Raw genomic sequence first — 277,500 nt, 5'->3', positions numbered from 1 at the left:
TTGGGTCACCCTCATGAAGTCTTTCTGGTTGTTTGGTCAGAGACATTCACACCAGTGGCCTGCTGGAGGTCATTTTGTAGGGCTCTGGCAGTGCTCATCCTGTTCCTCCTTTCCCAAAGGAGCAGAATACTGGTCCTGCTGATGGGTTATGGACCTTCTATGGCCCTCTCCAGCTCTCCTAGAGTAACTGCTTGTCTCCTAGAATCTCCTCCATGCCCTTGAGACTGTGCAGGGAGACACAGCAAACCTTCTGGCAATGACACGTATTGATGTGCCATCCTGGAGAAGTTGGACTACCTGTGCAACCTCTGTAGGGTCCAGGTATCGCCTCATGCTACCAGTAGTGACACTGACTGTAGCCAAATGCAAAACTAGTGAAGAAACAGTCAGAAAAGATGAGGAGGGAAAAATGTCAGTGGCCTCCACCTGTTAAACTATTCCTGTTTTGGGGGTCATCTCATTGTTGCCCCTCTAGTGCATCTGTTGTTAATTTCATTAACACCACAGCAGCTGAAACTGATTAACAAACCCCTCTGCTAGTTAACTGACCAGATTAATATCCCATAAGTTTCATTGACTTTATGCTATACTCTGATTAAAAAGTGTTCCTTTAATTCTTTTGAGCAGTATATATATATATCTATTTTCTTTAGCCTTCTCCACCTCTCTTTTCACCTTGTGCCTTATCTCCTTATAGTCTTGTCTACTTTCTACATCTCTGACTGTCCCATTTCACCACCAGGTTTCCTTTTCCTCCTTCCTTTGTCCAGATGTCACGCTAAGCACCTTTCTTGCTGTCACCCTTACTACATCTGCTGTAGTTACCCAAATTTCCGGTAACTCTTCACTGCCACCCAGTACCTGTCTCACCTCCTCCCTAAACTCAACCTTGCAGCCTTTTTCAACTTCCACCATTTGATTCTTGGCTGTCCTCACTCTTTTCTTCTTCTTGATCTCCATTATCCTACAGACCACCATCCTGTGCTGTCCCCTGCCACCACTTTGTAGTCTTCAGTCTCCTTCAGATTGACTCTTCTGCATAGGATATAATCTATCTGTTTGCATCTTCCTCCACTCTTGTATGTCACCCTGTGTTCCTACCTCTTCTTAAAATTCGTATTCACCACAGCCATGTCTATCCTTTTGGCAAAGTGCACTATCATCTGACCTTCTTTAGTCCTCTCCTTGACACCGTACCTACCCATCACCTCCTCGTCATCTTTGTTCCCTTCATCAGCCTGTCCATTGAAATCCGCTCCAATCGCCACTTTCTGTCCCTTGAGTACACCATTCATCACTTCATCCAACTCACTCCAAAAATTTTCTTTCTCATCCATTGCACACCCAACTTGGGTGGCATATGCACTAACAACATTCATCATCAAACCTCCAATTTGCAGCTTCATAATCATTACTCTACCTGACACTCTCTTTCACCTCTAAAACACTCTGTTACCTACTGTTTCTTCAGAATGACCCCTACCCCATTTCTCCTCCCATCCACACCATGACAGTTTGAATCCACCTATGATCCACCTGGCCTTACTCCCCTTCCATTTAGTCTCTTGCACTCACAAGTTATCAACCTTCCTTTTCTCCATCATATCTGCTAACTCTCTTCCCTTACCAGTCATACTGCCAACATTCAAAGTTTCCTACCCTCAGTTTCACTCTTTTTACCTTTTCTCCTGCCTCCAGGCATGCATCCTCCCTCTTCTTCTCCTTCTTTGGCAAACAGTAGCCCAGTCTGCCAGCTCCCTGTTGGCTGACAGTACTGGTGGCGGTCGTTGTTAACCCGGGGCTCGACCGATCTGGTGTGGAAATTTGGATTTGTTGTCCGAATATTGATTTGGCAAAATTTTACACCGCATGCCCTTCCTGGTGTAACCCTCCCCATTTATCCGGGCTTGGGACCGGCATGAAGAAACACTGGTTTGTGCATCTCCTGTGGCTGTGTTTTATTCAAGGAGCAGTATTATTTAATATATGCCGATAGTTTATTTTTGTGCCATTTCTCATGCACATCTACAACTGTATGTTAATAAGTGCCTGTGTAAGATTGGAGACGTGGCTTTGATTCAGAACTGTCTTTGTATTACTTTATGGGAAGAAAAAATATAGAAATATATATTGTATATCTCCATTCAGCTACAAAATATTGAGACATGATTTTTGGTCATATCACACAGCCCTAGTGGTGAAGATAGCAGCATGCTGCCAGGCTGCTTTTCATCAGCAGGTTTTGTGCATCTGGTTAGAACTAAAGGACAAATCTTGGAAAATATAAGCAAATACTGAAGGAGAACATGTTTGATTCTGGGTGAAAGTTCAGTTTTCAGTAGGATAATAGTGGAAATAAATTACAACAGAACCCTTGCTATATATTTGGCTCAGGGACAGAAGTGTGTCTTAAATTACCCCAGTCAATCAGATTTAAGAATCTGGCAATATTTGAAAATTGTAGTACACAAGTGCCCTCTGATTAATTTAACAATCTGTATCAAATCTGTCTTAAAGAATGGGTGACTGCAAAGCTGGAAGAACATTTTGTTTTGTGTGTTATTTCCTTTTCTTATGATACTTCAGAAAAACCAATCCTGTAGATGTTAACTGTCCCATAGCATACCATACTGGCATTCAGATATTCTCTCTGTCATTGTTGGAAATGTATTTTAATGAATCAGTTATTTATGGTTCATTGTTAGTAGTGTAACACTGGTATCTCTAGAAACTGCATAGCTACAGGATGTTTTGCACCACTGTTGGGATGTTGCTAGTGGTTCGTTAGCAGTTGCAAGTGGCTTATATTAGCAGTTAAGAATGTGTGAAATGCCTCATGCTATGATCTATCTATTTTACAGGTTTGGCTTAGCTTTTGATAATGCTTTTAATTAGTAGTTTTACTGGTTTTTTAATTTTGTCCTGATAAGAAAAATCTTGGAGCTTTTCAACTAATTTAGTTAACATATTTTTGGTTGTTAGTGCTTAGTAGAAATTTCAAATCTCTTAACTGATTTGCTTCATTATGAAGAGCATAAGTTTTGCACGTACAGTTTGGTTTTGAACAGGTAGACTATATAAAACTTTGAAATTAGAACGGTTGCATGTATTTTGATATTTGACTGAAACATCCCTTTCCTTTTAAAGTTTATATAAATATTATATATAACATGCAGAAGACTATCCTTCATTATATTATTCTTCTCTTAGCATTCTTAATCCATTGTTAGTAACTGTTTTGAAACTATTTTTAAAATGAAATTGAAAGAGAACTGATCATAAAAATATCACTGTCTTCACAAACCTCATTTCTTATGCACCTAATACATTCATAGACAACAATGCACCAAAGCAGACCTTTCCACAAAGTTGTGATTCTTATTCATGAATTTAGTAAATGTATGCACAGGTTAAACATTTCTTTCTTATTTGTGTTAGGCATCTGGATTCTAATTCTGTCTTATTGCTTGCCACTAGATTTTAATGCACACACAGTATTTGTTTTGGGCATTGAAAAGCTACTATATCATCATTAACATCAACTTCTCATTTGGAACATTAGTTTCATGGGCACATCATTCTCGCTTTTATGGATATGGTTGTATTATAATCAAAAATGATAGGCTTGTAAGATGACACTTTATACAGTAGATACTAAAGGTGTTCTTGCCACTGGAACTTTGTGTTACATCCAAGAGAAACAAGTAAGAATATACAGTATATGTGTATCACTACATTTAGCTTCATTTTGGGGACATTCTTTACTGCTTTAAATGTTTTTCATTTTTGTTTGGAGCTCCATGAATGAGTTGGTTATTACATTTTTGTTTAGTGACTTGTGTAACAGTAAGTCATATTAAAAACTGATAAAGTATAATTACATATATTCATAGAGTACGTAAAAATGCATGGTTTTAGTAGCATTTTACAATATCACATAGTCAAAAGCAGAGCCCAAATAGTATAGCAGTGAAAGAAAAATCTTTCGTTAAATACCAAAAAAAAGGTGTCCCGATGTAAAAATAGCAGTGTTTAATTTACAACAAATTTCCTTGCAGAACAAGTGTACCAAATTCCAACATGATTGGTTGTCTTTTAGCTGACAGACCGATGTGAAAATAACAGCTTTTTTTTTTTTTTGGATATGTGAATGGAACTAAAAGATGTTTTAAAGATCTTCTCTTTTAAGATTACTGACTGCCTACAAATTACTTAACTACAAGGTTTAGTTTGAGCTTTTTCCAATTACATTTAACTTTTAATATATTTATCAATTGTCTTCTTTCAGGTAGAGGTTTCCAACATTCCTGAATCCCTAAGTAACTGCTTGAGGCCTGATGTACGTATACCACCTTCTAGCAGCCAGACTTGTTCAGCCTACAAAGCAGATAAGCAGATGTCCTATGGTTTTCTGTATCCTCCTCGTAAGTTTTGAAATTTATGTTTGTGTGTAATTTAGTTTTAAATGATTACTTTTACTGCTTTGCAGTGGAATACTTCAGGGGGTGTAATTGCTCATGTTTAGTCTTTATCAGTATTTCAACCTCCAGAAAGTATAAAGAGGTCCTTAGGAATGCTAGCAGAATGTTATATATCACAATGTTTAGTCAAGGGAGGTTATGCTTCAGCTTTATAATGCACTGGTGTGAGTGAGGCCTTATCTAGAGTACTGTGTAAGGTTTTGGTTTCTGGGCAACAAAAAATAGACACAGCAGCACTAGAAAAAAGTCCAGAGAACAATAACTAGACCCATTCCAAGACTTCAGGGTATGAGTTACAGTATGAGGAAAGATTAAAGGAGTTGAGCAATTTCAGTTTAAGAAACAGCGGTTAAGAGATGACATTCTTGATGTTTTTGAAATTATGAAAAAAACTAGTCCAGTAGATCCAGGCCATTTCAAACGAGTTCAACAAGAACATGATGGCACAATAGAAAACTTAAGAACCAATCTCAAACACGTTAGGAAGTTGGCTTTTTTTTTCACCACACAGAGAGCTATAGACACATGGAAGAAATTAATATTGTGGAGTATTTGGGGGAATTTGGGTTGGCAAGATTTTTTTTTGGGTTGAATGGCCTGTTTTTGTCAATTGAAAACGAAATTGTAAAAACATTTGTAAGAATTGTTGTCCAGGATAATCCAGTTTTCTGTTTCCTAAATTATTAAGAAGTTATTGAAAATTTTCCAACAATTGTTTTTCATTTCATTATTTAATGAAACTGTAAGTATAGAGTAGTATATATAAAGGGAAGAATGTGTGTTGAATCTGAAGTGTAGCTTGTTTTTTGCATATGCAAGTAAGAATTTAACTTTACTCTCTACATGTGACAATGTTACCACTACTAAAAGCATTTTTTTTGTTCTTTACACAGAGTTGGCCTCTTCTTCTGATGCTAGATATGATGCCTTACTTATAACTAATGCTGTTCCAATGTTTCCTTCATTTAAAAGTATGTATTTTTTCTAAGGTTTTTTTTGAATAAAATGTGTAGGACAATATTTGCCAATTTAAGACTTAATTTAATCTAGATGTTAAAGATTTCATTATAATGTACTTTTTATATTTTAAAATTTGTTTGTAATTGTAGATTTTGCCTTGTAATCAATGTGGCTCATTTTTTTTGATCCTGCAAGCCTATTTAGTTTAGTTAGCAAAGTCAAGAACTCAGATTTAGCCTCATTCAAAAACAGCACTGAAATTGACGCCTGTCGCACTCTAAAATAGGAGTGATCATTTACTAGCTTTTAGCCTGTATTCAAAACATTTTGTCATTTGAGCTTGTTGGACTTGCAGTGTTTAACATTTGAAAGTATGGTTTCATTTTCAATAACATCATTTTATAATAACTGGATTGATTTTTCTTTCAATGAATACTAAATATATATCAGAGCAATAATGTAGTAAAAGCAGTGATAAGAATATTGTGAGCAGTAGCACTGCAGTTTTTCTTGGGCATTTGAATTTTGCTTATGCAGTGGCAGTTATCCAGAATTCATTAGGATTCATAATTAATTTTTGTTATGCTGTTTTTTGAGCTAATATGACCCCAGATTATCACAGAATTTAGCTGAAGTAAAACTATCCAGCAGTAGTAACAGCCTCTTCTCCTCTAGATTTCAGATGAGAGAATTAATCTTTCAACTGTTCCTTGAATTTCTGTCCTAATATGAATTAATACAATAATTATAAAAAGTATTCACGGTTTTGAAGTTAACTTTTTTATTATACAAATCACACTGGTTTTAATTTGGCTTTTTTGACATTGATCAACAGAAAAATACTAAAATGTAAAATCCCCGTTAAAGGAAGAAATTGATACACACTTGGACAAGGATTTATTTTGCAAAGCACTTCGGGAGACATTAGTACACCATACTGTTACCACTATCAAAAATCTGATTCAAAGTATTTTTGAGTAGACAAACCGGGGTTATATCTACAGTTATACATCAGACAGTTAAGAATTCTATTGCTGTCACATTCCTGAAGTGGTGAGAGAGACTCTTTAAATCAACATTGACTCCTCAAGGGGTTGAAACATCCTAAAATGATGTTTTCTGAATTTGTTTGTGTTATGCTATAAACTTTCTGACAAGTAGGACCTAGGCATGAACATTACTCTGACACACACTGTGGTGTGATGTTGCACTGAAAATCTCATGTCACACATGAGTACTTTGAACATTTAATTCATTGTATGGGCTGTCTAAAAGTGAAATGTGCAAACATCAATGCTTTTTGTAATTAAACATGATACACTGTTACAACTTTGTCTGGCTATGGCAGAAAAAAATTACTCTTGAACATAACTTATTTTAAAAAAAAAAAAAGCTAAAAGTAATACTTAAGAGAATGATGTAAACAATCATTAACATATAATCCACCCATCCATTTTATAAACCTGGTTTATCCTTGGCAGTGTTGCAGGGAAGCGGATAACCTGTCCTAGCAAGCCATAGGATGCACGGCAAATGAACATAAATATTCAAAATTCTCATTATTCGACTTATTACCTGTTTCAATTCAAAAGAATATGGTTTTATGTAAAATTGTTTCTCTTTGATTATCAACAGAAGCCCTGCTTTTCCTAGTGAAGGAATTTTTTTCTCATGGACAATTGAATGTAGCATATTCAAGCATAAGGAGCTCCAGTGAGCTAGTATTAGTTCCTGGTTTTAAAAAAAAAATAGAAAACTACAAATATATACAAAAAAAATAAAATACTTTAACATAGTACTTCTAGCACATGTGATTCCCCTACAACACTATAACTGAAACCCATTGTCTTAGGAAATTTCTCCGGCAAAGCCTGGTAACACAGCTAGTCAAGGATAATGTTGTAAATGAGCACCAAGATGGAAAGATCAAGACAAATACCTAAGGAGAGTAAATAATATGATGATGTGCCTTTTTATTTATTTTTTTAAATAAAAGATCTACTGCTATATTTCCTGAAGTAGGGTATCAATTTTAACATTTTCATATTATTTCATTACTCATTATTCATGGTGTCGATACTACATTATATATTATAAATGCACTCCTGGGTCATGCTGGCTTTTGACAATTAATTTTTAAAATGTTTCCTTTTCTTAGCACAAGCACAGCTGAGAAGCTTCGATGCATGTGCTCCATAACGCGTTAAAAAAAATCACGCATTTAATCACACTTTGCAATACAAGCAAAGCGGAGCTTCTGTCAATGCATGATTCCCTGGTACACCGATTACATTGATCAGCGCTTCCCGATTCATTTTAACCTCGCACCCCCTTGGTTTGAGAAGAAGTATGAAAAAATATGAGGTTAACGCAGAAAAACAGATCACCAATTGAAGCTTTATGAATAATCGATTCGCCATCAATAATTGTTTTGATAAAGCCATACTCAGTGTAATCCTCCTTCCATTTTATAATTTTTCCGCCACTAGCCATGATTAAATGAACAGTAAAAAAGTAAGAGCGAAGCGAGGGTGACTTATTCAGGCAGGCAGGCGACGGCTCAATAGCTCGAATTTGGATATAAGTAGGTTCAATTTAGTCGCCAGAAATATCTTTGTTAGGAATGGAAGTTGAATTTAGTCTTTAAATTTCTATGGTAAAGAAAAATTTAACTATATAAAGTCAAAAGTTTTATATATAAAGTCATTCCCGAATATATAAAGTCAAACCTTGATTATATAAATTCAGTGTCGGAATATATAAAGTCAAAACTTAAATATATAAAGTCAGCGTTGGAATATATAAAGTCTGACTTTATATATTCAAGTTTTCACTTTATATATTCCAACGCTGACTTTATATATTCAGAAAAAAGTTTTGACTTAATGTATACCGACGCTGACTTTATATATTCAAGTTTTGACTTTATATATTCGGGAATGACTTTATATATTCAAGTTTTGACTTTATATATTATGACGCCGACTTTATATATTCACAAAATCAATGTATTTGCCTGTTTGGCACCCCATAGTATATGTGTGCGTGTATATACAGTATGTACACATGTATATGTGTGTGTGTGTGTGTGTGTATATGTATATATATATATATATATATATATATATATATATATATATATATATATTATATATTATATATATTATATATTATATATTATATATATATATATATATATATTATATATATATATTATATATTATATATATTATATATTTATATATATATATATATATATATATATATATATAAAATATATTAATATAGAGAGAGATAGAGATATGAGAACAACACTCATATCAATAACAAAACAATTACATTAACAATCATGTTACGTTATTTTTAAAATTTTTCCTTTTCTTTTTCATAACTTCTTTAACACTACTTCTCCGCTGCAAAGCGCGGGTATTCTGCTAGTCTATATATATATAATTCACTAAGGCAAGACACCCATGGAAAGCACGCCGGAAGGGACGTGGATTCACTAAGCCGCTGAAAAGTAAGACACCTATGGCACACGCAGGAAGGAGCCATGCCAGAGGTGAATCGCCATATGCAGCGTGTAAACCTTCTTTACAACTGAGGTTAAAACACAATGAAGTAAGCAGTCTTTAAAAACCGAGTTTTCGGTTATGACACACGACCACGTGCACCATAGCAAACTGTTTTACACGCTACATATAGCATTTTGCATCTGCGACAAACATGCGTCTTCTTAGATGCTCCTGCAGGAACACGGAAAGGCTATGTGAGTCACAGGTGCATCTGGACTATCCAAAGACGACAATTACTCAAGTGACGAGTTGGACTTGGGCAAATGAGCGAGTTTTCAGTCACGGACGATTGTGTGTTGGTTCGTTCCGTGCATTGTTACAATGTTGCTTTTCTTGCTGGTTTATTACATTACCGATTTTTCAAATGTTAATTTTCTCCCTGTGCTTAAAAATCATTAAAAAAAACAGCCTGATTATGCGGTGTATGGTACACCGCGGGTTGGCTAGTTTAAATTATTACAGAATTACCTTGAAGTGCATTTTGCTGAATTACTTTGTTTTTTTCTTTCTACTTCATTGTACTGCAGAAGTGTGGAGTTTCTTCCAAAGGACTCTTCTGAAGAGATATGCAACAGAGCGCAATGGAATCAATGTGATAAGTGGACCAGTCTTTGATTACGATTTTGATGGCCTCCATGACACTTCAGACAAAATTAAACAGTTAGTGGTCATTTAATAAACTGCCTAAATTAATGGACATAAATGTATCAATAAATACAGAGATGCCAATAGTGTCTAATACTAATTGGAATATGATTTGTAAATACAAAGTTGTAATTGACATTGAATTTAGTTTGTTCTTTTCCATTTGTATATATTTGTATTTGTATGTTATTATCTATATTAAAATTTTAATTATTTTAATGTACATTAAAATGTGAGGAATTATCTGGTTCTTCACCAGAATGTAGAAGTATATTCTCAGATTTTATTTATGTTGTGGCATATAGTTTTCTGAAAACCACAATAGGAACGTGTTTCTAAAAGTCACATGAAACCATTTTAACTACAAACAGCATGGTCAATAAGCACACTGTTTTATAACTGAAAAAAAAGAAGCTAGAACCACATTTACAGCTTATGGAAATTATATGGCTTTTCTAAAACAAGAGCCTGGAATGGACATTATATTAACAGCTGAATTGCAAAATTTGGCAATTAATATATTTTGATCAAATACTGTATGTACATCTACAATTGAGAGAAAAAATTCTAGCTAAAGGACTGAAATATTTTCTGTTTTTCTGAATTTTTGGCTTGAGTCCCATCTCTCAATCCTAATAGGTAGTTGAGATGCATTATCTTTTATATTATTCATTTGCATTTCTTCGTGTTTTTCTTTTTCTTTGTAGGTTTGTTAGTGGCACAATTCCTGTTCCAACGCATTACTACTGCATTTTAACCAGTTGTCTGGACTTTACTCAGACTGTTGATAAATGTGATGGGCAGCTTAGTGTGTTTTCCTTCATTCTTCCTCATAAATCTGATAATGAAGAAATGTGCAATGTAAGTTGCCTTATATGAAAGTAAAAATTCTGATGGTACTTGTATACCATATACCATGTTATTAGAGGTGGTTTTGATTAATGTAAGCTTTTCTTCCTCCCAGGTAAAAGGACTTACACTTTCTTTATATTACAAGTGATTTATCTCTTTTATGGCATTTATTAACTAGTGGTGGTTCTGCCTCAAGGGCAAGTGGAGCACAGTCCAACCAGATGTAGTACAAAATTTTAGTAACATTTTTTAAAATGTTTATTACAACCCTCAAAGGTGCATTCTTAGGTATTTTTATCAAAATTTCTATCATATGCTCAATATAATTACTTTTCTTGGAAACTACTAGGGCGGCACGGTGGCGCAGTGGTAGCGCTGCTGCCTCGCAGTTAGGAGACCCGGTTCGCTTCCCGGTCCTCCCTGCGTGGAGTTTGCATGTTCTCCCCGTGTCTGCGTGGGTTTCCTCCGGGCGCTCCGGTTTCCTCCCACAATCCAAAGACGTGCAGGTTAGGTGGATTGGCGATTCTAAATTGGCACTAGTGTGTGCTTGGTGTGTGGGTGTGTTTTTGTGTGTGTGTGTGTCCTGCGGTGGGTTGGCACCCTGCCCAGGTTTGGTTCCTGCCTTGTGCCCTGTGTTGGCTGGGATTGGCTCCAGCAGACCCCCGTGACCCTGTATTCAGATTCAGCGGGTTAGAAAATGGATGGATGGAACCTACTACAATTTGTTGTTTGTGAAGCTATCGTTGTGCTGGGTGCTGAAACACTATTTCTGGTTGAGGTGCCTGGACCAACTGGCATGGCAGTGATCTCTAAACCCTTGGGTGCATGTGTGCACACGTGCAAACTGTACTTTCTAGTTTAGTGATGAGGCTTGAAGGTAATTGCCCATATTAAAATTAGGACCACCTGTTTTAGTCATGCATTTGCACTTTCTTTTTTTTTTTTATTTTATTAATTTTATTCCAATCCATACATAGCAATCAAGTTTTTACAAAAAAAAGAATTATGTTAAGAACAGATCGATCCCCACCCCTGAGAGAGAGCAAGCCAAACGGTGTAAGATTTAATACTGATTAGATCCTGCCATGTTTTGAAAAAAGTCTGTACAGATCCTCTGAGTATTTGATTTTTTCCAATTTCAAATAATATAACACATCGGTTTTCCACTGACTTAAGAGGAGAGTTTGGGTTCTTCCAATTTATCAGAAAAAGTCTGCGTGCCAAGAGTGTAGTGAATGCAATCACAATTTGTTTGTCCTTTTCCACTTTAAGCCATGCATTTGCACTTTCAGTTGAAGCTCTTCCCTATTAAGGCTATGCAGCACATGCCAACAAGCAGGTATGTTTCCTCCCTTAATGCTAACAGAAACCTGCATCATTCACAAGACATTACGTTTCATCTTCGTTTTCATTCACCTTTGAGGACGACCACACTAAATTTGAAACTCTCCAAGAAAGCCTAAGTGTGCTCCTTCCACTTTGTAGAAAAGAAGCCAGCAGTATGTTGCTCCTGTTTTAAAGAAGCGCAGAATCCTGTTGCGGAAAGAACAGGTATGTATGTGGAAATATGTTTTTCAATTGGTTGCTGGCCTCACATTGATCAGCAAACACCTGGCAGCACTGCTACTGGATGTGCAACATGCATTTTATATCATGTAGTGTCTGTAATCTGCCTACTCTTTGTGTGATTGTGGCTTGCCCTTTCTCACCTCAGAGCCCTTTGATTCTAAACTAGAGGTGTTGCTGTTTCAGTTTAGGCAGTTTATAGCCAATATATGTTCCTGGCAGCAGTTAGTTACGAGGCTATGGGCTTACTTACTATATTGCTGTATTTTGTCAGATGATTACTTTGTTAGAGGGTGACACAATGTTTGAGACACACCAGGATTCGGCGTCCCATTGTTTGCTTGTTTTTTTTTTTTTTGTGTGACATAAAAGGTGCATGTTGTTGGATGTCTCGCTAGTCATTAGCAAAAAAATGACCAGTATTATTAGTTAAATAATTTAGTGTAAATGTTAAAGGAGTCTGCACGCATATAGGAAAATTCCAAAAGAATTTTAATGCCATATGTGCCGCTGTTAGTAGCTGAAGAATGTGATTGTGTAAATACCAAAGCGCAATTTATGTAAAAAAAAACAAAACTTGTTATCCGTGGATGTGCCCAGACCAGCTGACCAAGAATCAGCGTGATTAAATAAACAAAAACCTCTGGAGTTCAGGGTGAGAAGAGAACTTTGCTGAAAATGATGCAAGTAAATAGTATTGTAAGTAGCCCGTGTATCCTGAAATGATTCACCAGTCATGACACCTGAGACCCTGCATTTGCTTATTTAGTAATGATGCCAAACAGCAATGTGTTTAACACTAGAATTACCAGAGTTTACGAAAAAACTCGTAAATGCGGCCCACCTTAAATCCACTCACATGTCTCTATTCAGCATCTTTTGTAGATGTGTCAATAAGTTCAAGCAGCCTGCTATACCATCCCCCCCACCACCTCTGAACGGGCAAGAATTAAGCCAGTAGCATTCTTCTCCCAACTCAAGTCTCTTTATCATGATGTGAGGTGCCTGGAGTTGTATTGGGTAAATAATATATCGTTATTTGGAATACATATATTTCATATGTTCCGTGCCTACAACGATCTGTGTAAGTATAGGATGTAAGAAAATGCGAGGCAAGAAGTGGTGAACACATAACTAGAGCAGAAACTTTTTCCATGTTCTACTAATAATGTGAAACGTATAATGTGTGAAGACTTTAGTACAAATATCAAATAAACGTGTGCTTTTATGCAAGAATATAACCAAAGGTAAAAAAATAATCAATCAGTTTACATGTTGCTCTTAATAAGTTAAAAACCTAAGCTCAAATGTCAATCGACAGAAAGTTGATTTGCATTCTTAGATGGTGCAGAGGTTAGAACTGCTGCCTTATAACCAAAAGGTTCCGGGTTTGAGTCTTGGGTGCTCTGCGTTTTAAGTAGTGAGCTGCTATTATTATTGCTATAATATAATTAAAACATGCATTTGATTTGAGTCTGCAACACCCAGTGTGAATTTTGGCTGCTTGTAAAAGTCATCACTTTTTTTATTTATTTACTATTCAGTGTTTTATTCTGTCAGTGACATTGACATTGTACAACAAACTTGTCTCTCCCTCTCTCAGTTGAAGGCATTCATCTCCATTCTTTTCACAAGAGCAGCGATGACCACGGTTGGTGATGTGGTTGATACCTGCTCAGAACTTTTTGTTGTACCACCAATCAAAGATACCATGTCCCATGACTGCTATCAGACTATCAAGTGGCATTTCTGCTTTGACAACGAAGACTTATGGAGCCATTTCTATACAAAGGAGCTTGTGTTGTGTTTGAATAAAAACAAGTTTAATTTATTTTTAAAAGGGTAATCTTTACTCTCCAGTAGTCAATAGAGCAGCATTCTTGGCATCAAAATCCAGCTCCCTGCTCCCCCGACCTATCCAGTACGTTACGGTGCGGGTCAGCTCAATGCTTCCTCTTCCATTTGGGGAGCCTCTTCAACCCACCACTGCTGACAAAATTTCCAAGGGATGAGCCAGCTAATGATCACACTGACACAAAGCAAGGGGAAGGTGCAAAGTGCCCAGTGCTTTTATGAGAAACAGTTGAACATATTCCCAAAAATGGTGCAGTGCAAAATTCATAAATAATCCTATAAAAAGTGAGCTATGGAGATTAAAATGATCAAATCAATTAAAACAAAATTAAAGCATGTCAGGAATCTGTCCTTAAAAACCTTGAGCCCAGATGCAGTCCTTAAAAACTGACATCTCCTTGACTTAACCCAACACAGGCTCTTGCAACCAAGGAGGCACCTAATCTGTAGTTTAGCCCACCTTCAGTGCTGCTGCTAGGTTTGGGCTCCAGGCAGGGCGTCAAGACTCTGATTCCCACTGCCAGGCCATGGCACCACATGCAGAATGCCTCACTCCGCCTCACTCCCCTGCAGCCACCCTGCCACTCTCTGAGTCCGCTACAACTGAGTAGTGTTTTTGTCTCTCCAGCTCCCAGGTGACTCGGCTAAAGTGGTCATCAGCTCCCGAGGCCTTTTAATTTTTCCTTCCCTTTCTAATGCCAGCTCGTTCTAATAAGCCTCTGTGTATGCATCTTTCAATTACGCACTGCAGAAAGCCAGTGAAGCAATTGAGAGAGACTGCACCTTCACATGCATGCAAGTCTCGCCCCAATTCCTCCACTAACTCCCCACAGTTGCATGAGCATGCATACCACGGATAATGAGCTGGCCAATTAATTATTTTTTTTATTAAAACCGGCCACTTTTTCTGAGGCACGGACCTGCTATACCACACCAAATACTTTCCTTTTTATGCTTTTGCCAATGTAGTAAGCAGGTCAGAAAAGCGTTAGGTGTGCTCATTGCTGCTACTACCATACTTGGTTAAGCTCAGTGTCACTTATTTTTCTATAAAATGTCAAAAGATAAATTTAGTTGTGATTTAAATAAGCAAATTAAAGAACTGCAAAAATTAGTTCTAGATGTTTTATTCAATCAGCGGAAACACATGTAAGATCAGGACATTTTGTGGGATGCCAGTGCATTGCAGCCCTCACAATTATTTTTGGCCAATTTAGGTTTAATTCAAGTTACAGAAATTTTGGCAATGGTTGAAATGTCAAGTTGTGTTTGGGAACACACTGCAGTAATAGCTTGTTTTAAGAAACACTCCACCTGGACTGCACATCTATATGCCAGCGTTTGTTGTCTTATCTTATGTAGTCTCCAGACCTTGTAACCCTAAACTAGACCGTCAGAATGCTATCCTGTCTCCATAAGATCAAGCACAAGGAAGAAACATTCCCTGGATAAGCTGGGATTCCAAAGCAGAACCTTTTTGTTCCTTTTACAAGAAAATAATTACACACACATTCCACACAGTTACTTTATTTGTGTACTCAATCTTTTTATACTTTATTTTACATTCTTTCTGTATGCACTGTCCAACCTAGGAATCACCTGCGTGATCTAACAGGTTTCATGTCAACATCTTATAATCAGCCCAGTTCTGTTTCCACCTCATTTTATTTTCAGGCTGAAGTAGTGTTCTCTTTTGACCCATGTATATCTCTAATACCCTTACTACACCTTGTTGTATTTATTCTGCCTAAGAAAGGCATATATATTTTATGCAGAGTTGTGTAGAGTATCATTGGAACGGCCTTTACACATATTCAAGTTTGATGTTTAGAGTTAATTATTGAGACCTGGCTCAGTTTAAGAAGCTAACAGCACCACATGCAAGGAAAGAGTTAGAATTCCGGTTCTGTGAGTTTTTTTTTTTTTTTTAAATTGCAACAAAATAACCAAATATTAAAATTGGAGTTTTTTCCACTTTTACATTTGTAACACCAGTATGTAGTGTTGTCAAGTTCCTGCTTATACTGAGGCCAGAAGTGAAATGATACCCTAGGATTTTGTCCATTCTTTAATTTAGGCTTTGAGTCACCTAAATAGATAACATCAGTGGGTGTTTGTATCTAACTTAGTTGGAATTTATGGGCTTTTCTGCAGCCTTCTAGTCTTCACCTGATAGAAAACAGAATGTGCAAAGTTCCTCTGTTTTCCCCGTGTCATGCTTTGTGCACAGGCATGGCAAACCATGACATTACGTTTCATTTAAAGCTTTGTTAGGAGGTTTAAGGACAATAAATTAAACTGATATGAGGATGTGCATTAATGCTTCCTGTGATGGAGTGACCTCCCATTAATAGTTTATTCTTACCTTGCATGTATTGTTACAGGGAGGGTGTGTGGTAATGAGAAGTTGAGTTTGTGTTAATAGACGGAATAGTCAAACACCTGGTTCTGACTGACCCTGTCATAGATTGTAACATTTTCTGGTGTTGGTAAGATAAGGGATTGTGGCACAATTTGCTAATTAAGAAACAAAGGCTCTGCAAACGGGTCAACCAAGAATTTTGAAAGGTATGTTTTTAAATCTTTTCTGTCCAAATTTAACTGAATAATAATTTATCTTGTATATCAAAAAGCTTTACATTAATTTCTGTTTGTCACTGATTTTTAATAAACCTAACACTTAAGTTCAGTTTTTTCCTAGTTTTAAAATCTTTAGTTTTAATTTTGTTTTTGATTTTGTTTTTCCATTTTCTAATTTTAGTTTAGATTTTTAACACTTGAATTACCAAAGCCTACGAAAAAACTCCTGCCCACCTTAAATTCCTTCACACCTCTCCGTCAGCGTCTTTTGCCTTGTAAATGTGCCCATCAAGACAAGCAGCAAACTGCAAACTATTCCATCCCCCCACCACCATAGAACAGGCACAAAGTTCTCCCAGTTCAATCCTTGATTATCTGGGAGTCAGGTACCTAGAGTTGTATAGGGAATTAATAGATCGTTATTTGGAACACATGCATTTCATGTATGTTCAGTTTCTACAATAATCTGTGTAAACACATTGTTAAAATAGAAACGTTTTTCATATTTTAGTAGTAAATGACAAAATGTAGACACAAACTATATAATGTGTAAAGCCTGATGTCCAAAGATCAAATAAACACTTTCACAAAAGTTTCAAGGATAAAGCAACAATTTCCATGAGGCAGTGTTAAGAATTGCTTACTTGTAATCAAGGGTCCCCCTGGTTCAGTCCTCACTGTCTCGTGTGTGTGTGTGTGTATGTGTATGTGTGTGTGTGTGTATATATATATATATATATATATATATATATATATATATATATATATATATATACACACACACACACAGTGGAACCTCGGTTTACGAGTAACTTGGTTTACGAGTGTTTTGCAAGACAAGCAAAAAATTTTAATAAATTTTGACTTGATAAACGAGCAATGTCTTGCAGTACGAGTAGTATGGATACACTTTGTCTGCTGAGCGTCATGTGATCACAACTAAGCTGATGGTTCTTCTCTCTCTCTCCTTATCTCGCTCGCTCGCCCAGCGCGTCTCTCTCTCTCTCTCCTTATCTCGCTCGCTCGCCTAGCGCATCTCTCTCTCTCTCCTTATCTCACTCGCTCGCCCAGCGCATCTCTCTCTCTCTCTCTGGCAATCGTCTCCTATTCTCCGTCTGAGTCTGTGTGCCTCACTCATAGTCAACATCTGTTTATTACAGCATTGTGACTGTGTGTGTGCGCTGTGAAGTGCGAGTCCCCATCTTGCTCCCCAAAACACGAAGCTGAGTCTCAGTACTTTAACACCAGCTTTATTCAGCTTGAAACAGCTACAGCGCTGTTATTTATTGTACCGGGATCTTTATAATGTTCTTTGTATGACCCATTGACGACAGGCGTTTATAGCATGTCTGCGATCTTTTTGGATGCGCTTATACAGCGAACTGCTACAGTGCTGGGAGACTGCGATTGCTTTTGGACGTTCTTCGAGTGCTTTGGATTGCGAGCACGTTTCCGGAATGAATTATGTGTGTGTATATGTGTATATATATATATATATATATATATATATATATATATATATATATATATATATATATATATATATAAATAAATATATAACAGTAATCCCTCCTCAATCGCGGGGTTTGCGTTCCAGACCCTCCCCCCGCGATAGGTGAAAATCCGTGAAGTAGAAACCATATCTTTGTATGGTTATTTTTATATATTTTAAGCCCTTATAAACTCTCCCACACTGTTAACATTATTAGAGCCCTCTAGACATGAAATAACACCCTTTAGTCAAAAGTTTAAACTGTGCTCCATGACATTAAAAGAATGCAAACATATCTTCTCTTCAAAGGAGCGCCGTCAGGAGCAGAGAATGTCAGGGAGAGCGCTCGCCAAGAAAAGCAAACAATCAAAAAATCAATATGTTCTTTTAAGTATGCAGAAGCACCGCGATAAAGCGGCATTTTGTAGAGGAGCGTCCATATCTTCTAGGCTAACAGCCTTTGTGCAAGCAGCCCCTCTGCTCACACCCCCTCCGTCAGGCAGAGAGAGTGAGAGAAATAGAGAGAAGCAAACAATCAAGCACCGCGCGGGAAGCATATCTTATATCATTGAGGAGTTTTAGTTAATATGTAATACATGCTCTGATTGGGTAGCTTCTAAGCCATCCGCCAATAGCGTCCCTTGTATGAAATCAATTGGGCAAACAAACTGAGGAAGCGTGTAGCATAAAGTAAAAGACCCATTGTCCACAGAAAGCCGCGAACCAGCGAAAAATCCGTGATATATATTTAGATGTGCTTACATTTAAAATCCGCGATAGAGTGAAGCCGCGAAAGTCGAAGCGCGATATAGCGAGGGATTACTGTATACCTTTTTGAGTAGTGAGCTGCTCTTATTGTTAATATTATACAATAAACACATACATTTGGTTTCCGTCTAACATCTGGTGTCTGTTTATAGTACTTGCTTTTTTTTTTTTTTAATATATAAAACTTGGTCACGATAACACACACACCCATGCCCCAGATCTGACGCTGTTACTTTTTATCTAAAACTGGGAATAACTGTGGATGTGAATGGTTTTTTGAGACAATGGAACTGGAAATTCTCTGATCTGGAGGGATAAATGCTGACACACACACACGCTGGTGAATCTGCCTTCGTATCTCATTGTTACTTGAATTTTTTTTATTCAGTTTTATTGAGTGTTCCTGCTCACGCCGAATTAGTATGCACCTTATGGTCCATGATGTCAAAGCCACACTGACAAAAAACAGAGACATGGGTATATATGATATTTGGAATTATTCATTTTATGACCTGTATAGTCTGCGGTGGGCTGGCACCCTGCCCGGGGTTTGTTTCCTGCCTTGTGCCCTGTGTTGGCTGGGATTGGCTTCAGCAGACCCCTGTGACCCTGTAGTTAGGATATAGCGGGTTGGTTAATGCTTGGATGGATGACCTGTATAGTATATTTCAGAAAACATTGTGGCACTGATGCAACATTATTCATATTCATTCGCATACCATCTTGCGGTTGTAATCGGGGACTGTGTGGTTTTTTTTTTGTTTCGATCTTGCCCAGTCTCCACATTTTGGTGCATGGTGGTGTTTCTTTTGTACTCCAGGACATGCAGAGGAAAGAATAGTACAGAGAGATCAGTTCTGCGCTATATGCAATCGTCAAATTCAAAAGTTAACAGTTTACACACAACCAAGGACTGTCCTTCCTATATTTGCGACGTATACCTGTTGCAATGTACACACTTCTCTCTATGCTGTGGTTCCTATTGCATTGAAGGAACACATGACACTGAGTTTGCTTTCCTGGGGGAAACGGCTGTCTTAGAATAGAAGCTTGTCAATGTTGCATCTTCCTTTTCTTTTTCCATCTCCTTTTCTTGTAGGAAGCAACAACAAAGTTCCTCTGCAAGGTAAGCCATGAACACTCTTCTTTTCTCAGTGGACCCCGTACATGCCTTGCACAGTACATGTGCGTTGATCGCTGCCAGGTCAAGCGTGTTATAGCACAACCAGCTGGCCACCTGCGTGCTCCTCCTCACACTGAATAATTATTGTTCACACCTTCTGGTGCATGATGTCAATACAGCACAGGAGAAAAAAAAATGAAAAATTTTATTTAGCTTTAGTGTTTCAGCAGTTAGCATAGTTTTTGCCACATTTTATTAGTTTTGTTTTTCTTGCCAAAAATATCCAAACAGACTCTTTTGCAAGTCTAAAAACCAGTTTTCTTTATAGTTGTCAAATTGTATATAATTTCTGTTGTACCTATCCTCTTACTATTTATTGTCTGTGACAGAGCTTCATTACCTTTTGATAAAGTGACACGTCAAGGTTCCCAGTATAGGTGAAAAATGCAGAATCTAGTAATAGGTGTGCCCTGATATCATTTGTTACTTTGCTCTACAATAAGTTTAAGCTATTCATTACTTATTTAAAAAAATTTTCATTTTTATTATTTAGATTCTCTTAGCAAGCACTAAGATCACAGGATATATATATACTCTTATGTTTTTGTTATTTTCTGATGCTGCCTATGTATCGTCTACCCGTTTCCAATAGTTGATAGTGGCTTTGTTAATAAAATGACAGAAATGGAGATGAATGTTCTCCCATGTATATACTGCGTCTCTACAAGCATACCATCTGCATTAAATACTGAAAATCTATTATAGCGACATCTCAGATCATTCACTTAATAAGCAACATGCAAATCTTGGGGAGTTCCCTGAGAGCCTAAACAGGGCAGATGTCATTTAATAGCACATGTAGGAATAAATAGATTTTGACAATTGCGAGAGCTTAATGATGCACTTCTAATAACTATTGGTAAAACAATGTACACTTAATCCATGTTCAAATGTGGAGGACATGCAAACTCCATACTGACACTGATCAAGCTAGTAATCAAACCTGAGCTCATTGCACTGTGTAATCAATTTTATTTATATAGATCCGTTCCCATATGCAAAGCGCTTCACAAATATTCAGAGGTATGCAATAGGAATAAAAGCAAAGATGGAATTAATAACACAGGGTACAAATTAATAACTATCATTTAACACTAAATAATAAGTGCATGAAAGTCAAAGTTCTGAAGAGTCTCCTCATTTAGACATGCAAATTCCTCAACTTATTTATTTTTGCTTAACATATCAAGATTGTAGTCTGCAATGAATCAGTTAGTTCTAGTGCTTTACCATCAGCGAACCATACAGTATATTAAGTGTGGCAATGTTAGATGAGCAAAAGCTATTTGGACATAGATCCATTGCCTGAGTTTATCCCAATACAGAACGGATTTTGTACATTATTCTTGTTAAAATACAGTAAACACTGAGTGCATAGATGGATCTCTGAATGGCCCTATTAGGCCAAGAGGGCCCTCTTCAAAATGACTTTTTTCTTAGGCCTCAGGGATTCTAGACTTTCGCGGCTTCTAGATGTCCATTGTTTCTAAAATAAATCTCCAATAAAGAGTGTTTTTTTTTTTTACATCTTATGTAAATATGTATGTGATCAAGCAGTGCAATAAGTTAATTCACCTAAGCACATCATAAAATCAGGATGAGTTGGTTTCAAATTTAGCTTGAAGTGACTTCAACTTGTGTATCTTCTATACAGTATTTTTCTCTTTTTACTAGTCATGTAGCTGCTCCTGTTGGACAAACAGATCCTCAAGGAGCTATTTAAATAATGGCAAAGTTGTGTGCCTGATTCTTATGCTTGAATGTGTTGCCTTTACAGACAGTTTTGCTGCATTCTTAGCAAATCTTTGCGTCACCACACATGCATACACCTTGTGACAAAATATTTAATATATAAAACAGTAAAGTTGGAGCAGTTTTAATTTTTTTTTTTTTTTTTTTAAGTCCATCCATTTTCTAAACCTACTCATCCAGAACATGGACGCTGTAGCCTAAAGCAGGGGGTTCCAAACCTTTTTCTTGCCAAGACTCCTAAGACTTGCCTTGGGCTGAGGACTCCCTACCTATTACCATCCAAAAAATAACATATCCTACATGTTTTTACTAAACTGTTAAGTGTAAGTAACAAAGCTATATAAGACAAGGCACTTTTACTTTGGAAAAATAGACTGCTCATAATAAATAAATTAGTCATCCTATGCCTAGTGAGATGTTTTGGGCTTCGATGTTCTTCCATAGTTTGCCCACTCAGGTTTGCAGCTGTCTTGGGGACAATCTGAAATCATTTTACATAATCAGACGTGCTCCATTTTGGTTTTCAGTACCTTCAGTGCAGAATACCCTGCCTCACACAGGTATCTTGTTACAAATGGTATTGTGCCAAAATTCTGATAGGGGAATTGCAGAGAATTGCATTTTCAAAATTTCATCATTGGCTATTTTAATTAATTCCTCTTGTGAATCAAATCAAGACAATCCTCTTCATTTCTGGACTCAAATGGTTTTTCTGTTTTAGTTTAAATGACGATTGTTCAGGTCTAGGAAATAGTCGCTAAAGTATTCCTTCAGGTGTGTCACATGTGACAATAATATAAGTAGAACTATCCGCAGGCGCATTGGACATTCCTAGCTTGCAGTAAAGGAGGTGAAACATTACATTATTTTTGTTTAGCTTTTTCCTCCAAAGTCCAATTTTTTTGTATAAATGCGCAAACTTTATCTTGCAAATTAAATATGCTGTAATCGAGGCCCTGTATGCTCTGATTCAAGGTTTTAAAAAGTTGAAATATATTGGCGCAATATGCAAGCTACAGAATCCACAACTGGTTGTCAAAACATCTAGCAAACATGGAGTTCTTAGACAAGAGAAAGTCACACAGCTCTTCATGGCGATCAAACACTCATTGTACAACGGCTGGCAGCCATGTCAAAAACTGTTTGACAAACATCTTGTGTTTAAAGGGATGTGCTTTGATGTTATTTCCAACTTTGACAATGTCTTGAAGCACTAATTTCAGTTCATCCTCCAATCTTTTAGCAATAAGTGCTGCACTGTAAAGCTGGCAGTGTTTATTCTGATTTTTAGTAACACGATGACTCCACTACACTTACCTGTTATGGCAGCAGCACTGTCCATACAGACACCCACACAGTAAGTCCAGTCAATTAAATTTGCCTACGTAAATGTGTCCAAAATCTGAAAAATGTCCTGACCTGTTGACTTCTCCTGAATTTTTTTTGCAGAAAAATAATTCCTCAAACTTTACATCTCCAATAAATCTGACATAGACAATAAGCTGTGCTGAGTTAGCTATATCTGTGCTTTCGTCCAACTGCAACAAAAACCAAGCACTGTTTTTATTTAATAACCTGTTCCAGTAATTTCTTACATCATCAGCCATGTCAGGTATCTGTCTATACACAGTGTTGTCTAACAAAGGGACATTGTCAGTTTTTGCGAGTATCTTCCTCACCAAGCAATCCTTGAACTATTCCTTTGGTCACCAGTAATATTAGATCTTCTGTGTAAGCTTTATGTGCAAAAAAGACACCTTCATTGCCTTCTCTGAAACTGCCACTTGCTGTGTGAAAGTGTTTCACAAGCAGAGCTGCTTTCCTTTGGAAAAAGCCAACATGTTTCCCAACATCAGCTGGATGCTTTTGTTCTGGTTATCTTTTCAATTTAGGTGGCTTTAGACGTTCATTTAACAGAATTTCCTGACAGAGCAAATTTTGGAGTAATCAAGTCCATCTTTTTTCTTAGTCTGCACAAATCTGAACTAAGTGTATGAAGCTTCATACTTTCTAAAGTTAGATTTTGCTTTAGAATATGACTCATTTGATGAATTTAATGCAGAACTACATGATGGGTTTTCTTTAGAATTGTTTCCTTTTTTTAAAAAAAAAAAAAAAGTCTGTCATTATGTAGGCCTAGCTTGCTGTGAACTGCTTTAATGCCACAATGGAATGTGTGTAAGTCTGCAGTAGCATTTGAAAAACTTGTTTAATAGGCCTAATTGGCTAGCTCACTTAACAAAGTGACAATGATGACATTAAAGTACAAGGTGGACTAGAAAAATACTTTATCCTTTACAACATTTTAAACATTAAAGTCGTATGATTCCCCGCCTCTCATATTGCCACGGACCCCAGGGTGGTTTACTAATGGCCTAAATCAGGAACAACTTCGAAACAGTGCCTGGACAGGACAAGTTTTGTAACTTGTTTAAAATGAGAAAGTGTTTATTTTGCCACAAGTACATTAACTAGACAAAGAAGAGCTTTCTGACATTTTAATATCATTAATGAAACCTGTTTAAAATTATAAAAAGTATGTCATTTTAATAGAGATTTAGGTTATATTGTAAATCTATATTACAATCAATTCATATGTGATTTGGGATATGATGTAAATATGTAGAAGTATTTGCATGGTTTGTCTAACCTAGCCCCCCCATCCCTCCCATACACACAAGTGTAAATGTCAAATTCCCCCATAGATTGCATTCCAAAAAGGTAAAAGGTTGAATGAAACACTGTTTACAAATACAAAACTAATTCTATTCCTTATTCTTGATTTCCACACCATCCAAAACTTTTTAGGCACACAGCACTGGAGTAGTGCTGGATGTTTCCAGCATCAGTACCAGAGCGCTCAATGTTGTGTCAGCAAAATCCAGTGAAGCATAACTCGTTCAGTTTTACCAAGGACAGCGACAGTTGGACCCAGTTAGTTACTTTGGATGTTTTTGTGTGCAATTGTTGGGAAGGAAGAGCTGTTATGGTTTTTTTTATTACTGAATACAAAGTGTTCCTTGTCTATTGTAATCTCTTAACAAAAAGCATGCTAATCTCAATGCAGTCATCGTTTTGTAAGATATGTTGACTACTCAGCTAGTATAATCAAGGTATAACCTTTTGTCTGATGTCCTGTATATACAAACAAGCATCTGCATTTGGGTGAATAATGCACTTATTATGTCACCAAGTTGGTTCTGGCTAGCAGCTGGGGTTGGTGGAGGAGTGTCCTATGGTATTGTCAAGCCCAGGGGTCTTTAGCCTTAGAATGTGTCCCAGCCTGACTGGGACGGCATACAGCCTGGTGATATTAATATCTCCTGTTAAAAATGTTGTAGCATCTCAAGTATATTATATTAACATTTGATATTGATGGAGCATTTAACAAAGATTTGTCACTGTACTGTGACTGGAACGAATTCTGTAACACCACACCACCCACATTGAAACATCACTACTAATAACCTAACTAAAACTAAATGTATAATGTCAGTTTGGTTGGTAGCATTAATTGCATGCTATGCATATGAATATCTGGAGTGTCTGTTCAATCTTGACAAATCCTCCATGGCTCAAATTTTCAAACTATTTAGCTATATCTTTCAAAGTGACATGTTTTAAGTGCTTTTTCCTTGAACTTTGTTGAAAGCTGATTGGGAGGCATCTGTGACTGATGGTTGATTATGGCCAATGAAATCCACAGGAAAAACCTTTGGCAAATGATGAAGCTTTGGTATTCACTTTCGGTCCATGAAGGAAAAGCGGACTTGATGGTTCAAATGACCAATGAAATCAATTGGTTCTGGTACCAGCAGTGAAGGTGGTACTTGCATACGCACGCAAATCAATGCTCTTTTGTAAACTGTTAAAACCGTGTGCTTATATCTAATGGCAACCGTACACTAACGTTTCAGTTATGTACAAATACTAATGTGGCGTTCAGTAAGATTTATTGTTTGAAAACGTAGAAATGTATTTAGTCACTATATATCTTTAAATGTTTAAAAAGGTTTCATTATGTGCTTTACCTTAAACAAGAGATGGTCTATTTCTGTGACAATAGTCCTGCATTGTATTAATCATTAGATCAATGGAATTAAATTACTGGGCTGTATACAATTTTAAAATAACTCTTTATGGGGAAAATGTTTGACTGGAGAAAGTTCAAGTGTGTTCACCGCATAACTGATTGGTTTTCTTTTGTTTTCTTGGTGATGACCAACACTTCCAATGGCCACACCATGATCACTCTTTGGTTATGGCTTCAAATACAATTTTACACTATTTTGGAATCTGGTGGTGCTAACTTTTCACCAGCTAAACTATCAGCCAGTACGTGTGCAGAGGTCATTTACAAATCTTTGTGCAGCAGATATTTTCCTAATGCCATGAAAGTTTGTAATGTATAAGGGTAATTTAGTTCTTGAGTGATGTTGAAGCATATTCAGAATAAAATATAACTGGCTCTATAAACACAATTTACTATAATCAAACCAAAGATAATGTAATTGGTCACTTGAATGAATATCGACCTTTACTGTGAGAATGTGTGCTATTTGATGTCCTTATTTGACAGAGTGCAGAGTTCTTAATATTTTGTTTCTTATTTATTTGCAGTACTTATCAATCTCTAAAAGACAATTTTTAGAATGTTCCTGGGATATACTGTATAAAGTACTGTTCATAATAGGTATTTATTACACAAGTGCTTTTTTTGCATGACGTACAGGGAGATTTCCTGGCACAACCAAGCTAAGTGACAACTTGGGAAGCATGTGCTGGCCTTTAAACCTCAGCTGTCCTCAATCCACATACAGGATGAGGTTTTAGGACTTGTGCATCGTGCTGCTAATGTATAGTAGAGAGAATAACAAGATACCTAGCCGTAATGCTTTCATCAGTCCTCTGTATTATAGATTTAAATACTTTCATTTTGTGAACTTAAATCAGGTGTTCTGCAAATAACTATGCCAGTTACCAAACGTTTTGTCCATCTGTCAAATTCTGAATTTAAATCTGGAAATTTGTAATGAACAGTATTTGATGATATGGCACAATATTTAACGATAGCACAAGAAGCAGCAGCACTTAATAATTAATGTTGGGACTGGTTACAGAACAGCCCTGCACTCCATTCACTGTGATCAATGCTACAATTATGTTTTGCTAATGCTATTTTTATCTAAATAATAGATTTATAATGGCAGTGGAGGAATTCAAGCAATTTGGTAGCCATGTTTTAAAATACTGTATATATAATTTTCCACATTTTCTTGCTGACATTTTGGATTTGTATGTAATGCTTTAGCAAAGTAAATTAATTTCCTTAACAGACAAATGTCTTGTACGTTTTGGAAGCTAGTTTGCTTGTTGGTAGTTTGGTAAAAGGGATGCAAAGTTTAAAAATGCCTTGAAAGTAAATTCCCTCCCTCCCTTCCTTGATTGTTTCAGAGTTCTGAAGAAGAATCCAAATGGGTTGAAGACCTAATCAAGATGCATACGGCAAGAGTGAGAGATATTGAAATCCTTACGGGATTGGACTTCTATCGCAAAACTAGCAGAAGTTACACAGAGATTCTTTCTTTAAAGACTTACTTGCATACTTATGAGAGTGAAATTTAAATGGCAAATTCAGTTCCAACCATCTAACTCACAGGTTTATATTTTTATACTGTGTTGTATTTATTATTTCTAGTCCTAAAGAAATTCTTTGTTTTAATCACATGTAATAGTTTACTGGTGTGTTGTCAGATAAGCATGTATCAAATTTATTATTTTATTAGTCTTTAGGCAGTTTTTATTTTAAGCAATATACGAAATACTGTGGCTTTGAAAGCTCATAATCAGATGGTGCTGCGGACAAATAACCCCGAGTCCTGTACTGTATTAAACAATGAGCTCATAAATATTTCATTAGTATTATTAACTTGCCTAATGCCATATAAACCAGGTAAATCTCTGATTGTATTAAACAGTATTTTAATGAACAAAATGTTGATTTCTGTACAAAAATATCTTTTAAATAGTGTTTTTATTTAACATTTATTATGGATTTCCTAGAGTTCTCTAAATCTGCCTGTTAATATTTGAGGCACTTTAAAATGTAATTTTACACTTCCTTATTTCGCCCATTACATATTTGTTTCATGTAAGTTTTGTGTTCTGTACACAGGCAGAAATGAAACTACAAAAAAGTGGTGCTTTAAAAGTCTCATTTCTTTCATCTCATTTCTTTTCTACTGCCCTGGTCTGGTTTGTTGTGGTAGCAAGCTGAGCACAAGGCAGATCCTTGGATTCCAGAGACAATCTTCAGTTCCTGTTGAACTCTTAAGGTGAAGCAGCAAAGCTAAGCCTTCCATGTTCTGTATCTGCCACAGATTCTTCCACAGAGACCCTGACTCCTGCACAGGAAGATGCCTCACCATATGTTCAAACCTTCTTCGGTGGTTAATCCTGTGGAACAGAGTATTTGGCCCTGTGCTCTGACATTCCTGTAGATTGAACAACGTCTTACCCTATTATTACAACTCTGCTCAGTAAATAGAACATAGAAGTTTGGCAGCTTAATATGTGTGACCCACTATATTAATACAGATTTTGATTATTTCTATAAGCATAGTGAATGAGCTTCATTTTTGTATCATGCTACTAGTGCAGATTGACAAGCACAGTGCACTGACTGAGATTGCATGTCGGAGTCTTCCTTGCCATTATGGTGCATTTGCACATTGGCAATTGATTAAAAAAAAAAAAAAATTCAGAAGAAAATACTACACAGGTTCTGCCTGCTAATGCAAGGCCATCCATTAAACATAAGAGATTGTCGAGCTATAGGTCTGATTGGGAGAATATTAGTGGGTCAGCCCTGTCTCTGGCGATGAATATGCTTGCCATTACACTCTTTTGGTCACCCATGGAGGAATATCTGACCTGAAAGAACACGGTGCAGATGTTACTCATGTCCAAGCAGCTAAAGAACAAATGATGCAAAGTGGAGTCGCTCTATTTCTTTTACCTCACTAAAACATCCCCTAATGCAGACGTGGCATGTTGTTGTTTAATTGTATGTTGCCTACAGTAGCCTGCATTATACTATAATACAATAATACTAGGCAAATATCTGTGCAAATTGATCATGCTAATATTTCCATTCATTTGGGCTCAAAGTTAAGCTAGTTATACAGCTTATATTTATTTACACTAGCCCCCTTCGGCACCCAACCCCCAGTTGCAGCCAGTCTGCCGCCGCGTTGTAAAGAGGGGGACTGAATGCACCCCAAGGAGACAGTCACTCCTCTGAAACCCCCTCTTAAATGGTGATGCAATGGGAAACTTATTTTTTTTTCCTCCTCTTTGCTCGATCAGCTGCTGGATTGCTGCTGCTGTTGTGCTACATAATCTGCATCTTCCGCAGCACTTTAATTACCGGCCCCAGGGATGATTAAATCTCTTGCCACTCTTGGTTAAGTCTCGTCTCGCGGGACGCAAGTTCTTGATATTTTTCAGTTTATAATTTTAAAATGGAATAAGAATCTGAAAAATCTAACATCATCAAATTAAAGTTTGATAAATTCTGAAAAGAATGATACCAAATGCATATATATAGGTTTTAAAAGAAGTCTGATTTAAAGCATGACAAAAACTGACATAAAAAAGTCAAATAAAATCGTTGCACTTTTAGGCTTAGAATTTAATAATATATTGTGAAGAGGGGGGCTGAACACGCCCCTGGAAGATGCGGTTGCTCTTCCGAAACTCCCTCTTAAACAGTGATATAATGAGAAACAAATAGTTTTTTACCTCCTCTTTGCTTGATTAGCTCTGCTGCTACCATACTGCTAGATCTCCTTTTTACTCAGCACTTCAGACATTTAAAATTCTGTATAGCAGCTGACCTTTTGTCTTATTGCCTTGTCTCATTTCTCCCCCAGACATCCTCTGCTTTATTATTTATGCTTTATTATGCTGTTTACAAATAAAGTTTGTTTCTTGAAAACCCTGAATGAATCTGTGCAACTGTGTAACCCAGGCGTGACTATATACAGTAGATTTCTTAGCAGATGTGTTTATCCAAAGAGACTTACAAAGGAGGTCAACATAATCAAGTAACATCGATCTAGGGACTGTTATGAACAAGTCTAGTAGAACAGGTTATAATAGTTGATCACCACAAGTGAAGAGTTATAAAGCTAGCATGACAAAAAATGATCAAATAACAGTATGACCGATATCCAGAGGGCAAAAAGTACTCATTAACAATTTGATAGATATTCACAGAATGATTTGGTTTTCAAAGGCTTTTTAAACACATTGAAGGAGTCAACAGTTCAGATGGAAGTGGGCAGCTTGTTCCACCAACGATGAGCTACATGTGAAAAAGTCTTGAATGAGACTTGATACCATGCAGAGGTGGCACCACCGGATGCTGTTAAGTGGCAGATTTGAGTCCGCAAGAAGGAGGAGAATAGCACCTCACCAGTGTCTCCATATACCCAGATGCTGACCCCCTGATTACTCTGTAAGCAAACAACAAAGATGTAAGCTTAATTTGTGCTGCCATAGAGAGCCAGTATAGCAACCTGAAGATAGGATTGACATGCCCACTTTGGCTGGTTCAATTCATGGTCGGCTACTACATTTTGGACCATCAGCACTGGTTTGATGGCACACATGGTCCTCCTGCAAGTAGTGAGTTGCAGCAATCCATACGCAAGATCAAAGCCTAGGCCAGAAGTTGTGTTGCATATTCAGATAAGGTCTGATTTTTGTGGATGTTAGATTCATAAATAATGCATATTTAATTTTAAACGTCTAAATAAATAAACCAATTTAGAAGTTTATTTTTTCAGTCTATCCTTTGCAATTTGAAAGACTAATCTGTACATTTTTTTCAGTATAATGGAGTCCTGTTCTCCAGGTTAACAGCTGTGGAATGGACTCGTATGTATCGTGCAGTTAAGGCCCAGCCTGAGCTATAGCAGTGCTGATTGTGCACAAAAGCCAAACCATGATTTGATGTTTATTTTAAATATTTGTTTATATAAATCTTAGTACTTTTGGAGTGTCATCTTGCAACATAGCACTTCAAAGCATATTGGTTTTCCCAAATATTACAGCAACCCTGGGATTGGAGGGTTTGTTTGGTGGTTGTTGGGCACAAAACTGTTCAGTAAGCTAACTGAAATACTTTAATATGCATATGCAAGTTGTTGTTAAAAGTATTTTGCATTTGAAATTAGTCGAGTTAATTGTGCTTTATAAAAAAAATATGCTTGAATGAAATGCAGCAAATTACAAGTAATATGCAGTTAATTTTGGTTAAAAATTTGAATCACACAATCACTATAAAATTTTTAATCAAACAGCAGCTCTACTAAAAAGTGTTTTATGCAGTTTTATATGGGAATAAGAGCATATAAACGTGCTTGTGTGATGATTGTGTGCACCGTACACCATCAATGTGGCAGTTGACAACACTCACTCTGACATTATACCAGTGTTCTTAGGTAGATTCTTGTTAAATGTGGCATTTGCTTGATCTTGCCTTGTAAGACCAAAATGTGCTATTAAGGTGAATAAGCTGCCACAATGTTTTGAGCATTATTATAAGGACGTGAATTAGTGTGTGTATTAGAGCCAATTCCATGTTATCTTTTGCTTTAATGTATACTAAGATTCAGAGTTCTAAACTTTTACATGTGTTTTCACTTTTACTACTACTGGGCAGCAATTAAAGTGCTGAACAGTAACCTGTTGTCTCATTAAATCTTAACTCCTGATTAGTTAATTATAAAGAAAAATCATTAAGCATGACCAACCCATTCTGGTCCTTGTAATATTTTATTGATTATTTTTAATAAGACGTCGGAACACAGTTTTTCATAATTTCTTTCAGGGTAGAGCTGAATCACTAATCAAACCATCTAGTAAACATACATTTTGTTATCAAAGTCAACCATTTTAATAAGGAAACCGTTTTAGGGCACAAAAAACTGTAGCCACTGTGTCACCAACCGCTGATTTAGATTGAAATCAGACCTTATGTACTGATAAAGTGACTTTCAAAATCAGTCACTCGGATACGTTTTAAAATTTGTTGGATTTCATGTACTGCTTTGGTTTTCTGTTCCTCTCTGTATTTTGATTGTAGTGAGAAGTCAAGTAAAATGACACCCTTTATTGGCTAACTAAAAAATAGTACAATATGCAAGCATTCAAAGCAATTCAGGCCCCTTCTTCAGGCAAGATGTAATACAGAAACTGGAGTTCCCTGTGTTTATATCCACACACTACGACAAATAACATTGGAAAACCTTTAAGTGAGACATCTTAAATGTAAAAAAAATAGACCTCTTCAGGCTAAGGTTCATTAAACAAGAGAGGAGAACAATGTATGGTCACGGTCTTTGGATAAGATAACTGTCCAACAAAGTCTTCTGAAGTTTCTGATGAGTTTTTCAATACAATGTGGGGCTGTAGTCAGGCTGTCTCTGTCAGTCCGAGAGATGCAAACAATCCTAATATCTGGCCATAAAACTCTTTTCTCTATTCAAACCAGTTGTAATGTGTTAAATTTTGGCATGAGTTTAACTTCCCATTCTTTTCTCTCCCTGTGTTCTAAAGTTGCCCCTAAGCACTGTGACTTTAAAATCCCTCTCACAGCGTCCATGGCTGTTGAAGTGGGCCGCTACAGGAACATCTGTGTTGCCATGCTTGATGTGGAACCTGTGTGAATTCATTCTCTGGCGCTGTTTCTCCATTTTCTCCCACATGAGTATCAGGACTTTTCATATTGAGAATTAGGTAGATCACATTAGATGATCTGCAGGAAAATGATCCGTTTATGCGATGTTCTAGTCAGCAGTGTGGTATAATTATACAGTCTGTATTATAAATGTCACCACAGGATTAACAGGTTTTCTCTAGGCAGGCAGCAGTTACATTTTCTGTTGGTTCACTTAGGAAACTTTGGACAATTAGTTGCTCCAGGTTTGGCAATTGTCTTTATGCCAGGAGGGCATTGTTATTGTGTAGCATTCGCTGAAGTGCTTCAAGATGTGGGTTGTAGGTGACAACAAGGGCGATGCGGTTCTTGTTGTCTTTGTTTTTATATTCCAGAAGGTTGGCAGTAGCTCTTCTTATTTGAGTGTCTGTTGTTTTGGGGGTATAACCTTGTCTGATGAAATCTTGTCTGAGCTCCTGCTGTTGTTCATCCTGGTCTGTCGGGTCTGAGCATATACAGTTGTATCGTATTGCTTGGCTGAAAATGGCATGCCTTATATCCTTGGGGTGGAAGCTATCACTTCTCGGGTAGGTCCGTCTGCTTGTTAGTTTGTGAAAAACAAGTTACAAGGGTGTTTGTTACCTTTCGGTTGAACGGTGGTGTCAGGGAAGTTGACTTCTGTTTTTGAATAATTCAGTTTCAGTTTATGTTGGGGTGGAAAGAATTATATTCATTATGAAAATGAATGAGGTCCTTCTCAGTGGCAGTACAGATTAGGAAGATGTCATCTATGGGATGGAGACGCATTGGTTTTAAGATGCATGTTGACATGAAATCTTCCTTCAATTTTGCCATAAATAGGTTTGTATAGTGAGGTACAAACAAACAGCCGATTGCAGTCCCCATTTGTTGAAAGTAGAATGCATTATGAGTCAGTGAATTTTATCACTTGTATAAGTGACTCTGGGTGAGTCATGTTGTTTGAGGTACGTTTCACATGCCAATATGCCATCATCATGGGGGATGTTTGTGTAAAGTGCCTCAGCACCCATTGTGGCCAGTAAGGTTCCCTCAGGTAAGGGGCCTGTATTTTGATTAGAAAGTGACATTACTGTGAACAACACTCAGAAGACTGGTCTTATTTAAACAACTTAACGTGCAAGTATTGGGACCGCAGGCAAAAGCAGAGTTGTCTTTTGTTGTAGATGTCTAACATATTTGAACACTACTGGCTTAGAAGCAGGTTTTATACATTCCCTTTTTTAATTTTCATCAGCTGTTTCTTTCCTGTTTGCTATTTTGAAATTCTGCCACAAATCTACAATTGGTTTTTCAATTGGGATCGTTATCTGGATTTTTTTTTTTATTTAAACAGCTATGGTGTGTTTTAAAGGACACCATTAACCTCTTCTTTGGAAAGAAAAAGCAATAGCGATTAGAACATAGATGGGTCGGTGTTTTAATTATTAGAGCATTGAATGTGCTGATATCTGTTGCTTCTTTCGGTGTAGTGAAGGGCAGAGTTCTCTGCTCAGCATACCTTCAATTTAAGTCCTAGGCAGACTTTTGTGGTGATGTGAACCAATGGTTCATTTAAACTAGAATTGGAGACTGGAGTACTTTAGTCCTTGCTATCCATTAAAATTTCTTTTCTTTTATTTGGCTAAACAATTCTGTCTTTGTATGACAATCTTTACTGAGTACAGGCACAGAGTTCTTGCACACGTTTGAAGGTATAATGCAATGACAGCAGTAATATATGTGTGTGTGTATATATATATATATATATATATATATATATATATATATATATACACACACACTCTTTGGGGTGCGAGCAACTGTTGCTGGGGGTGGCAGAATCCATCAAGGAAGAAAAATGAAAAACATTATTTGTACAAAATCTTTATTTATCCATTCCTAAATAATTAAATGGGCAGGCTATTTCGTATCAGTGCAACACACTGTTTGTTAAAACGGATGACTCCCGCTCTTACGTGCACTTAATGCTGCGTGGGTATTATGATCTGTTCAAGTTCTATTTAAATTTTAAATAGAAGGAATTTCTATTTAGTCGACAGAAATATCTTTGGTAGGAATGTAAGTTAAATGTAGGCATCATTGCATAAATTTTTCTTCACCATACAAATGTAAAGAGTAAATTCACCTTACATTCCAACCAAAGATATTTGTGTCGACTAAATCAGGGGTGTCAAACTCAATTGCACAGGGGGCCAAAATCCAAAACACACTTTAGGTCGTGGGCCAAACAGGATAAACATTTATTGAACACACTAAAACTAAACTTTTAAAACTTAACTTTTTTGAACATAAATATGAATAAAAACAGACAGGAATATTATTCCGGAATAAATCAACTCAAACCTTAAATAACTTAGGATATATTTTTATGGAGAGCAAAATATTATATCTAAATTATACAAGTTAAAAATAAAGGAAACATTAAAAGAACAAACATTCAAATTTCTTTACTCTTATGTAATTTTATATAAAAAATAAACTTAGATTTTAAATATCCCAAAAGATTTTGCTCTCCATAAAAATATATCCTTTCAAAATTATACAAATTCAAATATGAACATGGTGCATAACAAAACCTGGAAATATAAATTAAATGTGTTCCTTTCAGCAATAACAAATCAAATCATTCAGTTGTCTTTGCTCATAAGTCATTTTATTAGAGCTGGACGTCTGGCATCTTTTTTTGGCAACAAGTTCGTTTATGTTTGGTGTGAGGTTCTGTGTTGTGGAGATTCTCAGGATGGACTGCGGGTGCTCATCAGTGAGGCGACTCCTGTGTGCTGTTTTGTTAGTCTTTATCACTGAGAAGAGCTTCTCACACAGATATGTGCTACCAAACATGCACAAGGTTCGAGCCGCATGTAGACGGAGCTGGAGCATTTTGCGGAATGGAGTGAATAAACTGTGCGGGCCCTGCAGTATCGTACTTTGCCTTCAGTGTGCCATTACACTGCAGCTCAATCACCACCATCTGAATCTGCACAGGTGCAGTTTCCATATCGACAGCAAATGGGTTGTGAAACAACTCAAAATTATTTTTTTGTTCTTCAAAGTCACCAAGCGCCGTGCGAACTCAGTGCGCAGTGTGCTCAGTTTATTAGCAAAGTGCGTATTTGGGAACACCGTTGTACCGATTTGGTTCAACATCACTTGGCAACAGGGAAAGTGGAGCAAGTTGCACTGGTGCATTTGTGTCTCCCATAAAAGCAGCTTCACTTGAAATCACTTTGTGATTTTGCACGGGTAAAAACGTCTGCTGAAGTGTCAGATTCTTCTTTAACTCTTCTGCTTTCTGTATCTTGTGCATTGCATTCAGGTCTTTCAGGTTATCCTGATGTTTTGTCTCATAGTGCCGTCTTAGATTAAATTCTGTAATTACAGCCACATTAGCTCCACAAATGAGACACATGGGTTTACCGGAAATGTCAGTAAACATATACTCAGCCTCCCATCGGTTTTTAAAGGTTCTATGTTCAGAATCACCTTTTCTCTTCGGCATCGTGTGGGCTAGCTTCGCAATAACTTGCAGCATCATAAGCTAGACTTGATTAACGCGGTAAGTGTTCGGCAAGGCAGCTGAAGCGCTGCATTATGGGATCTGTAGTTTATTGTGTTACCAGCGCTTCATATCCCCGGGCCATTAATAACAATAATATATAAAATGATCTTGCATATAATTACATGCCGGGTCGGATGTGGCCCGCGGGCCTTGAGTTTGACACATATGGACTAAATAGAGCTTGAAAAGATATATTTTTTCGAATGTGATCGCGCAATTCAGATCGAGTTGATGCGCACTACAGTACATCGAGCCTGCGTGCCTCAATGAGTACCCTCCCCTCGTTCTACTTTTTTACCGTTCATCTAATGAATACACTGAGTATGGATTTACCAAAACAATCATTGATGGCGAATAAAGTATCCATTATTCATAAAGCTTCAACTGGTGATCTGTCTTTCTGCGTTAACCGCATATTTTTCATACGTCTCAAACCAAGGGGATACGAGGGTAAAATGAATCGGGAAGCGCACGTACATACTCCGTGTACCCCCTCTCGGGAATCGAACCTCGGACGTCGGTGCTAGAGGCGAAGCCTCTACTATTGTGCCACGGCATGTGGTTTGTCAATTTGAGTATATGTAGATCAGGGTGTATATATATATATATATATATATATATATACATACCCGCGCTTCGCAGCAGAGAAGTAGTGTGTTAAAGAAAAGGGAACATTTTAAAAATAACGTAACATGACTGTCAATATACAGTATTTGTTTTGTGAGTGTTACTGAGTGTTGCTGTCATCAAGGATTTGATTATCATTATTTCTTTCAATCAGGTTCGTTATTTGTAGGATGTGTTGTGTTCAAGTTACATTCCGTGTTTGTCAATCGTTGTAAAGATGACAGGTTTCATTCATCGATTCGTTTATTACTGCATCAATAAACAGCTCGTCTTCTTCTTTATCTGAGACCTGACACACTGCATGCACGGGTTTTTTTTTACACTGTCTTCTTTAGCGGACATTGACCTTTTCCACCGTGTGCTTTGTTTCCGCAGTAGCTGCACTTATGAATATGCTTGTATGTATCAGACGCTTCATATTTTTTGCTGCCTTTTCAATTGTGTAATTCGGTTTTTGTTCAGCGCTTTTTGGAAGTGTTGCTTTTTATCTGTGCACTGCGTCAGTTCACGTGAGCCACTCGGTGTACATGCATCGAAGTTTCCCAGCTGTGCTCGTGCCATCTTGTGCTATGTCCATGGCTGTATTTAATGTTAGCTAAGACCCGACACTTAAAAGTTTCTCTTGCAGTTTCGCTGAGTTTGTGCCAAACACCACCCTGACCATCTCATCTTCCTCTGCATAAGCACAGTCCTTCACCCGTGAATATTTACCCGTGGCAGTTTGCTATTGGATTGCCGCTGACGGACGGCCTTATATGGGCAGGCACTAAATTACAAACGCCAGCGGCAGCCTGTCTATGAACTTAATTTAAAGTGTAGGTTTACATCGTGCTTTGTTTCCGAAGTAGCAGAACTCATGAATATGGCTGTATATGTCACTCGCTCGCTTCTTATTGTTTCGCTGCCTTCTCAATTATATAATGCATGTTTTCTTCAGCGCTTTTTCGAGGTCTTCCTGGTTTTCTATGTACTGCGTGATTACGTGGGAGGCGTGATGATGTCACACGAAACTCTGCCCCCACGGCGTTGAAGCTCATCTCCATTACAGTAAATGGAGAAAAACTGCTTCCAGTTATGACCATTACGCGTAGAATTTCGATATAAAACCTGCCCAACTTTTGTAAGGAAGCTGTAAGGAATGAACCTGCCAAATTTCAGCCTTCCACCCACACGGGAAGTTGGAGAATTAGTGATGAGTGAGTGAGGGCTTTGCCTTTTATTAGTATAGATATATATATATATATATATATAATTCATTAAGACCATGCAAGCAAGACACATAATTGCTAAGGAAGGAAGAGAAGGTAAAAGAAAGCAATCGAAACGAAGATGGACATTGTGTGGAAATATCTCCTCCCTTCCTGCAGCCCAAAGATGTCAAATTAAATGGTGAGTACAGTATGAAATTGTTTCTAGAATAGAATGCCTTTTATTGTCACTATACGCATCTACAATGAGATTAAAAGCAGCTCCTTCAGTGCAGAAAAAACTTCTGTATAGGGCTTGTATGGTTGTTTTTTAGCTTTAGCATAATGCCGGATCTGTGGCCCCGCTTCTGCTTTCTTTCCCTCCTCCGTCTGTGTCGTCTCCTAGACCCGACAACAATCCACGGAGAGCCCGCTGGTCTCGTTATGTTGTCTGGGATGTTGTGCGTGTGATGAAAAACACTCGAAACAGATGTCTGGCTCTGGACACCGATGTCTATAAGGTTCTGAATGGTGTAGCGGATGTTCGCCTAACCGATCGTGCAACAAACAAGGACAAAAAAAAAAGTACAAAAACAACAAAAAAGTGCACTGAAAAGGAGAGCCCTGAGCCGCTGCGACCATGCGCGCTGCCATGCTCCTAGCTTAATCGAGGTAGGCTAGGCACTTTTTATAACTTTTTAGTTAGTACATTAGAAAAAATATTGGTGTTTTGGTAAATTATGCACATTATATTATATATCAAAATGCCGGCAGTCTCAAATTCTCGCCGATAAACATCATAAATATACCCGAAGAGACACTTTTAAGGAAATTTAGAAAATGTTGCTTGGAGAAGAGGGTCGGCTTAAATACCGGTCATCGGCAAATACATGTAATTTAGTAGGTAGAGAAGGGGTTCTGCTAATATACTGGGTCGGCCTGTATTCCGGGATCTACGGTATATGGAAAATCAGTGAATTAATTCAATGTAAATCCATTTTCATTTGTTACAAGATATTTCGAAAAATTGTTTTGTCTTGTATTGTTTTCCTGCATCGCATTAAAAGTTCTTTAATTAGATCTGGACCACCCTATATGTGTTAATAGCGAAGTAAAAGCAATTACAGTTTGTTTGTCCTTCTCCACTTTAAGCCCATCTGGGAGTACACCAAACACAACTGTTAATGGGTTAGGAGGGATTGTCACACCCACACTGTCTGATAGGCATTTAAAAATTTGTATTGAGAATGATGTTAATTTGGTACACACCCAAAACATGTGGCCTAGTGAAGCTGGAGCTTGATTGCAATGTTCGCAGGTTGGATCTTGCCCTGGAAACAATCCTATGGGGGTGGGAGTTGGTTATCATGTAGATGTGCTACAGATGAAATATTCTCTAACATAAAGTGCTTCCTACATTGGTTCCATATTCTGAGTGAATGAAGGACAATTGGGTTGTTAGTATATTGATGATACCTCATATATAACTGGTGTACAAAGCAAGGAATATAAAGAAGTACTGCCGGATATTATGTCTATTGCGGACCAAACCTGTCTGTGTTCATCTATTTGTGTCCATGTCCAGGTTTTTATAGCTTTTGTGTTTGCTGCCCAGTAATAAAATTGAAAATTAGGTTCATTAGAATCATGGTGCCTTCTGATTTAGGTTGTTGTAAGGTCACCCTTTGGATGTGTGGATGTTTTGAATTCCAAATAAATGAGGTTGTTTGAATCTAATTTCTTATAAATTATTTGTTTGGAGGGTAGGCCGTCTATGCACATCTGGTTTAATTTTCTCCATGCAAACAGCAAAAATTTTGTTGAAAAAAGGCTTTATATTTAGTTGTGATGTTTACCCCTAAATATTTAAGCTGATCTGCAATGATTAAAGGGAAGGTATCTAATCTAATGATGTTTTCTAGAGAATTCACTAGAAAAAACACACTTTTGTTCAAATTAATTTTCAGTCCAGATATCTTTTGAAATTCTGCCAGTACAATTAGGTCTACAGGCACTAAATTTTGTGGGTTTAATATATACAGTACCACATAGTTTGCATATAGTGATCTTTTCTGTTCAAGTCCTTCCCTGATCATCCATTTTTATCTCTGAAGCATTTTAAAAGTGAACAGTGAATGGCTCAATAGCGATTGCAAATAGCAGTGGTGACAAGGGGCATCCTTGTCTAGTACTGCATTCTAGTTTGAAGTAGTCTGAGATAGTGTTGTTAATACAAACTGAAGCTTCTGGAGTGGTATACAGTTGTTTGATCCTTGCACATATGTTAGGGCCAAACCTACGTTTATGCAGAATAGTGAATAGGTAATCCCATTGTATCACATCAATGTTTTTTCTGCATCCAAAGATAATAAGATATCTGGAGTGTTACACTTTATGGGTGAATATTACATTTAATAGGCATCAAAGATTGGAAGCCAAATGTCTACCTTTAATAAATCCAGTTTTGGTCTTATGATATTAATGAAGGGAGCAGTTCTCAATCCTTCTAGCTAGGACTTTGGAGAGAATTTTAACATCATTCTTCAGAAGCGAGATTAGCCTGTAAGATGCACATTACTGTAAGTCCTTATTTCATTGGAAAAACAGTAATGTTTGACGAAAAGTTTGAGAGAGAATTTTTTCTTTTGTTGTTAATAGAAGGGGAGCCAACTTGATTGGTGCTTTCCCACTCTGAAGTGAGTTTATAGTGTCTAGTAATTCTGACAGTATCAGAGGTTTATCCAATCCATCTGCACTGAGAGTATCTAGCTGTGGTATCTGTAATATATAAAAAAAAAACGCATTAGATTTTATCTCCATCAGTGTTGGTGATCTATACTAATAAAAGGCAAAGCCCTCACTGACTGACTGACTCATCACTAATTCTCCAACTTCCCGTGTAGTTAGAAGGCTGAAATTTGGCAGGCTCATTCCATACAGCTTACTTACAAAAGTTAGGCAGTTTTCATTTCAAAATTCTACACGTAACAGTCATAACTGGAACCTACTTATATACATATATACCGGCCATAGCCTGCAGCTCTGTCGCCGTGTGAGGCGGAGTTGCGTCTCTCATCATCACGCCTCCCACATAATTGAGTGCATGCCCATAATAAGGCTGTCCGTCAGCAACAATCCAATAGACACACTGACGCTAAATATTCGCAGGTGAAGGACTGTGCTTATGCAAACGAAGATGAGATGGTCAGGGATAAAAAATAGTGTTTGGCACAAACTCAGCGAAAGTGCGAGAGAAACTTATAAGTGCCAGGTCTTAGCTAAAATAAAATAAAGCCATGGACATCGCAAGATCGCACGAGATAGCACAAGCACAGCTGAGAACCTTCGATGCATGTACTCCGGGCGGCTCACGTGAACTGACTGTGAATGCAGTACGCAGAGAACAAGCAAGAGCTCCAAAGAGCGCTGAACAAAAATGCATTACACAATTGAGAAGGCAGCAAAAGAATATAAAGCGAGTGACGCATACAAACATATTCATAAGTGCAGTTTAAATTAAGTTCATAGACACGCTGCTGCTGGCGTTTGTCTTGTCTAAGACAAATACAATATTCGCAAGATACAAGTTTAATGAGAGGACGCAGGGTATAAACGAGACTTTCAATCACTTTGTAACGAAGTTAAAATTGCTGGTGAAGGACTGTGCTTATGCAAACGGAGATGAGATGGTCAGGGATAGAATAGTGTTTGGCACAAACTCGGCAAAAGTGCGAGAGAAACTTTTAAGTGCCGGGTCTTAGCTAACATTAAATAAAGCCGTGGACATCGCTAGATCGCACGAGATAGCACAAGCAAAGCTGAGAACCTTCGATACATGTACTCCGAGTGGCTCACGTGAACTGACTGTGAACAAAGTAAGCAGACAAGAAGCAAGAGCTCCAAAAAGTGCTGAACAAAAATGCATTACACAATTGAGACGGCAGCAAAAGAATATGAAGCGACTGACGCATACACGCATATTCATAAGTTTATCTAATGCAGAAACAAACCACATGGTGGAAAAAGTCAATGTACAGCTAAAAGCAGACAGTGTAAAAAATGTGGTAAATTGCACCACTTCCCAAAAGTTTGCAGGACTGGGAAAGGTAAACCCAAGCATGCAGTGTGTGATGTCTCGGATAAAGAGAAAGACGAGCTGTTTATTGATGCAGTAAGAAAGGAAAAACCCTCTGAATCTGAACAAGCCTTTGTAGACATACCAATAGGAAAGCAAGGTGTAAAGCTTAAGTTTAAATTGCGTTCATAGACACACTGCTGCTAAATATTCTCAGGCAAATCCACAACTTAATACCGGGAATGCCTGTTAAACATCTTAGATTCACAAGTACCGATTTGGGTAGTGAACACTTCGATGAATGAAACCTGTTATCTTTACAACGGTTGACAACGAAGATGAGATGGTCAGAGATATAACGTTATTTTTAAAATGTTTCCTTTTCTTTTTCATAACTTCTTTAACACACTACTTCTCCGCTGCGAAGCGTGGGTATTTTGCTAGTTACTGATATTGCATTTCAAACATCCTGCTTCTGGATTTGTTGAGCTAAGTTCTTATTAGCCTTTGCCCCGTGTTTATAGTAATGATGTCACAATTTACAAATGAGTTGTTCTGTTTCTTTTGTTGTGAAAAGTTTGAGATCTGATTGCAAAGCCTGCCTTTTCCTAAAAAGTGCCTCATTTAGACACCTGGCATGTTCTTGATCTGTTCTGGTAAGTTCATTGATTAACTCTGAGGCCTTCTTTGTTTCTAATTTATTTTTGTAGGACAGATCAGAGATCATCTGTCCTCTTAAAAATGTCTTCAGAGTTGCCTTCGTCAGCTATTAACAGGGGGTTAAGATGCCAGCTGCAAGATGAGTATGTGAAACATAGTGATGTGAGCTCCTTGATCAGAGGGGCATGGTCAGAGATAACAATAGCATCGTATTTGATCGTGGACAAGAAATTATCTATAAAGAAATGATCAACTCTTGAGTAACAATTATGTATTGCTGAGAAGAAGAAATATGCTGTTAAATATGGATTTAGAAATCTCCGCGGGACTGATAAGTTATGATTGATTTTAAAAACTGTGATAATTTTTGCACTGTTAGATGTTGTCGCTCCTGTAGCTGAAGACCTATCCAGGTCTGGATTTAAAACACAAAGTCTCTGGCCTTTATGATTTTGTGAGTGTTAAGTTTGGAATCAATGCAAATACTTTTTGGGTGAAGTCTCTGTCATCAACATTGGGTGCATAGATATTTATCAAAATCACTTTATAATTAAATACATTACCCATCACCTATCACCCTTCAGGATCAGATTCTACATCTGATACTTCAAATGTAATTGTTCAATGAATTGTATAGCTAGAGTGGAATATTTGGCCGGTCTAGTCTCTTTGCTATTGAAACTGATCCTTGCTAATTAAGTGAGTAGTCATGTTAAAATACTATCTTGCCGTTTAGACCTGTTTGATGAGAGAATATGCTTTTCTTTTTTAATTCATGATTAAGACCTTTGACATTACAGCTGACAAAGTTCACTGTTTGGTCATAGAGACATTGCTTCTGAACTTTAGTTGTCATTTTATAATCTTAAGGTTTTACATTATTGCATATGATAGCTTTAACCTTAATTTTTAATATTGCTAGGATTTTGGGCTATGAAGCCAATTGTTGTGTTGGCACTTAAAATTGTGGGAATGAAAAGGACAGATCAGAAATGGCTTGCTCTCTTTCTCTCCTCCCCCACCCCCCCATATTACATGCCCTATTATGATCAAATGCTTTTGTGTTTTTTTTAGTAAATTTTAGTATATTGTTATGTTGGCACTTAGAATTGTAAGGATTAAAAGGATAGATTAGAAATAACTTGTCTCTATCTCTCTCCTTCCTCCCCCTGCCCCCATTTTGCCTCCCCACATGAGGCTAGATCACACTTTACAAAGTCCCAGTCCTCTCACATCCTTAGAATTAGAGCATGTTCAAAACGAAACATGGCCACCAGCACATACAGTCCAAATACCAAATACCGGCTATAGTCGGTTCTCAGTGCAATTTGCTAGCATGCCGGAGCTGATCAGTCAGTGCTGTACATTCGTTGAGCAGCCAGCTCATGACCACTGCCAGCCCCTGCAGCCTCACTGTCTCTGGGATTCAGCCGCTGTAGTAGCGCAGTTGGCTTGGTGATTTTTTTTTTTTCTTTCTTTCATCCATGCTGTCAGTTGCACTTTGTGCATATTGTTCCAGTATTTTTTTTTAAATAGTTTTTGCAGTTTATTAGCAATGTGTGAAATGATCAGTGTTGCGGTAATTCTGATGCTCTTTTCATGAAAAAAAAGTGTTCCATTAAAGTTTCACTTTTTCATTGTGAAGTTTACTTAAAGTGCAGCAAAAAAAAGTATTTGGCATTAACCCCCAAGTATGTGTCAGATTAAGGGTCAAAGCCCCATGATGCCCCCGAAACGCCCTACACTGTCTAAGGCTTCTGGCAATGAAAATGCGCTTGCGTGAATTACTGTACATATAGCGGTAACATTGGTATTTTACATTCTAGCACTGCAGGAGACAGCAGTACAGTATACAGGTTTACCTTTACACTCTTCTTTTTAGGTAATGTATTAAGCTGAGGTTAAAATGAAATTAGTGTTTTGGGGGCATATTTAGGGTTTAAACTATAAGAATAGTTTAAACCCTAAATAGTTTTTTGTGTTTTTTTTTTTTTTTATAACCATATCCAAAATTCAAAGTTTTTCACAATTCACGGGTGCTCTAGGAACGTAACCCCCATGAATTTCGGGGGTGTACTGTACCGCCTCTAAGTGGATCACAGATGTAATAGTTGCATGATGCTAGATCAGGGCTGTATGGGAATGTGGAAGACATTCAAACCGCTGCTCTTTTGCTTTGCTTCCACTGTTGCATCTGCTGCACAGGGATTTGCGTTGTCATATGTGTGTGTGTTGTGTGTATCTATACTAATAAAAGGCAAAGCACTCACTCACTCACTCACTCACTCATCACTAATTCTCCAACTTCCCGTGTAGGTAGAAGGCTGAAATTTGGCAGGCTCATTCCTTACAGCTTACTTACAAAAGTTGGGCAGGTTTCATTTTGAAATTCTACGCCTAATGGTCATAACTGGAAGGTATTTTTCTCCATTAACTGTAATGGAGTTGAGCTGGAATGACGTGGGGGGAGTTTCGTGTGACATCATCACGCCGCCCACGTAATCACGTAAACTGATTGTCAACGCAGTGCGTAGAAAACCAGGAAGACCTCCAAAAAGCGCTTAAGAAAACATGCATTATATAATTGAGAAGGCAGCGAAACAATAAGAAGCGAGCGAGTGACATATACTACCATATTCATGAGTGCTGCTACCTCGGAAAGAAAGCAAGGTGTAAACCTAAACTTTAAATTAAGTTCATAGACAGGCTACCGCTGGCGTTTCACATGCCCACAGGTAATGCGGGATACAAGTTTAATGAGAGGACGAGGATATAAACGAGAGTTTTGGTCACTTTGTAACTAAGTTAAAATTGTAGGTGAGGGGGTGTGCTTATGCAAATTCCGAGACTGTGTTTGTGGGGATTGACAGTTAAGGCGGGTGGGGGAGTCATGTCATCATCTCCCCTCCCATTTACCTCATTTCGCTCTGAGCTGAGCTCCGCGGCTAACGCTGTCTTCCGAAGCAACTTCGTCACACTGCCACCAAATACTCACAGAAAAATCCACAAGTTAATACACACAGTGTCTCTAGAGTTTCTCCACACTGAATCCTCCAGGCACTACTTACAAAAGGTTACATTGACAATCGTGTTACGTTATTTTTAAAATCTTTCCTTTCTTAGCACAAGAACAGCTGAGAAGCTTCATGCATGTGCTCCATAACGCGCTAAAAATAATGCATTTAATCACACTTTGCATTACAAGCAAAGGGGAGCTTTTGTCAATGCATGATTTCCTGGTACACCGATTACATTGATCAGCGCATCCCGATTCATTTTACCCTCGCACCACCTTAGTTTGAGAAGAAGTATGAAAAATATGAGGTTAACACAGAAAAACAGATCACCAATTCAAGCTTTATGAATAATCGATTCGCCATCAATAATTGTTTTGGTAAAGCCATCCTCCTTCCATTTTATAATTTTTCCGCCACTAGCCATGATTAAATGAATGGTAAAAAGTAAGAGCAAAGCGAGGGTGACTTATTTAGGCAGGCATATATATGACAGCAACACTCATGACAAAGTCAATCATGTTACGTTATTATTAAAATGTTTCCTTTTCTTTTTCATTACTTCTTTAACACACTACTTCTCCGCTATGTAGCGGGTATTTTGCTATATATATATATATATATATATATATATATATATATATATATATATATATATATATATATCATATAATATATGAATGACCTCCAAAGAGCTGAGACTTTTGATATCATGAACGTGTCTGCAAAACTGGGGTCTCCTGCCCAGCAAAGTCGAGCAGCCAGCGCCATGGCTGTGTCGGCCTTTGAGACGCTGACTGCGCTTCTGCCTTAAGTCAAAGTGAGCACTTTTAATTTTTTCATCCTCCCCCTGCGCTATAGCCAAGACAAGTGCAAACACGGGACCCCTTTTCTACACCGCGGCAAAGTAATATTAAGGCGATTCACACTTTCTTTGCACGATACGATTATGAGGTCCTCAGCTCGGATTATGAAGACACGCACAGGAGTGGAGGACTGACAGTGCCATCACAACCGATTAATGGCGGGACGTCTCACCAGTCTACACAAGACCCACCGGACTGTCCCCAAAAGGCGATCATAACGCCAGCGAACACATCTCTCTATACTATATAAAAGAAAAGGCAACTTTCCTTTCTTTACACCTTTTTCCTTTTATCCCAAACCAAAGCCTTTCTCTCTTAACACTGCAGAGGACACAAAACTAATTTTCTTTAAATGCCGGTAAGGCACATTACCAGAGGCACAAATTTGAACGTTCACATAGAAAATGTAATTTCAATGTACCTGTACTTCTTAAAACGTTAATGTTTTACTGTTTAATAACTTATAGACTATAATTTATTATTTTTCCCTTGCACTCAGTGACCAAACCTATACACACACATATAGACACATACAAACATGCACACAAGTATATGTATGTGTATATATATATATATATATATATATATATATATATATATATATATATATATATATATATATATATATATATACATACATACATACACACAAATTATATATATGTATGTATGTATGTATGTGTGTGTATATATGATGTAGATAGGTATGTGTGTGTGTGTGTGTGTGTGTATATATATATGACAGCAGCAATCCAAGCTGTGAGAAAACAGTAAAAAGGAGGCGTGTCAGATGTCGTGGTACATTTTCTGATGCAGCTACCGAAAACAACTTCGTGACGCTGCCGCCAAATACACAAAACAATTACTTTGACAATCATGTTACGTTATTTTTAAAATGTTTCCTTTTCTTTTTCATAACTTCTTTAACACATGACATCGCTGCAAAGCGCGGGTATTTTATATATATATATATCTATATATATATATATATATATATATATATATATATATATATATATCACAGCGACACTCATAACAGTGACAGAACAATTACACTGACAATCATGTTACGTTATTTTCAAAATGTTTCCTTTTCTTTCTCTTTCCTTCTTTAACACACTACTTCTCCGCTGCCAAGCGCGGGTATTCTGCTAGTATATAATATGAGAGAGAGAGATTTCTGTGCATTTTGAAATTGGTTTAATTGAACTGATGGAGTGGTCACAATCAGGTTTTTTTTTTTTTTTTTGTTAAAGATCTCAGCAGAGAAGTTAACATGTTGAGGAAAAAAAGCCAATAAACAGACAGTTTAAGCAGAAATATAGGATCATGGACTTTCACCAAAACTAAAATGGAAAATGATTTGAACCTGACAATGTCCTTAAAGTTGAGTTGAGTTGTTGGCTTTAATGTTTAGATGTCACAGAGTTTGTACTTTTAATGTATGTAATTATGATTTTTTTTTTTATTTATATTGTGCTTTATATTTAACAATCTCAAAGTGCTACAAAATAAGAATAAATTAACAAACAAGATAATCTATAGAAATAAATTTAACAAAATGCCTTTCTAAAAAGATGAGTTTTTAGGTTTCATTTGAAAGCATCAGTCGACTGTGGGGCTCTCAGGTAGTCAGGGAGTGAATTCCACAGCCTCGGCCACTGAAGAAAAGGCCCTATCACCCATACTGCTAAGCTTAGGTCTGGGAACTTGAAGAGTGTTAGTATGCACAGAGCGGAGGGTGCGTGAGGAAGTATGAGGGATAAGGAGTTCCTGTAAATACAGGGGAGTAGATCCATAGATGCACTGATGGGTAAGGAGGGAAACCTTGTACTCCATTCTAAGTAGTACAGGGAGCCAGTGAAGAATTTTCAAGATAGAAGTGATGTGGCTATGCTTTCGCACCCTCATCAGGATCCTGGCAGCGCTGTTCTGAATGTACTGGAGTCTCTGGATACTCTTGCCAGGAATCCCAATGAGGAGCGCATTACAGTAATCCAGCCTGGACGAGACAAAGGCATGGACCAGCCTCTCTGCATCTGCCAGGGTAAGTGTTGGATGAAGTTTAGCAATGTTCCTGAGATGGTAAAAAGATGACTTACAGAGATGTTTAATGTGGGTCTCAAAAATGTCAGGAATAAGTCAAACCTAAATAAGCAACAATCAGAGGTAATCTCTGGTCAGTACATTTGTGCTAAAAACTGAGCTGTAGGATCTCTTACGAGCTTCTCAGATCTAAAATTTACTTCAGCTTCTAAAAGTGACATTCAGCTCATCACCTATTCTAAGAAAGCCTCATTGACCAATTGATTTGTAAAGGAAGGGTGAACCATTTGTTGCTGCCTCAACTAAAGGAAACCCCTCGGATTTACTAACCACACTTTAAGAGCCCAAGATTACCATATTTACGCATGTACCACGCCCACATTTTTTCCCGAAATTACCATTAGAAAATCAGGTGCGCTTCATACACGAGGAAATGTAATTTTGTAATGTTTACTACTTCTGCTTTCTCTCTCTCGCTCGCTCGCTCGCTTGCTTGTGCTCTCTCTCTAAACCCTTCCTATACAATCACAACGCACGTCGTACACGGGGCCTAAACGATTTCCCCCATTTTCCTTGTAAAAATTTGGGTGCATGTCTTAAACGAGGGCGCGTGGTACACGAGTAAATATGGTAGATTGTGCAGTACAATGTAGCTAACCAAAGTAGTTTAATCTTCCAGTTAACAAATATTTAACAAACATTTTTTAAAACTACAAATATATATTTGGATTTGTTTAGAGTATTGAATTCTGTAAAATATTTAGAATTTTCCCATATCCTCTGGTGGAACATATGATTTTAATTATAGATCTAATTTGGTTTGCTTTCGGTTGATTTTGATGCTGTTACATGAATCAGTTTTTGAGATGTCTCAATATAGGGATTTGGGGTGTTTTTTGCTGAAGATTAACTTTTGGCAAAGAAAACTGCCTGGCAAGTTTCCTGCATATTATTGGGTGAAATTTCCTCAAATCAGCAAAAAGACAATCTCTCATGATACTTTGCATATTATGAAACTGACCAAGCTGATACTTATTCTTAAAAGACTTGCTACAAAAAGCTCAGTACTTGGTTTGGGTAGAAATTGATGACCTGGATAGCATAGGACTAAATTCTGATTCCTTAGACTCAGCCCACCTTTACCCAACTACTGCATGGTTAAATCTTTGTAGCTGAAAACCAAATCAAAATTGGCAAACTATTTACACAAAACAAGTCAACCCAGATATCAGTTTGCCAAGTAATTATAAGAATTCTAAAATGGTCCTCTAAAGCACCATCTGTAAGCTAGCTGTGCATTTTAAATAAGTAAAGCGGTCATCATTGTTGATAGAAAAAGTTAAGCTGTGCACATTACAGGGCCCACATCACGTATGTGTGTACTCTAAAAGGTAGAGAACAAATTGAAACTACTGTATGATAGCACAGAGTCCATCTTCTACTGATTTCCCATGTTGTACGTGAAGAAGCCTTGATGTGTGGTGGATTTCACATTCAGGCTTGCACTCTGCTTATTTTTCATGCCTGGTCGAGTGTCCGCTTAACTTGGGTTTTTGCTCCTGTCAGTTTCTCGTTTAGAAAGCTGTGCATACTCTGATAAATACCTAAAGTCTGAAACTGTAATGGTAGAAGAGTGCTGAACATGTCTAGGACAGCAGTAAAGTAAGAATGGTATGTTTCTGAAACACCACTATCTTCATCCTCTTAGTGAATAAAGAAAGGGAAAGGAGGACTATAAACCCATTAAAAGGTGTGTTTGGTCCAGAAATATTGTATTTTTATTTTCCTATTCTCTTTTGTTAACTGGTCATGCTTTTTTTTTTTTATCAAGGCAAAATTTAGGAATGCAAGAAAGATTTTTACCCAATTGATGTTTCTTATGCATTACACATTTTTCAGAGATAATTATGTATACTTTTTTATAGACTTGGTACAGGAACATTAATTAACTAGCTCATGTTCTGTCTTTAACAATGTTTATCTTGATGATTTGTTTCTTAAGTGCATTTCTACTTAATGGCCTTTCAGACTATCCAATAGTTTCAAATATAGTACTGATTAATAAACTAATAAACATGAACTACTTTTGCAGAAGTATACTGTACTGTGTGTGTGTGTATGCACGCACACACCCATGCTCACCTCCCTTTTGCCTTATGTCGGGCTGTAAAGGGTCAGTCTGCCAGTTGGCACCAACATTTACAGATGAAAACAAAGTCTAGAATTGGGTAATCACTTGTCGCACACTTCCAACACAGATCAGGTGTCACTGTGGACCAGGGGTATCATATTCTGGTCCTGGAGGGCCACAGTGGCTGCAGGTTTTCCTTCTAACCATCTTTCTTAATTAGGTTTTGCGGCTAATTAACCTATTTTGCCTTAGTTCTAATTAACTTGACTCTGGCCCCTTAATTGTTTGTTTTTCCTTAATTATCAGCCAAACAATAATGAGACAGAAAACAAGCCACCATATGACCAGCTCATCTGTGCCCATCACACAATATCTGAAAATAAAGAAAGGTGAAGGCCTCAGTCAGGTTGATCTCGGAGGTCACCAACACATTTTGACAGTGTTCTTAGAAAAAAAGAAAATCAACAGTTTTTGAAATGTCTGCTGTGGCAGAATGAGAGCAGCAACAAGCCATTGAATTAAGTAACAAGTTTAATTAACAGCAAGAATCGGCTTCTCCTTAAGAAACTGGTTGGAGTTTAAACCCCCAATTTAGCTGGTCATCTGTTCACTCCTTTCACGTCTCATTTCTCTTTGGCTGACATTTAATGAAGAAAAGAACCAATTTAGTGGACTGAATCCTAAAAAATGGGGTTATTTAAATGAAGGGAAATAAGTTAATTAGCTGTGAAAACTGATCACTAATTAAGAAGATGGGTAGAATGAAAACCTGCAGCCACTGTGGCCCTTCAGGGCCTGGAGTTCAACACCCCTGCTGTAGACACTGAAAAAGAGAAAAGGCAAATAATTATTAATGTCCAATGAAATAAGTTATAAAGTAAGTTATGCGCAATGTAAGAAGGCAACATGTTACCTCGAGAGCATCTTAAACCAGAGTAAGGGAGGGATCCTGTCCACCCAGCTGTCCGGGGCTTGTCTGCGTATTCCTTGAGAAGGTTTCGGGAAATATGTTGGAGATAAGGAGGTCTTGTCGATGCAGCTTGACTTGCTGCTATCATGATCCTCACCTGAACTGGCGTAGTGAAAATGATGATGAGAGTAATAATGATAATGGCACTGCAAGTGTAACAGATAATAGGAGGTGTATTTTTATTTTTTTTTTGTTAGTTGGAAACTGACTGTAATTAAACTGTAATGTTACATTATTATTTAAAAAAAAAAAAAAGACTCGGTCATTGCTGTTAATAATTAAATCCAACATTTATGACATAATTCTATTTGTCAAGATTAATGTTCAACCTAGCTTATTAGCGCTCATAACTGTATCCAAACAAAGCATTCCCCCAAGTGCAGTGACTTAGAAGGCTGGAAAAGGCAATTTACGCCATGAGAATGAGGGGTAGGGTTGAACAAGCAAATACTACAGCATGGCCAGTATGACGAGAGAAATCATCTAAACGTTAACATACATTTTACCAGCTCAGCAGCTCAGGGTTCATGATGATAACCCTTTGAAGAAAGTGCTTATTTATGTTATAAAGAGACTTTGAGCTTAGCCTAATTTGTGATATGGTACTATAAATTTACAGCTCATAATATTCTTGTGTAAATTGAGATAAGTTCATGTTGCAATATAATTATTTAACAAAGACATTAAGTGTGTGTGTGTGTGTGTGTGTGTGTGTGTGTGTGTGTGTTTACACCGACCAGCCACAACAATAAAACCCCTGACAGGTGAAGTGAATAACATTGATTATCTCATTACAGTGGCACCTGGCAAGAGGTGGGATATTTTAGGCAGCAAGAGAACATTCAGATCTTGAACAAGATGTGTTGGGAGCAGGAAAACATGGACAAGCTGAAGGATCTGAGTGATTTTGACAAGGACCAAGTTGTGATGGCTAGACAACTGGGTCAGGGCAGCTCCAAAATGGTAGGTTATGTGGGGTGGTCCTGCTATGCAGCAGATTGTACCTACCAAAAGTCATCCACGTAAGGGCAAATGGTGAATCAGGAATGAAGGCTAGCCTGTTTCGTCTGATCACACAGAAGAGCTACTTAAGCACAAACTGCTGAAAAATGCTGGCCATGGCAGAAAGGTGTCAGAACATCACAGCTTGCTGCATTTGGGGCTGTGTAGCCACAGACTGGTCAGAGTGCCTATGATGGTCCCTGTCCACAGCTGAAAGCACCTGTAATGGGCATGTGAGCAGCCAAGGTGGACTATGGAGCAATGGAAGAAGGTCACCTGGTCCACTGAATCATGTTTTCTTTTAGATCATATGAATGGCCATGCGTGTGTGCACCATTTACCAGGCAAAAAGATGGCAGTAGGATGCACTAAGGGAAGAAGGCAAGTTTGATGAGGCAGTGTGCTGCTCTGGGAAGGTTCTACTGGAAACCTTGCATCCTGGCATTCATGTGGATACTTTGACACGTACCACCTACCTAACGATGATTGCAGATCATGTACACCCCTTCTGGGTAGCATTATACCCTGATATCAGTGGCCTTTTTCAGTAGAATAATGTGCCCTGATACACAACAAAAATTGCTCAGAGAGGTTTGAGTAACTTGACAAAGAGTTCATGGCATTGACTTGGCCTCCAAGTTCTCCAGATGTCAATTAGATCAGGCATCCGTGGATTGTGCTGGAAAATCAAGTCAAAGGAGGCTCCACCTCACAGTTTACAGGACTTCAAAGGTCAGGGGCTAACGTCTTGGTGCCAGATACCACAGGCCCCCTTCAGAGCTGTTTATGTAATATAATATCCAGCCATTATCCAACCCGCTATATCCTAACTACAGGGTCACGGGGGTCTGCTGGAGCCAATCCCAGCCAACAGAGGGCACAAGGCAGGAAACAAACCCCGGGCAGGGCGCCAGCCCACCACAGGTAATATAATATCCACACAGTAAATATTAGAACTGATAATTCTTGCTGTTAATGTGTGCGATGTGATTAACATGTTCCAAATTCATGTGATTAAAGTTTTTTAACGTGATCCCTTAATCTGTTGATTTAATCCAGTTAATCTGAACACACTTCACATCCTGTTAATGAAGCAGTTGCGAGTGAATCCAAGCCTATTAATGGTAGTAGTGGCTCATTCTTGGCCAGCACAACATGCTCACATCCATAATGAGGTCACTGTCTATCTGGACTGCGTGTGCATCTGTGTCTCTCGCCTTCCGCTGACCTGCACTCAGTGCTCACCATGCTCTTATAATCTGGTGTGTCTGTCAGCTGATGTCACGTGTGCACTCGTTCCTTTATAGAAGCGAGCGGTCACAAGTGTGTCTCTTCTCACACCTGCTTAAGCAGCATTTTTCATTTCTACTTGGCACACTTCAATAAAGCCACAAAAGCACAATTTTCAAAACTTCACTGGCTTTTCCCTTCTTGCTGCACCAGCAAGTGACTCTAAAAAGAAGTGGACAGGTGGCATGTAAATGGCTTGTGGAGAGCCATTAGCCAAGAGAGACCCTGAATGCCAGCAAATCCCCTCCAAGAACGGTCCAGCCTTGTGCCAAAGACGTCATCCTACATCCCTTCACGTGTGCCTGAAATGGCGCTCTGTATTTTAAAAGCAGATAACCGTTCATGTTTCAGTAATGTATTCTGCTAGACACCAAATGAAAAACTTTTACTTGCACACACAACGCTGTTACGGGCTCCTATAAAACTAAAGTTGTGTTAAGTGAGTTGCATCCTCTCTTAGACACATTGCTTCTTTTTTCCCCCCTGCGTAAAGATGTTGGCTTTGGCAACGTTGTTCATACGTGTCCTCTGACCATGTGGTGACAGCTATTAAGAAGATGTTAAGCATGTTTGTAGCTGGCAATCGGGTGAAAAGAATTGAACGGAAGTTATAGGTAATGCTTTTACTCGGAAGGGGCCGCTGCTTTTGCTATAGCTGTGGCCACCGGACCAGAAGTCTTTCATTGCGGACCTACAGACGCATCTGCTGACGATGGAGCTCAAAAACACTTTCCTGAAAACTTCAATGACGTGTTAGATGTAACGATTATCCTTTGACAGAAGGTTTTCAACTAGGACTTTAAACAGAGCCTCCTGGAATGCTTCTGTTCTTTTTCTTCACAATTTGAATCTAGTCTGAGTCTGCAGTGACCATATACTGTATACATTATCTAAAAATGATCTGCTATGGTCAAGCAGTGTTTTTCTTTTGTGACTTTGGATCCTGCTTATCAAATTGTATTCTAATTGTATGTGTGATTATACAGCATATGATGTATGTGAGGTGCTGGGAATTTTCTTTTAGTGACCGCTTAGATCACCACTTTAGCAGTTCCAATGGACATCTGATATTTCAAACAATCTGAAATACAAACAGCCTGAGCTCTCAGTGCCAAATACTAAAAACTAACAGCAATTATTTTTTGTATACCCCAAAATTACACAAGGAATGCCTCAATGGATTTCAACAGACCCTGTTTTTGACAGCCCCCAGCCTTGACTCTGTTAGAAAAAAAATTCCCAAAAAGAACCCTTGTAGAGAAAAAAAAATGGAAGAATTTGAGTTAGGATGGGTGTCAAAAAATGGGGTAAATACAACACACGAAACAGAACACAAATAATCCTCTTCACCGCTCCAGATTGCCAGTCGTTCATCTCAACAATACAATACAATAGTACAAACTACTTTTTCTTGTACATCATTCCTCACCAAGTGCAGATGCAGAGCGCTGGTGGAATGTTCTCTAGGTTGAAGTAGCGACACACTCCGAATAACGTTTTGAATGCTGTTTATTTTGAACCCTGTTTAACCAACTCTCCGTACAGTGTGTTTTTTAAACCATATCCTTCCCTCAGGATGTCATACGTCCCAAAAGACGCAGACCATAGCAATCAATACCTGAACATAGAGCAATCAATAAAAGCATTACTGAACAAGAGCGCCACCAACTCTCAAGACAAATGAAAGATTATACCGCTCACTAAATACAGAACTATCATGTAAAGATACAGTCAAAAACTAAAGTATAAATGAATTCAATGAAAAGAAACCGTATTTGTCCATCAGTTAATTTATAACCATTGCCAGAGTGTAGACAAGGAGTCTGAGAAGCCAGGCAAAGTCAGAATCCTGGAGACCTCGGCCAAGAACTGGCTATTCTACAGCTGAGTCCGTCAATCTGATGAAAGGACCCTTCTGCCCCATGATGCAGTGCTCCCTTATCGGAGATGACTATTCCATAAGCCGGCAAACAATTCTGCAGTAGAGCAGTGGCACCAAGTGTCGCACGAGGATTACTAAGAAGAGAAACAGAACAGGGGAGGAGAAGGAACTAAAGAAGATAAAGATGCTTTAGCTTATAAAGGCATAACAGCTGTAAAACGCATTTTGTATTCATCAAAGCAAAGAGAATAGTATCGCCCATCCGAAACACCATGTTTTGTATGGAAATAAAGTACCAACGTATATGGCTACATTCTTTAAAAGCGTAACTTTGGATATATAAATACTAAAGTTAAGGAAGAAGTATATAATATTGTCTCCTGATGGATTATTGTGCATTCAATTGATCGTTTAGGTATTTACTGTTCTTAGAAGGGCAGCTTGCTTAAAACACACCAGAATGATGACTTGTCAGTGTGACAGTCTTGAAATTTTAATAGAATCGTCTGCCGCTGGGACTGGAGGAAGAGGAGGAGGTTGAAGCTGCTAATTTAAATGCAGAATGCCACCTCATACTACTACTGACTCGTCTCCATTGGTAAATATACACTGCTCAAAAAACATTTAAGGGAAAACTTGAATCACACATCCGATTTCAATGAATTAAATATTCAAGTAGAAAATCTTTACTAAGTAATACTGTGTAATTAATTGAGAACAAAATGATGTAACAATGGTCAATGGAAACCAAAACCGCCAACCCATTGTGGACTGAACATCACACCAAAAATCTAAGTCAAAAATTGAAATCACAAGCTGATCCAACTTGCATGAATTTCAGCACGGCAACTCATAATGTGACTCAGTAGTGTGTATGGCCCACATGTTCCTCTATGTGTTCCCAACAAAATCTGGGCATACTCCTGATGAGATGGCAGATGTTGTTCTGTGGGATCTCCTCCCAGACCCGGATCAGGGCATCAGTTCTCTCCTGGACAGTCTGTGGTGTTACTTAGCAGTATCAATGCACAAATACATAATGTCCCAGAAATTCTCAGTTAGATTCAGGTGTGGGGAACGTGTCTTCATCATACAAGAACTGCCTACACACAATGGCCACTGGAAGCTAGGCACTGTCCTGCACCAGCGTAAGGTCTGACACATGTGCTCAGTATGAATCTGCTCTCTTCAATGAAACAAACTGGGTGCCAATGGCAGAACTGCCAGTTGTGTATTCTCTGACAAATGCCAATTGACCTGCAAAGTGATGGGCTGTGAGCACAGGTCCCACTCTCATGGAGTCTGTTTGACAGTTTGGTGAGAAACATGCACACCAGTAGCCAGCTGGAGGTCATTTTGAAGGGCTCATCCTGTTACTCCTAACACACAGGAGCAAACTCTGGTCCTGCAGCTTGGTTGATGCCCTTCTACAGCACTGTCCAGCTCTCCTGGTGTAACAGCAATGGTATCTTCTCCATGCTCTTGACTGTGCTGGGAGATGCAGCAAACCTTCTTTCAGCAGCACATATAGATGTGTCATCCTGAAGAAGCTGGGATATCTGTGTGATCTCAATTGGCTGCAAGTACCACCTTATGCTAGCAGTTATGACAAGGACACTAGCAAAATGTAAAACTAGAGAAGAATCAGTTAGGAAGGATACAGAAAGAGCAATTGTCTGTGGTCACCACCTGCAAAACCATTCCCTTTTTCATGGTTGTTGCTGTTGCCTCTTCATTGTGCCTGTTGTCAGTTTCATTTGCACCAAAGCAGGTGAAGTTGATTCACAATCACTTATGTTCCCTAACTAGACTAATACCCCTGAAGTTTAATTCACTTGGTGTTAGACTGAGATGATTTAATTCCTTTAATTTTCTTCAGTATGTAATATGTATGTTATATATATATAAACATATATATAGAGAGAGATATAGTTAGTGATACACACACGAATAGCGGGCAGCCAATGAGCTCGACACAGCAGGAGTACCACAACTGTGGGGATTTGACACAGAACGCTAAAGCCTCTCTCTCTTATTCAGCAGGAAAAAAGAAGATCAAGACACTTACCTTTTGGAACGCGGCTCTATATTCACATAAATCACAAGCCTCTTCTGGGCTCCAGGAATCAGACGCCCCAAGACGACTTCACATCTGGGCCACTCCTGATGACCTCACTTCCTCCTTCCCACCGCTTCATCATTTGCTGTATATGTCATTTCCTGTCCGCCCACTATAAATCTCTCCTTGTTTGCGACTATCATTTGTCTTTGATTGAAGTCTGTTAGGCCAATAATTTCAGTGCTGTTGACTCAGTGACCTGTAGTATACGGTATGGTGTCCCAAACCTTTATAAGTGTTCCAATGTTGTTTATATCTTCACTATATATATAATATTTAGTTATAGTGTTTATATTACATGATGCTCAAAATAAATTAAGGGAATATTTAATCAACACAGTCCAACACCAAGTCAATTAAGCTTCAGGGATATCAGTCTGCCAGGTTAGGGAACATAAGTGATTGTGAATGACGTCTTAGCTTTAGCACAGATTTCAGTCTTTCATGCACAGTATATTCTCAAGCAGCATGTAACATAAAGGTACACAAAGTCCGGAAATTATTGCCGGGAATATGTAGATGGTAATAAACGCAGCAGAAATTCAAATGTGGATAACCAGCGTACAGAGTCCAGATTTAAAGGCTGTTGCAGATCTGTCTGTTTATACTGAATTGATTTTAATATTATTTTCCACTGAGTAGGTAAATATGCCATTTCCTCTGTCTCCATTGTTAGACAAACTTTTTATATTTTTGATATTTATGCTACATCTCCAAAGCATATGTTGCTTGGCCTAGAACAACCATTAAGGTTCTTAAAACAGAAAACCAAGGATAACTAATTGCCAATGAAATCACATTAGATTGTTTACTTAAAATATTGTGTATATGTAAGTTCTTTCTGGGTGGTACAGTGGCATAGTGGTGGCGCTGCTGCCACGCAGTAAGGAGACGTGGGTTTGCTTCCCGGGTCCTCCATGCGTAGAGTTTTCATGTTCTCCCCGTGTCTCAATGTTTTTCCTCCCACAGTCCAAAGACATGCAGGCTAGGTGTATTGGTGATCCTAAATTGTCCCTAGTGTGTGCCCTGCCCGGGGTTTGTCTCCGGCCTTGCGCTGTGCTGGCTGGGATTGGCTCCAGCAGACCCCCGTGACCCTGTGTTAGGGTAGGGTCCTAGTGGTGTTGCGTAATGAATGGATGGATGGATGGAAGTTCTTTCCGCTTCAATATGTTATTTAATTCAGTAAGGAGTTATGTCAGACTCCTTCACTTTCTGCATACTTTATTAAGTTGTAGATTACATTTTAAAGTGAAAAAGCTGCCAATTTTTTTACCATCAATCAGAAAAGTTTGCAAATATATTAAAAATCAAAAACTGAAGTTTCTCATTTATATAAGCGCCCGCTCCAGTATATCTCTTAATGTGTGTTCCTTCAGCATTTGTCTTATACTTTTCTTTTTCATCTTTGCGTGTCTCAACCTTCCTTGCTCAGTTTTCTTTCTTGATTATGTCAAGCCTGCTACTCAGACTCTGTCATTTCAAGGCATCTTGCTCGCCTCCTATCCAGTTTTTGACTACCATCAATAATAGAAGGGCCCCTGTTACCATCTGTGAAAACATCACTTTTATTCTTGCAAATACATTCTGTGTTTCAGGGCATCTCTCAGCATTCCTCCTACACCTTTCCTGTATATCCACATGTGTGTCAACCTCTCTTGCCCAGCACTTCCTGTCTGAAATGCCTTTTGACTGAGTAACTTCAGTGAAACTGACCAATCCGACCAGACACACACACAGATTCATATTTTAGTATAGATATTAGATTCAGATTCTTTGCTGTGTCACTCCAAATTGCTTCAATTACCCTTGAGATGAGTTTCGAACTTGACTGAAGGTTACCTGTGGCAGACTGAATTGATTGGACACGGTTTAAATAGGATCAAACCTGTGAATATAAGGTCCAACAATTCACATTGTGGTGAGACATTTACAGTATGTTACGATCAGCCACTTAAAGTAAAGGATTTATTTAATTAATAAGTAATTGATAACTTGTATATTATTATACAGTATAAAATATAAGTCCATCAGGCATGTGAGATTTCTTTAGTACTGGAGTAATGGTGGTTGTCCTAAACTATATGGAGACTCTATGTTGAGACATGATGAAGATTTCAGAGAAGGTGGCTAACATCTGATCAACACCTGCACTAGTGTGTCTCTTGAGATGCCATTTCAACCTGTAGCTTTACAAATGTTTAATCTCGCCAAGACGATTTTCACACCCATTATGGCCAGTGTACAACCCAGGCGCAGATTTAGAAAACTCGAGTTTGCACAAAAGGAGGCCCAAAATGTGCATATGTAATTTTCCATGCAAAAGTCAGGATGATGCTAACAATCTTAACAATTTTCAGCCCATTTTCCACTTGCCTTTCCTGTCAAAAGTTCTTGAGTGTGTTGTAGCTTCCCAACTCACCAACTACTTAACTTCTAATAATTTGATGAAACCCTTTCAGTCTGGTTTCAGAGCACAGCACAGCTGTGAAACTGCTCTGCTACGGGTAACCAATGATTTGCTTATGGCAGTAGACTCTGGACAAACCAGCATATTAATTCTGTTAGACCTCAGTGTAGCATTTGACACTGCCAGACATGACATTCTACTGTCCAGAATGGAGAACAGGCTGGGTATCTCTGGCACTGCCCTCCAGTGGTTCAAGTCCTATCTGACTGATAGGCAAGAGTTTGTTAGTCTTGGCAACAGCACATCCAGCTCAGCGTCAGTCACACAAGGAGTTCCTCAGGGCTCTGTCCTCGGTCCTCTTCTCTTCTGTATTTATATTTTTTTAATGCTGAGAAACGTGTCCATGCTTTTATCACATCCCACATCGAGTATTGTAATTCCCTACTGGCATGTGCCCCTTCTAATCTTATATCACAGCTCCAGCTTATTCAAAACTCGGCTGCAAGAGTCCTTACACGAACCAACAGCAGCGAGCACATCACACCTATCCTGCTCCATCTTCACTGGCTCCCAATATCTTACAGAATCGAATATAAAATCCTACTAATAACCTACAAAGCCTTAAACGACCTTGTGCCAAACTACATCAGTGACCTTCTCCATCGCTATGTGCCTGTCCGCCCACTAAGGTCCTCTGATTCTGGTAATCTTGTTGTGCCCCACACTAATCTACACTCCATGGGTGAAAGGACCTTCAGCTGTATAGCGCCCAGACTCTGGAATGACCTACCGAAATTAATTAGATCAGCTGACTCCATGAATTCTTTTAAAAAACAACTCAAACCTCATCTGTTCAGGAAGGCTTTTAGCTCTACCTGACTTTATTACCTTTCTCTCAGTTTACCTCTCTGTCAAGATGCTCATGTAACCTGTGTGTGTGTGTTCTAGACCATCAGTTATGTTGTCTGTTAGGCTTTCTCTGAATTTTTTATCTTACTCTTCTGTATTTATTTATTTATTTATCTGGTTTACTACAATGCTATATGCTGTATACCCTGCCATTCTTTCTTAAATTCTGTGAAGTGCCTTGAGCATGGCAAAGGCGCTATTTCAATAAAATGTATTATTATTATTTATTATGTATAAAAGAAAACTTGATTGGAGAACTTGTGCATATTTATGGCAGCTCTGACCCCTCGGTATCCAACATTTCAAAGAAACGGAAATGCAGCCAAACCAGTTACTTGATGATTCACGTGTAGAATTCGTATCACCAAGCTGTCATTAGAATGTGTGTTGATGTGACAAACATTATACCTCAAAAGTGATAATTATGATGTATCGACTGTATTTTAGTTCCCTTTTAAGAGGATCGATTCTGTGTATTGGCACTGAATAACTTTTATTGGTTTTTCATCAGTTTATATAGACTACCTGTTGTCAATTCTCAGCAAACTGGTGGACAGGTCAGGAAATATCTCAGCTAAGCCTCACTCCATCATGCCCGCTGTTCTGGTAGCCATTAGCTTTTTCCCCCACAATGACTGACTTAATCTTCTCCCATTATAACTTAGTGTTGGGGTCTTGAGCCAAAGATTATATTTTTTCCTGTCTTTCGGTAGGATCTTTCTGACTGTTTCTTTGAAGTTTTCTTCTCACACCGTTTTCGGTTGTCACACACGTGCAAGTTGGAGGCAGTCAAAGAGCCTAAAGGTGAGTGAAATCTCGCGAGACAAGGGTTTATCACGTGGTACTTACCTGAATCTCTTTCTGCCTACAGAAAACTGGAAGAAAAATAAACATGTCATCGCGGCCATTTTGGAATTGAGTATGGCTGTCACTTCCGGTTCCCATCTGATGACGTCACTTCCGGTTCCACATTCTATTACTTCAGCCTACCCGTGATGACGTTGGTTCTGTGGTCCCGCCTCCAATCGTCACTTCCTGTCAACCATTTCCTCTCCCATCATTCCATCTGCTATATAAACACCATTTTGTTGCAATAAACCATTCACTTTGTACTGAAAAGTCATTTTGAATCACCGTATTTTTCATTTGTCTGGACGACAACATACGGGGACAATCCCCAAATATTTTTCTATTTTGAAAAGACTCTTTATTTCATTACAATTGGCGTAGTCGGCAGGATACTTGTTCATCATGAGCGAAGAACAGGACCTAAATACAGTACTAACTACTATTATGGGAGATCTACAAACCCTGAAGATTCAGATGGGAGAAACCAGGACCCAATTAGCAGAAACCGAGGCTCGTTCCCGTGCTGGTGTACGGACGGAGGTGCCTCGGTCACAGCCAATCCAGTTAACCCCCTTGACTGAATCAGATGACATCGAGTCATATTTTTTGATATTTGAACGTACCGCTAAGCGGAACGCTTGGCCGAGGTCGGAGTGGGCGTACCTACTGGCTCCTTATTTGAAAAGAACGGCGCAGAGGGCCTATTACGACTTAACCGAGGAGCAGGCGGCCGACTATGATGCTCTAAAATTGGAGGTATTCAAGCGCTATGGCGTTTCAGCAGAACAACAGGCGAGAGAGTGGAGGGAGTGGCAATTCGATCCTGAAAGGCCGTTAAGAACACAGGGCTTTGAAGCCTGGGGAAAGGTGTGTCGCTGGCTACGGCCCGACATTAACTCCTCCCATAAAATGGCTGAGCTCCTGGCGTGCGAGACATTAGTACATGCCCTCCCTGACCACATAGCCCAACAAGTCCGTAAGCACAATTACGAGGACATGGACACCTTGCTAAAAATAGCAGAGCGTCATTGGGCAGCCTGTAAACCGGGGCGGTCGGAATGGACTTCTCACCGAACCCAACAGATATGTGGAGTAGTCCCTGAGCCCCCCCATCAAACTCCCAAACCTGCCGTTCGTAGAAGGGACAGACTAGCCGGTCCCCCTCGCTGTTTCAAGTGCGGGGAGATCGGACATCTGTCCCCGAACTGTGCCTACGAGCCTATGGATTGCTCTGTAGTAAGGGGAGAAAGGTACTGTGCCACAGTGACTAACCCTCTGTCTCTTCCATACACAGGTGCAGTTATTATAAATGGCAGAAAGGTAAGGGCAATGTTTGACTCCGGGAGTAACATTTCCATTGTTACTTCCATTACGTATTACTGCAACAGTGGACTAAAGGGAAAACCAGTCTCAAATGTATACATGGGGATATTAAATATTACAAAACAGCCAAATGTGTAATATCAGTAGAACACAAAATAACCAGTATGGCTATGGCGGTATTACCCGATCCCCCTTTTCCAGTCATATTAGGAAGAGATTGGAATAAAATTAACAGCGGTAAAAACGTAACTGCATCTAATAAGAATTTGGGCTTAGTAATGGAGAATAATGCTCCGACTGCCTCCACGCCGTGTCCCTCAGTAGCACGGATCCATACGGGTACCCAGTGCGAAAATTTTGATGTCCCATCGTCCTCTGCGGGAGCTGTTACAGTCGACGCAGAGGGCGTCAAGACAATAGCCCCTCCCCTTGAACTCGAAAGAGATCCTATGCAGAATTTAACAACTCAATTCCGATTAACTCCTTCATCATTCAAAAGAGAACAATGGAATGATGATTCTTTAAAAAATGCTAGAAATGCAGTAGTATCTACTGAGGGTTATACAACCCTAGATCCCATGCCACCGATGCTGTTCTTTGTAATTAAAAATAATTTATTATATCAAGTGGCAGAACACAAGGGTGAAGTACAGGCTTTGTTGTTAATCCCACGTACTTTTTGGCGAAAGGTATGTGAGTTAACACATGCCCATCTTCTAGGAGCCCATCTAGGCTCCGAAAAAACGTTGGAGAGGATAAAACTCCGATTTTATTGGCCGGGAGTTAATGAGGAGGTCAGGCGATTTTGCGCTTCATGTCCGGAATGTCAACTTCGCCAGATACCCAGAAGGTCTAAAGCTCCTCTTATTCCCCTTCCCCTTATTGATATCCCGTTTGAACGAGTTGGTATTGATCTCGTAGGTCCATTAGATCCCTCGTTAAAAGGTTTTAAATATATTTTAGCTCTAGTAGACTATGCCACTCGCTTTCCAGAAGCTGTTCCGTTGCGCTAAGCTAATTCAAAAAATATCGCACGGGAATTGATAGGGATATTCGCACGTGTTGGGATCCCCAAAGAGGTCTTAACGGATCAAGGGACTCCTTTCACTTCAGAAACGTTCAGGGAAGTGGCCAAGTTACTCAGAATAAAACATCTAAAAACATCAGTTTATCATCCCCAAACGGATGGATTGGTTGAACGCTTTAATCAGACATTAAAACAGATGTTACGCAAGGTAGTTAACGAGGATGGAAGAAACTGGGATCAGTTGCTTCCTCTCGTTTTGTTTGCCTACCGGGAAGTCCCTCAAACCTCAACAGGGTTTTCTCCTTTTGAGTTATTATATGGAAGACAACCCAGGGGGCTTTTGGACATGTTAAAAGAAGGATGGGAGGAAGAGGTACTCCCTACTTCAAATATTCTTGAATATATCGCGCAGTTACGCGATAGACTAGAGAAAATCAGACCTATCCTAAAAGAGAATTTAGAAAAAGCACAAGCAGCACAGTCACGTTATTATAATAGAAACACCACCATTCGGGAATTTGTCCCGGGTGATCATGTTATGGTATTAGTCCCAACCTCCCATTATAAATTGTTAGCTCATTGGCAAGGACCATATGAAATTAAAGAAAGAAAAGGTCTCGTCAACTATTTAGTTAAACAACCTAATCGTCGACCGAGCGAGAGAGTATATCATGTTAACTTGCTGAAGCCGTGGAAGGAAAGGGAACCTGATCCCACCTCCGGACAGCCTAGTTCACTTTTTATGTCCTGTGCCAAACTTAATTATGGTTCCAATTTGACACCAGAACAACGACAAGATCTCGAAAAAGCTATCTTGTCTGTACCGGAGGTGGTGGATGAATTACCTGGACGTACTGCGCTGATTGCGCATGATATTATTACGGACCCTGGAGTGATTGTCAGGGAGAGACCTTACAGACTCCCGGAGGCAAAGAAAGCGGAAGTGGAGTTGGAAATTAGGCGAATGCTGGATTTAGGGGTTATCGAAGAAAGCTATAGCCCTTGGTCTAGTCCAATTGTTCTAGTTTCTAAACCCGATGGGTCTGTGGGGGTTCTGTAATGACTTCCGACAACTCAATCAGGTCTCCAAATTTGATGCGTATCCGATGCCGCGAGTGGATGATCTGCTCAATCGACTAGAAAGTGCTCAATTCCTAACTACCCTTGACATGACAAAAGGGTATTGGCAAATTCCTTTAACGGATTCTGCAAAAGAGAAAACCGCATTTAGCACTCCCAGCGGACATTGGCAGTACCAGGTCCTTCCTTTTGGTTTGCACGGGGCGCCAGCTACTTTCCAACGTCTGGTAGACACACTGCTACGGCCCCACAATTCCTATTGTGCCGCATACCTAGATGATGTTGTCATCTATTCCAGCACATGGAAGGATCATGTACGGCAGGTGAAAATGGCCGTAAAATGGCCACACTGGCAGCAGCAGGGCTTTGTATTAATCCAAAGAAATGTTTCTTTGGATTAAGGGAAGCCAAATATTTGGGCTATCTAGTGGGAGGAGGTGTCGTAAAACCACAATGTCTTAAAATTGATGCCATCATAAATTGGCCCCGTCCGATAAATCGCGGCAAGTACAAGCATTTTGGGATTAGCTGGTTACTATCGTAGCTTTGTACCACATTTCTCAGAAATTGCTGCGCCCTTATCTAATTTGACAAAGAAACGGGCACCTATAAAAGTGGTATATGATGATACAGTAGATTAAGCATTTAGTGACTTAAAATTGGCCCTTACGTCAGCACCTGTATTGAAATCTCCTGACTTTTCTCTTCCTTTTGTTATCCAGACCGATGCATTGGCCACAGGACTGGGTGCCGTGTTGAGTCAATGTGTCGACGGTGCTGAACACCCCGTTATGTATCTGAGCAGGAAACTGCTGGACCGTGAGACGAAGTACGCTGCGGTGGAGCGAGAGGCCCTGGCGATTAAGTGGGCTATCACGTCATTGAGGTACTACCTATTGGGGCGGGGAATTCACTCTGGTGATGGACCATGCCGCTTTACTGTGGATGTCCCTTCATCGGGAGTCGAATCCTCCCGCACTAGGTGGTTTTTGGATCTTCAACCATACCGTTTTAGCGTTACTTATCGTAAGGGTTCCTTGCAGGCCAACGCAGATGCTCTCTCCCGAGTTCACAACCTCTTGGTGCAGGTCACCCGACCGGATGGGTCTGGGCTGAGGGGGGGTCATGTCACACACATGCGAGTTGGAGGCAGTTAAAAAGCCTAAAGGTGAGTGAAATCTCGCGAGACAAGGGTTTATCACGTGGTACTTACCGGAATCTCTTTCTGCCTACAGAAAACTGGAAGAAAAATAAACCTAGCCATACTCAATTCCAAAATGGCCGCGATGACGTCACTTCCGGTTCCACACTCTATTACTTCAGCCTACCTGTGATGACATTGGTGCTGTGGTCCCGCCTCCAATCGTCACTTCCTGCCAACCATTTCCTCTCCCATCATTCCATCTGCTATATAAACGCCATTTTGTTGCAATAAACCATTCACTTTGTACTGAAAAGTCATTTTGAATCACCGTATTTTTCATTTGTCTGGACAACAATATACGGGGACAATCCCCAAATCTTTTTCTATTTTGAAAAGACTCTTTATTTCATTACAGGTCTTTGTCCTTCATCCTTCATTTCAGACACCTATTTGGGATGCCGTGTTTCACTCATCCTCTTTATACTGTATGTTCATACCACTGTAGCTATTTTAATTTTGTGGTTTCCATGAGTGGTTGCATTTTCAGCTCTTCACAGATTGTTTTATTTCTTATCCTGTCTGTTTTTGTTTTAAATATGTCATAAATACTTAATTTCAACTGCTGTTATTTTAGATCTTTGTGTGTGGAGTGTATAATTTTGTGGGTATATATATTTTTTATATTGATGCATCTTCGCCTTTATATTTAATTCTCTCTTGTTAAGTTATTAATTTAATGGTATATTATTTACAATGTTTATTCTGTTTCTGTTTGTGATTTCTTCATCCACTGTGTCGCTCCATTTTCACTTACAGTATGATTACTCTCTAGAACGTGTACACTGACATGTTTTGTATTTATTTTCCATCTATCTGTATCCACATTTGCTGTTTCTCTTCTTGTTCTTTTCATTATTTTACTTTTCTTTACATTTATTATAATACCTTTAAGTTTCTAGCTTGCTCTTCCATGTTATTAACTTCCTTTGTAACTGTTGCTAATTTATCCATCACCCACAGATATCTGATCCTGTGCAGTACCAGATTTAATTTGTAGTATCCCAGGATTGCATTTCTAATTTCTTTCTTGCTCATGTTAATTATACATATAAGCCATATATAATACGAATAGTACAGGACTGAGTCGGTAAACTTGTTTAATACCCTTTTCCATATTCCATTGCTGTAATCTTAGCCCATTTTAGCATACTATTCCCACACATATTTCTGATTACTGTATATACTCGAATATAATCCGAGTTTTTCAGCACCGAAAATGTGCTGAAAAATGTCACCCTCAACTTATATTCAAGTCAGGTCCCACTGCCCCCACACATGTTCAGTCTCTCCCTGTGCAGAAAGAGAGAGACACACACACACACGAGAGAGAGAGGGCTGCCCACATAAGGCCGAGAAGGCAGTTAAAGAATGCACCGGGCTTGTTTTTAAAGAGACTGTTTCGAGCATTGTTTTAACCACGTTGTACTTAATGAAGACTTTTTTCTTTTTTCACTTCACTTCTGTTTACAGCAATTGGTTCGTAGCGTGCATTGTTGCAATGTTACTTTTCTTGGTGGTTTATTAACTTACGGATTTTTAAAATGTTCATTTTTTTTCCCTGTGCTTAACTCATTAAAAAAAATGCTACAGCGCGAACTCTTGCAGTGTTAGTTTTCTCTGTTGTTCAAGGTTTTCTCAGTGTTATTCAATCTTTTTACATTTAGTTTACTATTACGCTGTGCGTTCTATGGTATAGTTAACTATATTTGTTAATCTCTGAAAGAGATTAATTATATTTACATACAATCCTATGGGGGAAATTACCTTGGGTCATGACCAAATCGGGTTACGACCAGGGTTTTGGAATGAATTACGGTTGTGACCCGAGGTTCCACTGTACCTGGTTTGGTCTGCAGGCGGTAGAAGAACTGCTGCGGGCTCTGTATGGTGCTGTGCAGCCTCTGTGAGACTCCTTACGGGCTGTGTGCTCAATTAATCAGCTGATACCTCAGTTAATATATGGTAATTTTATAGGTATTTATTTTGATTATAGAAACTTACCAGTAGCTGCTGCATTTCCCACCCTAGGCTTATACTCGAGTCAATACGTTTTTCTATGTAAAATTAGGTACCTCGGCTTATACTCGAGTATATGCAGTACAGTAATACATTTAATGTTTCTGGGACTTCCATTAAGTCTAATGCTTCCCATGTATATCTTTGTGGCACTGCATCAAATGTTGCTTTTATGTCAAGAAACGCCAGGTATACTTCTTTATTTTTATCTAATCTTTTCTTAATTATTGTTCTTCGGGTGAAAACATGATCTTGTGTTCATCTTCCTGGTTTGTATGCTGCATTCTCTTTGTGTTTTGTCAACATAAAAAAGCAATTTGCAGAGCGTCCGCTTCTCCTAACATACATTAATGGTATTGTAGTACTTTGCTGCACTCATATTGCAATAAGGGAAGAAAGCGAGAATGAAGCTGCCTTTGTTAACTATAAGCAGTTACATTTCATTACTATGCAAGTCATGTCTGATGCCAGGGTGAGCTTTAAGATCACTGCAAAGCAAAGCCAAGTCTCTAACTTGCAAAATTCACCATTCTCTTTCCATAAATTTCTATAACCTCGATTTATTTGAAATTTCAGTGGCATGGATCCTGTATTAAGACGTGACGGTGGTACAGGGTGCATTTGGTACGGAGCAGGATGGCTAATTTCTAATTCCTCCTATTTGCTGCGTCCTTTGTCTGTTTAAAGGCTTGCTGGGGCTGTCAACAATTTTTGAACCTTTTGGTGTCCCTTGCACGGGGCAGTTGAATGGAATGGTTGTGGTGTGGTACGGTTTTTAATACTTGTCTTGCTGGATCGCCAGAGAGACTCTTGTCCTGGATGGAGGTCTGAGAAACACAGTAGGAAGCTGGAAGAAAAGCAGTATGCTTTCTTTAGAAAGACATATATTAACAATAAATATAACAGCACTATTGAAAATACAGGTATGTTTTTGAAACAAAAATAATTGAACTTGCACAAAAATTAACCAGCTTTCCTAGCCATTTTAATGTGTAAAACATTTAAAGAAAGTGGTTGTGGAATGAGAAAGCATGTGCCATCTTGAGCAGTAGGCCCCTTAAGGTTATTCATACTTTAAGTAACAGGACATTTACTCACCTTTAAGACGCCACATACTCACATGTCTGAAATCTTGACCGCACAAGAAGTAGTCTGTGAAATTCACTGCTAATTGTACTTTGTTGGTTTAGTGGAATCAACCCCACATACGCAGGGGTTTGCTATGTGCAGGAGAACGGCTCTTCATGTTACCCTGGCATGCCAAGCCGGGACGGTAACTCACTGGTAGTCTGTGACTTGAGGAGCCAATGAATCCTTTGAAGGAAGCAAAATCAAAGAAGGATAAATAAAACGTGTACTTAGCTAATCCAATGTTGTCACATGGTTCTGAGTAGACGATGAAGAATTTAATCAACTTTGCTGACTTGTAAAGTTTCAAAAGTATTTTAATTAATCCGATTTAAATAGAATGCTCACATTGATAAACTTGAAGGGATCCATTCAAAAGAAAAAGATCCTTTACCTAACTAAGTTAATTAAATGAGGCATAAATTCTCATTGCACAGCGGACACAGTAAATCAGTAAACTGATTAACCTCCACCTCACTGACACCACAGTTTCCAGTGAATTTCAGACTTTCCAGAATGTATACTATTAAGAAGGTCAAAAGATTTCAGTCTTTTTAAAAAAACTGTTCCATAACAGAAACTAACTGAGTCAAGCGGTCAGCACGTCAGCCTGCCCCAACTCCACTGCATCTTGACAAAGGCATCTGTCTTGTCATAAAACTGTAAAAAGTAAGAAGGCCCAATATGATGTAGCTCACCCAACAGGGCAAAAATGTGGAATATGTATTTTTTCAAATAATAGATCAGTTTGTAATGATGTCAGTTAATAAGAACAACCAGACGTAAGCCAGGTATCAAACCCTGGCTGTAACCTAACCGATATACAATAGCAGCCCTGGAATGCCTTTTATTCTCCGAACACAAATCATCACTGCTGAAAATCCTGTCAACAACCAGCGCAACCTGAACAAAAAAACAAAAAAAAAAACACAATATCATTCACACACAAAACTATTACAGAGTGCAGAAGGAAAATGAGTACGCTACTTACGCGAAATGGGTATTGTACACACGTAAAACCAGTACAAGACTCACATGTAATTGATCTAGTGCACACATAAAAACGATAGAGTTGAAATGCGAACCTAATATATTATCCACATGAAACCAATATAAGACATGCATACACCATTGCTATGTAAGCAGACCAGCAGTATATGAACATAAGCCAATACAGCTCACTTGCAAACCAATAGGAAACACTCCAGTAAGGCGTAATATGCACACATAAATCAACATCCTGATCACATATGTGAACCAAGAGTATGCATATACCGGCCAATATAGTTCATATGAATTAAACCAGTACTGTATGTATGCAAGCCCATAGCAAATACTCCTAAAGCAATAGTGTGAACCTGTAAACCAACAGATTACACACAAATGTGTGGCCCACGGCCTGAAAAGCAGCGTCTGGTGTGGTTCTGTCAGGCGGGCAGGTCAATGCTTCAAACAGACGGAGTTCCAGGCAGTTTTACATTTATTGTTTTGTTTTTATTTTCTCCTTTTTGTTTTAAATACCTAATTTTTATACATTTTAGCCTCTTGCATGTTTGTTTGAGTCAGGGAGCATTTACACCATTATGAGGAGACACTGTGCCAAAAGAAACATTATAAATATTTGGAGATTCAAAAAATATATCAAGAGAGGGGACAAGGATGCAGCATGTTAGTTACAGTATATGAGAAAAAAGGAAGTTCTAAGGTTTATCAACATTTTCTAATGAGGTATAAGTCTTATCTCCAAGGAACTTTGCACCTTTCTTCCTTTGCGAAACACATAGTATTCTGTAACTTATTACTCTTTTCAACAGACGTCTTCAGATCCTTCAAACTCTTATCACTGAATGGCCCCCTTAGATCTGGCCTAACTACTGTACAGCAACTATGGGACAGGACATAAGAATCTTTTTTGTGAAGAATAAGAAAATTATAATTGTAAGTATTTATAAAGTATTAGAACTTTACTTATTTATTTATTTATTTACTGATTTAAATTGTATTTGTTTATTTACATTTTTTTCTACACATAGATTTTACATTGCATTAGTACTGATCGCCTAACTATTCCTTACACTGCATATTTTTATGTGAACAGTTAAGAATGCATTTCTAGATTTTCTGCAATATTTAGGGGTACAGAACTATATAACTGAGCTTCCTAGTCTGTGGTGAACTGGCATATACTGTTCAAGGATGGTTCTTGCTTTATACCTGACATTGCTTGCTGGCGTAGACTCTTGTGATCCCTGCCTGGTCCCTGTGTCTTCATAGTTTGTGTTTGAATATTCTAGTCTCTATTTTCTTATATTCTGATGATACGCATGCTAGTGTGGATGTGTACATGTGTGCCCTCTGCACCTGATGCTACAACAATCAAGGGATTCCAGGCTTTTTTAAATGAGTAAATCAATATACAATATTTTTGTGTTTTGCCAAAAATTGTTTATGATAAATGTATATGCTCTGTTATTATATATATATATATATATATATATAATTTATTGTCACTACATAGCTAGCTTAGTTTTAAAGATATATTTTCATAAAGTAAAATCTACCTAAAGGCACATGGCTAAAGAAGGTCACAAAAGCTTACTTTTTAAATAAGTAATTGAAACATTGCAGAAAGAAAGGGATTGAGATAGGAAATGTTCACTGTAAAAAGGAAATGGAAAGGACCGAAGTCTATTTAGGTGCCCACCTAACAAGGACTGGGTGGCACAGGACTCTCTAAAGATAATTGTTTAAATTAGGATAAATGAAGTTATATTCTGGAGTGTTTATCCACTAAATTCCTCAATAACTGATGGGATATAAGGTCTGCACATGACTTAATTCACCACTGGGGTCTTTCAGGTATCACCTGAAAAGTCTCTTGACAACTTCTAATCACAGGTAATCTACTCAACACGATTGTCAGTATTCTAGCAGACTAAATATTTATGGACAGATCGAAAAATGCTGTTACTCTCTGTTAAGACACAGCGTTTTATATTCCTGAAGTTTCCTGCTGGAAAAGGTTATCTGACAAACAATCAGCGTAGACTACAGAAACGATGACAATCACGCTAGCACTACTACAGTGGGTGGAGGATATGCGCCCTCCGCGTGTCGTGATACGCTCAGATGCATTAGCTGGAATGGAACAGCCTACAGTTTGGAGTATCAGGCAAACTATTGCGCTAGAAATTAGACAGAGTTTGTTACAGTTGAAGGCGGTGGAAATCTGAGTATGGTTTCTGTGGATCGGGGTAGAAGAAATTAAACCATTGGATAGGCTAGTCAAACAATCATTTACAATACAAAATATTGAAATTCCAGTAAGTAAAGGAGAGCAAAAAGCGTTGATCAAACGGCCAATATGTTAAATCTGGCAAGAATCGTGAGATAAAGAAATAAAAGGAAGACATTTATATGGTGTTCAAAAGAAGATCAAATCTAATTGGGTGGGAAAAAGAAATAGGGGTGAGGAAGGTATAACATCAAGGCTCAAGCCATATGAGAATTAGTTCTACTTTGTTAATGTTTAGTAAGCATACTACAGGAACTATAAAACACATGCTACTTGGAGGAAATGTGTATGAGGAAGCAGTGGATGGGGTGGGGGGACTTGATTTTTTTGTAAATGCATCTTTTCATTAAATATTTTGGAACTGCTTAGTTTCTCTTGTACTGTACAGCATAGCTGCTGTTGTACTAACAGAGCTTTGAAGACTGATTTTCATCTTAGTCTGGTTGCAGGTTTCATTTTGTACTAGTACTTCTCTTTCTTGCTCAATTTTGCGATCTTGTTCTCTGTTGTTTTGATGCTTGTACATTCTAACCATTCTTGTATGTATTATAACTTGATTTTGAGCCACCTTGGATAACGCTGTCTGCTATAATAATAGTAATAATGCAATGAATGCTTTATTAGGATGCAATAGGATAAGAAAGTCTGTGCATTCTTAAAATAAACAGGTCTGTATAACGTTATTTAAGATAGAAATGATAGATGATGGGGTTCTTTCACTGTCTCCTCTTTACACTCATGTTCATTAGGTGGTGGTAATGAACCATAAAGCTGCTCACAGTTTCTCTCAGACCATAATATCTGTCTCATGAATTTCCGATTTTTGTTACCATTGTATGTATTCCTCTTTAAGCTGACTGATGTGTTGCGGCAGAGAGGATTATTCAAATGGTATAAAGTCTGCAGTCGCTCTCTCCAGATGTGCTTCATTGTGTCTTGAAGACCTCTTTAACAAACAACTAGAAATATGTGGCCTACCTACCCTGCAAGAAGCAATAAAACTTTTGATCTTTGCTATGGGTAGCTTATATAAATTGATAGCCAGACCACCAGTAGCCATTCACAAAACAGCATTAAGAAAGACCGGTAAGCTCTGGAATGAAGATCGTGTTCAAAGTCTACGAGGATGCCTGCAGTGTGCAGATTGGGATTTGTTCAATAAAAGCCTTGATTTAGATGAACTTTCTGATGCTATGGGTAGCTGCTGAATATTTTCCGTCCATCCATTATCCAACCTGATATAACCTAACTATAGGGTCATGGGGGGTCTGCTGGAGCCAATCCCAGCCAACACAGGGCGCAAGGCAGGAAACAAGCCCTAGGCAGGGCGCCAGCCCACTGCAGGCTACTGAATATTACTTTTTGTAAAACCATGCCTATCCTAACTCAGAGTATAAGAATTTATCTTACCAGCAAATCTATAATGTGTCCTGACTTAAATTTAGACTTCAATTTGGTAGGATGGCTGATTGACTTTTTAACAGACGGGACTCAAAGAGTGACAGTAAATGTCTGTCCTTCCGATATGTTGTCCTCATCCACAGGGTCACTTCTGGGACGTATTCTTTCACCTCTTTTGGTTTACATTCAAATTTGCTGATGACGCAGTTATTATAAACCGACTGAATGAGAATGAAACCAGTCCTGGTCCAGTGGTAGATGATTTTACAGCTAAATGTTACAAAAACTAAGACACAAATGATTGATTTTAGAAGAAAAAGTACAGACCCTCAAGAACCCATCGATCAGAGACCAGGCAGCGGAGATTGTTAAAAGGTATAAATATCTGAGGACAATCACAGACTCAAAGCTGACTTTTAATGAAAATACAACTGATTCTTTATTAGTTTAAATAATCCTGCCATTTTGTCGGTCTTTTTAATTGTGATGTCTTCTTCTTTTTTTCTTTAATTTAGATATCATTGTTGACTGCTTCAGTTGTAGTTATATTGGCGCTTGGACTGGGTCTTGGAATTGAACTCTCTAAATGTAGGGAAAAAGGTAGGAAGCTTTAGATTTCTTTTTAAATGTTACAAAACAATACAAATATTGTGTATGCAAAATTGTCCTCTTTCTGATTGATTCCATTATAACATTCTTTCAGTATTTGAAATATATCTACAGTACATAATTCAAAATAAATGATACAAATGGAAAACAAACATGGGATTCTACAAACAGACTTCTAAAGGAGTGCATGACATGTCACAATCTTTCTTTATTATCAAAGCCAATGATAAGAACAAAACAGCTTTAAGCATATTTTAAGATCATATTAGGTTGGATTTGATTTTATTGCCGTTGAACACAGTGCCATGTGTAAGAGCCATTTTCCTAGTTATACAAGACTCATAAATATTTTACAAGATGACAATGCATAATCTATGGGAGGTTCCTATAACCCCCATAAGTAGAATTGTATTGGTTGTGATGGAGAGGGGGCGCTATTGCTCCCTTGAACCCTTAGACTTGACTCCAGACACCAGATAAAAGTCCAAAAGTATGATTTTTTATTAATAAACAGTGCACACAGCACCCTACTCTCCACAATACTCTTAAACACTACAATAATCAATAATAATACAATCCTCCTCTCCCAGACACATTGCCACCCTTCCACCCAGCTGAGCTCGTCGTCTGAGGATTTCCCACAATGCTTTATAGTCCCTGACCCGGAAGTGTTCCCCATCCTTCAGCCCATATGACCTCCTATCACTTTCAGGTCAGATAAAAAGTCCTTTTCTTCATCCCGGAAGAGGATAAATAGTCGCTGCTCCTCCCTGCAGCACCTTCTAGCGGCCCCCATGGTATCCAGCAGGGCTGTGGATAAAAACTCCATGGTCCATAATTCCCTGCTGGCATTCGGGGCACCTCCATGCGGCAGGGAGGGCTCCACCTGGCAGCCTGGGGGTATTGACGGGATGAACCACTATCCATATGCCACATGGTATATTCTTGCCCTTTCTATCTGCTTTGAGTAAACATTATTCTTCAGTTAGTGACCAGACTTGCCATGTGTAAGGCATAGAGGGCATATGGTTTTAAACTGTGCCCGTGCCTATGGGCATATGGACCTTTTGAGTGTGTGAAGTAACTCTAAGAAAACAGTGCTTATTTATGTGCTGTGCCGTACGTTTAAAGCGTACAGAAGAAGAAGCTAAGAATCTTTAAGTATATAAGAAGTTAAGAAACTTTGAGTATAGAAGAAGTAAAGAACTTTTAAGTACAGAAATAACTAAAGTTTCTCAAGATGCTAAATTTAGAGAAGATATATTTTTCCTTTTTTTTTGCCTTTTATTCTACATGTGTAGCTACTTTTTTCTTTATACTTGTGTGGATTATTTGCTTTTAACTTTCACTAAATATTTTAAAACAAACTTTTGGACCATGAGATTTCTTTCGGCATGCGTTTTACCCGTGCTTGATCTCACCTTATACTTCGGCGGCTACACCATGAAAATGAAATGCACTTTTGAATATGATCAGAACTGCAAACAGTAGTTAATTGCGAATAATCAGAAAAATATAAATTTACAGTGTGAGGGATTTGTACAGAGAATGGTAAGTCAAGAGACTTACAAAATAATTAGTGAGAGATTATGTCTAATAATATACAGAGCCCAAGGGTGTACAAGTAAGGTTTTAAGGTGACGAGGGAAGGGTGGCGGTGGCTTAGCGTTTGGCTTTTGATTTCAGCCTGGTGACAGCTTCAGGGTAGAAACTGCTCCTGGTCCTCCTGATGTTGGCACTTAGGCTCCTGTACGCCTCCCAGAAGGTAAACAGGTAAATAGACCAGGGCTTTGGCAAGAGGGCTCCCTAATGATTATGTGTGCCCTCCACATCACCATTTGTGCTGGAGGTCCTTGGTGGCAGGTAACAAGGCACCAGTGACGTGCTGTACCCTTCTGCCATGTCACATTATTACAGAAACTTAACTAATTATTACTCAACAAATGTTTCATTCTTCTGGGGATTGCCTAATTTGTATTGTTTTTTTCCTAGCCTAGCTAATAAAGATTGCTCAGACTTGAGAAGACTTTTTTAGGTTTGCTTTTTATAAAACTGGAAGCAAAAACATTTATTAACATCACATTAACCCAATTAAGTGTCAAAGGACAATGGTGCCTGTCTGTGACAGAAGACTCTTACACTACCTACAATTAATCATATCTGAATATTTTAGGTTTGTCAGTCAACCTAACCTGAACATGTCAGGAATGTGAAGGAAAAAGAAATGTGTCAAGAGAATTTTTAAAAATATCTTTGCTAAGCATAAACCAGATACAACAACAACAACAACAACATTTATTTATATAGCACATTTTCATACAAACAGTAGCTCAAAGTGCTTTACATAATAAAGAATAGAAAAAAAAAAGACACAATAAGAAAACAAAATAAATCAACATTAATTAACATCGAATAAGAGTAAGGTTCTTTGGCCAGGGGACAGAAAAACAAAAAACTCCAGGCGGCTGGAGAAAAAATAAAATCTGTAGGGATTCCAGACCATGAGACCGCCCAGTCCCTCTGGGCATTCTACCTAACATAAATGAAACAGTCCTCTTTGGATTTAGGGTTCTCACGGAAGGGCTTGATGATGATGATGGTCACGTAGACTTCTGCCTTTTAATCCATCCATCATTGTTGGACCATCATGAAGCTTTGAGTAGGTGGAGGTGGCGCAGGCCACCACCACAAAGAAACGGAAAAAGAAACAGAAAGAGAGTAGGGGTCAGTACGATTTTAGAGCCACCATGAATAGTTATTATGATGAATTGAACATACAGAGTATCAGGATTAAGTTAAAGTGAAGTTATAAAAGGCCATGTTAAAGTAATGTGTTTTCAGCAGTGTTTTAAAGTGCTCTACTGTATCAGCCTGGCGAATTCCTATTGGCAGGCTATTCCAGATTTTAGGTGCATAGCAGCAGAAGGCCGCCTCACCACTTCTTTTAAGTTTTGTTCTTGGAATTCTAAGGAGACACTCATTTGAGGATCTGAGGTTACGATTTGGAATATAAGGTGTCAGACATTCCGATATATAAGATGTGGAGATTATTTAAGGCTTTATAAACCATAAGCAGAATTTTAAAGTCAATCCTGAATGACACAGGTAACCAGTGTAGTGACATCAAAACTGGAGTAATGTGTTCGATTTTCTTTTCCTAGTTAGGATTCTAGCAGCTGCATTCTGCACTAGTTGCAAATGATTTATGTCTTTTTTGGGTAGTCCTGAGAGGAGTGCGTTACAGTAATCTAGTCGACTGAAAACAAACGCGTGAACTAATTTCTCAGCATCTTTCAGTGATATAAGAGGTCTAACTTTACTTATGTTTCTTAAGTGAAAAATGCTGTCCTAATGATCTGATTAATATGTGATTTAAAATTCAGATTACAGTCAACAATCACCCCTAAGCTTTTTACCTCCGTCTTGACTTTTAATCCTAATGTATCCAGTTTATTTCTAATAGCCTCATTGTATCCATTATTGCTGATCACTAAAATTTCAGTTTTCTCTTTATTTAACTTGAGAAAATTACTATTCATCCATTCTGAGATACAAGTCAGACATTGTGTTAGTGAATCAATAGAATCAGGGTCATCAGGTGCTATTGATAAGTACAGCTGTGTGTCATCAGCATAGCTGTGGTAGCTCACGTTGTGCCCTGAGATAATCTGACCTAACGGAAGCATGTAGATTGAGAATAACAGCGGACCCAGGATAGAGCCTTGTGGAACACCATATTGGATATCATGTGTCTTGAGTTGTAATTCCCACAACTAACAAAAATTTTCTCCCTGTCAGGTAGGATTCAAACCAATTTAAGACACTGCCAGAGAGGCCCACCCATTGACTAAGGCGATTTCTAAGAATATTGTGATCAATGGTGTCAAATGCAGCACTCAGATCTAAGAGGATGAGAACAGATAAATGGCCTCTGTCTGCATTTACCCGCAAGTCATTTACTACTTTAACGAGTGCAGTTTCTGTGCTGTGATTTGTTCTAAAACCTGACTGAAATTTATCAAGAATAGCATGTTTATTTAGGTGGTCATTTAACTGCATAATGACTGCCTTCTCCAGAACTTTACTTAAGAAGGCAGGTTAGAGATGGGTCTAAAATTTTCAAGAGCTGAGGGTCAAGATTATGTTTCTTAAGTAGGGGTTTAACTACAGCAGTCTTAAGACAGTCTGGGAAGACCCCAGTATCTAGTGACGAATTTACTATGTCAGAACATTATCAATTAGCACGCCTGATACTTCTTTGAAAAACCTTGTTGGTATCGGGTCAAGGACGCAGGTGGAGGTTTTAATTGAGAATTATTTTTTTTAAATCAGGTAAATCTATCCTAGTGAAAGAGTTTAATTTGTTTATAACAGGATGCTGGGGTTTAGGAGGATCCTTAGTGTTGGGGAGATATACTATGTTATTTCTAATATCATTAATTTTTGATTGAAAATACAGCGATAGCCTCACAGGTTTCACTGGAAGCACTTAGGAGGCATTCCTTTGAGCTACCTGGGTTTAGTAGGCGATCAATTGTAGAAAATAAGACTCTGGGATTACTAGCATTGTTATTTATAATCTTGGAGAAATAGCAGCGTCTCTCAAGACGGACAGTGTTATTGTATTCTGTTATTTTGACTTTTAATATTTCATAGTGGATAGTAAGTTTAGTCTTCCTCCATTGACGCTCAGCTCTACGGCATGTTCTCTTTAAATCAGACACTCTTTGGGTCTTCCATGGTATAACAATGCTAGAAGATTTTTTCACTGTCTTTTCAGGTGCAACTATGTCAACAGCAGCTCTCACTTTAGAATTAAATCTTTCCACCTTACTATTTACATTATCCTCACTATTATAGCTGGCACTATAAACGGACTGATTGCTTAAAATGTTTGTAAGTTTTAAAGCTGCTGCGAGTCAAAGAAGCGTTTTTTAACAATATGCTTCTCATGAGTGTTTTTTATCATTATTTCTATATTAAAAAGTAGAAGAAAATGGTCTGATAGACCAATATCAATGATCTGTTTTATATCAACTTTCAGTCCTTTAGTAATCACTAAGTCTAATGTATGACCTGCATTATGTGTAGGCTGATTTACGAGCTGTCTCAAATCAAAAGAATCCAGGAGGTTCATAAATTCTTTTACTTTTATTTTTTTTTTTATTTTATTTTATTAATTTTATTACAATCCATTGTTCTTTTACTTTTAGATCACACTGATTATCTATATGAAAATTAAAGTCGCCAACTATTAGGAGTGTGTCATAGTTAGTAATTAAAATTGACATTAAGTCAAAGAATTCCTCAAAAAAAGACGCGTTATATTTAGGAGGTCTATAAACGGATAGTACTAGAACTTGAGAATCTCCATGAACAACAACGAGATACTCAAAAAACTTGAACTTACCAAAACTGACATCTTTACATATTAATCGGCTCGAGTAAATGTTAGCCAAACCGCCCCCCTTTTTCTCTGGCGGTCTGCATGAGTAAAACTGTAATCCGGAGGCACAGATTCGATTAAAACAGCAGCGGCGTCTGAGCTAAGCCACGTTTCACTTAGTGCAATAAAATCAATCTTTCTATCACTAATAAGATCGTTTATAAAAAATGTCTTGTTAGTTAAAGCTCTAACATTTAATAGTGCCATATTTAATGTTTCGGAGGTGCCAAGATGAATACTATGTGCGTTATTGATATTTCATGGCCAAGCAGGAAAAAGGCCTGTCCAAAGAAGAGTACAATACAATACAGTTTATTTTTGTATAGCCCAAAATCACACAAGAAGTGCCGTAATGGGCTTTAACAGGTCCTGCCTCTTGATAGCCCCCCCATCCTTGACTCTTTAAGAAGACAAGGAAAAACTCCCAAAAAAACCCTTGTAGGGAAAAAAATGTAAGAAACCTTGGAAAGGGCAGTTCAAGGAGCGACCCCTTTCCAGGTAGGCTGGGCGTGCAGTGGGTGTCAAAAAGAAGGGGATCAATACAATACACAGAACAGAACAAATCCTCAATACAGTATAAAAACAAAAAATGTACAAGTACGGAGTAGAATTTAACAGTAGATGATATCACATAATATGATTTGGATTTGTTTAGAGTACTGGAGACCTCAGCCATCAAGCTGCCTCCCCATTTGGCCATTCCACAGCTGAAACAGCTGCCAACCAATCCAATGAAAGGACCCCTCTACCCCACGATTCATGCGATCCTCCATCAGGGATGACTTTACCTTAGTCAAACAACTTGGCAGGTGGGCCGTGGCACCAAGTGTCACATATGAGTACCGAGAGGAGAAACAGAATAGGTGAGGGTTAGTAACAAATTATAACTGTCATATTACTTACTTTTTAGTGCTAATGACTAACAACAGAGATGCAGTCTGTACAGTTAATCAGCAGCTCTAGTCAGGATATGCTAAACTGAAGTAGTGAGTCTTCAGCAGGGATTTGAAAACTGAGACCAAAGGGGGCATCTCTTATAGAAGCAGGAAGACCATTCCACAGTTTAGGGGTCCTGTGACTAAAAGCTCAACCACCTACTGTTATTTTATGAATCCTTGGAATCATAATTAGACCGGCATCTTGAGATCTTAATGTGCTTCTGGTTTGTAAGTCATGATAAGTTCAGACAAGTAAGTCGGACCTTGGCCATTTAATGCTTTATATGTTAAAATGAGGATTTCGAAATCTGCCCTAAACTTAACCAGGAGCCAGTGTAAGGATTTAAGAACTGGAGTTATGTGTTCGTATTTTCTTGTTCTTGTAATAATTCTTGCAGCAGCATTTTGGATTAACTGGAGGCTGTATAAAAAACAGTTTGAACATCCAGTGAACACTGCATTGCAGTAGTCAATCCTACTAGAAATAAATGCATGAATTAAATTCTCAGAATCCTGTTTATTTAGAAAGCACCTTAATTTCCCAACATTTTTAAGATGGAAGAAACATGATTTGGACAACTTTGTGATATGCGCTTTAAATGACATGCTAGAGTCAAAGAGAATTCTGAGATTGCGGGTTGATTCAGTGAAATTAATGGTGATTCCAACTGAGTTAAATGGTGAGAAAATATTGTTGTGATCAGCGTTATTCCCTCCAACAATTAACATCTCTGTTTTATCTGTATTTAAAGACAAGTAGTTCTCATCCATCCACTCCTTTAATTCACTAACACAACTAATTAAAGACAACATTGGAGAAACTTCATTTAATCTAAATGAAAGGTATAACTGGGTATCATCTACATAAGAGTGAAAATTAACATTATGTTTTCTAATGAGAGATCCCAATGGAAGCATGTAAAGAGACAACAGTAAAGGTCCAAGTACTGAGCCCTGCAGTACACCATATTGAACTTCTGTGTATAATGATGGAGTACTGTTAGCACATTTCTGTACATATTGGAATTGATTTGATAAATAAGAACTAAACCAAGCGAGCACAGTACCTGTAAGCCCAACATCATTTTCTAGCCTGTGCAGTAAAATAGAATGGTCAATGGTGTCAAATGCTGCACTTAAGTCTAAAAACATAATTACAGTGGAGTTTCCTTCATCAGAGGATATCAGAATGTCATTTACAACCCGCATTAGTGCTGTTTCTGTACTATGACCAGTGCAGAAACCAGACTGGAATTTCTCAAATAAATTGTAATGCGTAAGGTGTGACTGAAGCTGATTGACAACTACTTTTTCTAGTATTTTAGAGAGAAATGGTAAATTTGAAATAGGTCTATAATTCTTTAGTATGTGTGGTTTTAGGTCTGACTTTTTAAGTAAGGGTTTATTGACCGACATGTTTAGTGCATCAGGTACCGTGCCATGCTATAATGAACTGTTGATAATGTTTAGAATAGGCACTGCAAGAACATCCATTGCACTTTTTACTAGTTTTGTTGGCACTGGATCTAGGGAAACAAGTAGTGGGCTTCATTTTAGAAATTAAAGTTAAGACTTCCTGCTCAGTTACAGGATTAAAATTATTAAAGTGCTGAATGCAATGTGAGGCAGGGTCTGCTAAGCTAGTATTTGGTTTGTACTGTGATGCTGAGATCTGGGATCTTATATTTTTAATTTTCTCATTGAAGAAGTGCATAAAGTTTGTACTGCTAATATCTGTTGGTATTTTGCACTGTAGATCTGAATTCACATTTGTTAATTTACCAATTGTTCTAAACAGTACCCAATGATTTTTATTATTGCTATTTATTATTGTGGAATAGTATTCTGAGCGAGCTTTAAAGAGCGCTTTTTTAAAATATTTTTTATCACTCTCTGTCCATGCAATTTGAAAGACATGTAGCTTTGTTGCTCTCCATCTGTGCTCCAGTTTTCGACACTCTAAGAGTTCGAGTGTTTTCATTAAACCAGGGAGAGTTTCTATGTGCTTTGATCACTTTTGTTTTAAGGGTAGCCACTGTGTCCAGAGCATCTCTCAAGGTCACATTATAATGTGATGTTAGCTGATCTAAATTGTTTTCCACGTTTACATTTGATGTTAACTGATCTAAATGGTCTTCCACAATTACACTCGACTTGCTCAAAGTATCTAAAAATTCTGAAACAGAATTACTATCTGTCTTTGTTTTAATCTGTGAGTGCATTGGCAAGGGCAGGACTAAATCAAACGTATTTAAGTAGCGATCGGAAATAACTTCATTTAATGGAGTAATATTTAAATTTTGAATTTCAACTTTATAAGTTATACAGTGGTACCTCGGTATACGTCTGCTTTGGAATAAGTCCAACTTGGTATACATCCTGTTTGGACACGATAAATTTTGCTTGGTATACGACCTTTGTTTGGAATACGACTCGCATGCTAACCTTGTTTACCTCTCTCGAGACAAAGCCACGCCTGCCCACGAGCGTTAGTGCGCCAGTTGCTAGCATTCAGTGAACAACCAGCTATAACTCTCTGTGAACTTTCACGTGTGTGATATAGCGGGTCCACAGCTCCTGTCAAAGTCCAGCTTTAAAATAAATAATCACCACGCTCGCAGCTTGGTGAGGGGGCGTGGTGGTTATGTGGCTGAAGGTTGTCAGGGTGATTAGCGATGTGGGCGTTTCTCACCAAAGTGCACTTGTCAGGGACCGTCCGCATTCATGATTGTTCCTGGGGCTGCTTATCTTGATGAACAGAAGCGCGAGTCGGCTAGAAGGGGAGGAAAAGAAAGAGCGGGGAGGGTGAGTGAGTGAGTGAGTGAGAGAGAGAGAGAGAGCGAGCGAGCGAGCAAAGTAGCTGAAGTAGGCAGAGTTAACGTCAGCTGCAAGTAGGGCGACTTCCCTATTGGGAAGCAGAGGGGCCGCCAGGTAAAAAGGCACCGGGCTTCTTCTTGGTTTGCTTCCTGCTCTATTCTAACTTCATTGTTTTTAAGAAGACTTTTTTCTATTGTTTTTAACCTCCACGTTTCACTTCTGATTTTATGGATTATTTATTGGAACTTTGGAGACTGCACTTTAATTTGAACACCTTGTTTTGTTAATTGTTTTAATAAAAGCACTTTGCACTTTTTCTCCATCCCCTTGCTTTGTTGTTACTGATGAGGTTAGCAGTGAGGCACATTACCGACGGTGTAGGGTTCAAGGGCTCCCCGGCAGCAGATCGGAGCATACAGCAAACCTGCATCGTCACAAGGTGATTTTGTTTTTTTTTTCATGTAAATTTGAATGGATTGTTGAAAAGTATAAAAGGTGACATGTGTATCTGGGACATGGCTGTTGCATACCGTTTGCCGAGAATGCCGGTATCTACGATTGTGAAAAACAAAGATGTTATTAAAAGTAAAGTAAGGTAAAATTTTCATTTATTTCATCTAATTGCTTTTGTATTTATGTATTTTATTATTAAGCAGTGTTTACATTATTTTATACAACCCCATCAATGTATAATATGCCAATAGCAATAGGATTTTTTTTTCATGGGAACGGATTAATCATTTTCCCATTATTTCTTATGGGAAAAATTTGTTTGGTATATGTCCTGTTTGGTATAAGTCAAAGGGTCTGTAACGAATTAAGCATGTATACTGAGTTCCACTGTAATTATATCTAATGTGTGGTTATGATTATGAGTTGGACCTTTGACAATCTGACAAAATCCTACTGAATTTAACAAATAAGTAAAACATTTGCTGAAAGCGTCAGTTTCCACATCAATGTTTACATTAAAATCCCCCATCAGTACTACATGATCTTAATTTATAGCCAAATCAGACAAAAGGTTGCTAAATTCAGTCATGAACAATGAATATGGCCCTGGTGGTCTGTAGACTAGCACTATAATTGTGTTGGAATCTGTTTCAATATTAAAATGAATGCCTCAAAGGATGTAAAGTCGCTTAAATGTTTAGACGTGATTTGCATTTTGTTACAATTAATTATTCCAAGGCCTCCCCATCGACATGAATCTCTAGAGTTATGAAGGAACGAGTATCCATCTGGTGACGCCTCAGCTAGTGAACAGTGTCACATTTACTAAGCCAGGTTTCACTGAGAAGACACATATCAGATTTTGTACTTATTATAATATCATTTACCAAAACAGCTTTACTGCCAAGGGAACGAATGTTCAATAAGCAACATTTAAAACTGCATGCTTCTTTCTGAGCTGCTGATATATTTTTTGTTTTAATTTGACGTAAATTTCTATTACAGATGCCCCTGGTGAAGGGTCAGGTTTTAACTTTTGGTCTAATTATACACCTTATTTTTTGGTTGTCAAGTAATTTAAGATTTGCATCAAGACTAAATTTACTGGATGCCCCACAACAGGGATTATGGGTAACAGCTTCAGGATAGTAACAGGTGGGATACACAACAGCCTGTGATTTAAGAACACATGACTATGGCCTGGGTAATGCTCTAATCAGTCATCCAGGCAGTTTTGCTGTCATATTTTGGGATAATACATAAGATCCCCTCCAGTTAGGAAGAAGAACATCTCTTTTGAAAAATCCAGGCCTTTCCCAAAAATCATCCCAATTGTTCACAAACGCTATGCTTTTATTTGCACACAGGGTTTCTAGCCAGTAGTGAAGGGAATGCAATCTGCTATAAATCACATCCCCTCTATATTATCTTGTTAAAGGGCCAAATACAACTAAATTCTGACCTTTTCTTTTAGCTTTGGTGCATAGAGAGATGAAGTTCCTCTTTAATACCTCAGATTGCTGTAAATAAATATCATTAGTGCCGACATGCAGCAATAAGGTAGATACTCATTGTCTGCGACACGGTACAATGCGGCCTCTATGTCAAAAATCTAGGCACCTGTGAGGTATTTAACATAGTTTGGATTTGTTTAAACAAACTGAGTTGATCCAATTTTCGGTTTGCCTAATTGCTAACAGGTAAAAGAGTGTCAGGAGTACTTTGTGACAGATGGATATCCGCAAGAGTGAAAGGGAAGGTCTACAGGATGGTAGTGACACCATGTTATACGGGTTGGAGACGGTGGCACTGACCAGAAAGCAGGTGACGGAGCTGGAGGTGGCAGAGTTAAAGATGCTAAGATTTGCATTGGGAGTGATGAGGATGGATAGGATTAGAAATGAGTACATTAGAGCGTTGGCTCAAGTTGGACGGTTGGGAAACAAAGTCAGAGAGGAGAGATTGCATTGGTTTGGATATGTGCAGAGGACAGATGCTGAGTATATTGGGAGAAGGATGTTAAGGATAGAGCTGCCAGGGAAGAGAAAAAGTGGAAGGCGTAAGAGAAGGTTTATGTATGTGGTGAAAAAGGACATGCAGGTGATGGGTGTACCAGAACAAGATGCAGAGGACAGAAAGATATGTAAGAAGATGATCTGCTGTGGCGACCCCTAACATGGAGATATCCATGTGCTTCTTGAATTAGCTGACATTTCATTTTGTGTCTGAGCCTCTGGACTCAACTGACTTTTTGCTTGCAAATGACGTTGGGTGAGATGCTTCTGGAATAACTGGACTGCTCACTTGTGCATTTTGCTGTAGGAAACGATACAATGCCAAGTTTGTGAGGAACTGATGTCTTCATTTTGTAGGCAAACTAATTGTAGAGAGTGGTTTTAGGGAAAATACTCAGTAAATAAAGAAAAGTTGTGAGTCACCACTAAAAATGTCTTGGGTAAATATGTGGTTCATAGTAGAAGAATTTTTATATGCAAAAGTAGTATCAGAGAACAAAATAAAAAGTTAAAATGTTATATAGTTACATAGTATATTTTTCCCCTTGGGATTAATAAAGTATCTATCTATCTATCTATCTATCTGATCTATCTATCTATCTATCTATCTATCTATCTATCTATCTATCTATCTATCTATCTATCTATCTATCTATCTATCTATCTATCTATCTATCTATCTATCTAACTAACTAGATGTACTGGTACAAAATGAAGTCAGGATGACCTAAAACAACAGGAAGGCACGGTTTAAGGTATTTTGCCAATTCATGCAGTAAGTTATTCCCTTACAGAGGCTGGCAATTTTAAAGGATAGAAGAAGAGTGTTTGCAAGTAAACAATACTTGCATATGAAATATTTTCAGAATTTTGCCTTTTAAAGATTTGTATTTGGAAAAAATATATTTTTTTTGTTTTCTTTTTTACACAATTGTGCTTACGCAAAACTTTTCATCAGTATACTTTTTTGCATTTAAGTTAAAAGTTTTGCTTAAAGAAACAGCACAATTTTCTTAATCTTCACTCACTATCTGTGGTAGAAATTATACTTTACACTGCCAATAAAAGCATCCATAGTATCTGTAAGCTACACCAGTGCAAGAAAAAGATTTTTCAGATAACAAATGGAAATCATCCTTGTATGAATCATGATCTAACTTAGAATTGTACATTGCACGTCTTTCTTGACTTTGTCTTTCTAAAAATTAATCTAATTCATGGCCCTAAGTATGAGTGATCTTAGCACATACCCATGTTTAGGAAATGTCCTTTGCTGTTATTTTTATGGAGTACAATTGATCTTTTTTTTTCAATTCTGTCTTTACTTTTTGTTCTCAATGTTTTTCACCTGGTTTTTGCAGTTGGTTATTTGTTGTTGACCTTAGTTTCTGTTTTGGATTATTTACATTAAATCAACATTCTGTTATTCTGATCTACTTGCCATTGCTCCTCTTCCAAGTTATTCCTGATTTACAACACTCTCTTTGGTCCATTTGCCTACCTGGGAGTGTGGCTCTTTCCTCTACCACTTTGCTTTGCTACAGAACCTTCCATGAGGTTAAGTACCATAGTAAAGGGTGTGATAAATATTTACGAAAAGCATGTGCACCATTTTTTACCAAAAGTTTGGGCATATTTAACAACTGTGTAGCATTCATGTGTGAAATCCTTTAAATCGGTTTTCTCCACTGTAAATTCTTTAAGTATTTCTAACAACTTTAGGATTTTTAGATAAATGCTAAAATGCTAAAAAAATGCCAATGTGCAAGTTACAAATATTTCAAAAAATTAAACAAAGCATTTCAATGTTCTACAATACAGTAAGTACATTTTTAAAATAGCAATGCAAGCTATTATTTCTAGGCAGTTAAATGTATAACACACAGTGTTTTGATTTCTAAATTTTAATGAATAGAACTATAACATCTGAATTCATTTTTAGGGGAAGTACCTACAAGTACATGCAAAGGGAAATGTTATGAACCTTATCAAGACGGCTCCAATGGCTGCCAATGTAGTGCCCTATGTCAGAATAACAACAACTGCTGCCATGACTTTGAAGATATTTGCCTGAAGCCAGGTAATTTATTTTGATTGTTAATTTATTATCTGAATACTTAAACACTAATGGGTCACACACTACAAATGCCAGATACCAGCAACATCCAGAGTGCTAGTTCACTGTCACCAATCGGCCTAACACTGGATGTTTTTGGCATATTGAAGGAGATCAGGGTAACTGATAAAAACCCAAGAAGACATGAGAAGAAGGTTTCCGAAAATTCCAAAAGGATGGCGGCAGGACTAAGATCTAATCAAAGTACAGCAGTACTAAGCCCTGTGCACTAACCATAATCCTCTCTATAACTAACATATTTAAAAGTACTTTGTATCAACAAAATTGAAACAGTTTGTTCTTAGCTTGGTACCAATTTCCCCTACGTTATATTTTCCATATGCTGTTGCTTTTTTAAACTAATTTTCCTCTCTTTATTTAATATGAAACATTAAGACCGCCTCTTAAACTAGTAACTGAGTTTCAGATTTTTCATACTAAAAACATATTCTAGAAGATGTATAACGTAGGCTAAAAATTATGGGTCTTCATGCACATTCAACTGAATGGAGTTTAATGCTAGCAATAATTTTATTAATGTGCTACACTGTATGGCCAAAAGGTTTTGGACTCCGAACCGTCACAGCTTGTTGGACATCCCATTCCAAAACCATGGGTGTTTATGTTGAGTTGCCATTGTCCCACATGGATGGTAACAATCTTCACTCTTCTGGGAAAATTTCAAGACATTGGAGTCTGTAGAAATTTGTGTCCGTTCAAACAAAAGAATACTATTAATGTCAGGTATTGTAATCGATGTTCCAATTAATTCCAAAGGTGTTCAGTAGGGTTGAGGTCTAGGCTCGGTGCAGGCCCCTCAAGCTCCTCCACACCAAACTCTTCAAACCATGTCCTCATAGATTTGGATTTTTGCACAGGGGCACAGTCATGCTGGAGCAGAAGAGGGTCTTCCCCAAACTGTTCCCACAAAGTTGGAGGTGCACAGTTGTCTAAAATGTCTTTGTATGCTGTAGCATTAGCAGTACGCTTGCCTTGAACCAAAGGGCCAAGCCCAAACCATGACAAACAGCCCCAGACTATTGTTCCTCCTCAACCAAACTTTACTTTAGACACTATACAGTCCAGAAGGTGCTGTTCTCCTGGCATCCACAAAACCCAGAATCATCCATCAGACTGGCAGATAGTGAAGCATGATTCTTAACTCCAGACAACGTATTTCCACTGCTCCAGAGTCCAATGTCGGTGTGCTTTCAGCCATCAAGTGCACCTATCAGCTGCAGGTCCAATATTAAATACCCACACACCAGCCAGCTAATCCAATAGAAATGGATGCTCTGGGGACTCCTTATATTTGAAAAAGGAATGGGTGCTCTTTCTTGCTCAACATATAGTTGACAAAAGCAGCTAAACTGAGGCAACTAAAAAAGTTATGAACTATTCATAGCCGTGATTAGTTCACAGTGCTGATCAGACACATTCATATTTTTTTAATTTAATTCAGAGTACTGAGCTTTTAAAAAATATATTGAAAGTTCAGATATAAATCTGTTAATTACACATAACTGCAGGAATTTGTTCAGATTTTAATTAAGATAGTAATTAAAAACATTAAACTCTTCTTTTAACAATATTGGTAGGTGATATACACCCATATCTGTGTTTATTAAAAAAGGAATGTCTAATTTCTGACTTGTTTTTTAATATCAGCCCATATAATCTCAAACCTATGAAAAATGTAGTAAAAGCTCATCTATTACATATTTGAAAGGTAGGTTGGTGAGTGTAATGCAGTCTACTAGTTAAACTGCAGGTCCAGCTAATATTTAACTTCTGGACCGGCACACTAAGCAATAACAAAGTCTGATCAGTCATATAAGATCATTTGAAATCAGCCCAACAAATGGGGCTTTACATGAATTCAGAAGTAATGGAGGATGTAAAGCAGACAAGATTAGTTTCAGGCAGGAAGGTAAAGTTTTTACGGAGCCCCGCTGGTGTCATGCCAAAAAAAAAAAAACCACGCACACAGTTTGAACGAATTATTAATCCATGCAAGCGAATTATGTAACTCGTTTAAAAGGACTATTTTCATTTTTTTTCCCCATGATGCTTATTTATGCAATGGGCTTTAAATTGGTGTTTTAAACAAAATGACATTTGTATGTGTTGCTTTTAGGAAAAACACATTTAAAAAATAAATGTATGCTAAAAGTCAAGAGATGACGGGGCATAAGTGAAAAGGCAGCTGTCCTGAATAATTCTGTTATTGGTTATTGCCGATGGCTCTCTACAGAAAATAGATATTTACCTGTCTTACAAAACAGTAATCTGCTTTGAAAATCCGACTGTTTTGGTTCGTATCTCATCCACATACAAAACTGCCTGCTTCCTTTAAAAATGAACGAGTTCTGGGGATGTTGGTTTCTAATTACTATACAGTGCTATATGAACTTTTTGATAGCTAACAGCAATGCTATTGTATAATCCAAAACAAAAAAAATACATGTTTACACTATTGTCCAATAAGGGAAATTGGTATGTATCATAGTTTAACTGATCATCATGTTCATCTAGGCAGAGATTGAAGCAGTTATGTATCTCTGGGTAAATCAGAACAAAAAAAGAAAGTACGGTCAGAGGCTCTGAACTGCTGCCTGCTTCTCTTATGCTTTTGGCATCAGGTGGCTGTGCTGTGGCTACGCCGTGTAGCAACAGTGGCTTGTACCTGACCCAGGTTCCCCAAGGCCTGAGGCCGGGAGCATTTGAGTAGTATGGAGCCTTGTTCCATATTAATTAGTTTGAATAGATTATTATTATTTTTCCACCTTATGGTCCAGTTCTTATTACAGAGCCCAGTGTGGTTTTCCTAGCATACAGTTCAGTGAACCAGAAGAGGAACTAGTTGGAAGACCACTGCAGTTCTTCTGAGGAGTTCTGAAATGAGAAGTTACAAGAATTTATGTAATTTTCTCCAAGAACACGGTATTCTGGAGTCAGTGGTAAAAATATTAATAGTAGAAAATTTAAGTTTAAAATCAAGTTGATAATAGCACCAAACAGCACAGAATAGAAGCCATTGGCTGGCTATACTCTTCAAGTTCTGGTTCACTAAACTACATACCAGAAAAAATAAATAGCTACTGAAATAAGAAATAAACAAAAAATAATCAGTTTGAACGAATTACATAATTCTTTCGAACAAAGTAATAACTTGCCCAAACTTTTTTTTGGACACCTACGGGGCTCTATACCCCGTAAAAGTTTATCCATCCATCCATTATCCAACCCGCTATATCCTAACTTACAGGGTCACGGGGGTCTGCTGGAGCCAATCCCAGCCAACACAGTGTGCAAGGCAGGAACCAATCCCAGGCAGGGTGCCAACCCACCACAGGGCACACACACCAAGCACACTCTCGGGACATTTTAGAACCGCCAATGCACCTAACCTGCATGTCTTTGGAGTGTGGGAGGAAGCCGGAGCACCCGGAGGAAACCCACACAGACATGGGAAGGACATGCAAACTTCACGCAGGGAGGACCCATGAAGCAAACCCAGGTCCCTTTACTGCAAGGCGGCAGCGATACCACTGTGCCACCGTGCTGCCACCGTAAAAGTTTAGTCAAATTTAAAAAAAAAAAAAAAATATTAAAGGAGGATCAGATTTGGAAAATTAACCTTTGTGACCTTTGAAAATTATATCAGTCTGATTCATCTGTTTCTTTTTAGCAGGTTTTTAAAAAAGCTAATAATCCAAATATAAATCTTACCAAAATACCAGACGTATTCTCTGACAAACCAGATTTTAAAAGCATGTCGTTAGAAAAACAGATTTAAAGAGTTTGTTTATACAGCAGCAACAGCATTTATTTATATAGCACATTTTCATATACTGTAAATAATGTAGCTCAAAGTACTTTACATGATGAAGAAGGCGAAAAAAGACAAAGTAAGAATTAAAATAAGGGAACACTAATTAACACAGAATAAGAGTAAGGTCCAATTAGCCAGGGAGGACAGAAAAAAAAAAAAAACTCCAGAAGGCTGGAGAGAAAAAATAAAATCTGCAGGGGTTCCAGGCCACGAGACCACCCAGCCCCTTCTAGGCATTCTACCTAACATAAATGATGCGTCCTCATTGTATTCAGGGTTCTCATGAAAGGACTTGATGATGACGGTCACGTGGACTTCTGGCCTTTAATCCATCAATGGTGCTTTGATTAGGTGGTGGTGGCGCAAATCACCACCACAGAAAGCCGGAAAAAGAACAGAAGAGAGAGTAGGGGTTAATATAATACAATATCTTGACTTATCTTGGAATTCATTAATTCAACAGTATAGATATAATGATGTTTGATTTTTTTATGTTCAATAAGCTGTATTTTCAATTACTGGGATGATTATATCCGAGAATACAACTGTAATCTGCACATGGAAAGATAAATTAGGTACTCCATGTTGATATCATCTTTTATAAAACCCATGCTGAAATCCCCTCCAGATTATTGTGGAAATCCCCATGCCCATCACTCATTAAAATTCAAGCCCTGGATTGTATTTTGATATTTATGACTGCCAATACTAGTTTACTTAAATAATAGATGGGTAACATCTTGATGGGTATGCCAGTGTTTTAAACCTACTGTTACTACTATGAAAGTGTGGTGCTGTTTTCGGCAGGCAGTGTGGCATAATGGTTAAGGCTCTGGACTTCAAACCCTGAGGTTGGGGAGTTTCAACTACTACCATTACTAACACTTTGTAACCATGTGAAGGTCACCTGCCTGTGCACCAATTGGAAAAACAAAAGAAATAGAACCATTTGTATCTCAAACGTCATAATATCACCTTGGATAAAGGTGTCAGTCCAAAAAATGTGAATGTATTAGGATTTAGATATTTTATATAATAGAAAAGGCACAATATTATTCACTTGAATAGTGGAGGTATATTTAATAAAAACAGATCGAATGGAACATTAGAACATTAAAATAATCTAGAAAAGAACAGGCCATTCAGCCCAACAAAACTCGCCAGTCCTATTCACTTATTTCTTCTAAAAAACATCAAGTCTAGTTTTAAACACCTCTAAAGTCTTACTGTCTACTACACTACTTGGTAGTTTATTCCAAGTGTTTGTGGTTCTCTGTGTAAAGAAAGATGTCCTAATGTTTTTTGCAAAATTTACCCTTAATAAGTTTCTGTGTCCCTGATAAACTCATTTTAAAATAACAGTCTCTATCCACTGTACTAATTCCCTTCATAATTTTAAACACTTCAATCATGTCACCTCTTAATCTTCTTTTGCTTAAACTGTAAAGGCTCAGCTCTTTTAATCTTTCCTCATAATTCAACCCCTGTAGACCTGGAATCAGCCTAGTCGCTCTTCTCTGGACCTTTTCTAGTGCTGCTATGTCCTTTTTGTAGCCTGGAGACCAAAACTGCACACAGTACTCAAGATGAGGCCTCACCAGTGCATTATAAAGGTTGAGCATAACCTCCTTGGACTTGTACTCCACACATCGTGCTATATAACCTAACATTCTGTTAGCCTTCTTAATGGCTTCTGAACACTGTTTGGAAGTTGATAGCTTGGAGTCCACTATGACTCCTAAATCCTTCTCTCGATTTTCTGACCGCCCATTGTGTATTCAAACCTAACATTTTTACTTCCTATGTGTAATACTTTACATTTACTGACATTAAATTTCATCTGCCACAAATCTGCCCAAGCCTGTATGCTATCCAAGTCCTTCTGTAATGATATAACGGATTCCAAATTATCTGCCAATCCACCAATGTTGGTATCATCTGCAAACTTAACCAGCTTGTTACTTATATTCCTATCTAAATCATTTATATATATATTAAAAATAGCAGCGGCCCTAGCACTGACCCCTGTGGAACACCACTCTTAACATTGGCCAGTTCTGATGAGGTTCCTCGCACCATCACCCTCTGCTTCCTGTGTCTGAGCCAATTCTGCACCCATCTAAAAATATCACCCTGAACTCCCACTTCTTTTAGTTTGATGCCCAATCTCTCATGTGGCACCTTATCAAATGCTTTCTGAAAGTCCAGATAAATAATATCATAATCTTTGATCATACCCTTTGCTTCCTCATAGAATTCTAACATGTTAGTAAAACACAACCTCCCTCTTCTGAACCCATGCTGACTGTTCAGAGTAACTCTTGTCCTTGCCATGTGTTGCTCAATCTTATCCTTAATAATTCCTTCCATTAATTTTCCTGTGATGCATGTTAAGCTTACTGGCCTATAGTTGCTTGGATCTGCCTGTTCACCTTTTTTATATAATGGGATTATATTTGCCATTTTATAGTGAACAGTGATTTCCTAAAAATGTGTCAATGGTTTACATATGTACTTTCTAGCCTCCTTAAGAACTTGAGGGTAAATACTATCTGCTCCTCATTATTTGTTTGACTTCAGCCTGTTTAATCAGAGCAGCACTTCTCCCTCTACAATTTCCAAATCCTTCAGTACCTCCTTAGTAGTTCTGTTTACCGCTCAGAGGTTATTCACTTCCTCACTTGAGAAGACCTCAGAAAAATGCAATTTTAGATCTTCGTCTCTGTCACTGTCTTTAATTCCCCTTTACTATTCCTGATGAACTTGACCTCCTCCTTATCTGTTCTTTTACTAAAATACTGAAAGAATCTCTTGGGGTCTTCTTTCGCCTTATCTGCTATATTCCTCTCCTACTGTCTTTTAGCCACCCTGATATCCTTCTTAATTGTTGCATTTATGTTTTATACGCCCTATGACTCACTTTGGAGTTATTAGTCTTATATGCCTTATACAGCTGTTATTTTTCCTTTGCAGCTTCTTTTTTAACTCTTTATTAACCCACTGTTGTCTTTTTTAAAATTTCCTATTAATTCCAAATTTAGGTATGTATTTGTCTTGCATTACATGTAAAACATTTTTAAACCTGTTCCACTTCTCGTTAACTGTCTCCACATTTAAAAGCTTATCCCAGTCTATCCTCCTTAGACTTTGCTGCATCTGCTCAAAATTTTCCCTACCAAAGTTAAACTTAACAATTTTAATCATTGCGTCCACACTCCTTACAAAACACTGAGAATTGTATTATATTATGTTCACTTGACTCTATTGGTACAATCACCTCTACACCTTCAGTTATATCCTGATTATTATTGGAATACTAAATCCAGACAGGCTTCACCCCGTGTTGGTGCTTTAACATTCTGTGTTAAAAAACAGTCACTGATTACTTCTAAAAACTCCTGCTATTGTGCTCCACCATTTGCAAGGTTATCCCAGTTAATACTCAGATAATTAAAGTCCCCCATGACTATAATATTCAACCTGTAAACTTGCCTTTTTTAATATTACTAAGAAAGATGTGTGCTTAAACTACTGTTTGCATTGAGTGGTCTATAACACAATCCTAAAATAAGGCATCTTTCCCAATTGCTTTCCAGGCAAAGCCACATGTCCTCACTAAGATAGGGCTCATCATCCAACTGTAGAGGACATGCATTTAAATTCTGTTTGAAATAAACAGCAACTCCACCATCTTTTTCTGTTTATCCTTTGATTTAAAATGCGTATCCCTCTAAATTCTACTCATCCCCGTCTTTGTTATTTAGCCAGGTTTCCGGTCTTGCTTAAATATCATAATTATGCTCTGCTACATACAACTCCAGCTCACTTGCCTTATTTTTGATACTTCTAGCATTAAGGCAAGCTATTTTTAATGTGTTACTCAATCTACATCTAAATGTTGGGTTAGAATTTACATTACAATGCTTTTTTATTTCTACATTGTTGTTTGTTCCTCCATGTATAGTTCTAAACCTGGCTTTTCTTAAACTTCCTGCCTCCCCAATCCTCGACCACCCTACTCATACGTCTCCCCAATACATTGGTGCCCCTCCGTTTCAGATGTAACCCGTCATGGTGGAACAAGTCCCATCTGTTCCAAAAGGAGTCCCAATGCCCCATAAACCTATACCCTTCTACCTTGCACCAAGATTTGAGCCATGCATTAAGCCGTCTAATCTCCTTAGTCTTGCCTGGACTGGCGTGTGGCACAGGCAGAACTTTAGAGAAGACTGCCTTATGAGTTCTGCTCCTCAGCCTGGCACCTAGCTCTTTGAATTTGGATCACAGAACTGACAGACTACCCTTATGTATGTTATTTGTTCCAACATGGACAATGACAACTGGATAACCCCCTCCCAATCCTATTCACCCCTCCAGGGAAGTACCCCATCTGTGCACCTGGAAGGCAACACACAGTGTGGGACTCTCTGTTTCTCAAGGAAACCTGCACTTCAATCCCCCTAATGACTGAGTCCCCAACTACCACTACCTCTGTCTTTCTGGGAACTGGTTTTGAGGTGGCCCATTGGGGATCCTCATCCCTGCCTACCACCGCAGAATTATCAGAGACACTGTCCAACTTTAAAAGGACCTGAAAATAGTTTTACACTTCCAATTCTTGGGTTGGACTGTGTGCACCCTTTACATTATGCCTTGTGATTGTGCCCCACTTATCTCTAACTGTCTGGTCCGGAATCTCCTCCTGTGCCTCCTTTGGGTTCACACTACCTCTCTAAAGGACACCTGGGCCAGGTCCGTCAATTCTCTACTACAATGCCTGTCAGTCAACTCCTCCTCAAGTTCCGCAACCCCAAGCTCAAGGTATTGAATCAGCTAGCATCTCCTGAAGATATAGCCTTCACTCTAAGCCATCACCTAAAAAGTCAAACATCCAACAGGACTTGCATTGCATTGGCCTCATTTTTAAAATTTGATTTAGGATTAGTAACACTGCCTTACCCTTTTTTCTTTTTTTAAATTAAAAACTAAAACAATTAAGCCAAAGAAAATAGATTATAGAGCTGCTGCAGATATTTTACACCTTCTGTCCCTTATGTTTCTGTAATATTCTCCCTTTCATTAGCCTGTTGTCTGTCCTTCTATGAGGTTAACTTTTCTCTGTCTGTTTCTCTAACTTTGCACTCCTCTTATTCTTTACTTAAAAGCTCTCAACTTGCACTGTTTGTATTAATGAACCCTTATGCTGTCACCCAATTAACTGTTCTACCTCTGGACTGCTAAGAACTGCTCAATCTAAAATAAATAAATAAAAAGCAAACAAAGAAACAAAAAAATATATCAAACTTGCTTAGTGAATATCTGCTGCTAGTTAATTTCTTACTGTCTTATCTGCTTCTACAACCCCTTGTGCCTGATTGGATCTCTTAATGCTGGCTGCCTACTTAACACTAGAATTACCAAAGCGTACGAAAACACTTGTAAATTTGGCCCACCTTAAATCCCTTCGCACCTCTCCGTCAGTGTCTTTTGTCTTGTAAATGTGTAAAACAACAAAAGCAGCAGCAGCCTGCTATACCATCCCACCCACCGCTGCAGAAAGGGCAAGAAGTTCACCCCTGGTTACAGCCCAGATTATTTTGGAGTTAAGTGCTGGAGATTTACAGGGGAAATAATAGATCGTTATTTGGAACGCATGCATTTCATGTGTGTTCCATGTCTACAGCAATCTATGTACATATATTGTTAAAACAGAAACGTTTTTCATGTTTTTGTAAGAAATGACAAAATGTCAACATGACCTGCATAATGTGTAAAGGCTGAAGTCTAAATATCAAATAAACACTTTCACAAAAGGTGCAAGTGCAGTACAACAGCTTCTGTGGTGCAGCGGTAAGAACTGCTGGCTTATAATCAAAAGGCCATGGGTTTGATCCTGGGTGCTGTGCAAATTTACCATTTTGAGTAGTGAGCTGCTCTTATTGTTAATATTATACAATAAAAACATACATTTGATTTGTGTCTGTAACAGCCAGTATAAATTTATAGTACTTGTAGAAGTTAGTGTTTTTTTTTCCCCACTTTTATTCTCTCAGTCACGATCATGATACAACCCCACCCAGATCTGATGCTGTTAGATTTTATTTGAAACTGTGAATAACTGTAGATGTGAGTGGTGTTTTGAGACAATGGAACTGGAAATTATCTGATCTGGGGGGATAAAAGCAAACACACAAACGCTGGTGCATCATGCCTTCTTGATCTCTCATTGTTACTTGAATTTTGTTTATTCAGTTTATTGAGTGTTACTGCTTACGCTGAATTAGTATGTACCTTATGGTCCATAATGTCAAAGCCAGACTGACAAAAAACAGAGGCATGTTCATATGATATTTGGAATAATTCATTTTATGATCTGGATAATACATTTTGGAAAACATTGTGACACTGATTTTGCTTGTAATCAGTGACTGCATGTTTTTTTTTTTCCCCGATCTTGCCCAGTCTCCACATTTTGCTGTATAGTGGTGTTTCTTTTGTACTGCTGGACATGCAGAGGAACAGAGAGGTCAGTTCTGCAATCATCAAATTCAAATGTTAACAGTTCCCACACACCCAAGGACCGTCCTTCCCACATTTACAACAAGTGTACCTGTTGCAATGTACACGCTTTTCTTTATGCTGTGGTTCTGACTGAATTCGCTTTCCTGGGGGATGTGGCACTCTTGGAACAGAAACTTTTCGATGTTGCATCCTCTTTCTTTTTCCATTGCCTTTTCTTGTAAGAGGTGATGATGAAGTTCCTCTGCAAGGTGAGCAAAGAACATTATTTTTTTTTCTCAGTGGACCCGTTTATGCTATTGAAAAATATATGTGTGTTGATCGCCGCCATGTCAAACTTAATGTAGCACAAGAAACCAGCCACCCGCATGCTCCTGCTCGCACTGAATAAACTCATGCCTTCTGGTGCATGATGTCAATGCAGTACAGGGGGGAAAAAAGGAAGAGACAAATATATGTGACATTTTGAAGAAATCACTTTATGACCTAAATAGTACCAGTCAGAAAACATCATCGCACCAATGCAATATTATTTGAAAACGAACAGTGTCAGTTCGGCTATAAATTTAGGCTGACGCGTGATCGTGACTGAGAGAATAAAAGTGAAAAACAAAAGTACTATATATTTACACCGGCTGTTACACACACAAATCAAATGTATGTTTTTATTGTATAATATTAACAATAAGAGCAGCTCACTACTCAAAATGGTAAATTTGCACAGACACCAGGATGGAACCCGCAGCCTTTTGATTACAAGTCAGCAGTTCTTATCGCTGCACCACAGAAGGTGTCATATTACACTTGCACTTTTTGTGAAAGTGTTTATTTAATATTTGGACTTCAGCCTTAACACATTATACAGTTCGACATTTTGTTGTTTCTTAGTAAAACATGAAAAACGTTTCTGTTTTAACAATGTGTTGGAACCAGGGGTGAACTTCTTGCCCTTTCTGCGGTGGTGGGGGGGGTGGTATAGTAGGCTGTTTGCTGGTTTTGTTGGTCAACACATTTACAAGACAAAAGATGCTGAAGAGTTTTTTCATAGGCTTTGGTAATTCTAGTGTTATGCACTACTGAGTATTCCCATTTATTACGTTAAAGTCAGTTGGGGCCGTCTTTTTAAACTACAAATCACTGTTTCAGTAACTTATTAACAATTTATTGCTACAACATGGTAATTTACTTACAAATGCTGATATCAGTAACTGCTAAAGGGAAAAAAAGCTTTAAAAATTACAGCACGGTTACTTTAGCAGCAACCAAAACCCAAATTTATAGGAGCAAAATGTAGTTTATTAAGTAACTCTCACACAACAGAAAATACAAAAACTTTCAGCTGCCTCTCTTGTTTGCAAAGTTGACATCAGAACATCCTCCTCAGCACGTCTCCTCCTCCCAAGCACGAAAAAAATGGGATTTCAGTTTATGCTGTGTTATCAAAAGATACGTATTGAGTATCATGAAATTTCACTGGTATTATTATTGAATACTAAAATTCTGTTATTGTGATATCCCCAACTAGATTGGGATATGAAACCAGGTCACAGCACATGCAACAGCATCAACAAAGATAATGGATACCATTTTAGTTTAACTTCTGACAACATATGGTGATTTTTTAATTAGATAGTAAAGCATCTACTCTTTCCTAAATGCAGACTGATTTTTCTCTGTGCAGGGTGTTACCTTAACTACTGCATTTTGGCTCAAGCTTTGAGTTTTTAAACAAACTGGCTCCTGGTATGGGTGAGTCTGTATTTAGAGTCAATGTAAAATTTAGCTTCATAACTATGAAACAAATCTAGCTAGCATTACATCTCTGATTCCTGGGGCCTCATGTATAAACGATGCATACACACAAAAATGTTGTTCACACCTGTTTCCATGCACACTATGAAATGCATATAAACTAAACTTGGCATAAAGCCATGCACGTTTTCACAGCAAACTCCCCCTTGTGTACGCAAGTTTCTGCTTGGTTTTGCAAACTGGCGGCACCCAGTGTCAAAGTAGTGCTACTGTTTCTGTGTGGTCTCCCTTTTTTCAGATTCACATCAATGATGCAGGATTTATCAAATATATTGAAATTAATTTCATATCATTTACAAATTCAAGGCACTTGATTGTAATCATTCTGCAACAATATAATGGTGCACGCAAAGGCTAAACTATTCCAAATACCACAGCTGCTTTAGTGTTGTTATTCTCAGTGCACCACTCAGAGTATTTTAACCCATTGTATCTGAGTGTGGAATCACAACTGTACAGCAGCTGATTAGAAAGTCCTGGAGGACATTTATAGCACAAGCTGCCTCAGCAAAGCCTCTTGCATCTGTACGAATTTCACTCAGCCATGCGCACATTCTATTTGAACCTCTCATGCTCATGGTGCAACTGTTTGTACTTACTGTATAATTACAATTACCTCACTGTAGACTTGCATAGCCTGAGCCACTTTATGAACCATTTGCACTATCTGCTCTATATATACATGTATATTGTACTTATGCTTTCATACTATATATTTTTACTGTTTATCATATTATTATTATTGCTGTTAGATCATTTAATAGGAAAATAAGTTTATGAAATATCAAATTTCATAGTACTATACAATAACAATAAAGGAATTTAATTCAATTCAATAGAAGGGAGCGCGTATTTACAGATGATGACGATGATGAATGGGTTCTAAGCTGATTTAGATTTCCAAGAGCTATCCTCTTGGTTCACAGACAAAAGCACGATAGACATATAAGCCCCGACAAAACCCGCTAACTGGTTTTCGACAAATGTACGCGACAAAATCGCGGGAGAGGCCAAGAGAGTGGGACGCGTACGTGCGCATTATATACACATTATGTGCTAGGTTATAACTGCTGATGGTATGCCGCGAACAAATAACTCAGTCGAGGGTTGGCATAATGCGTTGTATACAAAGCGGAATTACCAGCAGTCAGGCAGCCAGCAAGTCTAAATACGCTCAACTATCAAGACGTCTTGCTGCAATTCTTCCTACATATGCAGGGCGTGATCCTAAGGACTATCTGTGTGCCATGCTGATAGCATGCCGCGTCTCATAATATTGATTTCTAAAATAAACATTATTATATATGCTTTAAAGTAGTAATTCATATTTAATGAAACTTTTGCGATTTTGTCTATCGCACAAATGTCAGGTCACAGTCCTCTTGGCGCTGTGTGCTGTTAGAATATTAGGATGTGATGTCATGATAAAATGCATTAGAATATGTATATTACATTTTATAGATAAATAAATAATGTATACTGTTTGTAAGTTTGCCAGTTATTTAGGTCATGTTAAGCTGATAGAAGTATTTTCTTAGTTATGTTAAATTTTGCCTATAAATTAATGCATAGTACATGGGAGGTTCTTATAACCCCCACAAGCTGAATTAAAATGGAATATTTTAATTATTTCTTGTCCAACTGATTGCAGATTAGTCTTAGTGACCTACCTTGCCTTGTGTAAGGCATGAAGGGCACACGGTTTCAAGCTGTGCCTTAACATGCTCAGTTGTATGTGCAGAGCCATACATTTAGAATGTACTGAATGTGAAGTAAAAATAACTCAACCTTAATTGTACAAACATTTGTCTTTTTTTGCCTTTTATTCTGCATGTGTAACATCCTTTCTCTATTCTCGTGTGGACTGTTTGCTTTGAAATTTCACTAAATCTTTTTAAAAACAAACTTTTTTGGGCTGAGAGATTTCTTTTGGTACGCGTTTGGCTCAGGCTTGATCCTGCCTTACATACCAGCAGCTACACTGTTAAGAATTAAATATGTTGGGGCACGATTGTGCAGCGGTAGAGATGAGCTAACATCCTGTCCAGGGATTGTTCCTGCTTCATGCTATATGCTTCCTGGGACTGGCACAACCCTGGATGGATAGATGGATGGAATAATTGAACATGCATTATGAAGATATTTCAATGTTTCTTAAACGTTTTGAAGGATCTGCATTTTAAGCTTCCAGCTGGTTTTACCTTTATTACAGAGCTTATATTGTGGTGATTGGTTATGTGGAGAAAGAAAATGGAATGACAGGAATTAGGGATTGGTACGTTTGACAGACACAGTACTGCTGCAATAAATTACTTCATTGAGGGTCACACATGTCCCAGAAAGAATCTTGTGGGGAAGAAGTAGTAATCCCTGGACACGGTGCCAGCTCATTGCTACTGCTGTGCCACTGTGCCCCCATGTTTAATAAATGTTTTAATGCATTTCATCGTGAAAATGATATCAAGTATACATTTTAATATTCTAAAATTTTAAGAGAGCTGTAATATTATGAATATAATGTATTCTGTGTGACAATCAGTGCCTGTGTGCTTCTGTCTGCGAAAGAGAAAGCCCATTTAAGAAGCACATAGTGATTCATACATATAGAACACATTGAATATGAAGCATTTAACATGCTACTTTAGTTAAGATGGGATTTAAGAAATGTTAGTAAATTAAACATCGATTTTAGGATTACGTTTACAATGTTCTACTTTAATGACAAAAGACTAACTAAACTAAGAGATTAAATTCGACATTTCAACCTTTTCTTTCTTCCCTGTGTCCCTTTTGATTTTTCTTTTCTCTATGCCCTAATACCCTTTTGTATGACACTCAGATGGTGGGCTACAACTCCCATTTTCACATCGTACTTTTGGGTACTGCACGACTTTCTGAACTTGAACTTTAGAGTTTCATTCCATCAAGTTCCTTGTTTTTGCTCACACCTCTGCCTAAGCCCCCGAAGAAGTCTGTATTTTCTTGCTTCCACTTCACTGAGTAGGACCTCCACTCCACATGTTTGGTGAAGTTCTTCATTTTTATATGTGCTTTTGCCATTCTCTTTTAGCAAAACACTTAACTGAAAGGGCTATTTATATTAATTTACATAGTCAAATATGCAAAATTCTGTGAGGAGTCGGGATAGGGTAGCAGGCATGTGCATGTGTGTTAAATTTCACACTGACTGAAATTTATAGAGCAGAAGTGCTTGGAAGTTGGCTTAAACACGGTTTTGTGCATGTGAATTTTCTTGTGCCTAAGCACATTTCCACTTTTGCCCGTATGCCATATTTTACTGTGACTTCCATGCATGGCATTATATTGTACATTGTCAGCTGGAGGGGTGATCGCACCTGGGAATACCCCTGAAACACAGTCTACCTTCACATTGCTCCTTATCCTTCTCACTTGCGCTATAACGTGTAATCAAGCCCTCACGCGGTACTCTGCTTACTTAAAAGCCTTGTGCAGCGCCTGTCAGTTTTGGAATTGATTGTTTTGCTTTTATCTCTCTCTCTCTCTGACATTCTCTGCTCCTAGTGGAACTGTCATCTCTGACTTGTCATGGAGCACGTTTAAGCTTTTGAAAAAGAAACAAATGTTTGTTTGCAGTGTTTGAATAAAATTCCGGTTTTCTACAACCTCCTGTGTTTCTGTGCAAAATCTGTGACATAAGCGTGACAAAATGAAGCCCCAGGTCACTCCTGGTATATCTACATCTTCCCTGAATTACAATACCTTGACAAAAAAATGTAATACTAGCCACTGAGCAAGACTTATGAAGTGTAGTTCAAATTTTGACCAGGCAAAATGTAGCTGGATATCTAATTTGAATCTGTCTTAGATTAAAAGGAAATTACTGTACATGTGACAGTATTGACCTTATGAACTTATGAGCATGAGACATTAAAAATGAAAGTGGCTTTCCATGCTCGCAGAACAATATACTGTACAGTTGTCAGTCTAATTGAACATACAAAATCAAGATAACTGGTGACCTTTAGTGTCTCATTCACTTTTTCACTTTTTATTATTTTTCCACATTTATTTGTAGCCTACTGTTATGCTCTGGCTCAAAATAATGCCATTTGGGCAAAGAAGCTCTCACAAGCAGGTCGCTACACTGAAAAAGAAACCAGTGGGAGTAGTGGAAGACATGGCAACAGGAGATGCTTTTCAATAACACAAAGGCCCATTGTGGCTGATTCATATGGCAGCCACAAATGACACCATTCAGCAGAGATTTTGTACTAAACTTAGTGCAATAGATGTTAAGTTAGGGAATCATAAAAATGAGCAAAAACTGGTGGCATCCAGCATCAAAGCAATGCTATTATTTCTGTTGTCTACTTTTTTAGATTCACATCTATGGTGCGGGTTTTATCAAATACATTGAAATTAATTGCATATCATTTACAAATTTAATTCACTTGATTGTAATCATTCTGTAACAATATAATGATGCACGAAATGGCCAAACTATTCTGACTACCATGGCTGCTTTTAGCATTGTTAGAAAGCATTGCAAAAGGAAGAATTAAAAGAGAGCAAGTATTTACAGATGATGAAAACTGGCTTCTAATTAGATTTTGATTTCCAAGAGCTATCCTCTTGGAGCTGTGTGCTAAACTGGTGCCAACATTTCAAAGGCAGACTTTGAGGAATTGTGCTCTACCTGCTCCTTTGCAGGTTCTGTCCACTCTTGGGTTTTTAGATGCAGGAGCTTTTCAATGTGAACTTGCTGACCAATCGGGTATTTCACAATCACCACTGTATAGGATGTTATTATTCACTTGTCATTCAGATAAATAAGATTTCCTTACACTGTGGTTGAAGTGTCAAACATCAAAGTGCAATGTGCAGCAATGTCCAGTTTTCCAAATGTAAGTGGATGGGTCAACTGCACCCACATTGCTTTTGCAACAGCGCTTGGAAAGTTACATAAGCCAGGGATGAATCACCAAAAGAATGAGCTGACATTACATCATATATAGCTGGAGAACCTATAAAAACGGCAGCTCTGTACAGTCCCAGGTGCTTTTTCTAGTGCGGCAAAAGGCAAGCAGTCCTTTTAAGAACAGCAACTCACCTCAAAGTAAAGAGCAGAGAATTGGTCCATTGTGGCACTATGATGAAGCTGACCCTGACCCACCAAATGATCAGTCAATTCGGACAGCATTTCATCTTTTAAATGTAATTAGCTGAATGTAAAAACAGTGTCACGCTTGGGTCACAGAACTGCACAGAAACACAGGAGGTTGTAGAGACATAAACTTTTATTCAAACACTTCAAACAAACATGTCTCTTTCAGAAATAAAACCAGCTCAGTATGCAGTTAGTTCTCGATTAAAAGAATAGGCAATCATCATAGCAGGAGCGGGACCCCCAACAAGAGCAGAGGATGTCTGGGGGAGGAGAGAGAAACAAAGCAATTAGCCAAAGGGACAGGTGCTGTTCAGGCTTTTAAGTATGTGTACCTCCACGAGAGAAACATATCACGTGATAGAGCAGCCGCAAGTAAGCCCAGCAAGTATGGGAGTAATGTGAAGGTAGTCTATCAGCGTTTTTTAAGAGGGGTTTTTCGAGGAGCATCCATGTCTTCTAGGGGTTGGTTCAGCCCCCCTGATCACACCCCCTCTGTCAGCTTTATTCACATTTTTATGAATTAAGTGACACTTCAAACCAGGTTCAAACAGGTGTGACAGGACATCAGTATTAACATGCTCAGAGCCAGGTTGATGCCTGACAGTAAAACTATAAGGTTGCAAGCTCAAAAATCATTTCATGAGACGAGAGTTTGTATCTTTCTAATGGTATAACCATTGAAATGGAGCGTGATCAGTCACTTATGTGAAATTTCGACCCCATAAGTAATAACAACAACATTTATTTATATAGCACATTTTCATACAAAAAGTAGCTCAAAGTGCTTTACATAATGAAGAATAGAAAAATAAAAGACACAGTAAGAAAATAAAATAAGTCAACATTAATTAACATAGAAAAAGAGTAAGGTCCAATGGCCAGGGTGGACAGAAAAAAACAAAAAAACTCCGGACGGCTGAAGAAAAAAATAAAATCTGTAGGGATTCCAGTCCATTAGACTGCCCAGTCCCCTCTGGGCATTCTACCTAACATAAATGAAACAGTCCTCTTTGGATTTAGGATTCTCACAGAAGGACTTGATGATGATGGTCTGGCTTTTGATCCATCCATAATTGTTGGAACATCTTGATGCTTTGAGTAGGTGGTGGTGGCCACAAAGAAACCGGAAAAAGAAACAGAAGAGAGAGTAGGGGTCAGTACAGATTTTAGAGCCACCATGAATAGTTATTATGATGAATTGAACATACAGAGTATGAGGATTGAGTTAAAGTCAAGTTATAAAAAGACCATGTTAAAATAATGTGTTTTCAGCAGTGTTTTAAACTGCTCCACTGTATTAGCCTGGCGAATTCCTATTGGCAGGCTATTCCAGATTTTAGGTGCATAGCAGCAGAAGGCCGCCTCACCACTTCTTTTAAGTTTTGTTCTTGGAATTCTAAGGAGACACTCATTTGAGGATCTAAGGTTACGATTTGGAATATAAGGTGTCAGACATTCTGATATATAAGATGGAGCGAGATTATTTAAGGCTTTATAAACCATAAGCAGAATTTTAAAGTCAATCCTGAATGACACAGGTAACCAGTGTAGTGACATCAAAACTGGAGAAATGTGCTCAGATTTTCTTTTCCTAGCAGCTGCATTCTGCACTAGTTGCAAACAATTTATGTCTTTTTTGGGTAGTCCTCAGAGGAGTGCGTTACAGTAATCTAGTCAACTGAAAACAAATGTGTGAACTAGTTTCTCAGCATCTTTCAGTGATATATGAGGTCTAACTTTAGCTATGTTTCTTAAGTGAAAAAAGGCTGTCCTAATGATCTGATGAATATGCGATTTAAAATTCAGATTACAGTCAACAATTACCCCTAAGCTTTTTACCTCCGTCTTGACTTTTAATTCTAATGTATCCAGTTTATTTCTAATAGCCTCATTGTATCCATTATTGCCAATCACTAAGATTTTAGTTTTCTCTTTATTTAATTTGAGAAAGTTATTACTCATACATTCTGAGATACAAGTCAGACATTGTGTTAGTGAATCAAGAGAATCGGGGTCATCAGGTGTTATTGATAAGTACAGCTGTGTGTCATCAGCATAGCTGTGGTAGCTCACGTTGTGCCCTGAGATAATCTGACCTAATGGAAGCATGTAGATTGAGAATAACAGCGGACCCAGGATAGAACCTTGTGGAACACCATATTGGATATCATGTGTCTTTGAGTTGTGATTACCACAACTAACAAAGAATTTTCTCCCTGTCAGGTAGGATTCAAACCAGTTTAAGACACTGCCAGAGAGGCCCACCCATTGACTAAGGTGATTTCTAAGAATATTATGATCAATGGTGTCAAATGATGAAGCGCTGCAACATCCTATTTAATCATCAAACATTCTTTCTCAATAGTCGAATAATTGTGTTCCCTTGGAAGTAATTTTCTACTCCAAAAAGTGATAGGGTGCTCTTCCCATCAAAAACTTGAGACAGAACAGGCACCTAAACCAAATGCACTTGCGTTTGTCTGTAGAACAAAATCCTTAGAGAAATCAGGATTTTGCAAAACCGGAGAAGAAAACAAAGCGTTCACAAACTTCTGTCCATAAAACAGGCCGGTTCTTTCTGCCTCTAGTAAAATTAAAATGAGGAGCAGCCCTATTTGCAAAGTCAGGGATGAATCTTCTATAATAACCGGCAAACCCTAGAAAAGCGCAAACTTGTTTCTGCGTTTCTGGATGTGGGTAAGCAAGCATCTCTTTCACTTTTCGAAACTATGGCCGGAGTAAACCCCTGCCCATGGAATAACCCATATAATGAGTCTCCGACATACCCAACTTACACTTCTTAGGGCTAGCTAGCTGTCAAGTCAGCCTGTCTCAAGCTTTCAAAGACAGCCTGAAGACGTTCTAAATGTGTTTGCCAATTATTGCTGAAAATCACAACGTCATCGAGGTATGCCCCAGAATATTCGGAATGAGGACACAAGATCTGATCCATCAAACGCTGGAAAGTTAGAGGCGTGCCATAAGGACCAAACAGTAGTCTAGTAAATTCAAAAAGTCCGTCAGGAGTCGCAAGTGCTGTTTTTGCACAACTGCTAGCCTCAAGAGGCACCTGCCAGTAACCTTTGTGAGATCTAACGTGGAGATATAGGTCGCCTGACCCAGTTTTTCCAACAGCTCATCAACATGGGGCATTGGATAAGCATTAAATTTAGAGACCTTATTCAAGCGCCTGACATCGATACAGAAGCGAACTGAACCATCTTGTTTTAGGACTAAAATCACTGGACTGTACCAGTCACTTTTACTTTCACGAATTACACTTAATTCCAGCCTCTATTTGACTTCCTCATGCACAATATTCTGTTGTGCTTCCAGAATCCGAAACAGGCGCATCTGCACCCTAACACCGGGTTCAGTAGTGATTTTATGTTCTGCAAGGTTAGTCACACCAGCAAGTCTGAAAAAACATCAGTGTTCCATTCAATCAAAGTTAGCAACTCTTTTGCAAGTCAGTCAAATAGTCACCAATGGTAATATCGGTCTGAGAGACCGCAGCCAAGAAAGCGTAAACCATCTGCGGGTCATGCCACTCCTTCAAGAGATTAACATGTAAAATCTGGAATGGTTTGCACCGGCCCGGTATTCTAACCTTGTAATTCACTAGCCTAGGGGTCCTCAGTCACGGTCCTGGAGAGCCGCAGTGGCTGCAGGTTTTTGCTCCAACCCAGTTGCTTAATAAAAAGCACTTATTGCTAAAGTAACACTTCTGCTTCACTTTAGTGATTTTGAGCCCTTATTGCTTAATTTTGTCTTAAACAGCTATTTTAATTGCTCCTTATTATCAATAACATGCAAATGACAAGAGAGAGCAGCATTTCTCCATTTAGCTTATTTACATTTACACCTGTGTGTATTTATCTGCACTATTGGGTTTAATTAAATATTATATAATTATAATTAATTATATAAGAAAAATGAAGAGAAAAAAGTGAAGGACTGAGAATTACTCGTCCATTTTAGCCTTCAGATCATTTGCATGATAGAAAGGGAAAGAAAATCTAGGATATGAGAATGACCTGACAAAGCAGAGTTAATTTAATTTCATAACTTGTTAGTGCTTTATTGGCAAGAATTGCTTTCTAATTAAACAACCAGGTCAGAACAAAAACCTGCAGCCACTGCGGCTCTCCAGGACTGGGACTGAGGACCCCTGCACTAGCCCCATACACTCCTCAATAATGCCATCGCCCTGCCATTTCTCTAGGAATTTGTACGGGTCAGATGGAATCAGAACCAGAACACGATCACCAGGTTTGAATTCATGGAACTTACAGTGCCTATCGTATAGACATTTCTGGGTTTCCTGCTCACGTCACTAATGCTCCACAGCGATAGAAGAAAGTTTAGAAGTCCTATCTCGCAACGAAATTACTCGACTGCAAAGCTCGACCTGTGAGCTTTTGTCCCGATTCCTGTCCATTCCTCAATGTACAACATCCAAGATGCCTCGTGGGCGCCTACCAAACAACAACCCGAAAGGAATCAAGGCAGTGGACGCCTGCAGTGATTCCTGCACCGCAAACATAATAAAAGGAAGGACAGAGTCCTAAGACATCGGGTCATCATGAGCAACTTGCATCTGTTTTAAAGTCTTTAAAGTCAGCCCGCCTCCGTCTCTTTCTCCCCGGCTCACCATTACACGCAGCCTAGCGGAGACCAACAACCACAAGCGCCTTCAGTTAACCTTAGTCTTGGCCTCCATCAGGAAGTCATTGCCAGACTGCCGAGGTCAACTCTCCTCCCTCAGTCCTTTGCGCACCCGCAGTCGCTCCTCATATCCTTCAGGAGGGCACCTCTCCTGCTCACCCCACTCACTGGTACATTCAGTGGGGTGAACTAGCCCCTAGAGCGCAACAGAATAACGCTCCTTCGCGGGACCCCTGCTCATGGCGTTTCCACCATCCAGGTGGCCAGATCGTCACCACCTGACTGCTGTTTTCTGACCTCTTACTGCATCCGCTTTTTTCTCTCCGTCAACCTTTCGCCTTTCTCTCTCTTCCTCTCCGATTTCTCTTATCTTTTTCCACGATTTATCTTATCTTTTTCTCCTCCGGTTTTTTTTTTTTCCCCCACTCTGGTCTACCTCCGTTTATATATACACATATCCCCTCTCTGCCTGTGTGAGCACAGCGTCTTAATTACACACCGCAGGAAGCCAATGAGTCAAACAAGAATGACCGCACCCTCACATGCAGGTGCGACTTGCTCCAATCACCCAATTAACTCCCTGCGGTTGTGCAATGGTGCCCACGGAGAACGACACGGCTATACAGATTTAAAAAAAAACTGACTTTTTTTCGGAAGCCGCGGACCCGCTATATCACAAACAGTGGTACTTAATTTCTTAATAGTGTGATGTACTGTAATTAATGTTTTCTGTTTAGGGAACTACATAGAAAGACAGAAGGTGCGTGTGAAGGGGGAGAAGGAGACAGGAAAGAAAGGGGTGTGGTGTCAGGTGTGCCTAGCGACCCTAAACAGCGAGCTGGGGAAGTTTTATTACTGTTCAGTTAAGTTCTTGTTTTAAGAAACTCAGCATCTTTGGAGCACCATGTTTTCCAGCACTTGATTTGTGCCTCACCCTCCTTAGTCACTACAGTGGTTTCAGAAGTGGGATGATGGAGCGAACTCCCATAACGACTACCAGAGATAACAAAACAAGAGATACAAGAGTTAACCGCATCTTTTAGGTGTGTTCTTGGGGAAAGTGCACAGCACCTGCTGTCAAACGTATGGGATGCGCAAACGCCACCTCGCCACTGTGTTAACAAGGAGCCTCAAGTACACAATGCGGTGAGTCATGAACACATGGTAACAGTAGATTGCGGTAATGTTTTGCAAGGAAATTTCTGGGGACAAAATCGAAAGCCAAGATACAATGTAGTACATGTTGAAAGAGAAACGAGACACCAACCCCACGCAGCCAGATTGCAGAGCTTCAGCAAGGTACGTTGCCTATAAATCTGGATATGCTGAGCAATGAATGGAATAATCTGCTGTGGGTGTTTTAGGAGGTGGCCCAAGCCGCGTGCAGAAAGCTGAAAAAAAAAATAAACTCAGAAGTAAGAAAAGGATGACAGAGTGAAAGAGAATTTAGAGGTTAAAATGAGAAAAGAAGCACTCCTATTCAACCTGTTTATTTATTTTAAGGATTTTGTTTGATTTCACTGTGGTTTAAATGAGTTAAGTGCTATTCCACCTCCAAGTTGTTAGATGGGTGCTCCTTGTGCGAGAAGAATAGAACAGAGTACAGCAAACAGAGGAAGAATAAATCCTCCTGTGTGAAGCTGACGCCAGATCAATGCGTGTACTCTTTCTATCCTTTATCACAGTTTCTAAACACTGGCTAAACGGAAGAACAGCAGCTCCTTGACTCTGAATATTGCAGGGGTAACACATGCACGGACCTGATGGGTTGCAGCAACAGATGTCAGCATGTGAAGTTCAGCTACCTGCGGAATCTAATACTGCATGGAAGAATCTTGCAAGAGAAGGAGGGCCTTACATCCAACAGGCATCAGTGGATCGTCATATCAAAGTAGGGCACTATGATGGTAAGAGCTCATGGGAGGCATTTCTAGCCCGCTTCCAGTTAGTTGCTCTAGCCAATAGTTGGAATTGATAAGATCAAGCTTTGAACTTGGCCATATCCCTTGAGGGTGAAGTATTGCAAGCACTAACTGATCTCAGAGTAGAAGATAGACTCAACTTTAAAGCACTGACCATTGCACTTGAATGGCGTTTTGGAAAGAGGGAATCTGAAACAGACTTGTGCGGTCAGTGAGCCAGCAGGGTCCGTGATGAACGAAAAAGTTTAGGAAACTTTGCTGCAGATGCTCAGGCATTAACTAGAAAAGTCTTCTCTCAATTCCCTCCAGCCTCTCAGCACAACTTAGACACAGAGGCATTTCCTGAGGGGAATGACGCCTCTTCCTTTGAGACAGCATGTGTGCCTGGCAGCCCCATCTACCTGGGAACAGGCTCTATAGATAACTCAGAGAGTGAAAGAAGTCTTGAGAGAACCCCCACCTGTTAGTGGTAGCAGTTTACACATGAACAAGAGCCAGCATCTGTTTCATCAGGCCCAGGGAGCACAGCTTGTAGAAGACGGGCCACAGAATTTAATCACAAGATCAGGTAGCCAAGAAGGCCTTGGGCGAGCTGTGTCAAACTCTGTGTTGGTACTGTGGAAGAGGTGGCCATTTAAAGAGGGTCTGTCCAGTAAAAGATGAACATCTGCCGGGAAACACTTGGGAGCCAGCGTAGTTGGGACAGAGCTGGTCCCTAAAGTCATCCCGAGGAACAATAGGGGATTGTTACATAATGTCACAGCAGAGGAGTTCAATCCGTCTTTTGAGCTGGAATTCCGGGTGTAGCAGATGGGAACAGGGGCAAGCTGCTATGTTGCCATCCATGTTGAAAAGAAGTCCTGCTATGCATTGGTGGATACTGGTTCTACAGTTACACTTGTACACCCTGCCACACGCCCACAGGACTCCAACCTTGAGTCCACTACAGCACACTTGAGTACAGTCACTGGGGAGGAAACGCCAATGATTGGAAGGTTGAAAGTGAGGATGGAATTGGCTGGTTGAACAGGAGAGCATGAAGTCTGGGTAGCTGCAGTGGAAGATCCATGTATTCTGGGGCTGGACTTTTTGTGGAACCTTGGTGCCAGTATCAATTTACAGACAGAAACTCTGCATCTGGCTGGGGGTTCTATCCTACCCTTAACCTCTTCCTCTAGAACTTTGGAGAGTTCAGCCATGGCTCCTGTATCAAGCTTGGTCCAGCCTATCGCACCACAAAACCAATCTACTACCATAAAATCACCACACTTGGATGCCCTTTCTGCTGTACAATCTCATTCCAGCCTCTTGATGGGGCAGGCACCAGAACCTCAAAATTGTTCCGTTCAGGCAGACAGCCCTTCATCATGCTGCAAAGAAACTGGTCTACCTCAAGTGTCGAAAATTATTCAAGCAATGCGGGAGACCAATATGGAGGGGCTTGATTTTGTACAAGGCCAGCTCCCAAATGCACTCTTAATAAAGTATGAAGATTGTTTTGCTACCAGTTTGGTTGATGTCGGACTAACCCATCTAGTCCAGCATGATATTCTGACTGGTGATGATAGCCCCCGTATATGGCAGAATCCCCTTGGGCGGGCAGGAGGCAGCAAATCAGATCCTAGAAGAGATGAAGAAAGCACGTATTATTGAACTTTCTGAAAGACCTTGGGCCTCCCCAGTAGTAATGGTCAAAAAAAAAGACAGCAGCTGGAGGTTCTGTGTTGACTACCAACGGCTAAATAGTGTCACACTTAAGGACTCCTGTCCTTTACCCCGGATTGATGAATCTCTTGAACTGGTTGCTGGGTGTGCTTGGTTCACCTCATTGGACTTTTGCAGTGGGTATTAGCAGGTGGCTCTAACCCCACAGGCATGACTTAAAACTGCTTTCTCCACAGGGCAAGGTTTGTGGCAGTTCCGGGTCATGCCCTTTGGACTATGCAATGCCCCTGCGACTTTTGAATGCTTGATGGAATGAGTTCTTGCTGGGATTCTACCTACACAGTGTTTGGTGTACTTGGACGATCTCTTGGTGCATGGGAATACTTTTAATGATGCACTTAAAGTCCTAGAAGATGTTCTACAGAGGATAAGAAATGCAAGACTAAAGCTTCACCCACAGAAATGCCACCTGATGCAAAAGAAAATTGTATTTTTGGGTCATGAGATCAGCCACGAAGGTATAGCCACTGAGGAGGGAAAAATAAAAGCTGTGAAGTAGTGGCCAGAACCGAGTGAACAACATCAAGTTAAAGAATTCCTAGGCTTGGCCTCTTATTACCGCAGGTTTATCCCAGGATTCGCCACAATTGCAGCACTTCTACATAATCTTTTGCACGCAGATGTGCCTTATCACTGGACAGAGGAATGTAAGGAGGCATTTAGTGGCCTTAAACAAGCCATCAGCAAGGCTTCTGTTTTAGTTCCTCCTGACCTGAAGTTGCCCTTCCTCTTGGACACTGATGCAAGTAATGTGGGCTTAGGGGCAGTACTTTTCCAGACACAACCTGATGGGGGCCTATTATAGTTGGGCATTGGCAGAAAGAAACTACTGTGTGACTCACTGGGAACTGCTGGCTGTAGTTTCTGCAGTTCAACATTTTAAACATCTACTATGTGGGCTTCCATTTGTCATCCGCACGGATCATGCTGCTCTACAATGGCTGCTGACATTCCGAGAACCCAAGGGACAGGTTGCCCGATGGATCGAGCAGCTTCAAGCATACAATTTCTGTCTGGAACATTGAGCTGGACAGCGTCGCAGAAATGAAGATGCTCTGTCCTGGAGGTCGTGTGCAGCTGAGGGTTGTGGTCATTGTGATCGTCAGGAAACTCAGGACTCTGAAAGAGCAGGTCAGACAGGTCCGGGATGTCGAGCCTTAAATTTGATAGACATGGTTAGAAATTGGGAGGGCTGACAGAAGATCCAGCCCTACAATTGATCACCCAGTGGTTAGAGACTCAGTGTAATCCCAATTGGGCAGAGGTGGCCAGAGAATCCCTGGTAGTGAAGGCCTTGTGGGCACAGTGGGACAGTCTTTGCTCTATAGGATGGAATTCTAATGTGGTCCTGGTGTGTACCTGCCACAGGTGAATTGCAGTGGCAACTGGTGGTTCCAAAAGCCCTCAGGAAGCAAGTTCTCAAAGATCACCATGGGGCCCAAGGAACTGGGCATTTTGGCATAGGAAAAACTTTATGCCGGATACAACTGAAATACTACTGGGGTCACTGCCAAGGGATGTGGACGATCACTGCAGGAGGTGTGATGTATGCATAGCCCAGAAAGGCCCTTCCGGACAGTCCCATGTGCCCCTATGGCAGTATCATAGAGAAACCGGTATGTTCTTATAGCAACGGAATACTTTACAAAATGGCCAGAAACTTACTCCCTTCCTGATCAGGAGGCTGTGACTGTTGCCCAGGCATTTATTGAAGGTTTCTTTATCCGTTTTGGCATCCCAAATGAACTTCATTCTGATCAGGGGCGCAACTTTGAGTGCCGGGTGTTCCAGCAGATGTGTCAGCAGCTGGGGAACCAGAAGACTCGGACTACCCCTTTACACCCACAAAGCAATGGATTAGTGCATTGTCAGGCAGCGGCGCACCGATGCACCGTGGAATTTTCTAGGGGTGCTGTGAAAACTTTTGTAAAATATTTAAAATTGCTAGTGTTTTTGAACTTTTGGTTGATTAAAAAGATAATGTTTAAAAAAATATATTTTATGTTGGAAAAACAGATAACGGAGCACTTACAGAAATGAAGTCTAAGAAATGCGAGAGACTTCAAATGATTGACAAGGAAATGCGCGTCTGCCTTTCAAAAATTGATCCTCGCATAAATCTCATATGTGCTGAAAAACAATCTCAACATTCACATTAATTAAATTTAAGATTTATCCTTTGATTCCTTTATTAATAAAATGTCTTTCAAACTTGTAAAATGAACTGTTTTTATTGGCGATTGTCCATAGATTGTGTCGTCACAACTTTATTTATGGGCAGTCCCTCAGGTGTGCCGCGAAAGAAAATTTTTGGACTTAGTGCGCCGCAACTCGAAAAAGGTTGTCTTTCACTGGATTAGTGGAACGGTTTAGTCAGACTCTGGGTATCCAACTTGCACTTTTCACATACCAGGGTCAGAGGGGCTGGGTTGACCAATTACCACTTATCCTCATGGCATACCGTTCTGCTGTCCAAGAGTCTACTGGATGTATACCTGCACTCTTGATGCTAGGATGGGAGATCAGGGATTCTCCCAAACGATGCTTAGGGCTTTCCACTGGATTCACTCTTTCCTTACCCAGGTCCAGAATATAGCCCCTGTTTGCAAGATAGACTGGAGAAAGCCCATGCCTTTGCCAGGGACCAGTTGAAGGCTTCAGGGGAGCGACAATGGCGTAACTATGACATCCAAGCCCAAGGAAGGCACTTTTGAAAGGGAGAACAGGTCTGGGTATACCGCCCTCGGCATTGAAGAGGGTGTTGTCCAAAGCTGAATAGCCCATGGGTAGGCCCCTGTCAGATCCTTGCTCACTTATGGGAAGTAGTTTATCAACTTATAAATTACAACAGAAGGGAAGAAACTTGTTCTTCATTGAGATTGGCTTGCACATATAATGGTAATCATGTTTTACTCCTGCATGACTTCAGCAGTCCGTTTGCCCAAGAAAGATAATCTATGACATGCCCCATGCTGAACAAAGCCCAAGGTTTGTGTCTGCCCCTGAGTTTTAATGACTATGAGATGCTGTTCCTAAATATATTTGCCTTAACAAGTTAATGCTTTACTAGATGTACATTTACTTTACTGTTCAATGATTATGCACTCTGTTTAATGTTCACAGGTTTTTGCATGCACAATTACACTGCTGGCTGTTATTTACATTTTTTGTTGTTTTGTTGGACTTCTTTTCTGAACTTGGAGGTATTTTAGATTTCCTCACGTTTGGCCTTTTTGGGGGACACAGATGGCGAACTCTCATGCAATGGATCTGTTTCCAGGTGTCAGATGGAGAGCAGCTTTGCTCTCTCTTCCATATGAGATACAGTTTTAGATCATCCTTTCATATTTGAATTATGTCACTGCTTAAATGATTTAATTAAAAATAAAAATAAAATCACTGTGCTAGTTTGTATTTCAATTAAAACAAATTCTCCAAAATACACATTTACAATACTCTTATCTATTAATAATTATAGGTGATATTCAAGTCAATAATTCAGCTTTATAATTTGAGGTCTTGTTTGCTATTTTATTACTTATATTTTAATATTTCCCTTTTCAAAATTTTTCAGCTGAACTATGGGAGTGTACTCGGATTCGTTGTGGAGAAAAAAGACTAAAAAATAGCAAATGCCATTGTTCAGACGACTGCCTTGAAAAGGGGGACTGCTGTACAAATTATAAAAATATCTGTCAAGGTAATAAAAATTTTGTTACTTTTAAATGCTTAGGAAGTATACTTGAAAAGTGCAACATAAACCCAATCTATTATAAGGTGCTGTTTAGGAAATAATTATTTGATTTGAGTGCAGCTATAGTGAAATGCTGGTGCATATTTTGAATCATCAATCACAAAGACTGGTTTAACAGCAGATGTGTTGTATATACTGTATATTACACATGTATTCATTTTATAGCAACTCTATTAGTTAACGTGTTGTGCCCCTCTATGGATTAGCTGGTTTATACCTTGATTTACACACAAATCCATTTATTTATTTAAGCATATATTGTTTTTGCCTGGCTCATATATTGGTTTTAGTAACACATGATCAGTTTTGGTGGGGCATACATTAGTTTCAGTACAACTTGCTTGGTTTAAAGGAGCATATATTGCTTATTCTGCATCTAATACACTGGAGAATGGGTTGTGCTGCATTGGGTTATCTGGTGTCACACACGTGCGAGTAGGAGGCAGCTAAAGGGCCTGAGTAATTGTAATAAAACATCCGACCAGGGTGTGGCGCTGACTGTCTTTCTCAGTTCCCTACAGACCTTTCCCGGGAAATCCTGCAAGGTTCCAGAGCTTCAGAAGACGTCACTTCTGAAGCCGGCCCCTTTGATGATGTCACTTCTGGTTCCAGCCCCTTTGCTGACATCAGTTCCTCTCCAGACCTTTAAAGCCTCTATCTTGGGCTACTATAGCCAGTTCTGTTTTGGACTCCGTGATATGCACATTGTGTATTTGATCCATAAATCCCTTTTGCAGCTGGGAAAAACAATATACGGGTGGCTGCCCCAAACCTTTATAATGTCTTGGACTCGTATTTATGACACTGGTTAAAGCATTGGTTTACTCAGTTTACTGACTCACATTTTACCAATACATTGTGAATAAGGTGCTATATAAAGCACCCGACCCGGCACAGATTCACACTGAGGCACGTGTAAATTGAATAGAAATCATTTTTTTTTTTCTTTTTTTCTAATTATTTTATCTTTACCCTAAACGAGACTGTTCAATATCATACCCTTGGTTTATTGTTATTGCTATTACTGCATTAAGACATGTTATGCTTATTCTGGACACATTTTTAACACCATCCCCGGGTTTATTATCTGGGTGTATTATCTTAATGCACTAAAATTGCTGAAGACTATATATATATTTTAAGTGCAAAATTCTTTTTTTTTTTTTCTCTTTTAAAGACTATATTGGTAACAGATATCTCTATCTTTTAACCCTAAAGCGCCACTGCATGGGGCTTGTTTTGCTTTGGACGTGCTCTGTCTCTGGGTATGTCAGAGGACTGGGACTATGTGAAGTGGGTTTTAGCCTCACTTGGGGAGGCAAAGAGGGAGGGTGGGGGTTAAGGGGGGAGAAAGAGAGCAGGCTTGATCTATACCTAATCTATCCTCAATCTTTATAATTATAACTACCAACGTAATAATAAGCTGCATGGCAACAACTCTGGGGAAATAGGAAATTAAGACCAAAATGTCTCACTTCCAGTTAAGACTATAAAATGACATCAAAAACTCAGAATCAGTGTCTCCATGATGGGACAGTTAACTCGTAAGCTGGAATGTTAAAGGCCTGAATCACGAATTAAAGAGAAAGAAAGTACTCTCTCACCTAACAGGTCTAAATGCTAAAATAGTATTTTTACAGGAAACCCACTTACTAAGCAAGGATCAGTTCCGCTGCAAAAGACTGGACTGGCCAAATGTTCCATTCTAGTTTTACAAAGAAAACTAGAGGGTGGGAATTCTCATACATAGAACAGTACCATTTGTAGCATCAGATGTAGTATTGGATCCTGAAGGGAGATATGTAATGGTCATGGGAGACTTATCTAACTGTAAAATGATTTTGATAAATGTTTATGCACCTAATGTTGATGATAAGGAATTTATACAAAATTTATTTGCATCCATTCCCAATCTGAACACTCATAAAGTTATAATGGCTGGGGACTTTAATTGTGGTTTAAATCCCCTTTTAGATAGGACTTCCTCCACAGGGGAACAATCTAACACTGCAAAGATAATTACAAAGTTTATAACTGATCACAACTTATCAGATCCCTGGAGGTTTTTAAACCCAAATTCAAGAACATATTCTTTCTACTCACCAGTACATCATTGCTACTCAAGGATTGATTACTTCTTTATAGACAATAACTTCTTGCCTAAGATTAAATCTTGCAAATACGATGCTATTGTTATTTCTGACCATGCACCTATGATCTTGGAGCTAAAATTACTAAGCCCCATACACTCATCCCGCAGATGGCTCTCAACCGCTTCTATTAGCTGACGAGAATTGTACTGAATTTATATCCAAACAAATCAAATTCTTTCTAGAGACAAATACATCCCCGAGATCTCTGCAGGAATACTCTGGGAAACTCTTAAGGCCTTCTTAAGAGGACAGATTATCTCATATCTTTCCCACAGAAATAAATCCGAAGCCAAGAAAGTAGCAGAGATAAAAAGCGAAATTACTAAAATAGATGAAGAACATGCCAGACTACCAAGTGAGACTCTACATAGAGGAGGCAGGCTCTACATTCAGAATTAAACCTCTTGACAACTAAAGAAACTGAACAACTAATTTACAAATCCAGACATCATTACTATGAACATGGAGAGAAAGCTAATAAGCTTTTAGCTCAACAAATTCACAAGCAAGAAGTGCAATGCAATCTCGTAATTACTAACACGAATGGAGATAAAATCATCGAACACAGAAATATAATGCACACTTTCAGAGACTACTATAAATCCCTATATACTACTGAGTTTAAAGAAGACAATACACAATCTAATGCATTTCTGGATACATTACAGATACCACAAATAGACGCTTTAGTGTGGAGGAACTTGATAAACCTCTGTTATCAGAATTACTAGATGCTATAAAGTCACTCCAAGGTGGAAAAGCAGCAGGCCCTGATGGCTACCCTGCAGAGTTTTACAAGAAATTCTCCGCTCAGCTAGCTCCCTCCTATTAGCAACATTTACAGAAGCCAGAGATAACCAATCTCTTCCACAAACCTTTCGCCAAGCACTAATCACTGTCTTTCCAAAACAAAATAAGGACTTATTACAATGTGCATCATACAGACCAATTTCACTTCTGAATAACGACGTTAAAATACTCTCTAAAATCATAGCTAGAAGGATGGAGAAAGTGCTCCCTCGTAATATCACAAGACCAAACTGGATTTATTAGGGGCCGACACTTATCTTCAAATCTTGACGCCTGTTTAATGTAATATACTCACCAACTAAATCAAACACCCCAGAAATATTATTATCATTGGATGCAGAAAAAGCATTCGACATGATTGAATGGAAATACCTTTTACTACATTGGAGAAGTTTGGGTTTGGCCCAACATTTGTGCATGGATTAAATTACTGTATACTAACCCAGAAGCTTCAGTTTGCATCAATAACATTTGCTCAGACTACTTTAAACTAGAACGTGGCACTAGACAAGGATGCCCTTGTCACCACTGCTGTTTGCATTGCCATTGAACCACTGGCAATACATTGTCGAAATACTGATCAGATAAAGGGGATTAGCAGAGAAGGACTGGAACAGAAAATCTCATTATATGCAGATGACATGGTACTGTATATATCGGACCCAGAAAATTCTGTGCCTGCAGTCTTAGCAGCACTCACAGAATTTCAAAAGATCTCTGGTCTCAGAATTAATCTGAATAAAAGTGTACTCTTTCCAGTGAATTCTCAAGCATATAATATTAGATTAGACACCCTACCTTTTATCATTGCAGAACAGTTTAAATACCTCGGGTAAACATCACAAGTAAACATAAAGCTCTTTATCAACAAAATTTCGTCTGCATGGAAAAAATTAAACAAGACTTGCATAGATGGTCAACCCTTCATCTCACACTAGCTGGAAGAATTAACACTGTTAAGATGAATATTCTTCCTAAGCTCCTTTTTATTTCAAAACATCCCAATATACATTAATAAATCATTCTTTAAGCAATTAGATTCAACAATAACCTCATTTATTTGGAATTCAAAACATCCACGCATCAAAAGAGCGACCCTACAAAGACAAAAGGCAGAAGGTGGCATGGCTCTACCTAACTTCCAGTTTTATTACTGGGCAGCAAATATACAGGCGATAAGAACCTGGACACAAACAGAAGAACATACACAGGCTTGGACCGCAATAGAAGTAAAATCCTGCAGTACTTCTTTGTATTCCTTGCTCTGCTCCAATAAACACACGTTATCGGCAATACACTAATAACCCAATTGTGCTCCACTCACTTAGAATCTGGAACCAATGTAGAAAGCATTTTAAGACGGAGAAGCTTCTATCTGTGGCACCTCTGCAAGAGAACCACCTCTTTCAACCTTCACAAACATATGCAGTTTTTAATATCTGGAAAAAATTTGGAATTAACTTGCTTAGAGATCTTTATATAGACAACGTCTTTGCATCCTATGAACAATTACATTCCAAATTTAACATTCCAGCTACACATTTCTTTCACTATCTTCAAATCAGGAACTTTGTTAAACAGAACCTTCCAGATTTTCCTCATCTTGCACCCTCATCCATGCTGGAAAAATTATTGCTCAATTTCAAGGAGTTAGACTCCATCTCTACAATATATAAAATCCTTTTACAATCCCTCCCTTTCAAAGATCCGTCTTGACTAAAACTCTCCAAAATGTTTCCAGGACATGATCCAACCTGCGAACGTTGCAACCAAGTCCCAGCCTCACTAGGTCACATGTTCTGGGCCTGCACCAAATTAACATTATTCTGGACAAAAATTTTAATTACCTGTCAGACAGCCTTGGACTCACAATCCCTCCTAACCCATTAACAGCTGTGTTTGGGGTTCTTCCAGAGGGGTTTAAAGTTGAGAAAGACAAACAAATTGTGATTGCATTCACTACACTGTTGTACACGCAGACTCATTCTGATAAACTGAAAGAACCCAAACTCTCCACTTTTAAGTCAGTGGGAAACCGATGTGTTATATTATTTGAAATTGGAAAAAATCAAATACTCAGTTAAAGGATCTGTGCAGACCTTTTTCAAAACATGGCAGGATCTAATCAGTAATATTTTGAAATAAGTTCATAAAGCACAGAGAATTTTTTTTTTAAATTAGGTATGTTTACAAGCCTTAAATTTAACGTTATTTGGCTTGCTCTCTCTCTCAGGGTGGGGATCGATCTGTTCTTAACTCAATTTTTCTTTTTGTAAAATCTTGATTGCTTTGTATGGATTGTAATAAAATTAATAAAAAAAAAAAAAAAAATCTTTTATTTTTCTCTTCACCCGTGGGCGCACGTCTTCCCCGTGTCCCACAGGCCCAACACAGTCCCAAACACTTAAACAGTTCAAACACTCTTCCCCTGTGGGGCACGTCTTCCCCGTGAACCCCACAGGTATAACACAGTCCCAAAGCACCTTACTTTACACACAGCAATCCTTCCGCTGGCACCACCACTCCTCCTCCTCTCAGGCAACCTCGTCCTCTTCCTCCCGATTCTGGCCCAGAGTGGTGGTTGCTGGCTCCTTTATGGCCCTCCCGGGAGCGCTCCTGTTGCTTGTTCACCTGTTCCCAATTGCACTCCCGTGTGGGCCTGATGATTAAACCAGCTGGGCTTAATTATCTCTGTCTCGTTCCCTGGCGGCCATCCTGAGTCACCACAGGGTTGGGGAGAACTCCATTTCCCATGAAACCCTGTGGGAAACTGAGGCATCATCAAACAGGGAGGCTGCCACCAAGCGTCCCGGGGGAGGTACTGAGAAGTCCATGGCTGCTCCCCCAGACCATATACAGCAGGGTCGTCCCGACCGGGCATGGGACCCGGCTGTCCATTACACCACCTCTCTTCCAGATGAGTCTCGTGGGACTTAGCGGCCTGTCCCGCGAGGGCTGGTCTTCTCCATAATGAGGAGTTGGTGTCCTCAGCACTATAGATCTGCCCTGTGGAAATATAAGCAAATGGTCTGGGGGTGTTGCCCCGACATCGCTGCCACTTGGACGTCCTCACAGGACAACACCGCCAGATGTGGCCACAGTTGCCGCAGTTGTAGCACACTCGACTCCCTTTGGCTCGACCTTTGCGGGAGTGGAAGCAGGCAGGAAACTCCTGCCCGTTCACCCGCTCAGTTGAGGGTTCCAAGCGTCCCAGGAAAATGTACTGCGGAGTCTCTGGTGGCTTCCCCGGAACATGAGCAAAAGGGTCGGGCATGGAACCCGGCCATCCATTACAACATATTAGCTTCATTTGCTTTATTGATGCACATATTGATTTCAGTACAGTTCTGTTGGTGTGCTGGCACAATACTGGTTTGCACGTAGCTTGTTCAGTTTAGTGGCAGATGTATTGTTTTCAGTAAACCACCTATTGTCTGATGATGTATATATTGGATTACTCACAACTATTTAATTTAATTGGTGCATTGTATTGTATTGATTTCAGTACAAGTCTTATTAGTTTGTTGATGCATATATTAAAAAGTAATTTTAAGCAGACAAAGGTTAAACAACCTCTATGTCTATAAACACAATGAAGGAATCAAAGTAAAAGATGAATACATTTAGTACATAGAAAATAGTTAAAAAAAATATCCATACAATTTTACAAAGATTTTTTTTATCAATTTACCTTGGTTTAAATAACAAATCCATATTAAAAGTAATACTGCAGAGACCCTTATTCTTCTGGTTAACAGTTGTATGAAAACCTATCCATAACATTGGGTCATGATATGACTGGAAATGTAGCTGGAGAAAAAAAACTTTAGATCAGAATCTAATGATCATTTAATACAATATGAAAAGAAAATAATTGCTTTTAAAATGAGCTGTTTTACTTTGAATGTGTTTATTAAATCAGAATTTTTATTCTTCTGATACTTTTTTGGAAAACAATCATTTTTGTAGTAATATACAAATGTTAGAAATGTTAAGTAGTTATAATGTTTATCTTTTATAAATAATAGTAATGTTGAGATACCTTTCTAAAAAATCAGTCAAGTAAAAGATGTCCATGAGAAAAGTCTTCATGTAGAAGTTTTAAACATCTAATAAATGTGTACTTAAGTATCTTGTGTACAAGTAAATATCGGATCTTTCCTTTTTTATATAGTCAAACAAGTTCTTACACAATAAAAATAAACAAGGCAGCTTTGTTTTTGCCAAACAAACATTTTATTATAACCTAAAAACACTAACAATAGTATACATTCCTAATATAACTGTGGAAACAAAGCAGTTTGTCCTTTCCTCCTGCATATCACTCTCTCCTCCTTTTTTCTTCCTTTTTTTAACTATCCTCTAACTATTTCCTTCTACCCTCTTTTCCTTTTTTCTCAATTTCACCCCAACCTTCCCTGTTCCTCTCTTTCTACAACTTGTCTCCTCCTATCTTTATCTAAAGCTAAAGAGGTTTTTGTTTATTTTTTTAGGAGTAGCGAACTCTCAAAATGTTGGGAATGTAGCCTTACTCTTCCTGCATTAAAAAAAAAGTCCTCTAATACTAATCAGCCTTTCAGAGGCGGCTGAGGGAGGTAGCGAGATTTTGCTATACGCAATTTTCACCAATTTACGTATCTCCTTTAGTGGAGTAGCAGATGTGGCCAAAATTAATGTGAGCCAACCATGAGTGGAGTTTGACATTGAGGCTTTGGACCAAATGAATCATAAAACTGAATTGTTGCCCCAATCAAATATCATACTTTGTATGTAATATAAAGTATACCTCAGTTATTTACATATTTAAAATTTAAGAAATTATGAAAAGTACAGAAGTACAGGAAATGATCTTGCAATGATAGAAAATGTTGCTTTTTAAATCTGCTCACCTACTGATTGTAATAGTTACAAAATAATTACTTTTACTTTTATAATAAGATGGAAAATGTAAGCATGTATAGCGTTAAACTTCACGTGCATTAATGGATTGGATGAACTATATTGAAAGTTGGAAAGTATTTATTTTTTTGTTTACATCATCAAACAGATGGCTGTCACATTTCTGTTCATGAAATATTTTGTAATAGGGCTGTGTGTGATGTGCCATGGGGATTTGCTCAGACTGTCCAGTCACTGTTCATACAGGCAGAAGTTCTGTTGTCATTTCAACTACTACTGACTTCTGGGAGCCTGTTTGGCGGCAGGAGTGGCTATTGGCCGTGTAAAACAGGAATATAATGTATACAAAATATACTAGTTGAAATAATCAAAACAAAAACTACTTTATTAAAGCACATTCAAAAGGTTGAAATTAAATGGATGTGAGCAATGCTACACTAAAGACATGGTTAATAACAAGAAATCAGTGCCACTATCGGCAGACATCCTGCCCTTCAGCAGATGAATTAACATCAGTGGAACAGACCTTTCACTCAGAAGCCAAAGAACAGCAAACAAATATAACTATAAAATAAACACATTAAACGTTTGAAATACCACAGGGAAAGTTGTAGGCAAAACATAAAAATGTATTAAATATTATATTAATTGATTGCTATGCCCTATAATAACGATGCACACAACACCAGAATAGAGCATCATCAAGGCACACAGAACAACAATAACATTTATTTCTATAGCACATTTTCATACAAACAATGTAGCTCAAAGTGCTTTACATGATGAAGAAAGAGAAAAAAGACAAAATAAATAATTAAAATTAGGGAACACTAATTAACATAGAATAAAGGTAAAGTCTGATGGCCAGGGAGGACAGAAAAAACAAAAAAAACTCCAGTCGGCTGAAGAAAAAAATAAAATCTGCAGGGGTTCCAGGCCATGAGACCACCCAGCCCCCTCTAGGCATTCTACCTAACATAAATGACTTCAGTCAGTCCTCACAGAACACGTATGTACAGAATAAGCTTGTAGAAACACCAAGGCAGGTATGGGATGGGCAGACACACAGCAGAGCTGACAGACAACAAGACCACTGACAGCAACTTACATCTCCCCCCCGTGTGTGTGTTCAGAATAACAGGTTTAGGGCCTTATGTGCCCAAATCATTCACAGAGTACAATTAGTATCTGATGCCGATGCCAGTAAAATTTCACGATACTCAATACCTTTGGATATCACAGCAAAAACAAAAATCCTGTTCAAACCCCCAGTAACCACACTCCCTTCATTAACCTTGAGGGGATTTCAGCCTAGGGTTTATAAAGGTTGATATCAACAGGTCACCTAATTTATTTTACCATGTGCACATTACAAGTGTATTCTCTGACTAAAAATAAAAAATGAAACATTATTATATCTGTACTGTTGAATTAGTGAGTTCCAAGGTCATTTAGGACATTTTAATATAAACAAAGTATTTAAATCTGGTTTTGTAACAATATGTTTTTAAACTCTGGTTTGTCAGAAAAAACCAGCTGTTAAGATTTATATTTTCATTATTAGCTGGTTAAAAACAAACTAAAAAGTAACAGATTAGTAAAATTGATTACATTTTCATATATGACAAAAGCTTTAATTTCAAGAATCTGTCTCTCCTTTAATTATTTTTTTTTTCCTGTATGAAGCCAGTTTTGTCTGATTTACATTAATCCATTCATTTTTTCTGAACTCCTATGAAACCCCCTTTGCTGTACAGTTTTCAGAGTATCTTATATGACTGATCGGACTTTGTTATTGCTTAGTCGTGTGCTGGTCCAGAAGTCAAATATGAACTGGGCCTGCACTTGAACTGGTAGACTGCATTACACTCACCAACCTACCTTTCAAATATATAACATATGCGCTTTCACTACATTTGCCACATTTTAGAGATTATACAACTGGACATTAGTTTGACTTCAAAAACCAAATGTAGCATATCTGTATTTAGCAATGAAATATGCCGGTTTGCCAGTCCTGCTGACAGTCATAATCACAGTGCTAAATAGTCGCCCCATTTACAGTAGAAACTTGCCTTGACTTTTACTTGTTACAGCTCTTCACCCTGGCAGCACACAGTGCCCTCCCTATATGTGGACCTTACTAAAGTGCCTCACCCCATCCACCAGCACAGACACATAGTAAGGTCCTAATTGTAAAACAGCATACTGTACTTCCTTTACTGCTGAAAGAAAAATTTTTGTGTTTTTTTTTTTTTGTTATTGAAGCCAAAGTAATGCTCATTATAGCAACTAAAATGTGATGAACAAAATGGAAGTACTGTACATAGGACACATAGTGACTAACTGCAAATAATAAAGTCTAATTTCTTATGGGAGACAACATAAAATCAGCCAAATAATGGCTGCAATGAATTCTGAAATAATGAATTAATTGTCACTTGAAAAGTTTGATTTCACAAAGGTGGACTTAATGTTATAGAACAAATGTAAAAAGGGAGCATTTGGATAGTTAAAGCATTAGGTGACATTTGAAATATGATGTAATCTGGATTGTCCAACACACAGCTAATGTCCGCATCATAAACTTATATAAACATAATTCTCACAACAGCAAATATTTCAAACCCGGCAAAGTGATTTTTCTAAAATATGTCATTTGAAATTTGTGTTATTACACACACAGTTTTAAAAGGAATGCAAAAATAAAAATTTCTTGAATTATCTTGGTATTCACTAATTAATGTGGCACAGATATGAAAAACTTTGAATTTACTTTTTTAGTAATGATTTAAGCAGTATTTATTTTTCAGTTACTCTACAGTATATGTCAGTAAATAAATTTAGTATGTGCCCATGTTAAAATTAAGTCAGGCAGTCCATAATGTGACATCAAACCTTAGGTTGAAAGCTTTTAAAATCCCTTCTAAACAAGTAAAATTCCTTCTATTCTTCTATTCCTTCTATGCACAATTTAGCCCCTGATGTAAATATAAAGCTCTGTTAGTGTTTCTGTTTAATTACATCAATTGTAAATTGTTTTGTGGGCGATGCTGGCAGGATGGTCAGTTACATCCTGGAGCACCATGTGCTCAGGCACATCCAAAAATCAATTCCTGGATACACCCTGTCTAAAAGATGTGAGCTTTAAATCAAATACAGAAAAGTAACTAAAGCAGAGGGGAAAATGGCATCTTGAGTTTAGGTTAAAAAAGGATATGCTGATTTTTTGTGTTTCATAGGACTTTAAAGCATAAGTGGCAGAAGGATCAAATTTAGTCAGAAGGGGCATTATCTTTAAGGAGGTGAAAGGGTGAGTGTGCTTGGGATGAAGGTGTTTAAACCTTTAGTGAATGGCTAAGATGGAGGATTGGCAGGACTATTAAACCAGCTCCAGATACCGTATATACTCGCGTATAAGTCGGGTCTTGAAGTCCGAAAAATCTATCATAAAATCAGACCCTGACTTCTATGTCCGTTCAAAAATACGCCACTTAATTTTTTTAAAATCTTCTTGCTTCCTCCAATTTTGCACCAGTTTCTCAGACACATCAAATTTTGTTGCAGCAGTGCAGTTACAAATTCCTTTCGCCACTTCAATGACTTTGAATTGAAAACCAGCTTCATATTTTCTTCAAAGCAATTGATAGTGTTATATTTTAACACTAGAATCTGTGAAGCCTATGAAAAAACTTATAATCCTGGGCCACCTTAAATTCCTTTGAAATTCTCCTCATCAGCATCTTTTGTTTTGCAAATGTATCGATCAGCAAAAGCAGTAAGCAGTCTGCTATCCCATCCCCATACCGATGGAGCGGAGTCCGTCGCAAAATTCACAGAGCTCAAGTCTCTTTATCTGGCAGTGAAATGCCTGGAGTTGTATAGGGAAAATAATATATCGTTATTTAGAATACTAACATTTCATGTGTGTTCTGCGTTCTGAACACATACCTAAAGCAGAAACCTTTTCCATGTTATACTAATAATGACATGAAGTGTATAATGTGTGAAGACGTTAGTCCAAATATTAAATAAACATGTGCACTTTCATTCAAGAATATAACCAAAGAAAAAAAATCTTTCGATTTACATGTTGCTGCCAATGAGTTAAAAACCCAAGCTCAAATGTCAGTTGACACATGGTAGTCAGACAGCGGCCACAGGACATTGTATCTTTGATTGCTGGTGCAACAAATAGTTCTGAGCAGGCATCAATCACAGCACTGACTGTGGCCATTACTGCTCTTGTGAAAAGAATAGAGATAAACGCCATCAACTCAGAGAAGAAGAGGCAAGTTCATTGTACCACGTGAACATCACTGACAAAATAAAACTGAATAATAAAAAAGCGACCTAACTTTTACAAGTAGCCAAAATTTACACTGGATGTTACAGACTCATATCAAATGTATGTTTTTATTATATTACAGTAATAATAATATCAGCTCACTACTCAAAACGCAGAGCTTCCGGACTCAAACCTGGAACCTTTGCATTATAAGGCAGCAGTTCTTACCTCTACACCATTGAAGAATACATATCAATTTCTTGTCAATTGACATTTAAGCTTGGGTTTTTAAATTATTGACAGCAACATGAAAATCGAATGATTATTTTTTCTTTGGTTATATTCTTGAATGAAAGTGCACATTGTCACAAAAACAACCAAAAGACATCAGAAAGATTTGGGGCAGCCACCCGTATAATATGCCCTGGCTGCAAAAGGGTAAATAGTATTGAGATGTTCAAGTCAGAGTCCAAAGCAGAACTGATTTGAGTTTGAAAGTATGGTGGCTTTAAAGGCCAGGGCAGGAAGTGACAACTTATGGACCCGAACTGGAAGAGATGTTGTTGGGACGTGAAGTGACATCATCAATAGTGCTAGTACTAGAAGTGGCAATAATTAAATGCTGTGTGTGTTTTGCTTTTTGTATTTAAATAATAAGTATGATTCCTGCACTGGCATGCTGAAATTTTCTTGTGCAAACACAAATGCATTTCCAGACATGACCTCTGCTGTTATTCTTTTCAACATATGCTGTATCATTAACATTGCAAGCAATTTTTGATGTAGTTTTTACTCAATTTTTAATCACTTATTTTTGTGCCTTCTGGAATAATTCATCTACTTGCAGTCATGCACGAGTTCAGCACCGACTGTCTTGGTACTAGTGCTGAAGGATGTGCTGATGTCAACTTTGCAAAAGAGAGAGGCAGCTGAAAATTGCTGAGAATTTTTGTGTTTTTTGTGGTGTTAGAGTTAATTTTAAAAAATACATGGAGAGAGTTAGCAGATATGATGGAGAGAAAGAAGGTTGATATATTGCGCTGGAGATCAAGAAGAGGAAGAAAGTGAGGGCAGAGTCAAGGATCAAATGGTGGAAGTTGAAAAAGGAAGACTGCAAGGATGAGTTTAGGGAGAAGGTGAGACAGGCACTGGGTGGCAGTGAAGAATTACCAGACAGTTGCAAAACTACAGTAGATATAGTAAGGGTGACAGCAAGAAGGGTGCTTGGCGTGACATCTGGACAGAGGAAGGAGGAAAAGGAAACCTGGTGGTGGAATGAGGAAATAAAGGAGAGTATACAGAGGAAGAGGATGGCAAAGAACTGGAAAATGGCACATATTATCCTGTTATATAAAAAGGGTGACTGGGGAGATCCAAGAAACTATAGGCCAGTAAGTTTAACGTGCACCACAGGAAAATGAATGGAAGGAATTATTAAGGATACAGATTGATCAGCACATGGATAGGAGTTTTTCTGAACAGTCAGCATGGGTTCAGAAAGGGGAGGTCATATTTAATTAACATGCTGGAATTCTATGAGGAAGCAACAAAACGGTATGATTAAAGTGGAGCATATGATATTTATTTTGACTTTCAGAAAGCATTTGATAAGGTGCCACATAAGAGGTTGGCCATGAAACTTAAAGAAGTGAGAATTCAGGATGATGTTTTTAGATGGGTGCAAAATTGACTCAGAGACAGGATGCAGAGGGTTATGGTGTGAGGAACCTCTTCAGAACTTTTTGATGTTCAGAGTGGTGTTCCACAGGGGTCAGTGCTAGGGCCACTGCTATTTTTAATATATAAAAATGATTTAGATACGACTATAAGTAACACGCTGGTTAAGTTTGCAGATGATGCCAAAATAAATGGATTTGCAGATAATATAGAATCAGTTAAATCATTACAGAAGGACTCGGATAGCATACAGGTTTGAGCAGATTTGTGGCAGATGAAATGTAATATCAGTAAAAGTAAGGAATAGGAAGTAAAATGTTAGGTTTGAATACACGATGGGAGGTCTGAAAAGTCAAGAAATGTACACCTTATGAGAAGGATTTATGAGTTGTAGTGGACTCTACTCGATCAACTTTCAGTGTTCAGAAGCCATTAAGAAGGCACACTGAATGTTAGGTTATATAGCACAATGTGTGGAGTACAAGTCCGAGGAGGTTATGCTCAAGCTTTATAATACACTGGTGAGGCCTCATCTGGAATACTGTATGCAGTTTTGGTCTCCATCTCCATGCTACAACAAGGACATAGCAGTGCTAGAAAAGGTCCAGAGGAGGGCGACTAGGTTCATTCCAGGTCTACAGGGGATAAATTATAAATATATATATATATATATATATATTTTGCACCTTGAAGGTCAACCTCATTTAATGCATGCAAAAGGCATTAAAGGAAACACGTATGAAGTGCAAAGAGTCTTCTGGTTTCGCTTAGTCAGACTGCTGAAAATGGCTCTTCTGATCATATGGCTGCCTTGCAGGAAGAGGTGGGTTCAGGTGGATTGACACTTGTTTTGTTGTGGGAAAATGGTTCAAGGGATTAGAACATAAGTAGGCAAAGAATCAGAGAGAAGAGGTCCAATACTTCTATTTTATTTACTTAATCAACTATAATAATCAAACACATATAATGCAGACATACAAAACAAAACAATACTTACAGACATATAAAAAGACACAGAGCCATCATCCCAGACCAGTAGACTGAGGGGGCCCGCTTGTCAGTCTTGTCAGAGGACCAACTCATTTTTGCCTTTCAAATACCGGGCGGTGCGCGCTGTCCCCACGGTTGAGCCTCCAAAGAAACTGAGGGCGAAACCTTCCCTTATATACTAATTGAGCGTCCTTGCCCAAAGCGGCTTACGTGTAAGCAGTGTATACAGAAGTGATTAGTTTCAGCACACACACCTTCCACGGACGCGTGTTGTTTTGCACTTGGTCCTGATGATGACGACACCTGGTACCAGGAGGCACACAAAAATAAGAATTGCGTAGTGAAGCCCCTTGAAGTGAAAAACAAGTCAGCATGCCCCTTTATCCTGACGGAGACGCGTCTGGTACCAAAAGGCACACAAAAATAGTGAAGCCCCTCGAAGTGAAAACAAGTGAAAACAAGTCAGCATAACCCTCTGGCCATATTCCCAGTACTTTTCCTTCTTGAAGCTGGTTTTTGCACTGAGCGACCAACGCCCATCTGCTCTCTTGATCCCCCCCTCTCTTTAGAAAAATCCTTCCATTACAACACTGGAAGTAACTTCATTGGTGGAGCACCTTCAATCTTTCGGTCTGCAGAGTGAGAAAATAAGAGAGCATTATCACACATCACCACCCCCTGGATTGGTGGAGAATTACTGTTTTTTTCTGTGATTGCTGTACAGTTGACTGTAGCAGAGTGAGACAGCAATTCACATTTGGGTTGCAACATGCAGTACGTGTGAGTGTGTGCATGTGATTCATTACATGAGACAGCATTTCAGTACAGCTGTAGTCAAATCATTTTTTTTTCTGAAAGGCATCTCATTCTTGGCCAAGTACCACATTCATTCGGGCCTTCCATTTTCACAAAGAAAGCCCACTGTTCATTCTTCACTTTTTATACATCTCCTCAACTGGACTGCCACATCTGTATTTTTTCAGAAGGTAATGGAATGCCCACTCCCCACCACTTGACAGTTAACAAAGGAGGCCCCTGATGTGCTAAACCACGGTAAAAGAGATATGCAAAAATGTCTCCCAGTTGACAAATTTCTACTGCACACCAATATACTACATATAACTGAATTGTTGTTTTTAAAAAATATCACCCTTTAAACGCAAAATGTACCAACCTAGTTGCCAGTGATGATGCTCTTTTGTCACAATGCAAGAAAGAGCATAATTCACCAATAAAAAACACTTAATATGACAGCTTTAAATCCATTAAAATAACACGTGTATTTTCAGTGTCATTGAGGAGAAAGAATACCAGCTGCCTTTCACTTTCTGTCATAGATGTTTAACCTTTTCATTGTGCAATAGCCATATGTTAGATGCCTCAGGACTGATGTGGTCACTGTCAAATGGATTTTTGATATTATGATGCACTTGGCTTACATTTTGAGTCACAGATTTCTGTGTTATCCCATGGTACTCATTTAATGCTTTGTGGACTAGTACCAGGGTGTTGTAACATGTTAGCCATTATGAATGTAGAGAAAAGCCAAGCAAAATGACACCTTTTATTGGCTAACTAAAAAGATTACAATATGCAAGCTTTCGAGGGAACTTGGGCCTCTTCTTCTGGCAAGATGTAGAAGCTTGCATATTGTAATCTTTTTAGTTAGCCAATAAAAGGTGTCATTTTGCTTGGCTTTTCTCTACATGCTTTGTGGAACAAAATGCAGTTTTACTATTTTCTGCAGGAATGGGGGAACTGTAGGCAGGATCACAATGAAACATTTAGAACTTCAACAGGAAAGTGGTTAGAAATCAATTCCCTGTAGTACTCCTCCACAGAGGTCTGCAATTAAACATAATTTTAACATGCATTATACACTCACCTAATGGGGGGTGGGGGACTAGGGGGGGAAGAAAGAGAGTAAGCTATATCTAATCTATCCTTTTAATCCTTATAATTACACTCACCTAAAGGATTATTAGGAACACCATACTAATATGGTGTTTGACCCCCTTTCGCCTTCAGAACTACCTTAATTCTACATGGCATTGATTCAACAAGGTGCTGAAAGCATTCTTTAGAAATGTTGGCCCATATTGATAGGATAGCATCTTGCAGTTGATGGAGATTTGTGGGATGCACATCCAGGGCACAAAGCTCCCGTTCCACCACATCCCAAAGATGCTCTATTGGGTTGAGATCTGGTGACTGTGGGGGCCATTTTAGTACAGTGAACTCATTGTCATGTTCAAGAAACCAATTTGAAATGATTCGAGCTTTGTGACATGGTGCATTATCCTGCTGGAAGTAGCCATCAGAGGATGGGTACATGATGGTCATGAAGGGATGGACATGGTCAGAAACAATACTCAGGTAGCCCGTGGCATTTAAACGATGCCCAATTGGCACTAAGGGGCCTAAAGTGTACCTAGAAAACATCCCCCACATTATTACACCACCACCACCAGCCTGCACAGTGGTAACAAGGCATGATGGATCTATGTTCTCATTCTGTTTACGCCAAATTCTGACTCTACCATTTGAATGTCCCAACAGAAATCGAGACTCATCAGACCAGGCAACATTTTTCCAGTCTTCAACTGTCCAATTTTGGTGAGCTCGTGCAAATTGTAGCCTCTTTTTCCTATTTGTAGTGGAGATGAGTGGTACCCGGTGGGGTCTTCTGCTGTTGTAGCCCATCCGCCTCAAGGTTGTGGGTGTTGTGACTTCACAAATGCTTTGCTGCATACCTCGGTTGTAACGAGTGGTTATTTCAGTCAAAGTTGCTCTTCTATCAGCTTGAATCAGTCGACCCAGTCTCCTCTGACCTCTAGCATCAACGAGGCATTTTCGCCCACAGGACTGCCGCAAACTGGATGTTTTTCCCTTTTCACACCATTCTTTGTAAACCCTAGAAATGGTTGTGCGTGAAAATCCCAGTAACTGAGCAGATTGTGAAATACTCAGACTGGCCCGTCTGGCACCAACAACCTTGCCACGCTCAAAATTGCTTAAATCACCTTTCTTTCCGATTCTGACATTCAGTTTGGAGTTCAGGAGATTGTCTTGACCAGGACCACACCCCTAAATGCATTGAAGCAACTACCATGTGATTGGTTGATTAGATAATTGCATTAATGACAAATTGAACAGGTGTTCCTAATAATCCTTTAGGTGAGTGTATAGCTGTTCTAAATTTTCAAATATGAAGCCTTATTCATGAAAAGTTGCAATTCCAGTTTTTAAAAAAAAAAAGTGTTTGTAGAATTTAAAACCATGAATCTCTGATACTAAATTTGCTATAATGTGTTACAAAGAAGACTAGTTATGTTTTATGGTTTAGTGTCAGTGGCACTGACGAAAAGAGGCAGAACTGGAAGTGGCAGAGTTGAAGATGCCACGATATTTGCTCAGAGTAATGAGGGTAGACACGATTAGAAATGAGCGACAACACTGGTAAGACAGTTTGGTGACAAAGTGAGAGAGGTTAGATTGAGATGTTTTTGGCACGTGCAGGGGACAAATAAGGGGAACATTGGGAAAAGAACTTTGAGGATGGGACCCCAAATAGGAGGTTTATGGATGTGGTGATGGAGGACGGTGTGGCAGAAAATGACAAAGAGACAGATAGATGAAGACGGATGACCCGCTGTGGTGACCCCTAAATAGGAGAAGCCAGAAAGAAGACGTTTCTCCTTTAACTAACTATAAAATTCTAAAAATGTAGATGCTTCCTAGTTTTTCTAGATTATTCTCTATAATTTAATGTATATTGTAAGGTTTCAAAACTCTTTTGGGGCTCCCCCCAATGGGACAACAAGCTGAAGAGTGCCCCAAAGTGTGATCGCCATGTCTATGGAAGACAGATTATCAGTTACTGGGGCAACAGCAAGATCCAACCGCTGTAGAAGCTCGCCGCGAAAACAAATCCAAAAAAACCGGGGTGATGCTACAAGCACCTGCCGTCGATGGGTGGTGAAAGGAACATTATGACTTCAGAGAACAGTATCACTTGGCCATTAACCTGGCCATGATTGCTGTGTCTGTGTATAGGAGAGGGGTAGATCCCGCTACAATAAATAGCCGTGCTGTTCCTGTTACAAGCTGTATGAAGATGGTTTTGCTAAAGTACTGAGACTCAGCCTCATGTTTTGGGGTGCAAGACAGGGACTCGCATTGTCACAACAGGCTTAAAAAGAATGAAAAAAGTCATGACTACATGCCTGGTGTAAGTTATATTTTGAGCTATAGAAGAATTTACCTAATCATCATACAATGCCCTCAAATGGAGTACAAATACTATACATTTTCACATTCTGTTACAGCATATTGTTCTGAATATCTTGAAATTCTACAGCAGGCTAGAAGAATTCCACATTTTGGAAAGGGATAAATCGTTCTTATTTCATGGAAGTCAAGCTGAAATAAGTAAATGACAGTCTTTGAAGTTGCTTTGCAGTGAAAGCCTTTATTTTGGAAATATCACAAAACACCCAAGCCTAAAGGCAGAAAGATATTTTAAAATGTGTGCAAGTGCCAAAGATGTACGCACCAGCACACATAAGAATCTTTTTAAGGTTTTGGCTTCTTTCATAATCATATTTCAGTGTTAAATTTCTTTATTAAGAGAATGGGGTATTGGTGTAGAAACTGTGAAAATACTGTTTACTCTCAAGGGATAGTTTATAAGAGAGAAGGAGATTTTCTTTTGTAAATGAAGACTAGCCTTGTGTGCTTTTGTCTTATTAAAACACAAAAACATGGACGGATTAATTATCTGCTACTGAGATATTCATACTTTGGGGTGCGGCTTCCTCAATACTCTTTTTGACATATTTTTTCAAGGATGGTTTATTTTTTGACCCATTTAGGTCAATCAGAATGGGTCAGTGGTGCCTGTGAAGAGATTTCTGTCCCAAGCTGTCCTGCAAGGTAAGTTCGGTTTCCTTGGTTACTTTCTCTAAACTTAAATTAGGAGGAAACAAACACTTTCTGTAGTTGTACTGTAATCGTGCATTATGCTTAAATTGTGTGTTATTTAGACTATTATATGTGTGTGGAGGGCGGCACGGTGGCACAGTGGGTAGCGCTGCTGCCTCGCAGTTAGGAGACCCGGGTTCGCTTCCCAGGTCCTCCCTGTGTGGAGTTTGCATGTTCTCCCAGTGTCTGCGTGGGTTTCCTCCCACAGTCCAAAGACATGCAGGTTAGGTGGATTGGCAATTCAAAATTGACCCTAGTGTGTGTTTGGTGTGTGTGTGTGTACGCCCTGCGGTGGGCTGGCGCCCTGTCCAGGGTTTGTTTCCTGCCTTGCGCCCTGTGTTGGCTGGGATTGGCTCTAGCAGACCCCTGTGACCGTTTAGTTGGAATATAGCAGGTTGGATAATGGATGGATGGATATATGTGTGGAATATATTGTAATATTATATTCATTTCAGCAAAAGATGGGTTTAATATTGGTTATGATTGTTTGTCGTCTTTCTTGACAGACCTGCTCTGTTTGCAGAAATGTATTGATAGACAATTTGCTGACATTGACCTTGGCCTGACTCTGATTAAGAATGTTGCTCATTCCCTTAGCTGACAACAATTGGCTTAAAAGAGTTTGCAGAACACCCTCTTCTATTTACAGCTTTGTTTTATGTATAATATGTTCACTTATGCTTTTAACTAATGGGTAAAAATTCAGATAGGATAAAAAGTTGCCAGAAAATGTTCCCAGCAGGCCAAAGGATCAGGCTGTTATTATTTGGAGGCACATGTGGTGCAAGAAAAACTAGATGGGCACACATAAAAATACAAACTATGTATACATTTATCCAAGGAACTACACATAGAAAGTATTTTGCAAAAAAAAGGTGTCCAGCTTGCCCAGTCCTTGCATTTATCAAATGTCTCGGAGTAGGAAAATGGTCCTAACTGAATCAAAAATCTCAAAAATGATGCAAATTTAGCCCTACACTAAAGATTAGGAGTAATAACATGTTATCAATTTTCCTAATTTAGGAAACTAATTGTAACTTCACCAGAATTTGGAGAGCTTGTGAGCTGTCCTAACTAAACAAGGAACTGCCTGGAGATGGCATTCAGGTAGACATCAGCACATGCGTTCCGGGAAAGGCACAATTTTTGGAGAAGAACTCTGGACAACATTTAGCTTGTATCTTGATATTGATTTGACATATTGATTTGACAGAGGTAGAATAATATTCATAACAAAGATTGCACTTCATGTAAATGCTTCATCTTTGTGAAAAAGACTTGCACTGTCAGCTGAAATGAGAGTGTTGGTAACATCACATTTGTTTCTCCACAAGGAAAATGCAGTTTTGCAAGAGTGATGACTTGGCTATGTCACAACCAGCCATTTCTTTAATTTTATACTAAATTTTGAATGCCCTTATTGTGGGTGAGGTAATGCACAGATTTATACATTTCTCCATCACTCCGAATGAGGTAATGTGAGCTTTGCTGGCCTGAATAGCCTGTTCTTGAGTGTTCTAACAAGGACATGGGGAGGAAAAATGAAAACAACACACAAAGTAATAGTGCAAGAATTCAAAGCCAGTTCTCTGGAACAAGAGAAAGTAGCTTGATCCACTGCACCATCATTTCACACTTAAATAAAAAGTTTGTTTATTAAAATTATAAAACTATTAAAATATTTTTCTATGAAAATTGAGGCTATGTGGATTTAATATTTGTATTCAGAAAAAAAAGTACTTCTTTTACTTTTAATTCATAATATCAAAAACTGAAAGATTCACATTCTTTCATTTTGGATTTTTATCTGCCTTTCTTTCTGAATGGATGGGAGTTAAAACGTATTTTGGAAAGTGTAGGTGATATATTGCACCAAACCCCCTGGGGAGTAATAATCTATCTTTGTTCTGTATATTTAAAAGTATGTATTTGAACTGACCTTTTTTTGGTATAATTTGTGTTTTTTTTAATTGTGAATACTTACATAAGGAGATTGGTCTTATTCATGTGTAACAATTCTTCATGGAGAGTGTGATTTAATTAACTATACGAACCCAGTACATTGTTCAAGTTTGCAACAGCCTGTTGATATAATACAATTGTCTATGCCATTAGGGGGAAATTAGGCTTTTTACAGAAGCTCTTTAAAGAAATAAACAAATACACACACACACACACACACACACGATGATCTAAATACACACCAGAATGACTAAAAATTAAGAAAATTGAAAACAAAGAAATCTTTTGACTACACAGTTACAGTAACAATGAGACATTATGCAGACATTTTGTTGTTGGTATAAAGGAGCCCCAGTAGTGCTTCCTGACACACTCCTGCTGAGTAATTTGCTGGCTTATAGTACTTTGCATTAGTGTATCAGAGAGAGGATGTACTGTACAGCATTGTTCATAATGGCACTCCTTGTTAATTCTCTCATTTGCTATGACCTTGAAGGGGTCCAGAGTGTGTCCTATAACTGAGCCTGCCCTTTTAATTAGCTTGTTGATTCAGTGGGCCTCCCGTGAAGGGATGTTACCAACCCGGCACACCACAGTGTAGAAAACACACTGGCCATCACAGAGTTGTAGAAGATGTGAAGTTACAGTATGTCGCTACCCATGTTAAAGGAATGTGATCTCCTAAGGAAACAGAGCCTGCTCTGCCCTTATTATATAGTTTCTCTGTGTTATGAGACAAGTCCAGATGGATAACCAAGTACTTGTAGGAGTGCACCACCTCTACCTCTATAGCTGCTCCCTGGCTAGTGACTTGACAATGGAGCCTCTTTGATGCAATGAAAGTGAATAACCAGTTCTTTATTTTTGCTGATGTTGAATTTCAGACAGTTCTTTCTGCACCAAAAATCAAAATTCTCCACCTGACTCATATATTCTGTCATCCCCTTTAACAAAACGCCACATTATTGTGGAATCATCTGAGAATTTTTGCAAGTGACATGACCAGGTGTTGTTTATGGTCTGAGGTGTACAAAGTGACAACAACATTGGACAGGACTGCTCCTTGTGGTGCTGCAGTGTTGCCCACATCCATATCAGAAACACAATCCTTGAATCTCACAAATTTCAGTCTACCTGAAAGTTAGTCCATCATCAAGGTCACCATAGGCTAATCCACCTGCATATCTCTGAAATTTAAAAAAAAAAAGCATAATCCTCACAGTGCTGCCAACTGTCCACAAGACAATAAGCCTTGTGGAACAGATAGATAATTGAACCTCCAATTTTGCAGTGGGTCCAGGTGGTCTACCACAAAAGGACTCCTATAATCTAGGATAAGCTTCTCAAAGGTCTTCATGATGTGAGTCGTAAGTGACGCTGGTCTGTATTTAATAGGTGAAGAGGCACCTGCCTTCTTTGGAACAGGAACAATGCAGAATGTTTTCCAGAGCAGTGGCACTCTCTGAAGCCTTAGGGACAGACTAAACAGGTGACAGGGGACAACACAAAGCTGGTAAACACAGGCCTTAAGAATTTGGACTGCCTCCCTCTGGTCCTGTGGCTTTTCCAATGTGCAGCTTCCACATTTGTCTCCTTATGTGGTGTTCATTTATAGACAGCCCATACTGATGGTCAAAAGTGGACTCATCATTGGCCATTGCAGTTGACGTGCTGGGAGTTATTCATGTAGTAATGATTATTTGGGAAGAATTGCCATTGGAAAAAAGATGGCAGTGGGAAAGAAAATCTATTAAAAATTGGTTCAGGGCATTAGCTTAGTTCTCATCCCTTTCTAGCACCTGAACCCTGGATTGCTAGTGTCCATGCTATGTTATCTGAAATTTTAAAAAGTGAAGGATATTTAAAGTATGTCCATGTTTCTTAGAGTAATCTCTTCTTTGTCACCCTCCACCCAGAGCAGTCTGGGACTGCTTAAAAAATACAAAATGCTGCATGAAGCAATGCAGCCATTTTTGTTTAAATCAGCAGAAAAGAGTGGATCAGTAACATCACTTATAGAAGAATACAAAATCTCAAGTATCAGCACAGCAGTGTAAACTACAGGTGAGCCATGCATGACCAACCCGTCCTATAAATGCTGCGTTAATTCTAGGGATTGTTTCAAAGTACCAATGTAAACGAGTGATTTTGCTGTATAAGGACAGAAAAACATTACTGTTCTCCATTATGGAAATCAGGCTACCTTATCAAACACAAAGTTACTGATTTATTTGCACAATAGTATACTGTGATAGTCTGTAGTTTGCAAAATGTGGTTCAGCTTATGTTTATAACTTGACATCTTTCACTGTTTAATTCTGTACCAGACTGTACAGTTAGTTCACCTATGGTATACAACACTGTTAGGAGTTTTGCATAAGAGGTTCTTATGTGGTACATTCCTGCAGTTCCTTTCTTGAAGGAGAGATTCTTTACATAAATACTACTTAAATATTTAAAGCTTCTGTGAACAAAATGTTCTTTAGTAATTATAAAGCACAAAACAAGAACTGGTTAATGTAGCAATGTCATGAAAGCAAAGTAACTTTTGCAAGATGCTTGGAAGCAGAGTTTCGAAACATTTTTTAAGTGACAGATATAACCTTCATTAAGAAAGTGCTTCACACTTTCACTTTAAAGCAGAATCTGAGATAGCAGCGCTTACCGCGTACGCGGATCAAACACCGTTAGACCCCGACCATGATCTTTTATAGTTAGCTTTGAACGATTAGCATTTAAGCTAGAGGTGATGGCACTCCTCAGAAAAAAGGAAGATATTACATATGAAAATAACCACATTCGTATCTTCCCTGACTTCTCTCCAGCAACAGCTACTAAACGCGCAGCCTTCTATAACATTAAACAGCGGTTACGGCAAGCCAGCGTCAAATACAGCCTCTTGTATCCGGCAAAACTGAAAGTAGAATGGCAGGGTCAATTCTATGTCTTCGCTAGCAAGGAAGAAGCAGAGAAAGAATTAAGAAAGCTGATCCCTGGACTATTCTGATACATAATAGTGAGTCATGGCCGTTAATGATATAGTAATGATTAATAATCTACTGTCTGATCTGTTTGTTTTAAAATACGGGTTTTTATCAGAATATATTCTCATTATTACTTAGTATTACTAGGGCTATCTGTTTATGTTTTATTGTGCTTAATTAATCTTTTTTTTTTTTCTTTTTCTTTTCTAATTATTTCATCTTACCCTAAACGAGACTGTTCAATATCATACCCTTGGTTTATTGTTATTGCTATTACTGTATTAAGACTTGTTATGCTTATTTGGACACATTTTAACACCATCCCGGGTTTATTATCTGGGTGTATCATCTTAATGCACTAAAATTGCTGAAGACTATATATATATTTTAAGTGCAAAATTTTTTTTTTTTTTTTTTTTTTTTTTTTAAAGACTATATTGGTAACAGATATCTCTATCTTTTAACCTAAAGCCACTGCATGGGGCTTGTTTTGCTTTGGACGCTCTGTCTCTGGGTATGTCAGAGGACTGGGACTGTGAAGTGGGTTTTAGCCTCACTTGGGGAGGCAAAAGGGAGGGTGGGGGTTAAGGGGAGAGAAAGAGAGCAGGCTTGATCTATACCTAATCTATCCTCAAATCTTTATAATTATAACTATCAACGTAATAATAAGCTGCATGGCAACAACTCTTGGGGAAATAGGAAATTAAGACCTAAACTATTCTCACTTCCAGTTAAGACTATAAAATGACATCAAAAACTCAGAATCAGTGTCTCCATGATGGGACAGTTAACTTCGTAAGCTGGAATGTTAAAGGCCTGAATCACGAATTAAAGAGAAAGAAAGTACTTTCTCACCTAACAGGTCTAAATGCTAAAATAGTATTTTTACAGGAAACCCACTTACTAAGCAAGGATCAGTTCCGCTGCAAAAGACTGGACTGGCCAAATGTTCCATTCTAGTTTTACAAAGAAAACTAGAGGGTGGGAATTCTCATACATAGAACAGTACCATTTGTAGCATCAGATGTAGTATTGGATCCTGAAGGGAGATATGTAATGGTCATGGGAGACTTATCTAACTGTAAAATGATTTTGATAAATGTTTATGCACCTAATGTTGATGATAAGGAATTTATACAAAATTTATTTGCATCCATTCCCAATCTGAACACTCATAAAGTTATAATGGCTGGGGACTTTAATTGTGTTCTAAATCCACTTTTAGATAGGACTTCCTCCACAGGGGAACAATCTAACACCGCAAAGATAATTACAAAGTTTATAACTGATCACAACTTATCAGATCCCTGGAGGTTTTTAAACCCAAATTCAAGAACATATTCTTTCTACTCACCAGTACATCATTGCTACTCAAGGATTGATTACTTCTTTATAGATAATAACTTCTTGCCTAAGATTAAATCTTGTAAATACGATGCTATTGTTATTTCAGACCATGCACCTATGATCTTGGAGCTGAAATTACTAAGCCCCATACACTCACCCGCAGATGGCCTCAACCGCTTCTATTAGCTGACGAGAATTGTACTGAATTTATATCCAAACAAATCAAATTCTTTCTAGAGACAAATACATCCCCTGAGATCTCTGCAGGAATACTCTGGGAAACTCTTAAGGCCTTCTTAAGAGGACAGATTATCTCATATCTTTCCCACAGAAATAAATCCGAAGCCAAGAAAGTAGCAGAGATAAAAAGCGAAATTACTAAAATAGATGAAGAACATGCCAGACTACCAAGCGAGACTCTACATAGAGGAGGCAGGCTCTACATTCAGAATTAAACCTCTTGACAACTAAAGAAACTGAACAACTAATTTACAAATCCAGACATCATTATTATGAACATGGAGAGAAAGCTAATAAGCTTTTAGCTCAACAAATTCACAAGCAAGAAGTGCAAACGCAATCTCGGTAATTACTAACACAAATGGAGATAAAATCATCGAACACAAAAATATAATGCACACTTTCAGAGACTACTATAAATCCCTATATACTACTGAGTTTAAAGAAGACAATACACAATCTAATGCATTTCTGGATACATTACAGATACCACAAATAGACGCTTTAGTGTGGAGGAACTTGATAAACCTCTGCATTATCAGAATTACTAGATGCTATAAAGTCACTCCAAGGTGGAAAAGCAGCAGGCCCTGATGGCTACCCTGCAGAGTTTTACAAGAAATTCTCCGCTCAGCTAGCTCCCTCCTATTAGCAACATTTACAGAAGCCAGAGATAACCAATCTCTTCCACAAACCTTTCGCCAAGCACTAATCACTGTCTTTCCAAAACAAAATAAGGATTTATTACAATGTGCATCATACAGACCAATTTCACTTCTGAATAACGACGTTAAAATACTCTCTAAAATCATAGCTAGAAGGATGGAGAAAGTGCTCCCTCGTAATATCACAAGACCAAACTGGATTTATTAGGGGCCGACACTTATCTTCAAATCTTCGACGCCTGTTTAATGTAATATACTCACCAACTAAATCAAACACCCCAGAAATATTATTATCATTGGATGCAGAAAAAGCATTCGACATGATTGAATGGAAATACCTTTTACTACATTGGAGAAGTTTGGGTTTGGCCCAACATTTGTGCATGGATTAAATTACTGTATACTAACCCAGAAGCTTCAGTTTGCATCAATAACATTTGCTCAGACTACTTTAAACTAGAACGTGGCACTAGACAAGGATGCCCTTGTCACCACTGCTGTTTGCATTGCCATTGAACCACTGGCAATACATTGTCGAAATACTGATCAGATAAAGGGGATTAGCAGAGAAGGACTGGAACAGAAAATCTCATTATATGCAGATGACATGGTACTGTATATATCGGACCCAGAAAATTCTGTGCCTGCAGTCTTAGCAGCACTCACAGAATTTCAAAAGATCTCTGGTCTCAGAATTAATCTGAATAAAAGTGTACTCTTTCCAGTGAATTCTCAAGCATATAATATTAGATTAGACACCCTACCTTTTATCATTGCAGAACAGTTTAAATACCTGGGGTAAACATCACAAGTAAACATAAAGCTCTTTATCAACAAAATTTCGCGTCTGCATGGAAAAAATTAAACAAGACTTGCATAGATGGTCAACCCTTCATCTCACACTAGCTGGAAGAATTAACACTGTTAAGATGAATATTCTTCCTAAGCTCCTTTTTATTTCAAAACATCCCAATATACATTAATAAATCATTCTTTAAGCAATTAGATTCAACAATAACCTCATTTATTTGGAATTCAAAACATCCACGCATCAAAAGAGACCCTACAAAGACAAAAGGCAGAAGGTGGCATGGCTCTACCTAACTTCCAGTTTTATTACTGGGCAGCAAATATACAGGCGATAAGAACCTGGACACAAATAGAAGAACATACACAGGCTTGGACCGCAATAGAAGTAAAATCCTGCAGTACTTCTTTGTATTCCTTGCTCTGTGCTCCAATAAACACACGTTATCGGCAATACACTAATAACCCAATTGTGCTCCACTCACTTAGAATCTGGAACCAATGTAGAAAGCATTTTAAGACGGAGAAGCTTCTATCTGTGGCACCTCTGCAAGAGAACCACCTCTTTCAACCTTCACAAACATATGCAGTTTTAATATCTGGAAAAATTTGGAATTAACTTGCTTAGAGATCTTTATATAGACAACGTCTTTGCATCCTATGAACAATTACATTCCAAATTTAACATTCCAGCTACATTTCTTTCACTATCTTCAAATCAGGAACTTTGTTAAACAGAACCTTCCAGATTTTCCTCATCTTGCACCCTCATCCATGCTGGAAAAATATTGCTCAATTTCAAGGAGTTAGACTCCATCTCTACAATATATAAAATCATTTTACAATCCCTTCCTTTCAAAGATCCAAGAGGACACTGGGAAAAGATCTCTCAATTAATATATCAGAAAAGGAGTGGAAAGTAGCAATGCAGAGAATTCACTCGCGCTCCATATGCGCAAAGCATACAATTATACAACTCAAAATTATATATCGAGCACATCTGTCTCGACTAAAACTCTCAAAATGTTTCCAGGGCATGATCCAACCTGCGAACGTTGCAACCAAGTCCCAGCCTCACTAGGTCACATGTTCTGGGCCTGCACCAAATTAACATTATTCTGGACAAAAATTTTAATTACCTCTCAGACAGCCTTGGACTCACAATCCCTCCTAACCCATTAACAGCTGTGTTTGGGGTTCTTCCAGAGGGCTTAAAGTGGAGAAGGACAAACAAACTGTGATTGCATTCACTACACTGTTGGCACGCAGACTTATTCTGATAAACTGGAAGAATCCAAACTCTCCTCTTTTAAGTCAGTGGGAAACTGATGTGTTATATTATTTGAAATTGGAAAAATCAAATACTCAGTTAGAGGATCTGTACAGACTTTTTTCAAAACATGGCAGGATCTAATCAGTAATATTTTAAAATAAGTTCATAAAGCACAGAGAATTTTTTAATTTAGGTATGTTTACAAGCCTTAAATTTTAACGTTTGGCTTGCTCTCTCTCTCAGGGTGGGGATCGATCTGTTCTTAACTAATTTTTTTTTGTAAAATCTTGATTGCTTTGTATGGATTGTAATAAAATTAATAAAAATAAAATTAAAAAAAAAAAAAGAAAGTGCTTCACAAATTGCATACCATTTCAGTGTTGCCAGTACCTTTCAGCAGATGAAACTCCAAATGCTGTTTTTGTAAAGCTTGGGGAATGCAAATTTTTTGTGTTGTGATCTGACAAATTATATGATTTATTCCAAATACAGTTTTTCAAAACAGCCTGTAATTCTAATTTCACTGGATGGATTAAGAGCAGAATATCTAATGACCTGGAGTAAAATTGTTCCAGTCTTGGATAAACTAAGTGAGTATAATTGCACATCTTTTTTTATAAAATATCTATTAAATCTATCCTGCAACTAAAAAAATGCTTTAGTTGCCACACATTTTTATGCAATCGTTTTGTTCAACCCACTGAATTAAAGCTAAAAGTCCGCACTTCAACTGCATCTCAGTTGTTTCATTTAAAATTCATTGTGGTGATGTACAGAACCAAAATTAGAAAAAAAGTTGTCTCTGTCCAAATATTTATGGACCTAAATGTATTGAAGATGGGCAAGCATTTGAAATCTGCAACATTACCCTTAAGAGAATGTGTTAAAGTGTGTGTGTTTGAATGTGCTCTTCATTGTATTGGTATTCCATCCAATGCTGGTTGTCACCCTTAGCCTACGACTGTTGGGATAAGCAGTGGTTTAATGTAACCCTGTAAAGGATAAATGTGGGATAAAAAAATTATTGGGTCATCATCATTATCTCTATTTTCAGGTTTACCTAGGGTGGCTGCCAAATCTGTTAACTTCACTAACTATAGTGATGAGCATATTTTTGTGGTGAAACCCATTTTTCTCATGTCACCTGACACCACCTCTAACCTTATCATCTTTGGCCTTCCTCTGGGTCTCATCTCTCCTATCTTGGTGCACCCAGACCACCCTTTACTTGTTACACTCCATGCTTTAACCATCTTAATCTGTTTCTCCTCAGCATAACATTTATTGTTTTCATAACAAGTGATGTTCAGAATTCATCTACCTTACATTCTGTAATATTCCATGAATCCACCTGATTATTCTCTTTCTTTTTTTCAGCTTTGCTTCTCACATCTTATTTTTAAACAGCATACTCCCCTTCATGCAAACTTCATAAACTTTCCAATCAATGTTAAAATGGATGAATCAGAATTTAGAATGGTGCACAGCTCCTAGAATTTCTTCCTTGCGCCTCTCCCTTTCACTGTCATTGCAGTACCCACACTGATTGTTTGCATTGAGCTTGCTGTCTAGGAAGCAGAACAGTCCTATTTTCTCAAAAGCATCTCCATAACCAAATTCTGAATTTACATTAAGCACACCAGCATTCCATATCTCTATTGCCCTATTTAAGATTCACTGCCCACATCCTACCCTTCATACAAATGAATCTTTTATGCACTCACAGCCTATAACTTTTACATTGGACTGAGCTTCTCCCAGCACTTTTCCTGAACACGTCACAAGGCCATGCACCCATCTCCCCCACATCTCCTGTCTCTACACCTCCAGCTATCACCTTCTTTTTTCCTGTATTTACTTTGAAGTCTTATGCTTCAAAACAAACTTGTCTTTATTTCAGTATCTTCTCCTTCTATTCCTCTTTACTTTTTGATATCAATATGAGATCATCAGTGTGCAAGAGCTCCTATGGCAATCCTTCACTCATGTCTCTAATCACTGCCTCCATTGCTATCATGAAAACAAGCGGACTTGGGACATATCCCTGGTGCAGTCCTACCTTCACCTTCAGATTTTAGTTATACTGTACATGTCTACTGCTTTGTCCAAGTTCATTCTCCGCCATCCCTTTGTCCAACTGCAGACATCTGATGTTTTTAACCAGACATTTATTATTGCTTCCCACAAGCCATTCAGGCTTTGCAACTCTTGCATTTGTATTTCATCAGGGCTGTACTGGAGCAGACATGTTTCAGTTTGGGTGTCCTTCCTGACAACATCATCCTTTAGTTGCCTTTTATAACATGTAAGAGGGATGTTGATCTTACTCTAACCCTATCTAATGGATGAAAAAGGCAATTTGAAACATTTAAGCATTGAAGAAATACAGTTAATATACTGTATACTGCTCAAAAAAATTAAAAGAGCACTTTTCAATCAGAGAATAGCTTCAAGTCAATAAAACTTCTGGGATACTGGTCTGGTCAGTTAAGTAGCAGAGGGGGTTGTTAATCAGTTTCAGCTGCTTTGGTGTTAATGAAATTAACAACAGATGCACTAGAGGGGCAAACAATGAGATGACCCCCATAACAGGAATGGTTTAACAGGTGGAGGCCACTGACATGTTTCCCTCCTCATGTTTTCTGACTGTTTTTTCACTAGTTTTGCATTTGGCTACGGTCAGTGTCACTACTGGTAGCATGAGGTGATACCTGGACCCTACAGAGGTTGCACAGATAGTCCAACTTCTCCAGGATGGCATATCAATACGTGTCATTACCGAAGATTTGCTGTGTCTCCGAACACAGTCTCAAGGGCATGGAGGAGATTTCCGAGACAGGCAGTTACTGTAAGGCAGGCTGGACAGGGCAGTAGAAGGTCCTCAACCCATCACCAGGACCAGTATATGCTCCTTTGGGCAAGGAGGAACAGGATGAGCACTGCCAGAGCCCTACAAAATGACCCCCAGCAGGCCACTGATGTGAATGTCTCTGACCAAACAATCACAAACACACTTCATGAGGGTGGCCTGAGGGCCTGACGTCCTCTACTGGGCCCTGTGCTCACTGCCCAGCACTGTGGACCTCGATTGGCATTTGCTATAGAATACCAGAATTGGCAGGTCTACCACTGGCGCCCTGTGTTTTTCACAGATGAGAGCAGGTTCACCCTGAGCACTTGTGACAGACGTAAAAGGGTCTGGAGAAGCTGTGGAGAACGTTATACTGCCTGTAACATTGTTCAGCATGACCGATTTGGTGGTGGGTCAGTGATGGTCTAGGGAGGCATATCCATGGACGGACGCACAGACCTCTACAGGCCAGACAGCGGCACCTTGACTGCCATTAGGTATCAGGGTGAAATCCTTGGACCCATTGTCAGACCCTATACTAGCGCAGTGGGTCCTGGGTTCCTCCTAGTGCATGACAATGCCCAGCCTCATGTGGAGAAAGTATGCAGGCAGTTCCTGGAGGATGAAGGAATTGATACCATTGAGTGGCCCCCACGCTCGCCTAACGTAAATCCAATAGAACATCTCTGGGAGATTATGTTTCGGTCCATCTGATGCCACCAGGTTGCACCGCAGACTGTCCAGGATGCCCTGGTCCAGATCTAGGAGGAGATCCCCCTGGACACCATCTGTCGTGTCATTAGGAGCATGCCCCGACGTTGTCAAGCATGCATACAAGCATCATCTTTTCACTTTGATTTTTGGGGTGTGTTTGAATTCAGCCCTCTGTAGTTTGATAATTTCCAATTCCATCAAACAATATGGCATCCTTTTGTTCCTAAAACATTACCCAGTCCATGTTAGTATAGATATCCAGCATGATTTTTTTTCCCATTGAGATCTGATGTATTTTCAAAGTGTTCTTTTCATTTTTATGAGCAGTTTATTTGTGAATGGGAGCCAGTCAAATATGTAAAATATATCTGCCAGCACATTAAATAATGTCTTTTGTTCCTTCATTAGAAACATGTGGAACACATTCTCCTTATATGCAAGCAGTTTTTCCTACGAAGACATTTCCAAACCATTACACTATTGTCACAGTAAGTATACTCATAAACAATGTATATTGATTCTTATTGTTAAATTATGTTTAAATGGTGCTTTCACCATACTAGTTATATGTCTATTGACTGCTAGTTTTTCATTATTTTTCTAGATGGCTGAGACATCATGAAATAACTGCAGTGATTGTCATGCTCTAGTTTGTTATAGAACATGGTTGTGCATTTGCATCGTGGTAGAGGTATTGGAGGTATTTTTACAAAAAAGGAAAAACAAATTTAAATGATAAAATTCTGTTTCTTTTTTTCTATTACTTTTTCAATCTATCTGCAAGGATGCAGCAAAAATTAAACAAAAAATGAAATAAGACTATTTGCAAATTAATTTTCCACACACATAAGAGGCATTTGTGAGAAATTAAAAAAATTAAATCCCTCTTTTGTCATATTTTTTTCTTTTCATTTTCCACATATGTCTTGGTGTGTCAGTGTCATAATTAAAATGTAAATGCCATACCCACTTTAGGTTTTCTTTTTCTTCATGACATGCAGTATACCTGCTAGAATGAAAATTCAGTATTTCATATTCTCCGTTCCATTGTGTATGCAGAACATGTGTGACAAAATTTAAGTATATACTCAAAATTGATTAATCATTTGTAAAGTCCCTGTTTTTGGATGTTTATTTTAAATGTGAACACTAGTGAAGCTGCAAAAACCAAACGCAAACAAGCACTGTCATTCACAGTGTTATTTTAATTATGACATTGACACACCAAGATGGGTAATGAAAATGAAAAGACAAAAAAGAAAATGTAATGTCAAAAGGATGATTTAATTTTATTTTTAAAATTTTCACTAATGACTCTTATGTGTGTGTAAGATAAGATTGCAAATGGAGTTATTTCATTTGATTTATAATGTTTGCAGAATCCTTGTGCAGACTTAAAATGGCAAAAGAGACCTTGCATTTTCATTTTATAATTTAAACTTTCATTTCCTTTTTTTAATCAGTAATACCTCCTAGGTGGAAGGGGCACATTGGTGCATATTGCCATTGTTATTTTTTCCCCCATAAAAAGTAAAAAGAGGGCTCTTGAAAAAAGTATGGTGCCAGTATGGTGTTGCAGCTTTTCTTGTATAATTTGGACATTCTTCTTTTTGGAACTGTTTTTTGTGAGCTTGCTATTTCACTCCTTTTCGTACATTATATCAATTACTATATCTGGTGCCGCTGCGAGTGGCAGCCATTCCAGCAGCTCCGTGTATGACTTTATCTTTTTTTCTCTATTTCTCTATTTCACTGATCACTTCTGCCACTTTTTTTTATGTGGAATCGCTCCCTGGACATTTTTTACTATTTTTACTACTTGACACTCGCCTATTCAATTAGTCAACTTAAAGCACTGAGAAGAAATGCCCACACCAGTGTGGTTCCCTATTTACCTGATGAGGTAAGAAGACGATATCGGGGCAGCCGAGCCGACGCTAAGATAAAAGATAAGATAAAAGCCAAGCAGCTTGCGAAAAAATGGCGCTATAAACCATCGGTGCCTTCTGGGAAATGTGAACTCACTACCAAATAAGATCGATGAACTAGCTGTGCTGGTGAAAAATGTCAGAACCTGCAGAGAATGCAGCTTGCTGTGTTTTAGTGAACCGTGGCTAACAACTACCATCCTAGATGCTAACGTGGAGCTACCCAGGTTTAGCACAGTTAGAGCAGACAGAGACGCAAATACCAGCAGGAAGAAGAAAGGAGGAGGACTCGCTGTCTATGTCAATACAAAGTGGTGCAACTCAGGACATATAAACGTTAAAATCTCCACTTGCTGCAGGGACATCGAACTGTTGGCTGTGAGTTTGCGCCCCTATTACTTGCCCAGAGAGTTTGGACACGTGATTGTTGTTATTGTTTACATTCCCCCTCGAGCGAACACGGAGATAGCAAGTGACGTCATGCATTCTGCAGTTGCCAAATTACAAACGCAGCACCCTGAATTGCTTGTGCTAATCTCTGGAGACTTTAACCAGTATGTGGATTGTAACACCCGGGGAAACAGGACTATTGACCTACTGTATGCAAACGTTAAAGACACATACAGCGCCACCCTGCTGCCTGCGCTTGGGAAAGCAGATCATAACCTGGTTCTGCTTCAGCCTCACTACAAACCAAGAGTGAGGGTGCTACCTACAACCACACGATAATTCAGGAAGTGTTCCCCTGAGGCAGAGCAGGCTCTGAGTGACTGCTTTGGAACTACAGACTGGGATATACTGCAGGGGTCACATAGTGAGAACATTGAAGAGGCTGTTGACTGCACTACTGACTACATCAACTTCTGTATGGACATTGTAGTTCCAGTAAGAACAGCACACTGCTATGCTAACAACAAGCCATGGATTACAAGTGACATCAAGGGCCTTTTGAACCAGAAGAAAGGGGCTTTTAAAGGCGATGATCATCATGAGCTCAAGCGCGTGCAGAAGGAACTCCGAGTCCAGCTCAGGGCGGTGAAGGAGCAGTACAGGAGAAAGCTGGAGCAGAAGTTGCAGAATAACAGCATGAAGGAAGTGTGGGATGGGATGAAAATCATCAATGGCTGCAGCTCGAAGCGGGGTGCCACCATCGAGAGAGACGTGGAGAGAGCAAACCAAATGAACAACTTCTTTAACAGGTTGGACCACCCTAACCCACTCTCACCTCAGAGTACTGCTTCCTCCAACCATCCTTCTGCTAATACCAGCATAGGAGAGACATCCCCACCCACAATTACAGCAGTTCAGGTGAGCAGAGAGCTGAGGAGACTTTGTGCCAGCAAAGCAGAGGGTCCAGATAGAGTATCGCCACGACTGTTGAAGGCTTGTGCGTTGGAGCTGGGGAGTCCTCTACAGCGAATCTTCAACCTGAGCCTGGAACGGGGGAGAGTCCTGAGGCTTTGGAAAAAATCTTGTATCACCCCAGTCCCAAAGGTATCACGTCCTAGTGAGCTGAATGACTTCCGGCCTGTTGCTCTGACGTCACATGTGATGAAAACCATGGAGCGGCTGCTGCTTCACCACCTGTGGCCACAGGTCCGCCACGCCCTTGGCCATCTGTAGTTTACATACCAGGAGAAGGTGGGAGTGGAGGATGCCTTCATCTATACGCTACACCGATCCCTCTCCCACCTGGACAGAGGCAGTGGTGCTGTAAGAATTATGTTTTTGGACTTCTTTAGTGCCTTCAACTCTATCCAACCTCTGCTCCTTAGGGACAAGCTGACTGAGATGGGAGTAGATTCACACCTAGTGGCATGGATCGTGGACTATCTTACAGACAGACCTCAGTATGTGTGTCTTGGGAACTGCAGGTCTGACATTGTGGTCAGCAACACAGGAGCGCTGCAGGGGACTGTACTTTGTCCGGTCCTGTTCAGCCTATATACATCAGACTTCCAATACGATTCGTAGTCCTGCCACGAGAAAAAGTTTGCTGACGACACTGCTATTGTGGGCTGCATTAGGAGTGGGCAGGAGGAGTACAGGAAGCTAATTAAGGACTTTGTTAAATGGTGGGACTCAAACCACTTACACCTGAACACCAGCAAGACCAAGGAACTGGTGGTGGATTTTAGGAGGCCCAGGCCCCTCATGGACGGTGTGATCATCAGAGGTGACTGTGTGCAGAGGGTACAGACCTATAAATATCTGGGAGTGCAGCTGGATGACAAATTGGACTGGTCTGCCAATACTGATGCTCTGTGTAAGAATGGTCAGAGCCGACTATACTTCCTTAGAAGGTTGGCGTCCTTCAACATCTGCAATAAGATGCTGCAAATGTTCTACCAGACAGTTGTGGCGAGTGCCTTCTTCTACGCGGTGGTGTGCTGGGGAGGCAGCATAAAGAAGAAGGACGTCTCACGCCTGGACAAACTTGTTAGGAAGGCAGGCTCTATTGTAGGAATAAAGCTGGACAGTTTAACATCTGTGGCAGAGCGACGGGCACTAAGCAAACTCCTGTCAATCATGGAGAATTCACTGCATCCACTGAACAGTGTCATCTCCAGGCAGAGGAGTAGCTTCCACGACAGACTGCTGTCATTGTCCTGCTCCACTGACAGACTGAGGAGGTCGTTCCTCCCCCACACTGTGCGACTCTTCAATTCCACCTGGGGGAGTAAATGCTAACATTATTCAAAGTTATTGTCTGCTTTTACATACATTTTTATTACTCCTTAATTTAATATTGGTTATTGTATCAGTATACTGATGCCGGATTATGTGAATTTCCCCTTGGGATTAATAAAGTATCTATCTATCTATCTATCTATCTATCTTCTTCTTTCTTTCTTTCTTTCTTTCTTTGCAGTGACAGATGAATAAAGAAGTCTTTGCAGTTGCTTCACAGAGCTGCCAGTTAGTGCCTTTGCTTTTGTTCAGCTCTACAAGCACATTTTGAAATTTTATCATAAGCCTGAATACTCTAAACCAAAATGCCAAATTTTCTGCTTTAATATAGAGGTGGTACCATCTTCTAATCAATAACTAACCAATTACAATTAGAACATTAAAACAATCTAGATGAGAACAGGACATTGAGCCCAACAAAGCTTGCCAGTTCTATCCTCTTAATTCTCTCTCCTCTTATTCTTAATTAATAAAATCAAGTCCGGTTTTAAAGGTCTCCAAAGTCCTACTGTATACAGCACTACTTGGTAACTTCTTCCATGTGTCTGTGGTTCTCTTTGTGAAGAAAAACTTCCTAATGTCTGTGCAAAGTTTACTCTTAAACAAGTTTCAAGCTGCTTCCCATGCTCTAGTTGAACTCATTTTAAAGTAATAGTCATGATTCACTGTACTAATTCTCTTCATAATTTTGAACACATCAATCATGTCTCCTCTTAATCTCCTTTTGCTTAAACTGAAAAAGCTCAGCCTTTTAAATCTTTCCTCATCTTTGGACTTTTTCTAGTTCTTCTACATCTTTTTTGTAGCTTGAAATACAAAATTGCACACAGTACTCCAGATAAGATCTAACCAGTGAATTGTAAAGCTGGAGCATAACCTCATTTGACTTTTACTCTATATATTGTGCTATATGACCTAACATTTTGTTAGTCCTCTTAATGGCTTCTGATCATTATCTGAAAGTTGATAGTGACTCCTAAAGTCATAAGGTTCACTTTATTTTCAGACCTCCTATTGTGTATTCATACCTAACATAATTACTTTCTACATACTGTATATTACATTTATTTACTTTAAATTTCATCTGCTGGAAATCTTTCCAAGCCTGTACTTGTATGCTGTAATGTAATCTGTAATAATTCCACAGATAATTCCAGATTATCTGACAATCCAGATAGATTTGTATCATCTGTGTATTTAACCATCTTGTTATTGTTTATCTCTCTCTCTCTCAGTATATACTGTGTGTGCGTATGTATATATATATATATATATATATATATATATATATATATATATATATATATATATATATATATATACTGCTCAAAAGAATTAAAGGAACACTTTTTAATCAGAGTATAGCATAAAGTCAATGAAATTTATGGGATATTAATCTGGTCAGTTAAGTAGCAGAGGGGTTTGTTAATCAGTTTCAGCTGCTGTGGTGTTAATGAAATTAACAACAGATGCACTAGAGGGGCAACAATGAGATGACCCCAAAACAGGAATGGTTTAACAGGTGGAGGCCACTGACATTTTTCCCTCCTCATCTTTTCTGACTGTTTCTTCACTAGTTTTGCATTTGGCTACAGTCAGTGTCACTACTGGTAGCATGAGGTGATACCTGGACCCTACAGAGGTTGCACAGGTAGTCCAACTTCTCCAGGATGGCACATCAATACGTGTCATTGCCAGAAGGTTTGCTGTGTCTCCTGCACAGTCTCAAGAGCATGGAGGAGATTCTAGGAGACAAGCAGTTACTCTAGGAGAGCTGGAGAGGGCCATAGAAGGTCCATAACCCATCAGCAGGACCAGTATCTGCTCCTTTGGGCAAGGAGGAACAGGATGAGCACTGCCAGAACCCTACAAAATGACCTCCAGCAGGCCACTGGTGTGAATGTCTCTGACCAAACAACCAGAAAGACTTCATGAGGGTGACCCAAGGGCCCCATGTCCTCTAATGGGCCCTGAGCTCACTGTCCAGCAGCATGCAGCTCGATTGTCATTCACCATAGAATACCAGAATTGGCAGATGCACCACTCGTGCCCTGTGCTTTTTACAGATGAGAGCAGGTTCACCCTGAGCACATGACAGAAGTGAAAGGGTCTGGAGAAGCCATGGAGAACATTATGCTGCCTGTAACATCATTCAGCATGAGCAGTTTGGTGGTGGGTTAATGATTGTCTGGGGAGGCATATCCATGGAGAGTCACACAGACCGCTACAGGCTTGACAAAGGCACCTTGGCTGCCATTAGGTATCAGGATGAAATCCTTGGACCCATTGTCAGACCCTATGCTGGTACAGTGGCTCCTGGTGCACGACAATTCCTGGCCTCATGTGGTGAGAGTATGCAGGCAGTTCCTGGAGGATGAAGGAATTGATACCATTGACTGGCCACCACACTTTCCTGACCTAAATCCAATAGAACACCTCTGGGACATTATGTTTTGGTCCATCCAATGCCACCAGGTTGCACCTCAGACTGTCCAGGAGCTCAGTGATGCCCTGGTCCAGATCTGGGAGGAGATCCCCCACAACACCATCTGTCATCTCATTAGAAGCTTGCACCGATGTTGTCAGGCATGTATACAAGAACACAGGGCCATACAAAGTGCTGCGTACAATTTTGAGTTGCTGCAATTAAATTTGGGCAAAATGGACTAGCCTGCCACATAATTTTTCACTCTGATTTTTGGGCGTCTTTGAATTCAGGGCTCCGTAGGTTGATCATTTTCATTTCCATCAAATGATGTGGCATCCTTTCGTTCCTAACACATTACCCAGTCTATATCAGTATAGATATCCAGGGGATTTCTTTTCCCATTGATATCTGATGTGTTTTCAAAGTGTTCCTTTAATTTTTTGAGCAGTTTATATATATATATATATATATATATATATATATATATATATTTAGATATATATATATAATATATATATATATATTTAGATATATATATATAATATATTGTGGAATATGGCCGGCCATTCATCCTGGTCAATACCCCCAGTCCGCCAGGTAGAGCACTCTCTGTAGCATGGAGGTGCCCTGAATGCCAGCAGGGAATTATGGACATTGGAGTTTTCCTTTACAGCCCTGCTGGATACCACAGGGGCCGCTAGAAGGCGCTACAGGGAGGAACAGTGTTTATTTACCCTACGCCCCGGAAGTACGTCCGAATCACATGGACAAGAAGAATGACGTGCTTGCAGGGTGAAGAAAAGGACTTTTGATCTGACCCGGAAGTGATAGGAGATCACATGGAATGGGGATTGGAACACTTCCGGGTCAGGAAGGATAAAAGGATTGTGGGAGCTCCCAGACGGTGAGCTGAGCTCGGTGGAAGGGTGGCAACGCGTCTGGGAGTGGAGGAATTGTTTATTGTGTATTTTGGAGTATTTAATGAGTATTGTGGAGAGGAGGGTGCTTTGTGCACTGTGCAGTTTGAATAAAGTCTACTTTTGGACTTTTATCTGGTGTCTGGCATCTTGGACAAGAGTTCAAGGGAGCGATAGCGCCCCCTATCTGTCACTGTATAGATCGTTGACGCCTGAGCTTCGATTCCCGAGATGGAGTGCAGTGAGTGTGTACGCCTGATGAGCCCAGAATTAGGGCGAAACACGTGTCGCGTACTCTTTGCATTATTTGACAGTAAAAACTATTTCAACCATTCTATGATCTGCTTCTTGCAACTGAAAGAGGGCACCGTGGCGGACGTTAGCTGCCTTGCTGCCCAGCCACAAGCGTTACCTAGTAGGTAACCACCTATACAATCGGATTGTGATTTAGACTATGAATGCCTTGAATATATATATATATATATATATATATATATATATATATATATATATATATATATATATATACACATACTGAGAGGACATTTTGCACATTTTGACTTTTGTCCATAAACCATGTTTTAGTGTTAATTCTACGCATGATGTTATGCAAGAGGCCCACAGCCTTGCGCTCACTTTCTGGAAGGAAGGCTATCTGTTCTTTTGATCTGAAGATGAGGAGGAGGTTGCGAGTATGCGTTGATTACAGTGTGTTGCCGCACCCACCACATGATCAGTATAATGGTCATCTTCACTGCTTGTATGCTGCGTGTGTTTAAGTGAAGGCTCCTGTTTCAATAAATGCTGTAAGAATGTTCTTGTCTTCACAACAATAAAGCTGATTTTTTTCAGAAACCTGGACTCACCTCCTTCTCTTTTCTGGAAGTCTGTGACCCACAAATCACAATATGTATATGTATACCAGTTATATACATAATATTTTTCTGGTGACGTTAGTGGTTTAAAGCATGTTGTTTGGCTATAATTTGCATACGTTTGCTTACATAAATCAACACCTAATGTAAAGGCATAGGTTTTAAAAAACATGATTGTGAAAAAAGCTTTTATTAATTTGGAAGAAGTTAGAAATGGAGAGTAATAACTTTACTTCGGAGTCTATTAAGTTTGGATAAACTTTACGTGACATACAATCGATGTGCTAACTTTGTTGCCATAATCCTATCGAGCTAGTCAGAAAAATAACTATATTATTGCATGATGCTATTATGCCATTGGTTTCCTTAAATTGCCATCAAAGCATTTAATGTGATGTCACTTTGATGTTTTGTCTGCTTAACCATTCAGTTTTACAACTTTGTTAACAGATAACCAAGCCTAGTAAATTTCCAGGAATTATTCTAAGTCTTCACCTGGAGGGGTTCACTATCTTCATTTGTGTCAGCAATTTAAAAGTGAATTCTTGAGAACTGAGGCACCGGTTCTGTTTTGTACTTTGTAAGAAAAGGGAGTGGAATATTTTAGCATTCCAGGGACTGCAAAATATCAAGTGGCTGACTATTTCACATAAAATTTGTTTTTAAGCATATTTTGGAGTCCTAAGCTGCCCAAATTCATGCTCATTTTCTCTATGCTTCCTCTAAACATAAATGCCACATCTTTTTTTTACTATTCCTGATGATAAGTTTAATTACTTGATTATGACATCTTATGAGCCCTGTAATCTATTTAATTTGACTATTACCAGAGGGAAAAGTTGAATCCTAAACAGCTTCATTAAAGACTTTTCTTAGTTTTTGTTTGAGTAGCCAGTGTTCTGAGGAGCCTTGAAAAAACTTGGCCTTTCCATAGTATTTTTGTCCTTTGTTAATATTATTTTAACAATTTCTGAATCATGTTGTGCAATAAATACTTTACTTTCAAATACACCTGAGAGTAGGAATGTCAGAAGAACTGAGACTTTTAGTACTAATCGATACCAATGTTCTAAAAGCATAACAGTTCTAGCTTTTTTCAGCATCAGTTGTACCAAATGTCGGCTCATGTGTGATTACAAATAGATGAATTTCGAGAAGGCAAAGTAATACTTGAGAAAAATGTGAATAACAACTACATATACCATGTGACTGAGAGAATCAAGTTTATTATTATAAAAAGTCAAAATGCAAATACAAGCTTTTGTTATTACTACTGTGGCCCCGACGCTGGAGTCGGCCGGGGCATAGGAGGACGTGAGGAGGGCTTGTGCCTCCTCCAGACCGCGAGGGGGCGTCCGTCCCTGGTTCTGTTGGGGCCACGGGTTGAGGGCATGGAAGCCCTTCCCTGTAGGGGCCCGTGGTCACCGCCAGGCGGCGCCCCGATGCCGGTTTATCCCGTGCGGTTGCCGGTCGGGCAGGAGCCCGCCGGGGCGCTTGGAGGACCGGAGGAGGGCGAGTGCCTCCTCCAGACGGAGTGGGGGCGTCCGTCCTGGTTAGGCAGGGGGCCTCGGGTACAGGGCTTTGAAGCCCAGCCCTGTAGGGACCCGTGGCCACCGCCAGGCGGCGCCGTGCCTACTATCCGGGAGCCCGGCACTTCCGCCACACCAGGAAGTGCCGGGGGGAAGACTTTGTGTGGCGCCCGGAGAGCTGCCAGGAAGGCAGCCGACACTTCCGCCACGCTGGGGCGTGGCCAAGGAGCAGATGGCGGAAGCACCTGGGGCTCATCGGGGAGCCTTATTTAAGGGGCCGCCTCCCTCCAGTCATTAGTGGATGTCGGGTGGAAGTGGACAGAGCTGGAGAGAGGACAGGAGGCGGCCAGGACAAAGGCACAGAGACTGTGGGCCCTGGACTTTGGGGGATTCAGTGCCAGCAGCACTGGGGTTGTGTGAGTGCACGTGACTTTTGTATATTATATATATTGTAAATAAACAGCGTGTTGGGCAAAATATGTCGTCCGTCTGTCTGTGCTGGGGCCAGCGTTCACAGTGGCGTAGCGGCAGGATGCTCCGCCTGGGACAAGGCGGGGACCTGGGTTCAAACAATCAATTTCTGTGAACGGCCCGGCGCAGCAGCGGACCCCACACACTGGCCGCGGGAGCGGCCCGCACAACCAGCGGAGCGTTCGCCCAGAAACCGCCACCGGACAGCGGAATGGCTTTCCCCGGGTGCGGAGGAGGACCCGACACGCGCGAGCGCAGCGGCTCGAAAGTCGCGCTGTCGGGACGGACAGCCAGGCCGGCGTTGCCGCTGAAGGCCACGCCGAGGCATGACGGATTGGGAGGTGAGTGCCCTGCCCTGCAATCATCGGCCTTCGGGTCGGACTTACCTTTGTTTCGACAGGGAGGGACGAACGGATCGCGTCCCGCGGCGAGGCACGCCGGGCCACGGGCTGTCGGCAGCGCGGCGACGGAGGCAGCGAAGAGGGCTGCGGATTCGGAGCCGCTGCGGCTCAAGGAATCGCCGCAGTCACAACGCGGCGAAGAGGCACGCCTCCGCACTCGGAGCAGGGAGGCAAGATGGCGCGGCCGGATGTCCCGCCGCTGACAGGCACGGGATTGGCGGTGTGTCTTGCGTGCCGCCGATGATTGGATAGAGGCGGGCCCAAGGAATGCCAGTCTCGTGCCAAACCGGACCCGATTGGGCCAGAGGGAGTGTCCCAGAGGAGGCAGGCGCCGCGTGGAGCTGATGAACAGGTAAGCCCACCGACGTCTGTCTCTCTCCACCAGCTGCTCGGCGTGTGTCGGAGGAGTCCCTTCGGCCCGCCAAGCCGTCCTTAGAGGAGCTGTTACGTGTTCTCGCCGCTCAGTGTGAGCAGCTGACGGGAAAGGCAGTCGCCGGGAGAGACGCCAGCGTGAGACGGAGGATCGGCGCGGGCGCTGGAACCGAGGCCGGCAGAACACGGCGGGGTGGTGGAGTATTACCGCCCCTCAGAGCAAGTGGGGGTTCGCGAACATGGCCGCGGACCGATTACGGACGAGCGGCTCCAGTAGGCAACTTCCCAACAGCGGACGCGGGCGGCGCAGACAGCTAGCGCAGCAGGAGCTTGAATATGCAGGGGCTGGTAGGATCGGGCTGCTGAGTGCCCTGGGTCCTAGCGCCTGCGCTCAAGCCTGCAGCTGTCTCCTGTCGCTCTGCCTGGACGTAGAGCGGGCTGGATTTGAGCTTTCGCTGTGCTCAGACCCAGACCGTCCAGCGTCGTCAAAGAAAGAAGGAGGAACCGAAGGGTGAATGCCGGTTCCTCCGATAGGAGAGGACGCGGCGCTGGGTGCGCGTCGAGAAGGGCCGCCCTCTGTGCGGGCAGAGGAGATCCCCTGGGCGGATGAGCGAGCTGCCTGCGAGCGGTGCCGAGACCGACGAACGGACGGGCATGGAACCTGCGGCGGAGGACTCCAGCAGGCAAGTTGGGGCTGTCGGAGGGGGCAGAAGCACGTCGTCGGAGACCGACGGGCGCTGGGATGAGTGTCCTGGCTGTGCTTCTGGCCCTCTTTCTCTTTATTTTACAGGCCCGAAGCCCGACGGCGCTGAGGCCGACGCCGGCGGGGACCTGCCCGCCTGAACGGCGCTCGCGGGAGTGCTCCACGCCGGGAGGCCTACAGTGACCCCGCTGGGGGGAACAGCGGGGGCGAGAGCGGCGCAGACCACAGGGGGACGTTTGCGCCGGCGAGGGTGCCGAAGACAGATGTCCCAGGGTGCCGTGTTGGACCCTGGGGACATAGTAGGACCCTCGCTGGGGCGTGCTGCCCTTCGGTTGTGCCGTTGGACCCACGTGTCCTCGCTTAGCGGTGGGGCACTGTGGCCCCGCCGGGCTGGAGCCCGCCGGGGCGCCCAGGAGGACGGAGGAGGGCTTGTGCCTCCTCCAGACCGCGAGGCGTCCGTCCCTGGTTCTGTTGGGGGCCACGGGTTGAGGGCATGGAAGCCCTTCCCTGTAGGGCCCGTGGTCCCGCCAGGCGGCGCCCGATGCCGGTTTATCCCGTGCGGTTGCCGGTCGGGGCAGGAGCCCGGCCGGGACGCCTTGGAGGACCGGAGGAGGGCGAGTGCCTCCTCCAGACAGAGTGGGGGCGTCCGTCCTGGTTAGGCAGGGGCCTCGGGTACAGGGCTTTGAAGCCCAGCCCTGTAGGGACCCGTGGCCACCGCCAGGCGGCGCCCGGTGCCTAATATCCCGGAGCCCGCACTTCCGCCACACCAGGAAGTGCCGGGGGGAAGACTTTGTGTGGCGCTCGGAGAGCTGCCAGGAAGGCAGCCGACACTTCCGCCACGCTGGGGCGTGGCCAAGGAGCAGATGGCGGAAGCACCTGGGGCTCATCCGGGAGCCTTATTTAAGGGGCCGCCTCCCTCCAGTCATTAGTGGATGTCGGGTGGAAGTGGACAGAGCTGGAGAGAGGACAGGAGGCGGCCAGGACAAAGGCACAGAGACTGTGGGCCCTGGACTTTGGGGGATTCAGTGCCAGCAGCACTGGGGTTGTGTGAGTGCACGTGACTTTTGTATATTATATATATTGTAAATAAACAGCGTGTTGGGCAAAATATGTCGTCCGTCTGTCTGTGCTGGGGCCAGCGTTCACACTACTTATATTCATTTAAAAGTTGGGTGACCAACTGTCACCACCTCTTTTGTTGTTCAAGCCTTTCTTTACTTTATTTACTGGAACCTAGAATTTGGCTTCAGCATTTTAATTTAAGCAAAATAAAATTCATCTAACTTCAAGCACTATAATTCAGGTTTGTGAGGACTCATCTAAACATTTCTGGATAAAGGAGAGGGAGGCAATAAAAAAGTATCGATTGCCTGAATTGCTACTTTTGACAAAAACTATTAATTTCTAAGTTTAAGTAAATTATTCTTTTTAAATGTAATTTCTGGTTATAACTGATTAAATCATGTTCCAATATTTTTGAGGTCCCTTAGAATCATCCTAACTTTCCCGTGGGTGCTACAATGCCATTGTCATGTTTCGAATAAGGACCTTCTTGTTATGATTTAGGCTGATATACCTGTCTAGTCAGCCTGATTGTACAGTGATTAGCTTTGCTGCCTCATAAATCCAGAAACTGGGGTTCTGGGGTTGTCCAGGTAGTGCTTGTTTGGAATTTGCACATTCTGAAGATGTTCAAGTCCCAAATGCATGCAAGTTAAGTTAACTGGAAACTCTAAATAAGCCCAGTGTAAATGTGAATGAGTGTGCACTGCGATAGACTGATGCCCCATTTAGGGTTAGTTCCCACCTTTGACACAATGCTGCTGGGATAGGCATTGTTTTCCAGTGAGCTTGGGCTAGATAAGAAAATGTCATTTCTAGAAAGCATTTTTTTTAACTCTGTGGTGGGCTGGCGCCCTGCCCGAGGTTTGTTTCCTGCCTTGCGCCCTGTGTTGGCTGGGATTGGCTCCAGCAGACCCCCTGTGACCCTGTAGTTAGGATATAGCGGGTTGGATAATGGATGAATGGATGGATTTTTTTTAATTTCTCAGGAGACACAAGTTTTGTTTGCTTCTATTTCACTTTTCAAATTCCTCCCTTATAGCAATATTGTCCTCCGGTAGTTTGACAAATGATGAGAAATTGTGGCAAAATGTGAAGACAAGCAGTAGTCATTACTTAATAATGGTCTGTGCTAATATTTGTTTTATATAATTATAAACAGCAAACTATGGATAAAAATATATCTTTTCAAACGTAAATGTATTTTACCAGCATATAAAATTTACTGGCTTTCAGCAGTTCCTCAAGATTCTGGACTTGATAAGCAGGTTGGGTGCAGGATGGATGGATTCCTGTACTCTGTAGAAATAATTTTGTATACTCCTGTGTTATTAGCTTATTCAACATTTTGAAAAATGTCATGTGGGTCAGAGAGACATGGGACATGATGGAATAAGTCCCATCAATAGGAAGACCGAGAAAAACACCTAGGTTAGAGATTTTGCTGTACGTATCAAATATGGGTAAGACATATGCCATGTTATTGTGGATAGTGCCCTAGACGTTAAAGTTTCCAAGGCCATCAAAGTGAGAGAACATGTGTTTTCTACAGTAGTAGAAAACCTTTTGAGATTCCTCAATGATGCTAGGGAGAAGTAAATAAATTAAACAAGGTTAGTGGCAAGATGGCAGTTTGGATCCGTTGTGCTCGATTATCTAAGCGAGAAAGGGAGAAACTTTGAAATACAGTTAGGTATGAGAAAGCAGTTTAATCTAGGTTTGATGAGAACTACTGCCATTTAAAATAAATCAGTCTAACTTGGAAGCATCACTTTTTAAACACAGATCAGGGATTAGTAATTCTTAGTAATAACGAAAAATAACAGGGAAAAATTTGAAAAGGTTAGCCATTAGGCATGGCCGAACTTCTGCATGTGCTAACCTGGGGTGCAGCACGAGATCCTGGAACTGGTCAAGATGTATGAAAAAATATTTGTTCTTTGTTTTTCAGAGAAATATTCCTGCCACTAGATTGGTTGATCCAATCTGTTTCAACCAATTTAGCATTATCCATTAAATAACTTTTCCACCTTTAGTCACATATACATCATTATCCTTGAAGTTATATATCTTCGTTGAACTGCAGTTTGTGAGGGAGGGTGGCTGTTGGACAACTGACCGCTTGAGGAAAGCCTCTCCTTGAAAAAGAAATCCCCTTTATCAAATGTACAGATTCTTTTTAATGTGGACCCACAATATAACATTTAATTCTCTATCACTAATTCAAATTGTTCTTAACACTTGTTAACCTTTGGAGATATACAGTTCACTGCTGCAATTTACTTTAACGTGGGACTATGGTCCAATGCCTTCTATCAGTAGTTCCTTCAGACCTCACATCAGTATGACTGTCATTGTAACCTTCCTATTGCAAGTGTGCTCTCTCCCTCACCCTAACTGACCTAACCGAGAAAGGAACTTTGCTCTCAGTCCCTGGTGTCAGAATAGAGCAATTATGCAGGTAGGAAAGCAGGCTGTGATAAATTTGAATCTTTAAACATTATTCAAATAATGCCATAGACAAAAGTAAAATGATATGTGAACACTGCAGAACCTACTGCTATATGTTTAGTATTTCCAGGCAGCCCATCTCTTGCACAGTTTAAGTGTCAGCAGTAGCTCATAGCATTCTTGGATTCACTTTCTCCTACTGCCGTCTGTCTCTGATCAACTCTTTTATTCATTTTATAAAGCTAATCTAGGTGTACTGTAGTCATTCTGTTTCAAAGGAAAATTTGTCTTTTTTAAAATTTAAAATTCTTGCTCCTGAAAAGTTCTTTCAGAGCTCATATGCTTTTGCCATTAGAGTCAGGAGGCGTTAGCAAGGCATGCTTGTGTAACTCAGAAAAGGTGGTTGTACGAAGTGCTCTTGTTTCATCATAAATTGCACATTGTTGTAGATAAAGTTACCTAAATCTTACAACCAAACTCTTCACCACAGTAGCAGTCCTAAAATTCTACAGTTACAGTACCGTAGAGCTTTTACACTTTCTACTTAGGTTAATTATCAAAACAGTTATTTTTTGAGCAAACACCAAATCATTAAGAACAAATGTAACAAAAGAAGCAACATGTATGTCAAAATATTTACAAAAAAATATACATTTTTTTGTGCTTATCAGAAAAGTATTTTTATACTGCTTGTTCTTATCCATAAAAATGGTTCTAAATTAATAAACATATTTTTAACAGGGTTTGTATGCAGAATCCCATGGATTAATTGATAACAACATGTACGATCCTGCCTTCAATGCATCATTCAGCCTTAGCAATAGTGAAAAATCCCAACCGCGCTGGTATCTTGGCCAACCTGTAAGTATTTCTTTTGTTATGCATTTGCAATTAACCATAATACAAGTGATTAATAATTGGCACTTTTAAGCCCAAAGCTAAAACATCTTAAATTTATATAACAAAGAAATCAACTTTCTGAACACAATAGATTCGAAACAATTCCTTAAAACATGCAATTCATACTATAAAATATCACAAACTTTCTGCAACTGTGATACTAATTGAACAAGAAGAAATAAATATCCAGTATTTAAACTGCAAATATTAAGAAAATAATGTAGTATTTGAAAACAATACTGGGTTGTGGAAGGATTGCATATCAGACTAAAGAGAGAAAGGGGCATATATACATCACCCTGTTATGTGCTTGAAATGACCAACATTTGGGCATATAGCATGAACATGATGTTAATAAAAAGCAACATCATACTAAATGTAGTCGTGATTTGTTAAATTCTTTAGTCTTGTTATGCTGATCACATAGCAGGCTTCCTCAAGTGTGTTGCAAAAAAGGATGTCCATTTTGGATTCATTTATAACTGTGACTGCAATTATTCTTTGTTTCCAGAGTATTTCCCTCCCACACATATACAGTACATGCTCAACATTAGCCACTTAGAAATTTACAATGTTCATACTGAAAGCTGCCCCTGTGGCAACACCTCTTTTTATTCTATCTGTGTTTGCTTTTCTTCAGTAACTATTATGTCCGTCCTGAATATTCAAGGTAGTTAAGCTACATTGACATACAAAGTTGCTCCACTTGTTTGGTTAATTTGAGCTAACCCTTTTTTGGCACAATGGATTTTGTGTACTGCAAAGAGGCTAAAAACAGATTGAGAAATCTGCATGTTTTCTGGAAGCTGGAGCAAAAATAGTTTTTCGGAATATCTAAGCAAGTATTAAAAACAAAATACAAAGGCCTAAACTTCACTAAAGTGAAGTCAAAGCTAGCAAGAACCAAATAGAGACGTGAGTCGATAATCAAATTATCTAACACTGTGAGTGAATGATATGCTGTTCAAGGCTTACATTCACAATCTTGGACAGAGGGGTGAAACATTGTGTGGAGTTCAATGGCATGCAAGAGACTTTCTGACATGTAGGGCTTCTTGGGATGCATTCCTTAGCAATGGTGTAGTCTGTCCTGGCAAATCATCTCTCTTTCTCCAAAATTCTTAAGGTGTATTTTAAATTTACTTTATTGTGTCTTCAATAATAACAATATAAATTCCAGTTTTTATTTTTTTAAAGATCTGGCTCACTGCTATGTACCAAGGATTAAAAGCTGGTACTTTCTTTTGGCCTGGATCAGATGTTAAAATCAACGGAACTTTCCCAACAATATATAAAGATTTTGACGGGTAAGCAAATAGAATGTACATTAATTCAGAAACTGATTTCTTGTGTTTTGCAGGAAGTAACGCCCACAGTAAATGGTTGTGTTCTTCCATGTGCACATATACATCTTAAAAACAGCAATGAAAGGACAAAACACTTAAATATTTGAGAAAAACAACACTTATGTGGCCTGCTTAAATTTCTTAAAACAAGCATCTGTTAAGGCACAGAACAGTAGCACATCATTAGCAACAGCAGAATAAGAGTCCCTGATCACGTGAACAATCAAGCACACTTCTCTCAGTCTGTACGCCCCAAGGTTTTCTGAGCTGGCTGATTCAGGGAAAAGATGCCCAGAGCTGGATGGATTGATTATTTCAACAGGAGCAATAAGCTGTGGTAGCTGTTTTTTTATAACCTTTCTGAATATTCCTTATTAAAAGGAGTCCAGTAACCAGCAATTAACTCTATATGTCCTTTTAAGTCCATGCTTCTATCTGTAACTGGAAAATTCTCAATAAAAACTATTATATGAAAGAATCTTATACCTGACCTAATTTTTCTGAAGTATGTCTCCATTAGAACATTTACACCTGACAGAAACTTTGTTTTGGCTTATTTTAAATACTGTAGCATTTGACATTCAGAAATGTTTCTTGTAGTAAAAGATAAATGTCGTTATAAATTCTGTTTCAATAAATGTGTAAATATTTAAATATATCTAAAACTGAAAATATGTCTGCAAAACCATTTTAATGTGCCAAAATACTGACATATTGACAACCGTTTGTTGATTATTTTTGTTGTTTGCTAAATAACACAGTGAAGCTGTGATGCATTTCTATAAAACTGTTTGCAAAATCACATAATTTCTGAAAAATCTTTTAGAGTCAGCTCAATTTTTGTTCAGGTTCTGCTACTTTACATATTCAGTATACTATCAAGAACATCTAGATATTTCTGTTTCAGAACATACAGTATAATATATGCTGTATGGATATGTTAACTTTTTCAATACTGTAACTCAATAAACAGTTGCATGTATTTGGTATAAATTATGAATATAAAATTAAAATAATCAGTTGGCAGTTACAGTAGTGTAAAAGGCACTTACTTTTTTGGGGGGGGGCACACAAAATGTTTTCACATTCTCCTCAGTGTATATTCTTCTGTTAAACACCGTCTATACATAATGCTGACTTTCTTCTTGCTGTCAGGCAATTTCTTAAAGGTTTTAGTATATTGTAAATGACCATTGTTTATAAATTTGTGTTGAATCAGGACCCCTCTCCTAGTTAGTCATACATACATTTTAAAGAACTGCTTACAAGGAGAAAAGGTCAGATTTCTCTAAAGCTTGTTTCATTTCATGATTCTATCACACCCTGCCACTAAAGAAAACAAATATCAGAGCATCAGATTACTGTTAACATACTTCTCTGTCGTGATATTGTTTCTTTGGCCAGGATCATTACAGAGATGGACAAGAGACAAAGGATAGTTTACTTGGTAATTAAGTGGGGAATTCTGTCCACTTAGAAACAGGGTAGCTATCTGTAAAGGCAGGGCAAGGGATTTTTTGCTTTATTTTCCTTGAACTTTTTGGTCTCAGTATTGAACCCTTTCCTGTTTCTTTTGCCTAAGAAAGTTATACAATATTTATTTATTTATTTTTTCTCCCTAACTTTGAAGTTTTGTTAGTCAGTCCAAGAAAAGAAAAAGTTGCATGTTTTTTTTTGTAGACAGAGCCTGACACATGGGCAGGAGAGCAGAATAAATACAGGAACTGGATAAGGTGTTAGCTCTGGTGGTCTACGTGTCACTCTGCCCTTTTACAGGTTATTTTCGTTTCCAGCAGTTTCCAGATACTGTAAATCTCAGTAGTGAAATAATCATTTACTATACTTAGAATTGTGATATTCACAGCTGAATGCACCCCATTTCAAGCAATGAAAGTTAAGATTTCAAAGGGGTGCCTATGAGACTAAGAAGCAAATAAGCAAACATTTCAAACATAATTTAAAAAATTATTAACACCCTGTGTTTTTCAGAGCCATTAAATCCATGTATGGCTTGAAACTTGAGAATCAACCCCAATGAGGCAAAATCAAATCAGGAACGAAAAGAAAAGGTTCAAAATCAAAAGAAGAAGCATTATTTAAATCCTATTGATCTAGAAATTCAGTCTTTAACAAAGCAGAAATATTCATGAATGTGGTAATTCTGTTGGGTGAAGTTTAAAGAATTTTGAAAATCCTAATGAATCATAGTCTTCCTCTATTGACAAGTTTATTCCAGAGTCCTCAATATGATTTCAGTTCTATAATAAGCTTGAGGGACACTTGCAATAGTAAAATGTTTCCAATAGCACTAACCTCTCTAAATATCCTGCTCTGACCTGAATAAAACTTTTGACTGAGTTAATGGCAGCACATTCTGGAGCATCCTCTGTAGATTGTCATTTTCTTTTTGTCATCTTTATGCAAAACATGTAGGGTGTACATGGTTCGACCACAAGGGGGTGACATTGAACCCCAAATCCTAGACACAATCGAACCAGAAACAATTTCAAGGTGGAATAAAAGTTATTTTATTAATCACTATGCCTCCTCCTGATGTACAAAGTCTAAACACCACAATCACAAATAATTACCAGTCCTTTTCCTTCTCCCTCTATTCTTGAAGGCCTCTGACTGGCCTGGGTATGGCAGAGTGACTCCTTTTTTACAAGACCCAGTAATTCTGGTGCCTGGCCATAGCCAGAAAGAAGCATCTCTGGGTCATACATAAGCTCCCTAATGTGAGGAGAACTTCCCTCAACAGCACCCTCTGGTGTCCCCCAAGGGCCCTGACAGGGTTTCCTTTCCAAACTACAGGTCCCATGATACTCTCTGGGTGTCCAAACTAGGACCAAACCAGAGAAGCACTGCCATCTCTTGTTTTGTGAAATAAAATGTCCCAGTCCATCCATTATTTCCCTAGTGGGGTTGCTTTTTCGATTATGTTGCTCATCCATTATGGCCACTAACTCAGGTAAGGCATTACTTTAAACAATCCTCAACTGATACATATATGCAACATATCTTCCATTGGTGTCCATGTGTTAAAAATTTAAACCATCTAAGTGATGAAGGTGCCAGCAGTTAATAAAGAAAAGTCCTACAAATCGGTGCCCCTCTACCCTAAAAATAAGATTTTAACTACATTTTAAACCTTTAGATCTCATCTATATCATCTGTCCTGGCACCTTGCTTCCAAAGAGACAACCCTCTCAGTGTTATCCCTACTCTTAGCATTTAGATCTTTTGTTTTGCAGAGATGTCAGCCTATTCTTACCTATATAACTTTTCTGAAATAAAAAAAAAAAACAAACTGGATCCTCCCAGACCTACCCTACAGCTTATCCACATGTCCAACTAGATCTGTCACCTTTCCACCGGCAGAGGAACACACATTTTGAGAATGTAACAAACTAAAATAAACCCATGTGTCATTTCCCCTAAATAAATGAGTCCCCTATTCAAGCTATTTCCTTCTTTCCGTGAATAGGTTTAGAGTTAACCTGTTAGGTCTCTTCATTGAAGCCTACCACATCAGAATTATCAGAATCTCCAGACAGCTCTGGGGTTGATTTCCTTGGACAGTTTAAGTGAAATGTTGTATTCGGTTACCTCGCTCCTACGTCTGACTATGCTACAGCTGTCTGTAACTCTTTGGATTGAAGTTTCCACCTTCATAACTTTAGCAGTTCATACAACCTCACTATATGAAATATGGGATAGTCCCTAGAATTTCCTATTAAAATGCATACTAGCTATTGCCTCCACAAGTTAGACATTTCAAAATGCTTAATGAACTGGAATTGTAGATTTAGGAGATCTGGAATCAACATTCCAAGAAGTCCACCATAAAAAAAAAAAAAAAATCCTTGTTAGCACTGTTGCCTCTCTCTTCCGGCAATTACTGTACATTTCACCTATTATAGCTTGTGATATTTATCTGTAATTGAGACTTAAGATAAGATAAATATCACTCACTACCATGTCTCAGCTGTAGTCAGTTAAAGGGACACAAATACAATTATATGTACTATTGTGCAATACAGTTTTAAAAAAGCAATTGCACACATGCTTCTGTGTAATTGATGAAATAATTGAACAGTAGCATCCACCATTTTAATTTTTTGAGTAACATTTTCCATATTCCTAACCTCACACAATACTTGAAAGCAGTGAGGTCAACACACAGCCATGATTCCATATGTGAACAAAGCAAAACATAAGTATCCTATCCTATATCCTAATATTAATTTGCAAAAATTATTTAACAGTTCTCTTGTCAGTTCTGTACTAGAAATGTCATTTGTATATTTTGCTTTTCTAATTCTTTTTGATTTATCTCTTAGCAATGAAGTATATAATTTTGTGTTTTTAAATTTCAGTAAAGTACCTTTTGAAGAGAGGGTTCATACAATAATGAAGTGGCTTTCTTTACCAGAAAATGAAAGGTAATGAACAAAAAAAAAAAAACCAGTGACTAGACATAAAATATTGTTCAGAATATAAGAAAACTAATGCTTATGTAAAGTCTGTCAAAAACTCCCTGAAAGAAAATGGCTTGCATGTGACTCATAAATGATACTTGTTCCATTTGGTATATAGTTTGGTTGGTTGGTATAATTAATGTTTATATTTTGAGTCACTGCTTTAGCCCACCTACTTACTATATTGTGCACTGTACTGTATATTTCCATGCTGTACTATTTATCACACCTTTGCATATTTATTGTTACATTCACTCAATAAGTACAAATCTATGTCTAAGGTTCTGTGTTGCTTTACTTACAGTATTGTCACTGCAGAATGTCTTCAAACAGTGGAAATAGCAACTAATAAATTACATTGTACTTTTACACATCATTTCAATATAACTGGAACTGATCATTGTCTCAATGAAAAGGACATATTGTTTGCTTCCACTTATTGCTGTTCACAATAAAAGAATTATTATTGCTACTAATACTCCAATTTGTCTGTGTATGTAACCTAAATGAAAATGATGAATTTATATAATAAAATATGAAGTTAATTCAATGGCACTTTGTACTAGATTCATTCATTGGAAATACGACTGTTAAATAACTGTAATAAATATTAATATATAACACAAGAAAACATACATTCTTTGCTTATACAGAACAGGTTTAATATAGAATTCTAAGGACTGTATAACTGTTTTTTTTTTTAAATGAATAAAACAGAAAAATAAATCCAAAATTTCATTTATTAAAAAGTAGTTCTCAATTCAGAAAGCAAAACTCTCTTGTGAGAAGTAATAAAATACTTGGAAACGTTTACTTATTGCAGTCATTATTATGTGATAAATATTAATTATTTTAATTCAATTCTAGGGGGCTTTGCCCCCTACTCGTTTTGCTCGCCAATTCCCCGGCCTGCACTACGCGTCAGCCACTTCGCGTTTCTGCCTTTCGCGTATTTGGATTTCACTTTCACCAAACAACAAATGTTTTAATTCTCGCGGATTCACCTCTTCATTGGGAAGAGAGACTACTTTTCCCTGATGGCAATACAAATTAGACAATCTACAAGTCTCCGACTTAAAGTTCAAATCCAAACAATATATTCGATCGCTTTTTGCTGTTCTGTTATTTCGAGTAATCATTTTTTTTGTTTGTTTGCACTAATGCAATCTTTACTATCATTTATTTGAGACTTTCGAATTTTAGTACTTTCATAATCTCTAACCTGCTCTGCATGTGTATCGCAGCAACGTTTTGGAACCTCTTTACGACATTCTACTTTGTCATCTACTCTTTGTCTGTCATTTCCAGCCCTAGGTGCAGTTAAATCTCTTGGCACCAAGTCTCTTCTTATGAGACTTGAAAGTATCTCTCTGAAAAAGTCACGTCTCGTCCTAAGCTAAAAAGTCTTGCCTCGTCCCAGGATTTTTTTTATATAAAAGAGAGATCATTTAACATAGACTGTGTCGAAAAATAAGTTATGTAAATATATAAGCATCAGTAATGGCATAATTATACAATGCAATATTTTTGATCTGAAATTACACATAAATTGGTCCTGGAGTGTTTATTTTAAAAAAACTGTAAAATTAATAGTTACATTTAAGATAGGAAATAAAAATGTTTAAAATTATAAAATGCAAGCTTTCCAGGTAACTCAGGCCCCTTCTTCAGGCAATAAAAGGTGTCATTTTGCTTGACTTCTCACTACATTTGTAATGGCTAACTTGGTACAACACCCTAGTACTATAAAATTATAAATAAATTTAAAATGAATGATTAAATCATGCTAAAAGTGTTCTAATATAGATAATCAATTAACAAAAAAGAATAAGTAGATAAAATAATAGATTGCATACTGTGGAAGTGATATCAGACTTTGTCTTCTTTCACTTGAACTATTGCTATCAAGAAAAAAAACATGTTTGACTTGATTATACTTAATTCTAAGGCCCTTTATTGTTGTAAATTCTGTTAAGATACTTTGTTTATAACACACATGATGCTATATTGCTGTATCAACTCAAATGAATGGAATAACTACAACTTTTGCTGTAAATGTTTCCTTCCTTGGCTATATAGTATTTTCTTTTTCCAGACCACAATTCTATACACTCTACCTAGAAGAACCAGACAGTTCAGGGCATAAATTTGGACCTGTCAGTGGTGGGGTATGTAATTTTCATTCAAACTTTATTTAAATTTATTTGAGTCAGTAATCTATATATATATATATATATATATATATATATATATATATATATATATATATATATATATATATATATATATATATATATATATATATACTGTTACTATATATACAAGTCTATGTATGTATGTTCCAGCATCACTTCCGAGCAGCTGGAGCGATTTTCATGAAACATGGTACACATGTTTCTCAATGGTCGACTAAAAATACTGTAGGGTGAAATCAACCCTAAGCCACCCACTTCTGGGTAGGGTGGGGGGTGATCTTACGGTCTTCTATGCATGTTATTGTTCAGTTGACACTCGGAACGACCACCAGAGGGCAAACTGGATGCGACTTCCAGCAGTTGGCTGGTTCCGAGCATAAACTGGATGATAACATACATACAAGACCGCAAGACAAGCACATTAGAGAGTCTTTATTGCTTGTAAATTTATTTTTATTTTTAAAGTTGTGTTTTTTTTATTATATTTTTCTCAAACAATTAAATAAAAACACTTTTTTTTCTTTCTGCTGGGTATTTCAGCTGGTTGGATATATTGATGAATATACTGGATCAGGCAAATAAAACAGAATCTGTTTCTGGCTGAGGTTATGTACTGTATAGTATAGTGTAGCATAGTATAGAGTAATGTAGTATACTGTAGTGTCATATAATATAGTGCAATATATATCAATTTAATGTATTAGAACAACAGTCATCTGCAAGGTTTGCACAAACTTTGACAGTCAAGTTATTTTACAGACCAGATTAATATATCATTATAATTTAATTTATGGTAAAACTAAAATGTTTGAAAAACACTTTGATAAACACAGAAACATTTAAAACAAACAGCCACTCAGTGTTGACACGAAAACTGAAACAAGCAGCAATGTTAAATGTTGATCCATCATCTCAATGCCATTATTTTAGCAGTCTTACGAAAAGCAAATTAAGAAATGGGTACTGTGCAAGAGTTTGTTAGTCTTGGCAACAGCTCAGTGCCAGTCACACAAAGAGTTCCTCAGAGCTCTGTTCTCAGTCCTCTGCTTTACTGTATTTATATGCTTCCCCTTGGACATATTATTCGTAGCTTTGGACTGGGTTATCATTTTTATGCAGACGATACTCAACTCTATTTAAATGTTAAAAGTTGAACTTCATCAGAGCTTTCTCAGCTCACAATTTGCCTCAGTGAAATTAAAACCTGGATGGAGCGTAACTCTTTATAAATTAAATTGCAACAAAAATGAAATACTGCAAATTGGGACTAAAGTGCATCTTAATAAAATGAGCTCCTTCCCAGTCCATCTTGATGGTGATCTCATCAGACCTGCCTCTACTGCAAAGAATCTTGGTGTCATGTTTGATTCCTCCCTTTCTTATTCTGCCCACATAAATCACATTAAGAAACATTCTTACTTTCACCTCTGTAAGATATCACGTGTTCACTCCTTCCTCTAGTTTTTTTTTATTAATTTTATTGTAATCATTCAATACAAATCAATCAATTTTTACAAAAAATAGGATTAAGAACAAGTCGACCCCCACCCCTGAGAGAGAGAGAGAGCATGGCCAACAGGGTAAAACTTAAGGCTTGTAAACATACCTAAATTGATCAGTTTGATACGTCAATAGAGATGAATGGAGAAGAAAAAGAAATGCGGAAATAATTGCTTCCTCTATGCTTTAAGAGCTTATTGTAAAATATTATTGATTAGACCCTGCCATGTTTTGAAAAAAATCTGTACAGATCCTCTAACTGAGTATTTGATTTTTTCCAGTTTCAAATAGTATAACACATCTGTTTCCCACTGATTTAAAAGAAGAGAGTTAAGATTCTTCCAGTTTAGCAAAATAAGTCTGCGTGCCAAAAGTATAATGAATGCAATCAGTTTGTTTTCCACTTTAAACCCATCTGGAAGAACACCAAACACAGCTGTTAATGGGTTAGAAGGGATTGTGACACCAAGGCTGTCTGAAAGGTAATTACAAATTTGGTCCAGAATGATGTTAATTTGGTACAGGCCCAAAACATGTGACCCAGTGATGCTGGGACTTGGTTGCAGCGTTCGCAGGTTGGATCTTGCCTTGGAAACATTTTGGAGAGTTTTAGGCGAGACAGATGTGTTTGATATATAAGTTTGAATTGAATAATTGTATGCTTTGCGCATATGGAGCTCGAGTGAATTCTCTATTTTGCTATTTTCCACTCCTTTTCTGATATATTGATTAAGAGCTCTTTTTCCCAGTGTCTTCTTGGATCTTTAAAAGGGAGCATGGACAAGGGTGCAAGATGAGGAAAATCAGGCAGGTTCTGTTTTATTCCTAAATTCCTAATTTGAAGATAGTGAAAGAAATGTGTAGCTGTAAAGTTAAATTTGGAATGTAATTGTTCATAGGATGCAAAGATGCTGTCTATATATAGATCTCTAAGCAAGTTAATCCCAATTTTTTTCCAGATATTAAAAACTGCATATGTTTGCGAAGGTTAAAAGAGGTGGTTCTCTTGCAGAGGTGCCATAGATAAAAGATTCTCCATCTTAAAATGCTTTCTACATTGGTTCCATATTCTGAGTGTGTGAAGCACAATTGGTTTAACAGTATATTGGCGATAACTTGCATTTATTGGGGCACAAACCAGGGAGTATAAAGAAGTAGCAGGATTTTACTTCTATTGCAGACCAAGCCTGTATATGTTCATCTATTTGTGTCCAGGTTTTTATAGCTTGTATGTTTGCTGCCCAATAATAAAACTGAAAGTTGGGTAGAGCCATGCCACCTTCTGCCTTAGGTCTTTGTAGGGTTGCCCTTTGGATACGTGGATGTTTTGAGTTCCAAATAAATTAGGTTATTGTTGAATCTAATTGCTTAAAAAATGATTTATTGATGTATATCGGAATGTTTTGAAATAAAAAAAGAAGCTTAGGAAGAATATTTATCTTAACAACGTTAATTCTTCCTGCTAGAGTGAGATGAATGGTTGACCATCTATGCAAGTCTTGTTTAAGTTTTTCCATGCAGACGGCAAAATTTTGTTGATAAAGAGCTTTATGTTTACTTGTGATGTTTACCCTTAGGTATTTAAACTAATCTGCAATGATAAAAGGTAGACTGTCTAATCTAATATTATATGCTTGAGACATCACTGGAAAGAGTACACTTTTATTCAATAAATTTAATTTAATTTAAATTTTAATTCTGAGATCAGAGATCTTTTAAAATTCTGTAAGTGCTGTTAAGACTGCAGGCACAGAATTTTGTGGGTCTGATATATACAGTACCATATCATCTGCATATAGAGAAATGTTCTGTTCCAGTCCTTCTCTGATAATCCCCTTTATCTGATCAGCATTTTGACAGTGAACAACCAGTGGTTCAATGGCGATTGCAAATGGCAGCGGTGACAAGGGGCATCCTTGTCTGGTACCACATTCTAGTTTAAAGTAGTCTGAAGAAATGTTGTTAATACAAACTGAAGCTTCTGGATTGGTATACAGTAGTTTGATCCATGCATAAATGTTCTGGCCAAACCCAAATTTTTCTAATGATGTAAAAAGGTATTTCCATTCAATCAAGTCAAATGCTTTTTCTGCATCCAACGATAATAATATTTCTGGGGTGTTTGACTTTTTTGGTGAATATGTATTACATTAAACAGGTGTCGAAGATTGGAAGATAAGTGTCGAACCTTGATAAATCCAGTTTGATCTTGTGATATTACCGAAGGCAGCACTTTCTCCATCCTTCCAGCTACGATTTTTGAGAGTATCTTAACGTCATTATTCAGAAGAGAAACTGGTCTGTATGATGCACATTGTAATAAGTCTTTATTTTGTTTGGGAAAGACAGTGATTAATGCTTGGCGAAAAGTTTGAGGTAGAATTTGATTGTCTCTAGCTTCTGTAAATGTTGCTAATAGGAGCGGAGAATTCCTTAAAAAATTCTGCAGGGTAGTCATCAGGGCCTGCTGCTTTCCCACATTGAAGTGACTTTATAGCATCTATTAATTCTGATAGCGCCATAGGTTTATCCAGTTCCTCTACACAAAAAGTATCTATGTTTGGTATCTGTAGTATATCCAGAAATGTATTAGATTGTGTGTTGTCTTCTTTAAACTCAGTAGAATATAAGGATTTATAGTAGTCTCTAAATGTGTGCATTATATTTTTAGGGTCAATGATTTCGTCTCCGTTCATGTTGGTGATTACTAGGATTGCGTTGCGAACTTCTTGCTTGTGGATTTGTTGAGTTAAAAGCTTATTAGCTTTCAATCTATGCTCAAATTAATGATGTCTGGATTTACTATATACAGTAATCCCTCCTCAACCGTGGGGGCTGCATTCCAGAACCCCCCGCGATAGGTGAAAATCCGCGAAGTAGAAACCATATGTTTGTATGGTTATTTTTATATATTTTAAGCCCTTATAAACTCTCCCACACTGTTAACATTATTAGAGCCCTCTAGACATGAAATAACATCCTTTAGTCAAATGTTAAAACTGTGCTTCAAGACAAGACAGAGATGACAGATCTTTCTCAGAATTAAAAGAATGCAAACATATCTTCTCCTCAAAGGAATGCGTTTCAGGAGCAGAGAATGTCAGAGAGAGCGCTCGAGAGAAAAGCAAACAATCAAAAAATCAATACGTGCTTTTAAGTATGCCGAAGCACCACGACAAAGCAGCATTTTTTTAGAGGAGCGTCCGTATCTTCTAAGCAAACAGCCTCTGTGCAAACAGCCCCTCTGCTCACACCCCCTCCGTCAGGCAGAGAATGTCAGAGAGGGTGAGAGAGAGAGAAAAGCAAACAATCAAGCACCGCGCGGGAAGCATATCTTACTGTATATCATTGAGGAGTTTTAGTTAATATGTAATACATGCTCTGATTGGGTAGCTTCTAAGCCATCCGCCAATAGCGTCCCTTGTATGAAATCAATTGGGCAAACAAACTGAGGAAGCATGTACCATAAATTAAAAGACCCATTGTCCGCAGAAATCCGCGAACCAGCGAAAAATCTGTGATATATATTTAGATATGCTTACATTTAAAATCCGCAATAGAGTGAAGCCACGAAAGTCAAAGCGCGATATAGCGAGAGATTACTGTACAGTAAATTAGTTGTTCAGTTTCTTTAGTTGTCAAGAGGATGAGTTCTGAATGCAGAGCCTGCCTTTTCCAATGTAGAGCTTCGCTTAGAAGCTTGGCATGTTCTTCATCTATTCTAGTAATTTCTCTTTTTAACTCTGATAATTTCTTGGTTTCTAATGTATTTCTGTGGGAAAGATATGAAATATTCTTTCCTCTTAAGAAGGCCTTTAGAGTCTCCCAGAGTATTCCTGCAGAAACCTCTGAGGATGTATTTGTCTCTAGGAAGAAACTGATTTGTTTAGATATAAATTCTGTACAAATCTTGTCTGCTAATAGAAGTGGGTTAGGATGCCATCTGTGAGGTGAGTATGTGGGGCATAGTGATGGTCGGAAATAACAATAGCATCGTACTTGCAATTTAATCGTAGGCAGGAAATTATTATCCATAAAGAAATAATCAAAACTTGTCCATGCTTTTATTACATTCCGGATTGATCATTGTAATTCCCTACTGGCAGGTGCCCCTTCTGATCTTATATCACAGCTCCAGCTTATTCAAAACTCGGCTGCAAGAGTCCTCACTCGAACCAGCGAGCACATAACACCCATCCTGCTCTGCCTTCACTGGCTCCCTGTGTCTTACAGAATTAAATATAAAATCCTACTAATAACCTACAAACCCTTAAATGACCTCACACCAAACTACATCAGTGACCTTCTGCATCACTATGTGTCTGTCCACCCACTAAGGTCCTCAGATTCTGGTAATCTTGTTGTGCCCCATACTAATCTACACTCCATGGGTGACAGGGCCTTGTCTGGAATGACCTACCGAAATTAATTAGATCAGCTGACTCCATGAATTCTTTTAAAAAACAACTCAAACCTCATCTGTTCAGGAAGGCTTTTAGCTCTACCTGACTTTATTACCCTTCTCTCAGTTTACCTCTCTGTTAAGATGCTCATGTAACCTGTGTGTGTGTGTGCTAGACCATCAATTATGTTGTCTGTTAGGCTTTTTCAGTACAATTCTATATACTGTACTGTATACCCTGCCATTCTTTCTTAAACTCTGTGAAGTGCCTTGAGCTTGGGAAAGGTGCTATATAAATAAAATGTATTATTATTATTATTATGTTTCCAGCATGACACAAACAAATAACCTTCATTTGCATAGTTTTCTTTCTTTCTTTCTTTCTTTCTTTCTTTCTTTTACTCACAGTTCCCATAATTTGTATTTTAAGAAATAAAAATAGGCTTTTAAGCCTAAACTATGCTTTATAGCCAAACTAATATGAATTTAAACACTACACATCATATTTTCAATTAGTCTCAAAATATGCTCCCTTCTCTTATTAAAAAACAGTAGAAGATACAAAATACCTTTAAATTTCTTTAAAAAGCAGTATGACAACATGAAGACTGACTTTATTCTCTTATTCATATTATAATTCCTGATAATTAAGGTTATGCTTCCAGGTACAGAAGCTCTCTCTGTTATCTCTCTCTTTACTAGTTTTTGATAACCTTTTTTTTTTTAACAGTTACAGTATTAAAGTGAAGATTAGATGTGGTCTGGCATCCATCTTCTCACTATAAAATTTTTAATTAATTATTAAATTGAAGAAATGCTGCTGTTAATTGAAAACTCAAGTGTCGTTCGTCTTAACTGACTTTCAGACATTGTTATGTCTACAATGCCTGAGGATGTAAGAGACTCTAAGGAATGTAAAGTGGGTTATTTTAAATATTCCCACTGCAATCACAACAGCCTAAAGAGCTCTGTTACACCTTATCAGAAGAGCAGGGTAGTGAAGATTGTGAGCGAGAACAAAAGTATGATTTAAATGTTTCAAATCTGATCTACCTCCATATGAGGAAGCATCATTTCTAAATAAATTGGATGAATTGTCATGGCCAGTTCAGGTAGTGTAGTATTTTGGGTATTGTGGAGAACAGGCTCAAACTTCTTATTTCAGATGATATTTTAATATTGGACCGGTTATAGCTGATGGAATGGACAAGGCAGTGGAATAGGAAAGAGAGGGACTGGACATCCTGTATGTGAATGAGCATTGGTAAAAAAGGGAACACATTACAATTGAAACTTGAATTAACTTCACTTAAATTATCAAAATATTCCTGCAATTCTAATCTGAATGCAAATGCAAATACAAACAAGGTATATTTTGCTTATAACGTAGCAGGCTAATTTAGTGTAGAAATGGAAAATGACATTTGGGAAAAGTGCTTAAGTTACAGTTTAAGTCGCTTCAAGAAAATTCTTCTCCTTTCTCCAATCACTTCTGAGACTAGGGTGATATTTCTCTCTCTTGAGTCCTCCGTTACATTTAAAGTGCAGGTCTCCAAGGTAGTCCTCTGGCTTTTTAATTTTAAAGGGGCCACACTGGCTTACAGTGAAAGAGTACTGAACACCTGCCAGTTTTTCTTGGATGCACTCACACCATTTCTTTGAACTTGGATGCTAAAATACATGTGAGGACTAAATAGCAGATACAAAGGTTAATAAACATCCCTATAGTTCTAGTCTTGAATTTGGATTCTTTGATTTTTTTTCTCTTTCGTCTGCTTTGTCATTTATGACGTTTTATTATATATTCTCCATAGAAGGGACAGACAGTTGATTAATTTCTAAGTATATGATATGGATATTCCACATATCCATATCATTATTTAACTGCATCTTTTCTGTAACAATAATATATGCTTTGTTTATTTCTAGGTAATTGAATCTCTTCAAAGTGTTGATAGGATAATTGGACAGTTGATGAATGGGCTTAAACAGCTGGACCTTGACAGATGTGTTAATATTATAGTAGTTGCTGACCATGGTGAGTAAAATGTATTCAAAGTATTATAGACACAAAAGAAAGGTCCTTTTTTTCACATAAACCATAAAATTACAGTGTCAGGAACTGAATAAAAACAGCAAGCCCTAGTAGAAGACAACCCCCAACAAGCAGGTTCTGCAAAATATAACCCTTTTGTTGTTGTACTTCTACTACTTTCACCAGTAGATAGCATCTTGGAATGGCAGATAAAATTAAAGCATTTAAACAGAATGACATAATTATGGCCAGTGTGCATGAAGATGTAGAATGGGCATCAACATACTTTAATGTTATGTTACTCCAAAAGCAGCAATTTGTGGTAGACAGATTAAAAATAACTTCCAGAAATAGAAATATGAGAAATAGCAATGAACAAGTTCATGATGACCCTAATACTGGCTAATCCAGTAAGAAAGAGCAGAGCAACATCTTTCACACCCACGTGCAGAAACACAAACACACACACAAACACACACACACAAATCTGTGTGTGCAGGAGGGTGGTAAGCCAGCTTAGAAGCTAGCTGTGAGTAAATGAATGCCACAACGTAAACACATGAAGCCCAAAAGCTAGCTAAAGAACTTATCCATCTTGAATAAATGAATTGAAAGATTAGAATTCTTAGGTTATTTTCCTTTTTCTAGAGAAAAAAATATCTATCTAAGCCAAGAAACAGAATTTTCTATAGGAGAGAAAAAGTCAACTAAGGTTTCAGAGTTTTATATTTTGTATTTGTTTTTGTCTTTCAGCTATAAATACAGTATATACCATATATACTTACATGTATCCATCCATCTTCTATTAACCTTATGTTATAAAAAAAAATTGCGTCATTTTATTTCAAAAAGCGTGTTCAGGTTTTTTTTTTTTTATTTCATTTGATATACAGTACTTTGTTAATCCCTAAGGGGAAATCATCTGTCTTTTTGCATGAACTTTGGAGGTCAGTGTGCAGGGTCAGTCATTGTAAAGAATCTCTGACGCAATTTTCAAGTTAAGGACATTGATCAAGAGCTCAAAAAAGTACAGTAGGATTCCTTCTGGCAGTAATGGGATTTGAACCGGCAACCTTCCAGATACCAGCACACATCCTTGAAAGTAAGTCTATTACCACATTGAAACACAACAGAGAAAGTGAATGTGTTAATGTAGACTTTTGCCAATTTATGAACTCTGGCTAGGCCATTGGACACCTCTTGGTCCATGGTTCTTGATGATAATCCTTCAATTAGTTGTGAACCACCCAATCTCACTGAGATTGCACAGGCGGTGAACCAGCTGAGGGTAGGGAAGGCTTCTGAGTTCTATGACATCCAGGATGAACTTCTCCGGGCTGGTGATAAGGCTCTCCTCCTTCTATCGCAAGCAATCTTTGCTTACTATTGGGAGACGGGCGTCATTTCAGCTGAATGGGAAACAGGACTTGTCATGCCTATCTGGAAAGGGAAGAGTGATCGCCTGGATTGCAGCAACTACAGGGGGATGACACTGCTCTCTGTGCTGGGTAAGGTTCTTGCTAGTGTCACCCCTAATAGGATCCATGATCACCTGCTCACCTACCAGCGACAAGAGCAGTCTGGTATTATGCCTAAGAAGTCTACCATCAGCTGCATCCCTGCACTGAGGGTTCTCATGTAGGGCAAAAGCAAATATTGGCAGAGTTTCTTTGCAGCCTTTGTCAATTTTCATAATACGTTTGACTCAGTTGATCGAGGTGTCCTGTGGAACATCCTGAGACTTCATGAGATCCCCACAAAATGTTTAGATATCATAGCTGACCTGTACATTGGTACTGTGAGTGCTGTGCAGAGTGGAGGCAGAACCTCTGCGTTTTTCCCAGTTTATTTACTCCTACTCTACTCTGTTTAGTGCTTGCATGGACTGGATGTTGGGCGGGTCGTGGGGTCCAGCGGCAGTGGGGCATCTGTTGGTGAAGAAAGATTTATTGATCTTGATTTTGCTGGCAATGCTGTGATCTTCTCAGAGTCAATGGAGGCCCTGATTAGGGCTTTCGAGATACTGAGTGTAGGCTTGAGATACTAGTGTCTAGGCATGCAAGTGTCCTGGATAAAAACCAAGACCCAGGCCTTTAATGGCTTCTTGGACACAGCAATTGGCAGTGTCGAGAATGTCAACCTTGTCGAGAAGTTTACATACCTCAGCAGTGACATTCATGCCTTTGGTGACAATTCCTATGAAATCAGTAGATTAATTGGGAGAGCACGGAGAGGTGGGGTCATGAGGTTGCTGGGAAGGGGTGTGTGTGTGTGTGGTACTCCCATTACCTTTACATCCAACTTTTTTTAGAGTCTTGGTGCTTCCTGTTTTGCTATATGGTTGTGAGACTGATGGTGCGGGTCGGCTCCATGCTCCCACTCTTGTTTGGGAGTCTCTTGAACCTAACACTGTCGATGCTCATGACCAGGATGAGCTGAGCAGATGAGGACAAACACACCAAGCAAGGGGATGGTGAAACTGTGTTCAGTGCTTTTATTAAAAACAAACTAAACAAAACAGTGTTCCTAAGTGAAGTTGAAAGTTCTAAATAATCCAATTAAAATAAAATGTCGGTGGAGGTTAAATCCAATAAATAGAAAAAAATCAAAAACAAGGTTAAAACTCAGGCATGAAACTGTACTTAAAAGCACAAGCCCTGGTGCATTCTATTAAAACAGACGTCTCCTTGGCTTAACCAGGGCGGGTCCTTGCAACCAAGGAGTCACCTAAACGGTAGTGCAGCCCAACTTCAACTCTGCTTCTAGGCTCAGGCCCCTGTAGTTGTCTCTGGCTCCCCAGCTAGGCACCCTTCCGATCCTCTGACTCCCGCTGCCAAGCTTGCGTCCTTGTGGTCCATAGCACCACAGCAGAATGCCTCTCTCAACCTCTCCTTGTCCTGCAGCCATGCTGCCTCTCTCTGGCAAGTTGCTACAACAGAGCAGTGTTTCGGCCACTGTAACTACCCAGGTCACTCAGCTGCAGTGGCGATTAGCCCCCTAATGCTGGCCGCACACTTAATTCCTGGGGCTTTCATCCAAGCTGCCTGCCATCTCTCTCTCGAGTTTGCTAGCTCCTGTCTTTTCTCTCCATCCTTTAATCTCCTTTCATTTTCCTCTGTTCTCCTCTCTTGCTGATTGGCCTTTTCCTCTCAATCCCCCTCTTTTGCACTTGCGCTTCCCTTTTATAACGGGGACGTGGTACAGGTGCAGCAGTTAGCAGCTCATGGCGTCAATTAGGGTTGCGGGTGATCCTGCACCTGTGCACAAAGTGCAGAGCCATCTCCTCCTGCATCATGCACAGGAAACCAGGTGAGAGCATGGTAGCATGACGAAAGTGAAGACATGAGTCTAGTGATTATTTATTTAAATGATGCCCATCAGCCATGGATTTCACTTTACCACAGAGACATGGATGCTATCAACTGACCTGAGATAAAAATTGGACTCCTTTGGTACTGTATCTCTTCAGATAATCCTTGTTTTAATTGTTGTTTTCCCTGCTTTGACTTTGTGTCTATCGAGCAACTTTTCACATAGTCTCAAATGAGGAAAGATTACCTGTATCACCTGCATTACAGCACTTTGGCCAAGTGGCATGATTCCCTGAGGGAGATATGGCTCGAAGGATCCTCATTGCTGAAGACACCAACAGTTGTACCAGGCCAAAGGGATGCCCATGCGACTGTGGCAGACAAATTAAGCTTTAGTGGACTATAGTTACTTTGATCAGCCTGATCACCATTTTTAAACAATGGGATACTGTTTGCTAGTGTACAGTCTTTGGGAATTTCCCCAGTCTACAGAGGTTTTCAAAATATGTGGCAAGCATTTATATGGGTACTCACTAAATCCCTCACTCCAGGATAAAAGTTATCTGGTCTTGGAGATTTGTTAAACTTCAGCCTATCCTAGCAGTACTTCTCCCTCAACAATTTCTGAGTCACCAAATACTTCCCATAGTAGTCCCTGTTTTTGAGTAGGATATCTACTTCTGCACACATATAAATTTCAGTAAAGTTCAAGTTCAAGGCATTTGCTATTTCATTGTCTGTATAGTCTAGCTCACCATTACTGCTCCTTTTCACCTCCTCCTTAAACGTTCTTTTACTACTAAAATATTGAATGAATGTCTTTGGGTCATCTTTTGCCTTTTTATTATTTTTCTCCAACTCTCTTTCCTAATATTCTTTTAAACTGTTTTTCTCATTCTGTCATATATTCTCGACAATTAGTGCAAGAGTTACTCATCTTATGTGCCTTAAACAGAAATTTTTCCTTTTAAGGTTCTTATTTGTCCACCTCATAGTACTGCTTTTAAAGTTTGGGATGAGCTTGTCATATATTATATATATAAAACCGTGTTAAATCTGCTCCACTACTTATCAACTGTTTCCACACATGAACTGCATGTTCTGATTTATCTTATTTAGGTTGGCTGAACCTGCTTAAAGTTTGCCCTACTAAAATTAAACTTTTTATCTTTGAATATGCACTATTCTAGGAACACTATGAAAACACATCAGATCTCAATGGGAAAAAAATCATGCTGGATATCTGTACTGATATGGACTGGGTAATGTGTTAGGAACGAAAGGATGCAACATCAAAATCGTACTCAGTAGTTTGTATGGCCCCCACATCCTTGTATGCATGCCTGACAACATTGGGGCGTGCTCCTAATGTGACGATGGATGGTGTCCTGGGGGATCTCCTCCCAGATCTGGAACAGGGCATCACTGAGCTCCTGGAAAGTCTGAAGTGCAACCTAGTGGCGTCGGATGGACTGAAACATAATGTCTCACAGGTGTTCTATTAGATTTAGGCCAGTCAAATGTGGGGGCCAGTCAATGGTATCAATTCCTTCATCCTCTCACCACATGAGGCGGGCATTGTCGTGCACCAGGAGGAACCCAGGACAAACTGCACCAACATAGGGTCTGACAATGGGTCCAAGGATTTCATCCTGATACCTAATGTCAGTCAAGGTGCTGTTGTCTAGTCAGTATATATACGAGGATGATTCAGAAGAGGTATAGGAACTCTGGGAGCATACTGATCTTCAAAATATTAACTCTCCTAGCTAATGAAAGAAGGAGGGAGCCCCATAGCTGGGGCAGTTACTCTGTAAAAAATTATATTTAGGTTACTTCACTAATTACTTCCTGGTAAAAGTAAATGACTTGAAAATGATAATGTTACTTCTATGATACTCTGAAAATCATGCAGATCTGTGCAAATTAGAAAGTACAAGAATGACAGTGAAATGTCCTTTCAGTATTTTACTAAGGAGGAAACCTTGCATTCACTAATAATTAGATTAATGGTCAAGTTAATTTACTTGTACACAGACTTCTCCATTTTTTGCGACATCATTAAAAAGATTGAAAAAATTGAAATGTGTGTATATTTTGTGACATGACACTTGTAGCATTTTCATTTGATTAGATATTAATTACATTTTTGTCTCTCTAAATCTAATTCCTTTTGAGCTCTTTAATGAAGAGCTGTACACCAGAAAAATGAAAATATTAATTCAGCTGTCATATGTCGTCTTAGAAAGATTCCGGACATATCCCATGGTTCCCTTTCACTCCATCTTCCTTAACTAGAATTACATGTTTTCCAATCTATACTAATAAAAGGCAAAGCCCTCACTGACTGATTCACTCATCACTAATTCTCCAACTTCCCGTGTAGGTAGAAGGCTGACATTTGGCAGGCTCATTCCTTACAGCTTACTTACAAAAGTTAAGCAGGTTTCATTTCGAAATTCTCCGCGTAACAATCATAACTGAATCCTACTTACGTACATACATACGTCCATAGCCTGCAGCTCGGTTGCCGTGTGAGGCGGTTTTGGGGGTTGGGAGTTGCGTGTTGCAACCTGCGTCCTACGTCCCCCGGTCTCTCCCCCCGTAGTTGGCTGCCTGCCTTATATAAGATTTAAATACTTTAACGAGCAGAGCAGACACGCTGGCAAACAGCACTGAAAATAAATACACGCGGGCTAATCCACAAGTTCATAGAGACGCTATTGCTAAATACTCGCAGGCAATTCAAAAAGCTAATACCGGGAATGCCTGTTAAACATCTTAGATTCATGAGTAGCGATTTGGGTGTTGAGATGTCTGTCGAGGTGATCACTGTAATATTTATATGTCATTGAAATGTATTATTATCAGGCATGGTTTAGGCACCTATGTCATCAGGAAGGCACCAGAAAAAAGGACCTCAAGGTTACTATTATGGAAGTTAATTTAGAGCACGGATGCTGTGAATGTAACAGCTGTATTAAATAAAGTTCCCCTGCATACTTTAAAAGAAAGTCTCACCATCATTTCATTTTTCACCATTTGTGAAAACAAGACATGCTGTCAGAATAGAGGACAGTCATGGATTTTGTTGGAGTTCCCTCGCCACGAATTGACTGGGATTCTTTTAACCTGCCAGGAAAATAGAAAAAGTTCCGACAGCACGTGGAGCTGATGTTTTCTGCCCCGCTGAAAGGCAAAGATGAGAGTGAGAAATGCAGCTACCTGCTCCTGTGGACTAGGGAAAAAGGAATATACATTTTTAACACATGTACTATCACCCAGGAGGAAGTCAAGGTACTGAAAACTTATGACCATTTTCAGGCGTTTGTCATGCCTAAGACGAATACGATATTCGCGAGATACAAGTTTAATCAAGTTAAGTCAGGTTGCACTCACCTCCTTGAATATTATATGAATGCAATGCCTGCTCTTCAAGATGTTTACATAGTATTTGTTTAGAAGTACAGTCATTCAATGTAATAAGATTATTTGCTAAGATCTTCTGTTATATTCCAACATGTGACTGAAATATGTTTAGTGTTTCTTATCCAGGAGTCAGGAGTTAGCAGCATAATAGAAGGGTGGGTGGAGATTAGCAAATTCCTGTCAACAATATTGTTCTGCGTGGCACTTTTTTCACAAATCAAATATCAGAATATATCCTCTGATCCAAGAAGAACAATTTGAATTCTGCCCTAATCATTGGAACAGCAGTCAAGCTCTATACACTTGAACAGATATTTGTAGGGTCTCTGGAATTTGCTGATCATATTCAAAATGTGCTTGGTGAATTTGGAAAAAAGTTTTTGGAACTGTTATATCTCCTGGAAAATGCTTCAAGAGTATGGAGTTCTGGATCCACTACTGCATGCAATTTGATTCATGTTATTTGTAGAGCAAGAGTTGAGTGTGTTGAGTTGAGACCATTCATTGTGTGTGTGTGTCTGTGTGTGTGTGTGTGTGTGCCTGGCCTTTTCTCCTGTTCATGATTTTTATAGCAGGTTATCAAGGCACAGCCAAAGTTTGGAGGATATTCAGTTAGGGGGCTGTATCTCTGCTGTTTGAAATCCATGTTGTTCTTTTAGCCTTCTGTGGAACAGTTCCCATGTAGGTGAGATGAAGCTGTGATAAAAATGATCACCTCCAAATCTGTATAAATGGTTCTTTGCTAGAGAATAATTGCATTTGTGACTGCATTTATGGGTTTGAGCAAATGCAGCATATGGAGGACTTCAAGTATTTTCCATTCTTGATCACAACTGATGGTAGAGGTGATGATAGATTGATCAACTAATTGGTGCAGCTGTAGCAGTTTTAGAAACATTATATCAGACCATGGTAGTGAAGCAGCGTTGGTGAGATAAGTTTTCTCATTATGACACAAAATTTACCTCCAAAACATCACTTTAAATCATACCATAATCACTAGAATTAAACATTAAAAAATTATATATGTATATATTGTAGTATACATAGTGTGTATATGCATACATATATTTGAATATACTGTATATGTATATAGTATGTGTAGCAAGAAGTCCTCAAAGAGAGAAAATGGATAGATAGATAGATAGATAGATAGATAGATAGATAGATAGATAGATAGATACTTTATTAATCCCCAAGGGGAAATTCACATACTCCAGCAGCAGCATACTGATAAAAACAATATTAAATAAAGAGCAATAAAAAAAAGCAGTGCAAGTTAAAAAATGCAAGGTGGAGAGTGCAAGGCAGGTATAACAGTCTATAATCTTGTATAGTGTTAACGTTAAACCCCCGGGTGCAATTGAAGAGTCAAATAGTGTGGGGGAGGAACGATCTCCTCAGCCTGTTCAGTGGATTCTCCATGATTGACAGGAGCCTGCTCAGCGGCCGTCACTCTGCCACAGATGTCAAACTGTCCAGCTCTGTGCCTACAATAGAGCCTGCCTTCCTCACCAGTTTGTCCAGGCGTGAGGCATCCTTTATGCTGCCTCTCCAATACACAACCGTGTAGAAGAGGGCACTCGCCACAATCGTCTGATAGAACATCTGCAGCATCTTATTGCAGATGTTGAAGGACGCCAGCCTTCTACAGAAGTATAGTTGGCTCTGTCCTCCCTTGCACAGAGCATCAGTGTTGGCAGTCCAGTCTAATTTATCATCCACCTGTACTCCCAGGTATTTATAGGTCTGCACTCACTGCACACAGTCACCTCTGATGATCATGGGGTCCATGAGGGGCCTGGGCCTCCTAAAATCCACCACCAGCTTCTTGGTTTTGCTGGTGTTCAGTTGTAGGTGGTTTGAGTTGCACCATTTAACAATGTCCTTGATTAGCTTCCTATACTCCTCATCCTTCCCATTCCTGATGCAGCCCACGATAGCAGTGTCGTCAGTGAACTTTTGCACATGGCAGGACTCTGAGTTATTTTGGAAGTCTGATGTATATAGGCTGAACAGGACTGGAGAAAGCACAATCTCCTGCAGCGCTCCTGTGCTGCTGACCACAATGTCAGACCTGCAGTTTCTGAGATGCAAATACTGAGGTCTGTCTGTAAGATAGTTCACGATCCATGCCACCAGGTATGAATCCACTCTCATCTCTGAGGGATCGGTGTAGCATGTACTGTAGATGATGGCATCCTCCATTCCCACCTTCTCCTGGTATGTGAACTGCAGAGGGTCGAGGGTGTGGCGGACCTGTGTCCTCAGGTGGTGAAGCTGCAGTCAGTCCATGGTCTTCATCACATGTGATGTCAGTGCGACAAGCCTGAAGTCATTCAGCTCACCAGGACATGATACCTTTGGGACTGGGGTGATGCAAGATGTTTTCCAAAGCCTCAGGACTCTCCCCTGTTCCAAGCTCAGGTTGAAGATGCGCTGTAGAAGACTCCCCAGCTCCAACGCACAGGCCTTCAGCAGTCGTGGCGATACTCCATCTGGACCTACTGCTTTGCTGGCACAAAGTCTCCTCAGCTCTCTGCTTACCTGGGCTGCTGTAATTGTGGGTGTGGGGAAACTATCTCCCATGCTGGTAGCAGCAGAAGGATGGGTGGAGGTTGCAGTACTCTGAGGTGAGAGTGGGTTAGGGTGGTCAAACCTGTTAAAGAAGTTGTTCATCAGTTTTACTCTCTCCACGTCTCTCTCGATGGTGGCACCCCGCTTCGAGCTGCAGACAGTGATAATCTTCATCCCATCCCACACTTCCTTCATGCTGTTATTCTGCAACTTCTCCAGCTTTCTCCTGTACTGCTCTTTCGCCGCCCTGAGCTGGACTCAGAGTTCCTTTTGCACGCGCTTGAGCTCATGCTGATCACCGCCTTTAAAAGTCCTTTTCTCCTGGTTCAAAATGCCCTTAATGTCACTTGTAATCCATGGCTTGTTGTTAGCATAGCAGCGTACTGTTTTTACTGGAACTACAATGTCCATACAGAAGTGATGTAGTCAGTAGTGCAGTCAACAACCTCCTCAGTGTTCTCACTATGTGACCCCTGCAGGATATCCCAGTTCGTAGTTCCAAAGCAGTCTCTCAGAGCCTGTTCTGCCTCATGGGACCACTTCCTGAATGAGCGTGTGGCTGTAGGCTGAAGCAGAATCAGGTTATGATCTGCTTTCCCAAGCACAGGCAGCAGGGTGGCACTGTATGCGTCTTTAACGTTTGCATACAGTAGGTCAATAATCCTATTTCCCCAGGTGTTACAATCCACATACTGAGAGAAGGCAGGTAAAGTTTTGTCCAGCGTTACATGGTTAAAATCTCCAGAGATTAGCACAAACGTCTTGCCTCATAAGCATTCTCTGTAGGTCCTGACATTTTTCACCAGCGCAGTCAGTTCGTCGATTTTATTTGGTAGTGAGTTCACATTTCCCAGGATCACAGAAGGCACCGAAGGCTTGTATCGCCACTTCCTCACTAGCCTTTTAGCCTTTAGCTTAGCGCCAGCTCTGCTGCCATGATACCGCCTTCTTACCTCATCAGGTAAATAGGGAAACCACACCGGCACATGCATTTGTTCCTAGCGCTAAATGAATCACATATCTTAAAATAGTCTTTTATTCCTGTGCTTTCAACACCTACCAGGTGTCATCATCAGAGGAAAATGATTAGATGTACAGGAATCAAATCTATAGCAGATCAGGAAAGACCCATGGTCTCGGATATATGGACATACCAATTGAATTGGACATGTGTTTATCTCTAACACAGTGCAAGTAAGATTCAGGGCAAATGCTAAGAGTGCCAAAGAGGTGGCTGAATTATGGTCCTCAAATAAAAAAGCCATTAACAGGCACTTGAACCCAGGATATGCAGGCTTAAAAAAAGAACATTCAAATAATAAAAAAAATTTTTAAGACCTGGATCCTTAGAACCCCACCTTACTAAACCAACTCCCTCTACACCCACCTACCCCCCTTCCCCCCTTCCTCATTTGTTAAATATTGCATTTGATTCTTGTATATCTAATCATTTGCCTCTTATAATGACACCTGGTGGGTGCTAAAATAGTCTTTCATTCCAGAGCTTCCATGATTTGTGATTCATTTTCTCCCTGTGGCCTTCCTGCTATACAGTAAATATGTAGAATCACAGACCTTCACTTCTATATGTACCGTATATGTGCATAGATAAGGGTATACATAAAATAAAGATCTTTTTGTAAAATGAAAACTAAACTAAAAATACAGAATGAAGGCTAACTAATACTAAATTAAAACTAAAAGTTTAGATTAGAGGTAATATAAAAATAAAAACTAGTGTTAAAGGCAAAGCTATAATAACCTTGAATCCCACTAATCCAAGTCCCTGCAAATGTGAAATATTTCCCAAGAATGAAATCAAGATGGAGAGGGAGAATGTGCTCTAAAGCCCTTTGAAATAGAAATAACCTGGAAAGCTTTGTCTGGAAACAGGAAGTCCTACCTCAAAGAGTGATCAGTCATGTGGCTTCTTCCATTCCCCCTTTGCTTTTATAAATGAACAATTTACAATTATGTAAAATGACAACAATGAACAAACAGCCAAACAGACCAAACAAATGACAAAAAAAAATCACAAAAATCAAGCTGAGGCAATGAGTTTGATGGTAGATCTTAGCATACATCCAGATGTTGACTCCAATTCGGCTAACTGGCAATCAGAAGCTAATTGTTTAATTGCTTAAAGGCTTCACATCATTTTCTGGAATTTACCAAGCTGTGTAAAGGCACAAAGATTAAAAAAGTTCTGAAAGCATGTGACCCACTTGAATTGTGTTATACTCAATGAAATGCAAAATAATCTACCTGAGAACATTGTTGGAAAAGATTACTTTTACCTTGCACAAAGTAGATCACTTAAACAATATGCCAAATGTATAGTTTGTTAGTATACAATCTGTTGAAGGGTTTATACTTATAAAGTAAGTTTTAAAGAATTCATCCTAAGTGTATGTAAGCATCTGACTTCAACTGTCATTTAAAAACATTTTAAGATACACCTAAATGATTTATGTATATATTTAAATACAGCACTAATAAAATATTTGAGATGTATTCCTATATTTCAACAATGTATTAATATCTTGATTGAAATTACAAATACTGTATCTATAAATTATTTACAGATATCTTTAAATTATTTAAAGAGAACTTCTGAATATTAACAGTTTATGTCTTTAAAACTACAATATCTCAAAATATATTTAAATGAATTTTATAATGGTGAGGCATGGAGTGGCATTTGTGGGTTTCAGAAAAATGTAAAGTATACAGGGGTGGACAAAAGTAGGTTTACAGTTGTCAGTACGCAAGACTGGAAATTTGAGCATTTATGAGATTGTACCTAAATGCACTGTGCCATTGTGACATTCTTTTGAATAAATAAAACTATTGTAGTAATCATAACCCGCTTGTCTTTTTCAGTGCAAGCAACTTTAAACCTACTTTTGCCCACCCCTGATTATCTAGCATTTGTGGAGTTAGTGTGTGAGTGTTTGGGAAGAAGCCGAACACAAAGGGTACTACAATTGTGCCACAATTTTGGCAGCAAACTTTTTTTCTATGAGGTATTCAAGTGCTCAGCTGCTTCTAACACACATTTCCCACAACTCTACACCTTGCACTGTTTTCTTTTTTGTTAACATTAAAATCAGCTGTAAAATTGGATGCCACACATAGAGTTGTTTCTCTGCCAGTGTCTTGTTTCAGGATGCCTATCCTACTTTTGCTTATTTTAAGACAGACTGCACACATAATGCTGCTAATACATAAGAAAATTGTTTCATTTGAAGATTAAAAAAACAATTCTTATTACTTTAATAGAAGTTTATGTGAATAACTGAATAACTGAATAAATAACTGGAGAATATTTAAAGAAAAGAAGATATTTAGGGGCACCAGTAACTGATTTATAGATGCCTTTAAAACATTTCAAGATATCTTTATATGTGCAGAGGTGCTTTAAAGATATTTAATAATTTCAAAATATCTGTAATTTATTTAACAATGTCTGGAAATCAGATAAAAATATCCTTAAATCATTTAAAGGTATCTTTAAATGTACAGGGATCTGGTAGAATAGTTATTAGAATGAAAACGGTAAGATACCTTTCAATATGAAATTAAAATATTCCTTTTATTGGTACAGTATCTTAATGTTGTGATATATTTCATAATTTGGAAATATTTTTAAATTATTTAAAAATATAGTTATATCCAATGTATGCCAATATGTTCGATAGATAGATAGCCAACACATTACACCAATTTTAAAAACCCTACACTGGCTGCCGGTTAGATTCAGAATTGATTTTAAGATACTCCTCTTAACCTACAAGACACTAAACGGTCTAGCCGCCACATATTTGAGTGTCTTGCTCCATCCTCACAATCCTCTTCGTGTTCTTAGATCCGCAGATCAGTTGCTCCTAACTGTTCCCAAGGCACGTTTTAAAGCTCGTGGTGAAAGAACAACAACAACAACAACAACATTTATTCATATAGCACATTTTCATACAAACAGTAGCTCAAAGTGCTTTACATATTAAAGAATAGAAAATGAAAGACACAATTATAAGACAAAATAACATCAACATTAATTAACATCGAATAAGAGTAAGGTTCTTTGGCCAGGGGGGACAGAAAAAACAAAAAAACTCCAGACGGCTGGAGAAAAAATAAAATCTGTAGGGATTCCAGACCATGAGACCGCCCAGTCCCCTCTGGGCATTCTACCTAACATAAATGAAACAGTCCTCTTTGGATTTAGGGTTCTCACGGAAGGGCCTGATGATGATGATGGTCACGTAGACTTCTGCCTTTTAATCCATCCATCATTGTTGGAGCATCATGAAGCTTTGAGTAGGTGGTGGTGGCGCACCAAAAAAGGGCTTTTTCCGTCTGTGCACCCAGGCTGTGGAACTCCCTACCTTTAGTGGTTAGAAAAGCCACCTCAGTCGCCTCATTTAAATCACGCCTAAAAACACACTTCTTCACATTGGCTTTTACTTCATAACCTGCCTCATTTCCACTTGTTTCTTCCTATTTCCCTATTTTATTGGGTCCTCTGGCCTGTTTTTAGTATCTCTGTTTTAATTTCTCTCAATGTTTGTGTTTAATATTTTGTTTTTAGTCTTGCTTCTTTTTAACTGTACAGCGCTTTGGTCAGTTGCAATGCTGTGTTTTTAAGCGCTCAACAAATAAAAATGGTATGGTGTGGTATTTTGAATATCTTAATTGCATTGGAAGATATTAGTAAATGATTTAGTCATAAATGTAACTTTAAATGCACAATACTGTATCTCTAAATGGTAATTTGGCTTCCCATAAGGTTGGAAGTTCTATCATGAAAACTAATACCTTGTGTGTGCTTGGCTAAAGATGCAACACATGCCATTCCAAGCCTGCTGTAGGAACAAGTAGTGATGGAAATAAGCTGTTAGTCCTTCATATACAGTACTTTAAACTGAAGAGTGGGGTGGGGTGGTGCCCCTGTTGGAGTTGTCTATGCATGTCAGAATGTAGCATGGAATCTTTAATGTCAGGGGCTAAAGCCTCAGAAGCCCCCCTAATGATGTCATGGCAATAAAGCATTACAGTTTGCTTTGATACAAGTCATTTGAGTAGCCCCTTCATATTTTGCATCAAGTAAAGTTTAAAAGAGAGTGAAACATTCAGTTTACTCTTACTAAACTTTAAATTGTAAACTTCCATCCATCCATCATCCAACCCGCTAGATCCTAACTACAGGGTCACGGGGGTCTACTGGAGTTAATCCCAGCCAACACAGGGCTCAAGGCAGGGAATAAATCCTGGGCAGGGTGCCAGCCCACCATAGTAAATTCTAAACTTGTAAAATTAAATGTTATTAATCTTTCTATTATATGAACTTCCAGACACTAATTTCTTTTTTATTTTAAAAAGCAATTTAATGTTCTTTTTCACTCTGATATATGTGATTTATTAATAACTTAAGTGCCATCATCTCAAAACTGATTGCAGTTACACATTTCCTAATAACTTCTCATAAAGACAAAATGTTAAAAGAATCATATTTGCCTCAGTACTGAGGTTCTCATCCAAATGGATGATATTTGTACTAGGGCTGAAATGTTTAGTTTTTTTACATTTTCATCTGACTGAAATGCCAGAACTACACTCTTGTTATCTGGGTGTTGCTGGCTCATGCCTGTCTTTGGAGAACTGGCTTCCAAATTCAACATATCTTAATGCTCCACACAAACTGAGCCATTCCAATTTTCTCCCTGGACTCTTTCATGATCATCCACTTAACATAATATTTATTTTCCATGCTTAATTTAAGCAATGATTTTTTTATGAATGTATTAGTAATGTTGGCACATATAAGCTGTACATTTGCCCAGACTAATAGCATACTAATTTAAAGAATACATAATGATGGATGGATTTGTATAACAACTGTACAATTAATAGACTAGTTAGATAGGAAAAAATATATGGTGTTGGAGCCATTTAGTCATAGGCAGTAGAATTGTCTGTTACAAGAAGACAAAAAAGAAAGCCAACTCTATAGTATCAGTTACTACAAAGCAGAATGTGAGAAAAATGATTTAATTGTTCATAAAGATATAGTAGGTAACGTTGCAAGGACAAGAACAGATGTGAGAGTGCTGCTGAGAGGACACATGTCTGGGCTACGGTTATTCAATTCCCTCTATAGTTTATTATGACGTCAGAATTTGCTAGACTGATGTTTCTAATTTTCTTTCTGGTGTTGTCAGATGTTTTGGCTTAGCACCCTGCCATTTCTGGCAATTTTAATCTCTCGTCTCCAGCCATGACTCATAGTGTTAAGCTGTAAGAATTCTGTTTTATTGGCATGCAAATCCTTTAGAAGCAATATTTTGAAAAAGAATGACATTCATTTTACATTACAATATATAACATTTCTAACAGAGAATTTATTGTAAGTAAGGAAAGAACATGTTTTGGTCATTTACATAATTCAAGACTACTCATTTAAGTGTTTCTTTGTTGAATATTAATCATTCTGCATATTTGAGCCCTAAATGGAGAGATGTTCCTGCTTCACAATGAGATTCTGCATTACATTTAGATTTCTGATATGTATATCTGATGAGCTTAATATAGGCTTAATTTTCACAGTTTATTATACCATTATTTTTTGTTCTTCATAGGAATGGACGCTACGAGCTGTGAGAGAATGGAATATCTAAATAATTATATCCATAATGTCAATGACCTTTTTGTATATGAAGGAGCATTCAGCAGAATCAGACAAAAAGATCGTCAGATGCCATGTAAGTAAAAAAAAAAAAAAAAGTACACTGGTTAACTGCTTGGCATTTCTAGAGTCCTGGCGTTTGTTTCCAAGCACACTCTTCTCTGAGTCAACTGAGTTCCCTCTTGTGGCTCAAACGCGTGTTAAGCTGATTGGTTACCCCAAACTGACATGCAAGTGTTGATGTGCACAGAAATCTGTCCAGTAATGCTCAGCCACCCAATGTGGCCAGAATAAGCCTTAACTTCTGTCCAAAACTGAGTGGACTAAGCAGGCTTACGAATGAATGGATAATGTAGAATATTTAACCCAAAGAAAAAAATATTTATAATGCAGGACCAACACAACTTAAAAAAATGTAATTATTAAAATGGTTGTATCATTATATGCCCTTGGCACCCAAAGGTCCACAGTACAGTACTTCATGCAACACCAGTGATCAAATAAGTTAAATTGTATTTGACAAACAAAAACACTTCTCCAAATTATGCTCTACATAACAACAAAACAAAAAAAGATTTTGCTATACATGAAAAAAACAATATTGCAGACATTTCCTTCCATATAATCTTAGTATGCATCCTGGCACGTCTTATGTGAGGAGGAGCTCTTTTTCCCTGTTGTGACATTCATGACTTGAATGAAGTCAAAGTGTTTTGTTCAAAGGTATTCCTAAAATAGTAAGCAGTTCACAACTAGAAGGTCAGTCCCACTTTGTTTTAGCAGACCAGCAAATTCAGAACTCTGTCCTGGCACTGATGCTGCTTCACCAGTTACAGTGGCTGGAAGTTTATTAAATCCACTAAACAACAAAAAATATTCCTTCACAGCAGCAAACATGCTTTTTTATTCCCTGTAACGTGACAAATTTAGTTTCTCAAATTTAGATGTGTTACGGGCTAGCACACATCTGCATTTTTCATCCTTAAATAAAAAAAATAATTCAGTCAGTCATTCATTTCATCTTTCAGTTTATGCCCGACATGCTGGTAACATGTTATAAATTCAGAGTCAATACACAGTATAGCAAGAGTGGGACACAGATCTTAAATCTTTTAGCAATGCTATTGCCCACAAAAGCCTTTGCTATTTGAACTGTGCACACTGCCGTTTTGTCGTTAGGAAGTGTCTTTTTTGCTTTTACCAGTTAAAGTGTTTTTAGCTTGTTTTTTTAGATCACTATGGTATCTCTGGTATCCACTGTGCATGTTTATTTCTGTTGTGACCACAATGGCATCAAAGACAATATCTTTATTTAAAAAGATTTGCTTTGGGCTTATCATGTGCTATGACTTCTATCTGAATTCTGTAAAATATTTGCTTTTTCCATCTCAGTTTATATTCTTGATATTCAAACTTAATATTTTGTTTTGCAGTTTTTTGCTGATGGAGGCTATTGCACTGTAGTGTTAATGTTCCTAAAAGAAAGGCTGAGCAGGTTATATTCTTGCTGCTTCAACTATTTTGCAGATCAGATTAAAGGCGGAAACAGACCAGGTTTGGACCGCCAGTTACCCATATATGATCTGTGTCATCATGATATTGTCATAATGTCAGCTATGTTATCTGTGTCATTCCCATAGTGCACTTTACTTAAAGTGTCTTTCTGCCTTTTTCGCTACAGGCTGGGATGCAGAGTGTAAACTACATTTTGCATACATGTTTATTCTCCAATATATGATATTTATTTTTGGTTGACATGATTTTTGGTGACATACCTTCATTTTCTGCTTTTTAAACTGTTCTCAGTTGCTTTATCAGTGGGAAGTTTAAATGTTTTAATCAGAAGAATTCAGAAGATAATTTTCATATTTTAAGGATGAAGTGTTTTATGTGTAAGACAAAATATTCTAAAATAGCTTGATAAAGAAATTCCTATAAATTGCAAAATGGAATGAATGTTTATGAATATTTAATTATGTTGATGTCCCCAATAAAATGCTGTGAGCAGTATCAGCAATTTCACTAAAACAAAACAATATCTTTCAGTGTTTCTGCTCTTGTTCTCTGAAACAACAATCAACAAAAGTAACTGGTCATCTACAGAGATCCTGTTTGTGACACTCTGAATGGCAATAAATTCCACAGACTGAATATCCCATGGCAATTTTTGTTTTGCAGCATCTTTCATTATGATTTGTATAATTAAAATCTTCATCCACTGTAATCCAGATTTTAATGATCTGTGGCACATAACCTTCAGACAAACAAACAAACAAAGAAAAGCACACCGGTAAATAAAAAAAGTAAATAGTAATTACTGTGCCAAAGTAGTGGCTTGTCTTTTCAGTCTGTGCAGTGTGCTGTTACTGCTATAAAATAAATACAGGCACTTGACCGGACCTGACCTGAAGTGTTGATCTGCTGGGGAAAATAAATACATAGTAAATTCAAAGATTACATTTAATTAAAAGCACACATCCTGAACAATAATCAAAAGATGGTGTGATTATACTCCATTTCAAATTAAGAGGTAATCTAAATTGTGGTATTTTTTTTTGCCATAAATCAATGCAAAATGCAAATTGCATAACAAATGTGATATACATGGTAATGGTAATTTACACCACGAACAGAAGCAGTGCAGATTTGATTAATGGTTTTCCGTAAGGACTTTAATCAGTGTGTTTAACATTATAACAGCAGCACACTTCACATATGCTGTAGTCCCAAGCACATTTATTGACGTGGGTACTGATAAAACAACCCATGTTACAATAATAATTACTACATAATGATTTGTTTTAACTATGCTCTTTATTATTCTATTTACAGTCGATCCTGAACTTCTTGTGGGAAATCTAACTGTAAGTAGGAAACAATTAAATTTGTAATTATATATTTAATGTCATTTTATTTCAAATGAATGTACACTTACTGGCCACTTTATTAGGTACACCTGCTCAACTGCTTGTTAACGCAAATGTCTAATCAGCCAATCACAAAACAGCAACTCAATCATTAAGACATGTAGACATTGTCAAGATGACCTGCTGATGTTCAAACTGATCATCAGAATGGAGAAGAAAGGCGATTTAAGTGACTTTAAATGTGGCATGGTTATTGGTGCCAGACAAGCTGGTCTGAGTATTTCAGAAACGCTGATCTACTGGGATTTTCACGCACAATCATTTCTAGGGTTTACAGAGAATGGTCCGAAAAAGGGAAAATATCCAGTGAGTGGCAGTTCTCTAGGAAAAAATGCCTTGTTGATGCCAGAGGTCAGAGGAGAATGGCCAGACCGGTTCAAGCAAATAGAAACAGTAACTCACATAAGCACTTGTTACAACTAAGGTGTGCAGAAGAGCAAATCTGAACATGCAGCACATCGAACCTTGAAGCAGATGAGCTACAGCAGCAGGAGACCCAACCGGGTGTGGTGTCAGCAATATGAAAGCATGGATGCATCCTGCCTTGTAGCAAAGGTTAAGTTTGGTGGTGGTGGTGTAATGGTGTGGGGAATATTTTCTTGGCACACTTTGGGCCCCTTAGTAACAATTGAGCAGGGTTTAAATGCTACAGCTTACTTCAGTATTGTTGCTGTGTACCTATCTTCTGATGGCTACTTCCAGCAGGATAACACGCCATGTCACAAAGTTCAAACTACTTCAAACTGGTTTCTTGAACAGGACAGTGAGTTCACTGTACTCAAATGGCTTTCACAGTCACCAGATCTCAATTTAATAGAGCAGCTCTGGGATGTGGATGAATAGGGGATTTGCATCATGGATATGCAACCAACAAATCTGCAGCAAGTGCATGATGCTATCATGTCAATATGGACCAAAATCTCTGAGGAATGTTTCCAGCACCTTGTTGAATATATGCCACGATGACTCATGGAGGTTCTAAAGGCAAAAGTGGGTCTGACCCAGTACTAACAAAGTGTACCTAATAAATTGGCCAGTAAGTGTATATACACACACACACTCTAAATAATATATAGTGGAACAGCCCATCAATGTCCATTGCATCTACAAGTACCATGTGTCTACAATTATCTATGTGAAGGAAAACTTTGTAACATTGGTGTGAAATTCACCTTTGACAAGTTTCCATCTGTGTCCCAATGATTTTGTTGCATATGATAATCAGGATAGAAATCAAGGAATAGATGTGATGGAGCCATTAGGATTTAGTGATCATAATATAATGCATTTTGCAGTGTTTTCACAGAGATAAAATGGGATATGCTTTTAAGCGTGGAGACAGTTGAGTTGGTGAGGCAGGTTTAAAAATGTTTTATGTATAATGAAGGGAAGTTTATCACAAACTGCAGAAGCAGTAAAAAGAAAGAACTTCATTGTGCTTATAAGGCTAATGACTCTAGCACTAACTCTAGGGAACATGAAAGTTTAAAAGGGTATTAGGAAAGCTAAAAGGTAGTTAGAGAGAATCAATTTAGAAAGGTTGAAAGATGGCCCAGAGAGATTATTTTAATATTTTAGCTGTTAAAGAATGTTAAAAGAGGTTGTGAAGAGTATTAGGCAAGGGCAAACTACAAAGTTCAGACAGTAACTTGGTAGATGCTTGAACCTGCATTTTTCTCAAGTTTACATCCAAAAGTAACAATAACTTTTAAGGAAGGACTTAGTGATATAGAAATCATGGAAGGAGAAATAGTGCTTAGATTAAATATTCTGAAATCAAAAAATTCCCCAGAACCAGATAATATTTATTGTAGAGTCCTTAAGGAAGTGGTTTCCCTTGGGTATCAGAGCTGAAAATATACAATCTAGGCAAGAATATAATCAACAAGGTGGTTAAGATTGCAGACAAAACCAAATTAGGTAGAGGGGCAGATAATTCAGAATCAACACTTGTCCGGTTTGTGAAAAACTACTGGAAAAGGTAATTAAAAAAAACAGTCACTTGGTGCAGTCCCAAATGTTTTTAAAACCTTTAAATCTCACCCATATTCCACAAAAGTCTGCTGTTAGTGTGTTCTGTAAGTTACTGCCAATCGCATCCAATCTTTAAAAAAAAATGACCAGCTAGTAATACTTTTGGTGGGATCACTCATACCCTGTTAATACAGACATACATCCTATATTCAAGAATGCACAAGATATCTAATATAGGGTATCTCTGCTTTAGGTACTGCATATAACAACATGGTGGATGTTTAGCCTTAACTGATTGCACAGTTATGGAAATAAATATTTTCCAGAAAAATTTAAAACATGTAAATATCTACTATCATAAAATAACTTTATGCTATTCTTTGTGAAAATTAATTATTTGAAAGCTTTATCAGATTTATATGAGAATACATTTAAGATTTTGTGATCAGAATTTTTTACAAGACATATAATTTTATTGAAGAGAGGTTTACTATTATTGATAGTGGAAAGCAAAGTGTTAGGAAACATTTATACCTGCATTTTAGGTTGAGTGAATTATTCTTTAAGAAGAAGAAACAGGCAAAACAACTAAATCATTTTGTGAATTAACTAGGATAACATTTGTTATAGAATGATAACCATAAAGAAAAGCTTAGAATATGAATAGAAAGCATTATTAACTAAACCAACAGGTATGCAGGTGAACTGCCTTTCATATCATGCTGTATCTTGTATGAAAGTTACAGAGAAAGGTTGAGGTATCAGAAAAGAAGCAGTATCCCAGCTAATCAAAATGGTTCATCTCAAATGAACAAAGCAAATATACATTTTACACCAAAATGTTCTATGGCTGTTCTGGTCAATAGAACCTGTTCAGATCAACAAAATACAGTCAGCTTTTGCAAGGGTTATATTTCTAGCTAAATTACTCAAAATTCAAAAACGCAAATGTAAATACATTGAACTTATTTGAAATAGAGAGTTAAGTTCCCGCAATCACCAAATATATTAATCTTTTTATAGAGACTGCACAAAATACAATTTTCTGCATAGAATTTTTATAACAATATTTTTTGTAATATACATTTTCATAACAAAGTAACCACGAAATGACCCAAAAATTCTGTACACAAAATACAATCAGTAACATGCAAAAAAAAATTCCCTCACTTGTCATTCACCAGAATTCTGTGACCTGTCCTGCTAATATCTCAATTTAAAAAACAAAAAAACACTTTGAACAGAACAGAACAGAAGATCCAAGTCTGGGTAGGGGACGCTGGTACACGCATGTTGCTGCCACTACTCCCCATTAACAACACTTTTTATTAAAATTAGCATTAAACTTTTTGCACTTTTCTCACTTTTTATTGTATGTATGGTTCATGGATGCATCTGACTAGAACTGCATTGATTTGGATTTATTTTAATAGACTTTATGAACTTTCCCTTGACTGGGTTCGCAACCACATTTCTTTGTACCATTGGGATCTAGGAGCCAGGAATGGACTGGATTATAATGGATGTACTGGATTGCTCTTGATTAATTCTATACATGCTTAATGACTGAGAAATTATCTTTTTACACCCACCTGGTTTGCGTCTCTGGAGCGGTCACTCGTGTAATACCCACATTATATGTATGTGGCTGTGTATTGGAACCTCTGAATTCTGGTATCTTCATATGCATCTTGTAATATTTTCTACTATGCTTTCTCTGCTGCTTACTATTGCCGCCCATCTGCGCCACACCACACTGCCCATCTCATGTTCTCCACTGTGGTATGCTACTTCTCTACTATTATCCGATAAGTATTGTGCTGTACTATGCTAAAATACTCTCATGACAAACTCCTTCATATTAAGCAGTTTGTCCAGAGCAAATGGTCAGACTGGAATGTCCTAAAAGACACTGATATTGTGCGGTGCCTGAAATATTTACATCGTGGGTAAGGTTGGCCACCACCGCCGGGCTGAAAATAAAAAGTCCCTGTTTCCAAAGTTCATGGCTTTGGAAATAGTTCTGTCAGTGTGCCAAATTTGCAGTTTGTTAAAATAAACACTGTGGATCTGAGCACATTGAACATTGTTTAACTGAAGATCTCTTAATGGTAAAGCGCTGGAGCTATCAGAATTCATTACAGACTCCAGTCTTGGCATGCTATGCCTAACAGAACCAAATGATTTTATGACTCTCATGGAGGCAACACCATCTGGATACATTCACTTCACAGAGCCTCGCAGCTCAAGACAAGGTGGAGGAGTGGCAATAATGATTACAGTAGAGCTAAACATCAAAAGAGTCCCAATTGATTGTCTTTTGATTGTCTAGTTCTTAAACTAATAATAAAATTAGGTCCTGTCTTACTCATTGTTCTCTATCACCCCCCAAAATACAATGGGTCTTTTTATATCTGATCTGACTGAATTATTGACCCACTTAAGTTCCCTTTCACAGAGAGTCATTCTTCCTTGCGATTTCAACATCAATATTGACATTACTACATGTAAGCTGAGAAATAAATTCCTCTCCTTACTGGACTGTTTTGACTTGGTGTAACATGTTGATTTTCCTACTCACTCTGGAGGTCATATATGGCACCTGATCTGCACGTCTGACTTGTCTGTCAGCAACATAGAGCAGTGATTTGGGACTCTCTGATCATAAAGCAGTACTTTTCATTGTCTCATTACCTCTCTCTCCTCTTACTTGTGAATGTCAAATTTCTTTCAACAACCTTAAAAATACCTGTTCCTCTATCCTTGCTACTTCTATTTCTGATCTTTTTCAATCTTCACCTATCTATCAACGTTAGTCTTGTTGATCACTATAACTCTGCCCTTCTTTCAGCACTAGATAAAACAGCTCATTTAAAGCATAAGGAGGTTTCCTTTAAGCACTGAGTTCCATGATATAATTCAGAATTACGGTCTATGAAAGCAGCTGGCCGACACCCTTGAGAGAATGACACATACGACTGACCTCATTGTATATATCCAGGCTTTCTCTGATCAACAAAGGGCTTACAGAGATGCACTAACTGTAGCCAAGAACACCCATTATGGCAGAATAATAGAAAGTAGCCATGATAACCTGAGGATTTTGTTATCTGTAGTTAATGAACTACTTCAATCTGCATCTGGCTCAATTACCTCCTTTACTGAAGCCTGTGAATAATTCCTCCACTTTTTCAGTAATAAAATTAAACATCTGAATAATTCAACATAAATTCATCATCTATTTATATCTTTCCCTGTCTTCCCACGCCATGCAGCTTTTTTTCCAAAATTTTTACAGTCACATCTGCATTTGTTAATGACATTTGAGGCCGAATACTTGTTTACTGGACCCCATCCCCACCACACTTCTTAAATCCTGCCTTCATCCCAAAATCCCAACAGTTACAACAATAATAAATACATCACTTGACACTGGCTTTGTACCATACACTTTTAAAATCACATCTGTAGCCCCAGTTTAAAAATGCTTGGTCTTGATGCTGAAAATCTTAACAGTTTTGTCCATCTCTCACTTTCGTACCTTTTCTGTCAAAAGTTCTTGAGTGTGTTGTAGCTTGATGGAACCCTTTCAGTCTGGCTTCAGGACACAACTAAGCTACTCTGCTTTGGGTAACAAATGATTTGCTTATGGCAGCAAAACTCTGGACAAATCTGCATATTAATTCTGTTAGATCTTAGTGCAAGATTCAACACTGTCAGACATGACAATTCTTCTTTTTCTTCTTCTTCTTCTTTCGGCTGCTCCCGTTAGGGGTCGCCACAGTGGATCATCTTCTTCCATATCTTTCTGTCCTCTGCATCTTGTTCTGTTTCACCCATTACCTGCATGTCCTCTATCACCACATCCATAAACCTTCACTTAGGCCTTCCTCTTTTCCTCTTCCCTGGCAGCTCTATCCTTAGCATCCTTCTCCCAATATACTCAGCATCTCTCCTCTGCACATGTCCAAGCCAACGCAATCTCGCCTCTCTGACTTTGTCTCCCAACCGTCCAACTTGAGTTGACCCTGTAATGTACTCATTTCTAATCCTGTCCATCCTCGTCACACCCAATGCAAATCTTAGCATCTTTAACTCTGCCACCTCCAGCTCCGTCTCCTGCTTTCTGGTCAGTGCCACCGTCTCCAACCCATATAACATAGCTGGTCTCATTACCGTCCTGTAGACCTTCCCTTTCACTCTTGCTGATACCCGTCTGTAACAGATTACTCCTGATACTCTTCTTCACCCATTCCACCCTGTCTGCACTCTCTTTTTCACCTCTCTTCCACAATCCTCATTACTCCGTACTATTGATCCCAAGTATTTAAACTCATCCACCTTTGCCAACTCTACTCCCTGCATCCTCGCCATTCCACTCACCTCCCTCTCATTTACACACATGTATTCTGTCTTGTTCCTACTGACCTTCATTCCTCTCCTCTCTAGAGCATATCTCCACCTCTCCAGGGTCTCCTCAACCTGCTCCCTTCTATCACTACAGATCACAATGTCATCAGCAAACATAATAATCCACGGGGACTCCTGTCTAATCTTGTCTGTCAACCTGTCCATCACCATTACAAATAAGAAAGGGCTCAGAGCTGATCCCTGATGTAATCCCACATCCAACTTGAATGCATCCGTCACTCCTACCGCAGACCTCACCACTGTCACACTTCCCTCGTGCATATCCTTTACAACTCTTACATACTTCTCTGCCACTCCCGACTTCCTCATACAATACCACAACTCCTTTCGAGGTACCCTGTCATATGCTTTCTCCAGGTCCACAAAGACGCAATGCAACTCCTTCTGGCCTTCTCTAAACTTCTCCATCAACATCCTCAGAGCAAACATTGTATCTGTGGTGCTCTTTCTTGGCATGAAACCATACTGCTGCTCACTAATCATCACCTCACTTCTTAACCTAGCTTCCACTCCTCTTTCCCATAACTTCATTCTGTGGCTCATCAAATTTTTTCAGGTTTCCTTTTCCTCCTTCTTCTTTCCAGATGTCACGCCAAGCACCCTTCTTGCTATCACCCTTACTACATCTGCCATAGTTTCCCAGCTGTCTGGTAACTCTTCACTGCCATCCAGTGACTGTCTCACCTCCTCCCTATACTCAATCTTGCAGTCTTCCTTTATCAACTTCCATCATTTGATCCTTGGATCTGCCCTCACTCTTTTCCTCCTCTTGATCTCCAATGTCATCCTACAGACCACCATCCTATGCTGCTTAACTACATTTTCCCCTGCCACCACTTTGCAGTCTTCAATCTCCTTCAGGTCAACTGTTCTGCATTGGGTGTAATCTACCTGTGTGCATCTTCCTACACTTCCCTCTTCTTAAAATATGTATTCCCCACAGCCATGTCCATCCTTTTGGCAAAATCCACTATCATCTGACCTTCTTCATTCCTCTTCTTGACACCATACCTACCCATCACCTCCTCGTCTCCTCTCTTCCCTTCACCAACATGCCCATTGAAATCCGCTCCAATCACCACTTTCTGTCCCTTGGGCACACTGTTCATCACTTCATCCAACTCACTCCAAAAATCTTCTTTCTCACCCATTGCACACCCAGCTTGCGGTGCATATGCACTAACAACATTCATCATCACACTTTCAGTTTCATAATCATTACTCAGTCTGATACTCTTTTCACCTCCAAAACACTCTTAGCATACTTCTCCTTTAGAATAACTCCTACCCCATTTCTACTCCCATCCACACTATGATAGAACAAGTTTGAATCCACCTCCAATCCACCTGGCCTTACTCCCCTTCCATTTAGTCTCTTGAATGCACAATATATCAGCCTTTCTTCTCTCCGTCATATTTGCTAACTCTCTCCCCTTGCCAGTCATACTGCCAACATTCAAAGTTCCTACCCTCAGTTCCACTCTCTTTACTTTCCTCCTGCCTCCAGACACGTCTCTCCCCTCTTCTTCTCCTTCTTCTTGTTTGGCCAACTGTAGCCCAATTTCCGCCAGCACCCAGTTGGCTAACAGTACTGGTGGTGGTCATTGTTAACTCGGGGCTCGACCGATCCAGTATGGAAATCTGTATTTTTGTCCGCATATTGATTTGGCAAAATTTTACACTGGATGCCCTTCCTGACGTAACCCTCCCCATTTATCCAGGCTTGGGACCGGCACAAAAAAAAACACACTGGTTTGTGCATCCCCTGTGGCTGGGTTCAGACATGACAATTCTACCTTCCAAAATTTAGAACATTCGGTGTGTCTTATCACATGTCTTATCTGACTGACAGGCAAGAGTTTGTTAGTCTTGGCAATAGCAGGTTCAGCACAGAACCAGTCATACAAGGAATTCCACAGGGCTCTGTCCTCGGTCTTCTGCTCTTCTGTATCTATATGCTCCCTCTTAGCCATATTATTTTTAGCTTTGGACTGGGTTTTTATTTTTATGCAGATGATACTAAACTCTATTTCAATGTTAAAAGCAAAATTTCATCAGAGGTACCTTACCCCATATCTTGCCTTAGTGAAATTAAAACCTGGATAGAACAGAACTCTCCAAAATTAAATTGGAACAAAACTAAACTCCTGCAAATTGGCACTAAAGCACAACTTAAGAAAATGAGCTCCTTCTCAGTCACTCTTCACAGTGAACTCATTAGACCTTCTTTTGATCCAAGGAATCTTGGTGTCATTTATGTTAATTAATGTTGACTTATGTTTATTTTTTATTGTGTCTTCTATTTTTCTATTCATTTTGTAAAGCACTTTGAGCTACATTTTTTTTTTATGAATATGTGCTATATAAATAAATGTTGATTGATTGATTGATTGATTATTCCGTTCACATAAACCACATTAAGAAACTTTTTTTTACTTTCACCTCCATAACATATCCAGTATTCACTCATTCCTCTCCTTTCCCAATGCTGAGAAATTATTATAACTCCTCACTGGAATGTGTTGCCTCTAATGTTATATCACAGCTCCAGTTCATTCAAAACTCTGCTGCAGGAGTCCTAACATGAAATAGCAACAGCAAGCACATAACATCCATCTTTCTTTGCCTTCAATGACTCCCTGTGTCTTATAGAATTAACCATAAAATTCTATTATTAACTTACCAAGCTTTAACTGGCCTTGAAGTCGCGCTGGACTGCAACAGTGACCTTCTCCAACACTATGCTCCTGTTCACCCACTAAGGTCCTCTGATTCTGGCTATGTTGTTGTGCCCTACACTAACCTGCACTCTGTGGGTGACAGGGCCTTCAGCTGTATAGCGGCCAGATTTTGGAATAGCCTCCCAAAATTAATTAGATCTGCTGATTCAATTCATTCTTTTTTAAAAAAAAAAAACTTAAAACTCATCTGTTCAGGACGGCTTTTAACTTAACCTTACATTCTGCACCTTCTTTCAGTCTTTCTCTCTGTCCAGATGCTCAGTGTAATTTTACTTGCTAGGCTTTTCTTTTAGTATTGAATTAGTATGTTACTCAGGTTTATTGTCTTTTATTCCATTTAATACTTTTATATATTCTGTATCTATCTGTTTTAACGTTCTATTCAGGAAACATTTGTATCCAGTGTTACATATACCTGCTGCTTCTTTCTGAGACTCTGTGAAGCACATTGAGCATGGGAAAGGCGCTATATAAATAAAATTTGAACATTAGAACACTCTAGTAGAGAACTGGCCTTTCAGCCCAACAAAGCTCTCCAGTCGTATCTACTTATTTCTTCCAAAAAAATATCAAGTCGAGTTTTGAAAGTCCCTAAAGTCTTACTGTCTACCACACTGCTTGGTAGCTTATTCCAAGTGTATCATTCTTTGTGTAAAAATAAACTGCCTAATGTTTGTGCAAAATTTACCCTTAACAAGTTTCCAACTTTGTCCCCATGTTCTTGATGAACTCGTTTTAAAATAACAGTCTTGATCCACTGTACTAATTCCCATAATTTTAAACACTTCAATCATGTCACCTCTTAATCTTCTTTTGCTTAAACTGTATAGTCTCAGCTCTTTTAATCTTTCCTCATAATTCAACCCCTGTAGTCCTGGAATCAACCTAGTCACTCTTCTCTGGACCTTTTCTAGTGCTGCTATGTCTTTTTTGTAGCCTGGAGACCAAAACTGCACACAGTAATCAAGATGAGGTCTCACCAGTGCATTATAAAGGTTGAGCATAACCTCCTTGGACTTGTACTCCACAGATCGTGCTATATAACCTAACATTCTGTTAGCCTTCTTAATGGCTTCTGAACACTGTTTGGAAGTTGATAGCTTGGAGTCCACTATGACTCCTAAATCCTTCTCATAAGGTGTACTCTTGATTTTCCGACCGCCCATTGTGTATTCAAACCTACCATTTTTATTTCCTATGTGTAATACTTTAAATTTACTGACATTAAATTTTATCTGCCACAAATCTGCCCAATTCTGCATGCTATCCAAGTCTTTCTGTAATGATATAACAGATTCCAAGTTATCTGCTAATCCACCTATCTTGGTATCATCTGCAAACTTAACCAGCTTGTTACTTATATTCCTATCTAAATCATTTATATATATTAAAAATAGCAGTAACCCTAACACTGATCCCTGTGGAACACCACTCTTAACATCGGCCAGTTCTAAAGAGGTTCCTCGCACCATCACCCTCTGCTTCCTCGCACCATCACCCTGAACTCCCACATCTTTTAATTTGATGCCCAACCTCTCACTTGGCACCTTATCAAATGCTTTCTGAAAGTCAAGATAAATATATCATAAGCTCCACTTTGATTGTATCCTTTTGTTGCCTCTTTATAGAATTCCAGCATGTTAGTAAAACATGACCTCCCACTTCTGAACCCATGCTGACTGTTCAGAGTAACTCTTGTCCTTGCCAGGTGTTGTTCAATCTTATCCTTAATAATTCCTTCCATTAATTTTTCTGTGATACATGTTAAGCTTACTGGCCTATAGTTACTTGGATCTGCCCTGTCACCCTTTTTATATAATGGGATTATATTTGCCATTTCCTAGTCCTTCAGAATCTCTCCAGTGTGTAGTGACTTCCTAAAAATTTGTGTCAAGTATTTATATATTGTGACAAATGTCCAGGGACCTTGCCCCACTGAGATGCCGGATGTACAGAAATGCCAGAAGTAAGGCAGTGTTTTCCCTGGACCACAAGGGGGCAGCACCCCTGGGTTGTATGGGGGCCACTAAGATGGGGGATCCAATCCTATGCTCCACTGTGGCCCCCACCAGGGGGCACCTGGATAGCCCCTGAACTTGAATATGCAGCACTTCTGACACACCCGGAAGTGCTACCGGTTGTTAATCAGGGGCCACCTGCGACACATCTGGGGACTGATTAAAAGGGGCCGCCTCCCTCCAATCGGGGAGCCAGAGTCAGGTGAGGAGTAGGACAAGGTTGCCTGGGAGGAGTGGTGGTGCCAGGGAGAGAAGAAGAGTGATTTGCTTTACTTGTGTGCTTAAGTGCTTGGGACTGTGTTGTGTCTGTGGGTATGGGGAAGGTGTAGCCCAAAGACAAAGAAAAATAAAAGTTTGTTTATTTTACATGTGCTACCCATGTCCAATCTGTGTTGGGTCGGGCGCTATACAGCATCCATTCTTACACTGGCATAGCCGGCAGGATTCTGGTCCGTCTGTTGGGCTGGGACCTGTGGAAAAATAGTGTGTACAGACCCGGCACAGTAGTGCGAGGAATGTGCACGGGACAGGAAACGAACACCCCGAGACAGTGCACTGAAGCTCACACCTGTGTCAGGAGACGCGACACTCCAGAAGCTCCATAACCCGCCAGAGCTGGAGTTGGGTGGGAGAAGGATGGAGCTTGCCAGTGAGGAGCTGGAGGCAGCTGAAGAAGCAGAGAGGAGTCCTAAGAGACTGTGTTTAGGTGATTGTGCACTGTATGTTGTCTTGGAGTGTGTGGGTTGTAATAATTATGTGTTATGGAAGACTTTCTGTGTCAGCTTGTCGGGGTCCGGGTCTGTACCTGTCCTGCATTACATGTAAAACATTTATAAACCTGTTCCACTGCTCCTTGACTGTCTCCAAACTTAAAAGCTTATCCCAGTGTATCCTACTTAGATATTGTCGCATCTGCTCAAAATTAGCCCTACCAAAGTTCAACTTCACAATTTTAGTCTTTGCATCTGTACTCTTACAAAATACTGAGAATTGTATTATATTATGGTCACTTGACCCTAGTGGTTCAATCACCTCTACACCCTCAATTCTATCCTGATTATTACAAAATACTTAATCCAGACAGGCTTCACCCCGTGTTGGTGCTTTAACATGCTGTGTTAAAAAACAGTCGCTGATTACTTCTAAAAACTCCTGTTCTTGTGCTCCTCTATCTGCAAGGTTATCCCAGTTAATATTTGGATAATTTAAGTCCCCCATGACTATAACATCCCCCTATTTTGATATTACTAAAAAGATGTGTGTTGAAATTACTGTATGAATTGGGTGATCTATAACACACTCCTAAAATAAGACCTCTTTCCCTAATATTTTCCAGGCAAAGCTACATGTTCTAACATGGGGTTCATCATCTAAATGAAGAGGACTTACATTTAAATTTTGTTTGGCATAAACATCAACCCCACCTCCTTTTCTATTCTGTCTATCCTTCCTAAAAAATGTGTATCCCTCTATGTTACACTCATACCTATCTTTGTTATTTAGCCAGGTTTCCGTTATTGCTATAATATCATAATTATGCTCTGCTACATACAACTCCAACTCACTTAACTTATGTTTGATACTTCTAGCATTAAGGCAAGCTATTTCATCCATCCATCCATTTTTCAACCCCCTGAATCCGAAATCAGGGTCACAGGGGTCTGCTGGAGCCAATCCCAGCCAACACAGGGCACAAGACAGGAACCAATCCTGGGCAGGGTGCCAACCCACCGCAGGACACACACAAACACACCCACACACCAAGCACACACTACGGCCAATTTAGAATCGCCAATCCATCTAACCAGCATGTCTTTGGACTGTGGGAGGAAACCCACACAGACACGGGGAGAACATGCAAACTCCACACAGGAAAGGACCCGGGAAGCGAACCCGGGTCTCCTAACTGCGAGGCAGCAGCTCTACCACTGCGCCACCATGCCGCCTGGCAAGCTATTTATGTATTATTATTATTATCATTTCCAGCACTCTGTCCTTCATGGCTGGTATTACAAATCGGGACACACACCGACTTAAATTAATTTGAGTCACAAATCAAATTTCTGGGAAAAATTGCAGAACAAGGTCACTGGCATATATAGTCATGAATTCAAATGGGTTAATCAAGTATAGCGATAAAACTTTTATGATTCATGCTGATGTAATTGATTTAACCCTTTTATTTACTTGTTTACAGTGTAAAAATACAACTCAGAAATTTAAGCCATTTCTGAAACAAAATCTTCCCAAAAGATATCACTATGCTAACAGCATGAGGATTGAAGATGTTAATTTGGTCATCGATGCACAGTGGTTGCTATCAAGGTTAGCCTTATTTTTTACAACTGAATTAATTTCAATGTACTTTTATACTTTACCGGTGTTTTACTTACGTTTAAGTTTTAAAATTTGAACAGGTTTATTTTAAAATGCAGAAATAGGTTAAAAATTGCCAAACATATGTGTGTGCGCATGTATACAGTACACACATTTTGCTTTAGTTACAGTAGCAAGTCAGTTTGCTAGGTTCTTAACTACTTTATCAACCCTGAGTTTTACATTTTTATCCCACTCTTCCTGTTCAGGCATAGTCAAATTCTGAGGGAATTTCTTCTGTACAAACCACTTTAGTTGGGTCCGCAATCTTTAGGTAGAACTGTTGGTCAGCACTCTGATTGTGCCAGTCCTTTTTTCTCCTTGGTTGATCTGGCTTTGTCAAGATGAAATGTAAAACATGTCTTTAACTACAACATCCCTCTAGAGAGCGGCAGGTTTTGTATGTTAATTTGTTGCTATTCATTTCCCTATCTAACTTGATCAGAGCCTTTATCCTCACTGAACAGAAATAGCCCCATATTATTCTGGTTCCACCACCATGCTTGACTGTGGTACTGAACTGTTTGATTAATGAGCTGCATTGGCTGTGCAAAGGAAATTCCATCATAATTTCTTTTTATGTTATACCTTGGACTCCTCAGATGATAAGACATTCCCGTCCAGTGATTTTGGATTTCTCAATGTGTTGCCTTGAAAAGAATTCCATCTTGCAACCCTGCACCACAGCTCAGACTGTTACTCTAATTAAATTCTTGTTACATCTTGCCTGAAGAAGAGGCCTCAGTTGCCTTGAAAGCTTGCATATTATAATTGGTTCGGTTAGCCAATAAAAGGTATCATTTTGCTTGATTTCTCAATGCATCCATAATGACTAACATGACACAACACCCTATTTAATAAAGAGAACTAAACGTTAGTGGTTACAATTTTTCCAAAAAGCAACAAAACTTCAAAATAATCAATGACATTATGGAAAAAAATACTAATAATGTGATTTGTTTGGATCAAACTTAATATAATACATGTTGACGTTGAGGTTTTTTCTGCCTAAGGTAAGCAGTAGAAAGAAGGCCAAAATGTGAGATTTTAAAAACGTTTTTCTTGTTTTAATGTTTTTGTATTGGTATTAATAACGGACATCTGGTTTTTTTTGCCATTTTTTAGGGAAATGGGCTCCTATACATTTTGTAATGGAGGAAACCATGGATACGACAACGATCATTTTAGCATGCAGGTAAAAAGGCACACAATAAGTTAAAGTTGTTTTATTTACAGATTTCAAACTTTTGAGTCCATTATTTTGATGACATGTCTTAAGTTGCTAATTGAGTTCTCAATTGATTCATCACAATATCAAATCAAAAGAGTCATGCAATTAACAAAATATATAAGAAAAAATCTTTTTATCTTACATACTATAGTCAAAAAAAAAGAGTTTTAAAAGCTCAATGTAGTACCATGTACACAACATGTACTTGTCTCTGCCACAAAAATAATACTTATATTTTTGTTTTTGTAATATTAGCTAAATGTTGTTACTGTATCTTCTGAGAGAGTGGTTGGTGAGCCTTCTTACATGGCAGCTGAGATGTGTTGTGTTAGGTCATCGATGACAGTGACCCAGTTCACAGTATTCAGTTTGTTGTCCCTCTCCTGGTTTCTGACATTTATGGCCAGCAGTTTAGTTTTATTGACTTTAATAGAAAGATTATTGTCCCAGCATGATTGTTTCAGGAGGCAGATCTCTTCTCCATCAGCAAACTTTTGGTTGTTGGTGATGACGCATAAGATGGTGGTGTCGCCAGTAAATGTAACAATGGATAATTAGAGCTGTGTCTGGGCAAAGTCAGTGGGGAACAATGAATTAAGCATGGAATTCAACACACTAACATTTGTGGTGCCTGTGTTGAGGATTAGTGTGGAAAAAGCAATAAAGATGCCAGTCTGCAAATGTTGCAGTCTGCTGTTACGGAAGTTCAAAAAATAATTACACAGAATGGCAATAAGTCTCAATTCAAGTATCTTAGTTGTCCATCTTGATAGAATCATAGTGTTACCTGGCTTACCTGGTATATACACAGTAGTCTGGCATAACATTTTTGCTGTCCAGGTGTGCCAGGATGGCATGGGGTGCAATTAATATGGCATCCTCTATGAGCCTGTTGTGGCAAAAGGCAAACTGAAAGTGGTCCCGACCTTCTGACATTACTGTATGCGTTCTAATGGCAGCCTCTTAAGATGTTTCATTGCAGAGGGCCTGGATATTTTGTTACTTTAATCATTGTTATTTTGGATAATTTTGGAATTATGGATCCCTCCTTATTTTATTCATTCAAACAGAAAATCTTGTGATACCATAGAAATTTGTGATTAAAAAACTTTAGTGTTATAATCAAAGTGAGCATGGAAAGTATTCACCTGTCATAGAAATTATTCTTGTAGATGTTTTTCAATCAGACTTTGGTTTATAATTGCGTACATATATGCATACCAACTTGCCACCCACTATACATCACTGGGGCTCTTATATTCAGTTTCCAAATTACTCCAGAGCTTGCATTTGTACTTCTTGCATGTTTCAATATCAGTGACTTGAAATGCATTGGTAAATCTGTAAAGTAAGGTTATATACAAAATTTGGCGAATTTCATCAAATATGAGATAAGTTACTGGATCTGAAAAATTACAAATCAAATGCTAATAATCATAAAAATAGTATTCTTTATTATAATATGAAAGCATTCAATATCTTGGAAATGGTCCAGGCGATGCTGATCTCCATGTGTGTTACACAACAGGCTGTATGGAGAGTCATGTAAATTCTGGTGCTTCACTGACCATACCACCCTTGTGTCAGAGGTTCCCTTTGATGAAAGTCAATACAATAAACAGAGGTAGTTTGTATTCCCCATTATTCTTCCCCCAACCCCTGTGGTCCTCGTCGACATGATGATATTTACTCAGAACATTGGAGACCATGGTAGAAATCCATGAATACATTTTATGCATTGCATCCAATGCATTTCTCTGAAATTAAATAATTAGCAGTTCTGTTAGGTGACTTGTTCCTCTTTTGCATCCCATCTATTTGTATTCATATAAAATTAAAATTCCTTAATGAACACAACTATGATTCACTCATATCCTAAGGATGCCAATCCTTTTTCATGCTTAGCCACCTAAAAAGTACTAACCAAGACAGTTCAAATGTCCACAGACCTTTTGTATGTGTTTACCTAAAAATTCTAAAATAATAATAATATAATAATAAAAAAAAAATAATCAGTGTTTAAAAAATGTAATTCTTGCTCCTATTAAAATATTCAAGAACTATAAAATGTACTGTTCACTGAATGGGCATAAAGAAGTAAGCACCACATAATGCAAGTAAATTGCAGAGCACAGTTTCATACCAATGTAATGGTCTGAGTCACAAGTCAAATGAACTGGATCTCCTTGGACACTGATTGAACATGAGGACCTAAACAGAGAGGGTATCTTAGGCAGTTTAATCAATCCAACACTGGCACATGCCAACAAAGACCTCTTCTACAATGTCCACCCTTTTTATTATGACTAATGTTTGGATAATAAAAAAATGATTTTTCTTAACATCTAGTGTTTCTGACTTCTTTTCTTTTTGATTACAGGCAATGTTTTTAGCATATGGACCAAAATTTTTCTTTAAATCTAAAATTGAACCATTTTCCAATGTGCAGTTATATAATGTATTATGCGGTAAGTGTTTTGACATATTCTTTACAAGCAAAAGATACTAAACCTGAGAATGAGTCTTGACTCTGAGTATCAATCTACAGAATGAAATTAATTACGGTATGCTATTTAGATAATTAAATATTTCCCGTGTTTTATTTCACCAGTTTCTGAAACAAAGTTTTAAGCAATGTTATACATGATGTTAGATGCACATATTGATTATGTTATTTATTTTTCTGGTAGGTTTGCTTTTTAGTGGAAATACTGTATATGGCATGCATTTGCATTCTGGAACAGTAAATACAGTTGCATATGTGTTAGAAGGCAAATGAACACAGTCGGACAAAGACAGTCCTTTTCCCTATTTACCTGTGAATCTGCTTTAACCAAATCTGTGTTCAGAATTCTCCCTCAGTCTCATCAAAAGTGTATGCTCTTCCTGCATCTTCCTTTGTTCAGAGAGCTAGGTACAGGCTGCTAGCCAAGAACTTTCCTGTAGTTTCTAGGGCTTGTCTGACATATTGAAGAAACCTGTCACAGTCTGTCCAGTTGCGGAAAAGAAGGAGATTTGAAATTCTCACAGAATTTACATGGATCATGCAAATATTGGCTTGACTATCGTGTAGGATCTGCCAACAATTACAATGAATCCACTTCATGAGACATGAGAAATTTTTAATGACCCTTAGTTACATTCAATTTCCAGAAATTCATTACACTTTTGCATTGCCCCAGTCCAATACAGAATTTGGTGCTTCTCTACAAAGAGTTATGAGTTCAAATCAGAAGCCATTTTTAACTTATTTGCTTCCCCGCTTGTGATGAGGAGAACATGTGTGAGCCATTTTTATAAAAAATAGTATTTTATTAAAGAAACAATAAGGGAGTGATAATTACCTAAATAATAAATATATATATGCATAGAAAAATAAATCCTCTCTATCGCCTTACTGTGTCTGACCATATTAGATTTGGTCTTTAACTATGAGGTTGTGTCTTACCTCTCGACTCCAAGCTCATGGGCCCACTGGCATCGAGCAGACTTAATTTTACCTTGAGTTTTCTTCTGAACAACCACTGGAATTATTTGCTGGCTTGTTAATCCACTCCAAATGTCCCTGGGCTTGTTTCACTGGAGCTCCTTTTTCCTTTGGATCCCTGAGACCAATTTTATTTTCAAAGGCTCAGGCATGCTTGCTGGCTTTGACACTGTTTGTCTTCCATCATATACATCATTATATACCCAGTTTTGTGCTGCCACCTATTTATTTGGATCAGATCTCCTTATAACATACTTGATAATTGTTTTCTTAATTCAATGCCTGATGGAGCCCCCCTTCTTCCCGTTCTGACAGTTTCACCGAATAGAATTTTAGGCTCTTCAGTTACTAGAGGGGACTCAGCCAGGCATATTGGGCTTTTGCTCTAGTCTTTGGCATACATTCCTTTTGATCCATTCCAGCCAGTTTTCATGTCTGTATATATGTCTATACACTTGCTTCTTATATCGGATATATAGGACAGAAGACAGATGACTGACTTCAATGAAACCTTTGAGCTGTATACTGTTATAAACAAACTGAAAGTCTGCACCTGATTATTGTGAGAAAATTAAACCAGAAGTTAAGGAACTGGCAATTTGAAAGGGGTAGGCAGTCTCAGAATCAAAGAACAAGCAAACCTAGTGTTTGGGGAGCAAGAGAGGAAAAATCAGAGTCTGATGATTCAAATAGAGGTTCTGAAGCCAAACCAACAAGAACAAAAACATATCAAAATAAACTTGATGATACATTTCAAAAGTTGATTCTTTTGAAATTATCCCAAGACTAGGATAGTGACCAACCAGAATTACTATCCAAAGTAGCCGCTTGGTGATGATGTCACAATTTTACCAATGACTATCACATTGCAGCAACCAGCTTAATGACAGATGAACACCATTGCCCCTGCCATTCACAAAAATATCAATACTAATGGCAAGCTTTGGAGTGTCAAAATTGCAGCTGATTGATGTCACCATCATAACATGAAAGCATTATACTGTAAATGATATACAAAGTAAAAATATTTATGACAAATAACATATACAGAAACCAAAATATAAATTTTGGTTTTCCTTCCATCTAACTGTTTTTGGCTTCCACTAAAGAAATTCTTAATGTTCCACATTTGCTGGTAAGGCAGGTCTGAAAATCTGCTGAAGGTTAAATTAATTCACATGCTGCCATATATTTTTATAGGTAGTGGGCATATTCAATTATGGTTTACATTGTCCTGAAATTGCATATAGGGAGAGACTGAATGTTGGAATGTCATTTCACATAAGAAAAATACTGAAAATAATTTTATAATAATTTCATGGTATTTGTTCTGTGGTAAATATGTTTTTCGATTTTTTTTACTGTGGTAAATATTTCATTGAAGCCTTTTCATAATAAGTATACTAGTTACCATTTATTACCACTATTTAGATACATTTACCATGGTAGTACTGGTCACACAGGATTCCTGGGTTCAATGTCACAAAACTCTAAATATCTTTCCATAACTCAAGCATGAGGAAAACTAAATCAGATAAAAAGAGATGCAACACAAAATACTGAAACATTCTGAGTTATACAGTAAAGTGCTGATTTATAGTATTTAGTAAAAAAAAATATAAACCTTTGCTTGTCTCCAAGTGAGATATATTTCAGGTTTGTTATTCCTGATAAGAAACCAACATAAAAGATTTCAGATGCTGTATTTGGAAAGCACCTGATGATATCAAGGGTGAACATAAAAAATAGTATATATATCTAATTTATGGGCATTCTTACAGTGTTTTTATTCATGGCTGCACTTCTTGTTCAAATCCAGAAAAATCAAAATAAGCATAAGCAGATCATCGAGCAAATCATATAGGAAATATGAAAGTTATGAAAGATACTGTAAATGCTCTGAAATTCAATATACAAATAGATACTTTTAGAATCAGTATATACATAGAGTGGAACACTTTCTTTCAAGTTCAGGTTTACTGCGACATGTATATAGTAAAATGAAATTCTTACTTGCATGTCTTCTCAAAATACAAACGGCAACAAAAAGACAAATATATAAAAATAGTAATAAATAATGTTATACATAGAGTGCATCATATAGTATATGCAATGTCTAACATTTAAAGCTGATTGTGTGTCTGTCCAGTATGCTAATCCACACTGTTGAACCTATTTCCACTCAATTTTGCACCGATTTCTAATTACAGGGGAAGGCCATAACCTCTGCTTCATTCCAGAATTTGGTTGTTGTCCCAACCTAGGAGCAGTGAATACTCTGTCTTGGATATGTATACTAGCCCATTTCCCCCCAAATCTTGCACCGAAGGATAGGTTATATTTTGTTCCAAAAATTAAGTTAGTACTTGCCCGCAAACCAGGCAACATCAGGTACACCTGCTAGTTAAGAACATGTGCAGTATTTATTTATTATGACTGGTTATTCAGTAACCTTTTTTTTCTGTGGATAGTAACTGTCACTGAATTGATAGGGAGGTGTGAGAAAACCAGCTCTGCCAAATTGTTGAGTTTTTTAATAATCCTGATTGCTTTCCTAAGTCAGCATGTGTTTTATATATACAGTGTACCCTGAACAGAAGGCATCAGAATGCCAGTAATATTCTGTGTCGCCTTCACCACTTTGATCTTAAGCTGAGCAGGTGCCGTATTAGGATGTGGGTCATGGAGTGAGGGGGGGACTGCACAGTGTAGATGGAGAAGTTTGTGAGAACAAATGGCAACATTTGAGATATTCTCAAATATCTGAGGAAGTAAAGTCAATGATGAGCTTTCTTGACAGCAGCCAAAATTTGCATTGCCCATTTACTCAAAGAAATTTAAAGCTGCTGACCTTCTCAATAGAATTTCCTGTCAGGTACAACATTGTAGATGGGAGTTCTCTCTGCTTTCTGAAATCTACAGATAGTTCTTTGAGTTTGCTGACATTAAACATAATAAGCCTGTTGCACTGGCATCACTGTCAGCAGGTAAACATCCTTTCTGAAAACTGTCTAATTATTGTGGAAGACAGTGGTGGAGGAAGTACTTTTACTTATGTAAAAATACAAATAAATGAGGAAACATGTACTCTAGTAAAACCTGAAGTATCCAATTGACATTTCTACTCAAGTAAAAGAAAGAAAGGACTTACTTGAAAATATACTTAAAGTAAAAGTATTTGACAAATGTATTCCCTGATTCAGCAGTATATTATGATGTTAGATGTGCCTACTGAATAAATATTGTGTTAGATACATGCAAAACAGTAAAGTTTGTGTCATTTTAATTAAGAATTGTGCACATTATGCTGATAAACATATTAGTTTAATATTATCTTTATATTGTATATTCTGCTTGAAACAATTCCAATAATGACACGTACAAAATAATTAGTAAATTCTAATATAAACATGTCATTACTGTATTGTATTATGATGTTTTAGCTCATGAATCTGAAGGGTGCTACTTTCACTTGCACCGTAAACATCTATTTTCTCACATGAATAATAATAAAACAGATAAAGTGAAGGTCTAACATGTTGTTCAAAAGCAATCCTCTGTGTATCCATATATCAAATATGTTTTTCAGAGCAGGGTGATGGGTCAGGTGGCACCTGTCCCAGCAAGCATAGGGTGCAAGGCAGGAATGATCTCTGGACAGGATGCCATCCCATCAGTGGAATTTCATAAATGATTTAATGAAATGTAGTTTTCATTTAAAGGTTTAAAATTTTGTATTACGTGGTTCGCAACGATAAGCCACATGTCAATACGTGGCATTGGTGTTCACTTTCTTGATTTATACATACTGACGTAGGTGCAGGGGAGTGGGAGGAAATGGGATGGGGAGGGAGGTTTGTGTTAGTCCTGGTGCAATGCCAGGATCAAAGTTGTAGGTAGACTAGTGTTTTCCAATGGGTTTTTCTGTGGTGGCACACTTTTTGTAACCCAAAAAATCCTGAGGCACACCACAATTCTACCAACCACAAAAGCATTAAATCTCTTAGACGTGCAAAACTGTCCAAGGCAGCTAGGAGACTGCCATTCGCAGACACAGCACTTGTTTGGAGTAAAATTTTCAATTGTTGATAATGATGAACAACTGAGGATAGTATCTGCAGAGTTTTAACACACGTTTCAAGGTATGCCCATTTAAGAGATGCGTATTCTTTCAGTTAAATCAGTCTTTAGCAGTGCATTCAAAGTCAACAGGCATTTAGATTGTTCAATGTTTACTATGAGACGTCTTTGTCTCATATGCTACGCCATTTTGATAGTTAATACATTGGCCTCGTTTTCTTATTACCTATTAGGAAGTTATTTAAATTCAGGATGTACTTGCTCAAGAAGTATTTTGTTAAAAGTTCAGGTTTAAGGTCAATGTCTAAGTTTAAACTGCGCTATTCATTTTTTAAATTTCTTTGTGTTGATTCTACATTAATTTTGAGAATCAGTGTGTGCACTTCATGATTTATGTGTTAATTTTATAATTACACATTTTAATTTTAGACACAATTAATTAAATACATTTATGCGTTAAATTAGTTAAGTTTTTTTTAATCAATTCCCAGCCTTAGAAATAGTATTTTTTAGCTGGTCATAAATGGTGCACACTAGACCTCCCTTTTCAAACTATTGCTCTTGAGTCTTTACTCAGCTAATTTTAATCAATGCACTAAGGGTTTTTAGCATTATTAAATTACATTCCCATAAATAAATGGCAATAACTCTGCTTATGTAATAAAGGAGCTGCAAATGGGGGGTTCCTTGGGGGATCGGGGGTGAGTATGATTTAAAATGGGATAAAAAAAAAAATCACATAGCACAGTTAACCCTTTGGTGGTGGCGGGGACATGTGTGTGTTCAGGGGATTATACTGTGAACAAGTCACTAGTTAAAAATCTTTTCTCTTATGAGTGTACAGTGACATTTGATCGGGGCGAGGGGGACTCACATGGACTTTGAGAGGCACAAGTACAGTGTAATAGTACTCACTGGTATGCTAAGAACCATTGCCTGTACTCTAAGTTGAAATTGAAGAGCATTGCTTAGTAAACTACCTTAGTGAGAACATGCTGTATGCAGCGTCCAGATATAGTCATTGGATCCGTGACACTAGAACAGTAAAACTCCATGCTGTCACACTTTGTAGTTAGCCTAGCATCAAATCCTTCATCAAATGCATCATTTTTAACAGAGTCAAGACTGTGATCAAAATCTGACTTAAGCTTTGTACATAAAAACACATAAAGATGAGGAAGCCATTTATTTCCTGTCCACAGCCGTGACATGTAATATCAGTGGCTAATCATAGACAACTATACAGTACATCATTAGAATGGGCCGAAACTCTGCTATCCAATTGTACATGATTGACATTGTCATGAGTGTTGCTGAAATATATATACACACACACATAAACATATATATATACATATACACACATACTGTATATACAGTATATATACATATACATATACATATATATACATACTAGCAAAATACCCGCACTTCGCAGCGGAGAAGTAGTGTGTTAAAGAAGTAATGAAAAAGAAAAGGAAACATTTTAATAATAACGTAACATGATTGTCAATGTAATTGTTTTGTCATTGTTATGAGTGATGAGTGTTGCTGTCATATATATATATATATATATATATATATATATATATATATATATATATATATATATATATACATACACACACATATATATACAAACATATATATATATACATATATACACACATATCTATATATAACATATATACACACACACATACACACACACACACACATCATACATATATATACATATACATATATATATATATATATATATATATATATATATATATATATATATACAGTCTTTGGGGTGCGAGCAACTGTTGCTGGGGGTGCCAGAATCCATGAAGGAAGAAAAATGAAAAACATTATTTGTACAAAATCTTAATTTATTTATCCATTCCTAAATTATTAAACGGGCAGGCCATTTCGTATCAGTGCAATACACTTTTTGTTAAAACATATGACTCCCGCTCTTACGTGCAAGTCTGCGTGGATATTATGATTATTACGTTTCTGTTCAAGTTCTATTTAAATTTTAAATAGAAGGAATTTTTATTTAGTCGACAGAATATTATTCCGGAATAAATCAACTCAAACCTTAAATAACTTATAATATTTTGCTCTTCATAAAAATATATCCTGTCTAAATTATTCAAGTTAGAAATAAAGTAAATGTTAAAAGAACAAACATTCAAATTTCTTTACTCTTATGTAATTTTATATAAAAATAAACTTAAATTTTAAATATCCCAAAAGATTTTGCTCTCCATAAAAATATATCCTGTCAAAATTATACAAATTCAAATATGAACATGCTGCATAACAAAACCTGGAAATATAAATAAAATTTGTTCTTTTCAGCAATAACAAATCAAATCATTCAGTTGTCTTTGCTCATATGTCATTTTATCAGAGCTGGACGCCTGGCATCTTTTTTTGGCAACAAGTTCGTTTCTGTTTGGTGTGAGGTTCTGTGTTGTGGAGATTCTCAGGATGGACTGCAGGTGCTCATCAGTGAGGCGACTCCTGTGTGCTGTTTTGTTAGTCTTCATCACTGAGAAGAGCTTCTCACACAGATATGTGCTACCAAACATGCACAAGGTTCGAGCCGCATGTAGATGGAGCTGGAGTATTTCTGCGGGAATGGAGTGAATAAACTGTGCGGGCCGTGCAGTATCGTACTTTGCCTTCAGTGTGCCATTACACTGCAGCTCAATCACCTCCATCTGAATCTGCACAGGTGCAGTTTCCACATCGACGGCAAATGGGTTGCGAAACAACTCAAAATTCTTTTTTTGTTCTTCAAAGTCACCAAAGCGCCTTGCGAACTCAGTGTGCAGTGCACTCAGTTTATCAGCAAAGTGCGTATTTGGGAACACCGTAGTGCTGACTTGGTTCAACATTACTTGGCAACAGGGAAAGTGGGGCAAGTTGCACTGGTGCATTTGTGTCTCCCATAAAAGTAGCTTTACTTGAAATCACTTTGTGATTTTGCACGGGTAAAAACGTCTGCTGAAGTGTCAGATTCTTCTTTAACTCTTCTGCTTTCTGTATCTTCTGCATTGCATTCAGGTCTTTCAGGTTATCTTGATGTTTTGTCTCATAGTGCCGTCTTAGATTAAATTCTGTAATTACAGCCACATTAGCTCCACAAGTGAGACACACGGGTTTACCGGCAATGTCAGTAAACATATACTCAGCCTCTCATGTTCAGAATCACCTTTTCTCTTCGGCATCGTGTGGGCTAGCTTCGCAATAACTTGCAGCATCATAAGCTAGACTTGATTAACGCGGTAAGTGTTCTGCAAGGCAGCTGAAGCGCTGCATTATGGGATCTGTAGTTTATTGTGTTACCAGCGCTTCATATCCCCGGGCCATTAATAACAATAATACAGTATATAAAATGATCTCGGGCGGATATAATTACACGCCGGGCCGGATGTGGCCCGTGGGCCTTGAGTTTGACACATATGGACTAGATAGAACTTGAAAAGATATATTTTTTCGAATGTGATCATGCAATTCAGATCGAGTTGAGGTGCACTACAGTACATTGAGCCCGCGTGCTATTGTGGTTTTGCCTGCATGCCTCAATAAGTTACCCTCCCCTCGCTCTTACTTTTTTACCGTTCATCTAATGAATACACTGAGTATGGCTTTACCAAAACAATCATTGATTGCGATTAAAGTATCCATTATTCATAAAGCTTCAATTGGTGATCTGTCTTTCTGCATTAACCGCATATTTTTTCATACGTCTCAAACCAAGGGGATGCGAAGGTAAAATGAATAAAAATGCGTGCGTATATACTCCGTGCATCCCCTCTCGGGAATCGAACCTTGGACATTGGCGCTAGAGGTGAAGCCTCTGCTATTGCACCACTATGTGTGGTTTGTCTATTTGAGCGTAGCAGTGTAATTCGGTTTTTGTTCAGTACTCTTTGGAACTGTTGCTTTTTGTCTGCGCACTGCGTCAGTTCACGTGAGCCGCTGAATATGGTTTTTTATGTCACTCCCTCACTTCTAATTGTTTCGCTGCCTTCTCAATTATATAATGCATGTTTTCTTAAGAGCTTTTTGGAGCTCTTCCTGGTTTTCTACGTACTGCGTAATTATGTGGAAGGCGTGATGATGTCACACGAAACTCCGCCCCCCACGGCTTTCGAGCTCAACTCCATTACAGTAAATGGAGAAAAATAGCTTCTAGTTATGACCATTATGCGTAGAATTTCGAAATGAAACCTGCCCAACATTTGTAAGGAAGCTGTAAGGAATGAGCCTGCCAAATTTCAGCCTTCTACCTACACGGCAAGTTGGAGAATTAGTGATGAGTCAGTGAGTCAGTCAGTGAGGGCTTTGCCTTTTATTAGTATAGATATATATATATGTGCACAAAACCACGCTTTTATCAAGGCTTTCCGTCTTTTGAAATGAAATTTTCCTCCAATCAGTCGTAGCAACGCGCTTTCTTCCGACTGTTACATTTTTGTAGCTCTGATGTGTGCATCAATGTAATCGGTGTACCGATTGGAATGGAAAGTGTGATTAAATGCGTTATTTTTTAACGCGTTATGGAGCACATGCATCGAAGCTTCTCAGCTGTGCTTGTGCTAAGAAAAGGAAACATTTTAAAAATAACGTAACACGATTGTCAATGTAACCTTTTGTAAGTAGTGCCTGGAGAATTCAGAGTGTGGAGAAACTGTAGAGACAGCATGTGTATTAACTTGTGGATTTTTCTGTGAGTATTTGGTGGCAGCGTCATAAAGTTGCTTCTAGAAGACTGCGTTAGCTGCGGAGCTCAGCTCAGAGTGAAATGAGGTGAATGGGAGGGGAGATGATGACGTGACTCTCCCACCCGCCTTAACTGTCAATCCCCCCACAAAGACAGTCTCTCGGAATTTGCATAAGCACAGCCCTTCACCAGTAATTTTAACTTAGTTACAAAGTGATCAAAACTCTCGTTTATCTCCTGCGTCCTCTCATTAAACTTCTATCCCGCATTAGCCGTGGGCATGACAAACGCCAGCGGCAGCCTGTCTCTGAACTTAATTTAACCTTTAGGTTTACACCGTGCTTTGTTTCCTAAGTAGCTGCACTCATGAATATGGTTCTTTGTGTGACTCGCTCACTTCTTATTGTTTCGCTGCCTTCTCAATTATATAATGCATGTTTTCTTCAGCGCTTTTTTGAGCTCTTCCTGGTTTTCTACGTACTGCGTTGACAGTCAGTTCACGTGATTACGTGGGAGGCGTGATGTCACATGAAACTTCGCCCCCCACGGCCATCGAACTCAACTCCATTACATTATATGGAGAAAAATAGCTTCCAGTTATGACCATTACGCGTAGAATTTCGAAATGAAACCTGCCCAACTTTTGTAAGTAAGCTGTAAGGAATGAGCCTGCTACATTTCAGTCTTCCACCCACACAGGAAGTTAGAGAATTACTGATGAGTGAGTGAGTGAGTCAGTGAGAGCTTTGCCTTTTATTAGTATAGATAATGGGTTAAATATTGTATAACACTTTAAAAAATAGGAAGCAAAAAGAATGAATTTGTCCTGATCCACTGAATAAAAATGTATTGTAATCAGTTTCAGGTTTATGGAGTGATACATTAAACATGGAGACTTGGAAATAATAGATTCATTAATTAAGGTTGGAGTTTAATTTAAAGAAAAAATTGGTTGGGGTGAAAATTTGCAACCTGAACTTGAGAAACCCTGTTTTATTAAAGAGCTGCCTGAACATATGATGTGAAATAATGTTTTTTTTGTTTTTTTTTACTTCCTGTTTTGCTTTACGTCTTTCTTAACCCTTTCATCATTTTTCTTCACAGATTTGCTTGAAATCCATCCAGCTCCTAACAATGGTACCCATGGTAGTATGAACCACATGCTGAGAAAACCATTTTATAATCCAAAATTGCCTCAAGAGATGTCCCAGCCTGAAATATGCCCTCTGAAATCCCTGAATCCAAGTGATAACCTGACATGTTCATGCAACTCCACGGTATACTGTTTTATTGAACCGTTGCCAACATTCTTAGGATTAACATTTGATATATTTTACATTTTCAAGCCTGAACATTGGATAAACCTAGAATTACCCTGGTAAAGCTTGCATTATCCAAAAGATCTGTGTAAAGCTGGATTAAAATATGACCTTCCAACTTTACAGAGGTAACCTAGGGCATACCCAACTCCGACTGGTTAAAGATGAATTTTGAATAACTTAACCTGTGGGTAGGTCACACTTTATCCGGATAAAGCCTGCTTTTACTTGGGTAATGCTAGGTTTATCCAGGTCTTTTGGAGAATGCAAGCTTTATTCAGGTAATGCTAAGTTTATCCAATTTCTGGGTCTACTTGTAACATGTACAGTAGATAATGTTTAGAAAGCTGTACACATTAAAGTGTCTTCACAATGTGTCTATAAAATAATTTTACAAAGAAAACCAGCCAGTGTCTTTTAAATTTGTCATATAGCATATTTCATTTTGGATGATAATTTATAGTTTTGGCATCTTTTTTTCAGCCCTTGGCAGTTTTATTATTCCTCAAAGCTATAGTCCTATAGTTATATTTTTGATGTACACATAGTAGTAAATAAAAGAGGAAACAAGTCAACTTGGAATCAACCTGTAATGAGTCGGTTTCTGTCATTAGCTTTGAAAGTAGGTTCCACACCAAAAGTAGAAATCATTGCCTGAAATCCAAATTGAAAGCAAAAAACAGTAGCTTAGGTCTTAGATATGTAACAGGCCTATATACTGTCTGATGGTAAAAATTAGCTAACAAAAATGTCACAAGCTATGAAGTAACATACTCTAAATCAGTAGCATCTCTACTTCTCCCCATTCTTAGACATTTAAATTCTTATTTGTGACTTCTAGTCTCTGTCAAGTGCCTTTGGGATTTGGGGACCATACTCAGTTAATGTGTAACTTTAAAATAATTACGTATAAAGGAGTGTCAACCAATAAATACAATCTTTCATATTCCATTGCATTTATTTACATTTTTCTAGTTCATTACAATTTTAATATAGAAGGCTTTAAATCAAATATGTATATGTCCATGCTCTGTATAACTGAAGAATTTCATAGCAAGCATAACCTTTTACACCAGCCACAACATTAAAATCATTTGCCTAAAATTGTATGGGTCTCTCTCCTGCCACCAAAACAGCTCTGACACATTGAGGCATGATCTCCACAAGACCTCTGAAGATGTCCTGTGGTGTCTGACACCAAGACATTAGCAGCAGATCCTTTAAATCCTGTAAGTTGCATGGATCAGACTTTCTAGCAAATCCCACAGATGCTCAATCAGATTGAGATCTGGGAAATTTGGAGGCCAGTCCAACACCTTGATCTCTTTGCCATGTTCCTTATACCATTCCTAAACATTTTTTGCAGATGGAAGGGCGCATTAGTCATGATGAAAGAGCCCACTGCCATCATGAATACCATTGCCAGAAGGGGCACACATGGTCTGCAATAATCCTTAGATAGGTGATATGTCAAAGTAGCATCCATTAGGTTTCTCAGCAGAACCCTGCTCACAGCATCACACTGCCTCCACCAGCTTGCCATCTCCCATAGTGCATCCTGCTGCCATCTCTTCCGCAGATAAATGATGCCCATGCACCCGTCTATCCACATGATATAAAGGAAAGCATAATTTATAAGACCAGGCCACTTTCTTCCAATACTCCATGGTCCTGTTCTGACACTCACATGCCCATTGTTTGCACTTTTGGTCATGAACAGGGGTCATTCTATGCAGTCTGACCAGTCAAAGGCTATTCTGCCCCATATGCAGTGAACTACAATGCAGTATTTGTTCTGACACCTTTCCTTCTTGGCCATGATTAATTTTTTGCAATTTTTGGTACAGTAGCTCCTCTGTGAAAGTGGAGCAGATGGGCTAGTTTTCGTTCCCCTCACACATCAGTAAGCCTTGGGTGACCATCAACCTGTCCTTCCTTGGACTACTTTTGGTAGGTAGTAACCACTGCATACCTGAAACACCCCACAGGACCTGCTGCTTTGGAGATGTTCATCTAACCCTCACAATTTCACCCTTGTCAAAGTCTCTCACATCCTTACACTTGTCTATTTTTCCTGCTTCTAACACATAACCTTCAAGAACTGTTTGTTCACTTTCTGCCTAATATATTTCACCCCTTGACAGGTGCAACTGTAATGAGATAATCAACATTATTCACTGTTCACTTAACCTGTCAGTGGTTTTAATGATGTGGCTGATTGGTGTATTAGCTCCCTGTTTTCCTCTATCAGTAAGAATTGTTTTTGGAACAATTTAATAAAGGCAGAATGAAAGCAATAAACGGGAAGAGATAACTTGATTTGGGCTTCCATATGAATCACAAAAGCCTTATTCCATTAACAAATGTACAGGTGAGACACTAGATGGTTTTTCATTATCAGAAGTAGAAATGTTATCATTAATTATAATCTAGTACGATAAATAACAGCATTCTGCCAGAATCCCATTTCATTTTGCCCAGTTGTAAAAATTCTGGCCCAGTTATCTAAGTACAACAGATCTGGAAAAATGTAATTCACTTCACAAGGTGTGACTCAAAAATATGTTTATATCTGAATTGTTAGAGTTTTACTATTATAATGCAGATATTATAATATTTTAAGTTTTATGATACTTTACAAGCAGTAATTAAGCATAAATCTCATGCAAAGATAAAATGTACCTTTGCTTTTGAAATGCAGGGTAAACAGATAAAGTCATATGCAGGAAGAGGATGTGCAGGTTCTTCAAATGACAAGTTTCTGTTGTTTGAAGGTATTACATGATCTAATGAATGCTAAAAATGTAAAAGGGTATCTCTTTCATCAAATGTAAGACTAACCTTGCCCTGCCCTAAGTAAAAAGGGTGTCTTTACTGTATAATATGGCATGTGGCAAGTGGTTAGCAGCCGTTCCTCTTTAATATGAAAACTAAAAGTGTTGACATCATATTTTTTGGGGAAATTTCTCATTTGATTCCATCTGCGTAAAGTATGATTAGCATTCTAACTATAACCCCACTTCATTGCATTCACGTCAGTGACATTCATCTGAACTGTTGTGAACATATCAGTTGAGATATATAATCTCTAAGAAGAATTAATGTTATTATGAAACGTTCAAAGTGAGTGACACACTCCCTTAGGTAGTCTGGACAAGACAGAGTTCTAACAGGCCGTGGAGAAGGTGTAAGTAGTTGCTCTGGCTGAAGATCCATCAGAGCTGAGGAAAATGAGTTAGCTTTCCCTAACTGTCTTGGTCTAAATTGCTCTGCATATCAGCACTGGTGGGGACACCTTGTAGAGGCAACTTGTGTACCACTGTGATCCTTTAGAGAAGCAGAAAGTAGCAGGGCTGCTCATGAAACTGTAGAGGTAAGGACCAGGAAGACTACAGCTTGTGGTCACAGTGGAGACAACCAACTATTACCCAGACAATGGCTAAGAATTGTGGAACCCTCCCCCTATGCTTTTGATCAAAATGTGTCTTCATCTTTGCTGGTGTTTGGAGACCATATTTCTTTGAGATATTGATTAAGTGTAGGATGCAAACAATCAAGAAGGTGCAGCTAACTGTACTGTAATGGAAAACAGTATGAGTAAGAGCAATTAAAAATGAAATGTGTAGCTCTTAACCAAGTAAGCCCTAATGCCATGTCTAAAGTCTGGTTCAGTCTTTCTACTCCCAATTATTCGCCTGGGGATGTTAGAGGGCCATTTGAATGTAAAGAATACTTCAGACGACTAAGAAAGAAGAGAACTCAGCTGATACGATTTGTTACCCTTTGTCAGAGGTTATAGTAGGTAAACAGGGAATCCAAGAAATCAGTCACTACATGTGTTGTAACAGACCCTGTAGACAGCACTTTAGACCACTTAGACTATAGGCCATAAACTGCAATGAGAAAACATTGGTGATTCAGAACACCATAAAATTCCCCACAAATATCCATTTGCAGGAGATCTTATGGCCGGTGTGGCCACACTATAAGCTGTGGTGGGGGTGGAGGAGGAGAACCAATCTTCCCAGTGACAAGGCATGCAGTGCAGTCACAAACAAGATGTTCAATATCTATCTGTCAAAGGCCACCACTCCAAATAACAGCAGCGCTGCTTAACACACACAGTCAGTCATTGTCCAACCCGCTATATCCTAACACAGGGTGCAAGGCAGGAAGAAACCCCGGGCAGGGCACCATCCCACTGCAGGGCACACACACACACACACACACCAAGCACACACTAGAGACAATTTAGGGTCGCCAATGCACCTAACCTGCATGTCTTTGGACTGTGGGAGGAAACCCACAAAGACACTGGGAGAACATGCAAACTCCACGCAGGGAGGACCCGGGAAGCGAACCCAGGTCTCCTTACTACAAGGCAGCAGTGCTACCACTGTGCCACCGTGCCGCCCAACACACAGTACCCAAATGATTTTCCTGAGCCATGGTCAGGATGTGTGATCGGAGGCAGCTATGTGAGACGTTGATTAGCTAATACTTTAAATATTCTGTAAAGGAATTCGCCATGGACAGCTGGGCTTGGACCATGCACAACTTCATCCTTCAGATAAAGGATCACATCAAAGATCTTGGCAAAGATAGTAGACATCAGTTTCTTAAAATAGCTGGGAGCAAGTTGAGGCCAAATGGTGCACTTGTACAATAAATCACCCCATTGTGGGTGACAAAGGCAGTCAAATGTCTGCTTTCAAGGTGTAGAGGAATCTGCAGGTACCCCTGGTGAAGATCCAATCTTTAAAATACCATAGAGCCAAGGAACTGGGTGGTGAGTTCCTCAAACGTTGGCAGTTGATATTTATCTGGTATTACTGTTTTGTTCACAGCTCTGAAGTCAATGCAGAGGTGCCTCCAACAGGTTGCATAGTACCATAGCCACACCCTCCTGGAGGACCAGGGGAACTGAAAGACAAGGTTGGATGACAGGGCATATAGAAGAATCAAGCAGTGGCTGGTAGTTAAAACTTAAGAGACAACCCAAAACTGTGATAAGAGCTGGCCATTGATGAAGTTATGGTCAAGCCCTAACAAGTTGGCATCATGGCAGGTGACATGAAATCTGAAGTTAGGCAAGTAGTTTTGGCCATAGTATGCAGGCTGGAAGAGTGTGCCCAGGCTTTCAAATTTAGTCCTACATGAACCGCATTGAACAGTAAAGGGAACAGTAAAGTCAAGAGTCAAGGGAAAGAAAATTTGACGGTGGCCAAATTAGGCAGAGACACCACTGCCACAGTGTTTAAAAGCAGAGGAAGACAAACACCTCCCAAATCCAAAACATAAATTTTGATGGTGGAGGCTGTGAAGCTTACTGAGTGAATGGTTGTTGATGCCGTCGGAGAGGAAGATGACAGTTCCTTTGGAACAGATGAAGTGGGGGTGGAACAACAGACTTGTGTTCCTCTGCGGGGCTCTAGACTTACGACTATCCCTTTCCATAGTTTCCACATTTCTGTATGGAAAGACCCTGCAAACACCTCTAATAGTGAACATCTGAGAGGTCCCAGAATGAAAGCACAACCTCACCAGCAGCACAGGAGGCTTTAGTCACTTGTTGTGTGGTAGGATGGGGCTGAATCGGAGAAACGTCCCTTTCAGCCATGAGTTTGATGGCTGATTCAGTTTGAAATGCCATGTCAATAGCTTTTGTAAGAGTCATATCAGCCGGTACCATCAGTAACCTTTCATGCACTTTAGGGTTACTGGCTTGTTCTGCAGGTTGAGCCTTGATAAACTTGCAAAAGCTGGCTTAACACTGCACGTCAGCCCTGAACTGATAAACCAACTCCAACCCCCAGCTGCAGATGACACTAATGGAAGTGGATTCATCACAAAATTAAACTTTGTGGTGTAGGGAAATAAGATGCCAGGAGAGTAACCGATGTGGGAATATCCAGCCACAGTTCCAAGGGTTTTAAAGATGCATTGTCCTTCAGTGCCCAGGCAGTGTATAAGTATGGATTTTTTTATGAGCATCACTTACCTCATTCAGACTGTCTCAAACAATTTGATCCAGCAAGTTTATGGTGCTGGAGGCTAAACTGGCAGTACAAGAAATATAGATTGTGGTGGGAACGAAAGCCCCATACTAGTCACTAATGTCATACTGACAAAATGAACACAGCACAACGGTTAGTATGCACGCAACAACTCTTTTTTTGGGACTAACACATGCAAAGACAGCATGAAACACTACACTGTCAAGGCTAAGCAAATATAACAATTACACATTGATGATTTATCGCTAAGTTTTAAAGGAGAATTTGATATTTTCCAATTTGGCACACTATAGAACATTGTTTTTCCTACCAAGTTATAGAAGGTGGATTGGGATTCTTCCAAATGAACAAAGTAAGCCTCATTGCAAGTAGTGTTGTATTGGATATTACAGCTGACTGCTCAGAGCACTCTTTTGAGACTCATGTTATTATTCTAAACATTGCTGTTAAGGTGTTGTTAGGAATAAACTTAAATCTAAGGGTATGCAAAAGACATACTGTATAAACATTTTTGCCCAAGTATTTTAAATGTAGGATATTCAAAAAGTATGTAAGTTAGCAAAGCAAGTGCTGATGAAATCACACACTGATTGGATCATATCCTGGGTACATTTTAGACAAGGAATGATGAGAATTTTTTTACTTGAGGTATGGTAAGTTTGGTGCATACAGAACTAAAATGTATTCATCAAAGGGTGTATTTCATTCCTTTTCTGAGATTTTAATTAAGGTCCCATTCCCATTGTTCCCTAAGATAATTAAAGCACAAGTTCCTTCAAATGTTTTGATGCACTTTGTAGATACTGTTTAAATACTAAACCAAAATTAACCAGCTACAATCAGGAATAGGTATAGGTGAAAGATCAGGGACATTGGATAGATTTCTATTAACCAAGTTTAATTGAATTGAATTGTTTGAATCCAGCATAGTTTGAAATAAAAGGCTAAAACAGTTAATGATTTTTATGTATAGGGAGAGCAGGGAAAGTGTCATATTTCAGCAAGGGTTCCAGATGCCATTTTTATGCCTGTTTTGTTCATTTTTGCTTCCTTTGTTAATGTTTATATTGTTTTGTCATGTAGTGTCAATGTATCTGTATGTCTTCCTTAATTATTTTGTGTGTTTTGTGGGTGGTCCTCCACCATCTAGGGCTGTCCTCAGCCCCATAAAAGCTGAGAAGACCCACGTTCACTTGCTGTTCATTCTGAATGCATGTCTATGATATTAGTTTGGTGATACAGGGCTTTATAGTTTCTTTTCAAGCTATTTAGCTTGTTGTTGAATAACAATTGCAAAAAGCATTGGTGATAATGAACATCCTTTTGAAACACTCTGAGCTTACTGTATATAGTTAATACAGACTGAGGTTTCTGGATTAGAATAAAGTCATCTAATCAATGCAGACGCCTTGAAGACAAACCCAAATCTGCTCAATATGTTAAATAGATAACCCTGTTTCACTTAATTTAAGGCTTTTTCTGCATCCAAACACAGTAAGACCTTGGAAGGTTTAGATACTGTAGAAGAATATAATACACCAAAGACTGGAAACTTCCTGTCTTTAATAAATTCTGTTTGATCTTGCTGTATTACCAAGGGAAGCATATTCTGTACTCGTTTAGTTAACATTATCGCCAAGATCTTACTGATGAAAAACAAAGGGAAGAGACACAAATAAATTATTGGGATTTCAGTGCAGAGCGCCAACTCCCATTGTTTCGACCTGATTTGGACCCCCAAGGCACTCCCTAGGTATACGTGCCTGACAATATTATTAGAAAAGTTGTATTTTTGATGTACCTTGTAACAAGTCTTTATTTTTATGTGGAAAGGGAATTGTTGATGCTTGGCATAAAGTTTTCGGTAGAACTTTAGTTTCTTTAGCTTCAATAAACATTGCTAGCAATAATGGAGCTAACTGGCTTGAAAATTTAACAGAATTTCATCAGATAGCCATTTGGGCCTGTAGCTCCCCTATTTTGCTCTAAATGTGTTGCATCTTGCAGAGAGCTCAGAGATTTATCAAGCCGTTCTATGTGGCATTTATATTATTAAGAAAGTCCCATGCTTAAGCCTCACCTTCTTTACACTGGGAAGAACATATGTACATTTAGTATTCCTTATTTCAGTTATTAAATTTCATTTCCCACTACATTGTTAACCTCTAAAGTTGCATTCCAAATTTCCATTTTACGTATTTGTTGTGCTACAACCTTATTGCGTTTTCTTTATGTTCACAATGATGGTGATGTAATTGATAATTTACTTGTTTTTTTCGTAGTCAAAAAATAAATTCTGATTATAGAGACCTTTTCTTAAAGAGTAACTTATTTGTCAAGCTATCATATTCTTGATCAGTTCTAGAAATATAAATAATTGCATTAAAAATAAAAACAAATGTTTTTGAAATGTTACCTTTTGAAGTTTAATAACAATATTTTCACTTGGGTTTTTAGTATAACTGAAATGTAATCCAGAGCACACCCTTTGAAGTTCACATGATGTACAGTTGTTTGAACCAGTCATTTAAAAATATTACAGCTCATTGTAACTGTTAACTGCATAGACACAAAGTACATACAGTAGGTGTATGGGTTTATAGATTCATTATCATGACATGTACAGAGTACAAATAACATGATCATAATACAGAATAGATCGTTCTTGCTGCTAATCTCTCAAAGAACAATGCGCTCTTTATTATGTCAGATGCATTTTGCAGTAGTCGTTAGTTAGAATTCCTGATGACTAAAAGAGAATGAGGAGAACCTAAACCTGTAGACGCTACTACAAAACAGAATCTCTTCCATCTATCATAATATCTGTTGCTTATGTTTGATCAATGAATTCTTGAATGATATAAAGGCAGGCTTTCTGTCGTTCACACTACTGAAAAGTTTAGCACTTCAACTGTGGGGGCTGCATAACAGAAAGGGGCAGCACATGGCAGGAAGTTCAGAGAAATCCTGTACTCATATGTGGTACAGCAGGCAGCAAGCCACTAGCCTGTAGCCTTATGCTGGAAGCCCCTGTAGATGTTTCAATTACACATGCGGCTGGCAACAGCAGGGTACAAAGAAGTAGCATGATATTCCATGTTCTCTATGAACACAGTACAGCCTACTGTTTACACCGTCACTGCCTGATGCCAGGGTGAACTAATGATGTGCATTATAGTCAGAGGCAACAGCGAGAGGGTCCACATTTCCAAAACAAAAAGAGTACAGTCCAATTCTAAAAGCAGAATGAGACATTGCAATAAAACGAGAATAAGAGGGAAAACAAGCTAGTGATAACAAAGAGATAAACTAAAACTCCAGGTGAGACAGAATGCCTCCAGCATGGAAATACAGTAGCATGCAAATGTTTGGGCATCCCGGTCAAAATTATTATTATTGTGAATAGTTATGTGAGTAGAAGATGAACTGATGTCCAAAGGGCATAAAGTTAAAAATAAAACATTCTTTTCAGGGTTATTAGACAGGATTAGTGTATTATTTTTGTGTTGTACACTTGTAGAGTGAAAAAAGGGAAAGGAACACCACGCAAATCAATCAATCAATCAACATTTATTTATATAGCACATATTCATACAAAAAAATGTAGCTCAAAGTGCTTTACAAAATGAATAGAAAAATAGAAGACACAATAAAAAATAAACATAAGTCAACATTAATTAACATAGAATAAGAGTAAGGTCCGATGGCCAGGGTGGACAGAAAAACAAAAAACTCCAAAGGCTGGAGAAAAAATAAAATCTGTAGGGGTTCCAGACCAAGAGACCGCCCAGTCCCCTCTGGGCATTCTACCTAACATAAATGAAACAGTCCTCTTTGTATTTAGGGTTTTCATGGAAGGGCCTGATGATGATGGTCACGTAGACTTCTGGCTTTTAGTCCATCAATGTTGGTGCATCAGGATGCTTTGAGTAGGTGGTGGTGGCACAGGCCGCCACCACAAAGAAACCGGAAAAAGAAACAGAAGATAGAGTTGGGATCAGTATGGATTTTGGAGCCACTGTGAATAGTTATTATGAAGAATTGAACATACAGATTATCAGTATTAAGTTAAAGTGAAGTTATAAAAAGGCCATGTTAAAGTAATGTGTTTTCAGCAGTTTTTTAATGTGCTCTACTGTATCAGCCTGGCGAATTCCTATTGGCAGGCTATTCCAGATTTTAGGTGCATAACAGCAGAAGGCCGCCTCACCACTTCTTTTAAGTTTAGCTTTTGGAATTATAAGGAGACACTCATTTGAAGATCTAAGGCTACGATTTGGAATATAGGGTGTCAGGCATTCCGATATATAAGATGGAGCGAGATTATTTAAGGCTTTATAAACCATAAGCAGTATTTTAAAGTCAATCCTGAATGACACAGGCAACCAGTGTAGTGACATCAAAACTGGAGAAATGTGTTCAGATTTTCTTTTCCCAGTTAGGATTCTAGCAGCTGCATTCTGCACTCGTTGCAAATGATTTATGTCTTTTTTGGGTAGTCCTGAGAGGAGTGCGTTACAGTAGTCTAGTCTACTGAAAACAAAAGCGTGAATTAATTTCTCGATGCGATTTAAAATTCAGATTACAGTCAACGGTTACCCCTAAATTTTTACTTCCGTCTTAACTTTTAATCCTAGTGCATCAAGTTTATTTCTGATAACCTCACTGAATCCATTATTGCCAATTACTAAAATTTCAGTTCTCTTTATTTAGTTTGAGAAAATTACTATTCATCCATTCAGAAATACCAGTAAGACATTGTGTTAGTGTATCGAAAGAGTCGGAGTCATCAGGTGCTATAGATAAGTACAGCTGTGTGTCATCAGCATAGCTGTGGTAACTCACGTTGTAACCTGAGATAATCTGACCTAACGGAAGCATGTAGATTGAGAATAACAGCGGACCCAGGATAGAGCCTTGTGGAACACCATATCGGATATCATGTGTCTTTGAGATGTGATTACCACAACTCACAAATGTTTGGGGACCCAAAGAGATTTGTGGTCTCAGATAACTTCTACTGAGATCTCAGACCTTATTTAGCCTCTTATGCTATGGCTTGTTCAGTCATCGTTAGGAAACCCCAGGTAATGCAGATTTCAAAGCTGTATAAATTCTCTTGACACCTCAAACCTTGTCCCAACAATCAGCAGCTGTGGTCTCCACTAGGCAACTCCTTGTAGCCTTCTCCTTCTTTGTGACACCCACAAAGAAGGAGAAGGCTACAAGGAGATGGCAAAGAGAGTTTTCAAGTAGCTGTTTCCTCAGTATGTAATGTTATTAGGAAATTGCAAGTTAACAAGAATGGTGGTGGTCAAGCTGAGGTATGAAAGACCAAAAAACTTTCCAGAAGGTTGCTAGAAAGGCAAATCAAAATGCCTGTTTGACTGCAAAAGAACTTCAGGGAGATTAAGCAGACATTGATATGGTGGTAATGCACTGTTCTACTGTTCTGCGAGACCTGCACAGAGTCTAGGGTGCACAAATATGATCTTCATGGAAGAGTCATCAGAAGAAAACCTTTCTTGCAGCCACAAAATTCAGTGTGGTAAGTATGCAAATGAACATCTAAACAAACCTGGTGCATGTTTTTTAAACAAGTCCTATGAACTGGCAAAGTCAAAATCAAACCTTTTGGGTACAATGTGCAAAGGTATGTTTGGAGAAAAAAGGACAGCTCTCCAAATGGGAGTGGATCGAGCATGCTTTGGGCTCATGTGGAAGACAATAGCACAGAGCACATTTCACAGGTAGAATGGATAATATTAAACACTAGCAAATCCTGGAAGAAAAAATTCCTATCATCTTGTAAAAAAGTTAAAGATGATGGCTCGATGCATGCTCAATAATCCAGGTAAATAGACTGCGGAGTCCTGGCCTGACGAGGTAGCTCTTCTGTGTTGTGCCATCGGCTTCACCAGTGGTTGTTTGGTTTCCTCGATGTATTTACATCTACAGGACAGTGGTCACTCTTTCAGTGATGAAGATGTGCACATCCTGGACAGGAAGGAACGCTGGTGTAAGTGAGGAGTCAAAGAGACCATTTACGTGAAAAAGGAACGACCATCTCTGAACTGAGGAGGGGGCCTAAGGGTACATCTTTCACCATCTTACAATGCAGTGATTGCAGCCATTCCCCAACCAAACTTCTGTGATTGGTACTCATGGCCATTGATCAATGGGCAATTTGCATATCATTGATCACACAGCCCATTGTTAGTCAATGGTGCTAGTTCGGTCATTAGGACAAGGTACTGTTTATAAGGTTGGAGAAACCTGCAGTCAACTGAGACTGAGGAAGTCACTTGGATGAGTGATGAAACGTATCGGAAAAAAATATGCCCAGATGAAAAGAATCAACTTTCTAGAGTTAAAGATGATGGTTTCTACAATAGTAAAATGATCTGAAACATACCTAACAATCTGCAATGGATTACCTGAAGAGGTGCAGGCTGAAGGTTTAAGCATGGCCCTCACAGTCCCCTGGTCTAAACATCATCTAAAAATCTGTGGATAGACCAGTGCATGTAAGATGACCCAAGAATCCCATAGAACTAGAAGACGAATGGGTGAAAATTTCCCAAATAAGAATTGAAAGACTCTTAGCTGGCAACAAAAAGCACTAACAAGCTGTTATACAAAGTACTGACATTGCAGGGTGCCCAAACTTTTGCTTCTGGCTCTTTTCCTTATTTGATAATTTGAAACTGTACATGATGGAAATAAAAAGTAAACTTGCTTAAAATATTGAAGAAATCTTTAACTTTATGCTTTTTGGAGATCAGGTCATCTTTTACTTGCATAGCTATTCATAGTAACAGAAAGTTTGACCAGGATACCAAAACTTTTGCATGCCACTGTAAATGCAACATTTCAGATGTGTACAAATCACCATCAGCTAGTTCTGTCAGAGTCTAATTGTGATGGGTACCAGGGGCAGGCTGTTTTAGGGCTAGAGATATCCTTACACGAAACAGAGGTCAGCAAACTACAGGCAACTGTGCTGTGGCACATGATACAGTTTCAACAAATCAGTTAATCAATTCAGATTTCTACAGTAGTGGATACATAGATGAGCTCTCACGTTGAATGTAACATCACACCTGATCCCTTTTGGAAACCAACATGCTCTGTAGAAAGGGTGTGGGAGATGCACAGAAACAGCAAAAAAAGTTCATTTTTATTAAGGTTTTGTAAGACATAAAAATGCATCACTTTATAGCAGGGATTTTCCATGAGTGTTGTGGAAGAAATTGACATTAGTTAAAGAATTTATTTAATTTATCATCTACTACTACAGGGCGGAATGGTGGTTCTGAGGCTAAGGATTTGCATTGGCAATCGGAAGTTAGCCGATTAGAATCCCATAAATGTCAAAATAGACTCTATTTCGTTAGGCCCTTGTGCAAGGCCCTTAACCTGCAATTGTTCTGGGTATGACGTTAATCTGCATCCAGCCCTGCATGTAGGCCCTCCAACCTGCAGGGAAAAAACCTGGGGGTTGATGGCAGAATTGGCACTCCAGCCTCCATAAAAAAAACTCAAACTGTTCCATTCCATCCAAACTAGTGTGGTGCTGAGGTGTCATCCATTGCATGGCTGCACTTGGGTCCTAATCTGGGATCCTGAGGTGGTTTGTCATGTGGTGGGTGCAGCAGTGCGCTCTATCAGTGTGTGCTCCTAACCTCCCTCTCTCTCTACTACGACAAGTTTGATGAAATTTCTTTGAGTCAGAAACCAGGCAGGAGGAAAACTGTCTATTCTGTCTTTTAATTACTCTTACAGCAACTACTGAAGAGAGAACATTGATCAGAGCAGTCTGTTACAAAATGGTCAGAATGGTCAGGATAGAGGTTCGCTTTATAAACAACTGAACTGACATAACAGTGCTGATTAATGCATACACATCATCTGGCATTTACTCGGATTGGTTTGTTGGCTTACACAACCAAATAACCTAATAAATAAAAGTCTATTTTACTTCGTCTTCTCATCCCTCGTAGGTTTAGCCATTACCCTTGAAATTTCCGTGTATGTGACAGCTGTCTTGTTTACAGGACATCTGCTGATCTCTTAATCCTCTCCTAGAACATTTTGTATAGGACATCCTGGTATATCCTTATGTTGGTTATACATTTGGCCTGCTTGGTTCCCACATATGCTTGAAGAGGTTTCTGACATTTAATAACCCCTTAAATGCCATGTTACCGTCTAATTATTCTCTCACAGTGTACACAGAAAAAATAAGTCTCCATATGATTTATAAATTAAGAGATCAAGATGCTCACACTGTTGCAGAGTTGATGATTATTTAGTTTATTTCTAGTCCCATCAAACTTCATCAACTGTGGTGAAACACTGCAGATACAATTAAATGCTTCATTGCATTAAAAAGATGATGTTTTAAAACTGTTGTCTTTTTGGTCAAATTATACACATCTAATGGGCAGTGAAGACGTTCATAGCCACCATGAGGCTCTAAACCAAACAGTGTGAGTGTAAAGTGCTCTCTTACATACCACCAGAATGTAAACAATGTATTTATTTGCATTTTTTTTTTCTTTTCACAGAATGTGGAAGAATATAATAAAAGATTAAATCTAACAACTAATGAAGGTAAATGAGTATCAATATTTAACTACCTTGAAAACTTTTTTTGCTTGATAATGTCACCACCAAAGTAAATAACAGCAACATATACTGTATTCTTGAAAACAGTATACAGGTTTGCAGATTTTCCCTGTGTTGATTCTAAATTGCATTTTTATTTTGGATTGAGGAAGAGTATTTTAGTTTGCCTTGCAGTGAACTGGTGCCACATCCATGGTTGGTTCCCACTGCTGCCAGGGTTATCTCCTACACTCACAAACCTATGGGCAGAGTGGTGGCTCTGAGGCTAAGGATCTGCGCTGGTATCCTGAAGGTTGCTGGTTCAAATCCCTGTCATTGCCCTTGAGCAAGGCCCTTAACCTGTAATTGCTCCAGGGGCGCTGTACAATGGCTGACCCTTCGCTCTGACCCCAAGGGGTATGCGAAAACTAACAATTTCCTAATGCAAGAAATTGTATAAGGCGAAATAAAGAACAAAAACAAAAAACCTGAAAAAGATTAGTATCATTCAATAATTCATTAATAAGTGCTCTAAAGAAGATTCAATACATCCTACTCAAGGCAAGCTTGTTATTTTTTATAGTCTTCTTGGTAAAAATCAACAATTTTTAACTAAAAGCTTCATGTTAAATTAGCTTTTACTGTGCTGTATCAGAGTTAATATTTTAAAAAACATCTTGTGATTTGCAATGGTGAAATGAGTAGACTGTTTAAAGCATGACGTTAGTATTTGAGTTTTTACCAAGCCCAAACTATTTAATTAAAAATGATTTAAAAGTTTTAATTGGGCAAGACAGGATTACATTAACTCTGAGATGTGGAATTTAATTTTCCTCAATGCTGGTTTAAGAAGATGTAATTTACTGAATGAAAATTATTTTTAATTTGGAATTGAATTGCTTGAAACTTCAGCCAGCTTCATGGTTTTTCCACGTCATGTCAAAGTGATATCCAGGCAGCAGCATCATTGGAGCAGAATGGATTTGTGCCTGTAGAATTCTGTTGGAGTAAGATTAATGGTCTTTGCGGGATATAAAGTAAATATGTAATGTTACATTATCAGTACTCACTGAGGAGATTATTAGGAACACTATACTAATGATTTGCTCTTAAATCAGCCCCAGTTCTTTGTAGCATGAATTCCACAAGATGTTGGAAACACTCCTTTGAGATTCAGGCATCATGCAATTTCTGTAAATTTGTCATCTGCACATTCACGCGGTGAATCTTTCAATCTACCTTATCCCAAAAGTGTTCTACTGGATTCAGATCTGGTGACTGAAAAAGAAACTGAAGAACACTGAACTCTTTGTCATGTTCATGAAACCAGTTTGAAATGACTTTGCGCTGTAACAATGTGTATTATCCTACTGGAAGTAGCCATTAGAAGATGGTAAATCGTGGCCATGAATAGATGAGCGTGGTCAGCAACAATGCTCAAATAGGCCATGGCTTTTAAGCAATAATTGGTTTGCATTAGTTGGCCCAAAGTGTACCAAGAAAACATTCCCCATACCATTAAACACCACCACCAGCCTGGACTGTTGACATAAGCTGGGTCGATTCACACTGTTGGCAGCAAATTCTGACCCTACCATCTCTGTACCTCGGTAGAAATCAATATTTATCAGTCCAGGCAACATTTTTCCAGTCTTCAGCTGTCCAGTTTTAGTAAGCCCATATCCACTGCTTTCCGTTCTTGGTTGACAGGAGTGGAATCCGATGTGGTCCTCTGCTGTTGTAGCCCATCATCCTCAAGGCTTGACGCATTGTGCATTTTGAGGAGCTTTTTTGGTCGCCACAATTGTACAGATTGGTTATCCAAGTTACCATAACCTTTCTGCCAACTCAAACCAATCTGGACATTCTTCTCTGACCTCTTTCATCAGCATCTGAAGAACTGCCATTCACTAAATGTTTTTTGTTTTTCATACTTTAATAAATAAACTCTAGAGAGTCTTGTGCATGAAAAATCACAGGAGGTCAACAGTTAGAGAAATACTCAAACCAGCCCATCTGACACCAACAGTCATGCCGTAGTCAAAATCACCAAGATTATATTTTTTCCGCCATTTTGGTATTTGGCATGAACATTAACTGAAGCCCCTGACCTGTTTCTACTTAATTTTGTACACTGCACTGCTGTTACAGTATATGATTGGCTGATTAGATAATTGAATGAATAACCAGGTGTACAGATGTTCCTAATAATTTTCCAGGTGAGTGTATTTCATTATGCTCTTTCCCCCTAAAGTTTCTTTGATTGTGGAACGGGGTGGTCTGATCACACAAAAAAATATAATATTTATCATTTTTTCATTAACTTTTTCACATGCTTTTGTGTTTGTAAATATTTTTATATGCATACAGTGGAAATCGCAGAGAAAACACACATGCCTTTAGGAAGACCTATTATGTTACAGGAAAATGAGCAGTACTGCCTCTTGCATCATCAGGGATTTGTGAGTGCGTACAGCAGGATGAAACTGATCCCCATCTGGACGTCTTTCACTTTGAATAAATCTGTAAGACCTGCCTTGAAATTTCATGTTTTCCTTTATTAAGACAAACGTGTGAAATACCCAGTGTTCCAATGTAAAAAGTATTTCTAAGTAAAGCTGCCCAGTTCTGTTGGGATTTCTAACTCCCTCATTGTTTTTAAGAAGCATTTGAAGACTCTCTTGTTTGGTGAATGTCTCTCTGATATTAGCTGCCAAGTTATTATTTTCTGGAAATTGTAAGTCACTTTTATTTTTATTCTGTGCTCTCCACTTGTGATGATCAATTCTCTACCCTGCCCTGTAACACTTGTTCACAAACAACCCCAAACAAAGTTCTCCAGATTGATGTTTAGTCAATTATTTTGACTATTTTTCTAAGACATTTTGGATAAAAGCATGTACTACACAAATAAAGATAAATGTAAGCTAAGGTCTCTTAATTTATTCATTCACTTCCTCCTTATTAGGTGTTTGGGTTTACTTCAGCAAGGAGCAATAACCTTTAACTGCTCAAAAGTAATTTTGTATAGGTGGTTTAAACAGGCTCTGTAGCTGTGTGGTAAAGGGAAGTAACTTTAAATGGCCAATAATGAGCATTACAAGTGTTACCAGGACAGCACGGTGGCACAGTCGTACCGCTGCTGCCTCGCAGTAAGGAGACCTGGGTTCGCTTCCCGGGTCCTCCCTGCGTGAAGTTTGCATGTTCTAGTGATTTAGTGATCCTAAATTGTCCCTAGTCCGTGCTTGGTGTGTGTATGCCCTGCGTGGGATTTGTTTCCTGCCTTGTGCCCTGTGTTGGCTGGGATTGGCTCCAGCTGACCCCCCCTCTGTTAGGATATAGCGGATTGGACAATGACTGACTGACGAGTATTACCCTGAATTTATAAGATAGTCCCTCTCATGTTAATTTCACTGATTCTTGTTACTTCATTAAGTCTATTAGTCATCCCCTGCTTTGCCTTTTCTCTCTAGCATTTATTACTACATTTTAAAAGTCTTATCTTGTATGTTTTTATTATAACTGTCTCACTCCCCTTAAAAGATATGTTTGGTTTTTTCAACTCAAATTTTTTTCCAAAATCAACACAAAAAAACCCCTCAGTGGCTTACAACTGCCACCAGAGGGGCACCTGAAGAAACAAGAAACAACAGCCTTAAAATAACCAAATATGCCCACTTCATTGATTCACAACTGACTTTCACAAGCAGGCAGCTTCTTTGATCAAGTCAGAATATTAAAATAGAAAAATTGAAAAAGGAAGCCCAAAAACTGGTAGACGGTGATAACATATGAATGCAAGTAAATGTCAGAATACCAATATCATTGTGCGCAAGCAACATCCTTACCTATTTTGTCCAATTGAGGGCAGCTGGAAGCCAGCACACATTATGATAACATCAAGCACAAGACACGCTTTTCATTTAGAGATGCCCAGCTAATTAATTTAGTTTCTTCCAGAACATGAAGTGCATGAAATTACAGATGGTACTAAAATAATAATTCTTTGCATTTTTTATAACGCTATTCTCACTACTCAAAGCGCTCAAAAATCAACTATTTTAACTAAAAACTTAGCTTTTACTGTGCTGTATCAGAGTCGATATTATAAAATCTTCCTTCTTTCTTTCTTTTTACCATGTGATTAGGCAGCAAGAAAAACATTAAGTGAAATGTATTTATTATTAAGGCTATTTTTGAAATTTGTTTTGATATGTGTTGTTGCCATCAAATTCAAAATGAGTTTATTTTTTTCTTAAAATGGTACACTTTCTCAGTTTAAACATTTGAGGTGTTTTCTATGTTCTATTGTGAATAAGATGTGGGTTTATGAGATTTGCAAATCATTACATTGTTTTTATATACATTTCATACAGTGTCCAAACTTTTCTGGAATTGGGGATGTATATATATTTATATATTTTTATACACTCTGTATAATGTATATTGATTTTTGTTATAATGTTGCTTTCAACAGGCGATTGCTGATCCTCTACCAGAGATCATAAAAGACTGCCTGAGAGCAGATGTTCGAATTCCTCCAGAAGACAGTGCGAAATGTGAATTATACACTAAGGATATTCAAATCACAGAATCATTTCTTTATCCTCCAAGTATGTACGTTCTCTTATTATGTAATGTAAAACGCCCTGCCTTAACATGGTGCATGTTATATAATATGAAATAATTGGCAAACCTAGACAATAGTGAAATCTTAAAATGCATTATACTGTACAGTATATGCAAATTAAGTTGTTTTCCCTACTACCTGTCACTTTTTAAGACGGGTATTGTTAAAAGCACATCATTTGAAATTGTTTCTTATTCGCTAGCTACCTCTCTCAATATGACTTACTGTTTCAGAACAATCTTACATTTTTGCATAGGCTAGATTTTCTAATTTATATAGTAATAGATTAACCAAATACAAGTTACAAATAGGGTAACCCTTCTTCTGCATCGTGTCTTTGGGACTTAGTTAAGTTGCCGTTTGGAGGTTTTCTGCCATAGTGAATTTGCACATACCATCTCAACATGTTATAACAGCACAGGTGAACTGAAAGACCCAGCTATATAATTTTGAAACATAACATTTTCATATCAAAGGTGGCCACTTTCATGCAGGGAAGAACTCATTAAAGCAAAAAAAAACTTTCCATTCCATCTTTTTTTATATCTGCTTCTGCTGTATGCATCTGAATTTCCCCATGGGATTAATACAGTTTATCTAATTGTTTTGTTTCAAAATAGAGTCAATTTAAGGCTCCATTTGTTACTTTAGTCCAAACCTATACAATAAGAGTTAATATGTTCAAAATAGGTTATGCTTAACATAAAGAAAAATGATATATAGTAGGTGGCTACTGTTTAAGTTGGTGTCTTTTAGGGACATCTCTTGTCTTAGACATGAATCCAAGTTGAAAAATGGGATCAGAAGATAAAAGTTCAAGATGTATACTGTAATGATTGTATCCACTACACTTCACTAAGTTTACAGTGAAAATTATACTGATGATTGCAGGTCAACCTCAAACTGCCTTCAGCCCCTTCCCACAGCGCACAAAGATGACTTATACTAATAAAAGTGATATTTACACAACCACACTGAGAAAAGATGCAACAAAAAAAAAATGTAATTTATAGATTTTCTACAATTCACCAAAACTCCCCCTCTTCCAATAACTAGAATAAACAAAAGGCATAAAGTTATATATCCCAGAATATTCCCCACCATCCATTCTATTTAGTCTTTCTTTTTTATCCGATTCTCCCATTTCCCTATAGTTCTGTTTCTTAGACATGCCAATCCCAGAATAAAAGATTACGGCTCACACTGCTTCCAATCCCTTTCGCGATAAAGTTCACTTCCCTCAGCGTCTCCGGAATCTTTGAGGTGGCCACCCCAGACTGTGTTGAACTTGTGGTGCTCCCCGAAAACAATCTTTCTCCTGGACTCAGATGGGTCATGTCTTTTTTTCTCCACCATAAAAACTCGGGCTGTCTTTTCTTCCTTCTCTTCCTGCCTTTTCATGCCCCTATTTAAATAGTACGTCCGTTTCCATGGCACTCCCGGAAATCGCAATGACAGCCCTATACCTCCCAAAAGGTCCTCTCTATCCAACCCTCCAATCTTATACTACCGTACCGCAACAGGATCGTTACATAGAGAGAAAAAAACAAACCATATGCAAATTTATGTGACAATGCTACGATACAATATACTTTTGTCATGAAACTCCTAATTCTGTTTTGCCTCTGTCCTATCAAGTTTAGACTCCCATGTAGGTTTCTACCTTCAGTTTTTTAAAGCATGTGAAAAACCCAGAGAGAAAAGTGTTGTCCTTCAAGGTGACTTATCCTACCATCATTCCAATTTACAATAAATACACATTTCAATGAGCCTTCAGTCATTCATAAGAATTTTTGCTAAAAATATCATGTCTCAAATTTTCAACTGGTTTGTCACATACTGTAGATACAGTGACTTAGACTCTAATTCCACCCCTGATTATTGTATGTGTGGCATATGTTTGTTTCCCCCTTATCTGCAGGAGTTTATTTATGGGTTCCCTAGTTTTCCTCCCACTTCTCCAAGTCAAGTCAAGTCAAGTTGGGGAGCATGCACTGGTACAGTGTGTTGCTGCACCCACTACACGACGAAACAACTCGGGATCCCGGTTTGCAACCCTTCAGGCAGACACGTGGTCCAGTCCCACCCTCCAGAAATGACCCTCTTTCTGCTGCAGCCAGGCGTTACGTGGTTGACCCCTTGGCCTGTTCCAGCCACTCGGGTCCCCAACAATGAGGATCTTATGAGCTATATCACTCTCAGGGAAACGTGTCACATGGCTGTAGTGCCGTAACTGACGCTCCCTCACAATGCAGGTAATGTGCCTCATTCAGGACTCCATGAGCAACCGCTCATTCAACAAAAAGTGAAACCAAGGGTTCCCAAAGATTTTCCAGGGAGACACAAAGGAGTCCAGTTTTCGTCTCAGGCCACTGAATAGCATCCAAGTCTCTCAACTATATAGCAAGACAGGAAGCAGCAGGACTCTAAAGACTTGGACTTTCGTCCTTTTGCATGGATATCGGGAGCTCCACACACACCTTTCCAGTGACCTCATGTCCCCCCATGCTCTCCCAATCCGTCTATTGACTTCATAGGAAGAGTCACCAGAGACATTAATGTCACTGCCAAGGAAAGTAATCCTCTCAACAAGGTCAACACTCTTTCCGCAAACGGACACACTGCTGATGGCTGTGCCCAAGAGGTCATTAAAGGCCTGGATCTTGGTTTTTATCCAGGACACTTGCAAGTCCAGACACTCAGACTCCTCACTCAGTGTCTCAAGTGCCCCGATCAGAGCCTCCACTGACTACGCAAAGATCACAGCATCGTCAGCAAAGTCAAGATCCGTGAATCTTTCTTCACCAACAGATGCCCCACAGCCACTGGACCCCACGACCTTGCCCAACACCCAGTCCATACAAGCATTGAACAGAGTAGGAGCAAGAACACACCCCTGATGAACCCCAGAATCAACTGGGAAAAACGTAGAGGTCCTGCCTCCACTCTGCACAGCACTCACAGTACCAGTGTACAGGCCACCCGTGATATCCAGCAACCTTGAGGAGATCCCGCGAACCCTCAGGATGTCCCACAGGGCGGCTCGACCAACTGAGTCAAATGCTTTGGGAAAATCGACAAAGGCTGCAAAGAAACTCTGCGATATTCATGTTTGCGCTCCATGAGAACCCTCAGTGCCAGGATGCGGTCGATGGTAGACTTCTTAGGCGTAAAATCAGGCTGTTCTGGTAGCTGGCAGGTGAGTAAATGATCACGGACCTATTGAGGACAACCCTAGCAAGGACCTTACCTGGCGCCGGGAGCAGTGTTATCCCCCTGTAGTTTAGTCATCATTCATGTTTAGAATTTTCATTATTTAATGCAAGCTAAATGCCGTTGCTTTTTCGCATCCTACAGCTTCCAGTTTTGTTCTTTAATTTTCACTCATTCTTTATGCATGTTCTAACTACTACGTCTTATGTCTGATATTCTGAATAGTTTATTAGTATTTTATTTCCTTGTGAAATTTGTGCCAGTCATCTCTGAATATATGCAAAAAATATCATCAGTATTGTTGTGATTAATAACAGAGCAAATGCCAAAATTTGTTTTGTAGGGTAGCATTAAGATCATACCTTTTATAGAGGCAGCAGCTTTTTCTATTTAATCTGAATAAAATTAAACATCTATTGAAATATATCTAGCCTGCTATAGTACTTAAATGAATCCAGTTAGCAAGAGAACAAAATGTACATACCTAGCTTTCCTTCTTTAAATTACATAATAAACTGATGTACTGTGTACAAGAAGGTCTTCACAAAGAAAACACAATGCACATCGAATAAGTTACTATCTTTTTTTAATTAAAGCATGTCTTATTATTCACACTAAATGCACCATTTTGTTTTTTTTACATTGTTGTGTTTTCTGAACAATTGATATAAAAATAAACATGTTTTGTGGTCAGATTCTCGTGTATACACGACTAGTCAGAATTCTAGCCTTTGTAAAAATCAGTATGTCAGACAAAAAGATTCTTCTACAAATACACTAGAGTTCAAGTATAAATTTTACTAAACAATTTGTTTAACATAAAAATTAAAGTATCCCAATGATAAAATTATTAAAGTACTGCTCCTGAATATATTTTGTTAAAGTAAGTAATGCAACCCAGTAGTGCTGCATCTTTATACCATACCTCATAAAACGGACATGATGCTTTTACTATGGGTCACAAATCAAAGGGGTAGGACGTGTTTTAATATCATAACTATAATTAAGTTACTTAAAATGGCAATCTATTTTTTGTGGGGAAAAAAAATTAAAATGTTGACTCTGCCTTTCAGAGCCCAGGTTCAGAATACACATTTCTGCTTACATTGTAGGCTACCTTCTGCACTAGAATAAAGTATATGAGAGGACTGTGCTCTTTACATAGAGAAGAGTACAATTTGAGGGGGACATTTAACGAAAAAACTTTGAAAACACAAACACACAGGAATCTATATTAATAAAAGGCAAAGCCCTCACTGACTCACTGACTGACTGACTGACTGACTGACTCATCACTAATTCTCCAACTTCCCGTGTAGGTAAAAGGCTGAAATTTGGCAGGCTCATTCCTTACAGCTTACTTACAAAAGTTAAGCAGGTTTCATTTCGAAATTCCATGTGTAATGGCCATAACTGAATCCTACTTACATACATATATACGTTTATAGCCTGCAGCTCGGTCGCTGTGTGAGGCGGGTTTGCGTCCTGCATCCCCCGGCCTCCCACGTAGTTGGCTGCCTGCCTATATAGATTTAAATGCTTAAATAAGCAGAGCAGACACACTGGTAAACAACACTGAAAACTCTCTTTTGTTGATTTCATTATACTTTGCCCTTTCTCTGTGCAGTTTTTCCCCCTTTGTTGTATCTTAATAATGACAATTTAAAACGAGCAGAGCAGACACGCTGTCAAACAACACTGAATAATCAACGGCTGCAAGTACAGTGACCAGACGTCCCGGTTTACCCGGGACAGTCCCTATTTTTGGATCACCCGTCCCAGCGTCCCCGAAAAATCAGGAAATGTCCCGGCCTGTGGTGTTTTCCGACTTCCGAGTCTGACGCCTGCTGGTGGCCATTGTTTGCAGTATGGAAACGCAGGGAAGGCGAGAAGGTGGAAGCGGATGCATCGTCGGATGGTATCGGCCGTGCCTTGTGATACGACACGTTTTGGCTATGCTACGGTCTGAGCCAGGAATTATCTTATTATTCCTGCTCTAAGACTGATATAAGAGCTGATGCCTGATTCAGTCATTCACTCGTCAATACGGCGTTCGAGGTAAGCCGTTTTCACTGAAGTTAAAGCTTAAACTTAAAAGAGTTAAACTTAGGTATGTTTACAAGCCTTAAATTTTACGCTGTTTAGCTTGCTCTCTCTCTTTTCAACTTAATTTTTCTTTTTGTAAAAACTTGATTGCTTTGTATGGATTCCAATAAAATTAATAAAATAAATAAAAAAAAAAAAAAAGAGTTAAACTTGCCAATTTATTTTGTAGGACAAAAGTGAAAGTGCTGACAAAGTTTCTTTTTTTTTGCTTTAGTTTTAGCTCTTTATTTTTTAAGTAAGTACTGCTGTACACACTTTACTGTATAGTCTCAAGTCTGCAGACAGTACTCTCTGTAAATTTCGTCATAGTTGTGAATCTGATAATATTAATTTATATATTAATGATGAGTGAATATTTGACACAAGTCACAACAACATTTGCGGATGCTTGCCTGTTCCTTACACTTACAGCTGTATTTTACTTTGTTTTCCTTTAGTTTAGAGTGCAGAGTGACATTTCTTCTTCTCTTGCCTCTTTGGAATTTGATTTGCTGTTTCTTCTTTTGAAGTTCGGACATGCACTAGCAGTAGCTCATGTACGTGGGATGCAATATTGTGAATGAAGCACGTTTATCCTGCAAGCGTAACTGACCTAATAATGTACACTAATGAGTTTATTTGCTCTTCAGGAAAGCGTGTCTTTCAGTCAATTTTCACAAACTGTTTTTGGCAAGATTTAGCCTGCAATTTCACGAAAAATAGCATACAATGGTATAGAACCCTACTTTGAAAATGGGTATATGTTTGTGGTTTAATAATATGATTGTTTCAAATGGAAGACACTCATACAGAATTAGATGCAGGAAACACGAAAATAGGCATTTCCATTATTAAAGTCTATCTGGCTTCTGGGGTCCCCAGCCTGGTGTCAGGGTTTCCCCCAGAAAATTTGGTCACCGGTCTTTAGCTAAATAATATATTAATTAAACAATTAGAAGACCTGCAAAAGAACCTAATTGAGGCAACTATTTTTACTGGCAGTGGCTCAGGGGAGAGAGTTTGTATTCCTCGCATCCCCATTATACCTTCTGATCTCCAATTTCAATTCAAATGCCTCCAATTTCCAGTAAGACTCTGCTTCGCAATAACAATTAATTAATAAGGGACAGACCGTACAAAAGATTGGCATTGATTTGAGGCAAGATTGCTTTTCACATGGCCAACTAACTATACGTTGCATGCTCAAGAGTAAGCTCAGCGCACAGCTTGGTCATATTACAACCGGTGGGCCGAACTGACAAAATGGTATACAAAGAGATCCTTAACAAATAATTATTGGTATATTTACCCTCAGTATAAAAATTTAAAAGCAGTACTTCGCCACTGCGAATCGTGGTATTTTGCTAGTACATAATATATAAGGATTGACAGTCTATTACAAACAAGATACTAGGGTTTTTGGGAGTACGAATGTAATGATGACCATCCACAGACCCACAGGGGGGCTGGTCTAATTTCCCACACAAAGCAAAACACTCAGAAACCTTTCTTTAATTCCTTCTACTACTAAAACCACACTGGCCACTCTTCATCCTACCATGTACTTCACTCTCAACTCCAAACTCATTTAAACTTTGGTCAAGATGTCCAAAACACTTTCAAAGTAATCTTGGAAACGTTTTCACGGCTCATATTAGCCCGGTAACACTGCTGGGCCTGTCCTCCCAGAGTAGCCTGGGTAGACTCAGGAGTCACTATAACTCTGACATTACATTTAAAATAAACGCCAGGCAATGTTGCAGTGAACGTAAAAAACAGAGGTAATTAAACCCTGTTGCTGCCATCTGTAGATCTGGGGTTGAGCAAGAACTTGTCCTCCAATATTTGTTCATGATTATTATGGTAACCCTGCAGCGGCAGGTTATTGTTGGCAACCTTTTTTGTTAGTCCACCATTTTTATTTTCTTCTTAAGGTTCTTACATTACCTTTTTATTGGCTGGACTAGAGCTTAATGGTGTAGGGCCATCTGTAGATTTGGGGTTGAGCAAGAACTTGTCCCACAATATTTGTTCATGATTATTATGGTAACCCTGCAGGGGCAGGTTATTGTTGGCAACCTTTTTTGTTAGTCCACCATTTTTATTTTCTTCTTAAGGTTCTTACATTACCTTTTATTGGCTGGACTAGAGCTTAATGGTGTAGGGCCACCGGTTGACATCAGTTAGTTTGCTAAGGGTGTTTTTGATGGTGCAGTCACTTGAAGCCTAATATGAGGATGGGTTAGAGCCTCTGTGGTTTCTGCTTTGTATAGCATTGCCATGGTTAGTGTTGCCCCACCCTCGACCCTGTCCTTTGAAGTCTTGTTTATGCATTCTTGTCTTAATGATTTGGCATATTTAGGTTTTGAATCAGGAATGGCAGGTTTGGTCTTGTCTGTTGTTGGAGATGGACATGGAGAGGGGAGCTCCATCAGCAGCGGTGTTATTTTAACCTTTTTTATATATCATTTCAAGATATTCTGTATTGATTCATCCTAATGGCATTTAATAATACTACATGCAGGTACAAATAAGCATGCATAGCAAACAAAGAGCTTAGAAGGTAAAGGAAAAGGCAGCAAAAGCCCCATCAAAGTCTAAACTGGCCGCATGTTCATGGTATGGCCTCCCAGAGGCTGACCTGGAACAGATGGGCGAAGGTACAGACTTGCCAGAACCTGACACTGCAACATTGAATCAGAAATAGCTTTTGGATTTGGAATGATTTGAGATCTCTCAGGATTATATTGTTAAAGGTAGATTTAGAGTTTTGACTCGGGTCCATGGCATTCATAACTGTGATTAAGAAGTCAAAGTTTTGGTTTTCTTTATTTCACTTTAGACATTGGGTGTTACTTTTAAAATTAAGTGCTGCTTAAAATTAATTTATACTTAGTCTTTTTTTGTTTGTTTAATACCCATTGATTTCTTCCCTGATTAACTTTGCAGCACTGCTGTGTTTACCAAATTAGATTTACAAAGCATGAAAAATTTAATTAACATTCCAGTGCAGGATAATGGGAAAAAAAAATCACTTTTGAACATTATGAATACTTAGTAATCCCTTATTTGTTAGCTAATGCTCTTGCAACATTCCAGTCATTTGCCATTTTTAGGACATTCTAGTTTTATTTATATGACATTAGATAATTAAATGACATTCTGATTTGGTTCAGTTGTATCATACACCTCAGTCTTAGCTGATTGGGATTATGATACTTTCAAACTACATTAAAATATCATTTAATAATAATCTAATGTCATAAATAAAAACAATTCTAGTATGTCCTTAAAATAACCAATGACTGGAATGCTGCAAGAGCTTTAGCTGTAGCTAAATTTTCATAATGTTCAAAGGATGTATTAAAGGCACTGCGTATGAAAGGACTTTTAATTACGTACATTTTGGGTAACCCTTCAGATTTATGTTTCCATTTTTCAGATCTTGCTGAATCCTTATCTGAACAGTATGATGGTCTGTTAATAAGCAATGTGGTACCCATGTATCCTGCCTTCAAAAGTAAGTCATTAATCACATTTAACATTTACTAAACTTTAAAATATCCTACTTTTATATTTTGATTAATAACACCTGTTGTAAATGCATGATTAAAATATACTAACAGAACAAACAACTAGTTACATGTAATCTATGCATTTCTGTTGAGGCCCTCTGTTTGTTGGCAAAGTGCAAAAATAATTTTCATAAAGACGTGTACTCCAGCTTTGAAGGGGTAAAGTTTACTTTGGCCTTATATATACGTGTGTGTGTGTGGGTTTGGGGTTGCCAAAAATAGATTGATGAGAATGCTTGTATAAATGAAGCTGGCATTGTACAAAACAACAATACACGAAGGAAGAATGTTATTTGTAGGAAGATGCTAAATGAATGTATTGCCACATAATAATGTGATTTGTTTAATCATTTAAAATGCTTGACTAAGTTAATTGTGTTTTTTTTTTTGTAGAAATCTGGATGAACTTCCATAATATCACCTTGAAAAAGTATGCTTTGCATTACGGGCTCATCAATGTAGTATCTGGTCCCGCATTTGATTATAATTACAATGGACGCTTTGATTCAGTTAATGAGATTAAAAAGTAAGTGAACTAAGATTTAGTTTATTCTATTCCTTGGTCCACCAAAGTACAGTATTCTTATATGCAGTAGTTCCACACATCAAATTTACAGTAGCACCCCCTTATGTTTTGGGTGAATGACAGCAGTGTAGGTGATTACATACATTCCACTTGTCATTATGGGAACAAACTGAAACATTACTTTAGGTTGTTTTCCTGGAAAGGCCAGGAGATAAAAGTGGTATTCAAAGAAATCCGACAATAACATATCAGGAGTTGCCTAGTGCCCTACTTTTAGCTGGCACGTTACCTTCAAATTGTCATTAGTTGCTCCTGAAAGTGTCTGTTGCCACACGTCTTTAATTGGGCAGCAGTTATGCAATGGAAGGGATAAAAGAAATGAATTGGCTAGCTGGAAACAATTTGCTCTAAAACTCTTTTGGCTACCTTTGTGAAACTCTCTAGTCTAGTTCCTTCTGGGTTTCTTTAAATTGAACAACTTAGTGTTTTTGAACATTTTCCATGCCTTCCATCATGTGCCACTGTTCTTCTTTTCTGTTTTGTGCTTTTGCCCCCTATGTATTTTTTTGCTTTGTTTTGTTTTTTTTAATATATTTTCTATAACTTACTTCTATGAAATAATTTTGGTGTTCTGTTCATGCAAATGCCTGTCAACTCATCCAAATCTGCGGAGATAGAAGTGCTGGCACAAAAAGTTGCACATGTATCTACCTGTATGGCCGCATCTGGTCAGAATGCACTGGATATTATGTGACTCACCAAACGTCTTTATGAGATAATGACAACCAACATACTGAGCACTGACAAACTTAGTTCCAAGGCTGTTAGAGAACTCTAGCATGAGTTCAACATTAAAATCTATCATTATCTTTTACTATCTTTTTCCTGGATAGCACTGCTAGTGATTGAATGGTGGTTTCCATCCAGGCAATGTTCATATGTGTACATGTGCTGACTCCCATCATGGAAATTTAGAGGCATCAGTCCACCTCAGAGCAAGTTCTGGAAGTGTTAGAGGACTATAGACCATCTAACTGAAAGAATATGCACAGAATTGGAGACAAATTAGTTTTAAAATCAGGATACTGTAACAATAATGACCACAAGACATTGTAAAGGTTTGGGGCAGCCACCCATATAATTGTTCCCGGCTGCAAAACATATTCAAAATCAAGTCCATGTTCACACAACTCAGTCCAAAACAGCACTGACTTAGTATTAACAAGATGGCAGCTTTAAAGGCCATTGAATGAAGTGATGTCATCAGGACTGGAACTGGAAGTGATGTCATTAGCTGCTCCAGACCTGGGCGGGATTTCCCTAGAATGGTCTGCAAGAGATCGAGAAAGAGAATTAGTGCACTTCGCCAACCCCTGGTCCGGCGTGGAATTGCATGTATTCGAGCCCTTCAGTTGCCTCCTAAACACGTGTGTGTGACAATACATAGATCCTGATCTTAGATTTCGAATTACTCTGCCTTATGAAAAAAAAATCACATTCAATAACGCACAAATATTGAATAGTTTTTAAAACTGCATTTCCAGTTTGTACAATATACCCAAGTGTGAAAATTAGGACTACACAGTATATAATTACAACAAACAATCCGTAACTGCTATAAAGTGTATGAAACTTAAACGTTTTCTAATTATTATTGTATTTAGAACAATATGCTACACCAGCTCATATGCAGTTCATTTATTACAATGGCAGAAAACTGTTTTAAAATAGATGATAAAAACACTGTACATTACAAGCATGCACACTTTTTTACCATAAGTAATACCAGTAATGTTTAAGCAGATTAAGGCGGGAAATAACCACTAAACAGCATCACCCTCAAAGCCTTTTAAGCAATTCTTGACTTTCAAATGAGCAATTATACATACAGTACTGTAAATCCAAGTACCACATCTATATACAGTTCTTACCACAGACCCATTCCTTTTGAATCAACAGAAGAGCATATGCAGTAACAGGAGATGAATTCCAGCATCTGCTTACCCGAAACTTGGATGCAATGTGGGTAATTATATTGAGCACCACACCCATAAATCAAGCAGAGTTTTCTGGTGCAGGGAACGCTATCTGAATTTGGCGATGTTAAGACTGGTGTCCCACAGTGTTCAGTGCTCGGGCCACTGCTATTTTTAATATATATATTAAGTAACAATCTGGTTAAGTTTACTAAGACAGGTGGATTGGCAGATAACCTAGAATCGGTTAAATCATTACAGAGGGTCTTGAACAGTGTAATGTAAGTGAATGTAAAATATTACACGTAGGTAGTTAAAATGTTAGACTTGAATACACAATTGGAGGCCTGAAAATTGAAAGTACACCTTATGAAAGGTATTTAAGAGTTGTGGACTTGTCACTGTTAACTTCCAGCCGGTGTTCAGAAACCATTAAGAAGTCTAACAGAACATTAGGTTATATAGCAGAATGTGTGGAGTCCAAGTCCAAGGAGGTTCTGCTCAAGCTTTTTAATGCACTGGTGAGGCCTCATCTGGAGTGCCAATGTGCAGTTTTGGTCTCTAGCCTACAAAAAGACATAGCAGCGCTAGAAAAGGTCAAGAGAAGAGCAACTAGGCTCATTCCAGGGCTAAAGGGGATTAATTAAAAAGAAATATTAAGAGTTTAAGTTTCAGTTTAAGCAATAGAAAGAGGAGACATGATTGAAGTGTTTAAAGTTATGAAGAGAATTAGTACAGTGTTATTTTATTTTATCTTATATTATAGAGACTGTTATTTTAAAATGAACTCAACAAGAACTTAGGAGCACAGTTGCAAACTTGTTAAGGGCAAATTTCGCACAAACATTAGGAAGTTTTTCTTCACACAGAGAACTATACATATATGTAATAAGCTACCAAGTAGTGTGTTAGACAGGAGGAGTTTAACGACCTCCAAAGCTAGACTTGGTTATTTTGGAAGAATTAGGTAGATAGCACTGGTGAGCTTTGATGGGCTGAATGGCCTGTTCTCATCCAGACTGTTCAAATGTTTTTTAAATCCCTGGGTGAAACCAGGAAACCTTTCTTCTTCACCATAAAATTGGCATCTCATTAGTGGCATTTATTAGATTGCTGGTAAAGTCAGACTAAAACATTAGAGCAAAATGTGCTCTATAAATGCCCCTTTTCATTGTAACAGTAGTGAAATGCTTATAGTACATTATTATTTTTCAATTTATTAATTTTAATTACACCTTTATTAAAAACTGACATAATTTAAAAAATTGCAATATTTGAAGTTCTCTTTTTTCTTTTTGCCATAGTTAGAAGAAAAAAAAAAAGCAGTTGAAGGCGAGGCATAATATAATCTGAAAAACATTACCTAAAAAGATCATTAAGACAATTTTTTGATTTTAGGGAGGTAACTATAATTGTATTATTTATTCTGATCTCTGGAACTGGATTATAATGCATTTGATTTATTATTATGTGACTGCGGCAAGCTGCACCAACCAGTCTGTAGTGCCACTGTCAAAAAGATCCAGAGTTTTAGGGTTGAATACTTGCCTGAGCACTCTCAGTGGGATACTTGGACATTCTTCCCCTGTCAGCATGGATTGTCCAGCCACATCTCAAAGTTGTGCAGATTCCAATAACTGGTAACTCTTAACAGACTCCACGTAAATTGGCTTGGGAGTGGGCTTGAATGTCCCTTGTGATGGACTGTCTAGGGTTTGTTTTTGCCTTATGCCCTATGCTAACAAGATTGCTTCTGGTCTTGGCAGTCCTGTAACGGATTAATCATACTGGATAATGGAAGGGTGTATTTTGTTTAAGATACTTGTGCTTACTGTGCATCCGGAAAGTATTCACAGCGCATCACTTTTTCCACATTTTGTTATGTTACAGCCTTATTCCAAAATGGATTAAATTAATTTTTTTCCTCAAAATTCTACACACAACACCCTATAATGACAACGTGAAAAAAGTTTACTTGAGGTTTTTGCAAAATTATTAAAAATAAATAAATTGAGAAAGCACATGTACATAAGTATTCACTGCCTTTGCCTGAAGCTCAAAATTGAGCTCAGGTGCATCCTGTTTCCCCTGATCATCCTTGAGATGTTTCTGCAGCTTAATTGGAGTCCACCTGTGGTAAATTCAGTTGATTGGACATGATTTGGAAAGGCACACACCTGTCTATAGAAGGTCCCACAGTTGACAGTTCATGTCAGAGCACAAACCAAGCATGAAGTCAAAGGAATTGTCTGTCGACCTCCGAGACAGGATTGTCTCGAGCCACAAATCTGGGGAAGGTTAAAGAAAAATTTCTGCTGCTTTGAAGGTCCCAATGAGCACAGTGACCTTCATCATCCGTAAGTGGAAGAAGTTCAAAACCACCAGCACTCTTCCTAGAGCTGGCTGGCCATCTAAACTGAGTGATCGGGGGAAAAGGGCCTTAGTCAGAGAGGTGACCAAGAACCTGATAGTCATTCTGTCAGAGCTCCAGAGGTCTTCTGTGGAGAGAGAAGAAACTTCCAGAAGGAAAACCATCTCTGCAGCAATCCACCAATCTGGCCTGTATGGTAGAGTGGACAGACGGAAGCCACTCCTTAGTAAAAGGCACATGGCAGCCTGCCTGGAGTTTAACAAAAGGCACCTGAAGGACTCTCAGACCATGAGAAACAAAATTCTCTGGTCTGATGAGACAAAGATTGAACTCTTTGGTGTGAATACCAGGCGTCACGCTTGGAGGAAACCAGGCACCGCTCATCACCAGGCCAATACCATCCCTACAGTGAAGCATGGTGGTGGCAGCATCATGCTGTGGGGATGTTTTTCAGTGGCAGGAACTGGGAGACTAGTCAGGATAAAGGGAAAGATGACTGTAGCAATGTACAGAGACATCCTGGATAAAAACCTGCTCCAGAGCGCCCTTGACCTCACGCTGGGGCAACGGTTCATCTTTCAGCAGGACAACGACCCTAAGCACACAGCCAAGATATCAAAGGAGTGGCTTCAGGACAACTCTGTGAATGTCCTTGAGTGGCCCAGCTAGAGCCCAGACTTGAATCCGATTGAACATCTCTGGAGAGATCTTAAAATGGCTGTGCATCAAAGCTTCCCATCCAACCTGATGGAGCTTGAGAGGTGCTGCAAAGAGGAATGGGCAAAACTGACGTGTGCCAAGCTTGTGGCATCATATTGAAAAAGACTTGAGGCTGTAATTGCTGCCAAAGGTGCATCAACAAAGCATTGAGCAAAGGCTGTGAAGACTTATGTACATGTGCTTTCTCAGTTTTTTTATTTTTAATAAATTTGCAAAAACCTCAAGTAAACTTTTTTCACATTGTCATTATGGGGTGTTGTGTGTAGAATTCTGAGGAAAAAAATAAATTTAATCTATTTTGGAATAAGTCTGTAACATAACAAAATGTGGAAAAAGTGATGCGCTGTGAATACTTTCTGGATGCACTGTACATGTATGCACCATGCTATTTACAGACCAATGATGTAAAATAATGTTAAACACAAATGTGATCCAGGACTGATCCCACAATATGTGATGGAATGATGGTCATTATGAGAGTAATGAAGCCCACCTTGGGAGTAAATAATTCTTTAGGTCACTATTACTGCTTTTAAACAAATTGCTTCCTTAAATATACATGTACAAGAACTTACTTTGAACACTTCTGAAAAACTTTGTTCTTCACAGATACTTGTATGGATTGGGGTTATTTTTGAATTATTGTGAACCTTAAATGGAATAAGGAGTTTAAGTAAATACTGTATATAGAAAAAAATAGGTTTAAGACGCCATCTGGTGGAATTTCACTGAAATAACACACTATATCATTGTCAGTTTTATAACTGTTGGGATGTGTGCACTACCAGTAATCTATACATATCCTGGTTTAAAAATGTATGACCTATGATGTAACACTTTTATGGTATTAATTTTTCAATCTGATTTCTACAATCTTAGTTTTTTTTTTTTAAACAGGCATGTTTATGGTACACAGATCCCAATCCCCACACATTATTTCATTATTATTGCCAGCTGTAAAAATGGAGTTCAAAACTTACTGCAGTGTGATGGAGGACTACAAACCATTTCATTTATTTTGCCTCACAGACCTGAAAACCAAGACATCTGCAGAGTAAGTAAAATATACCCCTTGCCAATATTATCTTTGGAATAAGAACATTAGAGGAGAGAGAGTTATTTAAATTGTTCTATCATTCTTTGTTTAGCTGATGCCATTATCCAAAACTACTTACAAAATGAGTCAAGAAGCACCTCTTCTTTGTGAGGTTCGTCAAGGGCACTGCTCTCTTGGAAAAGTGGGGCACAAACCGACAATAGTAGCCTGCTCATCTAAGAAAGGCTTGGACTGGCCGCTTGGTTCTCAGACGGGGCCATTTCAAAATGTCATCAACTTTTGAACACTGTGGTCGTACGATAGATAGATAGATAGATAGATAGATAGATAGATAGATAGATACTTTATTAATCTCAAGGGGAAATTCACATAATCCAGCAGCAGTATACTGCTATACCCCACTAGGTAGCCTAAAAATGTGGCCTCCGTTAACTCAAAGAAACATTTCTTTGGATTAATTCGTAGGCCGGCTTCACTTAGCGTCCGCAATACTGCTTGTACCTGCTGTAGGTGTTCCCTCCATGTGCTGAAATAGATGATAACATCATCCAGGTTGGCAGCACTGTATAAGTTATGGGGCTGGAGCACTTTGTCTACCAGACGCTGGAAGGTCGCGGGCGCCCCATGTAACCCAAATAGAAGGACACAATACTGCCAGTGTCTACTAGAGGTGCTAAACACAGTTTTCTCCGTTGCAGAATCTGTAAAGGGAACCTGCCAGCACCCTTTTGCCATATCAAGGGTGGTCAAGAATTTAGAGTGCCCAAGCCGCTTAAGGTAGGTCGTCCACACGCGGCATTGGGTATGCGTCGAATCGGGAGACCTGGTTAAGCTGACGGAAGTCATTGCAAAACCTCCAACTCCCATCAGGCCTTCCGACCAACACCTTAGGACTGGACTAGGGACTATGACTCTCCTCTATTACACATAGTTCCAGCATTCGTTTGATTTCCAGCTCCACTTCTGTTCTTTTTGCTTCCGGAAGGCGAAAGGGGCGTTCTTGGACTACAGTAATCCCTCGCTATATCGCGCTTTGACTTTCGCGGTTTCACTCTATCGCGGATTTTAAATGTAAGCACATCTAAATATATATCACAGATTTTTTGCTGGTTCGCGGATTTCTGCAGACAGTGGGTCTTTTAATTTATGCTACACGCTTTCTCAGTTTGTTTGCCCTGTTGATTTCATACAAGGGACGCTATTGGCGGATGGCTTAGAAGCTACCCAATCAGAGCACGTATTACATATTAACTAAAACTCCTCAATGCTATAAGTTATGCATCCCGCGCGGAGCTTGATTGTTTGCTTGTCTCTGCCTCTCTCTCACCCTCTCTGACATTCTCTGCGCCTGACGGAGGGGCTGTGAGCAGAGGTGCTGTTTGCTTAAAAGATACTGACGCTCCTCTAAAAAAATGCGCTTTATTGCGGTGCTCGGCATATTTAAAAGCACACGTATTGATTTTTTGATTGTTGCTTTAATCTCGCTCTCTCTCTCTGACGTTCTCTGCGCCTGACGGAGGAGATGTGAGCAGAGGGGCTGTTTGCACAGAGGCTGTTTGCTTAGAAGATCCTGACGCTCCTCTAAAATGCCGCGGCAAACTTAAAAGCACAAGTATTGATTTTTTGATTGTTTGCTTTTCTTTGCGAGCGCTCTCTCTCTCTCTCCCTCTGAAATTCTCTGCTCCTGAAGAGAGAAAGATCTATTTGCATTCTTTTAATTGTGAGAAAGAACTGTCATCTCTGTCTTGTCATGGAGGACAGTTTAAACTTTTGACTAAAGGGTGTTATTTCATGTCTAGAGGGCTCTAATAATGTTAACAGTGTGGGAGAGTTTATAAGGGCTTAAAATATATAAAAATAACTACACAAACATATGGTTTCTACTTCGCGGATTTTTGTCTATCGCGGGGGGTTCTGGAACGCAACCCCCGCGATCGAGGAGGGATTACTGTATTACCCCGGGCTCTGTCACTATGTCATGCACAACTAGTGAGGTCTGCCCTGGTTTTTCATTTACTATTTCAGGAATAGCCGAGATGGCTGCTTCGAGCTCCCAGTGTTGCTAGGTTGTCAAATCAGGACCGAAGTTAAGGTCGGATTTACAAGGGAAGAGTGAGTGGGCCTGTTCGGGGGAGGGGTCAGAGTCCCTATCTTTCCATGGTTTTAGCAGGTTTACGTGGTATATCCACTCGCTAAATCGACAGTTTGGTGGTTTAACCAAATAGTCTACGAGCCCCTTTCTCTCCTTAACCTCGTTAAGGCCTTGCCAATGGGCCAGTAATTTAGAATGTGAGATAGGAACGAGGACCATGACACAATTGCCTGGTTGTAACTCCTGAAGTGATGTGCCATGGTTGTAACAGCGGGCCTGAGCTGCTTGCACCTTTTTATGTGAGTTTTTAGGACAGGTCATATATTATCGAATCTATCGGGTAACTGTCCAATATATTCCAATATGTTTGTGGAAGGGAGGGCATCCTCCTCCCAGCCTTCTTTTAGAAGGTCTAATATGCCCCGGGGCTGTCATCCGTATAATAATTCAAATGGTGTGAACCCCGTAGAGGCTTGCGGGACTTCCCGGTATGCAACAACAACGACAGGGAGGAGCTGATCCCTGATTGATCAGTTTACAAAGCAGCTGTTTGTGGGTCTGATTAAACCACTCCACTAAACCATTGGTTTGAAGATGATATACTGAGGTTTTTAAATGTTTTATCCTCAGTAACTTAACTGTTTCCCTGAACATTTCCGACGTAAAGGGCATCCCTTGATCTGTCAGGATTTCTTTAGGGATGCTTACTCACAAGAAGACGCCTATCAACTCCCGCACGATAACTTTAGTGGTAGCTGAGCGCAACAGAAAAGCTTCAGGATATCGGGTGGCATAATTCAACCAGTACCATTATGTATTTATGGCCCCTGGCCGAGGGTTCTAGGGTCCCTCCAGGTCAACCCCAACACATTTGAACAGAACATCAATCAGGGGTAGCAGAATGAATGGATCATGGTCTCTCATTGGAATCTGCCATAGTTGACATTCTAGGTAGGACATGCAAAAATGGCGGACCTCCTCATTGATTCCTTGATATGCTCCAGAGTCTTTTTGGGCCCCAAATGGGTTCCGAGGAGGTGGGTATGCGCTAGTTCATAGACTTGTCGCTGGTAAGTTTGTGGGACTAACAACAGTGACTGCACCTCTCCTTCGTGTTCAGCCATCCAATACAGGAGGTCATTATTTAAGACAAAGTGAGGACTCTGTGGCATAGGATGCTGAGTGCAGTGGCCGTTTATCAGAATGACTGCATTTTTTACAAACTTAAGGGAGTCATCGTTCCGTTTTTTCCATTTTAAAAGAAGCCGGAGTCTGCCTTAATTGAAAAGGCAGTTAGGAGAGAGGGTCAGAGGTGACCTCAAGGGCTGTATTTTCCACCCATCTTGCCATGGCATCTGTATTTGATGTATCCGCATGCGATGATCTGGGAGTTTCTATGTCATTAGTAGAGGCGCAGTCCATCTCTCTTCCAGCTGTAAACACAGCGTGGAGTCAGCTGAGAATGGCATCTCAGTGCCCATCACTAGGCCCAACGGTTGTTTAGGGGTAGTGAATGTTATACTGCTTTTACTGTTTGACCAGTCTCTCCTGAATATTACGGGGAATGGCGGGTCCTTCATCACAGCTACTGCCAGTCTCTTTAATACCCTGTCATAGCTGACAAAGCACGAGGTGGACTTATATTGGAGGACATCCCCATGTATACAGGTTATACTGGTCTTGGGTTTAAGCCATTGTCGTGGCAACACTAAGTGGTGGGCAACAATTGAAATGTTACTGCCAGAATCAAATATGGCTGGTGTTTTAACTCTATTTAATAATACCTTCCCTGTATGTGCACAGAATTATCGAGAGCACACCACCTCCTTGTCTCCGTCCCTCCGCAGACCCCTTTCTCTCCATCGGAAGGCAGCCGCTGCAGGTCAGAGGTTCCCACTCTTAATGATTATATGAACTCGATTAACAAGGCCTTGTCCTTAATCGGCTGACCCCAGGCCAGCTGGGCAAGGTTGGATGGAAGAGCTCTGAGCAGTAGTGCACACGCCACCTGCTTGACTATTTGTCGGGTGTTATTTATTTCTGGTCTTAACCAGCACCCGCCTTTAGTCCACAATTGTGTGGCTTGGGAGTCAGTTGCCAGTTGAGAACTGAACTCCCACTGCATCATTCTCCTTGCCTGCCAGCCTAGGGCACTCCCACATTTAGTAAGGGTCTTTCCCTTTGTGGGGACCTGTTGAGTGGTCCATTCACCCAGGAACCTATAATCAGTCCCCCGTGTGTTCCCTTCCAAGCCTGGTCCTAGTCTGTAGGCCCTTCGTCTACGTGCCCCAAGTTCTTTAACAGCTTCTAGGGCTGAAGTTCCCCGCACCAACAACAACCGACCCCCAAGCAGGAGTGCTGGAGCACTAATCTCCCACCTGTCTCCTCAGTGGTCGGTTATTCAACTGGTGTGTCCAGGTTCTTTTAAGGTCCGTCTCCTGTTTCGTGAAGGAGGCAATCCTGCCAACTACACCAATGTGAACTAAATGAATGGACACACAACAAAGGTTTGGGGCAGATTCCCTGGCTGCAAAAGGCTTTCAGTTGAGTACAATGTGTGCAGATTTAAGTCCAAAGTAGAACTGATTAAGTATGAATTATGAGGGTTTTTTATAGTTGGTTCCCAGGAAGTGATGTGCTCTGGGCCAGGACAGGAAATGATGTCCTCGCAGCTGGGATAGGCAGGATTTCTCGTATGTGGTCTGCGGAGAGAAAAGATAGAGGTTTAGCGCAACCTGCCAACCCCCGGTCTGGCATGAAATTGCCATTTTCTGGTCCCTTTTGTTGACTCTCAAGTGCATGTGTATGACAATATATAAGTACATATACATGCATATAATATATATATATATATATATATATATATATACATATATAAACTGCTTAAAAAATTAAAGAAACACTTAGAAACACATCACATCTCAATGGGGAAAAAAAATCATGCTCAGTATCTATACTGATATGGACTGGGTAATATGTTAGGAACAAAAACATGCCACATTGTTTGATGAAAACGAAAATTATCAACCTTACAGATGGCTGAATTCAAAGACACTCCAAAAATCAAAATGAAAAAATGATGCGTCAGGTTAGTCAATTTTGCTGAAATTCATTGCTGCAACTCAAAATTGTACTCAGTAGTTTGTATGGCACCCATGTGCTTGTATGCATGCCTGACAACATCGGGGTATGCTTCTAATGAGATGACAGATGGTGTCCTGGGGGATCTCCTCCCAGATCTGGATCAAGGCATCACTGAGCTCCTGGACAGTCTGAGGTGCAACCTGGTAGCGTCGGATGGACAGAAACATAATGTCCCAGAGGTGTTCTATTGGATTTAGGTCAGGTGAGCGTGGAGGCCAGTCAATGGTATCAATTCCTTCATCCTCCAGGAACTGCCAGCATACTCTCGCCACATGAGGCCGGGCATTGTTGTGCACCAGGACGAACCCAGGACCAGCACAGGGTCTGACAATGGGTCCAAGGATTTCATCCCGATACCTAATGGCAGTCAAGGTGCCATTGTCTAGCTTGTAGAGGTCTGTGCAACCCTCCATGAATATGCCTCCCCATACCATCACTGACCCACCACCAAAATGGACATGCTGGACAATGTTACAGGCAGCATAACATTCTCCACAGCTTCTCAAGACCCTTTCATGTCTGTCACATGTGCTCATGGTGAATCTGCTCTCATCCGTGAAAAGCACAGGGTGCCAATGGTGGTCCTGTTAATTCTGGTATTGTATGGCAAATGCCAATCGGCCAAATGCCGGGCAGCATATTTTACTTAACACTATGACAATGATACATAAACCATCACTGATTTAAAAGCAGATTCAGCCTCCCCTTCTTTTCTTTGATGCCTCTGATACGCCGTCTGCTCTTTTCCCATAATTGGAATGCAGTGTCCGAGATGGATTCGTTTAGCGTCTCATGTGGCACCTTATCAAAAGCTTTCTGAAAGTCAAGATAAATAATATCACATGCTCCACTTTCATCATATCCTTTTGCTGCTTCCTCATAGAATTCTAGCATGTTAGTAAAACATGACCTTCCTCTTTTGAACCCATGCTCACTGTTCAATTAAACACCTGTACTTGCCATGTGTTACTCAATCCTTCCCCTAATAATTCCTTCCAAAAATTTATTTGTGATGCACATTTAGCTTACTGGCCTATAGTTGCTTGGATTTCCTGGCCACCCTTTTATATAATGGGATAATAGTTCCCATTTTCCACTCCTTTGGAATCTTCCCAGTACACAGTGACTTCTTAAAATATGTGTCAATGGTTTATATAAGTACTTACTAACCTCCTTACTAACTGGTCCTGGTGATTTGTTTGTTTCTTCCAATTTTATCTAAGCAGTACTTCTCCCTCTTCAATTTCCAAATGACTCAGTAACTCCTTAGGAGTCCCTTTTACTAATGGGAGGTTATCTACTTCCTCACATGTTAAGACTTCAGAAAAATGCAAGTTTAGAGCACTGCTACTTCACTGTATGTATTTTGCAATTCTCTTTTACTATTCCTGATGCACTGCACCTCCTATCTGACTGTTCTTTTACTATTAAAACCCTAAAATAGTCTATTTGGGTATGTTTCCACCTTATCTGCTATATTACTCTGTAACTGCCTTTCAGCTTTCCTAATATTCATCTTAATGGTTGCCCTCATGTTCTCATACACCCTACAGTTCACTTTGGAGTTATTAGTCTTATACACCATATGTAGCTGTTTTTTTTCCTTTGCAGTTTCTTTTTCAACCCTTTATTAAGTCGCTGCAGTTTTTTTTAATTTCCTACTAATTTCAAATTTAGGTATGTATTTCAAATTTAGGTACAGTATGTACCTGTCCTGCATTACATGTAAAATATTTTTAAAAGTGTTTCACAGCTCCTTAGCTGTTTCCACATTTAAAAGCTTATCTCAGTGAATCCTCCTTAGACTTTGCTACATCTGCTGAAAGCTTTCCCTACTGTAGAAGGGCAGCTCCAACCCTGCCGCAGTGGATGAACAAACCAGCGCGTTTCTTCATGCCGCTCCCAAGCCCAGATAAATGGCATCCAGTATAAAACTTTGCCAGATCTACAGTATATGCAGACAGAAATTTCCATACCAGATCAGTCGAGGCCCGGGTTAACAAAGCTGCCACCAGTATTGTTAGCCAACAGGGTGCTGGTGGAAATTGGGCTACTGTTGGCTAAAGAAGAGGGGGGAGATGTGTCCAGAGGCAGGAGGAGAGGAGGAAGGTAAAGAGAGTGGAACTGGAGTAGGGGTTATTCTAAAGGAACAGTATGTCAAGAGTGTTTTGGAGTTGAAAAGAGTGACAGACAGAGTAATAATTATGAAGCTGGAAATTGGAGGCGTGATGATGAATGTTGTTAGTGCATATGCCCCGCAAGTTGGGTGTTCGATGGATGAGAAAGATTATTTCTGGAGTGAGTTGGATGAAGTGATGAACAGTGTACCCAATGGACAGAAAGTGATTGGAGTGGATTTCAATGGACATGTTGGTGAAGGAAACAGAGAAGATGAGGACGTGATAGAAAGGTATGGTGTCAAGGAGAGGAGGTGAGACAGGCACTGGCTGGCAGTGAAGAATTACCAGACAGTTGGGAAACTACAGCAGAAGTAGTAAGGGTGACAGCAAGCAGGGTGCTTGGTGTGACACCTGGACAGAGGAAGGAGGAAAAGGTGGAATGTGGAAGTACAGTAGAGTATACAGAGGAAGATGATGGGGAAGAAGAAGTGGGATAGTCAGAGAGATGCAGAAAGTAGACAAGAATACAAGGAGATAGGTGTAAGGTAAAGAGAGTGATGGAGAAGACTAAAGAAAAGGAATATGATGAATTATATGATAGATTGGACATTAGGGGGAAGGACCTGTACCAGTTGGCTAGACAGAGGGACTTAGCTGGAAAAGATGTGCAGCAGGTTAGGGTGATAAAGGATAAAGATGGAAACATACTCACAAGCGAGGAGGGTCTGTTTAGCAAGAGTCTGATGAATGAAGAGAATGAAAGGGAGAGAATGATGTGGAGATAGTGAATCAGGAAGTGCAACGGATTAGTAGGGAGGAAGTAAGCGTAGCTATGAAGAGGATGAAGAATGAAAAGGACGTTGGTTCAGATGAAATACCTGTGGCAGCTGTTAGGAGAGCCCTTCCAGGGAGCGGGTGGCCACTGCTCAGGTGCTGTTGTGGAAGATCACTCCAGTTGAGTGACTCAAGAAACTAGAGTGACCAGGTGATGCAGGTGGTTCACAGCAGAAGTCCAGGAAGGAAGTGGGGGGGTGTGTGTGGGTTGTATTGCAGTGAGTCTTGGACTGGGAACCCAAGAGTAAATGGGTCTGCATTCAGCCATGGTTTGGCAGGGACCTGGAACCATAGATGGATGATATTTGCCAGATAGCTTTCTCCTGCGATGCAAAGTCCTGTCAGGATAAGCTAAGGGATGGCACCAGGGCTTTTTTGTTTCAAAGGACAGTTTCATATACTGTTTTTAACCTCATTTTAATGCCTTTGTTTATTTGGTTGGCTTTAACCTCCACCATTGCTTATTTTACTGATTATTTATTTACTAGCAAAATACCCAGCGCTTCGCAGTGGCGAAGTACTGCCTTAAAATTTTTATTAAGAAGAAAATTAAACCTTTTTAAACTGAGGGAAAATATACCAATAATTATTTGTTAAGGATCTCTTTGTATACCACATTGTGAGTTCGGCCCTCCGGTTGTAATATGACCAAGCTGTGCGCTGAGCTTACTCTTGAGCATGTAACGTACAGTTGGCCATGTGAAAAGTAATCTTGTCTGAAATCTCACAGCTTGGATTGCTGCTGTCATAATTGATTTGAGTTTCATGGTTTGTTTCAATTACGACACCATTTGCAGGACTTGTGTTGAAGTGACATTCGGCATCTGTCAAGCGTTGTAAGCATACAACCGGTTTCATCGATAAGTTCACATCCAGCTTTTGAGAGTTTAAACATTCATAAACATCAAAGTGTCCACTACTGAAATTGTCACCTGTGAGTCTAAGATGTTTAAGAGGCACTGGCAGTTGTGTAAAATATTTGGCCATTTCGGTACACTTGAAAGCGACAACCGAACAATTCAGCGGCAGCCATCAACTCACATGCAGAACCATAGGCGAAGGGCTTAAGCATTTCACTCTTCTAGTGCTCCTGTGTAGTATAATTATCTCCTGTACCGTCATCAGTCCACACCTTGAACCTGTCCCAGTCATTCAATACATAAGACACAATGTTCCTCCAGATATCAAGAGTGAGCCTGATATGGCCGTGCAATATGTAACACAGAGAATGGAAAAGGTAGGTGCCATCTCCGGGCATGGAAACCACTCAGTAAGTGACAGTTCTTTGATCGATGGTGATCACCTCGATAGACATGTTAATGCGGGTACGGTTGGAATGATAAAGGAAATGGGTACCTGAACAATGTAAAGTAAATCTAAAATACCTACACAATAACTATAATCATAATAAACAAACAATAAAACAGCGGAGAAGCCGTGGATTAAATATAAAGACTGTAGTTATCAGTAGGGAGACGTGAATCCCGTGGTGAAGCAAGGAAGGGAATGTAGAGACCGGAGCAACAGACAGCCTTATATAGGCAGGCAGCCAACAACGTGGGAGGCGTTGGGATATGGGACCCAACATCGCCTCACATGGTGACCAAGCTGCAGGCTATGGACGTATATATGTACGTAAGTAGGATTCAGTTAGCGTTGGGAACCCGCATACCAAATTTCTTGAAGATGGGCCCATAAGTAACAAAGACCATTGAAAAGTTCAATATGGCGGCCGACAGTGGCATCATACCACTGAAATAAGTATGTACATCGGTTTTGGTTAGCGCAGGGAAGCCACCTACCAAATTTCGTGAAGATGGGGTCATAAATAAGAAAGTTCAACATGGCGGATGTTGTCGACCATTATGACCGTTACGCATAGAATTTCAAAATGAAACCTGCTTAACTTTTGTAAGTAAGCTGTAAGGAATGAGCCTGCCAAATTTCAGCCTTCTACCTACACGGGAAGTTGGAGAATTAGTGACGTTGGAAAGTTCAATATGGCGGCCAACATTGGCGTCATACCACCGAAATAAGTACGTACATCAGTTTCGGTTAGTGCAGGGAAGCCACCTACCAAATTTCGTGAATTTGGGGCCATAAATAAGAAAGTTCAACATGGCGGACGTTGTCGACCGTTATGACTGTTACGTGTAGAATTTCGAAATAAAACCTGCTTTACTGTTGTAAGTCAGCTGTAAGGAATGAGCCTGCCAAATTTCAGCCTTCTACCTACACGAAGTTGGAGAATTAGTCATGAGTGAGTGAGTGAGTGAGTGAGTCAGTGAGGGCTTTGCCTTTTATTAGTATACTGTAGATTGAATATTTCTCTGCACTGATTTGAACGCTGTACTGATTTGAGAATTGTTTTAATAAAAGCACTTATGCACCATTGCACCTACCCCTCGCAATGTGTGAGTGTTCTCATTTGCTTGGCTCATCCCTCAGAAATGTTATCAGCAGTGGTGGGTTCAAGAGGCTTCAGGAGAGACCCAATGGAGCCGACCAGCTTTGCCAAACCTACCAATGCTAAACTTAACAGTTTTAGACTCTACATCTGCACCCTTCCAAAACATTAAGAATTGTATTATATTATGATAACTTGGCCCCTACACCCTCAATTCTATCCTGATTATTAAAAAATACTAAATAGAATCTCAATATCTTCGGTCCTCCATATGTTCGGTCTTTACCAGTTACTCATTATGTAACCCTTACCAAATAATGGAATCTCCTTGTGTTCCACAAGAACAAATATGGATTAATTATATTTTCCCTTTTTAATTTTTAAATAAAAAAGAAAGTGCATGTGGTAAATGAATTTGGCTTGAAGATATCTTGATATTTACGTTTAATTTAACTGTGAGTCAAAATACTCCTGTTCTAGAAAATAATAGAGCTGTTCAATTTTCTATGTTTCTGCAGAGTGGTCAGGATGAAATAAAATGGACAGAGGATTTCATGTGGCTTCACCAAAGTACAGTGACTGACGTGGAGTGGCTGACAGGGCTTGACTTTTTTCATAGCAGTAATCTGAAAGTTGCAGAGCTTCTTCGTATAAAGTCATTTCCTACTGCTGCTATCCCTAGATTGCTTTGAAATAACATACAATGGCTGACGAGTCTTGATTTTCAACTCTTTTCTTCGTAAATAAAAGGCATGTTCGTTTTAATGTGAAATAGGTTTATGATTCAGTTTTATAATTTATGTCATTTCTGTTATTTGATCCTTTTTAATTTTAGAACTAGTAACAATATTAATGTAAATTTTTGTTAAAGCATGTTATACTACTCCATATGTTAAATAAATAATACCTGAATTAGACCTTTCAATATGGTACCATTCATGATTTTAAAATTAAAATAATAATAAATACATATTGTTAAAGCAAAAACAAGAATATTTCTAAGACATTTCACTCCAGGTTTATTTTCTTATCCCAAATGTTTTTAAAGTTTCAAGGAATTCTTCAGTTAACCTTTTACTTTATTTAGACCTAAAGGCTGGCTTTTGTAGCACTCATCTTCTGCTCTTTTCTTGTGTCTCCCTGTTTAAGTCACAGCAGTT

At 38.8% G+C, this 277,500-nt stretch overlaps 2 protein-coding genes across 2 annotated transcripts in view; both read left to right on the top strand.

Annotated features, from left to right (window-relative positions):
• enpp2 (ectonucleotide pyrophosphatase/phosphodiesterase 2) overlaps positions 1-28,468 on the top strand; it is a 147,933-nt gene extending 119,465 nt beyond the window's left edge. The window contains exons 21-25 of the mRNA XM_039737597.1: positions 4,289-4,424; positions 5,375-5,452; positions 9,544-9,676; positions 10,369-10,522; positions 27,163-28,468. Coding sequence (XP_039593531.1) covers positions 4,289-4,424; positions 5,375-5,452; positions 9,544-9,676; positions 10,369-10,522; positions 27,163-27,333 — 672 coding nt within the window. The 3' untranslated portion in view covers positions 27,334-28,468. The remainder of the gene's footprint in view (positions 1-4,288; positions 4,425-5,374; positions 5,453-9,543; positions 9,677-10,368; positions 10,523-27,162) is intronic.
• Positions 28,469-114,039: 85,571 nt separating this feature from the next.
• Positions 114,040-277,032, top strand: LOC120515508 (venom phosphodiesterase 2-like). The gene is made up of 24 exons (XM_039736569.1): positions 114,040-114,485; positions 115,132-115,313; positions 118,142-118,267; positions 138,013-138,073; positions 147,892-147,989; positions 151,373-151,452; positions 167,534-167,653; positions 168,890-168,999; positions 173,418-173,483; positions 175,615-175,687; positions 183,546-183,654; positions 199,607-199,729; positions 202,486-202,517; positions 215,942-216,069; positions 217,246-217,315; positions 219,732-219,819; positions 230,749-230,921; positions 245,551-245,596; positions 247,961-248,115; positions 250,068-250,203; positions 258,961-259,038; positions 259,487-259,619; positions 265,584-265,740; positions 276,859-277,032. Exons 1-24 carry the CDS (start codon positions 114,040-114,042, stop codon positions 277,030-277,032), a joined length of 2,964 nt encoding a protein of 987 aa, XP_039592503.1.
• The last annotated feature ends 468 nt before the right edge of the window (positions 277,033-277,500 follow it).

This window comes from Polypterus senegalus, chromosome 15 (assembly GCF_016835505.1).
Source record: "Polypterus senegalus isolate Bchr_013 chromosome 15, ASM1683550v1, whole genome shotgun sequence".
NCBI classification, from domain to species: Eukaryota; Metazoa; Chordata; class Cladistia; order Polypteriformes; family Polypteridae; genus Polypterus; species Polypterus senegalus.
This window is presented reverse-complemented; position numbering and strand designations above follow the sequence as displayed.

Coding starts and splice junctions, on each gene's coding strand:
- LOC120515508 (XM_039736569.1), top strand. CDS start 114,040: ATGGCTCCTGTATCAAGCTTGGTCCAGCCTATCGCACCACAAAACCAA. Junction 138,074..147,891: donor GTCCCAAGCTGTCCTGCAAG/GTAAGTTCGGTT, acceptor TTCCAAATACAG/TTTTTCAAAACAGCCTGTAA. Junction 199,730..202,485: donor AAAAGATCGTCAGATGCCAT/GTAAGTAAAAAA, acceptor TTCTATTTACAG/TCGATCCTGAACTTCTTGTG.